Source organism: Phocoena sinus, chromosome 13 (assembly GCF_008692025.1).
Source record: "Phocoena sinus isolate mPhoSin1 chromosome 13, mPhoSin1.pri, whole genome shotgun sequence".
Taxonomy (NCBI): domain Eukaryota; kingdom Metazoa; phylum Chordata; class Mammalia; order Artiodactyla; family Phocoenidae; genus Phocoena; species Phocoena sinus.
The window spans coordinates 60,967,629-61,255,986 of record NC_045775.1 but is presented as its reverse complement, the minus strand read 5'-3'; the positions used below and the strand labels follow the sequence as shown (position 1 = coordinate 61,255,986).

Below are 288,358 nucleotides of genomic sequence, written 5' to 3'. Positions count from 1 at the left end.
AATGAAAGTCTGCTGCTAGCATCACTTTCCATGAGCCCCGACACTTGCCCTCCGACGATGACCCTTGAAGCCTCCTCAGTATCCAGATGTCTGATGTCCTGCAGCCTGGTTGGTATCCAGCCACACCACAGTGGCATTAATGGACCATGTAGGCATGGAGACTTCTGCTGGGCAAGATGGATGTCAGTTTACTTAACTCGGTTATGAACAAAAGCAATAATTAGCCTGGGTGAGGGAGGAAAGGAAAAAGGAATAAATCAAGCCCAGGCTGAAGAAACACCTGTGGAAAGAACTCCTCAGCCCAGGGCAACAGCAGCTGCAGTAAACAAACCACGAGCGATCTTGGCTCACAGACTATTAATTTGCTGATTGTTGATGGGTTTACACAGCCTAAAATGGGAAGAAACCATAGTCAGGCAGCAGCCCAATCACCCTGTATGGGAGCATTTAGTCACTGAATTAGCAAAGGTGGACCAGTCCTGGTCTAGGGCTGTAGGCATGGGTGGGGGCTTTGCCATCATGGGGGCACCCAGTGGGGGCTGTACCCTCTACAGACTGGGAGACAGATGTGGAGGGGTCAGATTTGCACTCAGAGAGCTCCAGTAGTAAGCAGAACCAGACAGGGAGATGTATGGGTCAGAATTTTTGGTTGCAGTTTGAAACAATTTAGGAAAAAAAAAGATGAATATTTCCTCAGAGAATTCAGCCAAGTCATGACAAGAGCAAGGATGTAACTGGGCTTCAGGAAACCTTCAGGCACCCCCAGGTTTCTCCTTCTCTCTCTGTCTATCTGCCTACATCTCCCATCTCTATCTCCATCTCCATCTCCATCTCTCATCCCCATCTCCATCTCTCATTTCCCATCTCCATCTCCATCTCCATCTCTCATTTCCCATCTCCATCTCCATCTCTCATTTCCCATCTCCATCTCCATCTCCCATCTCCATCTCCATCTCCCATCTCCATCTCCATCTCTCATCTCCATTTCCGTCTCTCATCTCCATCTCCATCTCCCATCTCCATCTCTCATTTCCCATCTCCATCTCCATCTCTCATTTCCCATCTCCATCTCCATCTCCCATCTCCATCTCCATCTCCATCTCCATCTCCATCTCCCATTCCCATCTCCATCTCCATCTCCCATCTCCATCTCCATCTCCCATCTCCATCTCCATCTCTCATCTCCATCTCTGTCTCTCATCTCCATATCCATATCCATCTCCCATCTCCATCTCCATCTCCCATCTCCATCTCCATCTCTCATCTCCATCTCCATCTCTCATCTCCCTCTCCATCTTCATCTCTCATCTCCCATCTCCATCTCTCATTTCCATATCCATATCCATCTCCCATCTCCATCTCCATCTCCCATCTCCATCTCCACTCATTCTCCCATCTCCATCTCTCAGCTCCCTCTCCATGTCCATCTCTCATCTCCATCTCCATGTCCATTTCTGTCTCCATCTCTCATCCACAGCTGTCTGGGTGTTAGTTTCCTTCTATTACTGCACAATGGCTTCCTTCACACAAAGAAAAATGGTGTCTAACATCTTCCAAGTTTTCCATCATACCACTTCTACCTCATTCTCCTCAGTTTCTGTTTAAAAAAAAATATATCAGTGATATGAAATTGAGTGAGGTGGTTGGTCCTGAACCAATGAACCAGAACCAGAAGTGTAAGGAGCTATGTTTGACCCAGCTTGGGAAAGCCCCAACGATGACCATAAGGGCAGGGTTGCCAAAGACCAGGCCAGTCCCCTCTCTTCAGCCTTGTGGGTGGTAGGGACAGCAGGGAAGGGAGAGAACTCCAGGTGGAATGAGGGGGCTGGATATTAAGACCACAGCTAGACACTGCAGTCTGTTGACAGTCACAATAAAGAACCATAATAGCAGCATGGGCAGCAGGAGTGCAAAGCAAATAATATGTGACTGAGCTGGGTAGATCGAAGAAGGTGAGTGAAGAAGAGGGGAAGGTCACTCCAAGCTGAGAGGAGCAAATGGCAAAAGCTACAGGGCCCTGAGAGGATGAGGATATGACAAGAGATGGCATGTCTGGGTGATGGGGTAGGGGTTGAGCCTGAAAAACCTGAAGGTGCTTTGACTTTATTATATAGTCATTGAAGAGCCACTGATGTTTTTTTAGCCAGGGTGACATGATCATTCATTCACGCAACAAACACTTCCTGGATGCTTGCTATTTTCCAGGCCTCGTGCCGGGTGCTGGGGACAGAGGGAAGGAAAGTGCATGGTCCTGCTCTCGGAGAGCTCCTGGGCAGGTGAGAAAGAGATGCAGAAATGAGTGATTGCAGTGCCGGCCCCGGAACAGACAGAGGCTGTGCCATTGAGGCCAGGGCTGGAGTTATGACCTAGTGCCCCCAAAAGGCATGGAAGGAGATGAGAAAAAGCTTCCCAGAGGGGTCAACACTTGGCCCAAGTCCTGGGGACTGAGCAGGTGTCTGCCACATGGTTGGGGCGATGGAGAGAGTGAGACAGGTGGGAAACCCAGGCTTAGGAACAGGATGTGCAGTGTTCAGAGGTCACAGAGTCATTTGGAATAGCAAAGCAGGAATAAGAATAGGGGCCTGGGCTAGAAGGGGAAGCAGCAGGTAGCTGGGTGTGCACTGTGGTCAGTGGGGAGCCATAGAAGATGTGTAAGCAGGGGATGCACATGTAAGAAAGAGTCTGGCTGTACCATAGACCTGGAGAGACAAGTCCAAATGGGAGGCAAGCTAGCAGGCAGCTGTGAGGCCCCGAGAGAAGTGATGAGACCTGGACTGAGGCAGGGGGATGGAGTGGAAGGGATGGCTCTGAGGGAGCTCAAGGGATGGATTACATGGGGACCGATGGAAAGAGCCTGAGGAGGAGTGGGGGGCCACACAGGGAGCAAGGGTCCTGTGAGGAAAAGAAAGTTTGGGAAGAAAACCATGAGTTAGGTTTGATTTTGAGGTGTTGTGAGGTGTAGAGTCAGGAGGTACTTCTGCATGAAAGACATAAACGTGGGAAATCTTACATCGGGAAGGCAGGGTTTGAATCCATGGGGTGCTTTAGGTCTCTATGGAAAACACATAGAGAGAGAAGAAAGTGGACCTGAAAAGGTAGCACCAACATTTAAAGGGGCAGAGAGAGGAAAACTGCCCATGAAAAATATTAACGAGGACCCATCAGAGACAGTTGTCCCCCAATATCTGTTCTCCCTCCCTCATATGCAAGGGAATTTCTACCTGGCTAGAGATCACAGTCTCCAGCTTGGTATGGCCATGTGCTATGTTGTGGCCAGTGGATTATGAGCTGAAGGGACATTGCACTCCCCACGCATCTGGAGCAGCCATCCAGGACCAAGAAATGGAAGTGGAACATGGAAGATGGCATAACAAACAGGAACTGGGTCCTGAAACCATCACACTGCCACACCCGCCACGCACCCAGCCTTTTCCTTGAGAGAGCAGTAAATTTCCATGTTGCCTAAGCCACTGTATTTGAGGATCCTTTGTCTCAGAGGGTGGTCAAGGAGGAGGGTGGTCAGTGTAATCAGACACCAGCGGAGGTCAAAGGAGAGAGGTCAGAGAAGGACTCGGCCATGAGGCCACTGGTGACCACAGTGAACACAGACACAGTGGGATAGAGGGGCCTGAGTCCAAGTGGATTAGGCTGAGCTGTGAATGTCAAGTTGAATGGAGAAGCAGGTGTAGACAAGCTCAAGAGAGCAGGCTGAGGGTCAGAGCCAAGACTACCAGCAGTGTGGAGACAATGGGAAGAGGTGTGCAGAGCTAGTAGAGGGGTGGGTAGCAAGGGAAGGGGTCCAGGGAAGCCCCTTAGCTGTGGGAATGTTCTTGAGGAAAAGTAAGTCCTGGGCTAGAGCATGGTGGCTGCGTTAGCCAGACCAGGATTGATACATGAGGTGTGGTTGGTGGATACACCCTGTCCACAGGGTCCACAAAACACCCCAAGATCATGAAGGAGACCAGGAGAAAGTAAAGAACTGCCAAGGCGAAGCGAGGTGGGGGAATCATTGGCCCCTTGAAGCTGGACAGCAGGGAGGCCTGCACAAGGGTGGGACTGGAGTGTTTCATGGCAGTTCTGGGAAGAAGAAAGGTAAGCCAAGTTCCCATTGTCAGCACAAAGGGCAGATCCGAGGTCTGCCCACAAGTGCCTATCTCAGGTCACAGATTTCATGGAGCCATCAGTCAGTGTACAGTCTCTGGCCCCATCTGGGCTGATGTCTGCTGGGCAGGCAGGGTCAAGGGCTCAGGGCAGAGCGGGTGCCCGATGGAGGAGGGAGGAAGGCAGAAGAGAAGCTAGGCCAAGGGAAAGAAGAAGGAGAGACCCATCTCTTGGTCCTGGACTTTCCATCCCTGGAACAGGAAGAGTGGGGACTGGAAAGGTCTGGGTCAGGAGGAGGTGACGAGTAGACGGCTGGGGACACGCTGGGCCTGAGGCTCCCCTGGAGAGTAGCTGGGAGACAGAGGGTCTCAGGCTCTGGTTCTCACGTCTCCAGGCCTGAGGAGAGCATGGCTGGAATGCACCACAAGCCAGCGTCCATCCCCCCGGGGCAGCCAGTGGGGAATCTCCAGCCCTGAAGTCATCACCACCCAAGGAGCCTGGACCCCGCCATGGAAAAAGGGTCCCGCAGGGGCACCCGGCGCCGACCGGCAAGGATGAGCTCATTGCTGCTTGTGCCTCTTCCCCTCTTTTCCAGGCATATCAGATTTCTGGATGTCAGGCGCATCTGACAGACAGGAGGAGAGGACGAGAAGACGACTGGGATATAGCCCCGAGGTGGGATGTAGGGCCCGGCGGTGTTCCCCTCCCCTCCAGTGCTGCTCTTGCTTGCTGGCTCTGTCCTAGACCAGATCAAAAGGGGCCACCTTCCCTCCTCACTTCCCAGGAAGGCACCAAAGGAGCCCTAATGACCAGTCCCCTAAGAAAACACACCTGTGTTACCTGGAGGAGCGACAGCACCTCTGTCTTCTCCCATCAGCCCAGACTACTTACCACATATCTGCTTTGGAAACAAGGGTCCTGGACCCAAAAGGAATAGGAAACATAGCAGAAGAGGTAGCCAGGGGGGCAGGAGCCTGGTGGGGCCGGGAGCATCATGGGAGGAGGCAAGGAGCCGCCACAAGAGGCTGCAGACAGAGCACCGTGCCAAGAGTCAGAGCATATGGCCCCAGCTCCCACTCCACCACATCACAGCCCTTTGACCCTGGCGAAGTCGGTTTCTGTCTCAGGGCCTCGGTTTCCCCCCTGACCTTAGAGTGTTCTGAGGCTCATCTGAAAGCACAGAGTGGGCTCTGAAACCCCACAGCTCTTTGCACTCAAGGGGAGCACATTACTGATGCAGGTAAAGTGTACTTTTCTTATGGCTACCACACTGCCCAAACCCCCGGGCACCATTCACCCTGAAGCCTGTAAGCCTGTGAATGGTGCTCTTGGGAGTGGTGCAGACCCGCAGACCCGAACTGATGGCTGGGAAAATGGCTGTCCAGAAGGTTCCCTGCTTGGGGAATGGGGCCACCCTGGTCACCTGACCACTGGGTGTCTGGGAGCCAGGTCTCTGTAGGAGAACAGTCCTGCTTAGGACATTCTAGTCTAAACAAGGTCATGCTTTCCAGGAGGAGGCTACAGAAGGAACCCGGCCCATTGCATCTCACAAAATTAGGACAAGATCAGACAGACTGCAGTTAGTGAGACAGTCAATGAGACTACAGAAGAGACAGGGACAGGTCTGGCACCTGGGAGACTAAATCAGACCTCCCTAGAGAACTACCCAGAACCCCTGATAGACTATCAACAGTGAAGCCCAGATTTCCTGTCTGTATAGGGAACATCAGACTGTCAGGGTCACTGCCATTGTCAATCACAGATGTAATAAGCCAGAGTGGCCCTGGAGGTTGAACACTCAAGCCTGACCCCTCTCCAGGTCATTGTCTCTACTGTGGGAGCCTGAGGGACAAGAGGCTCTGCGTTCAGGGGCAGCCAATCCCACAGACGGACAGCTCTCCCTGGCATCCAGAATTGGAGGTCTTGTGGTGAGAAGTGTCGTTTCACCTGCAGGGAGAATTTTCCAAGGGAAGAAAGGAAATGAGCTGCCAGTTATTGAGTCCTTGATCTGTGCTAGAACTTTACCTGCCATGTGTTGGACATATAGTAGGTACTCAATGAATAAGGTACTGAATGATTGAATGAACGGATGAACAGCAAGGGGAAAAAACCCTAAATCATATGACACCCTGACTAACTGCAGTGATTTTGCCTCCTAAGGGAGTGATATAGTGATATAATATCTGCCTCTTCTAAGCAGATGCTTCAGGGTAAAGCAACGTCCCTTGAAGAACCATGTGGTTTGTGAAGCTGGCCTCAGGGGAGAGAGATTGGGAGGCAAAGGGAAGTCGTTTGCTCAGCATAGGTAAACAAAAACTTGACAGCTCTGGAGAGAACCCAAGGGTGCAGGAAAGGGTACCTGGGAATTGGGAAAGTGCTGGAGCTGGGCAACATGGTGGCCAATGGGAATGAGCAGTAGAGGTGACAGATGGACTTTTCAGAAGAGTTAAGGGCTAGAGATCACTCTTTAAGCTATCACCTGGGCTGTGCTTGCAGGGATCCAACCTCTAAAACATGACCCCCACAGTATAAGTAAAAGCTGTCACGTGTATGGCCCTGGTGGGGAGGGGTATCCATTAAATAAACTAAAGACCAACAAGCTGTTGAAGAAATGTGTGGAGGTAGGGACTGACATAGGGTAAAAATACTTACCTTTGCTCATTTGCTCCTGTTCACAAGTCTGTGTGAGCTCAGTAGTCAATACTTCTAGCCGTCAGAACTCTGGAAATGGAACATACTGCCTCACACATGGAAAGTGCTCCATCATTAGAGGTTTCCAAACAGTTCTCCCAATCTTCCCAACCCTGACAGTCCACATTTATGTGAAAATGGTCAAGAAAGTCCTTCCATTCATGGAGCCAACATCTTCCCACCTATCTCTTCCTCCCTTCTCAAGCGATACTGAGAAAAATGTTTGACCTTTATTCACACTCAAGTCCTTTAAAGACTTAAGGAGAGCAGTCATGAAGAGAACATTAGCTCTCTTCCCTACCAAAACTTTTTCTCTCCTGATTTAGGCAAACATCAGGACTACACGTCCCAGCCTCCCTCGCAGTTAGGTGCGATCACATGACTAAGTGATGTCCAATGATACCTGAGCAGAAGTGATGTGCAACACTTCCTGGCCTGGTCCATTAAAACGTTCTTTGTTCTTTCCTGTCCTGCTGACCAAAAGTTTGATACCCAGGGCAATCAGAAGCCACGTATTAAGGATGGCAGTGGGTTTCCCGGTGTGAAGAGAGTCGATATACAAGAGGAGGATAGAGCGTGCAGCATCCCAGTAAGCATCCAGGCTTATTTGGCTGTGGTTTAGGTTGCAAAATACCTCAGCAAGGCATTCAAAGTCCTCCCTGCTCTGGCTCCAGCCAACCTTTCCGTCCTTATATTCTGCTGCTTCTCTCTATGAATCTTGTGCTCCAAACAACTTTCCCAGATTCTGCTGAATTTCTGGGAAGCCAGAAATACCATGGGAACCGAGGAGCAATGGCAGGCAGGTTTGAGGACTTTGCCATGCTGTGTCCTGCCTCTAGCTCCTGGCGTTTCCTCCCTTTAAATTGCTTTCCCCTCATCCCGGAGCCCCTCCACATTGACCAAGTTCTTCCTCCATGACCATACCAGCCTCCCGTGATGCCTCCATTGCCCTTACTACCTTCTGCATTCTGAGCAAACAGCAGCTATCAGTCATTAAATAATTCACCAGTATTCCAACTCTTCTCTTTCCAGTCCCCTCAGAAGATTGCACTTCCCTGCCGCTTTGGAAATTAGTCTTCCTTTGGCCAATAAAATGTAGGCAGACATGACAGGTGTCACGTCTGAGCAGAAGCTTGAAAACTCCAAACGCGCTTCACCATATTCTCTTTTCCCTCTGCCACAAGACTGGCAAAGTTACAGATGCTTGCCGAAAGCTGTAGAAATTTTGGAGTCTTTCATTACCACCCCCTAACCTAGCTCAAGCTGACCAATATAGAAATAATGTATGATTCACCACATTTTCTTCTTACTGCCACGGTGATCCTAAAAGCACACAGAATTGGATCCTTCATCAGCATAGTCCATGGGTGACTATGAGAGCAGAGCCACCTTCACAGTGTTAGAATTAAACTCCTGTTGTGTGAACTCCCTAAGGTATGGAGGCTATTCTAACCTAGCCTATCCAGACTATTGCCTTTAGATGCCATACATACGTGGCTGTCTTATGATCTTGAGTAATATTCCCATACTGATCATATTGCGTCTGTCATTGCTACGTCCAGCATCACTGCCTCCGTTACCAATACCATCATCCTCACTGTTATGAAATCCGACATCTTGACATCTCGCCATTGTCACTATCACTTCCACCTTCATGGTCATAATTGTCAATGTCAGCCACATTACTACCACCTCCCTTCGTATCACTGCCATGAACCCCACTATTACCATCTCTCTCACCTCCATCACTATCACCTCCATATCACTTCCACCATCACTTCTAATATCCCCTCGTCTCACATCTCCATCTTATCACCTCTGTCATCACTAATGCAATAACTTTCATCATTCCACCGTAATAATTTTCACCATTACTTGCAAGATCATCACTTGCACTTCACTGGCCTCAACACTTCCTCTATCACTTCTCCTGTCACTTCCTCTATTATGCTCATTACAAAATTCCCACTGTCACTGTCAATTTCTCTACCTCTAACGGCTCCATCATCACACTATTACCACCAGCTTCACTGCCATCCTCACTGGTAGATTCTAGGGGTCATTCACAGCTCTCCCCTTCCTGTTAGCTCTACCCTCAAGAAGGAGGGCCACAGTGTTACTCAGGTCTAAGAATATCTTATGATGCGCTGTGCTAGTTTAGGCGGTAGTAGGCCTGACTGAATGTCTAGCCCACATGGGTGCAGTATGAGGGCTACAGCCTGTTCCCCCCAGGGAGAAAGCCCAATCATCTCTCCTTTTTGGCTTGAACCTTTTCTTCCCACTCCTCTCTTTCTCTCCCATGTGGCAGCCACATGGTCCTGGAAAGGCCTGAGCAATGGAGCAAATGCAAGTTGTTTCTATGTTTCTTGAGCTCCCTTTTGTGGGTTTCTGGTGAGTGTGGACACATCCAAGACTTGGGTTTGGACCTAGAGGCAGTAGATGGAGCAGGTCTTTCAGCTGATTTTGGTTCCAAGCCATTTGGACTGACTTAGCTGGTCAAGAAGTTCTCCACATAATCTAGCATGGCTCACTAGAGTTTTCATTTTTATATTCTATTTAAATCTTTATTTTTTTATCAAAGTCATACATGCACATATTTTTGAAAGTAAAATGTTCTACAAGGTTTATAATGAAAACCATAAGACTTCTGCTCCAATCCTGCTCACTTCTGAGTCCTCCTTTCCTGAGGCAAGCATTTAAATTGTTTTAACTCTTTCTTCTAGTGTTTATTTCCGTGTTTATAAATGACATGGTAATACTGATATTTCTTGCATTTTTCTGCTTTATGTTTTATCTACTGATCTTCTACAATGGAAAATGAGGAATCAACTCTCTTACAACACCACACACACACACACACACACAAACACACACATACACACACATATTTGCACGGCAATGTTGTTATTGATCACAAAAATATCCAGGATTTGCATTACTATTACTAAATTACTATCATTCACAGTTGAGCCACTTCTCCTTGTACAACTTTTTGGTTCTCTCGAAATTAATAATTACCTTTTTTGCTATTTGCTTAATTTTCTACATGTCATTTACTAATTCATCCCTGAATTTTCCGGTGGAATTGAAAATTTCCTTTGAATGTACATAACTGTGAGTTTTACTTTCTTCTTGGAGATCTCTCACCTGGAGTCCTCCATCCTCATGGCCAGTATGGACTGACTGTCTTCTGCATGTTTTGTATGACTGTCATCCTGACTCTACTTCACCATCATTCTCAGACTTCTCTTTGTCTCTATCCTGATTGCTATATCCTTTGTCTCCTTCCCCTTCCTTGGTTTACTTCTTAATTAAGGTGGATGACATTCCTCAATATCCTCCTGGAAAGTAGTGCTTGAGAGGTAATTTTTAAAGATCATTCATGCCCCAAAATATCTCTATTTTTATTGTCATACTCAATTGCTAGTTGGGCTGGGTATAGTAATCTAGTGTGGAAATGATTTCCCTCAGAATTTGGAAGCATTGTTAATTTCCTTCTACTTTGTATAGCAGTTGTTGAGATCTTCAATACAATACTGATTCCCAATAATTTGTAAATAATCTTTTTTCCTCATCTAGAAACTTTTACAGTTTTTATTTTCAGTGTTTTGCAATTTCACTGCAATGTGTTTTGGGTTGAGTTGTTTTTGCTTTTAAATTCAGTTTGCTATATACTCATAGAAAATTTTCAATCCATAAACTCATGTTCTCCAGTTCTAGGAAGTTTTCTTATATTGCTTCTTTAGTAATTTTTACCTCTTTCCTTTATTTTATTCATTTATTCTCTAGAACTTATATTTTTAGATGATGTTCCTAGACTGATCCTCATTTCTGTCAATTTCCATCTCTTTGGTATTTTTGTTCTCCTTTTTTGGGAATTCGTCCTGACTTTATCTTCTAACCCTTATTTTAAGTTTTAATAAAATATGGATGTTTTATTTATATTCCCAAGAACTTTCTTTTTTTGCTCCTTTTTTAAAAATTACCTCCAGTACTCACTTAAAGTAAGCATCACCTTTTTACTGTTATTCTTAAAATGTTAATCATAATTTCCGTGCTTTCTTCTTCATTGTTTCCTGTATGTTCCTTTTTTCTCTTAGTTTGTTTTGATCTCTGCCTTTTGTGTTGAAGGCCTTCCTGAAATATCAAGTAATTCTTAGCTGTCCATTCATATTGAAGTATGAGGCACTAAAATTCTGATAAAAAATGTTGGAAGAAGAGAGAAAGTTGTTGACATGTGGGTTTCACCGAAAGGTAATTGAGTGGGACTTGCTGTTTCAGTGGAAGACCAAATATCAAAAACTATAGGCCTTTTTTTCTTCATAAAAACAGTTTTCCCTGGAAAGTATACTCCAATAGCTTCCCTGTGTGATATTAACCTGGCTTCCAGTGTCCTGGGGATTGATGAGGAAGAGAACAGAGAGCTTCACCGTTCAGGAAGCAGGCTTCTTTTCAGATTGGCTCCTCACCTCTCCCCCTGCTCTGCCTGATGCCTCAACATTCAGAACATTTCAGGTTCAACATCTCAGAACATAAACCTTCTGTATTCTGCCAGCATGGGAGGGAATGATTATCTGGTTACATAGGGTAGGGAATAAGTCTGAGGTGGGGAGGTTCTTACTGCTTGTTTGTTTGTTTTAACTTGTAACAAATACTCCCATTTTTTTCACCCTCATTCTGAATTCCTGCCTTCAGAAGTAACTGGTACTTCCAGTTCCCAGGCTTTTCTGGGATTCTGTGGCTAGAAATGGTTTGCTACCTATTTGCTCCCGCCATTTACCCCCACAACCTTGCAGGCCTGGGTTTCAGTTTCCTGTGATCTGCTAAGTCAGGTACCACTCACCCATCCACTTTCTAATTTCCAAATTCTTGATGTCTCTTGTCTGCCACTGTTTCTTCTCCCGTTCTCTTTTTCCTTGTGGGTTTATTAATTTTTAAAAATTCTACTGATGACATTTTAGTGAGGCTTCTGGAAGTAGCCAAGATAAACATGTGTGTTCAATCAGCAATGATTAAGAAGCCTAATGTTCTCTATTAGAGTTTAGGGTGAAAGTAACAGTTAGTCATAAAACATTCTTTCACCTTGCTCTGCCTGCATCCTCTGGGCATTTATCTCCTGGAGTGGATAACTGGTTGAAAGTAGTCCTGATCACAAATCACCATATCTCACCATGACCCCAAATCAAGTGGAACACAATTATCCTAAACAATACAAACATCGTCACCTCTATCATGGCCTTTATTACCACTATCACCATCACCACCACTGTTATCCTTACCTTGACTGCATCATAGCCTCCATTACCATCTCCACTACTGCCCCCACCTTCACCATAACCACCATCTCCATCTATACTCTTTGGTGTGCCCATCACCACCATCACTTCTGACAACACCACCACACCTTCCACCATCATTATCTCATCATCATGAGTACCATCAACTCCACTGTTACCACTTCCATGATTTTCACCAAGATTTTCATCATCTCCTCAAGTATTATCACCTCTGGAAAGTATTTTTAAACTATACATTGAATATATTCTCCCTTTTGGGTTGCAATGGTGATTTTCTGTACATGAATAAGGAGTAATTTCTACCTTTGAACACACAGCATTCTTATTTTGAAAAGGGGGGGGTGGGAAAGAGCCTACTGGTTTCTCCAGCTCAAGCTGCATACGTGGGAATGGATGAGGTCGAAAGGAAACATTCATTGAGCCCTTTCTAGGTAATAGACATCATACTAGGCACACGAGTTAAAGTATTTTCTCTGGTAAGAATCATTGCCCCAGTTTTACAAGGAGGAAACTGAGATTCCCAGATGCTAAATAACATACTCAAGGCCACACAGTTAATAAGTGTTGGAGCCAAGATTCCAACCCTGTGTGACTTCAAAGTCCATATTCTTTCCATTACACTATGCTGGCAAGAAATCTCAGGAGCTTGGTTTAAGCACAATGGGTTATGACTCTGAGCAAATAGAGCCATTGTCATGGTCCCTGATCTCAGGGAGATCTGATCTGATGAGGCAGGAAGAAGCCTCTCTCTCAAAAAGACTGTTATCTGATGAAGAAGATTCAATCCCAGCCTCACAGAGCCTATGCTTTGCCTGCAGGCCTCACTCAAACAATTCTTCACAGTGCCCAAGCCCTGCCACCTCTCCCTGACCTTGGGTTCCCAGAGGGAGAGGGAGGGAGTGTGGACATCCAGTCCTGGGAATGCCTGGGGTTGGGAGAGCTGAGCTATTTTGGGATTGTTTACATTTGGAATCTTCCTGATCTTTGGTCCCAGAAAAACACCCACATGTTGGAAACTCTTCTGAGTTATTCACTATTGGGGTTTTTCTTCATCTCCTTCAGCTTTTTCTTCTTCTTGGATGGAAAAAAAATCTGCTAGTGATTAGTCACAACCTGTGAGGCTCAGCTTTTGACAGCCCCACTGAGAAGAGAGAGACAAAGAGGCTCAGAGAGGGGCCCATGGGCAGATGTTGCTTGGAAGGAAATGTGGTTCACAGCATTGACCTCCCGGGGTGAGGGATGGTCAGTTCACCTCTAACTGCCAAGGGACAATTGCTCCCTGGACCATGGCTGTTTCATTCCAACCCTTCATCCCGACTTAACTGGGGAGCACAAGCCAGAGCATGCATTAGAAGGAGGCCTGGGGGTCAGGATGTGGGGAAGCAGGCTAAAAAGAGAGGAGAGGGGAGCAGGTACCAAGCACAAAGGATGTCTGCCCAATGGGGTCCTTTGGACCATGGTCTCCACTGACAACCAAGAGTGTCAGTTTCAGGGTGGAAGTATAAGCTGTGACAATCCCATACAGCCTTGGACATCCATATGATCCTTGGCAGGTCTTATTACATGTTTGGGCTCCTGGAAATCCCAGGGTGTGAGCAGGCCTCCTGCTTTTTTGTGAGAAGGCTAAGGGTCAGTTGAGGCTGAGCACTGTCCACAGAGACAAGGACAAAGGGAGATTGTTTGAGCTGAAGAACTAGGGCCTGGAAGTCAGATCTGGATCCAATTTTAAGATCTAAGGATTGTGAAACGTGGTGGGGAGGGCGTAATAAAGGGAATCTGGGAAATAACCCTTGGTGTGGGTCTTTTTAAAGAGGTTTCAAAGCAACAAAGGGAAAATCAATTAATAGAATAAGTAACAATACAGCAGGCTAGCTTAATGTCAGTGGAATGGCAGGGCTGTCCCTAGGTTGTATGGGACCCCAGGAAAATATATTTTTGTCAGGCTCCTATCTATGTAAACAATTTGAGTCATTCAAAATCAGCGTGTCAGCACCCTTCTGAAAGCCCAGTCTCGTGTGATCCCACATAAAAAATAATTCATCAGCCAGGGGAGCAATCCACTTGCCAGACTGCCTGCCTGGAACTAAGTGTGACCGAGGCTCCAGGATGACTGCATAGGCAGGAGTCGCATTGTTTTTTGGGACATCTGGTCGACCCCACACATGGGGTAGAGGTTTGGAGGGCACTTGAAGGAAGAGAAAGAGGGACTGGAGCCCACACCGGTCCCAGTTAAAGTTCAGGGTGCCCCACTCAGATGGCACTGCCAGCCCTTGTCAGTCCTAACCACAGAAGGGACCTAAAACTTTTAAGGAAAGCACTCCAAGGCACAGGGGCTATCTTTCCCAGGTCTAAGGATGGTACTGAGACTAGAGGCAGTGACATCTCAGCAGGGCACCTTGTACCTCTGTGATGGGGGAAGAATTATGGGGGGCAGGCTGTGTCTTTAGTAGCTGTGTGACCTCAGGCGACCCTCTGCTCCTCTCTGGCCTCAAGTTCCGCATCCATAAACCAGTAACCGTAATGCCTATGCTACAGAGCTGTTGTGAAGTGTAATAGCCCAGTGCCCCGGTCCTGCCTCTGCCTTCAAAGGGTGGAGTTGCCCATGGGCAGCGTGGTCCAGGTCTAGAATCTTGACCCTGCCTTTCAGCATCTCCAAGGTGGGGCTGTGCTGGCCGACATCACTTCTCCTTGCCCCAGGTACTAGCTCTGAGGAGGAGCTCATCTCTTGAGAAGAGGAGTCTCAAGGCCAGGCCCCTGGTGCGGGAGGGCAGAAGGCCGAGGTACAAGCGTGTTATCCAAAACAAGTGGTTGAGGCCAGCAGGGTTCAAGCTGTGGGAGGAAGGCCCAGGCTGGGTCACCCAAGAGAGGGTCTTGAGGATGTTATGCCAGCAGAGACACTGCCAGCTTGGACTGAAGGGGACAGAGAGGATGAAATAAGAGAAGGCAGAATGACAATGAAAGCAAAGACTGGAATGCCACAGCCATGGCCAAGGAATGTGGACAATCATCCATCCTGGGAAAGGTGAGGGGATGGACTCTCCCTCTGGGGGCTTTGCGTCCAGGAGCTCAGGAAGTGTTTGGGCTGAGAGTCATTCTGGTCTTGTCTTAGGAAAAGAATGTAGCAGCTGAGCCCTCAGAGAAAAATATTTAAGTCTCCCTTTTGATTCAGTCCTGTGTGTGACTGAATCCTAGTGGCTGCCTAGTACAAGTCTACATTCCCATCCCCAAAGTGCCCCCCGAGCCAGCTGAGGATCACCCATGGTCTGGGGTCAGGTGAAGGGTGAGGATCAGGGCTTGAATAAGCTAAGCAGGCCCTCTCTGACTCCCTCTTTATCTCCCTACTGACCTCTCTCCTCTCGACACTACACTAAGTGGCCTCCTGGAAAACCCCCTCTGGTGTCACGTGTTGTTACCTGTGGAGCCAGACTGACAGCCCCTAGGACCCTCAGGACAGTCAAAACAAGCTAGAACAGCCCCCAGAGATGAAGGCAAGGGAATCCTTGGCAATGACCCAGCAAAGGCTCCACAAGAGCCTGTCATGAAGGCGCTCCATGTGCTTGCCATCCCCAGAACACTATCCTGCCAGGTGGCTGGCCTGGCCATTTGCCCACTCTCCTCACTGCAGAGCCCTCTGAATCCTCAGGCTGGGAGGCAGCCCCTGCTCAATCCCCACCTCCATTTGGGAGTGCCTCACTCCTTCATCTACGGCTACTATTTTTTAAAGCAAACTGTAGTCTGTCAGAGGATTTTGTTTTCTTACTTGCAAATTTGAATGAAAAGTCTTACTAAGATATAAAAATCAATTCCATTTAATTACAGTACTCATGTAATGCACCAACATTCAAAGAAAGAAGAGACTCCCCTGTACTTTGATGGAATAAGAGCTGAAGCCTCGGGTGCAATGCCACGCCTGGCAATACAGTCCCATCCCGGTGACAGAATGTGGGACAGGTTCTGGCCCCACCTGAAGAGGAGAAAGATCTAGGTGCCTGTTGGGTCCAGAGATCTGGAATGAGGGGAGAAGGGATCTCCATAATCGTGCCCCAGATGTCGTTTAAGCCTGAGATTTGCCAAAGTGGGGGAAGTATGGGAAAGACCACTAAGAAATCAGGACAGATGAAAGATACATGTGAAGGAAAGACTGAGGCCCTACGTATGAGGAGTGCGTCCACAGCACCGGTGGGCCTTGGCCTAGTTTGGTGACATCAGGATGCTGGCACCACTCGGGTCAACCAGTGCCCCTCTGCTCAGAATATCATTGCCATTTATTACCAACCTCCTTTTAGATCACTCTCCTAACTAACAACTCCAGGGAGGGAGGCTGTGCATTATTTCTGCCATTCTACAGCTAGAATAGCTAGGGTGAAGAGATGACATTTTGTCCTTCCTTGCTGACCCACTTCTTCCCGGAGCTCTCAGGGGCTGGTCCCAGCCTCATATTTTGGTGGAGCCCCATCTTTGCCCCTCACCCGCACTGGCTGGGGTGAAGGGGAGTCAGAGCTGCCAGAGCCAGGTCAAAGAGGGTGGCTCTCAATGGGACAAGAGGGGCCACTGGTCACCAGGAAGTAGCCCAGCCCTCTTGGCCAGGTGCCTTCCCCCACCTTCACCAGCTAAACTTCTTAGGCCAGGGCCTCTAGCCTGGACCTGTTGTCCGGGAGCATTGGCACCTTGGGAACCAGCCCTCGCTCCGTCAGAGAAAGATCAGCCTCATCTCGAGTACCTGTGCCCCCATGTGCCCACTTCATTCTGTTTAGGCCACTTTATGCTAGAATCATGCCTGCCCAGCCTCCACTCTTAGAGAGTTTCCTAAAGGCAAATTCTGGGTCTCTCTCCCCTCTACTTCTATATATTTACTCCCAAGACTGCTTCTTGCTTATTCTTTGCTTTTTAGTACCCTGCTATCTCCCCCACAAAAACTTGTTGATACTTTTTCCTCCCAGACACCCATCTGTCTAACTTGGATTTTCCTCCATAGACTGATAGAGATTCACCACGTGTTTGCCATTCAATGAATGGGTCTGAGTCTCCCTGTTTGCCGGATGGAGAAAGCAAGTCTCAGAGAGGTTGGGTAACTTGCCTGTCAGGAAATAGTCCTGGACCTCTGGCCTCCCAGTCTGGGGTCCTTTCCCCTAGACAACCTCGCCATGGCCTCCTGGCGTTCACACCAGAAAAATCCAGGAGCCGGGACAAGAACTGGGACAAAGAGGAGGACACTGGGGCCCAGGCCTTGACCCCAAGTTCCTATTTATAATCCTTGTTCCGGAGACAGCCACTTAAACACACATTCCTGATAACTGAATAATCTTTGGCACCAAGCAAAAAATAGCCTGTGGCCCAGACCACAATTGCACAGCAGAAGAAGTGTGAGCAGGGGCGACGTGGGGCTGGACGGCGCAGGACAGGCTACCGAGGGGGGAGAGGGGCAGCAGGCGGGGCCCGGCTTGGGACAAGTGAGTGGGACTGCAAATATAGCCAGTTAAATATAGCCTTGCCGACCTGGACATGGGGCCAGCCTCCTCTGCAGGGAGTGTTTCCCAAATCAGCTTGGATCTCCTTTTCCCAAAGGAAGTGAGAGCCAGAGGCCTGGAGGGGAGGAGCTGGAGGGACCTTGATGGCAGTAGGGCTCAAGGCACTGCAGAAATCTGCAAACAACTGGGGACCAAAAGCAGTAGCCCTGCTGACATCTTCAGGAAGTGCCAGTCTGATGGGGAGGAGGGGCCATGCCCTGAGCCAGATAACAGAGGGTTTCTCATTCCCCAAACCAGCTGGTTAAGACCCCGTGCACCTTCCAACTCCAGAAGGACTGATGCTGAGGCCTCTTTTTCCAGAGGGCTCAGGCCAGGGCAGAAATGAAAGTGAGAGACATGGAAAGTTCTGGAGTCCAGAGCCCTGAGGGAGCTCGGAAGCAAGCAGGAGGCCTGACTCAGGTGGAGGCCTCAGAAAAGCAACCATGGCTCCTCCTTCCCTCAGGGTCTCCCTAGAGCAGGATCTTGGACCAGTAGGCCCCAGGTTGATGCCAAGGTGCTGCTATAGGGGTGACATTCTTGGCAAACGTTTCTCTGCTCCTAACAGTTCCGGCCCACCACCCTTCAGTTGCTCCGCTGAAGCAGGAACTTGGTTCTGAGCTCTAAATTTGAGGGAGTCAGCGTGCCCACCTTTCAAGGGTTCACAGACGATTGTAAATAGGGCAACAACGCCAGATCTGAGGCCCTCCTACCTGCATGGAGGCATCACTGGCATTCTGGGAGGTTCAGGCAGCGTCTCACTCAAGGTTGGGGATAAGCCTCCTCACCGGTCCATTACTGTAAGACACCTGAAGAAGTCTTGCCTTAGTCCCTGCTGCCGCTGTCCCCTGAAAACCCCCTCCACGCCCAGATGTCCCCAAGCCCCGAAGGTCGCCAAGCCTGCAGAAGGCCAAACTGTACTGCTTTCCTTCCTTTTTTTTTTTTTTTGCGGTACACGGGCCTCTCACTGTTGCGGCCTCTCCCGTTGCGGAGCACAGGCTCCGGACGCGCAGGCTCAGCGGCCATGGCTCACGGGCCCAGCCGCTCCGCGGCATGTGGGATCTTCCCGGACAGGGGCACGAACCCGTGTCCCCTGCATCGGCAGGCGGACTCTCAACCACTGCGCCACCAGGGAAGCCCCTGTACTGCTTTCCTTCTGATCCTCCTTGGCCCTGAGGCATCAGGGCCCCACAAAGAAACAAAAAGAACATCCCTGTCCCTGTTACTGTGCTGTGGATCCCCACGTATCACTGCTTGTGCTCCAAATCCCACAAAGTTCAGCACTTCCCTCTCTGCCAGGGGTGTGGTCTACACTTAGCACACTTTGCTTGCCCTTCCAATTTGGGGGAATCCTCCTAGAGTGTGGTCTTGTGGGAAGAAATGCCACATCCATCACTTCAGAAGATGAGGGTGCCAGGGCCAAGTATTCTGTGAAGCTCAACAGGGAGAATGCCAAGAGGAACCCCTCAGCCTCCCCCGGTTGTAGCCATCAAGGGTGCTACAAGAGTGTGGGGAAGGGGCTGGCCATGCAGGCCCGGGGCAACCCACTCTGGGGTCCCAGTGTGGGGCACTGACCCTTCATTTCACAAAGATGCCCAAGAGCCCCGCACCAACTAGCCAGGTGGTTTGCTAATTACCGTGGCTATGAGTAAATGAGGCCCAGGAGCTACTCCGGAAACCACTCACAGTCAGGTGTGCTGGGAGTGATGGCGGAGGCCAGCCGAGACAGTGGGGACAGGGGTCAGGAAGGCCTCTGGAGGCCAGGGAGGCAGAGGGTGCAAGGGATTCCAGACAGGGATCCTGTGCATAAAAGGCCCAGAGTGAGAGAAGGATGTGGAAGAGGGGCAGTGTGCCTGGTGCTGAGAATGAGAGGGGAGAGAGACAGGAGAGGCAGGATGCTGGAGGAGGGAGAGGGGGCCAGATCATGCCTTGGACTCCATGTTAATGGGAATCTTCCTGAGGGCAATAGGGAGCCATTGAAGGGTTTTAATGGGGGCGGGGGCAGGTAACCTGATCTATTTCTAGGTCAGAAGTGTCCTTTGGCCACAGTACGGAGAGTGGATGGGGTGGGGGTCGGGGGGTAGATGGGATGAGGGCAGACCAGTTAGGAGGCACTAGCAGATGCCCAGGGGAGCAATGGTGTTAGCCTGAAGATGGGAGGACGGGGTGGAGAGAGCTGGGCAGTCCTGAGATGTATTTAGGAAATAGAAATCATAAGATATGGTGAATACTTGGATGTGGGAAGGAGAGACAGAGAGAAGTAAACCATTTACTCCTTCATTCATTTATACATTCACTTATCAGCTATACAATGGACACCTAACACATGAAGTTCTTTGCTAAGCCCTGGGGATACAGTAGCGAGCAGACAACAGGTCTCTGCTCTCGGGGTTTATATTCTACATGCATAGGGGCAATGCAAAATAAACACATAAACAAATTCAAAATCATTTTAGGTAGTGGCAAATGCTGTGAAGGTAATAAAACAGGATAAATAATACAGAGCGGTTTGGGGAAAGGTCCTGCTTTAGACAGGATGTTCACTGAAGCCATTTCCAGAGAAGAGAATCAAAGTGAAAAGGCTCAGAGTGGGGAAGGATGTGCACTTTTTGAGGAACAGAAGAAAGACCAGTATAACTGGGGTGTAGTAAGTGAGGAGAAACTTGGAGAAAGTGAGTTCATTGGGTTAGGGCCCACCCCAGTGACCTCATCTTAGCCTAATTAATTATATCTGCAAAGACCCCACTTCCAAATAAGGTCACATGCTGAGGTACTGGGGTTAGGAGTTCAACATATGAATTTGGAGGTGGACACAATTCAACCCATGACATTGGCGTTCAGTCCTATGCTCGGTAAGTATAATTTGATACTAGGGATCTTAGGTAGTTACACGGTTGAGTATCCAGTGAAGAACTAGTGGGTGGTGATGCTCTTTCTTGAGGTGGTAATACTGAGGGGCCAGCGTGGGAGAAAATGACAAGTTCAGCTTTGAACACGATGATTTTTGAGGTGTCTGCAAAAGATTCAAGAGGAATATCCAGTAGGCAACTGCACATATGTTGTGGAGCACAGGAGAGGAGCTGGGGCTAGAGGTGTTGATTTGGGGGCCATGAGAATCTCAGGCAGTAAAGTCAAGGAGATACATGAGGTCATTGGGAGACATGATGTAGAGGGAAAATAAAACCAACATGTAGGGGCTCTTTGCTAAGGAACACTGATAGTTTAGGCCTGGGCTAAGGTGACTCCAAAGTAGACTGAAAAGGGGCAGCAGAGACAGGTGGAATATTGGGAAAGAGCAATACCATGTGAACCAGAGGAAGGCAGAGTTTCAAAAAGGAACAAATTGACTTCTACTTCTGGTACTGATGGGCTAAGTTATTTGGACCAGTCCTCCTACTGAGGACAACTGAAAGTGATAGGGGATTACTTTTAAAAACATAATCTTAAGAGCACAGAAAAGCTCACAAGGAAATGGAAATTACCAGACTGAATCTAGAAGGAGGAGACTGCCCAGAAAGTTAAGGGAACCCCCCAACCCTGAAGGCACTTGCCAATCTGTAAGACAAAGCTTCAAAGCCAGGCTGTGATTTTTCACACCTCTCATGAAGAGGAGGAGAGCATAGAAAGCCCAGGGTTTTCCCAAGTTCTGACAGCCCACTCCCACATTAAGCTGGAATTATGAAGAACTGAACCCTCAAGGGTGAATCGAAAGTAAAATGGCCACTCACTTTCTCTTCCCCCAGCACCCATGCACACGTGTGGGACACACACACACACACACACACACACACACACACATAACCAGGCTACCTGGGTTCAAGTCCTAGCCCTTCATTTTAACTTAAGCTCTCTGAGTTTCGGTATCCTCATTAACAAATTTGTGATAACAACAGACCATGGTGAAGATGGTGAGTTAATACACGTAAAGAACTTCGAACAGTGCCTGGAATATACTAAGTACCCCATAAATGTTAATAATTCTACTACCTGAGATGACAAATTCTTACTCAGATGACTGCTTTGTGAATGTGGAACTAGAAAAGGGGTGTGGAATGGTTTGGAGGGAAATTTTACTGTGCTCAGGGGAAGCCTAGGAAAATATCTCAACTCCACAAGAGAGAGCCCTCCCCCATTTCCTGAGCCTCTCTTCCCTGAACGTGGCTGGAAAGCAACAAACAGCTCTTATTCCTCTGATCTTTTTCATTCTAATCTCACCATTCCAACCCACCCACCCTCTCGTAAATGAGCTAAGTAAGCACCAATGTGCTAAGTACAGTGACTGTAGCTGTGAACTCAAAGGAGTTTCTTAGTGCCCGTGCCTCGATTTCACATCAATTTCACTAAACCATCTACAGGGCTGGGTTGCTGTTCCAGTTACCTATTGCTGCATAACAGACCACATCAATCCTAACGGCTTAAAACAGGGGTCAGCAAACTATGGTCCACTTTGTGTTTTTGTACAGTCTAAAGGCTGAGAATGGTTTCTTATATTTTTAGAGAGTTGGGAAAATATCCAAAAAATAATAAAGTTTTATTAAACACAACCACATCCATTCATTTATGTATTGCCTGTGGCTGATTTTGCAGGACAAGAGAGTAGAATCGTTGCAATAGCGACCTAATGACCCACAGAGCCTAAAATATTTACTATCTTGTCCTTTACAGAAGAACTTTGCCAACCCCTGGCTTAAACTCTTAAGCTCTCAGTGGGGACAAGTTATCTCTGCTCCTTCCAGGATCACGTGGGGTGGCTTGAGGCGCGGAGTGACTCACTGTTGGCGTAAGAGCGCCTGACGTCCTGCTCACTCACCTGTCTGGCGGCTGGTGGGGGCTGTCAGTTGGGACCTCAGCTGGAACCGTTGGTCAGATCCCCAACGTGTGACCTCCCCATGTGGCTGTTTGCCTTCCTCACAGCATGGTGGCTGGGTTCCAAAAGTAAATGTCCCAAAAGACAGGAAGTGGAAGCTGCCAGTTTCTTAAGACCTGGTCCCAGAAACTGGTACAGCATCATTTCCACCATATTCTTTTGGCCAGGCTGCCACAGAGCCCAGACTCAAGGGCAGCGGACATAGACCCCCACCTATTATTGGAAACAGTGTCAGAGAATTTGGCGGCCATGTTTTTAATCCACCACAGTTGTTGTGAGGATTTGGGGGCACATGGCAGGGGCTCAATAAAGAGTAGCTCTTATTATTACTGTTAACCAGCATCAGCGTCACCATCATTTCTGATTATGCTTTAAGGAAGTCTTTGCTCCCTAAGTGTTTACTGACATAGATTCGGATTGCAACTGGTCTAGAGTGGAGTGTGGACATCCCTATTTTTCGGAAGTTCCTCAGGTAATTCTAATGTGCAGATTGAGTTGAAGACCACTGGGTATGAGAGCAATTCTAGCCTTTGCTGTCAGCCCACATACAGTAAATCCATTTCTCTAGCCCTCTGTGTGAAGACTTGAGGGTGAGAATCTGGTTCAACCCTGAATTTCCTGCAGAGCCGAGGCAAGACAGGGTCCTCAGGTGATGACAGTAGGGTCATATGCACCTGAGGGTCTCAGGATTCCAGCCCTCCAGTTGGGTCACCCTATTTCCTGCAAGCTTGTTTTGACACGGGGCTGACACAGAGCAGAGGAGCCTGGCCTTTTCTTAGCTTTCGCAGCCCCTTCATGTCCTCGCTTCTCCTTCTGGAATGGACAGCTTCCAAGACAAAACATTGAAAGAGGCATAAGGTCAGGGCAAAGAATCTGTTTGGTTGCCCCTTTCCCTGGGCAAAGGAGCAGCATTGAGTGGGTTCGCTGGTTGTACTAAGGGATGAGGAATGGGTCTGAATGAGATGAAGACTCAGACTTGCTGGAGGCCCCAAAAGCCCACGACCAGCTGGGTCACATCTGAAGAGCTCTTGCCGTGGGCCACATTCCACGTCAAAGCCTGGCCTCCAGATGCCAAGCTCCAAAGTCAGGGCCACCATCTGCCATGGCCCCCATAAGACCTCCCAGACTGCAGCCATGTGCAGGAGTCCTGTCAGCGGGGAGCTGGGACCTTCCAGTTGCAGAGCACTTGGACTGACAGATCTGCTGCTCCCACCCCAGGCCTCACCACGGACTTTGGAACTCGGAGCTACTAATGCTGAGATATCATAATGTCTCCACTGGAGGAGGCGCCAGGCAACCTTTCAACAGCTGGGGCTTTGGGAGGTCACAGGACTCACTGCAAGTCTCATCCACATCAATTACATTGAGGAGAAACTGCTTCCCAGTCACACTCAGCCCTAATTCTGGTCACATCAGTGTAACCTCAGACTGACCGCAGACTGACCCTGACACTGACTCAGACTGATTCCAGCCCTGGCCATGACCAACCTCTGGCACTGGCCACAAAACTGATCATGTCCTAAGACTAACCCTGACCCCAGCCACAAAACCAATGCTGACCATGTCCACAGACTGACTTCTGACCTATGAATAGGGCTAGTGGAATACACCAAACCAAAGCACAGCCTCACAGGTGTAGAAGTCTGATTATACTTGAATGACAGCCATGTGGGCCAGGAGGAGGAGGGTCTGTCCTGTGTAAACTCAAAGCCCCCTGCAGCAAACAGGTCCTGAGTGACTGCTCCTAGGCAAGACAACTCAGAAGCACCTTCTGGAATACCAGAAAAGACCAAGCAATTGCCAAGTACACCAGCCTGCTTGGCCTCTGGACCTTGTCCTGTAGTTCCCCACCAGGCAGGCTTTCTTCCCCTTTCTGCTTACTCTATTCCTACCACATCCAGTCCACCTGCCCCAGAAGGCCAGTCTGACTGTTCCGCGTAGGTTTTCAAACAGCTTTGACCGATATGATCCTCACGTGAAGCGTCCTCTAAAAGGGTCATGGGGGAGTGTCTCTTCCCAACCTTCCAATCCAAAAGTAGACACAGAGCTGTCCCTTGTTTCCCCCAACAAAATTCAGTGGAAACCAGTCTGGAATTGTTTAAATAAGAGTTCACCATCTTCTTGCATACATCGTTGCTGGGGAGAAGTCTGCTGTCAATTTGATTTGGTTGGATCCCTTTTTGTAGGTACTCTGTTCATTCTCCACCTGAGTCAGGAGGAGAGGGGGTATGGGACAGAATGGGCAAGGAGAAGTTCATCCCTTGGGACACTGCGTGTACAATGGAGTGGGAGCCTGGTTGAGGGTGCCTTGGTCATGCCATCCCCCCACCCCATCTGCTGTGCCTATGCTCCAAGCCCCACTCACTCTTCCTTCCCCAGTATTCCTGAGCCTCAGGTCCCTGAGAAACAGGGTGTTCTCCATACACACAGCCCCTATTCTGAGAGCTCTGGACCTCCCCTCTCTCATAGCAGGGAGCCATCTGCCATCCCCACATGGCTGACCAGGGGACATTGCACATGTGAGTAGCTGCTATGCGGGGTGTGTGCATACTTGTATGCACACATGTGGCTGTACCTACGTGTGTGTATGAATGTGCGTGTGATTGTGCACGTTTGTACACATGTACGTATACGTGGTTATGGATGAGCATGTGAAAGTTGTCTAGAAGTGAGTGTGTGTATGTTTGGTATGCAAGTGGGTATGCATGGATTATATGGGTATTGCAAATGTGTTACATATGAGGTGTGTCTACATGTACGCTTTTGTATATGTGTATGTTTTTGAGAATATGGTGCTCTTCCACCCCCGACCAGCAATGTGCTCCTTGGAGAGGTACCCCGCTCCCCTGTGTTTCCTGCACAATCCTTGGACTAGATGTGGCAGATTCCCAGCAAAGCTCCAGGGCTTGGGTTCAGTGGGACAAGATCCCAGGCCTTCTGAGTCTGTGGCCAGCAGCCTCGACAAAGCCAGGAACCTGTCAATAGTTCAGTGGCCATGGGTAGCTTGGAGGAACAAGGATACCAGGAGCCTCTGGGGTGGACTTGTGCCTCAAAGTTGTTCCCCCAACACCAAGACTAAGCTCATGTGCTGTTACTGCCAGTACATACCACCTGCAGCTAATGCTGTCCTTCTATCCCCAAATCCTGCTCCCAGGCCCCAGGCCCCTCAGCATGCAAAGCTCTAGCCCCTGCTTCCTACCTGAGCACTGATTCCCAGCTCCACCTGCCCCACTCCACCCTCCACACACACCCTCGCAGAGAACAGGAAGAGAGAACACCTTCAGGAAGTTCACATTTCCACAGCTGGGATCCTGAGCAAGCCTGAAAGGAAAAACCAAAGTGCCATCTCAGCCCCGTCCATCCATGAAGAGGAATTTGAGGCTTCAGGAACTTTTCTTGGTTCTACTATACCCTGCATCTAGGAAAGATTGTTAGAGGGTGAACTGAGGTCTCTCTGACTGGCTCTCAAGGCCTGTAAGCAGTCTAGGACCCCAGCACACAGGTTCACACATCAATCCACACTACCCTTCCCACCAGGTGGAGGGAGAAGCAGGAATTGAGGCATCCTAGGAAGGGCATGAGGCATCCTGGGAAGGGCATGAGACATCCTGGGAAGGGCATGAGGCATCTTGGGAGGAGCATATAATTTGCATCAAGTCCCAGCTGAACTGCTTATCAGCTTTATGACCTTGGGTGAATTTTTCTTTCGTTTTCTTATATAAACAAGAATAACTGACAAGATAATTTAAAATCCAAACTGGAATACTCTTAACAGTGAAAAAAGGTCCTGTTAATAATTATACCCAGACAACAGGTGTGAACCCCAAAATTCCATGCAAATGGAGATATGAGATCACCCTATGTCATCTACAAAAGTGATGATGATGATGATGAAGGACTTCAAAGGGAAGAGCCCTGGTAGATTTTCAGACACTCCATTTTTGCCATGGGCCAGGATCTGAGGGAAAAAGGGCTGCAGGCAGTCCCTCTGCCTCCCAGCCTCTCTGCCCTGGGGCCTCCTGCCCTCTCCCCGCCCTCTCCCCGCCCTGCTCACCTTCAAATGCCCCCACTCTCTGACTCTGCAGCAGTGCTGATGTCTTTAGCAGTCACCCAGGTTGATCTCCAGGGGAGTGCTAAGTTCAAAGATCAGATAAATTTTCTGGCGGAGGTTGGGCTGGTGGCCGACTGCCAGAGGTGGGAATGGCCCTGCAGGCGCAGGGTCAGCAGGGTGATTTTGACTCCTCGGCATGGGGTGAGGGGCCTTGGGAAGGAGAAATGTACAGTGTGGCAGGAGGAGATTCTCTGATGAGCTGGATTTGGCTTCGCCTTCCGGCTCAGAACAGGAAAGGAAGATGGAGGACGGGGCAAGGAGCTAGAAAAGGAACGGGGAGAAGGAGCCAGGGGAAAATAAATCTGGAGGAGAACCTATTTTAAAAGTCACTCTTTTGGGTTCCAGCTTTCCCCTACCACACCCCAAAACCCAGGCAGTAGGCCACAGGGTGTGGTGACAGGGTGTGGTGACAAGGTGTGTGTGGTCGGTGACAGGAAACCCTTAGGCATCCAGGGCAGCTGGGGAAAAGCAAGGTGGGGAGGGGTGGGCGGGGCCAGGCAGAGGTCACCACAGCCAGTCCCCTGTCTCACTACCATGATTGCCTCTAGACTGGTGTCTTCAAACTTTTTTGATAGTGACACACAATTTATGCCACAACCCAGGACACACAAGTTTTCCCCCCAAAAAATACTTCTTTAGGGCATCCTACATTTTCAATTCTACTCTAATTTTTTTTAATGGTGATTGCAAATCATGGCATCATTTTCGCAAACCACTATAGTCATCACCTATGGTGCTGAAAATCACTGCTGCAGACTAGCACTTCTCAAACCTTAATGGGTCTGCCTACAAATCACTTGGGAGCTTGCTAAATGCAGATTCTGGTTCAATAGGTCGCCAATGGGACCTGAGATCCTGCATTTCTAACAAGCTCCCAGCGTGATGCCGTGCTGCTGATTGTCAGATCTGGGAGTAAAAGGCTCCAGACTATAACTTCCTAGACAGCACCCATTTCAGCTAAGGGGCTGGGGGATCATGCATGCAAGGTGAAAGGGGAAGGTGAAGGTTACCCCACTGAGGGTTATCCATCACTCAGCCTCCAGGCCAGGCTACAGCTGAAATGTTGCAAAGGCCTGATGGCATATGATGGCAAAGAGCTGCCCTCCAGGGACCCAGGCTGAACTGCTATGATCTGGGAGCCACGTGCGTGTTCAGCTGCCAGTGTGAGATCTGGGAGGCCAGCGGCAGAGTAATTCTGCAGAGGTGGAACATAGAAGGAGTAACTTCATCATTCTTCCCCCATGCCTGTCCCCATGACCTTGCCAATGGGCTGGGGATGTAGGGTTCCAGGGGGTTGGCGGGATTTTCCAGGTCTTGACGTTTAGAGCTGGTCCTGGCAGCCAGCCCCTCCCAAACTCCTGCCGAGAAAACTGACAATGAGGGGTGGAAGGTGGATGGAAAAACTAGTTAAGGTACTAAATACAAACACACACACACACACACACACACACACACACACACGCACACACACGCACTCGGCCAGGATGGCTGCTGGGTAGGCAGGTTCTCTCTCTGCTTCCCTTCTTCTCTCCCCACGTGTAAGTGAAGCCCGGCTCAATGCTCTCATTTCCACGCATCCTCCCAGACCAGCTTATTCAGCCCAGAATTGTCATCACATGAGGGGAGGGAGAGAGCCCTAAGGCAAGCTCCAGAGGGACTGGCTGGGCCATCAAACAGGGTACGAGCTGGCCCTCCAAAAGATGGTCAGGTGGCCCCTTTAGGACACTTCTTCCAAGGTCTGGGGAGTCCTAAGGCTCTTCAGAGTGTCTTGGGGGACAGAGGAGTGCTGGGGACCGGGAAGCCCAGCATCTGCCCCCTCGTCATCACTGCCATCCAAACCCAACTTTAACCAGCTCTGCTCTGCTTTAATAAATTGGGGTCCTCATACATTCACTTAGTGAAAGGGATCTACATCTTAGAAAACCATCATCCTAGGGGTTGGGTTGGGGGTTTGGGAGCAGAAGTGCTGAGGAGCAGCTGATACTTTCATCCCCCAAAGGCAGGATCAGAATTATGACACGGCAGGGCAGGGAGGGAGGGGGGTGACTTCTACCACTCTCTGTTTAATGCTACGCGTTAAGGATGGTTTTTCCATTTCACAGGACGCAGACTGAGTCAGGAAGACGTGAACTGACTTGCCTGCTCCCTGGCCACACAACCAGAATCTTCCATCTCCCCTGGGGTGGCAGCAATTCCGGCACCTGCCGGTTACTGGAGGGCAGCCTTAAGTAGGCCACCCCTGTCCTCCAGGAAACACCACTCACAGTTTATTCTAGAGAGGCAGCAGAGCCTGAGGACTGAGAACATAAGGTCACAGGGATTAGAATCCTGTTCCCATCGGAACCAGGGTGAACTTGAACAAGTTGTTCAACTGCTCTGTTAAACGGGGATAAAAAATAGTCCCTATCTTACGGGGTTATTGTGAGATTAAATGAGTTAAGATTTGCAAACTTATTAACAGCAGTACCCCCCTGGAGCTGTTGCAAATCAAATCAGCAGAACGGAAAGGGGGCTTTCTGCTAGGGGCAAATCTGAGTTCAAACCTGGGCCATTTTCCACGACCTTGGATAGGACCCTCTTTCTGCCACTCGTTGAATGACGATCTGGGCTGGCAAATCCTGTAAGAAAGCCTGCTGAAATCAAAGTCCAGCTTCCCAAAGGCCCCTTTCTGAGCTATCTGTCTCCCTCACATACCCTTCTTGGCCACGACACTCATATAGATGGCAGCACCCTGGGCACTGATCAGCCCTCTCCAGGGGGCCCAGTGGGGGAGGGCCTCGGCACAGTTAGGCCACAGAGGACCAGAGACCAGGCTTCCCTGGCCACGGCAGACGGGGCCATCCTACCCCTTGTCTCCTGCGCTGTGGCCATGGATCACCTCCCAGGCTTCCCCACAGGGGCCCCTCCTATGGCCTCTTGTCCTCCCTCAGCTGAAGGGTCCTCTCCTCCTCTCCTGGTCCCAGCTGTTCGAGGCCACAGGGAGGGACTGGAGTTCAGGGCCCTGGCTGGAGGCCCCTATGTCTTCCAGGTGTGTGGGAGACCCAGCTGGATGGGCAGGTGTGGGGCGGGCCGGAGCAGCTGCAGCGTGTCTGGAAGGCATTTGGGCAGCTAATGAGCATGGGATCTAATTAAAACACTGGAGGAGGAATCTGGACCCAAGCCACGTGAAGCAGGAAGTGCAGACCGCGGGCCGCCTGGGCCCGGGCTAAGAGCGCCTGAGGAGCAGGGGCCGAGGGGCTCCACAACTGGAGCCCTGACTCTACCATTCCCAGCCCCACCTCTTCCTCCGGGGCCTGAATCACTCGGATTCTAAAAGGGATGGGGATGCCGACACTACCGTCCCACTCCTCTCCACAGAGGATCAGCTCTGGGCCGAGGGCTGGGGACTGCGGAGCGGGTTAGGGGTGAAGACCAGGACGCAGCTCAGCTAAGTCCAAGGTGTTTCCGAGGACTGGAGATGGGAGTGCAGGGTCCCGCCAAACAGAGAGTCAGGGAAGTTTCACCAACCATGAAAGCGGGCATCTGAGTGGAGCCACGCTGTGGGCATCAGCCTCCGCCATCATTACGCCATCACCACCATCACATTGTCACTGCAGCACTGCAGCCAGCACCACAATCACCAACACCCCTGTTCCCATCACTGTCAACCCTCTGGACGCCGGGCATTGGCCCGCAAGGCCCTTGAGAACTCCCCCCTGCACCGAATCAACGTTATTACTCCCCCTGGGCCCTGGACACGTGCCCAGCCTCCTGCTCCTGGTCTAGCAGCCCCCAGCTTCCTTAGGCACAGTCCAGCCTTAACACATGCTCCCATCCCTCACCCCGCCCCTGCTGGTGCCCTGGCCCTGGATCCTCGGACCCCAGAGGGCTTCAGGAGAGGGTCAGGTGACGTGGACCCCCAGTGTCCATACACTGGGGCTTCTGCTGGGACACACACCCAGACAGACCTGGCTCTTGGCATTGCCCTTCCTGAAGGCCCCTGTGTACCTCAAATCTGGATTTCCCTGTAGTCTGGACCAAAGAAGTTCCCGTGGAGGAGATGTTTGCAGATGATTGGCTCAGGACCCCAGCGGTCCGGGTGAGGGTCTGTCTGGTTTCCTCCCACCCCCGCCCCACCCCGAGGCTGACCTCCTCCCTCCCCCACGTCCCTGCCCCGCTATACCATCCTTTCCCATCTGCTCCCAATAACTCCAGCTCCCATCTCCCAGCATGCCTTTCACCTCCCGGCCCTGCGGGAGGCTGCGTGTCGACACGACACCTCCGTTCTGGTCCCTGACTCAGGGTGTTAACGAGGAACAGGTTTTCACCCCAGCCGTGGGCCGGGCCCTGAGACGGCAGTTTCCTCCCTCCTGCCTCCTCCTTTATTCTTCAAATGGCCCAATTTCCCCCACAGATGCTGGGGGTTGAGAGGGGAGAGGCAGGTGGAGAAAGTGAAGCCTTCTTTCTGGAGTGGAGGTGACAGGAGGAGAAGGTGGGAGTCTGGAGAGGAGTGGGGGGACACTTCCTCGGGAAGCGTGAGGAGCAGCGAAGGAGGTGGCTGACGAGGCTGCGGTCCAGAGGTGAGAGGTCAGGTCAAGCAGAGGACAGGGTCACGGTCATGGTCAGGGGCAGACCTAGAGGAGAGTTGAATGCCGGGTCCCCCGCAACCCAAGACGTCCTGGCCCTCCATCTCAGCTCCTGCCTCACCCCATCCTCCGCCTCCCACAAGCCCCGGGCCAGGAGTGTCTCCGCCTGAAGCCTCCGAGGGAGCCCCGCCTCCAGGAGGACCGATGCCCCCTCCCCAGTGCCGAAGCCGCCCTTCAGGGCACAGGGACTCTTGCTCTCCCAGAGCCATGCGTCCGCTTCACCGAAGGCAGCATCAGTCTCATTTGTCTGCCCTCCTTGCACAGGCTCCTGTGTCCAGCACACACACTCAATAAATTCCCATTGACTGAGTGAATAAATGATTGACGGGACGGCACTCAGACAAAGTGGCAGCCTGGGAGACGGAGCAAGGAGCCCGGTGTTCTGCTCTCCCCTACTTGGCTGTGCAGGCTTGGGCAGCTTCCTTGCTGTCTCTGGCTTCATGGAGTTGGACTAGATGAGCTGGGAGTGGGGGTGATGCTGTCTCCCCTACATGGTAGGATCTGAGGGGCTGGGGCTGAAAGGCGCACAGGAACTGCTTGGTGAGGACAGAGAAGGCGAACACAGCTGTTGGGGCGCTTCTGGGAGGGGTTTAAGCCGAGCTCTGCAGGTGGCGAGCTGGGGGTGGGAAAAAGAAGAGCTACTCCTGCCCCCAAACAGGCTGCTGCTTGATCCACCCAGCTTCAGGTGTGGACTGAGGCTGGGTCCTCAACCTTGATTCCCAGGAAAGAGAAACTCCCCAAGTGCCCGGCTCATTGGTGCAGGTTGTATCAATGCCTGGTGCCATCGGAAGTTCTCCTTGGTGTCTGACTGCATTTCCTCCTGCCGCCTGACCGGCCAGCTGTGCAAATTCAAAGGGTCAGACAAGGACAGAGGATATAGGAAGGCTGCCCTGCTGCTCTTCTCTGTTCCCCAGCCCCTGAAACAAACAGCCCCTACACATATCCCACCACTCGGCCACTATGGGCACATGAAGACTCCTGAGAACTAGGCATCTTGGTGCTCACTCTCTGTGAGATAATAGAAAATATATATTGGTTTCTGCCCCCAGTTCCTGGCACAGAGCTCCTGAAATCCTTATAAATTCTTAAGTGGTAAGAGCACTAGGACCATCTTTTGTTCTAATGAGGAAACTCTGAGTGAGCTGCTGGAAGACTCCTGAACCGGGCTGGTCAACAGAAAGACCAAATCACGAGCAGAGGCTTGGAATCTTCAGCCCCATTTCTCCTCTTCTAGAGAGGGAGGAGGGACTGGCAATGGAGTTAATAATTGATCGTGCCTACACGAGGAAGCAGCCATAGAATCCCAATAGTACGGGGTTTGGAGAGCTTCCAGGTTGACTGACACATCCACGGACAGGGAGAATGACACACCCCAACTCCACGGGGAGAGAAGCTCCTGTGCTTGGGACCCTCCCAGACCTCACCCTGAGTATCGCTTCATCTGGCCGTTCATCTGTATCCTTTATCATATCCTTTAATAAACTAGTCAGTGTAAGAAAATATTTCCCTGAGTTCTGTGAGCTGCCCTAGCAAATTAACCTGATCTGAGGAGGGGGTCATGGGAACCTCCAATTTGTAGCCAAACTGGACAGAAGTTGTGGCTAACCTGGTGACCTACTACTGGCAATTGGCATCAGAAGTGGGATGGGAACAGTTTTGAGGGACTGAGCCCTTAACCTGTGGGATCTGACGCTGTCTCCAGGTAGATAGTATCAGAATGGAGTTAAATTATAGGACACCCAGCTGGGGTCGCAGAGAATTGCTTGCTGTGGGGGAAACCTCCACACATTTGGTGAACTAGAAGTGTCAGAAGTGAAGTGTTCTGTGTGAACGGTGAAGGAGATTCACAGGAGAGACACTGGGTTTTTCCCTACCCCAGAGGTAGACTGAACTGAGTTCTTCCAACACCCTCTCCAATGTTCGCTGCACGTCACACCCAGCAGAGCCAGGTCTTGAGCGTGGCAGGGGCCGTGCCCACGGTGCTTGGTTAAGGGGCACTGTCTGCTGAGAAGGCAGGCCTAGGTGGACACCACAGCTGAGGCCCCTACCAGCTCACCTGGCTGGACACAGTCATTTTGCAAAGGGAAAAACACCCGTGCCCAGACCTTGCCCTGGTCCCCCAAGGCCCTCTCCCCACCATCTCTCCGTCCTCCCTTCTCTCCTCCTCAAGAGCTCACTCCCTCCTACATTCCTGATGGAAGGACTCCACTTGTCACCCCACTGGGAGGGTCCTCCTCGATCCCAGGGCTCACACTGCATAATCTGAGCTTCATACCCTGGGGCAAACAACTTCCATGGCCCCCAGAGGGCCACGCAGAGGCCGCCCAGGATTCTGTGTGCTGAGAACACCGTGAGAAGCTTCCCAAGGCCCGGCTGCCTCTGGCCCAGGGTGCCCTTGCCAAGCCAAAGTAGGAGGCAAGAGGTAAGTCAGCATCCCACAGCCAGGCTCTCCGTGCAGGGAGGGTGTCTCCAGGGCAGAGCACCGACTCCACGTGGGGGGACAGATTCCAGGGATCACCTTCTGTGCCATGTGTCTTGGCCCAGGGAGCATGCTAGCTCCTCGGAGGGTGAGGGGAGCCCAACACTGTTCAGGAAGGCCTCTCCTCTGGGCGACTCCTGGGGGTCGATTTAAACCAGGGGCCTTGAGAGGGCACATGTACCCCCGCAAAGGAGTGGTGCTGTGGTGGGCGAAAGGGTGCTTTCTCGGAACTGCTGTAAGCCCAACCCCTCCGGTGGGTCACCTCCTCCAGGAAGCCTCCCTTCATGGGGAAGGAACTCCCTTCTGTGTTATGTGGTCCCTTGACCCTGAAGGGCAAGGGCAGATAGTGCCTCCCACTTACTTTCACTGCGGGCAGGAGGCAGGTAACCCCACACCCAGTCACTGGTGTTCCTCTCCCCATAAGGCCCCAGTGAGCATCCCTCACCCCTACCCACCCCCAGGAAATTCCGTGGGTCCCAGGGCCTCGAGCAGGGGTTCTGGCCCTTTGGGGCTTGCCATGCTCCCAGCTTCCTCTGCGCTCTGCCATCAGCCCCCGGCACACGGACCCTGGCCCACGGGCCGCTCTGTAGCAGAAACACCAGTGTTCATGATATTCTGGGGCTGCCACCCTCCACTGTGCTCCCTGGGGTCCTCAGAAGAGTTCTCCCAAGCCCCCCACAAGCCAGCCCACACTCCCGCAGGACCAGCACAACTGCCTTCCTCTCCATCTCCCGTCCTCTCCTGCCAGGACCCAGCCAGGCCCAAGCTCTTCTCCCTCGACAGCTCCCATGGGAATCAGGGCCCACCCAGGGGCCCCACGCCCTGCTCTTGGTCAGACTCTCCCACGCCCACCTGAACGCCCTTGAGTCTCAGCTGGGACCAACCCTGCCACCCACGTGTCTCTCTGGTCTTTGCCATTGGTTCTAAGGGTCTCCAAGGACAGGGTCTATGTCTCTACCATTTGACTGGGCACTTACTAAAGGACTCGGCCTCCCCCATCAGAATACATGCTCTCTAAGGGTGGTGGCTGTGTCTTCTCCATTAATCTCAGAGCTTTGCCTGCTCAGGGGTTGGCGACCTGAGGCTCCCTGAAAGCAAGGATTGTGAGTCCCATATCGGCCTGGGGGCTCACAAGGGGCAAAGACCGTGTCTGTCCCTGGATGGTTTGTGTCCTGGAGCTGTCATGCTTCTTTCTCCAATCTATGGGCTCCCTAAAGGAGAGGATGTGCGTCTCCCATCAGATCTATGGCTCCTAATGGAACAGGCCTGGCCACATAATTCACGGGGCCCCGTACAAAATGAAGATGTAGCGCCCCTTTTTAAAAAATTATTAAGAATTTCAAGGCAGTGAGAGCAGAGCACTAAACCAAGCTTGGGGGCCTTCTCAGCAGGCGGTCCCAGGCACAGGTCACCTGCCCATGGAGCTGGCCCTGCAAGGGAGGGACTATGCCTCTCATCCATCAAGGTGAAGGGCAAGCAGCTGAGAGGCCAGACAGGCACAAAGCCAAAGACAAGAGGAAGAGGCCTGGAGGTGAGCAGGGCAGGCCCCAGGCCCAGAGGAGGGACACACAGGGTCTCCTCTGGGAACAATGGGGCGTTCACCAGTAGCCAGGCTCCTCCGTGGGGCCCGCGGCCAGGCTCAGCTCTGCGATTCGTGCTCCACTGAACGAGCGCTGGCAGGAGCTCAAGTGGGAGAAAGTTGAGGCTGCAGAGGTGGCCGTGGTGGAAACATCTATTTTTACCCTGGCGGGTGGGGAGGCAGGTCAGCGGTGGCTTTGAGTGTGTCCCGAAGCCACCACCAGGGCCAGTGAGGGCCTGGGCTGGGTCAGCCGTGAGGGAGTAGGGAGGGGGTGGGCAGCCCAGGGCAGCTGAGAACCATGCAGGGAGCCCACCAAGCAGCACCGGTCAAGCCTGCCTTGGGCCCAGCAACAGGAGAACCTGTGTGGAAGTGGCCCTCCTATCTCGGCTCTAGCCTCCCTGCCATGTGACAGGGCCTGGTCCCACCCCCATGCCCATTCCTACTTAAGGACCACCACCTGCCTCCCCGCAGGTCCCTGAGGATGCTCTGGGCCATCATAGCTGGGAGGGTAGAAGGAGAAGACAAGGGTTTCAGCTAACTTACCCTGACGGGGCAGACCAGTTCAGGCATCCTCGGTTGGGAGTGGAAAGTGGGCTGTTCTTTAAATAAGGAGTCGGGCAAAGCCAGTGAGTAAAGCACCGACAGGGGAGTTTGGGACTCTGTGCCAGCCTGGCACACTGCCTCGGTGGCCCCCACCCAGCTCCTGGGTGAGGCTGGCTAGTCCCCACTGGTGCCCCCAGCAGCCCACCCTGCAAGGTGGATGCTGTGTGCTGAGGTGTTTATGTTACATAAACCCAACCACGCTCATCAAGACAATTTGCGGCTCCCCCGAGCAAGGAAAATTCAAGCACCTTTTTATGCCGGGCCAGGCTGGGCTCCCAGCCACAAACCCTGGATCCACTTCTGACTCCTGGGCTCCCCAGGGCCACTGCCAGCATGGGGGTGGAGGAGGGACACCCCCGCTTGGCTCGCCTCTGCCCGCCCTGCTGGGCTATCCTGAGGGAGGCAGGTGATGCCCGAGACTGAGCCAGAGAAGGATGTGGTCCCCTCCAGGGGTAGGGGTACCACAACAAGGCCTAGAGATGCCACTCACAGCCCCCAGGAGCTGTACTCACCCACTCTGGGCCGGTTCCCTCTCCATTTACAGACTCTCCCCTAACCTCAGCACCTTCAGTGCCGCCACCCAAAGGCCACAGGCCCTATTCCTCAAATACCTCCTTGGTACCACAGCAAACACCTCTGTAGGGTTCCAACCACTTGACATTTGTTATCTGGTTTAATCCCAGGGCCATCTTCCCTTCCTTCTTCCCTGTCACTCCTTCCAGGTGTGAAGGCTAGGGGCAGAGGTCCTTGGGGCAGGAGCTGCCTTGGAGACTGGGGTAAGGATGGAGAGGAGAGCTGAAGAGGGTGTCCATCACGCGTGTCCTACCCAGCCCTGGGGAGGAGGAGTGCCGTCTACGTCACTGTCCTGAAGGCCGGGGTCTTTAGCAGCGTGAAGTGCACAGCCTGTGCAGCCTTCTGAGGAGTGAGGGGCAGATCTGGGCTCCCCCAGAGGCATCGTCCATTCTTTGTAGGTCTTCTGAGCCGCCCTGAGGCCGTCCCCTAATGAGTCCTGCCTGTTCTCTGGGGCCTAGCAGATTCGGATCTAAGTCATAAAACCACGGCAGCCTGGGCTCAGACAGTCATGGGAGGAAAGAAGGGCCTGACTCCAGGCCCCAGCGTGGGGAGGAGGGGAGAAAGGGGGTTGCAGACAAATGGTTTTTACACTTTGAGTTAATGAGGGTCAGGCAGGGGGACCCCCTGGTAGGAGGGGATAAAATGAGAGGAAAAGTGATGGGGGTGCAAGAGGAGGAGGGGAAAGTGCTCTGGGTGAGGGAGGGAACAGAACACTTATACAGCCATAAAATCCTCCTACAGACACGCACACAGAGCACGGGGCAGCCCCACACAAGCTTCCTGAGCCCCGCTGTGTGCCAGGCCTGGTGCTGGAGGCTGGGGGGCAGGGCTCCCCAAACCCTTTGATATCACTAAAAACTCTGAACGTGCATTCTCAATGTATGGCTATTTATCTCTCCATAAATTACATCCATGTACAGCTGCTATGAGTCGACGTCTCAAGGCTCACTCTATGTTTAGGACAAGGTTCACGGGTACAGTCCTAATTTCAACTAGTCCTCTCAATCTCTCAGTTTGTGTCACTGACTTCTTGTCAGATCTGATTAAGTCCTTGTTGGTTTGGGGTTGTGTTTGTTTCTTTCTTTGTTTTGCTTCCTAATGAACTTGTCAGGTGAGCCCTTGCTGGGCTGGGAGATGTGTGTATCAGCTCTGTCCGGCATTTCTGCTTTGCATTGCCAGCTTCTCTTCAATCTGCTATTCTTTTCTGTCTACTTTGTTAGCTTATCTTTAGTCAGAGTGTTTACATGGCAAGAATCTTTCTAAGCCCACTGTCCTTTGTGTGAGGGTTACTTTAGTTAAATCCAGATAATGTAATCTGTCAATTCTCTTAACCAGGCTTGCACCAAAAACTAATATACCAAAAACTGATAAACAAGGGTGATGCTACTAATACCCCATGACATAAAACCCATGCCCGACTGCCATATGGCATAAGTGGAGTTCAGCATCACTATGAACGTTACATATTAGGCAAGGGTGACAGCTATGATTCTGTAAATATTTTCTTCCCACACCCCAGTGAAGTACTGCGTACATCCTGAAGTGTATGGAAACCCACTGGGAGTGGGGGAAGGCACAGAGATGGCGAAGACATTTTATATCCCCTCAAAGACTTGGCCTAAGGAGAGAGAAGAAAATGTAAAAGAAATATTTAAAAAGTGAGCCTCCATCATGTACCACACTCTGTATTCCTGGCCTCTGGACCTCACAGGAACTCTCTAAAGGGGGTATGATGACTCCACATTTGGTGGGGGGAACAAGCCTGCCCCAGGCCTCACAGATGGTGGTGGGTGGATCCTGAGAGCTGGGAGTCAAGCTCAGGCTGACCCCAGTAACTGCTGTGATGGTGAGCAGGGGGTGTGAAGGCTCCAAGGGAGACACAAACCATGACGGCAAAGGCTCTGAGCCTGGCCTGGTGGAGAAACCAGAGGCAGCTTCGTGGAGGAGGCGAGAGGGGTTTTCCCCATCAGTGGTATTCAGACAGCCTCACTTACCCATACCACCTCTTTCCTCCCCGGGGGTCCTCAGCTTTCCCACCACCACTACCCCGCAGCTTTCCCGCAATGCTCCAGAGCACTAGCAGCCCGCAGACTCTCAGGACCTTCACCTCGGGGCGGGAGATCCTGAGCTCCCATCCCCCTCCCTGCTCTAGGATTCAGTTCCCCTACACCCCTCCCGCCACTCCCCGCCCCAGGCCTATTGCTGGCAGGCTAGAGGGCCAGAGTTTCCTTCCTGCAGAAGCAGCGCTGTTTGTGGACAACGGTAGGGAAAACAGTTTCTTTAGTTAAATCCTATCTCCTCAGTCTTCTCAGTGATTCAGCCTTAGCTTGGGGATGGCTGAGAGACCTAAGGGGTCCCTAACCTCAAGAAGGAAGCAGGGACCCACCTGTACTGCCCAGACCCCTGTCCTGACCTCTGGCATCCAGAGGCATCTTACCCTGCCTCATATCTCAAGAACTTTCTAGACACTTCAAAGAGCCTCCTAGAATGGCTGGGGAAAAGGCCTGTGGACAAGATGCTCAAACAAAAGCGTGGCAGGGGTGGGGCGTGCAGGGGGGAACTACCTAAAAGTCCATCAGCAGAGGCCTCGTTAAATAAACCGTGGCTTATCCAGATGATAGACAATTATGGAGCCATAAAACCATGTGGTAGAGGTGCACTCAGCGATGCGGATGTATATTCACAGTATAGTGGTTGCAAACCACTATAAACAGTGAGGTCATATTTTTTAAAAATACATATATTTTATACTCACATGGAAAATTCTAGAGATACCCAAGTGCCAACAGTGGTTCTTTCTGGGTAATGGGATTAGTTAGTGGCTCTTTTATACTCTTCCTTTTGCTAGCTGTTTTCTCAGATTTCTATAATGAACGTATATCACTTCTGTAATAAGACAAAAACCAATAAAAACTATTTTTAAAAATAAAATAGTCACCCTTGCCCATCTGGAAATAGCGTGTTGCCTGAATCGGCAGCGGGGCTTAGAGTGGGCAGTGAAGAGTGTGGATGCTAGGAAGCATTTCCCCGAGCTGCCAACCATGGGAAAGAAGACAGCTGGGGGTCTGTGTCACAGCCAGCCTAGTGGCTGAGGTGCCCCATCAGTCCCGGCAACGGCAGCACACGGAGCGACAGGGATGAACTGCGATGACATTGCTGAGAACAGAAGGAGTTCCAGATGAGCCATATGGGGGATGGTGGCCAACTCCCAAGCAGTGGCCAGTGTGAGCAGGGCAGCAAGCCAAGCTCGGTCGTACCTCAGAGCCTTTGCACTTGCTCTGCCCTCTGTCCGGAACGCTCTCACCCAGGCTTTGCCTGCTTGCTCTCTCACATCTGCCGGTGTCACATTTTCAGAGGGCTTCGCCTCAACCTTTTGGAGAAAGGTCACTCCCCACCCACTGTCCTTTCTATCTCATCCCCTTGCTTTATTTTTCCTCCTGGCATTCACTTATTACTACCTGAAACACTTCCTTGTCTGGCTCCCCGACTGAAAGCTTTCACAAGGGCAAGAATTCTGTGCTTAGAACAGAGCCTGGGCATGACAGGCGCTCAAAAAATACTTGCTGAGTGAATGGAAAACTTTGCAGTGTCAGGGCTACACCTCCACACACAATCGCCCTCACCTCATCCTGCCTTCCATGCCCCCAACACCAGGCAGGGGCTCTGGGTCTGGTCAGGACATCACCAGCTGTGAGACGGGGGTTGGCTGGGTCTGGAGAGGGGAACAGACAGCAAGGACTCTGGAGTCACCATGGCTGGCTTTACCTTCCCTTAACAGCTGTGTGGCCTCCCTGAGTCTCCGTTTCCTTGTCTCTAAAATGAAGCTCCAAATAGCTACCTTCCACAGGGGAGGATGAAAGGTGACAACGCGCCTAGCACAGCGCCTGACACGCGGTGGGCACTCAGTAGCCAAGGGTTCCTCTCTGACCAGCCTCCAACTTCATCCTCAGCCCTGGACCGAGCAACTCGGAGGCCGGGAAGACCTGGATCTGCCTAGGAGGCCCCTGCTCCCCCGCCTTGATGGGAACAGGAAAGCAGAGCAGCAGGTGCCTCTGGAGACCCTGAACTGGCGAGACGTGAGTCTCAGGCATCCGAGGCAGCCTGACTGGGTACCAGCGGGAGCCCCCCTGCTCTAAAGCCCTGGGGGAAGGCAGGCACTGGGGGCTCTTCCAGGGCTGGCCAGGAGCTCACAGAGCCAGCGCTCGCTTGTGCTCTCTCTCTCTCCCTCTCTCTCTCTCTCTCTCTCTCTCTCTCTCTCTCTCTCTCTCTCTGTCTCTGTTCCTGTCGTGCCACGCGCACACACACACACACACACACACACACACACACACACACACGCCCTGTCCTATTCTCTGTGGTGGAGGTGTTCCCTCAGGCCCATTTTTCTCATTCTTCTGGCAGCCTGAGCCTAACTGTGAAAATCCAGCTCTCCTTGGCCAGGCCTAGGTTATGTAAAAGGCCCCAGAGGCCCGGGGAAAAGGCAGGCAGAGCCCCCACCTCCAGCCAGAGGCCTGCCCCTCCAGGCCTCTTCCTGCAGGCCCCCTTGGCTCCCCTTCAGGTCTCTCTGTTCAGGGTCACCAGGACCGTTCCTACTTCCCCCACCTCCCTCCCAGCCTCAGAATCCCCAAGTGCCCACTCACAGCACCCCCTTTCAAACTCGAATCTCTGCCAGCTCATCCACCCTCTTCAAACTAGCCTCACCTGACCTTTTTTGGGAATTCTTGTGGGACCCAAAGCGCCCAGTTTCCCCAATCCCAGTAGTCCCCTTTAAGTAACTCAATTCCCCTCCCTGCCTCTGAAAGAATGAGAAGGCAGCTGACACAGAGGACCAAGCCTCAATCAGAGAGGGGATGCACTTCGCTCTCAGCCTGGAGCAGACAGGAATGCTCAAACCTTCCGCAGCCCAAGTGAAGGGTATGGCCAGGGAGAGGATGCCACATTTTCCCCGAGTAGTCTTCTCAAGGGGCACTCAGATGAGACGCTCTCAGGCTGAGATCCCTGAACCCTGATTGTATGTGTCTGAGGGAGGTGGGTCCAGCTCCAAGGGGAGACCCTCATTAGCAGAGCTCAGAGAGGGCTGTACAAGCATTAAAGCCAGTAGGCAAGTGTTCAGGGAGCCTGCATCCGCCCACAAGCAGACCTGTGCCGGAAGCCAAATCACCATGAGAAGTTTGCCTGAGAGGGGGAGGGGTGAGGGAAAAGTCAGGGTTCATGGCCGCAGGCCCCAATAGCCGTGGGAGATAGAAATCCTGCCAAGGGGTCCCCCAGCCAAGTCTCTGTCCCCAGGACACAATCAAGGTGTCTCACCTTTCTCTCCCAGGGTGGGTGGACACATGCGCCACCACGGTTTGCCAGGCCCTGGGACCAGTCGCCTCATTAGGGAGCGTTTGCCAGCCTGTGCTCTGATCCCACATGCGGTCATTTCCTCACTCAGGTCTCAGAGGGCAGCTCTGCTTCTGCCAGGTCCACATTCTTGGATGGCACCTCACTGCTGCCCCAAAGCTCTGTCGGTGTGTGGTATCCAGGAACGGCTGTAACTCTTTCCTGGATCCCGGACAGCAAGGAAGGGGGATGAGGGTTCGGATCAAGAGGGTCCCCTGCCCTGCCCCATTTTCCAGGCCCAGCCACGTCCGCACTTGTCCCCTCATTTCAGTAGCTGGCAGAGAGTTATAACTGAATTTGCAGTCAGGCTGAGAATGAAAAGAAAACCCTTACATGTCTGGATTAATTTATCCCTGACGATGGCCACATTCACACGCTCTTTTCTGCTTAGGTTTTCCAGAGTGTATTCCGGCCAAAAATGTGAAACACACACGCACAGACGCACGCACACACACAGCAACACGTTGTGCCCTGAGCGCACACGCGTGCGCCTGTGACTATGCCTGCATTTGTGACTGCGTCCCAGAGAGCGTGGTGCTTCCTTGCGTGGGTCTGAGCGTAACTGGCCTTGACCATCTGCATGAGGGGGTCTGTATGGGGCAGGGGCATTCTCCAGTGTGCACCTCTGTAGGGATCCCCATTCTGGTCATTGGTGGGCGACTGTCACCCAGCCCACCCCAAGGTGGCACGCAGAATAGCTGCTCTCCAGGAAAGGAAAGCCCAGACGTGGTGGCCGAGACAGTCATGTGGTGGGTGCTGCCTGTGTGGCAGGACAGCTGCATGGTTTCTCTCCTTCCTTTCCCACATCCAGAGAGCAGCAAGCCCCATCCTTCCCGGGCAAAGAAATGGGGCCACTGTCCCCCTTACACTGGAGGAGTCCCCCAGAGAGGGGAGACCCCCCCCCACACCTGCCTTGTCTTCTTCTTTAGCACTCTCCCTCGTCCCAACACCCCGGCAGCTCAGAGCTCCTTTTCAAAGGAAATCGAGTATTCACTATATGTCAGCCACTGTGTATCATCTCAGGAAAGGCTCCTGGGGGCCCCAGGGGTCTCCTGAGCCTGCAGGGGGAAGAGGCAACCAGGCTCCGGCCCCAGGCTCGTGATGGAAACAGGTAGAGCCAGCCAGGGAGCTGAACCAACCACAGCGCCCCACTCCACCCCACCCCAAACACACCCCGGCCAGCCCTGCAGAGTGAAGCGGAATGGAGCCCAGGGTAACCGATGGAGCTTACAGGGAACTAATGGGTTACCAGGAAAATATGATGTGAGGCTTCCCCAACTGGATTTGGAGCGGCCAACCCAGGGGCGTAGCCTCTCTCTTCCTCCTGTATTCTGTGTCTAACCGAATAAGCTTGGGAGCCAGTGGGGAGGGCAGAAGGGAGCCGGCTCTGGAGGAATGAGAGGAGCTGAGGCCATGCTCCACCCAGTACTTGCATGAAAGGTTCTGGTCCCTTTCTTGTCCCTGCTGCACATTCTTCCTGTGTGTCTGTCTCCGTCTCTGTCCCTCACCATGAATCTATCTCTCTCGTCATCTGTCTCATCCACTGTCTCTCTTTTACACATGCGTGTGCACTCACACACACACAGAGACGGACACACACACACACACCATGAAAAACCGAGACCAAAATAAAGGCAGAGAAACAGCATGAAATCCACACTGGGCCAAGCCACAGGGCACAGAAGCTGCAGCTAGTTGTCTCCAGAGAACGGGATGGAACAGCAGCAGCAAAGGGGGAAGGAGGGAGAGGGAGGTTCCCACTCCACTTGTGGGAATCTCAGCCACCATTTAAGGGCCAGCCTGGCGGGCGAACCCTGGCCCTTACCCTGTTCTCATCCGCAATAAAAAAATGTTTCCTGGGCTGTCCCCACATCCCAGGCAGGGGATGCCCACCTGGCTCCCCTGGAAACGCCCTAGTCTTGCATTTATGAAACACGTGGAGAGAGGATTGAGACAAGTTTGCGTTGCCTGGGGGCGGAGGCAACGGGGAGCTGAGTATTCTGCGTATGAAAGGCTTTCATGAAATTTTACTGAACCATTTTTTTAACGGATGGGAATGATTCTCCACCTTGCAAAAGAATAGGTCTCAAATGTTGAACACTGACTGAATTTCAGAACACGAAAATCCAATTTGCGATGGCTCGGAGGGCCTGCCTATTTAAAGAGGGGATGCAATGAAACACTTAGTGAAGTCCCTTTAGTGAAGGAAGCAGACATGTCATTAAGGACTGAGATGTGATTTCCGCCTTGGAGGCACAGAGTAGGGGTCAGGGGAGGCGGGGACAGTCAAGCGTGCCGGGTTTCAGTGGTGGACGGGCATCAGGACAGGTCAGAGGAAACCTCCCAGAGGAAGGGGCCACGCTGAGGCCTGAGCCACGGGCCAAGGCCAGGCTTGCTCAGCATTCCACTCGGTAGAGCAGAGGGAAAAGCGACAGGTGAGGCAAGAAAGATGGCAGAATTGGCCTCTGAGGACCCAGGGCCAGCATGGCTGACCTCCCTTGTGAGGATGGGATCTGGGACGAGGGGACCACAGCTGGGTCCAGGGCTGACTGCCTGCGGACAGTGAACTGAGGTGTGGCGAAGGGGAAGGCTGACGGAGTGTTACCTGCGTTCCGATGACTGGCCTGCTTGGGGGCCTGATCGTAACTGGAAGGGATGGCGTTGGGAAGAAAAGTAGCTCAATCCAGAGAGATTCAAGAGGCAGAATTTGTGGGATCTGCCGATGTCTTGGATACAGGCTAAGGAGGAGGTAAGACTCAAGGATGCCTCCCACACATTCAGCTCCAGCGACTGGGTCGATGGAGGGAACAACAGGGCAGGAGCTGTTCTCATGGGGTGGAGGATAGAGATGTTGAGTGGGGATGGGAGGCGGGAGTTGCGTTTGGAGAGCTGGTAAGTCACCCTGGGGGGAGATGCCCACTGGGTAAGCAGTTGGATAGCATGGCTGCAGCACAGGGGAAAAAATGGGGCTAGAGGTAGGGATTCCAGGGTCAGTAGCCTCTAGAGAACAACCAAAGCCACAGGAGTGGGTGAGGCTGCTGAGGAGATGCAGAGTAAGAAGAGAGGGCCAGGCCAAGGGCCCTGGGGAACACTATAGACCAATCAGAGAAGGCAGGGCCAGACAGAAAAGAGGAATATTGGGCAACTGTGGTGCCATGGAAGCCAAAAACCGAAAGTGTATTAAGGAGCAGAGAACGTTCAGTGCTGCCAGCTGCTGCAGAGTCGGGAGGATCGGCGTCCACAGATTTAGCAACCAGGGTAGGTGGGGTCCTGGTGTGAATTAGAGAAAGGTGCCCCTTCCTCAAGGTAGTTTACTTCTTTCAGAAAACTGTAACACACTGATTTTATTAGAACAAAACCCTTTACTGCCATCTGCGGGAAAACTGTTATAATAAAGAATAAACCCATGATGTCTTAGATGTGGTGCCTGTACACAGCGCCCTGGTTATTGGCGACTGCAGTGAAAACAGTAGAATGAAATCTACCAACAAGGATGCTTTGAGCTATGGGTAGCACACTACCCAACCGAAGATGGCTTAAACCATAAGGAATTTATGATTCCACATAACAAGACCTCTGGAAGTAGGGAAGTTCCAGAGTTGGTTCTTTCTCAATAGCTTCCTGGAGAATCAGGTTCTTGCCATCCTCTGATCGACTCTCTTCCTCAGGCTTGTCCCCTCATGATCACAAGATGGCAGCCATGGCTCCAGACATTACGTTTTTTCCACAGGAAGAAAAGGCAAAAGATGAAGATGTGTCTCCTTGTGTGTCCTTTGTTATTGGGGATAAAACCTTCCTAGAAACTTTTCAAGCACCCTCCTCACCCGTAACCATCACCACCCTCCCCTCACATCTCATTGGCCATAAATGAGTCACATGCCTCTTCCTAAACCAATCACCGTCAAGGGTAATGGCTTTACTATGGTTGGCTTGATCTCATAAGACACCTTCCCCGAGGGCTGGGGCAGGGCTCTTTTCTCGGCACAGTGCCACAGGGAAAGAGAGAGGAGATGGCTGTTGGAGAAGACAACCCACTGAGTCAGCCACAGGGGTGAAGTCAGACCACAGTGGGTTGAGGAGTGAGTGCAAGGTAAGGGCATGGAGACGGCAAGTGTAAATGATGCTTTCTAGAACTTTGTGAAGAGAGGAGAGACCATATTAGTAGGGAGACATGGAGGACAGGAAGGGTATTTTGATGGTGCCCTAAAGATGTCTGAACTTTCTCGTCCAAAACGGACTTCATGAATGGTCCCACCACTCATAAAGCCAGGCAAGTGGGAGTCATTTGGAATTCATCTCCCATCCCACCACCCCACCGCCCCACCCCAGCCCTAACCAGTCAATCCCCCAGGCCTCTTAGTTCTATCTGCTCAGGTCTCTGCCGTCCACGATCTCTATGCCAGAGTTTCCAAGAGCAGCACTACCAGATCTTCGGACTGGATAATTTGGGGTGGGAGGGTGTGTCCTGTGCACTGAGGGATGTTTAGTAGCTCCTGGATGCCAGTAGCACCCACCCTCAGCCCCTCCACCCCAAGCCAGGACCATAAAAACTGGCTCCAGACATTGCCAAATGTGACCTGGGGGGCAAAAATCGGCCCTGGTTGAGAACCACGGCTCTGTGCCCTGTGGAGATTCTTACAGATCTTTGAACCATTTCTGGTCAGTCTTTGCTCTCTCTACTGTCTTTTCCATCCCCTGCCCTTAACCCTGTAACCCTTGCCCATCAGTGTCTATCTACTTGTCTCCCTCTGCTACTCAGTTGTGAGCTCTGGGAGAACAGGAACCATGTTTATCCTTTTCAGCATTGTATCTCTAGAGCCTAGCACCTTGTCTGGTACACAGATGTCTCTCCGTGTGTGTGTGTGTATGTATTTCTTAAATGAATGAATGAGTGAATGAATGAATGAATGACTCCTGCCCTGCTTTTCAGAGTTGGCTCCTGGACTAATGGACCAGCCTTCTAGAATGGCCCTCTGCAACTGGCCAACTGTTCTTCACCACTTGTGATCATAGACCCTATTGCAGAATTGGGTGAGATCACTGGACCCTCACCCTCTCGAAATCCATGAGGCGTATACAACCTGAAGCCCCACCATGTGCTCCCAGAAGACTCCTGTCTCCCAAGATAAGAACTAAGAAACCACACCTCTGATCAAGGCCAGTCCAGCTTTAAGTCTTTCCTCTTCTTCTTCCTTACCTCCAGAATGAAGTTCAAACTCTTCAGCCGCAGATACAGGCCGTTCAACACCCAGCCTTGCCCTGAAGAAGCCAGGCTCTCTGACAGCCGGAGATTGGTCTCTATCCCAGCTGCTCAGCACAGCTTTCCCTTCTTAGCCACCGGGCCAGTCCGATGCTCCACTCAGATGACATCCCTTCCCTGCCCCAGGGTGTCCCTTCTCTGATACTCTCACAAGCGTTCAAATAAGCATGGTTTCCTGATCCACCTTTCCCCCCATGCTGGGAGCTATGGAAGGCCAGGAGTCACATGTAACTCACTGCTGTATCCTCTAGGGCTGCCATGTGGAGTCTCTCAATAAACATGTGCTGGACAGGGTATCTCCTCACCATCCATTCCTCATTCTCCCTGAGTTTTGCTTGGTGGCCTACATGGTTCCAGGGAGCAGTTTTAACCCCAACCCTAGCCTGACAAGGGTGGAGCAGAGAGAGAACGCAAAGTCTTGGTGACCTAACTGAGGAGGTGAATCAGCCCTCACCTGAAGCCAATCCCTCTGAAAATTTCATTTCTGTAAAGCCATTATATTCCCTTTACTAGTTTAAATAACGTTTCCTATGATCTGCAACTCAAAGCAGCAAGATTAAAGGAAAAAATTAATAAGTGGGCACAATGTACCCCCAAACTCATTTAACCCAGCTGATACTTGCACAGTATGTATTTATTTCCTCCAGTGTTCTTGTACCTGTAAGAAAAAGAGAACTCTCTTTCCAAAGCTTACGCCCTCCCCTGCTTCTCCAGAAGCTGGTTCCATTAATTATCCCATTTTCTCTCTCGTGTCTTCGATCTATCTTTCCCTCCTCAGTGGCTTCCTCCTCCCTACCTTCAAATATTCTCAGGTCTCCCGAGCCTCTAAAGCTCTCTCAGCACCTCCCAAAGCTGCAGCCCCGGCTCTTCCATCCTTTCACCTCCAGTCCTCTCCGTGGAATCGCCTGCTCATGGCCTCCAAGCAGGCGGGCACGGTGGGTATTCAGGGAAGGCTCACGACCCAGAAGAGTTGGGTAACCCCGGCCCTTGCTGCCTGTTCTGTGCGAGGTGTGGCCACCCGGCTCCAGGTGTCAGGCGTCAGTCTCAGGACTGGCCACCCAGGTTCTCAGGGCCCACACGGAGTTGGACGCTGAGGGTGTCCTCCAGCCAGAACCTCTCCTGAAGAGAGAACCACTCTATGTTCAAGATGTAGCTCCCTCACCCAGGAGGGTTCAGGTCATCAGCCCTGTGCCAATCACCCCCCAGTCCTGCCAATCAGGTGGGGACGAGGCAGGGCCTCAGTCTGGGTCCCAGCATGCAGTGAAGAGACAAGGGGGCTGGAAGGCTCACTCTGGGGCCTCGGGGCCTGGGCCGCGGGAACAGGCTCACAGCAGGAAATGGGAGAAGCCCTCCCGCCAGGCTGTGCTCCAGAGTTCCGGCCCACCAGCCAACATAGGCAGAGGCCTCTATTTCGGAAACACGATGTTTTCGTGCTCTTTGGTTTTTCTCTAAGTATGTCCTTGCTGCTCTTGTAGATGAAGCCTGATTCCTGCAAGAGATGTCAGCCCGACAGCTAATGCGATGCTCGGACCACAAGAAAAGCGTGTGTTTATCCAGTCCAGATCATTAAAGCAGGGTGAGGAAACAGAGGGAGGGAACCCTAAGAAATTCCAAGAGCATGGGAGACAAGGTCACAGCCAGGGGTCCAGCAGCCCTCCCAGCCTTTAGAGTTTTTCCGAGGGGCTCCACGTGCATAAGTGGAACCTCTTCCCGGGCATGGTGCAGGTAACTGCCCACCCAAGCAAAGATCACCGTGGGTGAGGAGATGCCTGAGGAAGGAGGGCACAGGGTGGAGGGACGTCCTGGAAGCAGAACAGGCTGGGTCTCCAGGCAGGCCAGACATCAAGCCTCAAAGCCCCCGCCACCCCTACCAGACTTGCCGAAAGATACACAGTCCCGCTGGGAACGTTGCACAGATGGCACACATCCCACCCACGCGCCCACCCAGACATCCCCTGCACAGTCACCCTATTCAGGTACCCCAGAGATACACACACCAACGCCGCTTTGCGGTTCAAACTGTTTTATACTGAAATACACAGGGCTGATCCCCAAAAGGGTTGGGTTGGGGGAGAGAGAAATGATGAAAGCGGGGTGACCGCAGGGCTCGATGTCGCCAACACTTGGAGCGCGTGCCAGTCCCTCTCTCTGTCTGCCCACCCTGGCAGGACGGTGAGGTCTGGACATCTGGAGACACTCAGCAGAGCAGAGCAGAGCAGGCAGCCAGTCCTGGGCCCGAGAGTCCTCAGCTGAATGGCTTCACCAGCTTCATGGCAGTATAGTTCTGGAGGGAGGGCGGAGAAGCAGGGACAGGTGACGACAGCTGCCAGGGAAACGGAGCTGGGAAAGGTGGCTGATCCACTCAACCACCTGCCTGCACCTCTCCCTCATCATCCCCCAGGCCACACTCAGCTCGGCACTCCACCCTGACAGCGCTCTGGCTGTCACACAAGCCCACACGCTTGCCTGGGGGCCACAGCGCCTGAATTGCTCTGGCTTCTCCCCCGTCACTCCAGGGCCCACCCCGAGGTTCTGCCCAGCTACCGAGAGGACTCTGCCCCTGGCCAGGCCAGGCCCGGCCTTTGCCATCAGACAGGTGGCCTGAAGGCACGGCTGCGCTTCTCCCCACCCTCCTCCCACACTGCCCAGCGCGGGAACCTGGGGCTCGCTGGCCACCACGCTCCCGTCCAAAACGCAGAGAGCGAGCTGGGGTGGGGGGTATAGAGGGATGACCCGCAGTGCGGGCCAGCCCTAGAGATGGGTCACCCCTGATTAAGCCCTGGCTGCTGCAGGACTGGCAGGAATCTCCCCTCCCCACTCCTCCCCCCAAAACCATGAAAACACATACAACACAACACAGGGCTCCTAATTGGGACAGTATGTTCCCCAGCGCCGCCCAGGAAAGCCAACTCTGGAAACAAAGCCGCCGCTCCTTCCCTGCCAGATCGCCTCCTGCCTCCCCACACTGGCCCTGCTCCCGGCTGCCTCTAGGGCAGAGCTGGGAGGAATCAGACGGGCTGCCCTCCCTGTCCCCCTCCCAGGGGAATTTCCAAGAGGGTGGGAGATGAGGCCAACTGGGGGGGAGCCCCTCTGCACCCAGGCCTCTGCCCCCCAAGGCCTGAAAGCCAGGTGATGGACGGTCACAGGTCTGGCATCCACCAGGTGACTGGGTGACTTGGCTGGAGGGAAGGAGGATATGCCCAGCTTGTAGCAAAGGCCTGCAAGCAAAAGCAGTCTGCAGTCTCAGACCCAGGCTGCCCTACAGCCCTCGCCTAGGATCTAACCCCACAGGCCAGCTCTGGAGAGAGAAGGCAGGGCTGGCATTGGAAAAAGGTCAAACCCCGAAGATAAAGGAGACTGCTGCTGCTGGGGACTCAGGACACAGGGAAGAGGCTCTGACCAGGGCCTGCCCGCAGGGCTTTGGGATAAGGCTGCCCCAGGGACGAGAAAGGACCACAGCCTGGAAGTGGTTGGAAATCTTCTGTCCATCTCCCAGCCAAGCAGCAGGGCCTCCTTCCCCAGGTCCCTGAGGCCTAGTCCGCAGCCCTAGTGCCTTGCAGGGGCGGGGCCCTCCCCTCAGCTCTTCAGCAGAAGGCTGGCTTGACATGCAGCCCCCCTGGGGAAGGAAAAATCGCTCCCCTATCCACAGTGCTAGTCACAGCAGGTCAGCACTGACCTATCCCAGCCCCTTCCTCATGCGACGGGAGGGCCTGGCCACGGTCACTGGGGAGCCACCGACAGAGCCAGAACCCAGCCAACAGCTCCCGACTCCACATGGAGCTGTGTTCCGCACAGCAGCGATGCTCAGACCTTGATGTTCCCGAGGCAGATTCTCCTCAGCAGGCCTGGGGCTGGCCCAGGACTCTGCATTTCTTACCAGCTCCCTGGTGCTGCCGCTGCTTGCTCCTCAGACCACCTCCTCAAGGAGCGAGGGTCCACACCAGCTCCCCTTTGCCCACACTCCCTGGCCTGGCCTCTCGGTGAGGCGTTAGGCTGTACCCCGTGCTCCCCCTCATCCCTGGCTTCACTGTATCTCCTTGTGGACCGACAGCTCCCAGGGGCACGGGCCCCACCAGCCTTCCCCTCACCCACACAACACGCCCTCACCTCCCGGACACACTTCGCACGCTAATAATGTCTTCACCTGAACCGAGTGGCGGCTGGGTGCACTCAACATGAGAGGAGGTAAGCCTGAGGACAGGCCAGGTGAGGGCCACTGCGCCTCCCCAACTTGGCCACAGGGCTGTGTCCCAGGGGAGGAGACACAGGGGACCACAAGGGGAGTCCTGGGCCCAACCCCTGAGCCCAGGTCACTGCCAGGGCAGCGACACTCCAGGCACCACACTTGCTCGTGTCCTTCCAGGGCCCAGCAGCTAACCTTGTACTTGTAATCTGTCTTCCTTTGCTTCAGGAGGGCCCCCCAAACCGAAGGAGCTTCAGGGTCCCCCAGCCTGGACCCGCCCCTGGGCCTCAGGCACGTTTGGCCAACGGGCCGTGAGTCGTCTCACTGAGCCTCAGAACGGTCTCAGCCTGGCGCTCCAGGCGACACAGTCAGCTGAGACGAGGGCCCGGCTCGCGGCCCAGCTCACGGTCATCCCAGCTCTGGACCCTCCTTTGTCACTTAGGGTCCAAGGGGTAGCCGGGGCCTGGACATCCAAACCAGAGCATCCTCTCTGCTGCTCCCACAGTTCATGATCTTAGGGCCTGCAGGGGATTGTTCCGTGGTTTTAACCGTCCTCCTCGTAGGAGGCGTGCTCTGCTGGTACAATGCCTTGCCAGCTACGGCGGGAGAGCGCTCTCGGGCGCCTCCTCCTCCCGGAGGATTCACGAAGCAAAGAGCTCACAGGTGAGTGATTCCCAGAGCGCACTACCCACTGTGGGGACAGCGTGCTTGACCGGCGGCCTGGTGCTGACCAGGGCTGTGGCCGGAACCCCAGACCGGGAGCTGTACACAGGGCTGCCGTGCAGCCCTGAGCTGGTCCCTCTCCTCTCTGGATGTGTGTTTCTTTCCATTCAAATAAGGGTGACATGGTGTCGATCACACCATTCCTCTACTTACATACGATTTTGAATTTTTTGTATTAAAAAGTTTCAAAAATTTCAAGAATATTAAAAATCAGGTGTCAGCCTGGGGACACTGTGATCGCTTCTGAGGTTCTAGAGACACTGGGGGTGCTGCTGTGAGGTCAGGGAAGCACAGGCAGGGAAGAGAGCTCCAGAACCTCCTCCCTTGGGAGGGGCCCCTGGAGCTGGGCACAGCAGTCCCCACGCGGGTGGCCCTGGCCACTCTTCGTCAGGCATCAGCTGGCTTCTTAGCAGGGGAAAGGGGCCCCAGTGTTTACTGCGCCCAGTGAGAGGCTCCTTGCCAGCCCCCTCCTCGCCCACACCTTGCCCCACGCCCAGCCCACTGCAGCAGGCAGGACACACTTTATCAGGTTCCCAGGTGACACCCTCTCCAGCCCCAGGTCCTCAGCAGGTGCCATCCTCACAAGCAGAGGACCTTCCCCTCTGCTCTGCCATCTACACCTTCCCTGCCCCTCCTGACCCACTCCACACCCTCCTTCAAGAAGGTTCCCCTGCCCACGCCTGCCCAAGGGGCCTCGCCTTCTGCCAACCCCTTAATTACATAGCCCCTCAGGGGCTTGCTGAGGGTGCGGTGTCTCCCCATCAAGGGCAAGAACTCAGATTCCCTCACTGGACTAAGAGCTCCCCAAGGGTCTCCTACCAGACTGGGGACTCCCCAGAGCAGGGCCTATGTCTCCCTCATCAGACCATGGACTCCCCAAAGACAGAAGCTACTTCTCTCCATCAGACACGGGGTGCACTTTGAGGACAATGACAGACTCCCCTGAGAACCAGAAGCTGCTGGAGGCCAAGGGCTGTACCTCCCACATCAGACCAGGAGCTCCTCCAAGACAAGGGTCTGTGCCTCCCCACTCAGGCCAGCTTACCGGGAAGGAGTAGACGAAGATGCCCAAGAACAGCAGGAGAATGAAGAGAAGGACGAAGAGGATGATGGCGCACCGGAACCGTCGCCAGAGGATGAACTTCATAGTCTTGTACGGGGAGGTGAACCAGAGGAAGGAGGTGTCAGGGCGCCTGCGAGTGAGAGCCCAGAGGTCAGCAGGGTACCTCCCACCAGGGCTGCTCCCTCCGGGTCCTGCTCACAAATTGCCCTGGCCCACCCGAGTCAGCCCCCCAGACCTGCCCAGCCTCCAAGCCCCCAGCCCCTGTCCGCACCTGCATCGCCCTCTCCTCCCAGCCTTCGCTACAGTGTGAGCCCCGCCCATGTTGCCCTCCTCTTCTTGGTGCTGTCAAGCCCTGCACACCCTCAGGGACCCCGTTCTCAGCCACCCTGTCCAGGTCACCTTCCCTGCCACTCTCTCCTTCCTGACCCAGGACTTAATCACAGACTAGAGATTTGGGGACTGGGCAGAGTTTCAAGGGGCTCCACGTTAGGTGAGCTATGGTCCATGAGCCTCAGATAAGCTAAGCCACTGGCCTAGATGCACGTGGCTCGTTCACTGGCAGGGAGTGAACCCAGAAAGCTGATTGTGTCTCATAACCAAGAACGTCAAATCCTTCCCCTAGGTCAGCCTCACAATTCAAGAGCGGGCAGGATTTTGTGTCTCAGTAACGGCCGTTTTAACATCTGCTTGCGTGCCGCTGGCTCTCCTGGGTCTCTCTGTCTTTCCACCCAGATCCCAGCATCCTTGGGCAGGGATGCCTCTCACTCCTCTGCCAGCCAGTGGCACTCAGGATAGCGCTATAACAAAGTGGGCTGTCCGTGCTAAGTGTGACTTGAGCTGAGCAGGCAGTGGAAAAGGACCCAGCAAATGCAGCCCTGCCCCGCATCTGAACAGCCATCTTTCAGGCTCCGGTAACTGCCTTCAAGGCTTCTGCATCCACTGGTTTGGGATGTAGGCCCCTCCCTTAGAGGCCTGTGAGGTAGGGGAGGCAGGGACTAGGCCCCCGTTTCACAGATGGGAAAATTAAAGCTGAAAGGCCTTTTGAAAGCCACATTGACACCACAGGAGAGCCATGGAAGGCAGCTTGGTCAGGGAAAGACCTTGGTCAGGCTCCGGGGCCAATCAGACCAGGTGTGAGAATTTCACCTTCGCCACTTTCCTTGGAATGACCTTATTTAACTTTGCTGTGATTGTTTCCTCATCTGTAAAGCGGGGATACTAATAACGGCTCAGCAGGGAAGGTTCCATGACACAACATATACATGCCATATGACAGCACGCCTGGCCTACAACCAACAGCTACCCAACAGCGCCTGCTTCTGGAACTAGCTGATGAGCCCAGCGTGTCCTGGAATGATGTCTGTCACCTGCCCCCTAACAATGTGTACCCTTGGATGAGTCACACCCCTCTCTGGGCCCTGGGACCTCTGTGCGGCTATACAGTGAGTGCCTCCTGTGCTGTGGATACTCCTCCCCATCCCCTTGGGCATCAGGGGTCAGGGGCTGAGCACCAACCTTGGGTCCTCGAGCTTGGGGTTCATGTTGGGCTCATCTCGGCCCTGGCCGGCCGGCCGCTCCTCATGTTCGCTCTCGGCCACAATCTCCAAAGTCATCTCCAACTTGCCCTGAGGGGACAAGGGGGACCTGATCAGAGACATAAAGGCTTGGCCTCATGGCTTGGAGAGGAGCCAGGCCAGGACAGATGTAAAGGTCACTTTATGATTTGTTTGAAAAAAAGATACAGGGTGATCTGATCATAAAAGTACCTGCTCCTTGCAGAACACATAGCAACTACAGAAATGTATAAAAAAAGGAGACTGTCACCCATACTTCCACTATGTAGAGACAAGCACTCTTAATACTTTATTCCTCAGAGCTATTTTTCTTTGCAAGTATACGCAATATCACGCTGTGTATATATGGTTCTATAGCTTGTTTCTCTCATTTAGGAATATATTTTATTATATAATTATATACTCTTTAAAGTTTGCTTTTAATGCTGTATCTATGTAATGGTTGACCATAATTTATTTAGTAAACCAGTTATTTTGGTTCGTTTAGGTTGTTTCCAACTCTTTGTTGTTACAAATAAACCCTAAATTTTTAATTTTATGGGGTTATTTCTTTAGGAGAGATTTTAGGAGTGGGATGAAAAATTTCAAGGGCATAACTATTGTTAAGTCTCTGGCTATATATTACTACATTGTTTCCCCAAATGGTAAAAATCATTAGCCTGCCCAACAGAGGTAAATGAGAAGGCTGTCTCTCTGCATCCTCCCTGGCAATAAGTGTTTCTATTTTTTAAAAAATTCTAATATAATACATAAAAAATGTTTTCACATTTGAAAGCATTCCTTTATGTAATTACTAGGGGAAATGAAACTTCTTAAATATGTAATGGCCACTGTACTGCTTTATGTATTATCTATGTATGCCCTTTGCTCATTTTTCTTTTGAGATGTTAGTATTTCTTATTAATTGTTATAATTTGTTATACAACATGGATATTTTATTTCAAGGGCCACTTTAGGGATTGGCTGTCTGTCTGCCGTTTCTAAGTACAGTTGACCCTTGAACGACACAGGTTTTAACGGCACAGGTCCACTTACACACAAATTTTTTTCAATAAATACACAGTTGGCCCTCATTTGCAGGTTTCAGATCTGTAGATTAAACCAAACACAGAAGGTGGACTATGAGACTTGAGCATCCATGGATTTGGTGTCCACGCGGGCTCCTGGAACCAACCCTCTGCTGATACCAAGGAAGGACAGTAAACTCATTTACTTCCTCTGCAGAGGAAGGATGATTCTCCATGGTCCCCAGTCACACCCCTGGGCAGACCTCTGGGCAGGGAGAAGACAAGGACAAGGAACAAGGTCAGTCCCTTATAGGGTCCTGCTCAAATGGGAGTGGCATGACCCCTGTCCTCCACAGGAAGCCCAGCCAGAGGGGAACCCAGGATACAGATCACTGTGAAGGCCAAGGAGCAGAGTACAAATTAAACAGGGTCCACGGGAGATTAGGGCATCTTTAGGTTTAGATAGGCTTTCCTGGGATACGAGCCTCGAGGAGACGAAGGCTGGGAACTGGCAGGGAAGAGGGACAGTGTCTTGGGAAACAGACAGGGAGGGCAGGATAGAGGGAGAGGAACACGTCTGTGCTCAGCGATTTCTATGGACGAGTCACTCCGGCATCTCCACCGACCAGAGGGAACAGACTTACCGCCAGTATCTTCTTCTCACCCTGGTCCGCCACACAGGGCCACCAGCCCTTCACTGTTTTCTGTTCAAAAAGGGACACAAACCACTCCGGGTGGAAAGTGTCATCCAGCTGGTCCAGGGAACACTTCTCAGCTGTCTTGGCAGGCTTAGGCATGCGGTTGAGGTCCAGCTGCAGAGAGCCTGTAGCAGAGAAGGGTGCTTTGGCCCACGCTTTCTCAGTCACTGTCAGCCTAGGGCCACCCTGGGGCTGGGCAAGTTCAGCCTCCTCAGCTTCAATCCATGGTCTTAGCCCCATGGCTCAAACTCCACTCCCCACCCACTGCCTCTCACTCCATCTGTACAGCTTCCCATCCATCTATTCATGCATGCATATGCCTGCTACTGTGCCCTGATTGATTCACCCTTAACAGAACTTCCCACCTGCTCAACTATTCATCTTACTATGCACAGATTCACTCATTCACCCATCGTCTACATCCACCGACCATCAACTTTTTAAACCGTTTTTAGTGCAATAAAATATCTATAGATAAAATTTGTTATTTTAACCATGTTCAGATGAATACTTCAGTGGCATTAATTACATTCACAACATTTAGCAACCATCAGCACTACCTATTTCCATAACTTTTTCATTCCCCCCAAACAGCAACTCTGTACCCATTAAGTAATAACTCCCCATTCCCCTCTCCTCTCAGCCCTGCTAACCTCTAAATCTACTTTCTTTCTCTATGAAAAAGCCTATTCTAGACACCTCATATAAGTGGGATCATAAAAATGTATCCTTTTGTATCTGGCTTATTTCACTTGGCATAATTAGTTTTCCAGATTCATCCACGTTGTAGCATGTATCAGTACTTCATACATTTTTATGGCTGAATAATATTCCATGGTACGTATATACCACATTTTGTTTATCCATTCATCTGTTGATGGACACTTGGATTGTTTCCCCCTTTTGACTCTTGTGAAGGATGCTGCTCTGAACACTGGTGTGCAGATGTCTTAGTCCCAGTTTTTAATTCTTTTGGGTACATAACTAGAAGCGAAATTGCTAGGTCATGTGTTTAGCTTTCTGAGGAACTGCCAAACTTTTTCCCAAGCAGCTGCACCAATTTACATGCATACCACCAATGTACAAGTGTTCCAATTTCTCCACATCCTCTCCAACACTTGTTATTTTCCATTTTTTGTTTTTGCTTTTGCTTTTTTATAGGTATAAGTGTTATCTCATTGTGGTTCATCCACCAATTTTTTTATCTGCCCACCTAGTTATCCAAGCAGCTATCTTTCTATACTGCTTCATCTACTCATCTATTTTATCCATCTTCTCCAAGAATAGCCCCATCTACTGGGTTGAGCCATATGAAAATTCTGGTATTCAACTATATTTGACGTATAAAAACAGCAATTTCATGAGGTTTCACCTAATCCAATTCCAACAACACGAAGTCAATGGGATTGGAGCATAGGTTACTAAAGGGATTAAGTGAGAGAGGTAAATCTAAAAAATATTTTCCAAGGCCAAATTGAAGAAATTCTGTAACAGGGAAGAGCCAAATCTGACCACATGTTGGATCTGTTTCTCTTACTTTAACCTTTTCTTTCCACTGCTTTTGTTCACTAAAAGGATACTGTCTATACATAATGGCCTGCCTTGGGGAACCCTGCCCCTCTGCCTGAACGTTGAACCAAGGCGCCTTTTTCAGGGAAACATCCAGAACCTGTCCATCTGTGGATGGCTATAAGAAAGAAGAAATTAACACATCCCGTCCCCGAGGCTGGCTATTCCAGGTGATGTTTGCAAACCTTATGGCCTTTTTACTTTACTTCCTCATCTCCTCCCCGCTTTGTGCTATAAAAGAAACTGGCATCCAAACCCCAATAAGATGGTTATTTTGAGACATTAGTCTGCAATTTTCTCAGTCTGCCAGCTTTCCGAATAAAGTCGTATTCCTTGCCTCAACACCTCATCTCTGATTCATTGGCCTGTCATGTGGCAAGCAGAGTGAGCTTGGACTCGGTAACAAATTTGGCAAGCCAGCCAGGAGGCTTGCAGTTTTTGGCTAGCCAGCCCCGGTCAGGGAACATTGTGGCAAGGCCTAGCAGATGCCAGGACCATTTGTCCTGAGGATCTTCCCTTCAAACTTCCCTCAAGCGGTGCCAGCTACTGCAGCGCTTGGCAGCTGCAGCAAGGAAAAGACCAACTTCTACGAGTCCACAGACTCAATTTTGTATGGTTAGTCTACCCAATTCAGTAACCAGTTCATTTGCTTTGGTCTTGGTCTTGTTTTGCTTTTGTGTATCCTTTTGTGTTGCGAGTCGATGAACTCGACTTTGTATGGTAAGTTGCTCCAGCATGCACACTGGGAACATATTTCCCTCTCAATTTGGGCTTTTCCTTTACAGGATAAGCCAATTTGTTTGATTGGGGTACCCTACTGGAGGGGGAAATTGTTGTTGGGCTCTACCTGATTTGGAGCCAGTTCGTTGGTTTTGTAGGGTAAGTCTACCCGATTTGGGAACTAGTTTGTTGGTTTTGCAGGTTAAGTCTACCTGATTTAGGAACTGGTTCATTGGTTTTGGTCTTGGTTTTGTGTGCACCGATGGCAGAATTTGTTTGGGCCTTTTGTGTTGGAATTTGTTTGTGTCTTTTGTGTTTTGGTGTTATCAAACTTATAAAAAATGGAAATACTCCATCTATCCTGAAGGAGAGCCCTTTGGGGTGTATATTAGATAAATGGGCAAAACATAGCCATGAGCCTATGACTAAGAAAGACATGATATACTATTGTAATAGGGTGTGGACCCAATAAATGTTAGGATCAGAAGAATGATGGTCCCTGAATGGTTCACTCAATTATTATATGATCTCGCAGTTAGAAGTGTTTTGTAAAAGAGCAGGCTGCACCAGCAGTTTCTCCAACTGCTCCCCCCCTGCCATATGCCGCCAACATATTCACCGCCTCCTGTTTCCCCTACCCATGGGGATCAAATAGAAGCTTCTATGATAACCCCCAAGGCATAGGGACCTGGTTTAGTATCACCATCTAAGACCCAACAGACCCACCATCTAAGACCCACCATCTAAGACCCAATTTGGACCAGGGGCCACTTCTACAGCAGGGCAATTTCCCTTGTGCTGACATCCTGTAAGAGGCCAGGGGACTCCCCTGGACTTGAGGCATCCGATTCTAATTTCCGCACAGGAGCCCCAGATAACTTTGACAGTGGAGAACAAGTTGATTGACTACCTTCCCTATTTTTATCTTAAGAGGCTTGTAAATATTAAACAAAGGGGAAACAAAGGCATCCTAGGAAAAACTTGACTGTATCTTTGAGATGTAAGTGTCCTATCTGGTCTTCTCAGGAACGCTCATCTCTGCCATCTTTTTAAAATGCAAACTTTGAAAAAAGGGCAAAGTAATTTAGAAATTGACTTGTCAAGGATAAATTAAAAAACTAAGTGTTTTTTCCGTAAAAATTCAGCCATCTAGACAAGTGAACTTGATTTGTTCCATCTGCCAGAAACCTAATTTTAATCCAACCTCTTTTTGTAAACTGATGGGTTTTATGTTGCTGTACATGACTCAGGGCTGAAATTTTGAAATGAGAACTATGATGTCTCTGTTTGTTTGTGTCCTCGTATGTGTCTTTGTCTTTGGATAACATTGCTGGGGTTGATTTGCGGATAAGCTCTATTTAATTGGCTTAAAGAAGAGTAAGTTCTTACAAACCAAACAATTCTAAATACAAGAAAAATTAAGCTAAATGAATTTCGGGTTCATGTGCACTGAGAAATATTCAGTATTAATGTTTGTTTGTTGATCTAATTAATATAGACATGTCATTAGAGTCATCAGCATTAAGTATAATACTTTCATTATGCCTAGGTTTAATATAAGCTAAATAAAATCTTGTTATATCTGTTGCAAATTTATCAGCAAGGAAAGTAACTTGATGTAAAGAAACTTTTAAGGAAAGAAAATGTAAATGAGATAAGAGCTTTAGGTGCACTTTTTAAAATAATTATCTTTATCTAAAATTAATCTCTCCAGAGCTTCCCTGGTGGTGCAGTGGTTAAGAATCCGCCTGCCAATGAAGGGGACACAGGTTCGATCCCTGGCCTGGGAAGATCCCACATGCCATGGAGCAACTAAGCCCATGCACCACAACTACTGAGCCTCTGCTCTAGAGTCCACATGCCACAACTACTGAGGCCTGTGCTCCCCAACAAGAGAAGCCACAATAATGTAAAGCCCATGCACCGCAATGAAGAGTAGCCCCTGCTCACCGCAACTAGAGAAAGGCCACGCACAGCAATGAAGACCTAACATAGCCAAAAATAAACACAAATAAATAAATTAAAAAAAAATAAAATTATTAATCTCTGCAGATATTCCACAACTTGAAAGTTAGAATTGTGCTAAAATAAGTTAAGTCATGGAAGGTTTATTGAAAGTGGACCCCAAGAAAAGAGTTTTGTAGACGGTCAGAATTGACTAAGTTTAAAATAAGTTTAACTGAGTAAATGAATTTTAAAAGTAAGCTGGTCAAAAATTTGAATTTTGCTTTTCTCTCTGTTAAGAAGACAAGGTTTCTTAAGATTCTGAACTGCCTCTGATAACAGATTTTAAGTTTTTCTACATTTTAAGTGATCTGTTCTGTATTTGCCTTTGAAATCTTTTACTGTTACTTCCGCTAAGTGAAAAACTATTGTTTCACAGTGACCTGAGGTCCTATCTGACTGTTTAAACCCTTTTGATATCTTTTTGACAAAACTTCACAAATCAAATTATAATGAAGGGGCTTCCCTGGTGGCACAGTGGTTGAGAGTCTGCCTGCCGATGCAGGGGACACAGGTTCGTGCCCTGGTCTGGGAAGATCCCACATGCCGCAGAGTGGCTGGGCCCGTGAGCCATGGCCGCTGAGCCTGCGCATCCGGAGCCTGTACTCCACAACGGGAGAGGCCACAACAGTGAGAGGCCCGCGTACCGCAAAAAAAAAAAAAAAAAAAAAAAATTATAATGAAGTTCCTTTGAACTCTAGCTAACTTTGGGATGCTTCAAAGGGCCCCTGAAACACCCCAAAGAGAGATATTAACTAATTAGGTTCACTTGGTAGGTTGAATTACATGGGAAGTGTCAAATAAGTAATAAATCTTCTTAGGTTATACTGTATGGCAAATGATACAGGTATTCTAGAGATTATATGGAGTTCCTAAAATTTGATGTGTGCTGGTAAAATGTTATCTGTCATAATTCTAGTTACTATCTAAATGTGTTGCATGTCACAGCACTAACCAAGTTACTTTGTCAATTGCATTGTAATCAGATTTAAACGTGCCTTCTTAAGTCTTTCGTCATTATAGACAGTTATGGTTTCACTCTGACGATGCCTTTGTAAAAATGCTTCCTCTTCAAGAAGATTTATAGGAAGGACTTTGGATAAATACAAGTTTCTGGCTTTCAGGCCATAATGCTGGACTGGCTAAGAAATTGAAGAATTCTAATGGGAAACCTGATGGCTTATAAAGCTGTTAACAAGAAGGATTCGTTACATAGAACTCAGTAAAGTGGTGAATATGGTTATAATTTTTATGGTTTCTATCTGAAAAATGACTGGTTTAAATCTGTGTTTTCCAGGTGTAAGGAAAACCTTCCCCTTAAGCTAATTATGACTCACAGTAATTTGGTAAATTACACCTTTGTAAGCCAAATGGTTTGTACTTTGTGTCTCCCTGCTGTACTATGTCTTTGTCAATGTTACTAGCTGCATTACTTATATCCTGTCTATTTTATAAGACCGTTGTCTCTTCCAGTACCCAGTGTGTAACCAGGCTTCCAACAAAACTTCTATGGCTAAAAATCTTGAGGAAATAGATCACATTTATAATGTAAAATAATTGTAATAGTGTGATTCTAGGTATGGGAAGAAGCAACAAGGGAAAATGTCTCCTGGATCATAGTTAGATAGGGGATCCAGAGAATCTTTAATTATCAATAGGGCCTAATCCCAAAACTAGCACTTGGAGTGGCATACCAAGAATTTTTGCCTGATCTGGGATGAGCCTCCCAGCGCCGTGGGACAAAAGTTGATCATGAAATGTCTCCCAAATATTGGTCAAAATCCTGACCAAGAGGAGAGGATCTGAGAAATTGAATAATTCCTGCCACATCAGTCATTAGCGATTGCAGCCCTCCAACGTGAGCCGGTGAACCCTGAGGAAACTCAGGATATGAGAATACAGGATACAGGCCCCAGATAGCTAAGGTGCATATCAAGGGAGTGATTTCAGTGAGCCCAGACTCTTGCATTTTCCCATACATAGAAAAGCGCTAAATTCCTTAACTTGAAGTGCTCCCTCCCAAACTTGAAGCCCTCAAAATTCCCACTGAATACATCATAACTCTCAACTTTTAAGCTGTGAATATTTTTTAAGGCTACAGGTGTAAAGGAGATGCTTTCCAGAGAGGAACAAAAGAAACAATGTTTGGAACAGTGACACCGATGGACACTCCCAGAAAGATCCATCTGATGAAGCAATTAGAACGGTCATCACCCCTTCTTCCACAAGATTGTGGAATGGATATTGACAGTGGGGAATTGTAACAGGGAAGAGCCAAATCGGACTATATGTTGGATCTGTTTCTTTTACTTTAACCTTTGCTTTCCACTGCTTTTGTTCACTAAAAGGATACTGTCTATACATAATGGCATAATGTCTATACATAGGGAACCCTGCCCCTCTGCCTGAATGTTAAAACCAAAGTGCCTTTGTTCAGGGAAATATCCGGAACCTGTCCACCTGTGGATGGCTACAAGAAAGAAGAAATTAACACATCCTCTCCCAGAGGCTGGCCATTCCAGGTGATATTTGCAAAACTTATAGCCTTTTTACTTTACTTCCTCATCTCCTCCCCTTCTCTGTGCTATAAAAGAAACTGGCATCCAAACCCTAATAAGATGGTTATTTTGAGACTTTAGTCTGTCATCTTCTTGGTCTGCCGGCTTTCCAAATAAAGTCGTATTCCTTGTCTCAACACCTCGTCTTCAATTCTTTAGCCTGTCGTGCAGTGAGCAGAGCAAGCCTGGACTCGGTAACAATTCTTGAATACCATACAAAGGAGATTAGGTTTTTTTCAGTGTGGAATGCTCAGTTACTGCAGGTATTCATTGACTTGATCAATTTTTCTAGCTTTCTTTCTTTCCATTCATCCATTTATCCTTCCATACATCTATCTGCTTTGACTTAACTGTCTACATCCCTCTAGAGCTACCATTTGCTGAGCACTGTATCTATCCATTAATCAGGTCATTATTCTATCTAGCATTTGTTCAACTCTATCAGCCTTCATCTATCCATCCATCCGTCTACACATCTCTCCATCCCTCAACTACAGATGAATGTTTATTTCCCATTTTAAACATGATCCCAAGATAATATTAAGTAAAAATCAGGATATTAAACTATATATACTATATCTACATAAAGACTGTAAGGAAACATAGGATTATTTCCTGATGGCAAAATTACAGATCTTAACTATCATTTTTAAAATAAAAGTAATAAGTACTCAAAAGAAGTAAAATATGTAATTAGAAAATACATTATGAAGGGGGAAAAAGAAATCTCTGAATAATACTGTAAGTTGCTAAAAGAGTAGGTCTTAAAATTTCTCTTCACAAGAAAAAAACATTGTTAACTACATAACTTATTTTGGCTATCACTTCACAATATAACAAACATCCAATTAAAAAAAAAGAAATCTATGGAGTTAAAAAGTAGTAGTTTTATTTTTAAAAACAAAAGATGATCCTGTTTAATTTTATTTTGGACACTGTTTTCTCATTCAATAAAATGCAATTTTTTGTTTGTCTTTTTAAAATTGATTTTAAAATTATGAGCCTCACCTCATAAAGGCAAGATTGATAGACTGATGCTAAAAAAATTATTTAGTCTGTAAGCAAAAAAAAATTCCATACAAATGTGAAAAGCAATTGAAAAATGGAGAAATTATTTGTAATGTGTCCTTACTATATAAAAAGCTCTGAAAATCAACAATAAAAGAGGACCATCCCAAAACCATGAAAAAGAAAATCCCATCAACAATATGGATAGCAAACATATTTTTAAAGTTGTACCTTACAAGTAATGAAGAAATACAAAGAAAGATAAAAATGAGGTACCACATTGGCAATTTTTTTAAAAAAAAGATAACACTGGCAGCAAAAGTTTAGGAAAAATGGTGCCCTTAAGGCAAACAGGGCACAGGTGAGAATATAAAAATGTAAAATCTTTCTAGAGGGCTACTGAACAAAATGTTTCAAAAACCACTAAAATGTACAAAGACTCTAAAAATCTGCTTCTTAGAGTTCAGGAAAGATATGCACAAAGGGTCCAAAAATGTAAGCCTAGGCTGTCACTCATGCAGGAAATCCTAGAGATGAGCCGAGTACGCACCTAGGGGGGACTAATGAGGGTCCGATGGGACATCAGGCAGGACATTAAGCACCATGATGCAGATACAATGCAGATGGATAACTCCTGACAGAAAGAATGTTTTTAATACATTGTTTTCCCCAAAATCAAGATCTAAGACAGTATGTGTAACATAAACCAATTTTGCTATCTATATGCCATATACGCATGTGTATATACATGTATAAAATACATATAACACATATGTGTTTGCTTGTATAAGATACATGCCAAAATAATAATACATGCCAAAGTGAAGGTTATCTTAGTTATATTAGTGAAGGTTATCTCTGGGTAGTGAGATTATCATAAAATAGGAAGGGGAGGCATTGCTTATCTCCGGTTTCTAATTTTGCCACAGGAATGATGTATTCCAGAATAATAAGTAAGAGAACAGAAGTCCAACTTAGTGCTATGATTTTGACACCCTGAACCTTTTACAGTGAAGTTGTGGAGCAGCTGCCAGTCCTCCAAGTTCAGGGGACCAGGCTCGGGGTCGGGGGGAAGAGCAGCCGGACGGGCAGGCAGCCCTCGTCCCCATTCCTGCTGGGGCTGCTCCTCAGAGCATCCTCTGCAGGGGCCCAAGAGCTCGGTGACTTCTGCAATCACGGGCCACACAGGGAGGGCTCCAGTGATTCGTCCAAGCCCGCCCTGCCCCCAGGTGGCAGAGCAGAACTGCAACATAGGACTCGTGACTTCCTGGACCGCCTTCCTCACAGGTCCACTATTTCTTTACTGAGGTGAAATTCACATAACAAAATGCACCATTTTAACCATTGTAAAGTGTACAACTCAGTGGCTTTTAGTATATTCACAGCGTTGTGAGACCACCAGCACTATCTAATTCCAGAATATTTTCATCACCCCTAAAAAAACACCAGACCCACGAGCAGTCGGTCCCCAACCTCCTCTCCTTCCAATCCCCGGCAACCACTTTCTGCCTCTGTGAATTACGTATTGCGGACATTTCATGTCAAGGAATCATACGATATTTGTACTTTTGCGTCTGGCTTCTTTCACTTGGTGTGTTTTCAAGGTGCACCCATGGTGTAGCATGATCTCATTTCTTCTTGTGGCTGAATAACATCCTATCGTAGGGATAGGCCACATTTTCCCAGTGAACTTTTATAGCTGTGATGGGGCGGCTCCTTACAGTCCAGCCAGCAGGCCCCACACTTCACCCTGTGAAGGCACCATCTCCACCTCGTCCTCCAAGCCAGCGCTCCCTGTTCCAACACGGCCCAGCGTTCAATGCCACCTCGGCTGGCAGGCCACCCTGCTGGCCACCCTGCTCACCCTGGCACTACTCTGTGTCACCGACCTCACTCAGCACCAGGGCCCAGTGACCCTCAGCTTCCTGATCCTCCTGCCAGCCTTCCCACAAGGCCTGAGAGAGGCGCACAAACATACAGCAGGGGTTCTGGGGCAGCCCCGACAGGCAAGATGGTGCTGACCGGAAATGGTGCTCACCCAGAAAGTCATCAAAGGAGAACTTGTCGTTGTCCCAGATCTGGAATACCGCTCGGGCGGGGATCTTGCTCTCTGTCTTGTCCAGCCTCCAGAAAGCATCCTGGCCCAGAGGAGAAGCAGAGGAGGAAGCAGGAGAGCAGGATTAGAGAGGAGCAGTGGTCCCTTCTAGCCTGGAAGGCTGCCTGGAGGAGGCAGTGGAGGGGGACGTCCCTTAGGGACTTGCCAGAGTCAGGTCCTGGCAGGAAGACTGCTGAGACCCCAGAGGGCAGTGTTCAAGGGCCCAGGAGGGGACCACGCAGGCTCACTTGACATAAGGTAGCTCCTTTAATCCTGGCAATTCCATGAGTCAAGGTTCTCATTGCCGTTTTATAGATGATGTAACAAAGGCTTTGAGAAGTTAAGAATTTGCCCAAGGTCTGACAGCTAATAAAAACAACATTAATATGCACTTCTTAGGCATCAGCCTTTTCCCACTATGAAATCATTTATGCTTCCAACGACCTATGAGGAGATACTATCTTGAGCAAACCAGAGCGAGTAATTTATCCAAGTCACCCAGCTGGGAAGAGGCAAGCTGGATTCCAACCCAGTCAGTCAGGTTCAAGAGTCTCTTAATCCTGCCCCTGTGATCTTGGGGACAAGGTGGGCTGGCTGGGAACCTGGGTGTCAGGGTGGACCCCCCGACACACCACTGTAAGGATCTGGCACTCGGGGCAGTGTCCCCAGCCCACCCCACCTTCACCTCCAAGAGCTTGCCCTGGGGCACACCGAAAGCTCCCGGTGCTGGGAAGTTCACCAGCCCACTGCTGTCCCCTCCCCACTTCCTCAGACCAGTCAGCCTGGAACAGCACTGTCTTGGGCTTCTCTCCACCAAGGCCTCGTGGAGCAGCTGAGGGCTGGGGACTGGCGCGCTGAGGCCTGGATCTGCCCCTGGGTCCGGTCACACTCAACCCAAAGGACCGTCCCTGGGGCTTTCCCACTCACACCTATTCTCTGTCCTCTCACTGTAACTTTACCTGAGTGGGCGGCAAGGACCCACTGACCATCCCGCAGATGGTGGGTGCCAGGTCACAGCAGGGACCTGGACCCAGTCTCAGGGGGACAGACTCCACGGGAGTCAGGGAGTACTGCTGACCACACAGGGTTTGTCTGGGCCCAGGTGCCCTGTGTACACAGCCTTGGTGGCCCCTCCAGATCACACAAACCCCACAGAGGTCCCGTGACCAAAGACCGTGGCCAGTGCCCCCTGAGGAATCATCACCTTGCAGAGCAGTTGGCTGTAGCCTGGACTGCTTGCTGCCTGGGATGGTGAAGGGGCTCAGGTCCCTACCTGGCCCCTCGCTCCCAACCCCCATCTGGTGCCTCCCTCTTTTCCGGGCCCCGGCCCTCCTGCAGGTGCCTCCCTCCTCCGGCGGGGCTTTTATGGCCAGCTCTGCAGGCCTGCCTGTACAGGACGCCAGCATCCTCCATGCTTCTGGCCAGCCCGGTTTATGGGCTCAGTAATGAGCCAGAGGTTCAAACAGCCCCTGGTGGGAGCAGCTGGGCTGGGGCTCCAGCCTGGGGATGGCCCCCCAGGTCCCAGGCACTCATTACGTTCCCAGTCTGGGCCCTTTTACTAGCTGTTTATTTGCAGGGTGGGTGCCTGACGCACAGGCCGGCTCCAGTGGGTGTGCTGGGCTCCAGGTGGGGAGCCGGCCAGGGCAACCAGCAGTGGTTCAAAGCCGCCGGATGAAAGGAGACCTTGTACTTTACAACAGTCTCGTCTGGTTAATGGGGTCCCTGGAGGGCCTGCCTGCCAGAGGCGCTGAGCCCCTCGGCAGAGGGCTGGCTCTGCAGCAGGACCAAGGAGCCCAGAGGCTGTGCAGTGCCCCTGCACTAACCGCCCCCAGGCTTAGTCCCCTAGCCCAGACCAGCTAATCGGTGCCCCACTGTGGGCACGGCTCCCCCTGCCTCCCAGCGTCCTTTCTCCCAGAGGGACCCGATGGCCCTGTCTCGGGTCAAGCCAGTTCCTCCCTCATGTTCCTGGATGACTTCAGAACCCCTTGACTGTTCTCAGCCTCCTCTTCTGACCTCTGCCACACACCCCCCTCCAGCCACCCTCTCCGGAGCCTGGCACCAAGCGGGGGGGAAGTCCCGTTCCCTCAGCCCTCACCACCCCGGGCCACTCCCAGCCTCCTTGACTCCTCCTGGCTCAGCATCCCCCATAGCCTTCTCTTTCTCCCAAGGCCAGCCCAGTCCTGCGGGCCATGGGGCCAATGGGTCGGTTCCCTCAGCCCCTCTCTTTCTCTGGAACTCCACTGTGGGTCAGTTCAACTCTCTGCTTCCTTGCTGGTGTCTAAAGGGCAGAGATGAAACCCCACTGTTGCCAAAATAGAGCCCCCTCAAATTCTTTATCAGCAATCCCATTGGGCCCTCAGAACTGCCGGGTACCACCAGTTAGCTCCCTCTCCCTCTGCCTTTCTCTCCCGCTTTCTCTCCTTCACTCAATAATAGCTGCTTCCCGCCTTTGTCGTTTGTCTCAAATCACCTGCCATAGTGCCAGGAGATTCTCTCTCTTCCTACTTTGTAGCAAGAACAGAAGACTCTGCTCCCTGAGACTCCTTGCACCCATCTCCACCTGTCACAACAGAGAGGTGGTCCCGCCTCCCGTGTTGGGCCGATCGGCATCTCTCAGCCTCGGTTCCCCAGCCACGCCTCACCCGGTGTAGGGCTTGATGAGCACGGGAGGTGGCCTGAAGGAGGGCCTGGCCGCCCTTCCCCATTCCCTCCGTCCACAGCAAGGACAGGCACTGTTTGTTTGACTTGGAGCTCTCCCCAGCAAATGCAGCATTTGGTTTGTTATGGAAACATCTTCTGATAGACAAACACGCTGAACAAAGGCAAACAAGATTAAACCTACAAATAGGCTAGGCTTTCCTTGACTGCACAGCATCCAGGGCTGTTGCTAAACTCTGCTTTCTGGTAGGCATCCCTGGGTGAAAGAATTCATTTAACCTTATCTAACCCATATTTTCTTTTGTTTGACGTTTTCGGAATGTTCGGCGGAACATTCTGGTCTCTCTGAAGCGCAGATGATTCTGTCTGTTGGCTTAGGAAGGGGTCATGGGGGAAGGCTGCAATGAAGAGAAAGAAGAGGACCTAGGCAGCCGAGGTCCATTACACATTTCCCTTCTTTAAGCCACACAACCGTTCAGGACAGAAAGAGGAGTCACAGAAGGCTTTGCCTTGGAGCCCTGCGCCACCTCTGGAAGGAAACAGGACAAGCAGGACCCAGACTCCAGAGAGGTATTCACCCTGTGGAACAGGAGAGCATGTGCAGGCGGAACTGATTCTAGGAGGGACGCAGTAGTTAGAAGCTCCAACAGAGGGGCCCTCCGCCTCCAGAAGCTGCCTGCCCACGGCACCCTCCTCACCGTGTTTGGGGGCTGCTCCCTAAGGGCAGGCTCGGGGCCGCCACCCGCCTTGGGACCCGCCTATTTCAGGAGGAGAGAGTTCACGGCCCAGATGAGGCCTCAACTAGAAGATGCTAACCCACAAAGAGCTGAGGTCTCTGGAGCTGCCCCTTCCCCCGGCTGAGGCACCGGGCCTCCCCAGGTCTGAGAGGTACTAGCCTGGACAGTGGCCACAGGCCGCAGGCACAGAAATGGGAGAAAGGGGGAAGCAGCAGGGACTTGGCTAAGCAACACCCGATCCTAGCGGGTGGCCAGACAACCCAAACCGAAGGCCAGACAGCCCTCTGGGGCCGCTCTCCCTAGGGGTTCTGCCTCACCGCTCTCCGATGACCGTGCTGGGTTTCCCTACCAATGTTCTCCCCACTCCGAGCCCATGGCCCTCCCTGCGGCTTGGTTTATTAGGATTTGGACTTAGCCACATACAGTGGTTGTAGCGCTGGCGTGGGGGAGATTGTGGGATGGCAGCAATGCTAACGATGGCAATGGTGGCAGAAGTAGGAGGAGTGGTGGTGGTGGTGACGCTGGCAGTGACAGGACAATGGTGGTGGCTGTCACGCAGCGATAGCCGAGGTGGTTCCAGCAATGGCGGGGCAGCGGTAGGAGTATGACAGTGACATGGCGGACAGTGATCAGGCTGCTCTTCGACAGCCCTGGGACGAGCACCCCGGGGGACAGGAATGACACCCACCTTCTTGGAGACAGTGCAGACTTGCTCAGCTGGCAGGTAGTCAAAAGGGAAAATGAACCTCCAGTTAAAGTTGCCTTCACCTCCCAGGGACCGGTAATGCACATCTGTCTTCTGCTTGTGCTCTTCAAAGCCAACCATCCAACTAGACATACACATTTTAGAGAACATGGCTAATTAAGGTCTCCACCACAATACACAGCCTCGACGTAAGCAAACAAGGAATTAAGAAGGTCACTGAACTTGGTACACGATAAAGGAAAAATAATCTGATGTACCAAATGTGCCATCAATTTCAAAATGTTCTCACTTCTCTCTTGAGGGATATCCTCCAGCCTTGTAAGTTCAACGCAAAGATTAATGTGGAAGGAGAAATCTGGTGGGGGTTGACTCCCCAGAGGCAGAGACCACTCCCATAAGGCCATCCTTCCTTTCTTGTTCTCCGCATCCCCTACCCCAGAGTTCCCCCTTTCCCAACCAACCACCAACCCCGAAGGAGCAGGGGCGACACCGCGGAGTCGGGACGGGTGGGAAGCAGGGTGACTTCCTACCCTTTCACGTAAATGTCGCTCATCTTCTCCCCGGTGATGCTGAGGTCGTCCAGGATCACATCCTTGGTGTTCCAAATAATACAACGCAGGAAAAACCTGCAGAGGAGGATGACTCAAATCCACGTGGGTTTCCCACCAAAGGGTGGGCAGTCCTTGTCCGAGAAGCCAAGAAGTCAGCCCACCCAAGACTCTGCTGCTTGCCTGGCTGGACATTTGGCCAGGCCCGCACAAGAGTGAGGCCTGAGTGGCCCAAAGCCTGGCCCGAAAGCCACCTCCTGCTCCCACCCGCAGCAACCAGTCCACCACCCTGCTCAGCTCTGAGCCTGGGCTGGGGTAAGTCACCTTCTGGCTCTCCGTGGGGTGATGTTGAAAGGAGGTCCCGGCCGCCCCAGGGCCTTTGGAAACAGGTCGATCCACATCTGCAGCTTCCCCTGGGGAAAGAGACATGACCCTGCTCTCTCGCCACCCTCTTCATTCAACCAACATCTCCTGACCACCTGCTCTGCACTGGATACTTGGAGCACAGGACAGGGAAACCCCAGGCCCTGCATGGAGAGGCTCAGCACCCTGTAGGAGAGGTGCCCCCAGGGGGACCATAGGGCCAACCACAGGGGTGAGCCCACTGCCCCACAGGCCGAGGACTGGGGTAGCACCTGGGGATCAGGGGTCAGGGCAGCTCTCTGGAGACAGCGATGTTTGCTGAGTCTCACTGTGCCAGGCGGAAGAGGGCAGGGGGCAGTCGGCCTTGGGGATGGTGTACACAGTTGTGGAGGCTCAGAGAGCCTGGTTTAGTGATGGGGGCTCAGAGGGTTTCCACGACAGGAAACCACTCTACCTGCCACCACTTAGCTCCCTCTTCCTCTGCGAGCCGGCTGTTATCTCTGTCCCCATCTTACAGAAGAAGGAGCAGGGATTGACCTAACTTCTTCTGGTTCACATGAGCGCGAAAGAGCTGACATTTCAACACCTGCAGTGCCACTCTGGGGAGCTGGTGGCCACGCCACCAAGGGGAGGAGAGGTCTCAGCTCCAAAGAGCAGAGAGGATGTTCTCTGCATGTCCACAAAGTCACCTTAGCGCCACAAAGGCTGCCTCAGCCCATCTCTGCCTGGAACATTTTCTCTCCTCCCCCTCCTCCAAACCCCTCCAGGAAGCCTCCCCATGTCACCCCTGGGCCTGCTGTCCCTCTGCCCTCCCTCCCTCTGCCTGGGAGGATTCCCCTGGCCCTCCTGATGGCTACTCTGCCTCTCTGTCATAGGCTCGCCCTGTCTGAACTCCCCACTGCCCAGCACAGGGTTGGCCATCTGCAATGTCACTGATTGATGGCAGGGGAGGACTCCCTGTGGCCAGGCTGAAACAGCGAGGCTTCAGAATGACCTGTGGGCAGCCAGAGGTCCAGCCTACACGGGGATGGAGGAGAAGCCTCATTCCCCAGGCCCTGAGGCCTGCAGGCAGCCGGGGGAGGCCAGGCTCAAGAGGTCCCCTTGTAGGCCAACAATGGTAACCATTCAGGCTGTGGAGAAACTCCACAACGAGGGATTAGCCAAATCCTGAGGTCTCCACTGGTGCTTCTGGGATATCCAAGCTGTCCTTGGGGAGGGGTAGCTGAGGGTCAGGGGCTCTGGGGCCCGAGGGTGGAGGTCCTACCTGCTCGATGTCCGGCTGCAGGGGACTATAGAGGGGCCGGGACTCCACGTGCTCAGGGACCAGGCCCTGCTGCCGGAGGACATGCAAGGCCAGACGCTCCTCCACTGGGCCCAGGTGTGGGTTCGGAACCCTGCCAGCCTCTGCCCCAGAGAGAAGACAAAAAAATTGCCAGGACAGAGTGAGCAGGAGGTGGTAGGGGGGCCTGAGGGCCTCGGGAAGCTGTTAACCCTGCAGCCTCACCCCTGGCCCAGACACAGTTCTTCTGGTCCTCACGTCTCGTTCTCTGTAAGGGAAACCTCATTGTCCACAGGCTCTGGGCTTAAAATCCAGATTCCCCACTGCCACCAACTCTACCAAGCCTCTTCTGTAAGCTCTCCTTCCTTTTTCCCACCCAATACAAATTCTCCCCACCCTCCAAAGCCCACTCCTTCCAGGAAGCCGTTCCAGATTGCTCTCAACTCTGAGGCTCCACAAGCTCTTCTCCCAGATTGGGCATCTAAGTGCTCTCAGTAGTATTCTCTGTTTCATGCAATCTCTTTGATTAGTAGCAGTAGCTAAAATAATAGCAGTAACAGAGAACACTTATAAAGCAGGAGCCAGACACTGCTTTTCATAAATATTGACAGGGCTTGATCCTCAAAGTAACCCTAAAAGGTAAGTGCTATTATTAGCCCCATTTCACAGATGACAGACATGAAGCACCGTGCAGTCACACAGCTGGGTAGCAGGGCAGCTGAGATCACACACTCATTAGGAAAGGCGCATGACTGGATGTGAATACCCCTCCCCTCCCCTGCGTGCTTCCCAGGTACAGCTCTACCCGCCAGGGGTTGGGTCAGGGACTGGTACTGTAGATGGGGTGAGGACACGGCGGTGGTTCTGACCCTGACAAGCCTGGCCAACCAGCCAGCAACATGAACTTGGAGCCCCCTTGACAGAGACCTTGACTGGTAGTAGGAGGGTCCACATGTGTCTATACACACGTACACACACAGGTCTGTGCACTCAGGTGTGCCCATGTTCACCAGCACAGATTCTAACGTACACACACACACACACACACACACACACACGTTCATCCATCAAACCTGCCCTGTCCACTTTAATAGGTGCCGCTAAGGAAGCAGCGCGGCATTGCAGAAGGACCACCGGGCCAGGAACCTGACTCTGCCTCTAACCAGCTGCGTGACTTTGGGCGGGTTGTTAACCACTCGTGGTCTGAATGGCCTCATCTGCAAAAACAGGGAGATGTCAGGCCTCACCAACTCTAGCTTTCTGGCTTTCTTTTCCTATGAATTTATGACCATGAGCCCTGGTTCCTGTGCTTAAGCGGCTCACAGACTAGCAGAAAGAAATGAGACCACCCCTAAAACAGATGCACGTTCTACAGGAAAAGAGACTGGGGGAGGGGTTAGGGCCTAATGGAAAGGAGCCTGGCTCAGCCACGACCTCGGAGAATCAGAGAAACGAAGAAGGAGGAGGGGGATTTCAGGTGAGGGAGCCAAAGCCTTCCTCCCCTTTTACAACCTCAGCACCAGCTCTGACATCAAACATCTCCGAAACCAGCAGGAGGCGAGCGGCCAGCTGGGTCTGTAAATACCTCTGGGGAGTCTGAGCTGCTCTGGGTGGGCCATGCAGGCCTATGAGCATCTCAGACACGCGGGGAGCACATGGCAGGACCCTCGGCATGAGCGTGAGGCAGACCCAGAGCATTAGGCAAGACGGGGGCTACAGGGCTTCCTGCCACCCTTTGGATGTATCAGGTGAAGGAGTTGTGACTGGGGGCTCAGAAGGTACCGTCAAGGTGAAGCTGGCAGACTAGTATGACTAAGTAGAAAACTTTCTCAGCCGTGGGCTCTACCCAAACTCTGACCAGTCTGCCCACACAAAGCCAGAAGCAGACGGATCCTAACCATGACCCTGACCCTGGCTTCAGACTCACCCCTCATCTTCAGATTCACCCCTCATCTTCAGATTCACCCCTCATCACCCCTCATCTCATCAGACAGGCCCCAACCTGGTTTTAGACTGAGCTCTGACCCCGACCCGCCCTGACCCTGGCCCCACCTTGACCTCGAATTTTCACAATGGTGTCCCAGGTAAGTACTGGTCCCAAGAATACCAAGTGCAAGTTTAGTCCATCTGTGCTGCCCTGGAGAGACTCAAGACCACACCGTGCTGGTGTGGGTTGTGCCCAGTGGTTACATCCAGCAGGAGAGGACCCACAAGAGAGAGGGCAGGAGAGGGAGAACTCACCTATTTCTTCGATGGTGTATTCTGTATCCTGAAACACTACACGGTCTGTCCGGTACACGGGGGCCTTGACTCTGCGCTGCTGGCAGAACAGGTGGAGGAGCTGAGAGGGATGGAGCTGATCCCGCCACTGGTTGGGTCCAGAGCTGAGGCCCAAACACAAGACAAAGATGAGACGCTCCAGGACACTAATGGGGGCAGAGGTGTGTGCAGTGACCTATGTACCCACACGCACGGCATCACCCACCCTTCACTTTGACCGTGGGCACCCTGTGTGATTGTTCATCATGACCGGGGAGCCCATTTCACACACAGAGAAACTGAGGCCCAGAGACAAAAGGACTTCTTTACATACACATGGAATTGGAACTGAAATGTTTCCAATGTCCAGCTTTAAAGAATCAGACCCAGACAAGACCCAAGTTGGCAGGAAGTGGGTGGGGCTGGCCACACGTGAGTTCACCTTGGGGCCCAGCGGGGCTGTGTGTCCCATTGTCTGTCTCCCTTCTCCTTCCCCTCTCCAGGCCCTCTACGGTGCCTTAAGGAGAACTTGATTATAGACGTGAGGAAGAGCTGGGTTCTTAGCTTCAGATAAGCACGTTCAAATGCTAATCCCACCACTTACAAGTCCAGGTCTCAGTTTCCATATCTATGGAGTGGGGATAAGACCTGGGCTGACTGAGAGACAGTGTCTATGCTGTGCTAGGCCCAGGCTGGCACACAGTCAGGGCTCGGCCCACCATCAGGGAAGCAGCCAGTGACGTGCACCTACATGCAGTAGGTCTGGGGGAGTCCGCAGCGAGCCCCAAACTTGGACAGCAGCCTGTTCTCCAGGTCGATAACCGTCTCCCCGATCTTTTCGTCCTTGGAGAGGAGGTCGTAGTCATAGAGGGTAACCTTCAGGTCCTTCTCCAGAGGCAGAGTGCAGGTCAGCTCGAACATCCTATTGTGGGGGGGTAGGCAGTTATCATGATGACGCCAGCTCCCAGAGGTCACCAGACACAGCGCAAACTCAAGTGGGTGGCAAGGCTGGAGCAAGAGCTAGAAAGCCACCCCTGGTCTCCTCCTCCTCTCCCAGGACTGGCCTGCAGTCCACCCTCCTCAAGCCTCCTATAGCTCTTACAGCACACCACCCACAGCACTCCCGGTGCTGGGCTTGTCTGAGTGTGTGTGTGTGTGTGTGTGTGTGTGTGTGTGTGTGTGTGTGTGCGGTATTCCCAAATAATCTGAGCTGGGCATATAGCAGATGCCTGCCTGATGGACCACAGAATGGACGAATGAAATGGAGCACAAGGTTAAAAATGAAGTTTCAACCGGGACACATGGAGACAAGAGATGTGAAACTCCAGAGCCAGGTGCCGGAGCTCCAGAAATTTACCAAGGGCATGGCCTGGGATCCACTTTCCGGACTCCTGGGGCTCCACCACTCCTTCTGGAGTGGGATTAAGAGAGGATTTGTGTGGAGGTTTCTTTGAAGAGAGCTCCTACTGTGCTCTGAGACCCCCCGTCACCTCCCACGGAGGTCAAGTGTAGAAGTGCTGTCCCTTCTCCCCTGAAATGAGTTCCCTGCAGGAGGGACACACAAGCCTGGCACCCGAGCTGTGGTGGAGGAAGCACAAGCGGCTTGTAGCAGAGAGGAGGTGGGGGTACGTTTGGGAGGAGCTGAGCTCCCGTCCTGGCTGGGCACGGAACTGCAGCGCTGCCTGCGGAGGAGGGGGCTGCTGCGATGAAGCCTGTCCCACGGGACCTGGGGCTCCAACAGCGAGAGACTGTGGGGCGGCCCATCTGAGAACGGGTTGGGGGGTATGGGAGGGGGACACCCGCTACAGGGACACAGCACCTGCCACATCCCAGGAGCTATGTTAGGAGGGCTCAGGGGGTATCTGAAAAGCCCCCAGGAAAGCAAACATCTGCCGCCCAAAGGGTGCCGGATGGGGCGAAGTCAGCACTTGAGATGGGCCCCTCTTCTCACACAGGCTCCCCAGTCCTGGCCCTGCAAGTATGGCGAAGGACGGCAGGAAGGGGCGGGGGGGGACACTGGGCAAAGACCCTCCTCCCCTCCGCACACACGCCCAAGGTACACACGCTGTGCCCAAGGTGGACGCAGCTGCGAGAGGGAGCGACTGCCCTCCAGCCGTCCGGTGCGCTCCTGATGACACATGAATGCGCGTTCTGGTTACCAACTTGAGACGGTGGGCTGACGGCAAAGTGGACTGTCTAAACCTGAGCGGAAAGTGGCCTGCCTGCCACAGTTTCCACTCAGGGAGTGAGGAAGGTCACCCGCACAGAATAAATGTTTACAGGAAACTGGCAGACAAAATCAAAGTTGTGTCTGATTATGTCCCATGAATTCTGCTGGTCAACACGTGGGTGATAGAAACAAAGAGCTTCTGCTGTGGACTCACAGAGGCTTGATACCCCAAGCAGAGCAGGTGGCCATGATCCGAGGGAGATGGTAAAACAGAGAGGGAGAGGCGTGTTTCTACACTAGCTCCCCTACCCTGCCCTGGGCCCTCAGTGGTCCCATCAGCCTGGGGCCCCATGCTGGCCACTGGGGTTCACCAAACAGGGTTCTTCTCTTCCACCCACCATCCTCCCCACAGCCCTTCCCTCCAGTTCCAGCTTGGCAGTGGCTCATCATTGGCCAGGACTGTTTCCCCTTCAAAAATGGCATTTCCCCTGGTTGATTGGGTCTCTCTGCAGGGCCAGATGACTACAACTAACTCAAGAGACACCGGTTCATGAATCCAGTGTGTCACTTGACAATATCGGTACATGCCTTCTCCTACAGGTGCTAGAGAAATAGCTGGAACCTCCCTCAAGATTCTCCTTTCTCTGCCCTAAATACGCTCGCATCCAGACAGCAAGCAAGTCAGGAAGCCTGGGAACTACTCCCGTGTAATGGGCACTGCTTCTTCCTTCCCTCGTTCTTAGATTTTAGGAAGCATTTTACCCTCTTGAGTCCACATCCTTCCGCTATCTGCCACAGATGAACGTGCAACAGTAAAAGAGAATAACTACTAAATGTAATAGGAATCCTGGATTAGATCCTGAAACAGTAAAGGGGCATTAATGGAAAAATCGGCAAAATCCTAAAAGGGTCTAGAGTTTAGTTAATAGTAATGCGCCCATATCAATTTCTTAATTTTGATACATGTACCATGGTTAGGTAGGAATGTTAATGGCGGAGGAAATTGAGTGATGGATATACGAAAACTGTAGTATCTTTGTAACTTTTCTGTAAATCTAAAATTATTCCAAAGTAAAAGTTGATCTAAAAAAAAAGAAGAATTAGCAAATGCATGTTCTGGGTTTCCATTTAGATTTCTGATCTTCAAAGTAATTGTTTAACTAGGAGCTTCTGCAAGGACTCAAGCCTTTAGCACTTAAGGAAGTGTTAGCTGAGGTTACACCCTTACAGACATGCAAGATTTAGGGAACACAGCTTTGCTCCAGGAGATGGGGACTTCCCAGTGGCTGCCACATCTCTCCCGCTGGGCTGTGGGTTATCCAGACTGGCACCTCCACCCCAAGACCCAAGCCACCCGAACTTACTTTCCAAACACAGGCTCCAGAGTACAGGGGATGTAGCTGTCCTGGTCACTCACCGACTTCTTCCCTATGGAGATCCTGATGTAAGGATCACACTGGAGGGGGAGAAGGAAACACTTCAGCGACATAACCTTCCCAACACGCTTCTGAGGCTCCTTCATTGCTCTGCCCCTCAAAGGGGCAAGGGGGCCTACCATCAAGAAGCTGCCTCCTGCCAGGCCAGCAGCCCCATCCTGCACACCACCCCCGATGTGAGCTTCTAGCCTCGGCTCTGGCAGTGGAAACTGGGCACCTAAATCCCCCATACTCCCAATCCACTGCCCCACTGGGAGAGGGCAGGTGGGGGCCAGGCCCATATCCTCAGAAACATGCCAGCTTGTGTGACATATGTGACTGGGCCAAGCTGGGGTCCTGTCTGTGACCTCTGCTTCAGCAGGTAGAGAGGGAGAGAGACGGCCAGACTTTCAGCCCAATGCAGCCTCCCACAAGCAGCAGCATTCCCTCAACTAGCCTCTGGAGCAGCCAGGGCCAAAGAATGTTTACGGTCAGTCTCGGCACCAGGAAGGCTTGAAGTATATAAACTTGACCACAGCCACGTCTTGGAGGCCATCGGTGGTGCCTGGGCGGGGACTGTTCCATCTCTCCCTGTGATCTCCCAGCAGGGCATGGGCAGCTTTTCTCACCTTGAAAAGCAGGGCAACCAGGGATGGGGACACCTGGCCCCTACCCACTACCTAGGACACAGGCTAGGCCTGCACCTGTCTAAGGAGACAAGAGAAGACCCTAGCCTCGTACCTCTGAACCCCACTGTCCCCCACTCCTGCCTCGCCTCTTCCTCTTACTCTCTCTTCCCAACTTTACTCTGTTCCTCCCCCCCCATCTCCAGGTAGCTCCAGACTCTTGCCCTCCCTCAAGCTCCCCTCCTTCACTCAGGGTCAGGACTAGAGTAGGTCAGTGAGGTACTCGCCTCAGGCACAAAATTTAAGGGAAAGACAAAAAAGCTTAGTAATCAAAATAAACGACATTTTAATGTGATATTTTAAAAATTAAAACCAGCACCAACAGTCCATGATGAAGAAAATATCAAAGTTTTAAACAAAGACAGGATCAGGACTGCTGATTTTTCCTTTTGCCTCAGGCTCCGCCATGGCCAGGCCAGCACAGTTACCCATCATGCTCTACCCCTCCTTCTTCCCTCCCACCTCACCCTTGAAAGTCCCACAAAGTCCTGCCCCAGCCTACACCATCAATGTCCCTTGTCCTTATGCCTTATCCTTGTGCTAAACCTACACTGAGTCTGCTCTCAAACCTTTGCCAAGGTTTCTGACTCCTCCTAAAATATGGTTTTCTTCTCCCTCCCAGCCTATCAAAACTCCATCAATGCTTAAGAATCCTATTCCTTCCAGGAAGTCTTCCCCATTATTCCAAAGTCTTGTATTGACTTTGGCCTTTTCTGACCTGGAACACTTGGCCTCGATAGAACTCCAATGCAGTCCCACCTCAGGTTTGTACATCTTTGTCTGGTGTCCCCACTTACTGTGAACTACCTGGGGCAAAGAGTGTATCCAAATTCTGCAGCCTCTTTGTACCCCAGCCTACCATTTATTCCAGGGGAGGTGAGAGCTCTAGGAATGTTACCTTCCCATTGGGGTCCTTGGGCTGCAGGCCAAACGCTCGGATAATGTAGATGCGGACCAGGCATTCCTGGGGCCCCTGGGAAGCCAGCTGGTGGAACTGTCTTGGGGGAATGGGGATGGCCGGGTCTTCTGGGAGGGGATAAATTTTGAAGAGGCCCTGAACAGAAGGAGGGGTCAACTTTAATTTTCATCCTCAGTGTCACCAATACAATCACCACTATGTCCCTTACTCTCATGTCTGCCAGAGTCATCACCACTGCGATCACTAAGCCCAATGCCATCCCATCACCCCCACCACATTCTGCATCAGCAGCATCACCGTCACCACCATCATCTCCATCACCCACATGGTCACCAACTGCAGCACTGGGGTCATTACTGATGTTACTACAGTACTTCTGCCCCCACCTCCTTCACTCATTGCTACCACTCCAGTCTTGGGCCTCCCTGGGTTAGAGATGTGTCCTCAAGGACTTACCTTAAACTCCCCAATGACAGACGGGTCTTCCATCTCCTCCTGAGTCTTGCCCCGGTAGAGCTTGAAGGTGTTACAAAAGTCAGACAGGCCCTCAAAGTCCTTCACATTCTCCAGTGGTGTGTCATAGACCTGCCACATGGGGCGACAAAAGAGGGGGACAAAGGAAAGACGGAAAGAAGAGGGACAGCAAGGAAAGAGGAAACATGACAGTGTTCAAGTAAAGGAAAGGAGAGAAAGGACAGAGAAGAAAATGAGGGGGAAAAGCCATAAGCAAATTAGAGAACAAAGGTCAAGAAGAAGGCAGGTGGGAGAGGTGGAGGTAAGAGAGGGGGCCGAGAAGGAAGAGAGGCAGAGAAGAAGAGAACAAAGGCAGAGATAAAAAGGATGCAAATCATGGAGATGAGAGAGAGAAACGGGGTGTGGGGGAGAACCAGAGAAGGGAGTAAGAGGGGAAGACATTTGTTCAGCAACGTTGGAAAACAGGGTTTTCTGATTAATCCAATATTCTAAATACCCGAGAGTCATCAGATACACGGGTGGTGCATTTTTTGAGAATAAGATCACAGTCAAACAAATAAATGAAAAGTTAACTGACTTTTTATTTGAAGATCAAGACAGAACTCTAGAAGATTCACAAGTCAGCAAAATACTTACTGTCCAGGATGTCCAAATGGCAGTGGATCAAAATACTGGGCTGAGGATGTCTTTTGAGCACCACTTTAAATTTGTCAACTCAATTTATTTGTCTCTCCTCTCAAACAATGACTTTTACTTGTTAGAGCATTGTTTAGATTTAAATGAAGCAGTAGTCTTCCATTATAGATGATAAAATGTACTTAATTAATAGTGATATTAACCCACTTAATATACATTGCTAAAATTGGTTATAATCTGAAACTGACCGGCAAGACTGTCGGCCCTCCATATCTGCGGATTCCATGTGTTGAATCTGCAAATATGCAACCCGCGGGCACAGAGGGCCTACTGTACTTCAGGTAAGTCCCTTTCTCATTTCGCTAAACATTTTTTCTCATTAGGCCGAGCTCTAGTTCTATCTCTTCCATGAAGCCCAAGTTCTATCTCTTCTAAGAAATAATTAATTACGTGAGTGATATAGGTTCATTATTAAAAACTAGAAAATGTAAGTAGATATAAAGAAAATATTATTATTGCTTTAAATTCTGATTCCAAAAATGACAACTAATTATTTGGTTAACATTTGGTAGTATCATTTTGAATATTTCTTGCCATATTTCTATAGTTGCGTCATTTCAATCAAAAGACCAATTCTTCGAGGTGTCTATACTACTGTTTTCACTTTCTTATTCCTGCTTCTATTTCTATTATTTTCTTCTACTATTTTAAGGATTTTTTTTCTTCTAATTTCTTCAGCTGAAATTTTAATTACTTTGTTCCCTCTTTTCTGATAAGGAAAACACTTATTGCTATGAAATTGCCTCTGCTTACTACTGCCTTAGTATTGCCCCATTTGCTTTCATGTATAATGTGTTCATTTTTCTTTTCTTGGCATTCCATAATTATAGTTTTATTTTTACTTTTTGATCTAAAAGCTATATGTGTAATTAGTTTTCTTTCTTTTTTTTAAACGTAAGTTTTTAAGGCTATAAACTTCCTCTGAATACTGCTTTAACTGTAACCAGTAAGTTCTAAAAGGTAGGGTTTTATCCTTGCTTCCCAGATATTCTGCAATTTCTCTTATATTTTCTCTTTCACCAAGAATTGTTAAAAGAGAGTTGATTTTTTAAAAATTTTCCAGATAGAAGTTTTCTTGTGCTTTTGAGCTTGTTATTAATTTCTAATTTTATGGCATTATATTCAGAAAACATTGTCAGTGTTTCATCACTTTTTGAATGTTATTAAGATTTTCTTTATGCTCTATCACATGGTCGATTTTTGTTTTGGGGGTTTTTTTTTTTTTTTTTTTTTTTTATTTTTTTTAATTTTTTTATTTATTTATTTTTTTAATTTATTTTATTTATTTATTTTTGGCTGCACTGGGTCTTCTATGCTGCGCACGGGCTTTCTCTAGTTGCAGTGAGCGGGGGGGGGCTACTCTTCGTTGAGGTGCGCGGGCTTCTCATTGCTGTGGCTTCTCTCGTTCCCGAGCACAGGCTCTAGGCGCACGGGCTTCAGTAATTGTGGCACGCGGGCTCTAGGCGCGCAGGCTCAGTAGTCGTGGCACACGGGCTTAGTTGCTCCGCGGCATGTGGGATCCTCCCGGACCGGGGCACGAACCCGCGTCCCCTGCATCGGCAGGCGGACTCTCAACCACTGCGCCACCAGGGAAGCCCTGTTTTGGGGTTTTTTAAATTAATTTTTATTGGGGTATAGTTGCTTTACAATGTTGTGTTAGTTTCTGCTGTGCAGCAAAGTGAATCAGTTATACGTATACATATATCCACTCTTTTTTAGTTTTCCTTCCCACTTAGGTCATCACAGAGCACTAAGTAGAGTTCCCTGTGCTATACAGTAGGTTCTCATTAGTTACCTATTTTATACATAGTAGTGTATATATGTCAATTTTGTAAATGTGCCATAGGGGTGTCTCTATTTTCAAGCTACCAGGTTCAATCAGGTTAGTAATTACTTTAGTCTTCTATATCCTCTCATGCTTTTGTCCCCTTGATCTGACATGAACTGAGAAAAGTGAATTAAAATCTCCCCCACAAACCAGTATATTTCTATTTCTTCTTCTATCTCTTGTAATTTCTGTTTTGTAAATATTGAGGTATTATTTGGCACATAGATATTCTCATGACCGTCATAACTAGGAATTGCAGCATTTAGCATTCTAAAGTGCCATTCTTTGTCTCATCTAATTTGGGGGATCTGTGTATGCTCTCATCTAATATTAAGATTGTGACTTCTGTTTTCTTTTCATCTGCATTTGCCTGGCACACATTTTCCCAATCTTTTATATTCAACCTTTATGAAGCGTTTTATTTTAGAGTTAGATTTTGCTTTGAGATCTGATTTAAATTTTGTAATTAATAAATGATTGATATGACATGTATTGATATGACAGATATGTTTGGTCTGGTTTTACATTTGTATTATATTTACATAGTCATGTAATATGTTTATATTATATTTCCTAGTTTCATAGGGTTTTTCTAAAAATCTTTGCATGGTCTGTTTTCTGTATGTGTGTGTGTGTTTTAGTTTTTCTGAGCGCTAAAATGATCTGAGTTTATGCTCTAATATTATTATGTCTTTAGGGGCAGTATTCATGGGTTCCCCACTATAGCAATGATAAAATAATCAAATTTATCTTCCTCCCTCTCCCTCTCCATCACCTAGTTTTAGACAATATTATCTATCTTAATGTTTATGTTTGTGCTGTTGGCTTATAATTTGCTTATATGCCTATTATTTGATTTGCCAATTTTATTATTTATATATTACATATATTAATAGCATAAACATACCTTTTTAACCACTTTAACCACATTTTTAACCACTTTACAGTTCAATGACATTAAGTACAGTCACACTTTTATGCTCCCATCAACACCATTTATCTCCAGAATTTTTTTCATCCTCCCCAGTTGAAACCCCAAACTCACTAAACAATAACTCCCTTTCTCCCGCTGCCCCCAGTGCCTGGCAACCATCATTCCACTTTCTGTCTCTATGAATTTATTACTCTATGTACTGCACATGAGTGGAATCATACAGTATTTGCCCTTTTGCAACTAGCTTATTTCACTTAACATATGTCTTAAAGATTCACCCATGTTGTAGCATGGGTCAGAATTTCCTTCCCTTTTAAGGCTGAATAATATTTCATTGTATGTAATTACCATATTTTGTTTATTCATTCATCAGTCAATGGACATTTAGGTTGTTTCCACATTTCGTGATTTGCCAATTTTAAATAATATCTGTCAATTCTATTTATTCTGTAATATGACTATCAGTGTCCTTACTCTGTATTCCATCCTCTTTCCTCCTTTCCCTAACTTTTGTCAGTTTTATCATTTCTACATTTTCAGTATATATGGTATTTACATTCTGTCCAGTTACCCTAACCCTCCCATTTGTTTCCACCTTAGGCCTAAGGTAAAATATGCTCACAACCAGTCCTTTTGTTATGGTTTTCCCAGTTACATCCAAGTTGAGATGGCTCCTAGATGAGCTCCAATTCATCCCGTAGGAGTCCCTCAAGACAGGCTCCTGGGAGCCATACTACCTGTCTCCTGAATGTGAATACCTGTGTGTCTGTAGCCTTTATGCTTGAAGGGCAGCTTGGCCGAACGTCAAATCCTTGGGTCACCCTTTCTTTCCCTGATGATCTTACACATGGTGCTTTATCATCTTTGGGCGTTAAATGTTGTAGAGAAAGTGAAGTCACTTTGATTTCTTTCCTTTTTTAAATTATTTAAATTTTTGTGGGGGGAGAATGTATGACTACTCAGAGAATTTTTTCTTTATCTCTAATGTCCAATAACTACACTAGAATATGTCCCTGGGTTGACCAATCTGGGTCAATTTTTCCTGACACACAGCAGACCTTCTAATATGCATACTCAAGTATTCTTTCATTTCAGTGAAGTTTTATTAAACTATCAGCTGTTTGTTTTAGTTCCTTGTTTTGGTTGTCCTCCTTGCGGACTCCAATTATGCAAATGTTGGATCTCCTTTCCCTGACTACTATGTTTGTCACTTTCTCTTTATTCTTTTATAACTCTTTCTTTATTTCCATTTCATTCTGTCCTCTATGCCCCTTTCTGTGTTTTCCAATGTGGCCATTCTGTCCTGTGCTCCTTCCAATTTCATGTTTTCTTCTCCTTCTTTCCTGAAGCTTACTAGCTCATATTTCACATCTTCTCATCTCACCAGCCCTTCGTTCTTTTATTTCTGCTTGCATTCTGACCACCCTATTTCTAAAAAGTTAACAGCAAAATCTTTCATCTCATCTGTTCCTTGGAGAAATTTTTCTGGTGGGTATATATCCTCTTCCTTTGGTTAAGTTTTGTTATATATTTTCTCTTCTTTTTTTCATAGTATTTTAAAATTAATACTGTGCTAATTATTTTTGTTATTACTTGTCACTAAATGTGTTAGATTTTCCTAGACCAGTTATTTCCTTTGTTCCCATAACAGAGGCAGGCTGTTCCCTACAAATATGGTTCATCTGTGTGATTCTTGTGTAGCTCCACCTTCTCTGTTTTCTCTGAACCAAATCAGGTCTAAGAAGCTGTTGTCACCAGACTGAACCTGTCTCCAAAGTTCCCATGTCCATTGTTGTGAACAAAGGATATATTTTTATATTTTACAGTGAAACTTCAATTTTGGGAATTATATTTTTAACTATCTGTTATGAAAATTTTCAAGCACACACAAAAGTAAAGAGAATAGATAATAACTCCCCATGAATCCATAGCCTGTCTTAAATAATTATCAACATTCTTTTATTAGGAAGTATGGGGTTTTCTGAGATCAGCTACCACTATGACCTTTCATCATTTTCATGCATCTTCTCTTCATTTACTGCCAAGTGGCTTCTACCCAATCTCAGTTGCCTTTGGACAGCCTTTACATGTATTTTGGAGTCTGCGGGTTTTATTTGTTTCCAACTTTTACTGAAAATGAAGTTTGTGGGTTTGAATGATTTCCAAAGAGAAAAAGTGAAAAATGCTGACTTATGCAGCCATGTTCATACTGGAAGTCCCAATAAAATACTTTTTAAATTTCCAAGTGGTTGGTCTTTTTGTTTAAACTTTTGTTATTAATTTCTCATTTAATTGCATTTAAATCTGTCTTGTATGATTTCTGCTTTTGGTAACCTATTACTAACCTAATATGTGATCAAATTTTGTAAGTGTTCTCTGAGCATTAGGAAAAATGCATTTTCCATTTTTAAATTATTTTTATTCTCTATTTTAAAGCTACTCTTGATGTAGCTTAGAAAATATTTACCTTGTTATTCAGATCTTTCATTTCCTTATTTATTGGTTGCCTGTTTCATCTGTCTAGGAAGGAGGTACATTAAAATCACCACTGCAATTTTAATTTCTGTAATTTCATGCCTTTATTTGTGTGAGGTAGTACTTTATATATTCTTATCCATTTTTGCTTTAAGGATTTCTAAGCTTTATTGTTCCAAACATTAATGTTTGAGAGTTTTTGCACTGAGATGCATATCTTTTATTTATACAAAACACTCCATTTTGTTTCCTTTGCTTTTTACTTTAGTTTCTATCTGTTTCTCTTTTGTTCGCACTTACTTTATTTTGTTTGCCAAAATATTTACTATTTTAGCCATTCTAAGTTGTATTGTCTTAGATGTGTCCTTTAAAGACATTATAATGAATTTTGACTTTTGATGAAGTCTGAGTCCTTATCACTTAGTAAAAGACTGTAACCCAGTTTTATTTATTAGGAAAATTAATATTCTTTTTCTATTGTGTTTTTCTATGATTTCTGCTTTTCTATGCTTTCTTGCTGTATCTTTGTTTTCTATCTTTCACTATTGTGACTATGAGTTGTCTTTTTTTCCCTATGATAGCAATTTCCAAAATATGGGTTTTTTCCCCCCACCCGTTGTGTACTCCATTCTCTCCATAATACTACAAGCTATTTTTCAAAGACCCATGTTGGTGGTGGTGGTTACTGATCCCTAAAGAACCAGCATTTCTTCCAGATCTGTTTTTCCCCCCAGAAACAGGTTGAATGCGTTTTGTTTTTAGACAGCCCATTTTCACTTGGAAACTGTCACAGATCTCAGAGAGGTCAAGCCGGTGGGCTGGGTGCCAGTTCAGCATCCGGCATCTGAGGGAGTGGCAAGGGTGCCAGGGCCATGGGCCACCCTGGCAGGAGTCCTCATTCTTACTTGGCTTTTCTCATTTTTTGGCAAGGCCACAGTACCACATGCCAGACTTAATGTGTCGGACCTTCTTCCTGGTACGCAAATAGTTCTGTCTCTTTGCCCAGCCTCACACACCCACCTACCAAGTCAACAAAGAACTTGCTGCCTGGGGAGGCCTAAGCCTTCTGACTGCTGCTGCCTGAGGCCTCATCTCTGCCCCTCCAGGTCTCCAGGTACAATGACATGGGGGCGTCCAACGCACCAGAGGCAGCTCTGGCCACCTTGTGAGATCACTTTCCATACTGGTCACACACCACTCCAAAAAGCCTCAAGCCCCCTTCATCTAGTCTCTGTCAGGGAGCTCCTTGGGCTTTTCTTGCGTGTCTGACAGCCTTGGCCCCCTCTTGCTCTCTAGGTAGGGCTGCCAGGTTTAGCAAGTGAAAATACAGGACACCCAGTTAAATTTGAATTTTGGATAAACAACAAATGGTTGTTAGATAAGTACGTTCTGTGCAATATTTTAAGCAAATTTATACTAAAGTATTATTCATTATATATCTGAAGTCCAGTGTAACTGAGCACCCTGAATTCTACCTGGTAACCCTCTCCATGACACTATGTAACTCCTTCAGGGAGTAATTTTGAGTCACCTCTGGTTATCTTTTTTAAAAGTAGTCTGCTTTTAAAAAGTATAACTGTATTTGTGGAATTTCCTCAAAATACCAGAATTTGGCTGACTCATCCCTGGTTTTGTGTTGTTTTTCGGGCTCTCGGGTTTTTTTCCACAGAAACAGAGTTTACCATATTTTTATATGTGCTAGGTAATTTCTATCCCAGTTGCAGAGGTGGGGGAATCAGAGGTACATTCTCACATAGACTTTCCTTTTTATTTTAATGGAAAATTTTTATAATAGAAAAGTTCAAATAACTTTAAGAGAGACAGAATAGTATAACAAATCCCTAAGTACCCATCTCCAAGCTTTAACAATTTTCAATATTTTGCAATTTCAATCAACTTTAATATTATGAACACCTATCAGAGGGTGACCCACATCATCTAAATAATTCATCCTTACTTTTCTTGAGCATTTTAAAACAGATCCCAGGTATCATTTCACCCATAAATATATATGCATATACATATAGGTATACATATATTCGCTTTCAGTTGCATCTCCCGCTGCCCAGTGCACGTGCCCAGGGACTGCTAGACTGAAGAGGACATTGTGAGGAAGGCTCACCTTTAGAGTGTCGAAGTCCTTCTCCAGGTAGGACCCGCACTTTTCCCTCTCCCCTATCGAGGCAAAGAATTTGCTCCACCAATCAATGAACTCCTCCTCCTGAGTGGGTAGAAAAAAAGAGACTGTTTCAGAAACAGAATTTGCCAAGCAAGTTTCTTCTGGACCAACACCAAGCAAGGCTGATGGGCTGGCCTGGACTGCAAATCTCTCCTGCTGGTGTGAGTTCGGGGGAGCAGACAGCTGGAACTCTCTGCCTCTCCAGGGGTCAACTGTGCAGTCAGGAGAAAGGTGTTCACACTTGCTTGGCGTTGAGAGGCAGAGGCTCTCGCCCTGGCCCTGCCTACCTGCACTGTGTGATTCTGTTAAGCTCTTGGGGCTTCCCTTTTCCTTTCTGTGAAATGGGCATAATCATCACAGTCCCCCTGCATTCCAGGGGCATACTGAAGCTAAAATCAGAGGACACATAGGATAACTCTTTGGGGGGAAATGTCAATAAAGTGTTATTTATTAATAAAATACAGTAGACCCAGGAAAACTCAGACCCCAAAGGGCTATCCTGAACCCCGCCAGACCACAGCCAAAGAAAATCTTCCAAAATCAGAACTTAGTCTCCTGCAAGGTCAAATCAAGGCAGAGTCCCTGAAATTCAACGAATACTAAGTGCCCATTATTCAAAAGACACTATGCTCAATGGGGGAAATTAGGTGAGGAGAAAGGAAGTTTGTGACAACACACTCTCTGCCCCTTCCTTCCTTCGCTTATTCATATCTGTGGGCAAAGGTGGATGGGCCTGTTGGGGTACACACTGGTCTCCCCGCCGTTTAACTCTTCCTGGACAAGGCCCTCTTGGCTCTTGTGTCTAGAATCCTCCTTCAGCTGTGTCCTGTGCAGGTGTCTGGTCACTCAGGGAGTCAGCAAGCTCTCTGAAGGTGGGATTATCACTCTCCCTGGTCTCCCCCAAAACCCACGCAGGCCCAGGCACTTGGTCTGTCCTGCCGGTAAAGCTCACCCGGTTCCACGGGAAGGGCCCAGGACAAGGTGTAGGGAGAGCCCATTCTGGGGTCCGCTTTCCTCCTCTGTCTGAGGCGGTCAACTAGGGGATCTTCCAGGAGCTTGCTCTGATTCCATAAAATGAACTGAACCCCATCATGAGTTTCTGGAAATGCTGGTGCTCCCTTTAGACCAATGCCCAGTCCGTCAAGCTCCACTTTATCAAGGGTTAGGACATGCTGCTCTACCTTATTAAGGGTTAGCACATGCTGCAGGCAGACCAAGGGAACTTGAACAGGTACAATGGGGAGAGCGTGGACTGAGGTTCTCAGAGTCTCTACCCATCCTGGAAGTACGGCCCTAACACCATGTGTGTGGCCAGAATATGGTGCCTAGACAGAGCACCAAGTGGGTGCCAGAGTAAGGCTGAATCTACAGAGTCTCTGTCTGACCAACTTACCAGGAGGATCTTCTGCAGCCAAAAAGGGGAAAAGAGGTTCAGATGGGTTAAGATACAGGGTAGCAGAGCTTTCTGAGTTGTAATGACTCTTCAAACAGCCAGCAAGGCAGACACCGCCCATGATGTTTTAAGTTCAGTTTGAAGAAAAAAATGCCACGGATGAAGAAACATACACAGACACACATAAACTCACCCAATCACGGACACACAAAAGAACACATTTACACAATCATGCCCAAGGAGATGTATATGCTGAAACACACATATATATCCCCCCAAAGTACACACGCTAACACACAGGCAAATATGTACACAGAAGTAGGAATGGTTAGAATGGAATTCAAGTTAGCTGTTTGATTCCTCTTAAGTCTTTCTTTTCTTCCCCAGCTCAGATACTTAAAGATCTGAGTTTATGACTCAGGCTCAGAGTCAGGCATAAAAAGGCAACAATCAGTGTGTTTTGTACGAGGAAATGACAGGAACACGATAGCTGTGGGAAAGTCATTACATTTCCCTCGGTCTTGAAAAACCAAGTAAATTTCTTTTAAAAAAGAATATGGAGACAGAGACTCTGAGTAATGTGATTAAAGTGTCATTTAAATACACAAACATCATGTAATCTAAAAACAGAACTTACACCTTCTTTTCCAGCACCATTGGAGCACTTAGAAAAAATTAAAAGCCACGTAGCCAATGTCAATAAAGTCCAAGGAATAAACCCATTACCAGTCACACTCTCTGACCTCAATAATAAAACTAGAAACTAATGAGAAACTCAAAAATCAAAAATTCCAACCTTTTAGAAATTTAAAGATGTACTCTTAAAACCCTTCTGAGTCAAAGGAAAAACCAAAACTAAAATCACAGATCCTTAGAAAATACCAAGAGTAAGAGGGCTACGCCTTAAAACTTGGTAGCTAAGTCTGTACTCAAAAGAAAATTTAGTCTTGAATATTCTTGCTTTTATACAAAAAGAATGAAAATAAATAACCTGATAACTCAAGAAATTAGAGAAAAGTAGGAAGATAATTTGAAAATGATGAGTAGAATTATGGAGAATATTACAACCGATAATTCAATTCCAGAGCAAACTTTCAAAAGACCAGAAAAATAAACATTAGATTATTTACCAAATCTAATGTTAAAAAGTAGGTACACCATTAGGAATAAGAAAGATCAAATAAAAAGATATTATGGGGCTTCCCTGGTGGTGCAGTGGTTGAGAGTCCTCCTGCCGATGCAGGGGACATGGGTTTGTGCCCCGGTCCGGGAAGATCCCACATGCCGCGGAGCGGCTGGGCCCGTGAGCCATGGCCACTGAGCCTGCGTGTCCGGAGCCTGTGCTCCTCAACGGGAGAGGCCACAACAGTGAGAGGCCCGCGTACCGCCAAAAACAAAAAAAAACGATATCATGGAGAGAATAAAAATATTAAGAGATTTGCTACACCCAAATCAATGGAAAAACCCTGGAAAATCTAGATGAAGTAGGTAACTTTCTAAAAATGTATATAAATTGCCAAAATTAATTCAAAAGTAATAGAAAACATGAAGAGATCACTTCCTGAAAGTGGAAGAGATCTCAAAGAACTACCTCCAAAAATGACATCAGGCCAAGATGGTTTCTTTGGAGGCAGGTTCTCTCAGTCTCTCAAAGAATAGATCATTCTTTGCTCCACAGCATAGAAAAAAAATGAAGTTTCTCCCTTTTATTTTGTGAAGCCTGACCAAGGGACACACACACACACACACACACACACACACACACACACACACACATCAATCCTATTCCTGAACAGAGATATAAAGGTCCTAAATAAAATACTAGCAAATAGATTGTAGCAGTAGATTTTGCATGGTCAGACTGGATTATTCCAGAATGCAGGAGTGGCTCAGTATCAATAAGCAAGGAGAGAAAACCCAAATAATCATCTATAACAGAAATTTGCAAACTATGGCTCGGTAGCCAGCCACCTGGTTTTATAATTTACCTATTGTCTGTGGCTGCCTCTTAACTACAACAGCAGAGCTGAGTAGTTGTGACAGAGACCTTATGTACCCCAAACCTAAAGTATTTACTATCTGACCATTTAAGAAGAAGCTTATCAACCCTTGAACTATATAGGCAAAAAAAAAGGGAGTGTGAGGGGTTATAAAATTGTTATAAAATTTTTAGTTATTTCTAAATGAAGCTCTCATGAGTTAAGAATAAAAGGAAACTTTCTTAGCATTGTAAAGACTATCTTCAAGCAATAGCCAGCATTGTACTTAACAGTACCAGGCTTTCTCCCAGAAGGGAGTCTGCCTCAGGGTTCAAATCCTGCCACTCCTAACTGTGTGACCTTGGGCAAAACTTAACTTCTCTGTGCCTCAATTATCTTGTCTGTAAAATGGAAAAACACTAGTACCAATTTGACAGAGTGATCGTGAGGAATAAATGAGTCGTATGTATAAAGCGCTTAGAACAGTGCCCAGCACGGTGCTACTGACAATAGTATTGCTTTTTTGTGTGGACCAGGTTAGCTTCTGGCCAAGGGCTGGCTCTCTCACAGACTGCCAGCAGGAGCATAGCTGGCCACAATCTTTCCAGAAGGAAATCTGGCTGCATGTTTCTACAGTCCCAAAAATGTGCCTACATTTTGACCCATCGCTCCCATTCTAGAAATCTATTCAAAGAAAGTATTTATAGATATGCATAGAGATTTAACTACATTTATAACAGGGAAAAACAACTTAAGCATCTGACAATAAGGAACTTTTGGGGCAAACTGTACATCCACGTGATTAAATGTTGTACAACATAAAAAAAAATGATGTTGTAGAAATGTTTATTGACATGGAAAGTTATTCACAATGGATGAGACTTACAACACGTTAAAAACTGAATAATGAGAATTCTTTTTAATTAAAGGATCAAACCCCAAATGTTCACAGCAATTATCTGTGAATGATAAGATTACAGATGTTTTGTTTATTCCTTTTATTCTTGTGTATCACTCAAAGTTTTCTTATTTTTCATTGTATGCATGTATTCCTTACATAATTTTAAAAATGAAAGATTTTAAAACTAAAGAACAATAGGATACTTCAAAACACACCACCAAGAAAATGAAAAGGTAATTCACTGAACAGGAGAAAATATTTGCCCATGTGTATCTGATAAGGGATTTGTAACCAGCATATATAGAGAACTCACAGAATTCAATAATAAAAAGATGAATAACGCAATAAAAATGAGCCATGGATTAAAACAGACATTCCTTGAAAGAAGATACACAAATGGCCAATAAGCACATGAAAAGATGCTTAACCTCATTAGCCATCAAGGAAATGCAAATCAAAACCACAATGAGAGAACATCTCACACCACTAGGATGGCTATAAACAAAAAGTCAGATAATAACAAATGTTGGTAAAGATGTGGAGAAACTGAGACCCTCATCTACTTCTGGTGGAAATGTAACATGTTGCGGTCACTTTGGAGAATAGCCTGGCAGTTCCTCAAAAGATTAAACAGAGAGTAACCATATGACCCAGGAATTCTACACCTCATTATATATCCAAGAGAAATGAAAACTTAGGTCCTCACAAAAACTTGTACATGAATGTTCATAGCAGCATTATTCATGATAGCCCCAAAGTAGAAACAATCCAAATGTCCATCAATGGATAAAGAAAATGTGACGTACCCATATAATGGCACATTATTTGATAATAAAAAGCAGTGAAGAACTGATACATGTTACAACGTGGATGAGCCTTGGAAACGTTATGCTAAATGAAAGAAGTTCATATGTGGTCACAAAAGACCACATTGCATGATTTCATTTATATGAAATGTCCAGAATAAGCAAACCCATAGAGACAAAAAATAGATTAGTGGTTGGGAGGAAATGGGGGACAACTGCTGTTGGGGTACAGGATTTCTTTTTGGAATGATGAATATAAAAAGTTGATGATGGATGATGTTTGCACAAGTCTGTTGATAAACTAAATGCCACTGAATTGTATACTTTAAATTGGGACTTGTATTTTTGTGGATTATCGCAAACAAAAGGTGTTAAAATAAAAAAGAACAGATGATAAAATACAAGCATATAACCTCTAACAGAAGAACAAAAGCAGAAATCTCAAGTATTTATTTTAAGGAAATTAGAGTTAAGATTTTTTTGTTTTTTTTTTTTTTTAAGAACTAGCAATTGACCACCAAACAGGACTTAAGTCTTACCACACTCAACTCTGCCCGAGAACTCTCAGCTGTAATTTCCTCCTCCCTCCAAGTTCCAGGTGATTTCTATGGCTGGTTCTCCTTAAGCAGACACACTGGTGAGAAGCAGGGCTGGTGACTTTCCTAACCCCTGGTAACCCCAGCTAGCCGGCTGCTCAGTGATTTCAGTCCCTCTTTTCTCCCTGCATCTTGCAGGTAAGTCCTCTTCTAATCGTCCTCATTCTTGACAGAAATGATACATGCAGCAGAATCACAATTTACATCCTAGCTAGTTTATACTTGGCCTCTTGGCCGTTCCCCACTTCTAAATTCCCTTGGCCCTCTCTTGCTCCATTGTATTTCTGGCCAACCAAACCTAGGTTTAAACCCAGCTCTTCCCCATCACATCCAATGTGGCTGAATAATAGCAAACCAGAGGCTGGTCTCACTCCAAGTTCATGTCACAGCCTCAAGTGGGTCCATTGCTGTCAACCACTCCATCTCAACTCCCTGGTCCTCTGCTCTCCCCACGCCGGACACGAGCATTCCACACCTTCTCCTTTCCTCTCAGCCCTCTAACACCTCCTCCCTGTCGTCACTCTGGGCCAGTGACCCTGCTTCCTCTTTCTCTTAGAACAGAAGCAATCAGAAGAGACCCCACCCCCTGCAAGCCCACCAGCACCGGCACCACACCCGCCCGCCCTCCTGTTACAAAGGTGCTCTGCTTGCACCCCGACCCAAGGCCACCCCTGCACTCATGCCCTCTGACCCATTCAAGGACGTGATCCTCTTCCCCCTCTCCTGTGTCATCACACTTCCCTCTCTACTGGATCATTCCCATCGGCGTTCAAACATGTGACACTAGTCCCCCATCATTTAAAAAGAAAACCCTCAAACCGCACTTTTGGCTCCCACCTACTTTCTTTCTTCCTTTTGCAGAAAAACGTCTAGAGTTGTCTACACTTGCCTCTAATTCTTGTCTTTCCATTCTCTCTGCTCCACCGAAACTTGCCTGTCAAGGTCACCGAGGACTCAGGCCTCAAAAATCAACCAAGAGCAGTATTTGATAGAGGCAGTCACTTCCTGTCTTTGAAACATCCCCCTTGCCTTACAGAGCATCACGGTTGTGGTCCTCCCACCCTACTGGTCACACGTTCCCAGTCTCTGCTGATTCCTCCTTGTCACCTGTGCTTTGATCATCTGAGTAGCCTGGGGCTCCAGGCTCAGACCCCTTCTCCTCCCCATCCACTCTTACTCCCTTGGGGTTCCCCTCGAGTCTGATGTCTTTAAATAACATATACACTGAGGAACCCCACGTGGAGCTCTCTCCAACCTGCATGATTCCTCTGAACTCCAGCTGCCTGTTTAACATCTCCGACTAGACATCTAACAAGCTTCTCGAATGTGCCATCTCCAGAATCCAATTCCTAATCACACCTCCCACCCACCCACCTGCTCCTTCCACAGTCTTCCTCTTATAAGCAAGTGCAACTCCTTCCTTCCAGATGCTCACGTCAAAACCCCTGCAGTCACTTTGGACTCTTTCTCATGCCCCACATTCCATCCATCGGCGAATCCTGTTGGCGCCACCTTCAGTACATACTCAGAATCAGACCGATTCTCCCCTATCACCATGGGCCTGGTCCCCATCATCTGGATTGTTTTGGGGGTTTTGTTTTTTTTTTAAACATCTTTATTGGAGTATAATTGCTCTACAATGGTGTGTTAGTTTCTGCTTTATAATAAAGTGAATCAGCCATACATATACACATATCCCCATATCTCCTCCCTCTTGCATCTCCCTCCCACCCACCCTCCCTATCCCATCCCTTTAGGTGGTCACAAAGCACCGAGCTGATCTCCCTGTGCTATGCGGCTGCTTCCCACTAGCTATCTATTTTACGTTTGGTAGTGTATATATGTCCATGCCACTCTCACTTTGTCCCAGCTTATCCTTCCTCCTCCCCATGTCCTCAAGTCCATTCTCTACATCTGTGTCTTTATTCCTGTCCAGCCCCTAGGTTCTTCAGAACTTTTTTTGTTTTGTTTTGTTTTGTTTAGATTCCATATATATGTGTTAGCATACGGCATTTGTTTTTCTCTTTCTGACTTACTTCACTCTGTATGACAGACTCTAGGTCCATCCACCTCACTACAAATGACTCAATTTCGTTTCTTTTTATGGCTGAGTAATATTCCATTGTATATATGTGCCACATCTTCTTTAACCATTCATCTGTCAGTGGACACCTAGGTTGCCTCCATGTCCTGGCTGTTGTAAATAGAGCTGCAGTGAACATTGTGGTACATGACTCTTTTTGAATTATGGTTTTCTCAGGGTATATGCCCAGTAGTGGGATTGCTGGATCATAGGGTAGTTCTATTTTTAGTTTTTTAAGGAACCTCCATGCTGTTCTCCATAGTGGCTGTATCAATTTACATTCCCACCAACAGTGCAAGAAGGTTCCCTTTTCTCCACACTCTCTCCAGCATTTATAGTTTGTAGATTTTTTGATGATGGCCATTCTGACCGGTGTGAGATGATACCTCATTGTAGTTTTGATGTGCATTTCTCTAATGATTAGTGATGTTGAGCATCCTTTCATGTGTTTGTTGGCAATCTGTATGTCTTCTTTGGAGAAATGGCTATTTAGGTCTTCTGCCCATTTTTGGATTGGGTTGTTTGTTTTTTTAATATTGAGCTGCATGAGCTGCTTGTAAATTTTGGAGATTAATCCTTTGTCAGTTGCTTTGTTTGCAAATATTTTCTCTCATTCTGAATGGCACCAGTCTTCTAACTGGCCTCCCTGCCTTCACCCTTGCCCCCAAATCTATTCTCAATACGACAGCCACACACATCGGAACACATCGCCTCTCTGTGCAAATCCAGTGATTTGCTAACTCGCTTGGAATAAGGCCAAAGCCCTTACAACAACAGCAAGCTAAAGTCTCTCATGATCAGGCCCTCACACCTCCCCCACCTCACGGCCTTCCACTGCTTCCTCACTCACGCCGCTCCCACCCCGGTGGCCTTCCCAGTCTGCGAACATCTCCAGAGCCTTCATGCTCCTCCCACGGCAGGAACTCTAGTCCTCCCCTGAGTCACTTCATCACCTCCTTCAAGTCTTGACTAACTACGATCTGTTTTCCCCTCCTTATTCACCATATTTTAAATCACTATCCCCCTCCCAGCAATTCTCATTCCCCCTTCCTTGCTTTTTCTCCCTAGCAGTTATCACCATCAGACACTCCATATATTTTATTTAGGTACTTGTTTATTATGTCCCATGATGGCACAGATGTTTATCTTTTTTAACGCAATACCTCCAACCAATCCTTAGAACATTTCCTGGCGCATTTTTGGAGGCCAGTCAATATCTAACGGATATATGAATGCCTAGACAGCAGGGGGGTGGGGAGGCAGGATCCCTGGCTTTTAAATTTCCTAACGCAGATAATATGCCATTAAAAAAAGAGGTTTAAGAGGATGTTCTTTCCAGCCCTTCTCCCGCTATTTACAGAGGAGATGAAAGAGTAGAGTGGGAGAGGAAGCAAGAACCAGAGTCTGTGAGGGTTTCTGGTAAGGCAGCCCCACACCCTCCGCCACAGGTTAGCCCCGAAGTGTACATGGCATAGACCCCTCTGTAACCTTGGAGATCCAGTAAGCAGCAGCCATCCAGAAATTGCCAGACAGTTTGGGGCGTATGGCACTTGACAGAAGACGGCTGCATGGGTGTCATGGGACAGAGAGCCTGAGGGAGTCCTCGTCATTTCCTGTAGACCCCGGAGTGTCACAAAGGAGCTGCCAAATTGTACCGTGCTCCCCAGAAAGGCTTGAAAGGTAGTCGAGAGAGAGAGCCGGGACACCTGAAAGGGCCTTCTGGTCGAGATAATGAGATATAGTCTGTTTGGTCTGCGTGCCCAATAGATCCGGGATGCGCACACACTAGTGACCAGGGGTCCCTTCCTGTGGAGGTCATGACCTTATGGAAGCCCAACCCAGAATTCAGCTGCCTCCCAGGCGTGAGGACAAGAAAGAAAAATCCAAAACTAACTAAAGCTTAAACCTAAATGGTTGAAGTTACCAGGACTTTTCTGCCAGGAAAAATGTGAGCTCAAAAGAGAGATTAAGTTGAATTACAGAAAAATAAAGTTATATTTTCAACACGCTCACAGATGTGACTTGAAAATATCATTCCTGCTATTTCACTAACCTGGCTTCTGATGGAGTTACTTCAGGCCCACTTCTTCCTTCCCTTCCTCAAGAAGCCCAAGAATAAGTTAGCCCCCCCATGAGAATGAGCCCCACAGAAACAGGACGGTCCTCCCATGCCTTATCCCAGATGTGCCAAAGCCAAGCCACCCTCTGGTGTTAGTGGAATCCGATAATCCAAAGCTCCAAAAGGGAAATGGTCGTACACACTCTCTAATTCGAAGTGTGCTCTTGACCTCATTGTGTAATAGCTAAGCATCTAGTCTTGGAACACGACAAAGAGGAGAAACAAATGCAAATGTCTTGATTGTTGAAGTGTCACCTCAGGCTTTAGCAAGAAGTCTGGCCATTAAAGCTTTATTTCCCTGTGCCCAAGGTTCAAGGTCCCTCACCATTCAGCCAGCCAAGCAAGTAAGTCTGATCAAGGCACGGACTGGCGGCCTCTCCAATTTCAGCTAATAGCCAACATTCAGTTCCTGAGCAACCAGAGCCATGTAACAAAGACATGCTTCTCCAGGCTTGATCCAGTCTAATGGGCACCCTAATCCCTCCGAAGACCCAAATCAGCACGGCACATTCAGACCATTTAATCTCCCATTTTCATTCAGTAAGCCTGACGCATTTCATGAATATGGATGGCAAAATTGACAACAATCATTCCAAGCCTGACTTTCTGTGAAGTTAGGCAAGTTGGGGAAGGCAGGGAGTATCGCTTGTGTTCTCTCCCCAGGATGAACTCTTGAATCAAAGAGAAAAGTTCATGGTCAAATTCCTTTATCACCAAGGTTACAATGTTAAACCTTGGAGTCACTATAGGGAACTATACACCCACCTCCATTTATTAAAACTAATTTTAAGCAGGCCTTCATTGCCTACGTCAACCAGAAGGTAGCCATCCTAGACTGTGTTGAAAGTAACTTCTGTCTTAGCACAAACCAGCATCATCGAGATCGTAATATTAGAACCCAACACTGGGATTAGTATAGGCTTCGAGTTGGTGTCTGTGAAGATATTTTGTGACCTATAAAGTTTACCATGATAAACGCTCTTCTTGATGTTGTCAACATCACCAGTTTGACCCCCAATGCTGCTGCCCCATAGCTCAACATCTGCAGAACTGGAATAATGACGTGATGATTCTCTAGTTCTTTAATTAACGTCTTGAGATTTAAAAACTGAGTCTGTTTGCTCACACACACATCAATACAAACACAGACATAACATGCAAGTACTCACACCTCCATGTAAACCAGACAAACCCCTAGACGTGCAACGCCCCGACTCTGAACCTATCCCACCCCATGCATACTAAAAGTTTCATGCGCCCCCAAACCACACAGACTTACACCCACAGTCAGCTACCATGTTGATTCAGCAGAACTCTACATACTAATGACAAAAAAACCCACTTAATTATTCCCACGAGTGGAAGACTGGGCTTTCAGTCTCGTGTGGACACTCCCTGCAGTTCTGCCTCCACGTCTGTGGAAGGGATCACTACTCTGTTTACTCTGACTTCCAGCTGGACCAGCAGAGGTGGGAGGAAAAGGAAGACCTTTAACCAAAATGCTGAATTGCTTCCAAAAGGCCCCGTGAATCAGTGTGCCTGAAATCTGGCAAAGTCAAGCAGATGATGAGCAGAGAAGGGTCAGGACCTGACAATTTGACTACTGGCCTGATCCAGATGGAGGGCGCAAGTGAGGTGGGGGACCTGTGGAAAATCTCTTCCAAACTCAGAAGCCTAAGGTATGTATGGGGGCCCCATGACTTGGTCCTCTGAGGACAGCATGACCCCATAACCTATGCAGAAAGTCCACACGAATGGAATCTATCCAGCAGGGTGAATGGAAGAAGAGTGTTCAAACCTACGAAGAAAGCAATGAGACATTGCTACTCAAAATCTGTGATGATTCCGGTAGGGCCTGGGCAAAAACTTGCCTTACCTTCGTTCTGCTTATGTAGACAGTTTTGTTTGACAGGAGTTCCAGCCATCTACTTAAGAGAAAAACTATTTTTGAAGGCCTTCCCAAGGCTGCAGAAGCATTCATCAAACTACAGACACTAATCTTAGCTATCTTAAATTCAATTTTAGAAGTATTTTGGGGGAGCCTACTATGTGCCAAAGTCAACCTACTTTCTAGTTACTGTGTGAGTTTTCATACACAAAGTCATATTACTTTTCAAATATTCTATATTTTGAACTCGCTGCTAATTCAGGCTGGTTTCCCATGCCTCCGTGAACGTAAGAGAGGTAGGTGCTCACGTCACTGGGCAGGTTGATAAGCTCCACTGAGCATCCTCAGGGGGAACCTGTACTCAGCAGTGAGCGCTGAACCAAGTTCCAAGCACTGTTTTGACCCAGGCTGGGGAACGGGAGGGGACAGGGATGATGACAGGACCATCAGGGGCAGGAAGGCATTAAATTAGACCTCAGAGAGAACTTCCTGTCCTGTAGATTTTCAAGGAAAGCCGAGAATTTCCCTCTGGGAAGAGATGAAGCTTCTTCCTTGTGGACCAGGGGAAAGACCTCTCGGGAAGAGGGGAGTACGGGGCAGAGGCAGGGAGGGCTGCTAGGTGGGGGCTGGGGCCTCTTCCTCCCTGATGAGGCCCTGGAGTTCGCCAGACAAGTCTCACCCTGGGCTGTCCCCCCTGCAGTGCGCATCGAGGGAGGAGGGGTGCACCCCCGAGGAGACCACAGGAATGCCAAGCAGGGGAAAGGCGCCCGGAGCCAAGGGCTCCGGCAACGAGGATCCAATATCGGCGGGTGACTCCAGCCCCCGTAACAGGAGAGACCGTAAAGTATGTGCTCTGCTTCCCAACCAGCAAACACAGCAAATAACCAATTACTCCAAATAGCTAACAGATTTCGGCTCTGATTTCCCTCCCCTTGCCTCCCCTGTGCCTTCCCTTGTCATTGGATGGGCGATTTGTATTTGCTCTGAGAAAATGAGAGAAGGAATGACTCACAAAGGAAGGTCCAGATTACACACAGTGACAGGCATCAAACCTCCCTAATCAGAACTAATGGGAGTGGGGGGAGGCCAGGCTGCACTGGCAACACATCTGAACCAGAGATATTTTTAAAGAAGTACAGTTTTGTTACTTTCAAGCGCATACAATAATTCTTGCTAAACCAATAGTGCCAAATACATGTCCTTAGGAAACCTGCTTTAAGGAGAAGATAAGTACCTGCCTCGTTAGCACATCTGATATGTACAAAAGTACAGGTAAAAAACATTCATGTCATTAAGGTGAAAACACTGCCCCTGAAACTCTCAAGGCCAGAGGTGCAAGCACGGTGCACTGAGACAAATTGCCTTGGGCACCTTCTGGAAATACTTCCTCACTTGGGAGACACACCCTGTCATTGATTCCTTTGCTCAGAAAACCTTTGCTTCCAAGTCTTTTGATAAATTGTTGTCGGTACCCATAAGCTGCAGTGAAGCATTCCCCCCAAAACTTGGAATTAAGAGAACTAGGGCTGCCCTCGGAGAATCAGACCATGAAATCAATGCGGAGGGGTTCAGAGCAAGGAGAGGCAAAATCATCTCAAAGGGAAGGGCAGCTTCTACACTGAGCCTTAACCGTAAGTGGGTAAATTGTACTAATACATCTAGAGAAAGGCTATGTCAGGAAACAAAGGAACTGATCAGTCCTGGAAATGTAAGAGAAGAGGAGTTAGAGTTGACTGTTCACACCAGCATCATCAGAGGCAGGATCCCAGGGTTAGGGACTAAAGCTGTCCCTTTCTTTGGAGATGGAGGTATCAGTCCGTTTTGGACAGCTGATACTCAATTTCAAATCCCAGAACTCCTCTCTCCTCATTCTGATTCTTCACTCATCTCCAGTCACAATTTGGCTTCCCAACTGCTGAGCCTATAGAGAGACCACAGGCTGGACCACTATCCAAGATCACATCCCCCAGGCAGAAGTATTTCTCACTGTAAACTCATACATTGGTAACCTTGGTCTAGAAACTTGAAAAATATGCATCTAGCCCTAAGAAAGTTGACCCATCAGGTGTCTGAGCTCACAAGGTTGAGGGTCCACACAGCCAAGACTGTAGAAACTTCCCTAGACTAACACCCCTGCCTGCTCTCCTTTATTTAAGAAACTCCTATATAGGGTTCCATAGGCAAGAACTGTGGCTCGGACCTAGCCAGCCAGCATCTGACTGCCCCAACAAACATAGAAAACAAACTCTTCAGCCCAGTAGAAAAGCCTCTGATCCTGTTTTCCTTCTTAATTCTCCCACCCTGCTGGATTCCTAACTGGCAAGGTAAATTTACAACAACCTTAGACTGTTTCCTTCTTCCTTTTACCTGAGTTTGAGATTAGAAGGGGGCCTATGCACTAATGCAAGAGCCATTGGAGCTCCTGGTTCTTGACAAGCAAGGACTTCCCTCTGTGAGGACAGAAAGAAAAGATTAAGGTTCAAAAGAAGGGGGACAATATCCTCATATTGAACACATACTAAGGACACATACTAAGATAAGTGTTCTGTTAAAGGGTTGAGTAAAAACGAAAGAAAACAAGTGACCAATTTATGGTCACAGGAAGCCTCAAGAGGATCCCATAAACGAGAAGTTAGTGCATGTGGTCCTGAAGGAACTAGAATCTTCATGAAGACATCATGACTGTCAAACTGAAAACTATAACAAAGACACTGATTTCCAGCAAAATGGCGAACTAGAGGACCAGAGAAACCCTCCAAGTAAGAACACCTAAATTAATTAATAAGATATCTTTAAAATTCTTTTTAAATGCATGACTGAGCTGATAGGAATGTAAAGAAGATCCTTGGAGGCAAATGAAAAATCAAAAATCCAGAGAAATAAGGAGCCAAAATGCAAACTAACGGTGGGGCCCAAAAAGCCCAAGCCAAACATTTAGTTTTAAGTGAATCTGAGTTTGTAGTGTTTCCAGGCATCTGGTAAAAGTGAACTTGTGTCCTCTCTGAAAGAATGTGACTTTCATCCAGGCCTCAAAGCACTCTCAGATAAAGTTCCAAGGAACATGAGTTCACAATTGAAAATAGTGAAACACATAAGAAACAAGGCACCATGAGTGAGAGTCAGCTAGAAACACCAACTGCAGATCAGACCTGTCAGGACAACAGAAAGCAGAATTAACAGAAATGGGACTTTTAAGAAAAAAACTGTTTAAAAAATAAAGGCATTAACAATATGGCAAAAGAACAAGACACTTTCAAAAATAAACAAGAAGATTTGGAAAAAAAGAGAACTTTTAGAGATAAAAATATTAATACTTAGGACTAGAAACTCAATAGACAGGGTTACATAACCTTTAGAAACGAGACTTAGTGAACTAGAAGACATATCTTCAGAAATTAGCCAGTGTGTAACACAAAGAAACACGAAATATGAAAGAAAGTTGAACCGACATGGAGAATAGAGCAGGTCCATTGAAGATCTAATCAGGATTTTAGAAGGAAATGAGAGAATGGGGAATATGTAATATTTGAAGAGATAATGGTTGACCATCCAGAACTAATTAAAAGTAAAAAGGCAAAAAAACAGTCCTCAGATTTAGGAAGACAACAGCACAACGGAAGCCAGAAGGTAGTGAGATTAGTGAGATAGTATCTTCAAAGTGATGACTGGAAATAAGTGTCAGTGAAACTAGTATTTCTAAAATAAGAGTGAAATAAAAATATTTTCAAACAATAATTAAAAAGTGAGACACACCTGCTGCCAAACACCTGGAAAGCCACACACACACACACACACACACACACACACACGCACTGGGGCTGACCCTCACGCACCTGCCGGGCAATAGGAATGGCCATCATCAAAAAATCTACAAACAATAAATGCTGGAAAGGGTGTGGAGAAAAGGGAACCCTCCTACACTATTGGTGGGAATGTAAATTGATACAGCCACTATGGAGAACAGTATAGAGGCACTCAAAAAACTAAAAATAGAACCACCATATGACCCAGTAATCCCACTCCTGGGCATATACCTGGAGAAAACCATAATTCAAAAAGATACATGCATGCCAATGTTCATTGCAGCACTATTTACAACAGCCAGGACATGGAAGCAAAATGTCCATCAACAGAGGAATGGATAAAGAAGATGTGGGAAAAAATTGGAAAAAAATTAAACAAAGTGACGGCATTGCCAACTGTTACACGATCTAAGAATGTCCAAACAATGGCAGCAAATGAGTAGCTGGAGAATAAGGGAATTGTGGAGTGAAGAGTCTTGGACTAGGATTCGGGAGACTTGGGATTAAATATTACTTTATTTATTATCATTATGCCAATTTTAAATGAAGGAATAGAAGCTCAGAAAGTTAACTAAGTCAACCAAAGATATCTAGCTTCTGAGTGGCAGGAATGAGATTGAAATGTAAAGCACTGAACAACTCAACTGACATTTCTCACTGCAGATATCCAACTGCCTTCTTGATATATCTTTTTGAAGTCTAACAGGCATCTTAAACTGGACTGGACAAAATAGAGCTTTGAATTTCTCTGCCTGCCCTCCTAATTCACTTCCCCACAGATTTTCCCAATCTCAGTTATGGTATCATCCTATCCATCCAGTTGCTCAGGCTTCAAACTTAAAGAACCATCCTTGATTTCTTCTAATTCATCTAATTCATCGGTAGGATCTACAAGTTCTATCTCTAAAACATATCCTGCCACTAATACTGTTCAACTATCATTTTTTACCCCAACTATGGCAACAGCCTCTAAATTGGTCTTCTAGAAGAACATATCTTTAAGTAGGGACGTCAGGTGCTCCTGAGAACTCTTGCATCCTTTATAGTCCATCCTGCATACAGAAGCCAAAGTGGACTTTGTAAAGCGTGATTCAGAACCGGACATACCTCAGTTTAAAGTCACCCAAGGCCTTCTCTTTATAACCAGATAAAAAATCCACTGTCCTTGAAGTGCCCATGCACTCATTCCCCTGCTCCTCACTCTCCCCTTTGTTCCCTACTCCGAGCCATGTTGGCTTTTCTGCCTCTTAGACAGTCAGCTCCTTTCCATCTCAGGATTTTGACATCAGCTTTTCCTTATCCACATATCTGCCTCCTACTCATCATTCAAGTAACAATCAAAATGTAACGGCAAAGTGACTACCTTAGTTAAAGCAACCCCCTCACTCACTCTGAATGGCATTTCCACATTTTATCTTCTTCTTAGTGCTATCACTTCTTGAAATTCCAAGAGATTAAAGCCTCATTGAAGACATAGATGCTGTTTTACACACTTTAGTATTTCATGCCCAGAATGGTACCTGTGTATATTTGGTGTTTAATAAATATTGTTTGATTGACTGAATTAATGGGTTATTTGCATCCTAAGGTAACCTTTCAGAAATGATGAACAAACTAGTGAAACAATAGAACATTCTCTTTCTAAATCCAGGCATATGAACATATTGAGAGTTTGGTTCCAGACCATCTCTATAAACCAAATATCGTAATAGAGTCACATGAATTTTTTTGGTCTCCAAATGCATATAAAAGTTATGTTTACACTATGTTGTAGTATATTAAGTGTGAAATAACATTATGTCTAAATAAACAATGTACATACTTAAAAAAAACGATGTGGTACATTTATACAATGGAATATTATTCAGCCATAAAAGGAATGAAATAGTGTCATTTGCAGAGATGTGGATAGACTTAGAGATTTTCATACAGAGTGAAGTAAGTCAGAAAGAGAAAAACAAGTATCATATAATACTGCTAGAAAAATGGTACATATGAACTTATTTGCAAAGCAGAAATAGAGACACAGATGTAGAGAACAAATTTATGGATATCAAAGGGGGAAGGGGGGGTGGGATGAATTGGGAGATTGGGATTGACATATACACACTTCTATCTATAAAACAGACAACTAATGAGAACCTACTATATAGCACAGGGAACTCTACTCAAAGCTCTATGGTGACCTAAATGGGAAGGAAATCTAAAAAAGAGGGGACACATGTATATATATAACTGATTCACTTTGCTGTACAGCAGAAACTAACACAACGTCGTAAAGCAACTATACTGCAATAAAAAAAAATTTAATAGAAAAAATAAGTGAGAATGTTTATAATGAATTGATCCCAATTACAGGAATTTCTATAGGCTCTACTTCAGGAATAAAGATGATCTCAGGAGAAGGAAGACTGGTCTACAAAACAAAACAGTCAATGTGGGCATAGCTAAAAGAAAAATCAATTACTTAAAAAATAATATTGCTTTAAAAGTGTCATTTATAGAGGTAGAGCTAAAATATTGAACAAAAGTTTGTAAATTGGTAAGTGACTGGAATTAAAGCATCCAAAGTTCCTTGTAATATTTTGGAGGAGGCTATAAATACCCATTAAATTTAGACTTTGCTAAATTGAATATACATGTTAAAGTTTCTATACTAATCCCTGAAGGAACAGAAACAATGTATAGCTTTGAAACTGAAAAGGGAAAAACGAATGAAAAGACGGGGGCGGGGGGTGGGGGCAGGTGAATCTTTCAATCCAAAAATATTTTAAAAAGAGGAAAAAAAGAAAAGGGCTGGACAGTAGAATAAAATGGCAGAAATAAATCCAAATATATCAGTAAGACACAATTAATATATTAGACTGTCCAACTCTCTAATTAAGAGCTTATGTCAGAATGTATTTAAAAAAACCAGACTCCATCTATTTCCTTTTCATCAGAGAGACACCTAAAACATAAAATCACAGAAGAGTTGAAAGTAAAAAGAAAAAGATATACTAGGAAAACACCAAGCAAGAGAATATGGTATAGCTATGTTAACATGAGACAAAACAGACTTTAAGGCAAAACTCATTAGTAGAGATTTTAAAAGGCAAGGAGTGGGGGTTTACTATATATCATTAAAAGATTCAATTCTCTAGGAAGATATAAGAAATCTACAGTTGTTTGTGCCTAATAACACAGCCTCAAATATATAAAGGAAAAGTAGGCAGAAATAACAAGGAAGAACAAACATCACATCAAAGCAGGATGTTTTAATATCTCAAAAATTGATAAACCACACAAAATAAAATCACAAGAAAATAGATTTGAATAACACAATTAACAAGTCTGATCTAAATGGACATGCTATATGTAAAACACATTGGGAGAATACACATTCTTTTCAAGCACACACAAGATCATTACAAAAATTGACCCTGTACTAGGCCATAAAGCAAGTGTCAAGAAATACTGCACACAGACCACATTCTCTGAACCATAGTACTGTTAAGCTAGAAACCGATAAAAAGATAACTTAAAACACAAGTTAGGAATTTCTAAAACATACTTTTAAACAATTCAGGTGTCAAAAAGAAATATGACAGAAATCAGAAAATACTCAGGACTAAAAAACAACAAAAATACCACTTACCAAAACCTGTGGGATGCAAAAAGCAGTACTTCGAGGGAATGCTATAGCCTTAAATGCTTACATTTGAAAAGAGGAAAGTTTGAAAATTGATGAACTAGGCATAGCTCTTAAGAGGTTAAAAATATAACAAGCTCTCTAAAACTCAAAGGAAGAAGATAATAAAGAAAAGAACTAGAAACTAGAAAACACGGAAACAATAGAGCTAAATCAACAGACATAAAAATTGGTTCTCTGAAAAGACTTTTACAGATCTGACAAATTTTGGCAAGAATAATAAAATATAACCTTAGGAATGAAAGGGAACATAAATAGAAGAAGAAAATTTTTCAAAACAGTAAGAGGTTATTATGAAAAACACTATGTCAATAATTTTTAGCAAGAAATGGATAAATTCCTATAAAATATAAATCACCAAAAACGACTCACGTAGAAACAGAAAATCTCAAAGGTCCTATAAACATTTTTAAAATTTTTATCAGCAGTTTAAAATATCCCCAAGAAGAATGCTAAGTCTAGACAGTTTTACAAATGAATCTACCAAACCTTCAGGCAACAGATAATGTCAAGCTTTTATCATTTATTCAGAGACTAGAAAAAGAGAAAATATGCCCCAAGTCATTTTATAAGATTAATTTTACCTAGATACCAAAACCTGAAAAGAACAGTATCAGAAAAAGAAACTCCAGGCCATTATCACTCATAAAGATTGATGTAAAAAAATTCCTAAAGTAAACATTTGCAAACTGAACCCAACAATGCAGAAAAAAGACAATGTAACATGACCAGGATAGATAGTTTCAGAACTGCAAAGTTGTTTCAGCATTTAAAAAAATCTATTAATGGGGGCTTCCCTGGTTGCGCAGTGGTTGAGAATCTGCCGCTAATGTGGGGGACACAGGTTCGAGCCCTGGTCTGGGAGGATCCCACATGCCGCGGAGCGACTAGGCCCGTGAGCCACAACTACTGAGCCTGCGCGTCTGGAGCCTGTGCTCCACAACAAAAGAGGCCGCAATAGTGAGAGACCCGCGCACCGCGATGAAGAGTGGCCCCCGCTTGCCACAACTAGAGAAAGCCCTCACACAGAAACGAAGACCCAATACAGCAAAAATAAATTAATTAATTAATAACCTCCTACCCCCAACATCTAAAAAAAAAAAATCTATTAATGTAATTCACCACATTAACAGATTAAAGGAGAAAAATCATATGATCACCTCAACAGATCCATAAAGAACACTGAATAAAATTTAACATCATTCATGATAAAAACTCCTAGCTAGCTAGTAATCACTCACCTGATAAATTTCATACTCAGTGGTGGAACATAAAAATATTCTATTTTATGGATAAAGAAGATGTGGTACATATATACAATGGAACATTACTCAGCCATAAAAAGGAATGAAATTGGGTCATTTGTAGAGATGTGGATGGACCTAGAGACTGTCATACAGAGTGAACTAAGTCAGAAAGAGAAAAACAAATATTGTATATTAATGCATACATGTGGAATCCAGAAAAATGGTACAGATGAACCGGTTTGCAGGGCAGAAATAGAGACACAGATGTAGAGAACAAACATGGACACCAAGGGAGGAAAGTGCGGGGGGAGGAGGGAGGTGGTGGTGGTGGGATGAATTGGGAGATTAGGACTGAAATATATACACTAATATATATAAAATAGATAACTAATAAGAACCTGCTGTATAAAATAAATAAATAAAATAAAATTCAAAAAAATATATTCCATTTTAAATTAGAGCAGATAAGAATACTATTATCAGTTACATGGAATATTAAACTTGTGGTCCCAGTCAGTGCAATCAGACAAGAAAAGGAAATAATAAAAAAGAAAAAGAAACTAAAAGTACACAGAAGGGCTTCCCTGGTGGCGGCGCAGTGGTTGGGAGTCTGCCTGCCGGTGTGGAGGACGCAGATTCGTGTCCTGATCCAGGAGGATCCCGCATGCTGCAGAGTGGCTGCACCCGTGAGCCATGGCCACTGGGCCTGCGTGTCCGGAGTCTGTGCTCCGCGGCGGGTGAGGCCACAGTGGTGAGAGGCCCACGTACCGCCAAAAAAAAAAAAAAAACACGGAAAAAAAGTACACAGAAGAATCAAAAAAATTTAAAGAGCTGGTTCTTTGGATGAAAAACAACCATAAAATTTATGAAATGCTATTAAGCCTAATGAAGTTAAAAAACAAACAAACAATAAACATAAATTACAAAATTAGAAACGAGGATAAAAAACAGAACAGATACAGAAGGATTTTCTTTTATTATAGTAATATGTATAAATCTATACTAATGTAATAGGCAATATCTGAAGACATCTAAGGCACTAAATTGACTGAAGAAGTAGAAAATGATCAAAGAATCCCCTCCCAAAGATGGTGCTAGGCCCAGTCTTACAAATGGGTACAGAGCAGATGCATCTTATTCAATTGTATAAGGTATGCATTCCTGAAGATCTTCTAAAATTCAAAGCTCACATCATATAACACCATTTTCAAAAAAAGATGATGGGTATCCTGTTTACCAGCTAAATCATAAATACAATTCATTTGGCCACCACCTTTTAAATTTCATGACTGTTAATCATTTTTTAAATGTAGATTGATTCACGGTATTACACATTTTATACATAAAGCAAGACTATTAAAATGTTTATATCATGTAATTTTCAACTTGCATAATTCATATGCATAAAGAATGGCTCTCATGTATTTTCAAACCTTTAAACAATCATTCTCCTGCCACAGAGACTGTTCAAGAGCACAGGAAATGAGAGTACACTTCAAAAAATATTTTATAAAACTATTATAACCTTGATATCAAAACCTAACAAAGACAACCTAAAAGTAATACTTATTAGTAAAGATGCAAAAATCCCATATAAATAATAACAAATCTAACTCAGTAATATATACTAGAAGTTATCCTTACAAACTTCCCCTTAACCAGGATTAACAAATGCTACCCATTCTCTCTGCTAACGATCTAAGGTCCAGAGCAGGTGCAAGCCTGCAGCTAATCTAATTTATCCACTGCAGCTCCCAGCAGATGAGCTGTATGTTTACCAAGAGTTCATTGTTTGTTCCCAAATCTGTTTATGCCAGTTGTACTAATACAGTAATTAGATCAATAAGTAAATATTATAAAAATATATAAAATTTGAATTTAAAAAGAAAGGGCATTTTATCTATGAAAATGAACTTAATGTTGATTTTTTTTAATTATGAAAATGAAGTATGAGTGAGGTGGACAAAAAGGTGAGGGGGATCTGAAATGTTAAAAAAACTCCATGTTCAGATTCTTTTGCAGCTATCATTAAGAGCTCATCAAACATTAATAAACCTAAAGGAAAAATCATAGCTAATGCATTATGAATGTGGTTATTATGGAAAGACAACATGACATTTGAATAGCAGATCCAAATTCAAAGAGGTCTTGGCACATGTCAAATGATTGTCAAATGAAGATACATGGATATGATCAAAAAGAAATGTTCGTGGTACTTATATTTGACTTTTAATGAGTCCCTATTTAACCGACTTTAATTAGCCAACCAACTACCTATCTTGATGGACTGCATAAGAGGACTTCAATTGTAGTCAACTATAATACCATGACCAATTGACTCATTTGGGTTTACCCCAGGAATGCAGGACAATTATACATACATATATATGAGTGTGTGTGTGTATGTGTATATATATATATATATATAAACATAAAATATATATATATAAAACAGACAATGGAAAACAAAATGATCATCTTGATAAATGCCAAATGCCATTGGATAATATCGGTTGGCCATAAGATGTTATGGGAAAACCCGAACGAACTTTCTGGCCAGCCCAATATTAAACTTCCATATCTAATTTTAAGTTATTAATAAACTAATAATACAGGACACAACCTGACAAAATCAAGAATATCTATCCGAAACTACCAATCATTATCATAATGGAAAAATGACAGAGACCTTCTCATTAGAATCAGTAACTAAATAAGTTTGCTCACTAGCAACTCCATTATCAAACGTCATTCTGGAAAAAGGAATAAGGTATAACTATTAGAAAATGACATGTTTATTATTGTTTGAAGAAGACAATCTTATCTACCTGAAAAACTCAACCGAATCAATTAACCACTGTCAGAAGTAATAAAGGTACTTAACAAAGAGTCTGCTTCAAAGTAAATATACAAAAATATTGTTTTTCTATATTCTAGCAATAGCTAGTTATACAAAGTCATAAGAAAAAAAAAGATATTCCATTCAGACAGCAACAAACACTATAAAATGCCTAGGAATAAACTTAACAAGAAATGGACTAGACCTATTTAAAGTAAACTAAAAATAACTCCTCTAAGGGACAAAAAATAAGACAATAGTGGAAATTAAGAAATGAAATGTCCAATGATAGGGGAATAGTTTATGGATGTCCATACAACAGGATGTCCAAGCAACAGTTTATGGATGTCCATACAAATTAAGAAATGAAATGTCCAATGACAGGGGAATAGTTTATGGATGTCCATACAACAGCATGACATGCAACCATTTTTTAAAGAATATAAAGACATGGAAAAACATTTATAATACATTTTAAGTACAAGAAAATGCAGATTTTTTTAAAAGTACAATATGATCTTGATTTTGTAAAAAATAAAAGTATGCACATGTGCATAAGAGATATCTAAAAATGTAGGCACATCAAAGTCTTAACAGTGCTTATCTCCAACTGGTAGGAACACAGGTGGTTTTAACTTTCTGCCTTACACTTTTTTGTGTTTTCTATATTTTCTACAATAGATAAATCAGAAAACATTTAAAATGTAGAGTGCCTCTGCCTAGAAGCCATAAAACACCCAACACAGCAATGCCTCCTCTTGGCACCATGAATGGAGTTTAACTTTCAGCAAGTCCTATCTCTTATGACCCCCCTACAAGTCTGGGGCTCCCCTTGACTTCATGAGTGCATGTTGAAGGACCCTCGACCCATAAAGATAATACCTAAGGAATCAGCCCAGGAGGACAGAAGTATTCCTCCTGGCAAATGAAGGAGTGAACTGTGGGCCCCAGCAGAGCTCTCAGAATCTGCTGGGGACAGCCAGGTTTCTGCAGTCACACACGTTTCATGCCTCTGGGAGGAGTAGAGAAAATCAATCTGCCTTTGCCCATAGAGGCCGCTTGTGTCCCACGTCCCAGCGGTCAGGGTCTAGAGACTTCCCTGTTTCCACTGGCCCATGCTACCCCATGCAGGGAAATAGGATTAAGGTAAATCCCAGGATGCACCGAGAGATAATTCAGGGATGTCTGTTTCTGCAAATCTTCCCTCAGTTTTCTCCCTACCCCTCCATCACTGCACAGGACAGGTAACTGTTTTCTGCCAGGGCTCAGAAAACTCCTTTCTTCCCCTCCCATCCCCACCTCCTCTGTTCCCTTCCTAACTCCTTACCCCCACTCAGCCCCCCCCGGGAAATTCAAGGTGCCCACAAGTAGGTAAACAATACATACATGACGACTGGATGGAGAAGACGCCATGTTAGTGGGGGCGAAGCCCGACAGACCATCTGCAAGCTACAAATTAAACACGCTGGTTAGCAACAGGATTAGAGAAACCAGGGAAAACTGCATGATCCTGAGGAAGTAGAGCTCTCCAACCAGGCACCCTGTGCTCTCTCTCCAGGGAGGCTGCAAAAGTTGTGGGAGAAACGTGTGCTTTGGAGTTGGACAAGTGTGGCTTCAAATCCTGGCCTCATTGCTTTACCAGCTATGTGACCTTGGACGAGCCCCCTGACCTCTCTGAGTCAGCATCTCCATCTGGAGAATGGGAACAAAGCCGTGTGTTGTCACAGAGCAGCAGCGAGTATGGATGACGTGAAGGCCATGCGCACCTAGGACAAGGTGAGGCACGTGGGAGGGGCTCAGCCAATACCTGTCTCATGCCTGCTTTCTCACCGCCCTTGGCACCACTGACTCCATGCCACTCTCACATGCCCTCCCTGCCTTTCAAACTTCCTGACCTCAGACATACTCCAAGCTCCCCATCATCCCTGGTGGTTTCTTCTAACAACTGAGTCACACCAACCCCTGCTTGGGCACTATTCCTAAACCAATGCAGGTTTCTGAGTCTTCTGTCCTCAAGGACAAAAACCAGGGCAACGTGTGGCTTCCCCAAAACCAGGGGAGCTTTAAGAGTCTCATAAACACACCACCCCTATACTACAGAAACCTTGCTGCATTCTTTTCTGGCATCAGATCCTTGCCTGCAATCTCCTAGTACCATGAATCCATAATTTATAGGGTGCAGGGTCCAGGAGGGCCTTGTTGGGGTCAGGACTGAAGGTAGGGTGACTTTTTCAGGGGCCGCTACAATAGTGCCAGAGGAGGTGATGGAGCTGTGGGTGGACGAGTACCAGTCTAGGTGGATGAGGCCAGGAGATGCCTTCTAGGCAGAGGAGACAGCAAGTGTGAAGGGTAGAGGAATAAAGCAGCACTGCCAGTTTAAGAGAGAGCAAACGGTCCAGGAAGGCAGGCTTGGGGGATATGGTGGAGGGATGAGCAGACCAGCGGGACCCTCTCTTCCTTTGAGTCTGGGGCAGGGGGCTCTGGGAGACTCCCCAGGAGGCCAAGCCCTTGGAATCGACCAGATGAACTCCACGTGAAGCCCCCAGCTGCCCAGAGACTGGCCCAGCCAGGCAGTAGCTCTGCCCCTCTTGTTCTCATCCTGAACCTCACAGAAGCCTTATTGTTATTTTTAATATAGTTCGTTTTTAGAAAGGTGAGAGGGAAACCGGCAGTTCACCAGTGCAAGAGGGAGAAAAAATAAAGCTAAACATAGTGCTCCAAAGGTCTGGGCCAGCTTCCGAAATTACATGTTCCCCTTTGGGATTTGGACATAATTTGCCGCTCCAGTTCTGGGAGCACGTTCCCACCTTCACGGCGTCCCAGAGACTAAAACCGGAGCAGGTGGCTCAAAATTAGCCCGAGCTGGGAGCCGGGGAGCAGCTGGCCCCAGCACCCCACCCCACCCCACCCCACGGGTGTGGGGAGCAGGCCTCCTGATGCTTCCTGCACACTAGCCTGAGTTTCCCCTACAGCCTCCCGGGCCCATCAGACACACACACACACACACACACACACACACACACACTCGGTGCACCATCAAACACATGCGATCAACACACATGCTGTCAACACACACACACAGAGTAAACCACCAAACACATGCGATCAACACACACACACAGTACACCATCAAACACATGCGATCAACACGCATGCTGTCAACACACACACACAGAGTAAACCACCAAACACATGCGATCAACACGCATGCTGTCAACACACACACACAGTACACCATCAAACACATGCGATCAACACACATGCTGTCAACACACACACAGTACACCATCAAACACATGCGATCAACACACATGCTGTCAACACACACACACAGTACACCATCAAACACATGCGATCAACACACATGCTGTCAACACACACACACAGTACACCATCAAACACATGCGATCAACACACATGCTGTCAACACACACACAGTACACCATCAAACACATGCGATCAACACGCATGCTGTCAACACACACACACAGTACACCATCAAACACATGCGATCAACACACATGCTGTCAACACACACACACGTACACCATCAAACACATGTGATCAACACACATGCTGTCAACACACACACACAGTACACCATCAAACACATGCGATCAACACGCATGCTGTCAACACACACACACAGTACACCATCAAACACATGCAATCAACACACATGCTGTCAACACACACAGTACACCATCAAACACATGCGATCAACCACGCATGCTGTCAACACACACACAATACACCATCAAACACATGCGATCAACACGCATGCTGTCAACACACACACACAGTACACCATCAAACACATGCGATCAACACACATGCTGTCAACACACACACACAGTACACCATCAAACACATGCGATCAACACGCATGCTGTCAACACACACACACGTACACCATCAAACACATGCGATCAACACACATGCTGTCAACACACACACAGTATACCATCAAACACATGCGATCAACACGCATGCTGTCAACACACACACAGTACACCATCAAACACATGCAGTCAACACACATGCTGTCAACACACACACACACACACACACACACACACACCTCCCACCACCAAGCCTTTGCCCCAGCTCCTCTGCCCACCAGGAAAGGCCTCCTCTCCCCTCTGCTGTTCTAACCCCTCTCGCCAGCCGCCTGGGAGAAGCTTTCCTGATGACTTAGCCCACGCTGACCTTGTAGGGCCCAGAGTCCAAGATCTTGGTGTCCTTGCTAATCAAGCATTCATTGCTTTGCTATCACTCTGTTCATCTCATTTGGATCTGCAACATAGCCCTCCTCTGTCAGCCAGAGGGAAGACTTCCCGAGAGCGCTCTTCCTCTTTCTCCCTCCTCAACACACACATGTTCTCCACCCCACGGCCTGACTTCAAGAGGAGACCCCTACCCAGGGTGATCTCTCAGAATGATAGGCAAGCGTCACCCTTGACCTGAAGGTAGGTGATGCGTGGGATGGGCAGGGGGTGCCACCTCTACATGAGCCTCAAGACCCCCTAGGAAATGATGGGAAGCCCACTCTGGGTGTGTTCCTGCACTGCTTCTCTTCCCATTTCCATCATGAGAACGCCAAGAACCAGCAGACTAGTCGACAAAGGCCCCAAGTTTGTTTGAAACGTAAAAGTAGAGCCTGATTCATACTCAGAGGCAGAATCAGAGACAGAGAGAGCAGCCTGGGGGGAAGGGAAGGACAGAGGAGGCCACGTTGGGAGCAGTTCATTCACAGCGTGCTCCTGCCTGGAGGCAACACCTATCTGTTCATTATTTTTCTATATTTTCCAAACTTTATATAATGGACAATTTATAATCAGAGAAAAATGAATATATCCTTTATCTCAAGCAGAGCACTAGACAGAAGGAAACACCTCTGTGCCCCTCTCGGAGGAAACCCCCAGCCTGCCCTCAGCAAGTTAGGTGTCAAGGCCACGATGCTTGCAGCACCACCACTACGCTTGCGCACATATCTGCTCCCAGCCCCCCACCCCACTTCTCATGCACACCCATGTGCACACACACCGCACACACCCACCCTACCACCATCCCCAGACTACGGCTCTAAAATCTACGCGAAGACAGCCACACAGACCAAGAATACACTGTGGGGTTGCTATGCGAGAGTTGATCTCATCCCAGCCCCCCGCCACAGAGAAGAGTCCAGGAGGCCAGGCATCTCCCTACTCCCAGAGACAGGTGCCCACCTACAAGCCCTAGAAGGCCAAGTGGACAGTTCTGCCTCATACATCCATTTCAGATCATCTCTAGAACTGGCCACTCTTGACAGACACTGAAACATTTCTAGAAACCTGAGAAATGCTTGGCCGTGGTTGTCAGCCAATGGCACAGGCATCAGGAAAGTCTGGGGTATCTTTTTCTAGTGTGTGGCAGCTCATCCCAGAAACTGGCGGACGATGGTGAGAAGGTTCTTCAGCAGAGAAGAGGCAACTGAGCAAGGAGACGGGAGGGACTTAAACAGAAGCCGAATGTGGCAAGAGAGCATTTGGAGCCGGGGAGGAGCCTTCTGCTGGGTCCACAGCCAGAGCTGGTGAGCACAGCGATAGGGGCCGCATGATGGGGGGGAACAATACAGGTGGCCTAGAGACACGGGCGGCAGAAACAGGAGCCAGCAAAATCCAAGTTCTGCCAGACTTATCATCCCTCCTTCTCATCCCTATCCTATCTGCACTGGGGAAGGGGCGAGGGGACAAGAGCCCAGCCAGAACTATCTGGAAAACCACTGGATCTGGAACCCACAGCCTCCTGGATCAGCCCCAAGATGCCCGGTCCTCCCAAGTCCTGCACAGGAGATGTGCAAGACAGAGTGAGGGAAGGATCTCCTGAGCCAGCCAGATCGGATCAACGATCTCAGAGAAAAGCACGATACAAAATTGCTTTTTCCCCAAGCCCCCAGCAGACCCCATCAGGACAGGGCTTCCCGAAGACTGGGACTGATCTCCCTGCAGGCCTCGGGGCTCCTTGAGAATAGGGTTATGTCTCCTCCATCAGACGGGGAGCTCGATGAGGGCAGGGTCCAAACCTCCCCCACCAGAGCAGGCGGATCTCACTTCCTCCTCTCCCTACCGACCTCCGAGGTCCTGTGAGCCCAGGCCCTCCCCGCGCGGGCATGCCTCCACCAGCCCGAACCTCAGCTCCCCGCCTTCTGCCCGGCCAGCAGCTCTAGCTGCATGCTCCCACCAAGAGTGCAGCCCCTGCTCTGGCTCAGACCCCGGGCCCCGGTTCACTCATGTCAACGCTGTAAGGACGTCCAGCCTGGGCCTCCGCACCGTCTGCCTCTGGTTGTGCTTGTAGCCAGCAGGACCCAAGAGAGTCCCTCCCCATCTGAGTCTGTAGACATTTTGAGGGCAGCACACACAGAACGGAAATCCTGCTGGGCAAGCTCTACGCTTCCCTGCACAGACTCAGACGGCCCGCTGACGGGGGTGGGGGAAGCGGGAGCCAGCACTGGGCGCCCGGAGCTTGGGGCTAAGTAGCTGCCTCATTCAGCTACGAACACCCACCCAGGCCAGAAGGTACTAGCCTTGAGTGTAGCTGAATTCTGTGTATTTGCAATTTCCATTTGGGTTTCCCCAGTCAAGAGAAGCTCCTCCTTAGACCCCTACAGAGAGTAGGCAGGTAATCGACCCAGCCACCCCTCTACTTATGCATCCATCCACTCATCCATCCATCCATCCATCCATCCATCCATCTACCCATCCACCCAGGCAGACTTTCTTCGAACGCCTCCTCTAAGTCAGGCCCTGTGCTGGTCACTGGGGACACAAAGAGTAATGAGCCCTCGTCACTTCCCTGAGCCTAGTCTAGGAAAGATGCTGCTGACTTAAGGCAAGCGCAGTGACCAAGATAGAGACAGGACTTGCAGAAGAAGTGGAGGAGCCAGGCAGAATCCTGGAAGGAGGTGACCACACCTGGGCTGAGTCTTAAAGAATGACTGGGAGCTGGCCAGAAGGTGCTCCCAGCAGAAAGCGTGCTGGGGTGGGGCCCTGGAGAGCCATAGAGGCGGGAGAAACGGAGAGCTGGGGGCTTCTGAGGACGCTTAGCACCAGAGAACTATAAAGCAGCTATGAAGCTCTTGTCTCAGCAGCAGCGAGGCCCAGGACTGAACACCAGAAATGTCCCCATGGAAGTGGCAGAAAGGTGAAAGAGATGAGCGCGTGAGAAAGAAGCAGAAATCAGCCCTAAATGTCAGAGGGAAGCCCCTGTAAGCACATCTCGGGGAGGGTCTCGAGGATCCCGAGCCCAACCCAACACCCAAGTTTGTTCTCTTGCTCTCAAGGCTAATATTTGACTGATGGTTCAGAAAAAAGTAAAACCCTCCCAAAACGCCACCCCCTCCCCAGTGAACGAACAGGTTGTGGGCCTGAGCACAAGTACCGTCTACACAGGCTGGGAGGCTCTGCCTCCGGGCAGCCCAGAAGCTCTGGGAGCCCCAAGTGCCAGGGGTGCGGCCAGAATCAAGAGAAGCTGAGAGGAGGGTGACAACCTGCAACAGACGGTGACAACTTGGAACAGAGCTATTCAAGGCTGGTGCCCACAGTGAGGTCTTTTTCCGTCTCCACTGCAGGAAGGACTGGGTGGTCTCAGCCGTACAGGACCCTGAGCCACCTCAGGGCCCAAGGTGAAGAGAGCGCTTCCCCCCTCAATAAGAGATGCCACAGACCTCTTGCCATGCTGTTTGGCACTGGTATCTGGGTCACCAGCTCGCCCTGTTGTGGAGCACATAGCCAGGGGCTGCCTCTTACCTGCCGACAGGGTTGGACACCCTTGCAGTAAGGCCCCTCTCCTGGCCCCCTTCCTCTCCTGCAGGTGGAGGGAATGGGGTGAGAGGGACCACTGGCTTGGACACACACCCATCCTTCAAGCTGCCTGCCAGGTGCCACAGAGCACAAGCCCATAGATGAATCTCCCCCCAAGGAGGGCACTAGCTGGGTAAGGCGATGGGGCTGGGGCACCCCAGAGGCTACCGGTCGCTCCCCACCCTGTCCTCCTTCTCTCTCGTTCGCTCCTTCCACCCTGATTTCCTGGGTGATTTCCAGGAGAGAGCCCTCTAGGTAGTGGGGCCATTTTTCTCATATGCTTTGGGGGAAATGATTGGGTCTTGACCAGAAGACCACACACAGTCTCCCCTGCAACCCCCAACCTGCTCCCAACCAGACTGAAAGCTCCTAACTGGGGCCGTCCATCTGTAAGGTGTCCAGCCACCAGGCTGCAGAGAGAGTGTCCTATGGAGGCCGTGTGATAAGGAAGGGAGGGCAAGGGGCAGGGAGAGGGCAAGCAAGCCAGCTCTTGGAAGGAGCCAGTGTCTGTCCCCGGGGACCCATCGTACCTGGATGGGGATGAGGGGCTCCTTGTCGTCGATGTCAATCAGCACATCTTCCCCAGGACTGAGTAAGCTCACGTCATCTGTAGGGGGAGCAGTGTCCAGGCCTGAGAGGGGGCTCCCTCAGGGGCTCACCCCTCCTGAGACACAAGACTCGGCCCTCTGTCTTGCCACACTTTTCACTCCGTGTCTCCCTCTTCCTCCCAGCCATCCTTCCCTCTCCCGGATCCTGTCACGCTCCCCGTCTCCCCAGTTCTCCCTCTAGCTCCCTCTTCATCCCACTGATGCCTGAATCTCCCTCTCCCTCGGCCTTTTCCGCACCACACGCCACCCCAGCATCCACCCCCGCAACCTCTCCTGGTGGGCCCAGCCCAGGGCCAGACGGTGCCCTGAGGGAGACGAGATTCCCACCCGTCCTTCCGGTCATCTCATTCAGGGCCCGGTAAGCTGGGAAGTCCACCTGTCCCAGCCCCCTCTGCCTCCCCGCCCCCATCAACAGCCCCGCCCCTACCTGGGCCGCCCTGTGGGGATGGACTCTCCTCTGAGTAAGGGTCGCACAGGAAGCTCTCCAGGGAGCGGATGGTACACTGGCCCACCACAGGCCGGCGGCCAAACTGGCGATTATCAATTACCTTGATCACGACGGGGGGACAGTAGAGCTCCTCCCTGGGCAGCATCTGGGTGGAGGGGGAGGGAAGCTCTGGGCAGCAGCCTGACCCCATCTCTGGGAGGTCTCAGAGGAAGGCGAGCCCTTCTTCCCAGGGCAAGTCCAAGGTGCAGAAAATGCTCTCAACCCACACATAACCCCCAAGAGCCAGCGATCCAAACGGGTGGTTTGCCGAGCCCAGGAGCTGGCCAGTGGAGCAGAAGCCACACGCCCCTTCTGTCCGCCTCCTGAACACTGTATGCAGAGGCCGACTTTTCCCTCACAGTTTTACCTTCCAAACACATCCAGCTCAGCCTAAAGTTAAAACAAGTCTACTTTCCCTGAACCCTCACTGGCCGGGGAAGGGAAGAAGGGAGAAGTTGGCCCGGGACTCAACGTTTCTCGCAGACAGACCCCCCCCAAGTGGATACTCAAGAGTTGGCTTCCAGACCCAGATTCTTCTCCCCCCAACCCTAAAAGCACTTTGAACACAACTTGAAATAATTTATATGCTCTCCTTCGGTGGCGGCTTTGGCTCAGCCAAGAGGAGGCTCCTGTTGACAGCCACTGGGCCTGGAATTTCCATAGTACTTTCATCTTGCAAACCATTTTCCTTTCCTCAGACTTGCCTTACTCTGGTCACTAGGCCCAGGCAACCCAGGTTGCTGGGAGAGCTGAGGCCTGAGGGCCGCGGGGGTGAGCCCCTCTGCGGGGGCCCAGGCTGGGGGAGGACCAGGTCCTGGAAGGTTTGGAGGAATCCTGGAAGCTCAGAGCCCTGGCAGGGAGCACCGTGGGGCTGAGGCCGGCCCTGAGAGGGGAAACAGCCACGGATGGGTCCTTGGGAGTTCCGTGGACTCAGGATCTGAGGAGGAGGGGCCGAGCTGGCCCCCTCTGCACTGCTCGCAGGCTTCAACTCCTCCAGGGAGGAGAGAGCATTTCCTCCCATTCTCCAGTGAGGTGGGAGCGATGCCGTGACCCACTCAGAATCCCGCAGGGAGCCAGACCCCAGGCCGCCTGGGGCCGCGAGGAAATTCTAACCGCCAGGACTCCGGAAGGGGACGGCGGGGAGGTCGGGCTCACCACTTCCATGAAGAGGGTGCAGATGTCAAAGTTGGGGTTCTTCCGGAGGTTCTTGATGACACAGGACTGCACGGTCTGGCCCCCGCACTCCACCACCAGGCTCGGGGAGGACACGCTGGCCAGCTGGTAGCTCTTCATGTTCCGAAGGCCCCACGCCAGGATCTGGGGGCACGGAGTGAGGACAGCAGCTGGGAAGGCCCCAGGCCCCAGAAAGGCTGGGCCAGGAAGAGGAAGGGCCCGGCTGCCCACAGTCCCCACCCCACCACGGGGGTGGGCTCACCTCGATGGCGGTTCGCTGGAGAACAGGCTTGATGTTCTGGGGGACCATGTAGATGTTGGCCTCCCTCTGGGGTGGCGGATAGGGTAGGTCCGTGTCCTCCGACTGCAGGGCAGCAGGTAGAATGCAGGCAAAGGCAGGAGGGAGACCAAGGCGGAAAGACAAGAAAGGAGGACAGACGGGATGGAAAGAAGGACATGTGGAGAGACACAGAAACAGAGCAGCGAGGACACAAAAGTGGGCAACCGGGCAGACAGAAATGAGAGAGCAAAGTCAGTTTCTCAGGCACCATCTTCTCCAGGATCACAATTCTAGCACCTTGGCCCAGGGTTCAGGTGATCCTGTTTCAAATGAGCCCCGGGGCACCCCTCCTCCCACCAACGAGCTACTCAGGGTGACCCCGTCCCTGTCACACATACACTTGTGCACACACGTGCACACACACGCACTGCCCCGTCCAACCTGACACGTCCACTTCAGCCCCTCTCAGTCCCGAGAGGACCACGTGCCCTCCTGCTAGCCTGGTTCTCCTGCCTCCTGGCTCAGACCCTCCCAACTTACCACCGCCCTGGTGTTCCATCTCCAGCCCCAAACTCACACCTGTCCTGAGGTGTGACACATCTGAACAGAATGCTTGCACTGTGGGCCAGAAGGGGTATTTACAAATAGGAGAAGGGGACAGCAAGGCCCACCAACCACGGGCACCAAAGGGCCTACGGGGGAGGCTCCTTCACACCACGGACCAGAGATGAGCGTGGCCTGTGTCAACCCTACCTGCTATGGGTTTGCCAAAAAGACTTGGGCAAGAGTCCTGAAGAGATACGTAGGGAAGCAGGCGGGGCAATGGAGGCAGGTATTACTGTGGATTAGGCAACTACCAAGTCTGACAGTGGTCAGAAACACGGGCTCTGGGTATGGATCCTGACTCCACTACTTACTGAGTAAAATAAGTTATTTCATTTCTCTGTGGCTCAATTTTCTTCATCTATAAAGTAATTATCAAAACTATCAACCTCTAAAGGTTAGTGTGAGGCTTGGAGAAGTTAATACAACATTTAGAAGAGTGCCTGGTTCATGTAAACTCTCAATAGGAGCCCACATGGCACCTTTGTGACAACTAGAGAAGGATGACCCTTTCTTAAAACTCTTAACTTCCACGTCAGAAAATCATCATAGTTTACTAGTTTATTAGAACAAGACACTTTACTGCCACCTACTGGAAATTGTTATAATAAATTAAAATACATGATGTCTGCACTGGAAATCGCACCCCCTTAGACCCAGTGCTCTTCCGCAGTGCACAACCTGCACATCCATACATGGAGGCCCTGACACTCAGGAAATGTCAACTATAAATAGAAGGGCTGTGCTGTGTGCTTTACAGAGCTTGCCTCAGGTAATTGCATTAATAAACAATGGAATCATTGGATTCATTCTCCAAGTGACTTGCTCTGGGTTCCTTCTCAAAGGATGGTGCATCCATCTACAGACGCTCTGACGCAGATGGTGGGAGCAGCTGGAGGACTGAAACACACCAGCTTCCTCCCGCCTCACCACTTCACAGCCAATCCCAGCTGTCACTCCTGCCAACGACACACTGATGATGCTACGCTTCGTGACCTGTGGTGGTACGAAGCTCATTTCTAGAATCAAACCAGACCCTGGTCCTAGTCTTAACCCTGCAGCTCCTGAGCTATTTGACCTCGGGCAAATTATTCAACCTCTGTGACTCAGTACCCTCACATGAAAATCCGGGATAACGAAACTCTTACACAATTGGTCTGAGAATTTAACAAGAGAACAAATGTAGGGTTTCTGGCACATAGAAGGTGCTTAATAAACAGCAGTGACTAAAATGGTCACTGTATTGTTGGTGGTGCCGCTGTTTCCATCACTCATGTTGTCGGTGATCCCCCAGGGACTTGAGCAGAGCTGAGCCATCAGAGGCACCTCTCAAAACAACGCTGGCTTCAGAACTATCCCTACGTCCCCAGAGCACAGAGTGAAGGAATTCATCATCTTCCTCCAGACCCACAATGCAGGTGACATGATATTTTTAGACTGGCTGAGCAGCGGACGCCATCAGGAGAAAGAGTGATGAGCAGGGCTGCCACGGGCACAACTCCAGGGGGTGCTGTGCACGTCACAATCCACATGAATGGTGCCCCTGGAGGCTGGAGGCAGAGCCCGCGGTGGCCTGGCTGCTCTGGGGACGCCTGGCTTGGCGTCCAACCTTGGCACTCCAAGGCCACCTTACTGCAACAGCTGTGCAGCAGGGGTCGCCTCTTTTTGAAAAAGGTTATGCCTGAAGGCCTGCTGGTGGCCTGCTCAAGGCTGATGCCCAACCCACAGTGGACCCAGGGCCAAAAGCCCATGACGAAAGGGACAAATAGAAGAGGTCAGGGAGGGAACGGCCCCGGGCTCCTGGGTGGGGAGGCAGAAAGACCAAGCCTTTCTCATAGGGCTGCAATGTTGTCCTGAAATCACCCAGGAAAACTCATGAATATACTTCCCCCAGAACATCCCTCTCCAGGTCCCCAGACACTGGGCAGTGTCCCTTTGGTTCCTTTTTGTCCCTCACTTCCACGTCCCGCTTTCCCTCTGGGCTCCTCCAGGTCCCCTGTGAGGATATTCCTCTCTCTGTGCAGACGCGCAGGCTCCCCACCACAGGAACCTGCTTACAGAGGAAGACAGGGACCAAGAACCTGGAGAAGACTGGGCTCCAGTACCGTTTGCAGGAGGCCCTGGAGGAAGACGGCGGGTGCACACAGCTGTGGAGCGCCAGGCCCGGCCGGCAGGAGGGAGAGACAAGCAGAGACAGCGGTTAGAGGCGCATCCGCAGGGCAGCTTATAAGGCACAAGGCCCCCAGTCTCATCCCAAGGCCACCTCCATCCACCATGCCGTCCTCAGGGGTCCCAGGACATCCTTGCTCCCTGCACCTTGTTGCCATTCCCCAGAATCCCTGCCTCTGCAGGGGCTCCCCTACACCTGCCAGCTGCTACCAAGTCCTCTGCCCCCTCCCCACTGTGCGCCCCGCCCCGCCTGGAGGCACCTCTCATTATCACTGCGCATCTACGTTGCCATGTGCTCTGGCTCCCTAACCCGGTCTCATCCAGTGCGCAATTTTCGACACTATCTGCTGGATTCTTTCCTTGCATTTAAAGACAGTCTCGAGACGGTATCTCATCCACACCTTCTCTCTGTGTCCTCTCCTGCAGCCTGCCACCCTCTCCTCTCTCTCTTCCTGAAAAAGGCTGCCTCCATCCCCTGCCTCTCCCCCGCTTCCACACAGCCCTCTGCCCAGTGCACTCGCTCCGCCCCTTGCACCCCCTCCCTGGAAACCTCTCTCTCCAAAATTAACAACAACCTGCTTGTAGGCCAACCCAGAGGAAACTCACAGGTGCCTATCTCTCTCCCTACCTCAGCAGCATCTGGCCAGCTGACCTCGTCCTCCTTCCTAAAGCCGTCTGTCTAGCTCCTTACCGCTGGCCCCTCCACCCTCTCTACCCTCCGCTGGCTGTGTCTCCCTGGCAGCCTCCCCGCTGCTCCTCTGCCCAGCCCTCCCCTAGGCTTTCCGCTCCCAAACATCTCTCCTAAGCCCCACACTCACATTCCAACCTTACCGCTACTTCATCCATGTGTCCTCCTGGCCTCTCACACCGAGCTTGTCCCAAACTGGATTCTCTAAGATCCCAACTCCCCGCCAAAAACCTGCTCTCTTCAAATGTCATCTCAGAATCCAGCCCCACCGTCCACCCAGATCTCCAAGCCAAAAACGCCACACCACCCTCGACTCTCCTTCCCCTGGATTGATCCCCAAGCCTTAGGGCTCTGTCTCCTAAATCTCTCCCAGGCCCACCCACACATCTTCTTTCCTGGGTCTGGGTCACCACCATCTCTTGCCTGGATTCACCAGCTTCATCCTAAGTGATCTCTTGCATCTGGTTTTGCACATCCCCTTCCAATGAATGTATGCTGTACCCTGCAGCCAGGGAAGACTTTCTAAGAATGCCACTCTGTTTAAAACCCACCCACTCAGGATGAAGTCCAAACTCCGTGACGCAGCCTCCAAGGCCCCTCATCTTCTAGCTCCTGTTGACCTCTCTGGTCTCGCCTCGCACCACCAACTTTCCCCTCCGGGACCCCAGGCAGTGATGGGCCACCTCCCCAGCCATGCTCAACAGCACCCCCACTTCTGAACGCCAGCAGGTTGCAGGAGGCACCACACTCTCTTTACCTGTGAGGTTGGAGCTCACTGGTCCCTCTGTCTGAAAGGCTCTTCTGCCCACTTCATCTGGCTACCTCCTACGTGGACTTCATGTCCACTTAAGTGTTCCTTGGAGCCCCAGGTTTAAGTTAAGCACCCCACGGTTCCCAGAGCAACTTGTCCCATTGAAAGACACATCACGCTGGGTCATTCATTCCTGTGTGTTCATTTGTCTGTGTCCCTTGTGAAAGCAGCAATTCTGCACACGGGGACAAGAGCTATATCCCCTGTCCAATAAATAAAGGCTTACGAACAGATTATTGAAGGCAGGGAGGGAGGGATGGCAGAGGGCGAATGGACAGGGGGATGGGGGACAAAGAACCGACGCCAACACTCTCCCAACCTTCCCAACGCTCTTGCCTGTGTCAGTCTTGCATCCTCACCAGCCCCTCCTTTCCCCGTGCCCGCTCATTCCTCCCTCTGTTTGAATGGGCTTCCTTTGCCATCTTCCAGAATCTACCACATCTTTCAGGGCCTAGGTCAAACTCTACATCCTCCAGAAAATCTCCCCAACCACTCCAGAAACTCTTGACAACCCTACTCTCTGACTTCTTTTACCTCTAATTAAGCAACCCTGGGCTCTGGTTGCCCAAGGTCCTGACTGGTATCCCACATATCACGCTTGGGAGTCCTGCGACACCAGCCCGATGGCCACCCCTGTGCCCAAGTTTCTCAATTTTTTCTGGTCCAGCCCATCTGAGAGGCATGATATCTCCTTCCAGGACAGTGACCCTCAGTGGGGTGGGCTGCAGCGACCCCTATCAGCACTGCCAGGCTGGGAGGGGGTGGGTGTAGACTGAAAGCACCGCCAGGACATCCTGATTCACTGTCCCGTGTGTGCCGGGGGACTCCGAGGATCACAGACCTCAGGGGCAGCCACACAATAGAAGGCTAATAAGATGACCCCTTCCATGATGGGGTCCGTGCCTTCCATGTTCCTCCCCACCCACCCTGAATGCAGGGCAGACGTGGGGCTGCTACACTGACGGGGTTCTACAGGTGTGTAGGGTGCTTACCGAGACAGCTCAGACCAAGAGGACAAGGACACAAGGACAGATGAGGCTCTCTCCCCACTTTAGGCAGAATCCACCTCCTGCCTCCTTTCATCTATCCGTCCTGCTGGCCAGTTCAGCACAGGGAACTGAGGCCCCTGAGCCATGAGAGGGGGGCTTCCTCTCCCAGTCCCAGGGGCCACCACACTAGACAGACGTGCATTCCCAGGGCTGGGGCAAGTGTGGGCAGGCCCCTCCGGCCACCTAGGTCAGTGTTGCCACCAGTAGCCCACAGACCCCCTCCCCACACAGCAGGGCACGGTCAGGTGACCCTCTGGACACTCAGATCCCAGATCCGCGGGGAGCTCCATGTGGGCGCAGCCGGGCGGGCTGGGAGGGCTCCACTGTCTGCCTGCCCCACCCAGCTCGTTAGGAACGCATACTGCTCTAATTACACTTCCCAGGAAAAACAGTGTTTTAAATTAAAGCCTTGGGGGAGGGATAGGGGGATGGGGACCACTGGGCTTATTCTCCTGATTGCAAAACACCAAATTTTTCCTTCTGGAGGATTTGGGGGTGCAGGAGAGTACCTCATGTACATCTCAGACTAAAAGCCATAGCCTGTTGCCTGGATTAGGAAGGGGACGGAGGGACATCTGGTTGGCCCCCAACTCACAGCAAAAAAGCCACGGAGGACGCTCTCCCTTCAACCAGGGCATGCCTCCACGGAGCATGACAGGAGCATCAGAACCAAGGGTGATACTCCGAACCACGCCCCCTTAGGTGCTCAGGACCATAAGCCCCTGCTCCCACCTAAAGGGTTCCCAGATGGGGTCTTCCTCTACACAGGCTCCACATCCTAGGAGCCCTCAATTATTAAGGAATCTGCCATCATCTCTTCTGCCGTTTGTGTGTGTGTGTGTGTGTGTGTGTGTGTGTGTGTGCATGTTCTCGTGAGTGTACATATTTGCACACACTCACACATGCCTGTGCACTCTCCATTTCTCAGGAAATCTAAAATTGCAGTTTCTTTGAACTCATTCCCCTTGGCAGCGCAGACCGCCTTTGTTCTCCAGACAAAAAGGAAAAGAAACGAGACAGAGGGCTCAGAAGAGGCGGGGAGAAGGAGGGAGAGAGGGAGCCTGGGCCAAGGAGCAAACAGAGGAAAAGGGAAATGCGAAGGGAGAGCTGGACAAGGGGAAGAGAAAGGCTCAGGAAGAGGGGAAACAGCAAGTGACAGACAGAAAGACAGGCTGGGAGCTGGAAAGAAACCCTCCCCTCCACCCGTTTAGGACCCAGGTCTCCCAGACACCAAAGCCTCAAAGACACAATGCAACAGTCCCCCTTCCCAACCAAGAGCCCCTGGAGAGGGATGCTCCAGGTGGGCAAACAGCCTGGGGGAGGGGAAATCTTGTTGCCCACCAAACTGGCCCCACGCGGTGACACGCACCCCCCAGCCCGAGGCACTGCCACCTGGACCCCCACAGAGAGCTCAGAGTCACCTCTTCCAGGAAGCCATCCCTACTGTCCTCCATCTGCTCTAGGAGAGCTCAGCCCGGGTAGGTGCCTTTCACCTCATTCATGACACTGTCTCCCACACAGGCGTGGGCCGTGTGCTGGCCGGAAGGCAGTCCCCACCAAAGAGGCCGTCCTTACACCATGCTTCAGAGTCACTCGCCCCTCTCCATTCCCTCTCTAGCCTAGGCCCCCATCAGCACATCTGTCTCAAAAGCCTCCTAGCTGGTCTCTCCTGCCCCACACTCCCCACTCCACACCTCTCTGCAGCCAGACGGCTTCCTAACACACCCATCTGTCCTCTCTGCTCCCAGACTTTTGAGGGCCCCCGTGGCCAGTGGCCCACGGCATGGCCTTTCAAAGCCCTCCAGGATGGCTGGAGCGCCCTTCACAGGGATCAGGCCGGGAGTCTGGAGGGGGCTGAACGAGGGATACCAGGCAGGAGCTCGGCCGCAGCAAAGAAGACAGAAAATTCTTGCTAAGGCGTCAGGCTTCCAGCAGGACCAGCGGCAGCAGCAGCAAGAGTAACGTGCCTCCACCCTGCCCCTGGGGATTCTTAAAACCAAATAGGACGCAGGACCTCGGCATGAGTCTTAGCCTTCAAGTGCAGGGGAAGAAAGAGGCTGAGCTATGGGCCCCAGGGCCTGGGCGGGAGCCCTCTGGGGATGAAGGGGTCACCGGGTCACCTTCTGGGGCGGTTCCCTGGACCAGCTGATCCTCCATCCATCCTACTGGGCCTGGGACCCTTTGAATGTGCTGGCCCAGCCCTGCGCCCAGCAGACCCCCAGGACTTGCTCTCCTCTGGCCCTGCTGACCCACACCCGCCTCAGCCTGTGGCCGGCTGGCCCTGCGGCAGGGCACTTGGCCCTCGTCAGGCTCTGGCCCCAAAGCTGCAGATTTTGATTTGCTTCCTGACAACAAGACCACAGCCAGATCCCTGCTCTTGGAATCTGAGCCTTCACTGTTATATATTACAAATCCAGTTATTAAGGATTTTAACTTTTTTTAATAACTTGTCCCTGGGCTGGGTCTTCTTCAGAGCAGGCTGTGGGTTTTGGCCGCAGAATGCTCTCAATCAAGAGAGAGGGCTCCGTGCTGCTTCCCTGGACAGGACTCTGGTCCCCTTTCCAAATCGGCAGTCTTTCGCAACTGCAGCCAGAAGCAGGAGGCTGCCTGTCAGGCACAATTGCGGCCAGCTCACTTGGCGGACCCCACCTCGGTCTGGGAGCTGAAGGAAGTGAGGTAAGGGGCGCGGGGCCGGCGGATCCCACATCCTGACCCTGCACTTCAAGTCCAAATTGCACCGAAAATGTCAAATGGCGTTCGCTCGCAGCCTGGGGATTCCCTGACGGCAGGAAGTGGCTGCCCTTTTCCCACCCCCATCTGACCAGGGCTCTCCTTCCTGTCTCTCTGCCCAGGCCTTTGCCTCTGCTCACTCTTGAGGACCTGCTCACAGATGTGCAGGAGGCCATAAGGAAATGGGCTTCTCATCCCGCAGAGCAGAGGGCACAGCCTTGCTCCATTTGGATGCAAACCCCAAACTTCTCCCAGAAGCTAGGAATCCCCAGCCTGCCCCGTTCCCTAAAGCAGCCGGGCCCCAACCTGGTGCTTGGCCCCTTGGGCCAGAGGCACGTTCCCCACCTTCTTCCTAAGCGCTACGACAATGTTCGGCTAACGCCACCTCCACCAGCAAGGCTTCCTTGACTACTCTGGCCCCTTATGAATATTTTATTCTTGAAAACATGCCACTTGGTACTCAGCTAGTTGAGACACCTGCTGTCCCAGGGGTCTGGGCAAGTGTGGCTTCCAACATAGCAGCAATCCACCTAAGAGCCAGATTCACACCAGGACACACCCCAGGCAGCCCTGGGTCCACGCAGAGTGTGGGAAATTAAATCCAGACAGGGGTCCACGTGACAGAGGCACACTGGAGTACCAGGAACCAGGAAGACTCCAGGGCATGGCCTTCATCTTCCCTCTGCCTCTGCCCACCTATCCCCAGCCACAGGCCACAGCTATGAGGGGCCAGCTCACCTCTTCCAGGATCCCTGATGTATCCTGCACCTGGACCACACCATGGGACAGTCCACATCCAGGAGACGGTGGAGGGAGGAGAGGAAGGAGGGTAAAAGTTTACCGTTAGTGACAAGGACAACTAGGCTGGGGCAGAGATCAACATGCCAGATGTCTCCCTACAAGGAGCAAACAGAAACCACTTCCCATCTAGGGTGAGGGTGATGTGCTTCCCAGACGCGCCCTCTACGTGGTCCCTGAGAAAGAAGGTACAACAAACGTTGATGCAGAGGGAGTGGTGGGAGAGGCCAAAGCATAAACCTGGAGCCCAGGCATCTCTAGAAGTGACAGGAGAGAGGAGAATGACTAACAGACAGGTGCTGGGAAGGTCCCAGACCCTGTGTAACAGCCCCAGGAGGCAGTCAGGCCTGAATCCCTGGAGCCACTGCTGGAGATGTAGACTTGGAGAACCAAGGAGAAGCAACCTACATGCCCAGGGCTGGCAGAGCTGAGAGCAGAAGCTTGGAGCACACAGGGAGAAGGAAAGGGAGAGGGAGAGAGACTAGAAGGGGTGGGAGGAGAGGCAGAGGGTGGAGTGGGGGCAGGGGGCAAGGAGGGCTTATACGGTAGGGACTGTCTGCAGGTTGCCTGAGCTCCCTGTCTCGTAAGGGGAGAAGAGCCCAAACGACCACTTCTCAAAGCTGCAGCTGAGCCTGGCCGGGCTGAGGATTCCTGAATCAAATTAGCCTGGGTACCAGTAAAAGGTTTATATTTTTCATGACCCCCAGGAGAAGGAAGGGGAGCAGGGCAAAGGGAATGAAGTCTCCATAACTAGTAGAGGAAATAAAACCGGATCTTAGTGGGAACACTGAGTTGGGAACTACGGTCTAAATCAGAGCTTCTGAAAAGTGAGCGCGCGTCCGAATCCCCCGCAGGGCTCGACGATGCCCAGGTTTCTGTGCTGCCCTCAGAGTTGGCTTCATAGGTTGAAGTGGGACCCAAGTTTGGCATTTCTAACAATACCTCGGGTGATGCCACACTGAGAACCACTAGCCGAAGTCGATGGTTCTCAGCCCAGGCTGCACATTCAAACCTCCTGGGCAGCTTTGAAAGATACGAAGGCTTGAGCCACACCCTGAAAGATGTGGGATTTCACTTGGTCTAGGGTGGAGCCTGAGCACTGCTGATTTTTAAAGCTGCCCAAGGGATTCCAACATGCAGCCCAGCTGAGAGCCACTGGGCTGGATGACCATGAGGTCCCTTCCATCTGAGTCTGTGATTCTTGGACTTCTCAGGGGAGAAGGGCAGGGAAGCCAGAGCTGGGCAGGGACCCCAGCCCCTACCCACCCTGCCCCTGTGGCCCCAACCGAGCCTTGCTTGGCTTGAAGGCAGGATGGTGGTGGTGTACGCCTGCTCCCCTTCCTAGCCTGGGAGGGGGCTGCAAACACCGGGAGGGGGCAAGTTTGAAGAAGCAAAGGTGAGAGCGAGGCTTACCTCAAAACCAGGGATATGGTGGATGGCCGGCTGGGTGAAGAAAAAGAGCTTTGGTTAGGTGCCCGTCACCCAAGGCCCCACCACCTTTCTGCCCTGGCCAGGTAAACACATCTCCAACCACAAAATGACACTCATGGAATATGTCTGTGATCAGACAGTCCAGGGATTTGCAGACTCTTCCTTGGCGGACTAGGGACTCCTGGGAGGTGCCTGGTAAGCGAGTGCAGGGGAAGCCAGGTTGGCAGTATGCCGTGTCCCCTCCAGACACTTCGGCCAGAGTAGCCTCACTTCTAGCCGGCTTCCATATTAGGGTTCACATCACACTAAGAGCAAGTTTGAAGATGGGGCTCTAATCCAAACCCCTTATTTTACGGCAGGGAATTGGTTGGCTGAGGCTATGGCAGAGCCAGCACTGCAACAGGGGTCCTGCCCTCACCTGTCCCTGGAGTCCCCTGCCCCGGACAATCAAGCACCCTAGCCAGATCACAGAGGTCCCCCTTCCAGAAACCACGTCAGGATATAACCCAGAGAAAAATACGTCCAATGGCCAGAGGACTCAGACATAGTAACACAGTTCAGATTTCTGCCCCAGAAAATTTCGATTGTGTCCTGATTTGGGGCTCAGAAAAGATGGGCAAGACCGGTCCCAGCAGGAGGCCCCACATGCAGAGGTGGCCCTTCAGTGCTCTCCACTAAGTGCAGGCCCTTGGTGGGGGAAGAAGAATGTATCTAGGCCCCCTCCCCTCTATCAGACCATCCCCTACCTGGGCCCTCACCCTCCACCACCAGGAGCTCCCTGCCGGGCCTCCTGGATCTGGACGTGGACCAGCCTCACCTTCTCTCTCTGGATGAGCTCAAAAGAGGCCAGCAGCTCACCCGCCGGCTGGTTGCCCCTGGTCAGCGGGAACCAGGCCAGCCGGGGCATCCGTTCCAGACTCGGCTGACAGATGCAGCGTCCCATAAACTCATCTGCACCCTAGACCGAGCATAGAGAAAGAAAAGTCAGCGTCCCCCAGCCCAGGGTTCTGGCAGCCTCAGAGCAGTCACCAGACCTACATCTGGCCTCCCAAACTCGGAAGGGCCTCAGAAGTCAGGGCAGTCCCTGGTGCAGACGGTGAGCTCTCCTTCCCTTAGGGGGATGCGAGGGCAGCACGAGAGTGGCCTCCTGCCACTGTTGTTAATGCTGAATTCCCATCATGCTCCACAAGTCCCTTTGTATGTCCAACTAGCGTTCACCTTGCCTTAATGTAATCAAGCTCTACGCCCATTGGACACGAGAATGACAGCCTCCTAGCATTTCTTTAATGCCCTCAGCAGGAGAGGTGTTTGACATTTCCCAGGAATTTGTATCTCCTGTTCATTTCACCTTCAAATCCCCCCAGTTTCCACACGGGGAGACGGCGACCATGCTCATCAAATTAAATGAGTCTTGTTAAAACGATGTTTTCATCTTATCATTCCCTTTACTCACGAGCCTTCCATGGCTCCCCACTGACTAGAGGATAGAGTGAGCTTGCAGACCGGTGAACTCCGACCTTGTGGCTAGCTCTCCCAAGGGCAGGGGCCGCAGACAGAACCTGGGTCTCAGCCAGCTGATGCCACAGCTGTTGTAAGCCTTGTTGGCTCGCCCAAGGCACTCATCTGGAGAAACCCAGGCCAGGACTGGGAGGCATCCCTACCTGCAGTCACATCACTGCTGGGGACATTGCCAAGAGCCATTCTGGAGTGGCCACCAGCTTCTGCATAAATGCCCACACCAGCGGGTGACAGTCCAGCATAGACCACTCAGAGCGGTCACCAGCCACAGCACTGGGAGGGGTCCTGGAGGCTTCTCTGGGCCCATTGTTGCCCTCTAGTCGCTGGGTCATGGAGAGGCTCGGGGAGGGGAGTCCTCACAGAGCCCAGGCCGACAGGACGACAGGAGCTCAGGGCAATGGATATTTGCCAACAGGTACAGCCCCGTTTGACTATATTATCAATGAGCACAGCTCTGCTCTCCCCCAGGACCCTGGGGCCCACCCACCCAGAAGAGGCCATGGCTTTCTCCCCCAGGATCCCTCCCGGGCACTGGCCCAAAGAGGATAGAGTACCATTTGTGAACGAGGAGGTGAGGTGCCATTGGGAGAGAGAGGCTGTGTCCTGCCGGCCTCCCGCCCGCCCTGCACCAGCAGTCACACCTGCTTCTGCAAAGTCCCCTGGCCCTGGCCCCCCTCCAGGTCCTGCCACCTCCCACCTCTTCCTGCCCCAAAAGCTCCAGGTCCTGAGCTCTTCCCCCGCAAATCCCCAAAAGACCCTTCCTCCAGCTGCTCGGCCCCCACGGAGCCAGCTCTTCCTTCTAAGGGCAGAGCTTACAGGTCAGCCTCCCCAGCCCAGGCCCGCATTGCCCACCGCCAGCCAGTGGGGCACCCTAATCAGCCTCACCTTCCCCCAACCCCTGGTCACCACACTCTCCCTTCCAGTCATGGCAACTCTTTCTGGAAGCATCTGTGAAGCCCTATCCCCCCCCCCTTTCATCCACTGCCACCCCCAACCCAGGTAGGGCCTCTTGGCCACACACCCCTCGGCCGACACAGTCTCTCTTCCAACAGCATCCCACCCCTCCTTTGTAACATGTCGCCCTGACCCCGCCACTCTCTCCACTCCCCTGGCCTCGTACTCCTTTCTCCTCCTTCCCTGCCTGCCTTCCCCGTCCTTCCATCTCCCACTGGCCCCCCGTGCTGTGCTAACACCCCTGCCTCATCCCAACACCCCAATCTCCCATTTCCACCAGGACCTGGGTCTTCCCACAGCCCCTCACATTCCAGCCCACAGCCCTCTCCCTCCCGGGAACCTTTCAGAGCTGTGCTGTCCAATACTGGAGCCACCGGCCGCCTGTGGCTACTTAAAGTTTAACGGATTAAAACTAAAACACAATGAAAATTCGGTTTCTCAGCACACACGGCAAGTGGCCCTCGTTTGGGGGGCACGACCACAGAGCCTTCCCGCCAGCACAAGCGGTTCTGTGCTGTGCGACAGCCCTGCAGAGAGGGCCCCGCCTGCGCCTCACACTGGCTCCCTGGAGGAGTCCCTGCCTGGTGGTTCCTGAGCCCCGGCTCCCACCTGGCCGGGGAACCCCACGTGAGGGTCCACCCAGCCCAGCACAAGTGCTTGATAACCGTGTGTGGAGCCAAAGCTGCCCTCGGATGGGGAGAAGGGACCGACCTGGGGTCTTATAAGCAAGTTAGAGACAGAGAAAACCCAGGCTCCTGACCCACAGCCAAGCACCCTTGCCAGATCTGTACCCTCTCTCTGCCGTGGGCACAGCACACACGGTGGCAATTCATTTTTAATTACTCTAAAACAGTTTTCACCACTGCCTGTCGGGTTGGGGGAGAGGCCATCAGCCCCAGCCTTGGGGAGCTCCCATCTCGTTGGGGACCCATCCCTCACAGCAGCATCTTCCCTGGGCCCTGGAGAGGGTGGGCAGTGAGGGCTCGGGGGAGGAAGGTGGGCACACTCACATAGGTGTCGTGGTCATACAGCTCCACCACAATGCTGGCCGGCTGCTCGGCGATGCTGGCCAGCTCACCGAAGATCTCAATCTCGTAGAAGATGAGTGTCTGGTCCCAGGTGGGGTTCAGGGTGTTCTTCACCACCACCGTCTTCTGGCTCTGGTGCATGAAGGAGACTATCGCATAGGGATCTGTGTGGGCCAGGCATAGAGAAGGGAGACGGGACACAACAGAGACCGTGAGAGTCGCCCGTTCAGGAGTCATGCAGCCACAAAGCTGGAGCAGAGCTGTGGCTGCCACTCAGGAGCACCGACGTCCAGGCTGGAGCCCTATCCTGGGGGTACCCCCCCACCTCCATCTTCCGTGAGGCCAGCCGGTGGCCACCATGGAGAGATGGGACCGAGGTCCCGGAGAGTGGGCGCAAAGATCCAGAGAGCTTCCCTTCTGGGCTCTTTCCTGGGCTGGTTGCTGGAGGCAAAATGAATAGATCGTCATTCATTCATTCAACCGACAAGCACTTACTGACTGAGTGCCTTCTGCATGACAGGCCGGGGGCTAGGTGCTAGGGGCTGAGGATACATTTGGAGCAAAACGGTAATCTATACAAACAAACACAAAATTACAATTTCGATCATGCTTTGAAGAACACATATGAGGTGCAGTGGCGTGTGAGAGAGGGATCTGGCATGGCTGAGTCTGCATTTCGGCAAGCTAACTCTGGCCACCACCTGGAGAAGAGACTGGAGGGGGCAGAATTGGGTGCAGGGAGACCAGTTATGAAACTACTGCAGGGGTTCAGGCAGGGAGGGTGGTGGCTTAGATGGGTGGGGGCACTAGAGAGAAACAAAGGGATTCAAGGGCTATTGAGCGGTGGGGGTGTGTGAGGGGAACCCTAAGATCCCTGCAGCTCCCTGATGCCCCCAGACTACTTTCCAGCCTATCGGCCCCAGCCATGCTAGCCTGGGACCCACCCAGGAGGCATTCCCTCTGCCTGGTCCCAAAGCATCACTAGAGAAGATTCTAGGGCAGTGGTTCTCAAATGTGAGCATGCAGGAGACTCGTCTGGAAGGCTGGCAGAGACTGCTGGGTCCCACCCTCAGAGACTCCTTCATCGGGTCTGGGGTGAGGCCTGAGAACTGACATTTCTAACGAGTTCCCAGGTGTTGCTAATGCTGCCTTTCAGGACTACACTTGGAAACCAATGCCAGAGAAGGTCCCATGGGACTGAGTGCATGTAATTTGGGACAAGAGCAAAGGGCTTGGAGGAGGGGGCTCCTCCAACTTCTCTCATTAGGGGGCAGGGTCCAGTTTGCTGCCGTTTTGTAAGACTCGACGTGCCAGATGCTGCGGGCATGTGGACAGGGAAGTCTGGGGATGCAGGAGGCTGGCAGCTGGATGCTAGATGTCTGGCAGGGCTGAGCCCAAATGCTCTATCACGTGCCCTATACCCTTGGCAGCTTCTCCATCCTGTAGCACCTTGCATCCTCTGCACCCTCCAGGGCAGCCCCCACGTGACTCAAGAGGGCCTCAGCGCCAGACATCTAGAGCCGGGGTGTCCAACTGCAGTCCTGGGGCTGAGATGGGGAGATAGCTCTTCCCCACAGAGGGGAGGGGAGCAGGCCAGTCTCTCCCTGGCCATCAAGAGTCCAAGTGGCATGCCACAGCCACTGCACAGGAGGTGGCAGAGTGGCTATTGAAGAGGTGGGAAAGTTGGAGTGGGCAACAGGAGGACTTCCATCAAGAGATGGAGTGGGGGACAGGGTCCAGGATTCTGGCTATTGCCCAAAGGGCTTGTTTTAAGGGCGGGGGGGCGGGGGGCGGGATTCATGTTAGGAAACAGAAGCTACGGGCACTCACTGGCCGAACAATGCTGGGTTTGCCTAACAGGAGGCCGCCACCAGGCTAGGACCAGCTTGCCAGCCTTCAGGCACAAAAACAAACTGGGGTCAATCTGGGAGGGCTTCCTGTAGGAAACTGGTTTTGAACCTGATTCTGGAGGTAGAAGAGGGCAATGGGAGGCCCTTGGCAGAAGAAGGGGCAGGGGAGACATGCCCACCACATCTTGCCACGCCCACCAGGTGGGAGCCTCCCTGGCATGGGGCTCTCCTTTCCCATGCACCAGCCTGGCAGGGCTGGCCCAGGCCGTTCCCTTCCTGGCCCTGGCAGGGCCCAGCGGCGTCTGTGCATTTAATGAAACCGTCTGGCTGTGATACCATCAGCTCCAAGCTCGGCAGAGAACCTCTCCCCGGTTCCAGTAAGAAAAAGAGGGCGCGTTCCGATAAATAAAACCATATTCGAGAGCCAGCGAAAAAGCCCCTTTTGTTCCCGCCCCCTGTGCATCCCAAGGCTTTATTTTTATAAGCGCGCGGGCCCCAGACCGACCGCGTTTACACAAAGATCACAATTGCACATTGTGGCGGCCATGCACGCTGTATTGGTGTTGGCAGCGCCCCCCACGCTGGCCCCGGAGCAGGCGACTCCTTCCAGCAGCCCCATCAGCGCAGGCAATGAGCTCAGCACTGGGGGAAAGGGAGGGGGTTGGCTTTCAAACAAAAATCGCCCAGACCTACACGCTCGCCCCGCCCGCCGGGGGCGGGCGGGAAAACACACAACAAAGGCATTGTAAGGAGCAGGCCTGGAGGCCTGGGGCCTCAGACACTGGGCTACTGTGTGCTGGGGCCTGGCCTCTCCCCGCACAAGGCCCAGCCCCTCAAAAAAAGAGAAACAAGGGGGGTGGGGTATTGCTGAAGCAAGGTGGTCAGATGAAGGGAAGCCAGACGGACCCACAGACACAAGCCTCTTCCAGGAAAGCCAGGAGGACGGAGAGGCAGATCCCAAGGAGAGGTGGAGGGGAAGGGAGAGGCCAGCTCTTCCCAGAGCCACTCCAGTAGGGGAGGGCCAGCTTCAGCCCTCCGGCCTCACCTGCCAAGCCACACGGAGCGCCCCCGGCACTGAAGCTGGATCGGAGCTCTGTGAGGACCACAGGCTGCCCTGGGAGCTCCAGCCAAGAACACACAAGGGTTCTACTGGACTCCATCACCACAGGAGGCCCCAGGCAGGTGACTGCTGGACCGGCAGCCCTGTGCCTGATCTCTGCTGGTCAGGCCTTCCCGGAGCTCCAAGGAGGACCCTTCTGCAGTCATAATACGCTAAGCTTCCCTCATGGGCCCTCCCTCCAACTGCTCAGACCACAGGGCAGGTGTCATCATACCCCTCGTCAGAAGAGGGAGCTTTGCCCCAGAAAGACCACTAGCCCCTACTCACAGGTGCCTGGGGCCAGACTCCCTGACTCCTAGTCAGTGCTCTTTCTACCTGCCACGAACATGGGAAAAGGGCCCTTAAGACAGGGTGGAGTAGACTGCCGGTAATCAAGGCATTGCAAACAAAAACTGCAATACAGCAGTATTTTTTCCTATAAAATTAAGAAAAATTGTTTAGATTTATAAAACCCGGTGTTGGCAAATATTTGACGAAATAGGTACTCTCCTTTATTGCTGGAAGCAATTCAGCAACCCTTTAGAAAAGCAATCAGGCAGTATGACCTGAAAAACATAAAACTGTTTACACCCTGTTTCCCATATTTCTGGGAATCATCCAAATGAACCATAAAGCTATATGAACAAAGATGCTCGCTCCAGCATTACCTGCAATCCGTCGTTCGTCCACCATAGTTATTGACTGACCCGCATATGGTAGGTAGGCACAGTGCTCTGAATATGAAGGTGTACGAGACACGGTCCGGGCTCTGAAGATCATGACTGCTGCTTGGAAGTGTTAACTATACATCAGTTACAATACAAAGCGATGTGCAGCTTCATAGCGGAGCGTTCAAGGCGCTAGGGGTGGGGGTACGCCCTGGAGTCTGGTGGCGTCAAGTCAGTACCCCCAAAGGCGGTCTCCAACCCCGAGTCTCAAGAATAAGGAGGTAACCGAGGTGGACCAAAGAGAAGAGGGTGGCCAGGCACGCAGCACAGCACTGGCAAAAGCACTAAAGAGCACTCAGGGAACAGCAAGTCTGTCTGAGGGGAGGAAGGTAGCGTCCCGGGGCCCCAGGGAGGAGGACGCAGGCGGGCAGATCACAAACGGTCCTGGACTCGTGCTCAGCGAGTTGGGCTGAATTCTGTCCATCAGAGTTCCCCAAAATGTGTTCTTCGCAAGGCGAGTTCTCGGGGAATGAAGGAACGCTAAACACGTCCAACAGACTCCTTTCCTGCAGCCACCCCAGCCTTCAACGCCACCGTGATTCGTAAATCGCTAAGCGTGCAGTGTTTCCCAGTCTCTCTCGCTCAGGAACCCTTTTTAAGTGGAGCATTTCACAAGCCTCCAGCACACCTTGGAAAACAGCTTCTTAAGCTCATTGGGAGAATTCCCCCAGCCAAAGCCAAACTTAACAGAAAGCTGTGCTTCAGAAGAGGGGGTGGGCTCGGACTGGAGTCCAGACAGAGGAAGCCCACAAGCAAGGGCTCCCCAGCCCCACCCAAGCCAGAGTCTGGATCTGGGGGAGACGAAAGCACTGGTCCCCACGGAGGTGACTTCAGCTGTGGGCCAACTATGGTTCACCAGACCTCACTGTGGCCTGGCCTGGCAGCAACGCCCCTCAGGACCACCCAACTAGCACACAGCTTTGACCTCCCTGGAACCATGAGGCCGGCAAAGAGGGCACAGGACCTTCTGCTTTCTTGGCAGACACTCTACCCCCATAAATGAATAACTTGGCATCTGACCTACTAGCCTTCTCTCATCTCCTTCGTTAACCAAGTGGGGCCCCTGAGCCCACTGACCCATGAGACTCTCAAGGAGGAGTTTCTGGGTGCCTCAAGCTAAGGGCCATGCCCTGGAACGTGAGCTGCCCAAGGGTCCTCCCTCCCGGCGGCAGCTCCGTAAGCAGAGCTTATGGCTCCCTCAAACCACACCGGTGGTCGCCGGCTGGGGGTCGAGGCAAAGCAGAATTCCCTGGAGTATAACAGGGCAAAGGAGACAGCGCACTCCCCGATCCCCTTTGAGAAATATCCGTCTACAGGGAAGAGCAACTCAGCTCTGACCGCTGTTCACAGCCACAATGCTGCCCAGTAGGTACGGCACTGAGGACAAGTGATTTCTAAGTCCTCTGGAGTCCTGTCTTTTCTGTTCAAAGTAGATCCAGTTTGTATTCCAGATGCTCACCCAGCAGTGGCAACCCTATCCCAATGTAAGAGAAGCCATTTGAATTAAGCATCATTTCACATTTTTTATACCTAATCACTATGCTGGCCACACACACTCATAAGCACACAAGCACAGGCCACACTCGCCCTTCCAGTGGTCCAGAGAATTGATGCCGGGCCTCCACTCAAACCCCACCCAAGGCAAAATCCTCAGGCAGCCTGGATGGCAGCGTCTCCACAAGCCTCCCTCCCCGACCGAGTTCAGTGTTATTCAGCAAGTGTTTCCTGGACAATTCCTGTGTCCCCCACACCTTCAGCCAAGGAGAAGAAATAGAGAGAGCACTGGCCTTGTGGCAGCCCCAAAGCCCACCACACAAGGGACTAGCAGAGGGCACAGCACAGGGTCATGGGGGCCCCACTGGGGAAGAGCCCAGGGCAGCAAGGTCAGAGCGCTTCCCAAGGAGAGCCCTCTGGGCTGCAGACGCCAGCAAGCAGGCTGGAAGACGACACCAGCGACAGACTCTGTGCCGGACCCTCCCCAGACCCCAGACATTCCTGATTCACACAGGAGTTTCCTCTGAGAAATGCCAGCCAGTGGCCACGCACAGCCTCCAGCCACCTCAGGGTCAGTTCCAGGGGAGAAACTGCTTTGGTTTAGGGTTTGGGAGTGAAAATAAACACTCTGGGTTTTATAGGTTCACCCGTGTTGGCTGCTGTTTTCCTTTCCAGCAGTCGCTCCATCAGGCCTTTCATTCAGAAGCCAGCGGCCTCTGAGGAAGCCCTGGGCAGTGCCCTCAAAGCTCAAGGGATGTTTATTTGGGGGAGGGGGTGGAGCTAGGATGGAAAGTGTGACGTCTCCTTCGGCCCCCGGTACCAGGCTGACCCTGCCTGCAGTCCCCAGAGGTGCGGGTCCCCGGGAGGAGCACCCTCCCTGCAGGGTCCACCCCCAGCCCGGCCAGTGGAGGACAAGGGGCCCTCGACCTGCACCCCACTTACCCACCCCACACACACAAACCTGCCGCCTGCACCCCGACCTCTCACACCCTCCCCCGAAGGAAGAGGAAGCAAGATTGTGAATCAGGTCACTTCTCTTCTCCTTGGGGTAGGTGCTGATTGTCAGAAAGCATCCTGGCCAAGGTTCCCAGGAAGTTGCAGCTGCAGAGATCTCCCCCGCACTCCCACAACCCCCCACACCCCGCCACCTGCCAATCCCCATGTGCTTGTTGCTCCATCCACCCTGAGCCTGGCTGCGTGGGGCTAGAGAAACGGTCACTGAGAGGAGAGGAACACGAGGAAGCACAGCTGGCCCCAGGTCGGGGAGGAGCAGGGTCCAGAAAGGAGGACAGGCGCCTGGCCGTGAGCTGAGTGCCGTCCTGCGAACAGGAGGTCACTCCCATAGAAGAACTCAGATCTACTCAAGTAAGTAGCAAGCACCTGGAGTGGGGTACATCACTTGTCAGCTATTTTAACTCAAGCAGTTTAGTTTCTTCATCTGTAAAATGGGGATGTTCAATGCCTGCTTCACAGGACAGTTGTAAGGGGTACATGAAAAAACGTCAGCAAAGCGTCTAGGCTCACAGTGAGCACTTGGTAAGTGCTAGTTCTTTAGAACCTGCTGCAGGCTCAGGGGTAAGTCAAGGTCCCTTCCTGGAGGAGCTCAGAGTCATGGCTGGAAGAATATGACAGAGGTAGAGGGCAAGTGATCTATGCAGTGGGTAAGGACTCTGAGAGAGGTGCTGGTGAGGTCCTGGCCAGGTGCTGAGGAAGCAACAACCAGCTCAGCCTGGGGAAGAGTCAGAGAGCATCTGGGCTGGGTCTTGAAGGATGAGTAGGAGTTCACTGGATTAAAAATAGGGAGGGAAGGCATTCTAGGCACTGAACACAAAGGCCAGAAATGTGGAAGAACTAGACAAACGTTGACGAAAGTTGGTGCAGCCAGAGCTAGCAGGTAGAGGGGAGTTAGGGAAAGATGAAACTGGTGAGATCCGAAGGGGTTGTCTACCAGGCTAAAGAGTTGGGGATTTACCTGTTAGTGTCTATGTCTGAAATCAGGGGAGTGACATGAGCAGCTGTGTCTGGGGTTGTGTGGAAGGTCACAGGGAGGCCAGGAGATGACTGGAGCATTCAGATAAAAGGGGCAAGGCCAGTGTGAGACGGCAGCCACGACGCAGAATAGGAGGGAACAATCTCCGAGACAGATTCAGGAGCCAGAATCAACAGAACTGGGCACCTGACTGTTAACCAACCTGATGGGTAGTAGAAGCGCATTGACGTGATACTAAGACTAAGGTGGGATGTAAAGGGGGGCCTGGATCTGGGGGAGGGGTCCCAAGGAGTTCAGCTTGGACAAGATGAACTGAGGTGCCTCTGAGGCTTCTAGGGGAGACATCGAAAATGTGGCTGGACATAAAGGAACTAAAGACCTGGAAGCTTCCCCAACAGGAGTGGCTACTGGGCTGCCTGGGGGACCCCAGTGCCCAGAGAAGAGAACACACACAGAACTCTCGGAAGCATCAGGCTTAGAGGGCAGTAGCTCAGTAGGAGCAGGTAGGGCAGCAGGAAGCTGCCGGAGACCAGGAGAGAGGGGTGTCCCAGGGGCCAAGGCCAGAGGGGCTTTCAGGAGGAGGGGATGGTCAGTAAAACCAAAACCTGCAGAGGGGTCAAGCAGGCCACCTGACAACCAGGAGGACACGGTGACCTGACTGCAGCCCTCACCTCCACAAACCCAACAAACACAGCGCCCCCCCGATCCACCATAGGAGAAGCCTGGGCCACGTTCCCTGGGGTCTGAAGGCCCGATGACTCCGTTCCCAGCCCTCAGTCCCTGGCCCCTGGCTCTCCCCCCTCCCCTCCCCCCACCTACCAGAAAAGGGTCTGAAGGCCCGATGACTCCGTTCCCAGCCCTCAGTCCCTGGCCCCTGGCTCTCCCCCCTCCCCTCCCCCCACCTACCAGAAAAGGGTCTGAAGGCCCGATGACTCCGTTCCCAGCCCTCAGTCCCTGGCCCCTGGCTCTCCTCCCTCCCCTCCCCCCACCTACCAGAAAAGGAGTCCTTGTCCATCGCAGGCAGATCCCGGGCCTGGTACAGGTAGCAGCGCAGATGGTAGCGGTTCCCGTCTGCACCGAGGAAGAAGCAGATGCCAGCTGAGGGGCTGGGGGTGACCAAGATCTGGGGCTACAGGGGAGGACAGAGGGTGTCCCTAGAGGGGGCAGCGCACAGAGGGGCTGGATGGTAGAAACGACACGTGTACACCATGCTGGAGTCAGCTGCTCTCAAGATCAGGAGAGCAGACCACAGCCCAAAGGTGGACTCCCAAGTGATGTGTCCTTGGGCCTGGTGACAGCTGGGGAGGTGGCAGAGGAGGGGGAAGGAGTGGAGGGGTCACAGATGATGGGGGCAGTGAGAACGCACAGCGCCTTGAATGCTGGATTTCAGGCTTAGAGTTCACACACACACGCAAACCAAGAGACGCTGACCCACTAACAAAACACCCAGACTCAGTCCTCCTCAGCCCCCACGTATACACCTGACCGTGTGACCCACACAAACAGGAACGTCAGGCTACACACTCAACCGTGTCACCCCGGGAGACACCTCCAAACGTCACTTACAGTCAAAGATGCAGGAAATCGTGGGTCTGTTCACGCCAAAGCTCAAGGTGGAGACAGACTTGGAATCTTCACTCCTGTCGTCCACCACGCCGCCCTGGAGATGGAGAGCTGGTCACCGCAGACTCTGACCCCAGAGCCTGGGGGTGGCAGGGAGACTGGTTCGGAGAGTCAGGTCCCCAGAGTCCTTTAGACAAGGCCCCTCACCTGCCCAAAGCTCTGATTTCACTCCAGGGCAGCGCCTCCCCAGACCCCAGAGTTAAGTCCACAGGGAAATTCTCCCTCTCTAGTGGAGACCAGACAAGCCAGAATGGGATTTTGAGCTGTTCCAGCCTAAGAGGTTAGAGTTTGCTAGAAGGAAGGACTTGAAGGGGCTCTCTGAGAGGGAATCCAGTGGGGATCTGCCCGGGCTGATGAGTTTAGGGGAGCCCGAGTCTGGAGGGCCCTGTCTAGCATCTCTGTCCCACCCAAGACATGTCTGGACACGGTGCTGGTGCCAGGGACACACAGGCACTTAGCTGGGCCCCCCGCTCTGGGGAGAAGCTGCACATCCTCCACTGTCTCTCATCAGCTCCCACTGCGCTGACGGTCAGAGGAGGTCTCAGCCTGAGGACAGGGGACAGGAGTCGAGACAGGGTGGGTCTACACTCAGCCTCAGAAGCTGTGTGTAAACCTTGTCCTTGTTAGCGCTGGGCTCTAACCACTGGGCCATAAACAGCCTCCTTGGACCAGATGCCCACCTCCTTGGTGCACTGCTTCCCTCCACCACCACCTCTGCCACACCGCAGCCCCTCATCAGGGATGAGCCCCAACGGGGATCTCAAGGCCCCCACAAAAATTGAAAATGTGCCAGTCACATGGCAGCCCGTCCTTCCAGACCTGGTTTTCTGTGATAGCAGCTCCACCAGCCTCCCACGGCAGAAGCCCAACAGAGAGACTGCCCGCTTCCTCTGCAAGCCCTCCCCCCTCCCCACACTGTCACCTGCCCCAGTCCCTCGCCAGTCCCTCTTCCCAACACACAAACACGCACCCCTTGAAAGAAAACCCCGGCCTCCCCTCCCGTGGCATTTTCACCCCGCCCAGGCCCACCCAGAGCAGCCACTTCCCTAGGCCACCATGCCCGCCACCTGGCGGCAGCCATTTCCCAGGAGCCTCGACCTCTCCCCAGGCCCTGCAGCTACATCGTGGCCCCACCCCCCTAGATGTACGGCCACCTAGGTGCTCCTCCTCTCCAAACCATGCCCACCCTCAGGGCCTAGCCCCAGACCTCCAGTCCAAGAAGCTTCCCTGGGTGCCCGCCCGCTGGCTTCCGATCCGCCCGAACCCAGGACCAGAACCAGCTGCATTACCCACACTCAGCACCCGGCTCCCGGCCTGAAGCCCTCCATGGCTCTCGCCACCTGAAGGGTCCTGGTCAGACCCCCAGTGACCTGCTCCACCTTCCCCCTCCAACACCAGGGCTTACTTCCCCCAACTCCAATCGGGCAGGCCACGCTCCCCAAAGCTGGCCCAGACATGCACCTGCTCCCAATGCAAGCTCCTACCGTTCCCTGCCAAGAATGCTGGTCCTCCCCCAAATCAGCTCATCTTAGGACACCCAGGGAAGGCCTGCCCTGGTCACTCTGGGTCAACAAGGAAATGCAACCTAAAGGTAGGCAGTCATCCTCTGCTCCATCCCACACCTCTGGTCGGGGGGAGGGCAGGCTCTATAGCCCCTCCACCTCACCCTGGCCACATATATGCCCCACGCCAGCAAGTAGGGCACTGAGGTGAGTGCGGGGAGGGAAGCCGCCTCCAGCTCCCATGGGTCCCGTGATTTCTCTCTCCCACCAGGTGCCTGCAGGGACCTCCACGCTTGCGGGCTGCCTCCAGGGCACATCCCCACTCAGCGCGCACCTGCTCCAGCCGCGTCCCGTCAGCAGCTGTCCCACCCAATGGCCTCTGCCCGGGGCTTTGGCGGCACTTTCTGGGTCTCTGTCCAAAGGCAGGGCCGCCTGCCTGTGATAAAAAAAGGTGTCCCCCTCCCTGGGATTTCCACAAGGCCGGGGCCAGGTACCTCAGGCCCGGCTCAGTCCTGGCCCACAGCAGGCCCTGGCACCGAGAATGACACCCTTCAGAGGCAGAACCAGCGCTCCCTTGGAATGGCCCTAAGGGGCTGCCAAGGCTCTTCCACCTGCCCTGTCTCCAGAGGAGGGGCCCACAGCCGCTCCCCCTGGTCCACAGGGCCTCTGTCCGCCCCCACTCCCATCTGCCACCCTTGCGTGGCCTTGTCTCCGCCAAGGAGACAGACAGGGGTTGCTGGGAAGAAGCTAGGAGAACCAGGACGACACACGCACCTAGAGTCCCCAGTAAGTTCAGTCCCGCCAGAGGAGCCTCAGCCCTGCAGTCAGCCAGGTTCCCAGGCTGGGCAGAATTCCACCCACACAGCAGGCCAGTGCCTTTACATCCTCTGGCCCACTGACCTTCCCAGGGGGGACCTGGGCTCTCCACGAATCCCCTTCAGACCTTAGGAGCAGAGCGGAGGCCGGCCCCTCTCCCAGCCCGGTGGCAGCCCCTGCGTTGAGTCTCCAGCAGTCAGGACGCTCACCCCCAAACACCACCGCCTGCTGCTTCCACACTCAAACCAGCTGAACCCCCAGGGTCCCCTTTCTCGCCCTCAGGCCTCCTGCACGTAGTTCTCTCTGCCCTGCTCTTTCCCTGGCTTTTTCCTCAGACATCCAGTCTCACCTTCAGGGTCACCCTGCGAGGATGAGTTAGGTACGCCTCCCGTGTGCTCCCACAGAGCCCCAGATTTCCCCCCTTACTGCACATATCACCCTCCATTGTAAATACCTGTTCACTGTCTGCCCCTCCCACAGAGAGCTTTGTGAGGTTCCCCCCATGCACCCAGCATCCAGCAGAACCCCTCACACACAGCGGGTGCCCCATTAATAATTAGAGAATGAGTGAATGAATGAACGAGCACACACCTTTCTGGGGAGAGCTGCTGATGACAAAGACCAGCTCATCGCCAGGTCAGGGGATCAGCCTGTGCGTTAACACAGATAATCCAATGTCACGCTTTTTCCACTCTGAAGCATATTTTTGGCTTTCACACGTGGACATACATGGCTCACGTTTGGGAATTTCTCTCAAAGCAAACAATGAAGTCTCATGAAAAGATGATTTGGGAGCTTCCGGGAAGCATCTCCCTCCCGTCAGCCCGTCCCTCTGACATGCCACTTGTGTTTATTGAACACCTACCTTGTGCCAGGCCTTTCCCATATTCGAGTTGGAAAATAGGTATTGCTGCTTGTGGAGACATAAAATGTCACCTCCCCAGAGAGGCCTTCCCTGACCAAAGGTCAAAAATCATGTTCACATCCACACCGTCACATATCCCACCCCACACACCCCAACCCCACATAATAGCCCTGTCTACTCTCTTATTCAGCTTTACTGTTCCTCATAGCACGTATTACCCCACACATTTGCTATATTAACGTTTTTGCTCATTGCCTCTCTGGCTCCATAAGGGCACTGCTGTGTCCCCAGAACCTGCTACGATGCCTGGCACACAGAAGCCCTTGGCAAATATTTACTGATCAAGGAAAAAAATCCAAGTTGAGCCCCAGTCTCTGTAGGTGCCTCTCCTGTCACATAATCACCCATTTTCTGGAGGGAACTGTCTGGGGCTAAAGGAACTTTCTGGGCCGAGCCTGACTTGAGGGAAGCACCCCCTGAGAAAGCGATGATGTTGGCAGAGGGCAGAAGAGGGGGTCAGTGGAGACGCAGCAGAGATGCTGCCCTTAGCATCTATCCTCACAGCAGAATCCTGCCGACAACTTACCACCTTACTACAGGGACTGTTACTGCCTTTGTTCTCCAGACGGGCAAACCATGGCACACAAAGGCCAAGCCACTTAACGATTGCACGGAAGAAGAGCGGCCTGCAACTCCCTGACATTGCACAGCATGTGCATAGAGTAGACCATCAGAGCGACTCATTCATTTTACAGACCCTGAAGCTCCGACATAGAGAACATCAGGCTGCCAGTCCCCGGGGAATCGGGCTCCATGTCAGGCACCAGGAAGGGCGGTAGGGGGCAGGTGCCTGGAGCTCACAGTGTGGGTCGGAGGAGGGTAGCTGGGGGTGCCTCAGGGAAGCCTGAAACTCAGATTCCTCACTGTAAAGTGGCCATCGTGGTAACACTCACCCCGATGGGCTACTGAGGAAAATGCAGGGGGTTTCAGCCTTGGCACTATTGACATTTGGGGCTACATAACTCTGCTGTGGGAGCTGCCCTGTGCATTGCTGGATGTTTAGCAGTATCCCTGGCCTCTACCCATTAGATGTCCATAGCTGCCCCCCTCCCTCTGCTGTGACCACCAAAAATATCTCCGGACATTGTCAAATGTCCCTTGGGGGGTGGGGTGGGGGATAGAAATTGTCCCCAGCTGAGAACCACAGGTGGAAATTAAATGAAACGTACCCACAGCCCTTGACAGGTCCCTGCACATAATCAGCATTCAGTGGCGCCAGTTTCACTCTTTCATCTCACCAGTTTCATGCTGAACAATACCTTCCCCCGCCTTAATCCCTGCCCTCTGGCTTTAAGTTTGGAATTCATCACCATCCCTCTGCCACAGGACCTTTGCACTGGCTGTCCTCACCACCTGGAATGCCCTCCAGACAAGCTAACTTGAGCTCTTCCCTCAACTCAGTCATCACTGAGGCTTGGACACTTCCTTGACTGCCCTGCCTTTATCAGCAGCCCCTACCCAGCCTCTCCTAGCATCTCTCCTGCATCCATCTTTCCATGTGTATAGGTAAGGCATGCACGTTCCTTTATCCCCTGCACCTGACCCCAGTGTCTGGCACTTAGTAGGCATTCAGTGAAGATTTATCGCATGGAACGAATCACCAGCATCCCCGCCCTAAGGCATGTGCACAGCACTCAGGCCTAAGGTCCCAGGGAAAGGGACAGGAAAGTGTGCATCAGACAGCATCTGACCCTGGGGCTCAGGGTCAGATGCCACCAGAGAAAGAGAGAGTGATGTGGGCTCACTTACACCCCAGGATGGGGCCATTTGCGGGGTGGAATGGAACATGGTGGGCCCTTGGAAGGTCCCATTCAGGAAGGTTTCCCGGAGGAGGGGAAATAAGAGGGGTGCTGGAACAGGGGCAGCAGCGACACGCTGGAGGCCTGCCCCCCCACCCCCAGAGCTTAGGGAAGGCTTGGCTAGAGGGGCAAGGCTGGCGCAGGGCGAGGCCGGGAGCAGCGGGGCTGGCTTCCTTCTGCTCTCACTTGGAGCCCTGAGCAGAACCAGACTGCAGGGGTAGCTAACGGTCTGGTTTCCACCCACGCACCCTTCACCCCCACTCCGCACTCACACTCTTCCCCAGCCCCAGGCCAGGCTCGGGGCATTGAGTTTCCCACAGTCACATTCCTACCTCCATAGCTCATGCCGATGTGACTCCCGGGCTGGGGCTGGCAGCCACGCAGTCTGTGGCCACGCACTTGGTCTTGTGGCTAGCTGTGGGAGGGACCCCGCTGCTCGCCCAAGGGGACTAGGGGGCCTCCAACCCGCTGTTGCCCCGCTGGCAGCCATGGCTCCCTGGAGATGCCCGAGCTCAGGAGGGTGAGGAAATCTCCTTCCCAGATGCCAGGGCTCCCCAGGGGTCCCCTGAGCCAGTGACCAAGCCCACCTTTTCTGCTGAGGGCTGACATCCCGGGACCCTGGCCGCCACACAGGGAGGAGGTGGGCAGGTTCTGGGAAAACAAGGAGTCTGTGAAGGGGACTCCTCGACCCACCTAAAGTGGATCCAAGACCGAGCAGCAGACCTCTGGCATTTCTGAGATTCTTTCTGCACACAGGCTGTCACACACATGCCTCCTCCCTCTGGCACTCCCACACGGGGCCCAGAGGTCTGGTTCAGGATCTATAAAGCAGAGGCACGGAGGAGACAGAAGGGGCCAGAGCAGAGGAGGACGCAGCAAAAAGACACAGGCTGAGCAGCAGGGCTGAGTAAGAGGGGGACAGAAACACAGAAGCCACACTCACGGCGGTCAGGAAAAAATGGAGCCTCGGAGGTAGCTCCAGGGGCCACCAGGGCACACCCTGCCCCAGCGGAGTCAAGCATATGGGTTTCAGGGGCCAGCAACCCTCCTCACCTTACAGGAAGGACTCAATTCCTATGTCTGATGGATCCAAAGAGCACAGGTGACAGAGCTGACAGGAAAGGCGCCACTATGGGGAGCCCCAATCTCTTTCTTTATGTAAACAAGATCAGAGGACCCCTGAGAGCAGCAGGTGCTGGAGCTGGCTCTCAGGGCTCATGAGAGGTCATTAAATTTCCAGCCATTTGCAAGCCATTTGTTAAACAGTCACTTGTAAAAATTAAATCAGATAAATTTGTAACTTCAGAAATTATTTCTAAAACAAAGGTGATAAATATTCAAACGCATCACTTCCAAATTCTTCCACTACCTTTGACTGTTATCTTGCTCCCAAGGTGATTTACATCTAGAGTATCTGTGAGGTGGAAGTACTATATAAACACTATATAATGATGTATTACTGCCCATCTCCTCCTATCCCCACGTTCTGTGATCTCACATTGAGACCTTGCAATTGGCCACGGCAGGGCTATCTATACCATATGAGCAAATGCTACAAGAAGAGCTGGATTTGTCCTCTGGATTTTTTTCCGGAGAGCCAGTTGTTAAACGTCGACCTGCACAGGCAGGCCTCGGGTGACCTGCCAGGATCTCTTCTTCACCATCAGCTCTGCTGGGACACCCAAATAGCAAATGACAATGTAGAGAAGAGTGCTATGAACCTGTGCAGCCCAGCCATTATCCGTAAGGTTTTTCACAATATTCAACCAAGGAAACACCACTAAAATCATTATTACTTGTTTTCTCTGTGCCTCACTTTGTTTCTCTGTAAAATGGGAGCACTAGTAAAATCTACCTCGGGATTATTGGGAGGCCTAAATGAGATAATACATGAACAGGGCAGAGGGCACTGCCTGACACACAGCACGTGCTCTAGAACAGCTGACAAACTTTCTCCATAAAGGGCCTGAGAGTAAATACTTTCACCTTTGCCAGCCATATAGGCTCCGTTGCAACAACTCAGCTGCCGTAGCAGCAGACAGCAGCCATAGACAATGTGCACATGGATGAGCGTGGCTGTGCTGATACAGCCCTGTTTACACAAAGGCAGACGGCCAGACTTGGCCAGTGGGCCGTTGTTTGCCACCCCCTGCTTTGTAAGGGGAGGGGGTTATTTTTGCTGTGTTGTTATCACCTCCATCTGATAAGTGAGAAAACTGGGACCCAGAGATTCATGTTTTCCTTCAGGGTGCATGGGAAATTCGCTGGTAGAGCCCGGGATCTCCCAGGACCCCCGCAGGGCTCTTCCCAGCTCCTGCTTCCCCATCAGAACTCAGCACCTGAGCAGGGATCTGAGGCAGGACAGGACTAAGTGCCAAGTCAGGGCCCTGGGGAGCCCACACCCATGTCACTGCCATGACTGCTCTGGCCTCCGCTTCCAGGGAAACCCCACACAGGCCCACAGGCCAGGCCAGAGGAGAACCCTGTAAAAGAGAAAACTTGGGAACACACAGCCCTCCCTTCCTAATCAGGGCTGATTGCAACCTTAAGTGAAATAGCAGGAGAGTGTGCAACCCCATTTAACTTACAGCTGGAGCCAGGGCTTGAGAGCAGCTGCGAAACTCCTTGCAAAGCTACCGGCCAGCCCCTGGGGAGCCTGGGAGTGGAATTAGGAAACCTGGAGAATCCACAATGCCACGTGTGGGCTGGCACGAGTGTCTGTGTTTGCATGTGCCTGTGTGTCCCTCTAGGCTTTCCAGGTCTCTGAAGTCTGCAGAGGATGCTCAGGCAGGTTTTAGGCCATGCCAGAGTGCCTCCGTCATCAGGACGACTGTATGTCCTCGTTTGCCTAGCTTATGCCTATTTTCCAACATGATTTTTAATAGTGTCCAGACCAGACAATAAATTATAAGGTCACCCTAAGCCACTGTGGACACACCCTCATGCACGTATAATGACACACAGGGGGTGCAGCCGTCACATCCACCCAGCAGTAACACACAGTCCATGCTTACCTGTGCGCTGGCATTGTGTCTCAGGTACACAGACACACAAGTTTCAGTGGACGCACGCAGGCTTCAGCGTCCAAATCTTGAGTGAGATAGAGCCAGAGTCCACATAGTTAGAGGATTGACTCTGTGTAATCCTCCGGTGGCCCTCAACCTGCCCCGTAGCACAATGCCAGGTGTGGAACAGGTGCTTGATTAGGACATTCAAGAGACACAGAGCCGCCTTCCAATGGCCCACAGACCCAGCCAGGGGTCTTGATTACTTAATAAGGCAAAGCCCTTTCACCGCCCAGGTGCTACCCTTGCTCAAAGCAGCCACTCTAGGAAGCATGCCTAGGTGCCCCCACACACAGCAGGATTTCATCCAGGTCCAGAGATGGCCCCTCCCCTCCCCATCCACATCTGACCTCCTTTTCAGCCAGTTCAAATTCCCAAATTCCTCCTCTCTGGCACCGGCTTCTCCCTGACCCCCTTCCCAGCACTTCCGACTCCCAGCTGCCCTTCCCTGCCCCCTGACTGGGGCTGGGGATGCCTGTCTCTGTGGGTCCTTGGCACTTCAGGTCAGGACTCAGGCCCCTGCCAACCAATTGGAGGCTTCCTGGCTGGGGGCAGTGGTGCCAACTCCTCTCTAGCTGCCCAACTGCTCCAGGGAGGCCAAGCTGCCTGGCTACAAGACGAGGAGGGGGATGCACCCAGCTGAGGGCTCCAGCCAGCGCCCATGGTGCTCCCTGGGACCCCACTCAAGGGCCCTCTATGCGGGAAGGACTTTATGCCCTCATAGCAAGTAGGGAGATGAATCTGGGGAGAGAGAGCAGAAGAGCCCGCTCTTCCGGCCTTGATTCTAGAACTGACTCATGCCGTGCCGCTGGGCAAACTCCTTCTCAGGCCTCAGTTTCTTCTGGGGCTACATTAGAGGCTCAGAGTTGTTCTAGAGCAGCACTGTCCAAGAGAACTTTCTGTAGTGATGGAACTATTCTGCACTGTCCAATATGGTAGCCACTAGCCAGGCGTGGCTGTCGAGCTCTTCGAATGTGGCCGGTGTGACTGGGGAACGGAATTTTCTTATTTTAATCACTTTAAATGTAAATTTAAATAGCCACACCTGGCTAGCGGCTTTCATGTTAGACAGTGCAGTTCTGGAACCTCAGTCTCCCCAACTGTAAAATGGGTATAATCATAGAATCCAGCCTTCTGGGGTCCCTGTGAGGATGAAATGAGACAACGCACGTATAGCTCTCAGCCTGGTCTTCGGCACAAGGTAAAACAGATTTTTGTAATTCTTACCCTCTTTGGATCCTAGATTTTCTTGAGAATTGGAGAAAACCATGGACTTTACATCAGAATTTACCCACCACAGATACACGCATGCACACACACGCATATCACACATGTGCACACGTCATATACATCCATACACACATCACACACATGCTTACACGTCAGACACACGTGCACACACAGATCACACATGCACACCCACAACTCTGCATCCAATTTCAAGTAGCACCAAAGCCAGGTGGAGAGTGCTTTCGAACATGAAAGTTCCTTCCAGCTCTAAAAATCTCCAAGACTAGGAGCACATGCGGCCGAGTCTCCATCTCCTCTTCTCCCTGCCCGGGCTCAGGCATCTCAGAAAACCCTTCCAGACACTCCGGGCCAAGCGCAAAGACAGGGCTCTGGAAAAATCCTCGCGCGTGGAGGGCAGGCCCAGGGCAAGGGCCACAGGATGGATTCCGTGAGCTCATCCCCGGCAGCCGTCACCAGCGTTCTCAGAGAGTCTGGTGGCGTCAGGAGGGGGTGACTGGGTGGACGCCGGCGGTGGCGGTGGCGGCGGCAGCGAGGGGTGTGGGGCAGAGAGGGAGGCTGGATGGAACACGCTATAATAGCAGCTTTGTGCTCCACTTCCCAGCTCCCTGGGAACGCCAGGAAGATTATGAAACCCGGTGTCTTTGGGAATGCCAGGATATTAGCTGGAAAAAGAATAATACGAAAATAAAATAATGCTCGGGATGGAGACAGCAGACGATTAGCAGACAGAGCCAGGGCCTCCCGCTCCGCAGAGAGAGCCAGGCTTGGCCCCGGCAGAAGGTTTCAGGGAAAGGCTGCCCGTGCTAATGAGCAGACTGGGCCTGCCTTGCAGTGAGACGTCTTCAGGAGGGGAGCTGGCAAGTGAGGCCCAGCTTGCTGGTGGACGCGTGGGCCAGGGGACGGGCAGTAGGAGGCAAGGGGGCGCCACGGGCCTGGCCCTTGCACCCAGACATCCAGAACTGTCAGATTACCAGAAAGCCCACCTGGCCACCACCCACAGTCCTGGACTCCTCCAAGCTCTGCCTCCCCAGGTCCTCCTCCGAGAAGCCACCCTCGTTAGGCACTGTCACTCTGGAATGACCCTTAGTCTGCCCTTCGGCACTTCGGAGATGCAGCTTCTGTTGGGTTTATTTGCATTCACACGTGAATATCCCTCTTCCTAATCAGACAGGGGGTTCCCATGAGCCAGGCCTCCACTATCAGGTGGAAGATCATTGGAAGAAAAGATCACTTTCTCCCCACAAGGAGCAGGGAGAACACGTCACCTGCCCCTGCCTCGCTCTCTAGGGTCCTGGTGACACACCTCCAGTCAGGAATAGACACCCTGCCTCCCTCAGAGAGGCACCCGGTAGTGGCCGATGTGACTGCCTCCCTCATCTTCGGGATGCACTGTGCACCCGACATCCTTGTTACTCAAAGATGGTCCTTGGACCAGCAGCGCGGGCTGTTAGAAATGGAGACTCTCGGGCCACGCCCAGACGGCAGATCAAGAGCATACGTTTTAACAAGATCCTCAGATGGGTCTCATGTTCATTAAAACTGAGAAGCACCTCTGTACTTGGGTTATGTCCTTAATCCTTACGAGGACCCATACATGTAGTGACATTCATAAGTAACAGAGTCACGAAAGGGACAAGTGACCTATCCACAGCTGAAGCAGAGGAAGCAGAATTCAAACCAAACCAGTGCCATTCAGAAGCCTCACCCACCCCACCACACTCCCGCCAAGTGAATCGGCAGGCATCAGTGACCAGTGGGCAAAGGCCAGTACCCAGAACAATAGATTGGTCCTGGCACCCAGAAAACCCAACCATCTGCCCCAATGATGCAGGGTGGACTCTAGCCCCAGTGCCTTGCTGGAGCATCAGTACATCCCTGGATGAAGGACAGCAGACTTAGGGATGGGAACCCAGGCCATCCTCGGTCCCGGCAGGAAGCATGTAAAGGTGACCATGGAAGGGGAGAGTGTGTGTGTGTGTGTGTGTGTGAGCACACGTGCTGATGGGGGCTCATCTGCTCAAGTAGGGTGGTCCAGACAGTTTCTGTCCAATGGGCCTGTGGTCCTGTCCAAGTGCTGGTCACACCTAAAGACTGTCCAACTCCAGGTTTGTGGATCCAGCCGTTCTAACCACTGTCTTCCTCTGGCTCCCTATGTCAGCAAAGTTCCCTCAGGACTCTGGGCTTCACTACTTCGGTTTCTTCCACATTTCACAGGCGAGTCCCAACTGCGTCACAATCGTTCACTTTCCCACTTGACGTTTGATTTCAATGCTCCCTCATGACATTTTTCTCCCACGTAAAGAATAAACGGCCTGGTTTCTGTGTTCTGGGAAACGGCCCTCTTCATTCTCCCGGTCACTGAGCCGTGAAAGCTTGGCAGCGGGTCCACCAGCCTTGCTCGTCTTCTTCCCCTAGATCCTCACCAGCCCCAGAGCCATCCACACTTCCATCCACGGGTTTCTGGGCACCTCCGGCCTTGTGCCCTCTCTCCTCTCAGCCCCCTCGCCTCACAGCTGATGCTCAGCTCCCACGCCCCCAGTCTCCCTGCCCTGGGCCACCTGGCAGGCAGCCTCCAGGTCCATCTTCCTCATACAGCACTTCACCATGTGTGTCACCCTTGCCAGTGCCAACCGTGAACTCATCGCAGCCCCAGGCCCACCCCGCCCCGTGGCCTGGCGATGGCAGCAGCCCTACCGTCCACCCAGCAGAGCGTCTGATGCCCACTGGACCCTTCCCTCCCCAAGCCCTGCTACTCCACCTCCCTCCACTTCGGTCCCTTGGCCCCCACCCCAGATGGTCACATCTTCCCAGATCTCTAACCAAGTCTCCTGATGGTCTCCTGATGGGAGGCTCTCCGGCCCCAGCCATCCTCCACGGCTACTTGATTAATGGCCCTAAAACCCAGCTCTGACCAGAACACCCCTCCTCCACTCAACAACCCACACTTGCTCCTACTGCTCATTCAAGAGAAGAGTCCTGGGCTTCCCTGGTGGCGCAGTGGTAGAGAGTCCGCCTGCCGATGCAGGGGACGCGGGTTCGTGCCCCGGTCCGGGAAGATCCCACATGCCGCGGAGCGGCTGGGCCCGTGAGCCATGGCCGCTGAGCCTGCGCGTCCGGAGCCTGTGCTCCGCAGCGGGAGAGGCCGTGGCAGTGAGAGGCCCGCGTACCGCAAAAAAAAAAAAAAAAAAGAGAAGAGTCCTGTGGTCGTCATCTATAGCTCTGAGTCCACCACCATTTGGGGTTTTTTCCTTTTCAGATGCTCTTCTCCCCAGCCTGTGGGGCTGTCAACCACAGAAAAGGGGCGTGACCCAGGACGGTCATTCAGAACATTCCGTTCCTCGCCCTCAGGCTCAGGGGCTGGTGTGGGCCCAGGGCCAAGCAGAGCCAGTCAATCGCACAGGAGGCAGTACTGGCACTACTGAGAAAGTGCACTCTCCACTCCGGGGTCTCCAGCTGTGAGGAAACAGGATGCCCGCCGGGCTGTGCTAGCTGTAAAGGTGGCGTCAGCCTCTGTCACAGGCACCATCTTTGCCAACGACATGGGAAGAGCCAGTGTGAGAACGGGGCCAAGACAGAGGAGCGAGTCGGGGACACTGTGTGAGCCCCTGGTTCCTGCCAGGCCTAATGCCTGATTCACCTCGGTGAATCAGATTCCCAGCAATCTGAGCTCTTAAGCTCTTTTTCTCTCTTCAGCCCACTTTGGTTGTGTTTCCGTCGGATGAAAACGAGTCCTGGCTCCTTAGAGGGCAAGCACCCTCAGACCTGGCCCTGCCTCTGAGGCCTGCTGAGGTCTTTATTCCCCACTCCTCAGCTGGAACCACACAACCTCCCCCAGGCACTGCCCTGTGCCCAAGCTAGGCCCCTTCTGACAGGACAAGGAGACTCCCGGCTGCAGCTGCTCCAGGCTGGGTGGCAGTTGCAACTCCCACCTGAGCACCAGCTCAGGGCCCCAGAGAGCCCAGAGCTCTGCCGTCTCCTTCCAGCCTCCTGACCGCTTGGCCCCCAAGACCCAGGAGGGGCTCCCTCCAGAGCCTGTGCCATCATCTGGGCCCCGGAGGGTTTCCTCTCCCACACTGGCACCCTGGGAGTGATGGAACCTCCAGGCTCTGCCCACTACCCCTCGGAGCCACTGCCAGCGTCAACTCCCTTCTCTGTAGCCATCCCATCGGGTCAGGGGCCTGGCCCACTGTACTCCCTGGCTGAGGGCTAGGACACACTGCTCCACACCCAGACGAAATGCTCACATGGACGCACGCGCGCGCACGCACGCACGCGCACGGCTGACTCACATGGACACACTCAGATTCCATCAGCCAGTGAAGCTGGTGGGACCTGCTCCCCTGTGTCACAGCCCAAAGCGCCCTCAGGGGACAGGCAGTCAGTCCTACCTGGATTTCAGAGAAGGTGTCTTCTCCTAGGCATCTCACTCCCAATGCTTGGACAGAGTCTCCAAACCAACAGAGTGGGGGACAGGCTGTCTCCTGGCCCTGAATGTCCCCACTCAGACTGTCCAGGAAGGGTCTGCTCATCTCTTTTGCGGAACACATCATCCTGACCCTGGATAACCTTGACCTGACACCCATTCCACTGGCTCTGGGAAGTACCCTCTGAGGCAGCACAGCCAGCCTGGGGTTTGGTCTCTGAGGCACATCTCTCCCCAAAATTCCCGAGGATGTGCACAAGATAGCCTCCTCTCAGGAGGACTCATGTCCAACCAAGGACATTCAGGGTCACTAGACCTCTCAGGCTACTCCCTTGGACCAGGCCAAAGCCTCCCAGACCCAACCCCAGGCCAGCCAGCCTCTTCAAGAAGAGCCAGGTCCCTTGGCCCCCGTCACAGGTCAGACCATCAAAAGGCTGGGGCCCTCTCCCCTGGTCCCTTCTCAATTACCAAAAAAGCAGTGGGTCTTCTGGTGCCAAGAAATGAGCTATTTTATTTTAGGAGGACACCCAGACTGGTGTCCACCTTCCCCACACGCAACCTCAGAGGACTGAATCCAAAGTCCTGTCCCGGGGTCCTCTGCACCTCTCCTGCGTCAGCCCTGAACAGCCCTGGGAGACCACGCTGCACCCCACCAACCCAAGATGACCACTGTCACGTACCAGGGCCCCCTCGAGGGCAAACACAGCTGCAGGCCCCGTCTTCTCCAGTGGCTCCATGCGGCGGCGCCAGCGGCGGCGGCGAAAGGCATCTGTCTTGCGGTACTCCAGGCGGAACTTCCAGCCAAAGAGCGAGGCGTACTCCCAGCCCTCACCCTCCGCCTCTGTCTGCCTGTGCTGCATGGGAGAACAGGGCAGACTCAGAGGCCACTTGGCAGGTTGGCGGGGAGTCCTGGGTTGGGCTCCAGCTGTGCCCTCCCTGCCCTCCACGATTCCCCCACACACACCCCACACCATCACCCTCCAGGTGGGAAAACCTGGGAGGGCCGCCCGGAGGAGGGGGCTCTGAGCAGCTTCTGCGGTGACAAGAGCCCCGGGTCAGGAAATCAGGGGGAGAAGAGGCTCCCTAGGCTGTGGGGAGGTCCAAGGAGCCAAGAAACGAAGGTAGGCTGAGCAGTGATGAAAACACTGGGCTTTCGGCTTGTTTGCTTATTTGGATTCTGGGTGGATTTCACGAATCCAAGGTTTTCTTGTCATTTCCTTTTTCTTCTTCATATCCCGACTTATAAAAGTGGAAATGGGTCTGCAATTCAGAGGCAAAATGAAGAGCCCATTTCCCAGCCCCAGGCTGCTTCTCCATGAGGCTAGGCCTACGTCAGTGTGGAGAGACCCCCGCACTTCTTCTCAAGGGGTCCTTTCCCAGCCTGGGGGAGCCCCAGAAGCCCCTTCCCATCCACCTCGTGACCTGAGATGATCCTCAGGTCAGGCCCAGGCCATGAGCTCGGTGACAGTCCCAGTCCCGGAGGCCAGCTGCGTCCCTCTCCAGGAACGATGCTGGTGGTGAGGGAGCAGGCAAGGCACACCGCCTGGCAAGCCTTTGCCTCTGTCCCCTGGGTGCCCTCACAGGGAGAGTGGAGTCTGGTTCATGCCACCAGGAACGGCCTGCTGCCCAAAAGCCTTGCCTCTCCTGGGACCCAGTGACCTTCCTCTCTAGATTCACTGTGACCAGAGAGAGGGGAAGGGACTCGGGTCATGCCAAAGGCTATTCCCGGACTGGGGGAAGCCTAGTTCTCGAGCCAAAATTCCAACGTGCGCTTGGGAAGGAAGGACGCAGGCCAAGAGGGTTCCAGGGAGGCAGGCCCTGAGGCTGTGCACGACACGGGCGTCTGTGTGACCCCAGGAGCAGGTACAGGCACTCGTGTGCCCACACAAGCTCACTCTGCATCTGTCTGTGTCCCAAGAGTATCTGGGCACGGCCGTGGGCATGTGTGCTCACACTGTGTGCATGCCCTCTGGTAAATGCCGACCAAGCCCACCCAAGCCCCTTGACCAGCATCGCCCTTCTCCAGGGAACTGGCTCCCTCCAGCACGCCCCCAGCAACCCCCAGCCAATGACTGATGGCTAAGACCGTGCTAAGCCCACCCCCTTGCCTGGTGAGCAGGATTCTGTGGCGCTCCAGGCTGAGCCCCTTCCCGAACCACAGCTCAAGCCAAAGCTGCCTTTGCCGGAGGCCACATCCTTGCTCCTGGCACTTCTGAGAGCCCTGCCTCAATAAACTGCATGCAGCCGAGTCCCTGTCTCAGACTCTGCCCCTCGGACACCTAGCCATAGACACACTCTAGATATGCCTTTGCACCTTCCAGGTCTGTGCGTGAATTCCAAGCGCATCCCCTTGCTTGGTCATGGGCACTTGGGTGTTTTCTGTCCGTGTGCATCTGTGTGAGTGCTGGGTGCGATCTGCGAGCGTCTCGAGTGAGCCCGTGTGTCTTGTACATGTCCCCTGCACAGAGGTGTGCACCTGTGCCCAGCTGGCCTCCCCTCCCCAGGGCCTCACCCCTACCCATGCCCCACCCTCCCCCCACCGCCTGGGCTCACCCTCTTCAGCGCCTCCATCTGGCTGAGGTCCCTCCTGCGCAGGCGGACCCAGCGCCGCCGACGGTGTGTGTAGTACATCTTCTCAGCAGGGACCCAGTGCCTCGGCTTCCGGTCCGGGGGGATGGTGATGCTGTACTCCCAGCCTGGGGGAGAGGTGCCCATCACTCACTGCCTGGCCATTCCCCATCTCTCCATTTGGGGTACGTTCACAGACTTTCAAGTGGCCACTGACTCCCAATTTGTAGTTTATAGTGAGGACTCACCCGGGAAGTCCCCCAGATGAAGTAGCCCAGTGAAGGCCAGAACCCCAGGCCCAAGGGGCCTGCACTCAACCGTGCCCCCTTCCGGCATGCCTCGCGAGTCTGCCGGGTGCTCACTGGGCTCCACGTGCTGCCCACCTTGTTCGTCAACGGCCCGATTGAGGTCCGTGGACCACTCTTCATCTTCCCACTTCCAGCCCAGCGGGCACTCGATGTCATCCTTGGGAAGCACCTTCTCCCCATTCTGGGGTAACACAGGCCAGGCAAGCATGAGAAGAGACAGACGTGATCAGGGAAGATGAGAAGATGCAACCTGACAACATATATTCTAAAGCCCCAGGTGTGACTCGGGCTCAGTGTCCTACCCTTGCCAGATCTCACACACTGTCCCCCTGGAAACCAGGGCATGGACGCTGGGGACGTGGGAGCAGGGGAGAACATTCCTCTTCTTTCAGTCACAGGCCCCTCTTGGGCCCAAATGTCCAGGCCTCCAGGAAAGCAGAGCCCACCTGCCCCGAGAGCACCCCCTTACCACGTCCGTGTAGTTGTCGCTCATGTAGATCCACTGGCCTCCGGGGAGCCGGGTCTGGTTCTCAAACACTTCCTCCACGAAGCTCAGGTGGCCCGCGTCGGTGTCGTGAAGCAGGCTGTGGGCGTGGGCGGGTCAGAGCTTCCGCCGAAGAGACCCCCGGGCCGTCCACAACCCCCAGCAGAGCACCCCAGAGCCTGGGCCAACCTTCCAGTGTCAGCCTCACCCCAACCAACAACAAGAGAGATGAGGGGAGAGAGAGGAAGGGCAGCGAGTCAAGGGGAGACCCAGGGAGACACTTGCAGACTGAAGAGAAAGTCACCACCAAGATAAAGAAAGAGAAAAGGAAGCCAACTGAAGACGTCGAAAACCCGGTGGGTAGTTGAAGCTCAATAGATAGTTGTAGAAATGTAAAATGTTATCGAGCTATATACTTAAGATTTGAGTACATGACTACAATATATGTTACTCTTCAATTTTTAAAAACTAAAAAGAGAAACCAAACAAACAGTTGTTGAATATCAACCGAACTGGAAAAGAGAGAGAGGAGAAGGAGGTGGAGATGGCGATGCAGATGGAGAAGGACGAATAAGGCTGTTCTGAGGGGCACTAAAGGAGGGATTAACATGCAGAGAAGGGAGCGGGCTTTCTGTGGTATCTTGGAGGAAAAGGCCATAACCAGTGGACGCAAAGCCCACCGGAGGCCAGCTTCGGTTCAATCATAAAGGACTTTCCAATCATTAGAGCCCTTGCAGAAAAGAATGCTGCCTCGTGATCCCCCAGTGCCGGGAGAGTTCAAATGGAAGTCGCTATGACCAGCGTAGGGGCAGCGGCCGTAGACAGAGGGATGAATAGAGCCGAGGCCCTTTCAGAAAAATGGCTGGGGCAGACGGGGTCCCCAAGCCCTCCCTGTCCACAACTCACGTCTTCTCTGGACACACGAACCAGTCTCCAGCCCAGGCCCAGCCAGCTGAGGGGCGGAAGCTCTCCTTCGGTAGCTTGATCTTGCCCGTGACGTCAGAAAATTTGGGGTAGGTGAGGCCCGTTGTGCCCCAGTTGCCGACCAGAGCCAGCTTGGTCTGGTTCTCATACTGGAGAGTGAGCAACAGAGAAGTGAGTGGGGCTGCGGTAGCTTTGGGGCCGGGGGTAGGGTGGGCAGGCGGTCAGGCACTCACGGTTTCAGCAAAGACGGAGAGCTTGCCCTCAGCAAACTGGTTGAACTCCTTTTCATCCACAGAGAGCCCGAACCAGAGCCTGACCCGAATCTGAACTGGCATCCGGGCTCCGGGCACCCCCTCCATTGGATACTGGGTAGCAGAGAAGGAGAGAAACCCACAGTCCCCTTCAGGGTGAGTATGTCTCGACTTGGGGGAGCCTCCAGGCCTGAGCATACCAGCCTGACACCCCATCAGGTATGTGCTCTGTTGGAGGACTTATCAGAATTTCATGGAAGAGGGGTGTATGACTAAGAAACGCCCCCACCGGCCAAGATTCCTTCCCATCAAAGGAGAAGACTGCATCCTCCCCATCTAGATGCTCTCTGCAGAGACGAGCCATGTCTAGACCGGGAGCCCCCATTCTCCCCTCTCCCACCACATCCTCATTTCTGTTCTCTTCTAGAATAGCACTGTCCAATGGAACTTTCTGCTACAGTGGAAATGGTTTATATCTGCACAGTCCAATGCACTAACCCCATGTGGCAGTTGAGCCCTTAAAATGTAGCTGGTGTGACTGAGAAACTAAATTTTTAGTTTCATTTAATTAATTTAAATTTAAATAACCATATACGGCTACCATATTCGATGGTGCAGTTCTAGAACATGTCTTTACAAGAGATAGAAAGGTCTGGGCTTCCCCGGTGGCACAATGGTTAAGAATCCACCTGCCAACGCAGGGGACACGGGTTCGAGCCCTGGTCCGGGAAGATCCCACATGCCACGGAGCAACTAAGCCCATGTGCCAGAACTACTGAGCCTGCGCTCTAGAGTCCACGAGCCACAATTACTGAAGCCTGTGCGCCTAGAGCCTGTGCTCCGCAACAAGAGAAGCCACCGCAATGAGAAGCCCACGTGCTGCAATGAAGAGGAGCCCCCGCTCACAGCAACTAAAGAAAGCCTGCGTGCAGCAACGAAGACCCAAGGCAGCCAAACATAAATTAATTAGTTAATTTTTTTAAAAAAAGAGAGATAGAAAGGTCTGAAAGGGGAGGAGGTTAAAGCCTCTCCCTTCGTTTTCAGTTTGTTTTCTTTTTTTTGTGGGGTTGGCTGGATGTTAGTGTATCATCTGATATCCCTACCCTTTTAAGTACTTATCAGCCCGTTAACCACTATTCACTGGTCTTCAACTGCTTTTTATCCTGAAACTTTCAGAAGCTCTGCCAAAATGGAATAACCACAACAACCCAACATAAAAAATGTATTCTCCACAACTGCTTCACCATTTGACTGAAATCAAGGGTCAGATATGGGCCTGAAGAGCAGAAATGCCTCACTTTTAGAATAACACACAGTTCCTTAGAGGAAGTAATACATTAACTACCCAGGCTTCATGTGTGTGAGCTTAGAGGAGTATCTCCTCTGGGACGTGGAGCTGAATGAGACGAGAGAGTCTTGGTGGGTTCAGAGGAGGAAAGGGAGGCTGAGGTAAGGGCTCTCTAACTGGTAGAGGAGGCCTGGATCCCCGGAGGGAGTGCCCAGGCCGGGTAAGAGGGTCAGGAAGGGGTGTCATGGCAAGGCATTAACAGTCTCACCCTTCATCCAGCCTCTCTGCCTTTGGTTCATCCTCGGTGAAGCCTGGAGGAGCCCCTGACCCCAAGTGTCACCCCCCAGAAACCTCCCCATGGCTGCTCGCTTCAGTGTCCTCTCCCTTGGGGTGGTTAGCAGCCTTTTCCCCTCCAAACCACCAGCCCCAGGGAGATGGCAGGAATGCCTGACCCCCCCTTCTCCCTCCGCCCCCAGTCTCTCCCCTGCCCTCCCCCAGACAGGGCCAGCCTGCTGGACCCAAAATAGCAACAGCAAATAAAGAAATGTCTAGTTTGGGGCTCCTCTCCCTCTCTGCTGGTGCTCATTTTTTCCAACTTTGGTTTAAGTTAAGAAACACCAATGTTTTCTTGGTCTCTGCTTGCTGCCAACATTTTTGTAGAGCTTGCTCAGGAGCTACTGGCGGGGCTCATAAACTCAGTGGGGAAGACTTCGAGAAACAATCCTATATCTTTTTTTTTTTTTCCTTGCTTGGGATCAGGGAAATTTTTCAGTTTGCATTTCCCCGAGGCTGCAGGGCCAAGAGGTCAGAGACCGATCCCGTTCACCGGCATCCACCAGGCCCACTCCTGCAGCCCCACCTCCACTGTAGCCTGACAGCCCTCCCTAGTTAACCCCATTCAGATGTGGCCGCTCCTTGACTTCCTTTCCCATCTGCCCTACCAGGCAAGGAGCTGGCTTGGGAGGGAGGAAAGCAGGATGCTAGGAGGTTAGGATCTCACGAGGAACATGCCCCGAGGTGGGAGGGGCAGCCCGCTGCCTGACACCCCCGCCCTCTTTCTAGGCAAATTCGGCTCTCCTCTGAAGTACCAATGACCCAAACGCAGATATCTGATCGTCCCTGGCCCTGCGCTGGCCTCCAGTCATGGTGCTGGTAGAGCCTCCTCGCCCCAGAAGGAAAAAGGGAGAAGAGGAGAAAAAAACTGATATTCATTGATCACCTAGTTCCAGTCAGACCCTTGACCTGTGTGCTAATTCCATCCTCAAAATTGTGATCGGGGCAGCCTGATCTTTGTTTTACAGGTGGGAAAAAAGCATTCAGAGAGGTTAGACAATCTGCCCAAGACCACACAGGATTCCAGCCAGCCCTGCAACCTGTCCACACGCTCCGGGCCTTTGAAACCTGTCTCCTCTGCCCACCTCAGGGGGCAGCAAGAATGACTGATCAGTGTACGAATGGGTCGACCAATAGCCACTCAGAGGTTCGAGGCTAAGGTTAGTCCACAGCGACTTCGTGGAAGAGGTGAGATGGAAGGAGGTCCTGGTGTGGATGGGAAGAGACACGTGGGGAGAGAGGGTTGAAGGCCAGGCGGTTTACGATGCCGGCGGAGCCATCTGGAGTCAGCCATGCATGGTGAGGGATGGCCCTCCCCACGGGACGCTCCCCTGGGCCGCGACAGCCACAGCTCAGATTTCCCCGAATTCTGTCCCGACCAAGCAGCCTGGGCTCTGTGTCCCCACATGAACCCAGAGAGGAGGACGGGGACCTCCAGGCACCGGCTCACTTCCCTGTTACCCACCCCCCAAGGCTGAGAGAAGATGGCAGGAGGACAAAGGGCAGGAGACGTGGAGTGGGGTGACTGGAGGGACAGGATTACCTGCTCCCAGATCTCTGATGGAGCAGAGCCATAGGCACAGCCGGTGCCCAGACACCAGCCTTCCCCCAGGGAGGAACCTGAACCCACGTGTGACTGCACCTGAAGCCAAACCCTCGGGAGGTGGGAGGGGGGAGGCAAGTCTGTGCCTGGGCTCCCAAAGGCTGGCGGTGGGAGCTGAGGGCTGAGGCCCCCCACCAGGGAGCTGGCTGGAGGGGAGCACAGCCTCGGGAGTCAGCCCCTCCTTCGTTCCCAGCACCCCGGGTTCCAATTCTCACCTGCTCCCTTTCCAGACCAGGTGCATGGGGTCTAGGGACTTTGTGGGGAGAGGGGAGAAGGGAAGTCTTTTTATGCAAGCCCTCGGTCCCTTCCAAGAGCAGAGTCTAAAAACTCGGAGTCTGACAGAGAACAGGAGGGGAAACAGAAGGGGTGCGGACCACCCTGGGGGTGACAAAGTATGACCATGACTTAAGGAGAAATAACCCACTTTCAGAAACATCGTCTGCAGCTTTCCACAATTCTTGCCACAGTAGCTGGTGCCCCGTCGGGAGAAGAGGACCTCGTGGGTGGGCACCCGCTGGTATGCCACCCGCTTGTCACCCTGCAGCATCCAGATGACGATGTCAGGCAGGCTGTTCTGGGGCTGGAGAGAGGGTGGCAGTCAGGGTGGAGATGGTACCGCCCAGCCCACACCCTCAGCCCCCTCTCCCCAGGCCTCTCCTCCCAGCTCCCACCCCCAGCCACCCCCTTGACCGCCTTCCCAGAGGACACACGATCCCTCCTCCCTCTAACAGCGGGGACCCTGGGGGTCTGGCCCTTTTCTGGGCCTGCTGACACTGGGCTCTGAAAATGGGGACTAGCCCAGACTGCAGGGCCCTTGAGCCCCTCTGAGCCTCTAGGCGTGAGAACTGCTCCCAGCTGCCACACTCAGGAGAGGCGGCCAGTTGGCTAAGTCCATCTTCTCCCAAGGCTGCTGAGCGGTGTGGTCAGCGGGGCAGGGCTGGGTCTCGAAGCCAGGCTCCTGCTGAGAGCTGATGGCTGGCACACTCCCTCAACACCTCCTAGGCTGTGTCCCTTCATCCCTACAGCAAGCCCAGAGGCAGGCACAGGTGAGGAAATTCAGGCTCAAAGAAGTTAGGAACTAGGGTTTTCTGATTCCAAATGTGTGTTTCGAACCACGATCCCAAGGGTTCTCAAAGTGTGGTCCCCAGAGCAGCCGCAGCACCACCTGGAAACGCACTGGAAATGCAGATTCTCAGGCCCCGTCCCAGACATGCGGGATCAGGTGGGGTTTGTACCCAGTTTTAACAAGGCCTTCGGGGGATTCTGATGCACACTCAAATTTGAGAAAGGCTCTCTCCCGTCTCCCTCACAGTCCATAGCACCCGTTTCACCTTAACCACTCCCAGCCATAACACAATCTGCGTGAGAGTTCCGGGGTCTGGGCCAAGACATGGAAGGCAGCCTGTGACCCTCCCAAAGGGATGGTCCACAGCCACTGCCAGGGGTCGTCCTGGGGCTGAGCAACACAGTGGCCCCCAGGTAACCGGCCACACGTCCAAGGTCCCACTTGGGGACGAGCCAAAGCTGACTCTCAGGGACCAACATTTCAGGCTGCCTCCCCTCCTGAGCACCCCTTCCACCTCCTGGACTCCCTTCTCCCCTTCAGCAAGTCACTCCTCCAGAAGCCACTCGCAGGCCCTGCCTTTCTCTGCACACTCCTTCTGGGGAGATCGTTCCTCACCATCCCTCTCCCCGGGGGTCCCAGGTGGCTCTGGCCAGGGTGGGTGGCAGCTGTGTCCACCTGTGACATATGAGCAGACCTTCCTCCTCATTCTGGACAAGTCTGTGGCCTGCCTGCTTCCCTGCAGAGCTGGATAGGGGCAGAGAGGCAAGGGTATAGATGCAGAGTTACTGCAGGTGCAGCCTCCTCAGGCCTGGGGCTCAAGGATATCCAGGAGGGCAGGAAATGCAGGGTCCCATGAGAGGCAGGTTTGGGGCCAGGGGTAGACAGGTTGGTGGGCAGAAGGAGTTGGGCCCCTGGGGGAGCAGCCCCTGGCACTGAACCTAGAGCCGGGAGCCCCGGTTCTGGTCCCAGCTCTGTCTCTGACGTACTTTGGCAGCATTTATTAAGCACATTTATCGAACACATTTGGGGGCATTTATCGAGCACCTACTAAACGCCAGGCTCTGCTGGGCCCTACAACACCCAGTATCCCATTGCATCCTCTGTCCTCCTTCTGTGAATGGGGACACGGAGGCTCAGAGAGGTTAAGTCACCTGCCCAATGTTACCCAGCAATGGAGCCAGTGTGGATCATGGTCCAGACATTCCCCACATCCCTCCCAGTTCTGACACTCCAGGCAGGAAGGAAGGCACCTCTCAGGGGCAGCTACCTCATCTGCCAGGGCACGGAGACGCAGGAGCCAGTCCTCGGCCTGCTCCAGGGCGGTGGGGAGTTCACTGTGGCCGAGCTTCAGGGCCTGGGCCGCCTCAGTGATCTGGCTCAGGTGACGGGTGCGCAGGCGGTACAGGTAGTGGTCCAGGTGGGTGGCGGAGGGCGTCTCTTGAACATTACCCAGGGGTTGGCTGTGACGGACAGACAGACGGGATGTCCCCGACAAGCAGGAGCCCGGCGCTCGCCCAGGCCCAGGTGCAGGCAAGCACGTACACACGTGTGCACAGGCCCCCCACAACGGGTCTCACACCCTCAGCCTGCCTGCTGGCTGCGGCGTGTGCCCTGGGTGCCTCCTCCAGCCATCTCTTCCAGGAAGCCTGCTGCAGCCACACTGGCCAGCGTGCCCCCCACTCTGAAGCGCCCCAGCCCTTTATTCTGGGGCTGCCTGTCTGGAACCTATCCTCAAGCCTCCAGTCGTGAGTCCCCTCTGCCCACCTGAGTGCACGTCCCCAGAGGCCCAGTGGGTCCCTCCCTCCCCCCGGCGCCCTCCTAGAGCAGAGGCACAAGCACTAAGTTGCCTTTGGCTGAAGCGAATCCATTCTGTTGTACGCACACGTTCTTCAAGAAGGAAATTTATTGAGCCCTGACAAGCCACTGCAGACGCTGTGGGGAGGCCGGCAGCCAGCAGTACAGATGTGTCGACCCAGGGCGGCCGTACAACACCCCTCCCAGAACCCTCTGCTTTGGGAAGCCTCTGGAGAGGAGCTGGGGGTACACGCAGTCCCAGAAACACAGCCTTAAGCCTCCAGTCAGGGGGTTGGGTTTAAACTCAACCCGCTTTAGAGGCGAAGAGCTCTGACCACCCCCATCCAAAGGATGGGCTCCCTCTCCGGGCTCCCTAAAAGCCCTTTATGTGGCTGGCCCTGGCCATACGAAGCCCCAGGGTCAGTGAGTGCACACGCAAGGGTCACACAGGATGGAGTGGGGTGGGAGGGGGCGTCTGTGCTCTTCCTCGCCAGGCAAGACCCTCTAGATCATCCCTGCTGGAGGGTAGGGGGGCTGCCCCACCCCCACCCCCCCGCTAAGCCCCTGACTCCCAAACAGGACATCAGTCAGGCCCGCTCGCTCGCCACATCTGCTGCCCCACCTCACGCTCCCCGCCCCACAGTGTCTCGGCTCCCGGCTCCCGGCTGATTTATTTTTCTGCCAATTTCCCCGAGCTATGCAGAACCAATTACCGCCGAGTGCAGCGGCACCGCCGCCGCCAGATACACCACTCTGGCAGGCCCTCGGCGCTCTACATTTTTCCTGTTATTTTTTTTAATTGAATTTTTAGGGTGGGGGGGAGCAGTACGCAAACTCCATCTCGGGAAACTTAAGCCCCGAGGCCTGTCTCAGGTCACGTACTGCACACCCCGTAGTAATATAATATTTACTGCCCCGAGGGTGCCTCGGATGGGGCTGCCCCAGGCCAGGAGAGGGGCGGCCTCCATCCCCAGCCCACTCGAACGCGGCGGAGGGGCATGTTCAGTGGGTGAAGGGGGGGCCTGGGCCAGAGTCCTGGGCTGGGCCTGCAGGGAAGGAGGCGTGAGTGGGCCTGAGGGTGGGGGCAGGCGGGTCTGGAGTGGGATATGGGGAGGCAAGCCAACCAGGGTGATTTATGCTCCCGGCCTGGGTCGGGAGCTGAGAGGGACTGCCGGGCAGACCACCAGAGGGAGATGTTCATGGAGGCTACCAGCCCAGCCAAGACTCCCCAAGAAACAGCCGGGACCTGTAACTGCCACAAACAAGATGTCTCAGCCCTTTCTCACCCCCAAAAAGCCCAAAACAGGGTACAGAAAGAAAGGGAGACCTGGAAGAGGAGGCTGGATGACACTGCCCCAACCCCAAGCAGAGGCAGTCGCCCTGCCAACCCTGGCTGACTCGGAAATGGCTGCCGGGCCCAAGGCAGGGCTCAGCATAGGCTGGGAGCAGAGCTGGGCTGCTCACAAGGTTGCTGCCTGCCCCTGAGGTGAGTGGGTGCCTTTAACAGGGACAGCCGCCTGGGAGCGGACAGTGTCCTGCCTGAAAGATAAACTGGCCACTGGCTCATTCATTTCACTCCCCACGAGCAACAGCTCTGCTGGTCCTGGCTGGAGGCTGGGTCCAGGGATGAGACCCAGGCCTGCCCTCAGGGAGCCCCTGGAACAGACAAGCAAGCCAGCTAGATCCCCCTGAGCAGCCTCAGGGTCTGGAGCCCTTCTTGGAGGAAGTGGCCTCAAGCTGCACTGGCAGGGCCAGCGGAAGCTAGTGAGGCCAAAAAGAGCAGGAAGGGCGTTCTGGCCAGAGGAGGGGTATGTGTACAAGACAAAGGCTCAGAGGCAGGTGGGCGTTGGTTGGAGGGAGGTGGGGTTGGGGGGTGAGCCAGCACAGAGGCTCCGAAGGGCTAGAGGGTAAGACTACTGAGGTCCAAAAGGCAGGCAGTGGGGACAGAGAGGCCCATCCATCAGAGGAGAGCTGCAGCTTTTCCTAAAGGCAACAGGAGCCGCCGCAGGGCTGAAGTGGAAGTGGCACCGCCCCGTTTTAGGAAGATCACAGAGAATGAATTGGATGTGCTGGTGGACACCCAGGTGGAGGTGTGCAGCTGGTAGTTGGGTCCATGGGTTGAGAGATGAGAGGAGAAGGCTGATCCGGAAGAAAAGAGTGGGCGCCACTGGCCGGGGGGAGAGGGGCTCCCAGGGAGATGAGGCAGGGAGGGGTCTGACCAAATGAAGGACACTGATGTTGGATGTTGGGCAGGGGCTGGCTGGAGGAATGGGTGAGCAGCCAGGTCATCTGTGGCAAGCTGGCTCACGTCCCCCATGCCCAGCTGCCCTGCTATCAGCTGTGACGGACGCTCAGCACAGAGCCGGCCAGGGGCGGGGGTGGAAGCTCTCTTGCTGCGGCCCCAGGGCCATTAGTGGCCTCAGGTGGTGCCAAAGGAACCGGTCCTGAGGCCCAGCGTTCTCCCCAGAGAGCCATGCGTGCACTCCTGAGGGGATGGGACCCTCCTCACAAGCCCTTTACCTGGGACCCGGGCTCCCCAGGAGGGCCCTGGCCACCGTCTACCCCCCCAGGAGAATGATTCAAGGGGACCAGGCTTTGGCATAAGCATTTTTAGCCAAGTCCGCCAAGAACAGAGCCCTGAGAGAGCGGAGTGACAGCCCAGGACCTGGGACCCACCCATCTCAGATGTTTCAGGCACCTCAGACCCACCAAGGCCCACACCACGCATGAGTCACAAGGAGAGCGCAGTGAACCGAGAGCCGGGGCCCACCCTCTGCACCCGAGGCTGTCAGGCCGGGCAGTGGGGCACGGCCAGTCATTTGGCGGCCCCCTCTGCTGACCACACCCCCGTGTGCCCCTCTAGCCTTGCTCTGACCTCTGACCTCCAGACCACAGATGCCCACAGGCACCTGCCACTCAACACGGCCAGCCCTGAATTCCTCATCCTCCCCCAAACCTGCTTTTCTCCTGCTGACTCCCTCCAGAAGTGGCTCTGCTCTCCACCCACCTGCTCTGGCCAGAGCCAGGGAATCATTCTGGACCTTCCTTGGGCCCTCACACTCAATCCACCATCAAAGCCTGTCTAGTACAGAGCAGCACAGCGAGGGGGCTCAGCCCCTTACTAGAGGCATGAATCTGGGCAATTCACCTCTCCATGCCTCAGTTTCCTCATCTGTAAAATGTGGATCATTCTACTTCCTACCTCATGAGATTTTTATGATTAGCTAATACATGTGAAATTCTCAGAACAGCACTTGGCACAGCGAGTGTTCCTTATGAGGCTGTTACCACCATGATGCCTCCTGAAGAGTCCACGCTGCCCTCTGCTTCTCTCACCCCATGTCCCCATGTCGCTGACCCCTGCTTCTCTCACCGCACGTCCCCACGTCCCTGACTTGGGTGAAGGCTTCCTCCAGTTGCCCCTCATCACCACCCCCAGCCCACCTCTTATGCTGCGGCAAGAGTGAGTGTCTGAATCCCGGGGATCCCTGTGCCCCAACAGCCCCCAGGGCTGAGCTTGCCTTAGCAAACCCTGGAGGTCTGTCGCCTCTGGACTGCAGTTTCCCTTGCAGCCCCAGGAGGCAGCAGGCATTTTGGGCTCCTGAGTCTGTGCCCGGCAGTCCGCTCTCCAAAGGCTGACTCCTTCCCCTCCGGAGTTCACGTAGGGCATCCCCTCCTCCAGGAAGCCTCTCCGATTTTGATTTGCGTAAGATGCACCTGCTCTGAGCTACTAGGGCACACGCCTCAAGCCCCCGACACACTTTCTTTCATTTGCTCATTTCTGCCTCCTCACCCCCAGGAGGGCTTGAGGCAGGGTCATTTCTGATAAAGGTGCACTTCCCAACCGGGGTACAAAGGACCAGAGTGGCACTGTGGCAGGCAGCCAGGGTCACGGATTCCTGATTTGCAGCATGAAGGCATTTCTCATGCATTCCCGACAGCGGCTGAGATGATAAGATTTAGAGGGGGCATAGAATACATTTGCATATATTTACGCTTAATCCCATAGAAAGTAGAAAGAGGGCTGTTTATTATTAAGTCCATTTAATAGCTGGGAAAACTGAGGTCCAGAGAAGTGAAGTTGCCCAAAGCCACAAAGGTGGTTAATGGGATGAGAATCTAAATCTCCTCACGTTTCTTCTTCTCAATAATAATTACAGCTACCATTTATTAAATACTTCCTAAGGACCAGGCATTTTGCTTGTGTGATATCATAAGGCAGTTATTCTTAATGTCAGGTTGAAGATGAGGAAAGCAAGGTTCAGAGCAGGTGAGTGGTGAGCTCCAAATCACCCAGCTGTGGAGGAGACGCTCCCCCTTCTGCCTGGGCCCCGGCACCCGGAGCCCCCCCATTCTCCTTCACCCCCCAGCGCCCCCTTTTCCTGAAGGTGACAATCAGCCGTGTTAATACAAGGCTAAACAGAAACTGTGGTCCCCAACATGGCCTTGGGGGAAGGAGGGGTGCCGTCACTCCCACCAGCCAGCTCCTCCTGGAGATTCCATCAGAGAAATAAGAGGTTGGGGATCAGAGACACAATGCTCCCCATTCAGGTGAGCCTGGCCTCCCCGGCGGGCCCACAGCTGCCGCCGCTGCAGGGAGATTTATGACCTGCTCTAAATGTCACCTTTTCAACTCCCCGCGCTGGCTCCACCACCTTTGGACTCAGCATGGGCCGGACTGCTGGCCAAGCATGGCTGGGGAGATGTGCAGTCGCTCACCACCACACACGAACACTCCCGGGGAAAGGGCCCGGCCGAGCCAGGAAGGGAGGGCGCGTGGGTGCCAGGCACCCCGTACCTGCAGCCTGCGATGAGCTCATCCGTCAGCTGAGCCACCAGGGAGTCCACGTCCTCGGCGGAGTGCTGAGCCTTCAGGGCCAAGTGGACCTGCTCCAGGCCGGCTTCCTGTGGAACGGGCGGGCAGGGGTTGGGAGGGTCACCGTGGGACAGACCCTTAACCCCAGGCAATGTCACCACAGCCCGGTCCCACCAAAAAGAGAGAACGGTTAGAGCCGAGAAGGCAGAGCCCAGACCCCACAAACCAGCATCTGTCTTGGCTCAAGAAGCTTCCCGGATTCCCCACACCAAACAGATCCAAATTCCCAAGCCTGGGACGCCACCCCACGGGCTCTCCACGGGTCCCCGTCAAGCCAGGTCTAAGGTCTCATAGGTAAGTGACCTTGGAGCCGGCTCCCCTTCCCCCCCCGCCCCGGCACCCTCTCTCCTTTGCAAGTCCTGCTACCCAAGCAGGCTTGGGTCCCTCCTCCTTCCTTCAGGAGTGCTCAGACAACCTGCAGTAATGGGGCTGCCCTCTCCAAACTCCTGTGGCCAGGTTGTACCCCAGTGGCACCTGGTCTCCTCCATGGAGCTCTCCTCCCTGGGCCTCAGGCCTGAGCTGGGAGGCAGAGATCTCTCATGGGACACCCCTCAGGCCAAGGACTTGCCCCTCAGTCCCCCACCCCCTTCCCCACCTCAACCTTCCTGAGCGTGTGCCGTGTACTCCACCCTGGGACTGCCATGCTGGGCACAGACAGGCCCTGGAAGGATCAGCGAACCCCTGCCCGCAGGGAACGGCTTGGAGAGAACAGCTGGCCCAGAAGATGCTGGACTTGCACAGCATCGACTCCGAGTTCTCCCAAACCAGGTATGGGCTGGTCCCCTCCCTGCCACAGAGCTCTGGGTCTCAGGGAAAGTGTGGTTCACCACGGCCCCTGACTGGGGCCTGCATCCCCTCCCAGCCACTCTAAAATCCCCACCCCCGCTTCCCTTTCCCTCCTCCACCTGCCCAAGCCTCTCCAACCCCCTTCCCCCCACGCTGCTGCCCCTCACAGGCCCCAGCAGCATGGCCACGCCTGCCTCCCCATGTCCCCACAGGCCACACACCTCGCGGGTGAGCCTCCACCCCAGGCACACACAGAGGGGGCTGGGAACCACCACCAGGATCGTCTCACCCTGGCCTCTACACCTCTGCCCACTCTGATTCTCCTCCGCTCCCTGGCCAAGCACCAGGCCTGCAACTCCCAGCCTCCACCATTAACCCCCGGCCACATCCAAGACAGGACTCATCACCTGACCTCGTAAACCCTGTTCTTCTCCCCAGCTTCCCAATTCCCCAGTCACCGGAGTCCCTCCTCACAGCCCCCAATTCAACAGACCACCAAGTCCTGGCAGCTCAAGTCCTTCAGTTTTTTCCCTGAGGTCAGCTCCTTCCCAGAGCCCAGTCATCCTCCCCTGGACCCCTGCAAGGACATCCTAAGGAGCTCCCAACTCCCCTCACTGGACGCGGCCCCTCTGCTGCCACGCGATGCCTTCCTGATGCTCCTTGGTCCCTCTCCCCTCCGAGCCGCCCTCCCTAGGGACTCCTGGAGCAGGATGTGAGTTTGAGTCTCTGCAGGAGAGGGCTGGGTGAGCCTACACTCTGCTTTACTAAGCTGACTCTAGGCTGACTCGTGAAGACAGGGGCAGCAGCCTGTTCATGTCTACCCTCCGGCTAGAAGTTCCCAGCACAATTCTTGTTGTGGCAAGAGTCAAAGGCACTTGATGAACGAATGAATGAAGGAATGAATGGGTGGTGGCTCTGTCCTCTGCTCCCAGCTCAGTTCCTCCCAGCTTTTTCTCTGTGCTATCTCCTACATCAGACTGGGGGCACCCCCAGGGCTGCGCTCCCTCCCTCTCCTCTATTCCCAGTAGGCAGGACAGGATGACAAGCCCGGCCTGGTCAGGTTTCAGGGGACCCCAGTCATCATGAGGTCTGCAGGCTTAGCACCCACGGAAGCAGGTCTGAAGACACCCACCAGGGGTGCGTGCACAGGTTACCGTGGGTGGGGCCGGCTTCCACTCACCAGCTGGTCAGCGATCCAAAGCAGCTGGTTCTGGGCCTCGACTCTGTGGCTGACGTCCTCCCAGTAGGATGACAGCACCACCACGGGCTTCACGTTGCCCCAGGGTAAGTAGTAGTAGTGGCATCCTGGAAGGACCCAAGGGCCTGGTGCTGAGCCGGGAGCGGAGTGGTGCGGGGACCGAGGGGAGGATGGAGGCGAGCACCTGCTCCCCCACTGAGAACTCCCGTGGACAGCCGTGGCTCGGCCAGTATCCCCCAGTGCCCAGACGAGGTGCCAGAGTTCCCTTCCCACGTGGGACAGGCAGCCGCCACCCTCATGAGGGCTCCTTAACACATCAAAACCGAGGGGCTGTTAGAAGGGCCCTGGGAATCCCACACTCTCCGAAATCTCTATGCCAAGCCCGCAGCCACCATGCGATAACCGATCGCCACAAGTCAGGATCAATGCTGAGCACTGCTGGTTTCGAGAACCCAATCTATGGGTCCCAGTAGGGATGCACCTGGAGATAAGCAGGGGAAGGCGGCACGGGGGTGGGGTGGGGGGGGGGAAGCAAACCAGGGGGTCCCCCAAACAGGTGTGCCCAGGGCCAGAGCCTTTGGGCGAGCCTCCAGCAGCTTTCCCCAGGGGGCAGGATTTAGGGCTCAGTGGTCTGGGTCCCAGCCAGGCGCGTGGTCTCTGGCCTTACCATCAAAGACCGCCCGGCTGTACTGGGTGGTGGAGGCCAGTGGCAGGCAGGTCGTGTCGAACTTGTTCCCGTAGTTCCCGATGCTGACCTCAAACTGGACTGCGTCGTCAACGTCCTGCAGCATGGTGGCCGAGTAGAAGGTGGCAAAGAGCGAGTATTTGCGCCTCCGGAGGTATTTCTGGGGGCAGAGAGGGCAGCAGCGGGGTCAGGGGGAGGAGGGAGGAAGACACCAGCATGGGGAGGGGTCACGTGTCTCGCAGGCCCTGGCCATGCCTGGCACCCAATAAATCCTGGCTGGACGGATGGGTGGCAAGTGGTCCAGCTCTGCCACACAGCCCAGATTTGGTTAGTAACTGAGCAAACACATTCCAGGCCTGTGTGTTTGGCCACGTTCCTCTAATAAGGTCCATGCCTCCAAGGTCATGCTGCTCCTTAATCCAAACAAACAGCGATGGCACCGCCACCCCGGGGAGCCTGCTCCCGCATCTGCTGTCCAGAAGGGGCCGAAGGCTCTAAGCCACCATGCCCCCACCCAGAGCCCCCACCCTGCACCACTGAGGCTCTCCACCATGCCAGCCAGCTCTGCAGCAGCGCACGCTGCCACGTGCGTGGGATGAATGAATACCATTGTCCCCTCTGGGCATCGGGCACAGGGCTGAGGACATGGCAGGCACTCAGCCACACACCCCAGCCTGAACCAAGATGACTTTACGATCCCCTTTGTGGAAGGCAGAGAGTAGAGGGATTATACGGCTGGGTTTTTAGATAATGTTCACAGTGCTAACAGCTAACACTTACTGAGTGCTTCCTGCATGCAGGTATGAATTACTTTAATTCTCACAACCATCTCATGAGGCGAGTATAATTATTACCCCCACTTTACACGTAGGGAAACTGATACAACAGATAGGCGGTCGAGTCAGAACTCAAACCAGCACTGACTACAGAGTCTGAAAGTGTACACCACCGTGAGGACTCCATACAGCTGTCTCCTGGACACAAGGCCCAGCTTTACCACTTGCTGCCCTGCCACATTTGAGCCTCAGTCTCCTCATCTGTAAAATGGAGATACTCATAGCAGCCACCTAGAGGGGCTGGGAGGACTCAATGACATCAAGAATGTCACCAGCTAGGGAGGGTGGGAGGGAGAGAGACGCAAGAGGGAAGAGATATGGGAACATATGTATATGTATAACGGATTCACTTTGTTATAAAGCAGAAACTAACACACCATTGTAAAGCAATTATACTCCAATAAAGATGTAAAAAAAAAAAAAAAGACTGTCACCAGCATAGAGTGTGACACAGTCAGTGATTAAAGGGTTAGCTATTCTTACATTATTATTATTAACAAAATAGCCTCTCATTGTGCATTGAGCTCTAGACTTTAAAAACCTTCATTTATATTTCTTTGAGCCTCTGAACATTCCTTAGGGAGGCAGGGTAGGTGTTGGGTTACTCTGAGGCCCAGAGGTGTGAAGGCACATGAGTGAGCGTGGAACTGAGCCCTCCTCCGCCAGCCCCACTTGGCCAACGCCCCCTTGGCCCCTCCCAGGGCCACGCCCCTTACCTCCACCCGAAGGATGTCATCGGCAGGGAGATCTTCCACCTTCTGTTCGCTGTGCTCCACCAGCTTGGTCTCCAGGGAGAGCAGAAGCCGGCCTCGGTAGGCCACACCTTCCCCCTGAGAGGTGAGGCTGGGTCACCAGGAGCAGGGTCGATGGAGGGGAGGAGGGGAAGGAAAGGAGCCTGGTCTGGCCCTGGGGTCAGTCACCTCCCCGGCAACCAGAAGGGCCCTGAGTCACACCCCATCACTCTGCAGGTGAGGAAACGGTGGCCCAGAGAGTTCATGGGACATGCCACCCTGATGGTCAGCACCAGAGTCCAACCTAGCCAGGGAGAATGAAACCTGAGACAGATGGAGGCTGGGCCCCCAGAGGCCAGGAAAATTAGTGGGGCGAGGGGAGGGGGTGGGTCAGGCTGGCCCTGAAGGAGAGGCAAAGGGAAGGGAGCGGGAGGGAAGGAGGGGCCAGGAGGGGGTCAGGTGGAAGAAGGGTTCTCTGAGGGGGTGGCTGCCAGACCCTGGGCCCACTCAAGTCCCGTCAGGCCCTTGGAGTCCAGGCCAACTGCAGATACTGCCCAGGCCAGGGGGGAAGACCCTGTATGCAGGCCTGGGGATCTGGGGGCTGTGGGTTCCTGTCTGACTCACCTTGCCCGTGTTGAGCTCTGCATAGGGGTCCGGGAAGCCAGTGAACTCCCTGGGGCTGCCGTAGAGGTTGACATAGCAGGGCCCGAAGGTGGGGAGGAAGCCCAGATGGTCATCCACTGGGAGACACAGGTGAGGATCAGAGGGGCCGCCCAGCCGAGATTTCTAGCACTCCACCCAGCCACCTTCGGGCCGGAGACCATCCCCAGCCCTCAGTTCCCCGCACATGCATGGGATGCAGCCCCCATAAATGTATAAAGGATAGTGACACCCATGAGAGCTGTCTCCCGTACGTCCCTTTAATCCTCACCACCATGCTGTGATGTGGAGATGTGCATGGATTTTGTTAGTCTCATTTTACAGACGAGGAAACTGACGCCAAGAGGTGCGCAGGAATACGCGACTACAAAGAGGCACGGCCCAACATGGTCTAACCTCAAAGCGCGTGCACTCAGCCAGCGTGCAAAGCTGGGGCTCAGGGGCCTCCCCTGCCCTGCCCCTCTCAGGCCATACCCTGTCCTGCATGCCCTCCTCATCCTGCAGTTCCATCTGTGTCTCAGGCCATCTGGCCTGCGGGGAGGCACAAAGGAGGCCCAGGAGCCTGGTGACCAGAGACTCCACCTCTCAGGTGCCAGGGAGGGGGCCCAGCTTGATGCCACCTCACACACAGGGCAGCCCCCAGGCACGTGTCTCCTCCACCCTTGTGTCCTTATGAAGTTGAGACAGACCATCTAACAGCCTTGACTCATCCTGGCATCCCTCCCCTTCCCTACATTGTGCAAAGAACGATATTTCAGTGGAGCAAGTTGGAGGAGAGTTCGAGAACGACACTAGGGATGAGGGAAGATCTTTTCTCCACATCACTTCCATCCTTTTTTGGAGGCTCTCTTTTGTTAATGTCATGACTTTCCAACTGACAGCCAAGTTTCCCAGGACGGGACTTCACTGGCCAGATTCTGAGAATCTTGAAAAGCCAGGGTGCCCCTTCCAGAGGAAGGAAGAGGTCATTTCCAGAATGGCAAAGGTGGGAGGTGGGCCCAGGAGCAGGTACCATCTGGGATGCTCCAATCCATAAGATCATGGGTGGGGCAAGGTAGGCACAAAATAAATGGCCTCAGCAAGGAAGTACTTGAGCCAGACCCAAGGACTGACTGCAAACTCTGAGCGCTCAGACCCTGGGCGTGAGCTCCGGGGCTTGAGCCCAACCCTGAGGAGTAAGATATTACCAACTAGAAGACAGGAGCATGCCTCCCCCAGAGCCCTGCACCCAGCATCACTCCTCCTCCAGTCCCCAGCACATGCTGGGCTCTGGCATTTGGGACAGGGGTGGGAGGCCTGATGGAACTGTTGTGAGCATTACTAATTATCTGTACTGATCACCTCGATTATAATTTACCTTGTAAATTTCAACTTCAGGAGTTTTCAACTCACCCTGGCCTCCTCCTCCTGGGCTCCAAGAGGACTTACACTGCCCCTGCCTCATCATGTACTCCCCTGCCTGCTCTACCCCTTCCCTGCTGAAGAACTAAACTCTTTTGAGCTCCAGGGCCCAGCAGATTCTGGAAGGGGTTTAGAGAGTGGGAGGGAATTGCCTTTAAAGCAGTCCAAGCGATTTACATACTCAACCACGTTTGAGAGGTAACAGCCGAAGGTAAACTGGGATTGTGGTGGGGAATCTCAATCCCACCTCAGGCAAATCAAAAAATTCCCCGGCAACCAGCGCCCTTGCCCCTCCAGCAAAAACCTCAAGGCCCACACCCTTGACATCCTGGAGGTGAAAGCACATACGGTCTGTGGCTGGAGGAGGCGTGACCACACCTGCAGACTCCTCTGAAGTGTAAAGAAATGGAAAAGGGGTTAGGATGGGCATGGCTGGGTGGAGGACCGATTAGGTGAATGGGGCATGTGGATGGACAGCTGGCAGACAGACAGATGGAAACGCAGCTCCTGGACGGGGAGACAGATGTGGCCCGAGGCCCCAACCCCAGCCCCGCTGCGAATTTATCACACACTAAGTCAACAGCGCACCCCCTCAGCCAGACATAGCCCCAGTGCCCTCGTGAGCGCTCGGGTCTCTCCCCACCGGTGTCTGCCTACATGGCTGTGAGTTCTGTTTGCCAATTGGAAATTGGACCAGAAACTTGACTCAATACATTCCAGAAATAACACACGGACTTCCCTGGTGGTGCAGTGGTTAAGAATCAGCCCGCCAATGCAGGGGACACGGGTTCGATCCCTGCTCCGGGAAGATCCCACGTGCTGCGGAGAAACTAGGCCCGTGCGCCACAACTGCTGAGCCTGCGCTCTAGAGCCCACGAGCCACAGCTACTGAGCCCACGTGCCACAACTGCTGAAGCCCACGTGACTAGAGCCTGTGCTTCCTCACAAGAGGAGCCACCGCAATGAAGCCCGCGCACTGCAACGAAGACCCAACACAGCCGAAAATAAATAAATTAATTAATTAATGTTAAAAAAAGAAATAACACAATAAAGAAAATGTGCTTTTCCATATTATACCCAGATAAGTGAGGAAAACAAAGTACAGATGCAAAGAAAGGGTGGGGGAAACGTGAAAGGGCCAGAGCTAGGCAATGAGGCACACCCAGCGGTCCCTGCCACAGGCAGGTTGACTGCCCTGAGTGGAAGCATTTCAAGGCACAAGATCTCCACCTAGTGGTTATTTCCAGTATCACCACTGAGGGCACCGTGTTGCATTTTCACAACAGCAGGCACTGGGATCTGGCTTTTGACACCTGCCGTTTCAAATGAATCACAGTGCCAGGCGCCCTCCATTAGCTAAAGGTTCTACTCTTGGCTATACTCTAAATGCTGGTGAGGAGTGTCTAGAAATAAGAGAAGCAAGAAAGGATATGCTCTGGCATACTTTCGGCCTCTTGGAATCCATCCCTCGCTTATAGGCAGGTACAAGATGCCCCCAAAAGAGTAGGCAGCCCTCGGTCTCCTTCCACGGTCCTCTCCGATTCTGCCTCTTCCCACACTCTGACCTTCCCTGTCTCCTCCTCCAACCATCTAAGTGTAGCCAAGTCTGGGGTCCTGATTGACCTGGGGTTGTGTTTGGTGAAACCCTAAATTATTTTCATTCATTGATCACATTTACCTATTGGTCTCCTTCAAAAAACAATACCTATTGCTATTTTCCTATAGCTCCATGATCAGAGTTAAGGGCCAAGAGCTGAGTAAAACATTGTGACGGAAGAATGAGGAGAGACACAGAAAGAAAGAGTGTGGGGAAGAGAAGAGGGAACGTGGAGCCTAGATTCGAGGACAGGGCTGACCAAGTGAGCCCAGAGGGCAGCACGGAGGGCAGTGAGGTGAGGCTCTGGGGGACCTGAGGCCCTGGGACCCACCCACTCAGCTCTCCACAGCAGGCCTCAGCTAGGAATGCCAGCTGGCAGAAGTCAGAGCTGCAGAAACCATAATTCATGGCCATTTTCATATCCACAGGAATAGGTTTTCATCAGTGGGGGAGCGAGGCCTCTGGTCGCAGGGGAGTTTCAGCAACCACAGAGGACCGCCACGGGCACAGCTGCAGCCCCAGGAGAGCACGGCCAGGGCCCGCCGGAAGGAAACAGATTCCACTTTAAGCTCCTTCCAAATGATTACAAACAGGCCCGGTCAGTTATCTAGGGCTAATGAGGCCGAGGTCATAGTTCCGACCCCCACGTGCTTCTTGCAGAAGCAGACATGGCTTTCCACCCACAGACCAACTCTGAATCCTGGCTGCAAACTAGTGCCCAGCCCAGACACAGATGGCCCCTGTCCTACCAGCCATCTGAACAACACGTGCCTCTGGTGGCTGGGAGGACCGAGTTAGGGGGCTGCAGAATAGCCTTGCTCCCAACCACGCCTTTTCACTAATTCCCTCACTCATTCATTCGTTTGTTCAGCAAACCTAACAGGCACAGTGTAAGGCATGCTGAGACACGGCCCTGCTGACAACTGAGGCCAATGGCTCCTAATCTGGGGGCAGGGTCCCAGGTCTCCGGGTGCTGAGGATCATCCTGGGTCCTTCCCCTGTGTCTGCAGACAGCTCATAAAGTCAAGGGCAGCGTCACCAGTGAAGCCAACCAAGACAAAGCCTCTATTTAATCCTCATCACTCTTCTGCCAAAACACAAGTGTTCTGGTGTGTTTTCCCTAAGCCCAAGGAATAGGGGCTGGGGAAGCCTCAAAACACAGATGAATGCTCCCAGTTCTGTAGCCTGAGCAGCCCAGCCCAGCTCCCTCACCTGGGGAAGCCAGAGGGCAGGCCCTCCCAGCCCGGGACCCCGCGTCTCCTGGAGAAGCTGAGGCCACTACCTGCGGCCAGCCCTGCCGCTGCCTCTGCCTCTCAGCCCATCTCCCACGCCCACGGCTTGGCTGCCTGACACCAGCCCGCGCCAGGCAGGAGGAGAAACCAAGAACTGCTGGGAAATCCTCATCATCTACGTTCCAAAGACAAAAAGAAACGAACTTTGGATTTCGTAGCTGTGGAAAAAACTGCCTGAGTGCTATTTATGTAGCACGATTTTCGTACGTACAAAGTTATAAAAGAATCTGTGTAGGTTTCATGGGTCTCATGTTCCTGTTACCTTTCGAAAGTACTGCAGCTTCTAAGAAAAGCACTCCTTATTAAAAAACCAGTTTTTTACTAAATGTTTTGGAGCACAGGGTCCAAGGAATACTTAAGTGTGCCCAGGCAAACTTGTGGGCAGAGGTGCTTAAGAGGCTAGTGTTAGGTCCTGTCCTAGCTGGAAATAAAAACAAAACACGAAAACAAAAACTCCTGGTTGGATCAAATAAGCTGGTGAACTGTGAGGCCAGGGAATATAGAGAAAGAACCCATTTTTACAGTTTGCTTTAGTCTGGGTTTTGAGAGCAGTGGGGAAATCAAGGGCCATGCATCACCCAGATGTTCTAGAACACCCCAGTGTGGAGAAAAACACAAAGATCTGAAAGTTGGGGTGACATTCTGAGGTGGCCTCAGGACAAGTGGGAAAAGCTTGGCAGGGAGAGAGGCAAGGGCTAACCTTCCAGGCCTAGAGAGAGCTTGGGAAGAACAGCTCCAGTTTGAGCAGTTAAGTCTAACTCTTTTATCGCTACATAGATCAAGCTATTTAACTGCACAGCTAAAACCGGTTAGCTGGTGGCAAGAAGATTCTCATTTAAGCCCAAAACAATCTGTGGGAGCCAGTGGTCCCTGAACCACGCGGGGCTGCCCATGGCCTGAGCGCCATCTAGTGGCCAAATAAACATCTTTCTCACGTTCCCATTCAAATATTCATGATGACCCGGAAAAAGATCAAGGTCAACATCACCACCAGACGTGAAGACTGATGGGGGCACAGGGATCTAAACTCTCCCTCAGGTGGCTGACGGCTGGCGCAGCTATAGCCTCATGAAACGGCAGCTGTTGAAAAAGTCAGAAGGTCACTTTGTGCTGTACCAGCGTCTGTCCTTGGACTCAGAGACAGGGATGGCACCAGCCAGGAAACTGGAGAAGAGGTTCCTTCCATGCCGGGAGTTCTGATCCACGAGGAGCCTAGAATACTCTCTCTCCCACCCACTCCCATGATACACTGCCCCCACCTCCAATCCTTCTACCTCTACATCCAACTCTCGGAACAGCAATCACAGAAGAAGCACCGCATCCTGGGACCAGCAGTTCTCACAGTTGGGAGGGGGAGGGGCTGGGGCAGGAGGAGCCCACATAGCAATGACTTCTGGAAGGGAGTTTTTGTGTATTCCACCAATTACAAGTATCAACGATGAAATCAGAATGACAGAATGCAGCTAGATGTTAAAGCTGAGTGAGGGCACCTGGGAGTTCATTGTAGAATTCTTTACTTTTATGTATGTTTGAATTTTCTATAATTCAAAGGTGTTTTTTTTTTTTTTAATGTTTCAGAGAATCTAGAAGGGATTGGTCAACTTCAAGAGTGCTAGGTGGAATCTTCCAGAAACTGGGCATGCTAACCTGTCCTCCAGATAAAGATCTGAGAAGATGGGTGGACAGAGACCTACACATCCTGTCTGTGGAAAGACACCAACACTGACCAGATCTTGTGAGAGTAAATAAAGGGGGAGGGGGGAAACAGGGGGCCAACCAGTATAGGGAAACAGGGAGGAAATAGCATCTGTAAGATTCAAGAGAGTGTTCACCTGAAATTCTCAGAACACGATGTGGAATCCTTGGTAGAGTGCAGGAAGACATAGTTTTTGTGGAACAAAACAAAACTTGAGGGAGAGAACAAAGAGGAAAAGGAAAAGAAAGACAGAGGGAAAGGAGGGCATGACAAGAAACTAAAAATGCAATAGTCAATTTTAAACCACATGGGAAGCAGTAAAAAGCAGAATTGGTACAGTGGGAAGAAAAATCAGATTAGGGATGCAGAAAGCCAGTCGTAGCAACACTAAACAACAGACATTACTTTGGGGTTTATTATGTACCAGAATGTAACATTTATAATCTCACTGGATCCTTACAAGAACCTTACAAGGCTGGGACTGGTGGGAGGAGACTGGAGCAACTCTCTCAAGCTGCCTGCTTCCAGAGCTCCCCTCTTACCCCTCCCGCACCCTGCCTTCAGCTGCTCAGGTAAACAATGTAAGAGTAAATGAAATCATCCCTCAACTCAGATTTAAGGATTCTCTATGTCTCAGACAAAATTCAAGGAAAAGAGTCCTGCACCTAGACAGATCAAAGGTATTTTTTAAACTGCAAGGAAAAAGAGACATTCCTACAAACAGCATCTAGTCAGAAAAAAAAGAAAAGATTACCTACAAAGGAATCAAATCAGTCTCAGAAAACACACCAAAATAAATTCAAAATAGATTAAACATTTAAATGTAAAAAACAGAGATAAATATAACCTTGGGGTTTGCTGAAGGCCAAAAGCATGACATATGGAGCAGAAACCATACTTCCATTATTTAAATTAGAAATATTGGAAATAAACACAAGAAGTTAACTAGAAAGTTAAAAAGGAAACAACAAAATACGTCTAAAGAGTTAAAGAGTAGAAAGATGAGAGAATAAAAAATGAGAAAATATTAGAATTAATATCTAAATCCAAAAGCAGATTCTTTGAAAAGTCCAATAAAGTAGGGAGAAAAAAAAAACTTCTAACTAGCCTAGTCAAGAAAAAGGAAAATTCAAACATATTTCATTAGAAGTAAGAAAGTAGAGAGAATTGTTTAAATTATAAAAGATTACTCCACACAACACTATAAGTAAAAACATTAGAAGACTTCAGCGTAATGAATGTTTTTCTAGGAAAATGTAGATTATCAAAATTAACTATGGTAAAAGTAACAAACTAAAAATACCAATGATCACAGGAGAAACTGAAAAGGTTTTAAAGAGCGAGTGCAACACCCACTCAAAAAGGGCACCCAGCCCATATGGTTTTATGGGTGAATTCTTTCAAACCCTCAAAAGACTATATTCTTATGATATATAAACTGTTCCAGATGTTAGAAAAGACTTTAAATCTTTCCAATTAATTTTACAGAGCCAGCATAGCCCAGATACCAAAACCTAAGAAGTAATAAGCAGACATACCAATTAAAGATAATAGAAAATCAAGAAATAGGCCCAAGAACACATTTAGGAATTTAGTATGGGATAAAAGTGGCAATTCAAAACGCAGGGAAAAGATTATTCAATATATAGCATTGGTATCACCACAGAACAATTTTGAAAAAAGTAATGTTAAACCCTTTCCTAATTCACTAAGGAAAAGATTAATATATTTAGCTGTGTAAAATTTTTTAATTTCCATATGTTAAAAACTACTAAATGATAAAATAAGACTGACAAAAATTATTTACAACATATATGATGGGAGAAAATTAACCTCCACATACATATACAACTCTTAAAAACACAATGAGAAAAAGACAAGCATACCATCAGAAATACAGACAAAAGCATGAATAGGCAATTTACAACGGAATAAATTTAAAAGTATATAATTTAAATTTAAAAGTATATAATTTAAAAGTATATAAATTTAAAAGTATATAAATATATATTTAAAAGTATATAAATTTAAAAGTATTTAAAATTTAAAAGTATATTTAAAAGGAAGGCATGACAAGAAAAAGCAGTAAATTTAATTAATTTAATTTAATTTAAAAGTATATAAATATATATAATTTGTAAATGTAAGATAATTATTAAAATATTTTAAAATTTACAACGGTCAACTTTACCAGACATCAATGAAATAAAATTAAGGCAACAATGAAATTCACCCAACAAATTGACAAAATTCTTTTTAAATACCATTATTTTGCATTTTGTTGATGAGGGTGCAGTAAAATAAGCTCGAGTGATTAGAGTATAAATTAGTCCAGTCTTTTTGTAGGGCACTTTTGATATATACCAAAAGATTCAAAATGTTCAAATCTTTTAAAAATATTTATTTTTTTAATTTATTTGGCTGGGCCAGGGCTTAGTTGTGGCATGTGGGATCTAGTTCCCTGACAAGGGATTGAACCTTGGGCCCCCTGCATTGGGAGCGTGGAGTCTTAGCCACTGGACCACCAGGGAAGTCCCTAAAATGTTCGAATCTTTCAACACAGCAATTCCACTTCTAGGTATTTATGCAAAAGAAAAATCATGAATTACATAAAGATTCAGCTACAAAAATATTCAATATCAAGTTTGCTGTTTATAACATGGAAAAATTAGAAAACACTTAACTATTCCACATTTAGTTAATGTGGACTATGGTGTATTCACACAATGGAATGTGTGTATTCATTTAAAATTATATTGTAGAAGAATACTTAATAACATGAGTAAACATCTATGTTGTATTGCCAAGTGACAAAAAGCAATTTTCAAAACAATGGAAAATTGTTTCAAAGCAATGTTTTTCATGTACATACATACAGACAAACAGGTCCCAGAATGTTAATCTTTACCTCTTGTCTGGGAGGGTAGGCTTATGGATAATTTTGTGACAATTTTATACTGTTCTTTCAGACTATCTCTTTTAAATTGTACAAAATGATCATGAACTACTTGTTCACAGGCCAATGAAAGCTTTTTCAAAACAGAAGCGCTAGAACACAGTCAGCCAGCCTAGAACCCAGTGGATGGTGTGGCCACAGCCACCCATATCATCTGCAGGAATGAATCCTCTCTATGCCATTCGGTGGCGTATCCCACCATCCGAAGTGGGCCAGTCCTAAATGCAAACCCATCTCTCTCACTGGCCAGAGCCCTTCTCCCTTGGAAATGGGCAGGAAAGACCTTATAATCTTCCCTTTTCTACAAACTCTCAAGACAGTAGGGGTGGAACAGGGGAGAGCACAGGGGGCCAGAGGGCAGCACAAAGGTGGAACGTACCTTCTATTTCTCCTCCAGAGGCAGAGATTTTCGACATACTCAGGTAGGTGGTGGCCACAATGTCGTTGTGCGTAAGGCGGTCCCTAGAGCAAAGGGGCAGAAAGGGCGTGAACAGGGGAGGGGGATCACAGGCCACAGCCCACCCAGGAAGGAAACGACCTCGGTTATACATCATTAGGGGTCCCAGTCTTCACACGGGGTATGTTATGGAGGCCTAGTAATCCTAGGCAAGAAAGTGTCACTCAAGACTCCTCTAGGAGGGACCCAGTCCATCCCCCCAACCATCAGCATCCCATCGGCCATGCTGGAGGTCTGCGGGCACAGCTGTAGGCTGAAAGGGAGGAGACCTGAGGCAGGAGGCAGGGCGGGGGAGCAGGAGGCCACTCAGGGAGCCAGATCCCCAGGCCCAGGGAGAGCAAGGCTCTAGGAGCCAAGACATACCCGGACCAAGGAGAAAACCAGATGACCAGGAAGAAACTACCTCCAAGGCCACAGTCTTAATTAGCTTATGGTAGCTAATGCGTAGCTCTTTTCTGTATCTGATTCTGTATGTGACAAAGCACTTTTAAACCCCCTTATCTCCAAGGATTCTCACAGCAGCCTTAAGGAACAGGTACTCTTACTAACATCTCTTTTGCATGGATGAAGAAACTGAGGCTCAGAGCCAGAAGGTCCTTGTCCAAGGTCAGCCTGGGAGGGAGGGGCAGAGCCAGAACTGAAACCCTGGTGTCCAGACTCCAGGTCCAGTGCTCGCACCGTGGCCCACGCGGCTTCTGTCTACAATACGGAGCCTGTCCTGCCTCCCAGAAGGAGGCCTCTCCCCTCCCCAGCCAGCATAAGGGACCATGGGGAGCAGCTTGAGGACTGACTGTCTTGTGCAGACTCTTCCTCTGTGCCCCACACCTGCCCCCCTAACAACCACATACAGTAATAGTCAGCATTTATTGGACTCCTCCTGAGAGCCAAGCAGTGTGCTAACACCGTCACGTGACTTGGCTCATTTAATCCTCACGTTGGCCCTGAGGCAGGTTCTGCAATTAGCCCCAGTTTCAGATGAAGAAGCTGAGGTAGGCAGGTTGGCAAAGCTGGGATTTGAGCAGAAGATGCCTGACATGGAAACCAGACCTATGCCTGCAGCGACCTGCTTCTTCCTTGCCAAGCTAGACCTAGAGTTCTCAATCCAGTGATTTTGACCCCAGGACATTTGGCAACGTCTGGAAACATTTTTGATATGGAGGGGAGTGGTAGAGAGAGGCCACGGCTGCAGCCAAACATCCTACAATGCACAGGCCAGTCACCCACTGCAAAGACTTTTCCGGTCCAAAATGTCATAGTGCTGAGACTGAGGAACGCTGGATGGGGCAGGATCTATCTCCTTCCGGAAGGTTCCCCATGTGCATCTTCCCTCCTCTCGGGGCCCAGTAGGCCCTCTCTCCCTGCTGTGCATCCTTTGGCCAGAGGAGGCTTCAGGAGATGACACCCACGCGCCCCATTGTGAAAGACCCGCCTGGGCATGGCAATTTCATTTTTCTTTTAAATCTTAAAGCCATGAGATACCAGATCTCTGCTGCTCCCTTCCTTTCTCTCTGTATTTCCCAGGGAGGTGATTAAGCTTTAAAGTTTTCTCTCAGGGCGGGGGCTACATTAGGAAGAGTGAATTGTCAGCACAGATCTGTATCCCTTTTCCTGGTGAATAACGTTAAGATGAACTGGAAAGTAAAAATTCCCTTAAACATTTTACAGTAAGGTTATCAATACCAGATAATTGACAGTTGATGACACTTCTAAACTGCCTTCATGACCAACCCCTAGAAAAGACCAGCCCTTGGAGAGGAATAGGATTTCTCACCTCTGGTCTTACTTGAATCTGGTGAGAAGGGAAAGAGAATGGGAGGAGAGAGATTTTGTGTCAGGTTTTTTTTGCGGGGTAGGGGGTAGTTTGGGGGATTTTGTCTTTTAATGAAAGAAATTCTTTGAGAACTGAATGGAAGATTAAGTTACAGAGAAAAGGCCATATGGACCATATCGTATTTCTAGGATTCAGGTAATAACACAAGTTTATCTGAGTTTTCTGGGAAGAAAGCACTTTTCTGGATAGGAACTTGCAGCAACTGAATGCTTTCTGGCCAAGAGTTGGGTTTTGGGGCTTGGGGTTGCTTTTGGAAAATACAGCAAGTCTGAAAATAGACTCACAATAAAAATGCCACTTCAGCCTAAACCAGAGAGGCAGCCACCAGATTCGGTAATGTGTTTGGATTGTACAGTATGCCGATGCCTCACACGGCTCACACGGACTCGGGCGAGGCCGTCCACAACACAGGGGACACGGCGCCCTTGCGCTCGCACGCCCGCGTGCATCCACTCACACTGCCACGCACAGGCACGCACCCAGTGCACGCACGCGCGCGCACACAGCGAGGGGAAGGATGGCTCTGTGGGTGTAGAGCACATTGCCCCCAAAGCACCTCCCACAGAGCATACGGGCGGGCAGGGCCCCAGAGGCCTCTCCCTCCTCGCCCCCCTCGCACTCCCTTCCTCTCCTCTAATTCTCCCAAGCTGTCTTCTCTCGGGCTGGGGACCTGGCGCACACTTTAATGGCTCTGTGGCCTGGGGGTTTTCCCTAGTCTCTCATTATCCTCCTGGCTGGGGGTGCCATGGGCCTGAGACCAAAGGACAACACGCCGGGAACCGCACAGCCAAGACTTTTTGGGGGCAGAGAAAGGACAACTCTCTCTTTTGGGAAAGGCTGATGTAGGGAAGGTCCTGGAGATCGCGCGTGGGGACTCCTAACAGCCCTCGGGCGTGAGAGAAGGCTCAACGCAGAGGGGTCAGCACGGCCCGGTGGTTAAGCGCACGGGCGGAGGGAGCACAGGCTTGTTCGAGCCTGGCCTCGGCTGCTTCCCAACTTCGTACAGGGTACTCAGTCTATTCAAACTTACTCCCTCATCTGCAAGGTCGGGCGGTGCCTGGAGTCGAGGTGAGCGTCAGGTGAGACACGCATGTAAAGCGCTCACTGGGAGGAGGACCTGGAGCACATAGACGCTCAGCAAGGGTTAGATACTCATTTTCTAAGATGACCGTGTGACTCTTGCCCACCCCTGCTGCAAGCCGGCAGTGGCATCCCCAGCTTGGGTAACCGGACCCACTTCCCCAGCCTGGAGACCCGTTTTATCCTACCAACACTTGGAGCATCACAGCCCACCCTCCTGGAAGCTTTGCTCTTTCCAGCTTCCATGCCTCTGCTTATGACCCTCTCTTCATTAGAATGCCTTCATCCTGAACTTCCCAAAACCTCACCTCCTCCAGGAAGCCTTCCTGGCCCCTCCTGGCCTCAGGGATCTCTGGTTCCTGGAGCTGTTCCAGCCCCCCGCCGGCTGCCCTCGAGCAGGGCTGTAAGCTTCCCAACAGCCCACACCCTCTCCTTCTCTGGCCTCCCCCAGAGGAAACTACCTCACCTGAAACAGACTCTCCCACTTCTTTCAGAATGAACAAAAGGAAACCGAAGGACCAAGTGACCCCTGACAACAGCCACCTCTAAAGATCCCGGGACGCAGAGCTCACCAGTCTATGACACGAATCCTCATTTTCTCACACATGGAGGGAAACTAAGGAGGGAAGAGAGACGGGTTGGGTGGGGTCCTTCTGAAGAAGCAGAAGTCTGGGATGCGGGCGGGAACTGGGTAGGCTGGGAGCCCAGGCCTCCTGGGGTGGGCTCATGGGGGTGAGGCTCACCATGGCAGGCACCGTGATGCTCTGGTTCCACTGAGGGTTGGCCGTCTTCTCCAGGATCTTGCTGCAGAGCTAGAAGACACAGAGCACAGGTGGATGGAGCTTTGAGGGGACTCCGGGCTCCCTCGGAGACCACCACACCAGCCAGCAGCCATTCTCTGCCATGCTGGCCACGTTTTGGGCTGGGCAGAAGGCCCTGGGGGCCATGGAGCCTGGTGCAGTGGGCTCAGACACAGGGAATCTTTCTAGAGACAAAGCTCAATGGTAGATCAGACCCAATGGGGCATGCGGTGGAGGGAGTTAAGAGGAATAGATTGTTTGAATGTCACAACCCTTCTTCCTTATCTCATACCTCTGGCTGGAAATTCTCCTCCCTCACCTCCCATTATGGCCATGACCCTAAATATGGGGCCCTGCGTCCCGACCAGCTTTCCCAGGAGTCCTAGAGTCTGAGGCAATCCCCTTTGCCCATCAGCCCAGATCACCTGCCCTTTTGGAAGACTGTGAACCCAGGAGATTAGAGATGGAGGGAGGAGGAGAGGAAAGGGGAGCTGGAGGGCCAGGGCAGGGGGCCATGCACCTGCATCTGAGAGAGGAAAATGCAGGGAAGACACAAACCTCATAAGCCACAGTCTGCCTCCAATCAGCCCTGCTCATAAGACTGGGCTTTCCACAAACAAGAAACCTAGCAGAGGTGGAAACCAGATCCAAACCAGCGGCTTGTGTGTTCTGCTCTGCCCTGGGCGTCCCCAGGGAGACACCAGGTCCCTTAGCCAGCCCAGGGCATCCTGTACCCACACAGGGCAGCAGGTGAAGACTCTGCTTCAGATCCTGGAAGGTGTGTGTGTCCTACACACGGAAACAGTGAGCAGCCTTCCTCAGAGCATTTACTGTGGGCCCTGATTGTGTGAAGAATTTACATGCATTTTCTCTTCTAATGAGCACCTGACCAGACTGGGGGCTTTGGGCCCTCCATCAAATGAGGGTGTGGCCTCCCTAGGGGCCAGGACTTTGTCTCCTTCCCTGATCCACCCAGTACCAGCCCCTGTGCCCACCATCCCCTCCTCCCTGTGAGAAGAGCCCAGGCAAAGTCTGGGGGCAGGGATGGGTGCCGGGATTTGGCCCTTGTGTGAGCAAAGAGAGGAGTAAGGAAAGAAGAGCTCCGACAATCAGATGGAACAAAAGGCAAAGTGGGACACACAGTTCTCAGGAATGGATACACAAAGGGCTGTAAAGCACACAGAAAGATGCTTAATCTCCCTCATAATAAAAGAAACAAAATGAATGAGATACGATGTCTCATCTATCAGATTCACAAAAATCTCTAAAGCCTGACAGCCCTCTCTTGGCAAGGCGATGGGAAAACTGCACGCTAGGATTTTGCTGGTGGGAAAAGAGAACAGCTCAACCCCTCCAAAGGGCGATTGGCCACTATCGTTCAAAATTACAAATGCAAATGCCCTCTGACCTACCAGTTCTACCTCTAGAAAGTATCCTACAGAAAGACTTGCACGTGTGCAGAATAACACGTGTACGAGGTGATTCACTGCAGCATGGCTCCAACTAGGGAGGACGCGGAACAACCCATGTGTCCACCAACAGAGGACAGATTAGATGAAGTGTGATCCATCCACAGAATGGAGCACTGTGTAGCCCTAGAAGAATGAAAGAGCTCTGTGATATGAAACAACTTCCAAGTTATATTATTAAGTGAAAAAAGCAAGGTGCAGAACAGTGAGTGTCATGTGCAACCATTTGTGTTACAAGGGTAAAAGGTAAGAATTTATGGTCAGATGTGTGTAGCATATGCATACTTAAGCCAGAATGATGCAAAATGATGGATGCATAAATGTATATGGTGGGCATAATAAATGTATTACCTAATTCAAAACTTAGATGAACAAAAGTTTAAAATAGGAAGGAAAGAAGGAAGGGAGGGAGGGAGGGACGGAGGGAGGGAGGGAGGAAGGAAGGAAGGAAGGCGGGAAGGGAGGGAAGACTCGTTAATCAGACACAGCTGAGAGACCCTGGCAGCATCACTCAGCTCCCTGGACAAGAAGGCACAGGTTGTCCCCACCCTCCCCCAGCCCTGCCACAGGCAGTCCAAGGCCTCCCCAGCAATCACTTCCTCCGGGCTGCCCTTGGAGGCTCCCCGTGAGAGAGCCACCGAGATGTGGGTTTGGGAGCCTGAACACAGCAGGTTCCCCCCACCCAGCCAGCACTGCCTCTGGCCCTAGAAATCCCCAGCTGCCTTCCCACACCCTGCTTCACTCCCCACACTCAGCCAAGGCAGCACCAAGCTTCCTCTCCCCGTCCGCCTCCTCCTCTCTGAGACTTTTTATTTTTTACCCTCTTTCCCTTCCTGATGGAGTGTATTTATTACACCCTTTCTGGAGGGCTCTTTAGCCACCTGTATCAAATACTTAAAAATAAGCATGCCCTCTGACCCAGTTCTAGAAACTTTCCTATGGAAAACCAATCAGAGTGTAGACAAGTCCTGTACACGGATGTCTGTCACAGAGTTGTTCATAAAAGAGGAAAATTGCAAAAAAAAAAATCCAAATATCGATTAAAATTTATGTTATATCATCTCATGGAATATTATGCAGCCATCAAAAAATTGATTTCAAAGACTATTTAATAACGTAAGGAAATGTTAGGTGATAAAAGCACTTTACCAACCACACAGATATAGTGGATTCTCATTACTGGCGGTAGTTACACATTCTAACTACACATTGTAAGTCACCAAGAACATGAGCTGATGAACACTGAAGCATTGCTCCTAAGAGAAATACAGGGTTAGGTTCCTGCAAGCCTCTGTCACAGCAGTTTTTTGTCAACTCACCAATAACCTTGTTTTATGTGTGTTTCTGTTTCAAAACACCGTTTTTTTATTATATATTGTGGATTCATTAACATTGAACTCACAGCCAACAGCACTCTCACTCGTGCCTGAATGAAGCTTACCTAATATATAGTTTCTCCATAAGGCACGTCACAGCCTTCTCACACAGGGAAACTGTGAATAATGAAGATCAACCGTATTTTGAATCCAATTTTTTTTTTCCAGTGGGGCAGGGCCGGGGGGGATGTGCAACAGAGAGAAGGAGTGAGAGCTGCAGGGAGGAAAACATACTAGCAGGAGACATAAACAAATGTTAATGGTGGGCTCTCCAAGGTGGTGTGCAGAAATGTGCTTAATTTTTTTCATTTTCCTTGCTTTTCTCTGATTTTTTCATCTTTTTATGATTAATAGGTTTTATTCTTGGAAAATAAAAAAGTTGCTTTAGTCTCCCACTCTGCCCTCCAAGCACCTCCCCTGTCCTTGCCCCATAGCATGAAGAAGTGTGATATGTGTGTGTGAGTGCACACACACACACAACCTTCTATCTCAGTAGCTTGGCCAAATCAGGTATGGTTCACATCTTAGATAACAGTGCCACCAAGTGTCCATTAGAGGAAATGCAAAGAGGGCCAGGCTTGGGTGAGTAGGCACACAGAGGACAAATCCCCAGGGCTTTTCATTTCAGAAAAGGATGAATGAGAAAAAGTGACACACCAGAGACAGAGAGAGGACAGGCAGGATGACACAGGTGATAAAGGTAGCAGAGAGAGTTGGGGGAAGCCATGACGAGGTGGCTGGGGCAGAGAGCAGGGGACACAGAGACCCGGGGACCACCAGAAGACGGAGGGTCTCAACTGCCTCTTTCATAAGCCCCTTCCTTCTAGAGGGAAAATGGAGGGTGCAGCTTCATTCAGGAGCCCAGCCACCAGTCAGCTTTATATATTCCCTTGCCTGGCCAGGTCCCCTACCTCTATCACCTTCCCCAGACATCTGCACCTCCCTAGAAAAATCCCCAGGGCCAGCCAAGGGCATCTCAGAACAGGAGAAGACCTAGAGAGATCAAGGTGCTGGCAGGGACCCAGTAGCAGCTAGGAGCCCCAGAGCTCTGAGACTCAGCTCCAAGGAAAGCCACTGAATTGGAAGGCAGGTCGGTCTTGGTTCTAGCCATCATCACAGCACCCTACCATGTTGGGAATGTGGAATAAAAACAATCTTGAGACATGACTTTCCCATCTGTCAAGCTGGGAAAACTGATCCCGGTCCTTGGAGTAAGTGTCCAGCAGGACTGTCCAGCCAACCTTCCTGCTTCCTTCCTGCCTTCATTCATCCCATCACGGTCCCTGCTAAGGGCATCAGACTCTGAGCCCAAGCCCAAACAAAAACTGCACTTCGGTGAGACCCACAGTGAGCATTTACACCCCAGTGTGGATGAGTTTAAAACTCGTGTTACCTCTCCCACAGACATTTCCCCTGAGACCCTGTCTTAGCCCGGATGGAGGAACAGCTCAAAGGTGCTCCCACTGGCCAACAGCAGGACGGTTCCCACAACCAGCACCGTAACTGATCTTAACACACTGAATTAATAAAAAGTATTAGGGGCATATTAACACTCAAAAGGGAAGAGGGGAGGGGAAGCTCTTTTTTACAAAAAACACCAGCTGATAAAGAGAGAAGGAATGATAATGAGGGAATCGCCGCTTTGCACCCCAGGTGAATGACTTGTTCAGGCAAGGAGGTCAATGGCTACGTGGACCATTAGGTAAGAGGTTGCTGGGAAACAGGACATCAGCACACATCAAGATATCGCCCACAGATAACCTGCAAAGTACAAAGGCGAGCGTGTGCTTTGACAAGGGAGAGATCTGGAGACACCACCTAAACCAAGTAATCAATCATTACCAATGGTGGGACAAGGTGACATTTTGCTTCCTGTTGTGATGCAATACGACGTACGAAACATCAGCCACGATGCATTCTTGCCTAAACAGTTCATTTGAATGCAATCTGGTCTTGAGACCTAACTTCCAGTTTATAGGAAATACAGGGGCCAGAAGAATAAGTTAAACAACAACAGAAGGAAACAACGGGACAAATCCAGGACATGGACAAATGGCTTGGGCTTTTCAAAAATGCAATGTTGTGGGGTGAGAAAAATGGGAATGATGGAGGTGGGTAAAAGACTGTTACAGGAGAGACTAACGCAGAGCATAAATTCCAGGTGGACCTTAGATCAAAACAAAATTAAACAGCTCTAAAAGACATTTGGGGGATAATCAGAGAATATTTATATGAGCCAGCATCTGACAAGAGTAGGAGATAATTGTTAATTTCCTAGGTGTGATAATGTTATTGTGGTTACAAAGAATTTTCTTTTTCTCAGGAGGTACATGCTGAAGCCTTTAAGGGCAAAGTGTGCAACTAGGTTTCAAATGATTGGGGGTGGGGGGAGTATCCATAGAGAGAGAGAGAAAGTAAATGCAGCAAAATGTTCATAATTGTTTCATCTAAGTGGAGGCCATACCAGGGGGTAAGTGTTCACTGAACTATTCTTTCAACTTTTATATTTTTAAATATTAAAAAAATAAAGTGTTTCAACAGTGTCTAATATTGATTCACAGTAAAAAATAAAAATTTTAGGGCTTCCCTGGTGGCGCAGTGGTTGAGAGTCCGCCTGCCGATGCAGGAGACACGGGTTCGTGCCCCGGTCCAGGGAGATCCCACATGCCGCGGAACGGCTGGGCCCGTGAGCCATGACCGCTGAGCCTGCGCGTCTGGAGCAAAAAAAAATTTTAAAAACTAGAAAGATAGGCCCCAAACATAAACTTTGTATGATGCCTTATGGATAATGTTACTTTTTTCTGCACTTTTCAAAATTCCTTAATAAATATGTGCATCGATAATAAAAGAAGAAAGAAAAGAAAGATAAAACGGTGGCGGGCGGCGGGGGGGGGGAAGAGTGTGGACTTCAGGTAGCAGGCAGAGGAAACAAGCTATCCAAGGCTTTCCTCCCGTTTGTGAAATCACACCTGGGCCTCAGCAATCCGGCCCCTGACCTCAGGGGTCCTCTTTGTTGGTGGGATGGGCAGGCAGACCCTACATCTTTCCAAAATGAATATAAGAAGAGATTAAGTGAAAAAGAACACTGCAAAATGCTGTGTAAATGGGAGCCCACACCACCTCCATCATCACCCTAGGCTTTTAGCGTTTGTTGTTAAGCTTGTAAACGCCTCCCCAGTTGTCCTATAACACCTGCGTGTCTCCCCCTTCCGGCCTCTGCCTCGGGAGCAAAGCAGAGCCGGCTGCACCAGCCCTCCGCTCGGCTCTGTTCAAAGCCCTTCTCCTCCAGTTCAAAGCCCTTCTCCTCCGCCCGTTTCCAATTTTCCTGTTAACACCCAAGTCATCCAACTCAACTCGCCGGAGCCTGGCGCTGCGGCCGGCCGGTGGACCTCTGGGCCAGGCCGGCGGGGCCCCGGAGGGCGCTACCCCACCCTGCCAGCTCCCTGAGGTTGGCACGAAGCTCAGAGGCGCCTCGTTAGGGTTCCGGGAGCCGAGGTGGAGGCTGCGCCTTCCAGATACATCATTCTCCCTTATTTCCAGTATTTCTACCAGTCTCTGCTCTGAGGTTACAGAGTAAAAGAAATCGGGCTGTTTCCCCAAAAGTCAGAGGAACATATGCTAACAAACACCGGAATGCAGCGGAAAACGGGCTAAAAAAGGGCCGTGCAATCGGCCGCGCGGAGCCCCGAAGGCCGAACTAGCACATCAGGCCTGTGTGGGTGACGGAAGCTAAACCTTGAACGATGCAAGAGACTTGCCGGGGGGAAAGGGCCGGGAAGGACCCCGAAGTGCACAGGCCCGGGCAAAAGCTAGAGGTGTGACCGCAGGGCAGACGAGAGGTCACACGGGCGACGTGCTGGCTGTGCGGTTTGCACCCGCACGCCCCCCTCCGCACCCCGCCGCCCCCCGCCCCCCCCAGCGAGACAGTGGGGCTGAAACCCGCTCAGTTCGGCGCTGCTCCAAGCGGCCTGCAGAGCTGCGTCCGCCCAGGTGGGGGCGAGATGTTCCACATTCTCGCAAAGACTGTACAAGCTAATATTGGTCATGGAGATGAGGCGAGAAAGTTCGGCTGGGTGAGACCTGGTCAACCAGGTTATGCGGTTTGAACTTCCTTTTACAGACAGGACTGTGTTTTACACTAAATACTCTGGTGGATTTCTATGGGGAGAACCCGGACAAGAGAACGGACCCAAGGCTGTTGTGTTGCCCTGGGGAGAGATGACAGTGACCAGGGGCATAGAGACAGGAAAGGACCTCGGGATTTTTGAAGGCAAGAGCTAGGGGTGGCATGTTTGATGTAGGGAGGTCAAAAAAAAAAGGGCCGAATCAAGGCAGGCCCACATTTTCTGCCTTTGATGGTGGTACCTGATTAGGATGGCGGCTTCTGGAAGTGGGGCGGTTTGGGGCAGCAGATGACTCCTTTAAAGGGCTGGAGGGGCAGAATATAGAGACTTGAAGAGGCATGGGGACGTCTGTGTCTGAAGAGAGGGGTCAGAGTTAAATACAGCTGTGGATTCCTCTGTGGAGAGGTGATGGCTGAACCCTGGGAGTAGCTGAGGCTTCGAAGGAGAGCCTGGAAAGGGGGCAAAGCCATCCCTAAGGTGGGATAGAGGGAGGGGCCCAGGCAGAAATCAAGAGGGACTGGAGCAACAGCCCGGCCTCTAGGCAGGAAGGAAGAGAGGTACATGATCCCTAGGGCCCCCACCAGTGTGGCCGAAAGGAGTCTGCCCAACTCCTGCCACAACTTTTTAAAAATAATCATTATGTTTTCACTGCATTGTTCTTAAGTTTCCCTATCATTGTGCCTTCACATCTGGTTTCCTGACTATTACTTAATTTTCCCCCAAATATTCCTCTATCTATCCACTGTCCATGTGTACTCTCCGTGTCCATCCACACCTATGTGTCTGTCTCAAACACCTGAGCAGACCTGTCCTCGTGCGTGTGCATGGCAGCCCCAGAGAGCTGGGCCTGCGTGTCTCACCCCATGTCCCGCAATCAGCCCCCCATCCCCGGTGTGCACATGCCTCTGATGGGGGGCACTGTGTGTGCCTCACTCTGTCCTGCACATCCAGTGCCCATCCACAGGGACACCCAGTCGTCACCCTCCCACAAATCCTCTTGTTTACTTGCCCCTTACCATTTTCCCCGCAAAGCTGACTTCCACGAAGGGATCCACCAAGTTCTTCTTGTTACTCTCAAAGCCAAAGATCTGCTTCACATTGTCCATTACGGCATCATCCACTGGGGAGAAAGACATGCTGATCACTGCCCACCTGCTCTCCCATCTTCAAAACCCCCACTTCCCACCTGTCTCCCCACAGTCCTGGGAGTCCCTGAGAGAGACGCCATGGACCCCTCAGCCCAGGACTCCTGGGAGAAAGGGCCATCTCAGAATAGCAGCTCCTGAGGGCACTGCGCTGCTTCCTTGCCCAGCTCCAAAGAGCTGGTTCACTGTCCCCCGCCCCGTTCTCAAAGGCTTTCAGAACAGGTCCGATTGATTGACTGATTAGAAATCTACATCGCTAAGAGCAGTAAATAATCCAGAAAAAGACTGGAAGTTGGGGACTTCCCTGGTGGCACAGTGGTTAAGAATTCACCTGCCAATGCAGGGGACACGGGTTCGATCCCTGGTCCAGGAAGATCACACATGCCACGGAGCAGCTAAGCCCATGCACCACAGCTACTGAGCCTGTGCTCTAGAGCCCATGAGCCACAACTACTGAGCCTGTGTGCCACAGCTACTGAAGCCCGTGCACCCAGAGCCCATGCTCCACAACAAGAGAAGCCACAGCAATAAGCCCACACACCACAACGAGGAGTAGCCCCCACTCGCCGCAACTAGAGAAAAGCCCACGTGGAGCAACGGAGACCCAATGCAGCCATAAATAAATAAAATAAATAAATAAACTTTTTTTAAAAACTAAAATGAGGTATCACCTCACACCAGTCAGAATGGCCATCATCAAAAAAATCTACAAACAATAAACGCTGGAGAAGGTGTGGAGAAAATGGAACCCTCTTGCACTGTTGGTGGGAATGTAAATTGATACAGCCACTATGGAAAACAGTATGGAGGTTCCTTAAAAAACTAAAAATAGAACTACCACGCTATAGTGGGAATAGCAATCCCACTACTGGGCATATACCCTGAGAAAACCATAATTCAAAAAGAGTCATGTACCACAATGTTCATTGAAGCTCTACTTACAATAGCCAGGACATGGAAGCAATGTTAAGTGTCGTCCATCAACAGATGAATGGATAAAGAAGATGTGGCACATATATACAATGGAATATTACCCAGCCATAGAAAGAAACGAAATTGAGTTATTTTTAGTGAGGTGAATGGACCTAGAGACTTTCATACAGAGTGAAGTCAGAAAGAGAAACAAATGCTGTATGCTAATACATATATATGGAATCTAAAAAAAAAAAACATGGTTCTGACGAACCTAGGGGCAGGACAGGACTGAAGACACAGAGAATGGACTTGAGGACACAGGGAGGGGGAAGGGTAGGCTGGGATGAAGTGAGAGAGTAGCATGGACATATATACACTACCAAATGTAAAATAGATAGCTAGTGGGAAGCAGCCGCATAGCACAGGGAGATCAGCTTGGTGCTTTGTGTCCACCTAGAGGGGTGGGATAGGGAGGGTGGGAGGGAGACGCAAGGGGAAGGAGATATGGGGACATATGTATATGTATAACTGATTCACTTTGTTATACAGCAGAAACTAACACGCCATTGTAAAGCAATTATACTCCAATAAAGATGTTAAAAAAAAAGAAAAAGAGTAGCCCCCGCTCATCACAACTAGAGAAAGCCTGCTCGCAGCAACGAAGACCCAATGCAGCCAAAAATAAATTAATTAAAAAAAAAAAAGACTGGAAGTTGTTATAATAATATCCCATTACTGGTGCCTGTTTGACATTTTCCTTTATATACATTAGCACAGTGATTTTCCTGAGGGTAACCAATAAGTCAATTCTGTTTAAAAATATATATATATATATATTTAATCTATGCTGCTTCAAACCAATATTTTACTGAATTAGCCATATTTTTTACATATGTATTTACAGATGATAGATGTGTGTGTGTATGTATGTATATATATGTTATGTATAAATGTACATATGTATATAAATGAGAAACTGAGAGGAGGGGACAGTTAACAATTGTATACTAGCCAATGTCTACATGAATACAACAGATAACAATTAGCAAATACTTATGCTCTATTTACCCATCTATTTTCCTTTTATTTATATTCAAACAACATTTCAGAGAATTCAATATAATCCCCTTTACCCTGAGCAAAGCTAACATTTCTATTTCCCCAGCCCCCTTTGGAAGCTCACCAGCCTCACTTCTGCATAGTTTCAACCAACAGACGCAGAATGTTCTAAGCCTGTATTTTAATGCCCATTACTTATTTAAAGGCTTTCCCCATGATTTTGGTTCAATTAAGCTTGTGCAGAAGGAACCCATTTATTGGTGTCATTAGTCAAAGCAGAAAGCCTCAAGCAATTAGCTTCATGGAAAACTCGTAAACAGGGACCCAAGTAGTCCCGTACTACTTGTCCTTGTGAACTCTGCTATGGACAGTGCCTGGCTTAATTCTGCTAATGCATGCTCCAAAATAGTGGCTTATAGCCCGCAGCAAGAGAACTACCAGGGAGCATTTTTAAACTACCAGTGTGTAAGCCCCACCCCAAACCAAGTCAATCTGAAACACTGGAGGAAGGGCCCAGGCATCTGCAGTTCCTTAAAGCTTCCAGGATGATTTAACTGCAGCCTGGGTTGACACCCACAGCTTTAGAATATTCAGCATAATTCCCCCACATTTATTGAGCACACAGGGTAGGGCTAGTACAGGGTTAGTCACTGTGAGAAATCAGGCAGTGGCCACAATGGCCTTCTTGGGATGATGAGGACATAGCCACAGCTAGGGTGACCCACTGTCCCAGTTTACCAGGGAATGAGGACTTTCTGGGATGTGGGACTTTTGGTGCTAAAACCAGGACAGTCCCAGGCAAACTAGACTGAGCCCTTCTAACATTTCAGCAACTGCTTCCCCAGCCCAGGGTCTGCCAATTTTCAGGCTGGGGCTTCCTAGAGGAGAGAAAGAAAATCAGTGGGATGCAGCCGTGAGCACAGAACAGAGAGTTGAAATGGTGCTGACTCCCCAGTGAGAGCCAAGAAAATGGGTGCATGGAGTGGCCAAAGAGCCAGGCCAGGCCTAGCGGATGCTGAAACGGAGCCCAGGGTCAGCTAGTACTCTCAAGATTTCTTGCATCTCTGTGACTCCACCAGCATCAGTATTACTTCTCATTAATTCTGACTGTTTTTCTGTTAAGAACAGTAAAAAGCCTTGGGAAACCTAGAGAGGGTGTGAGGCTTCGCCAGACGGCAGAGCAGAGGGAGAACTGGGCTGACACGGATCTAGTAGACCCTCGGGGTGAGGAAGCCAGGCCAAGGGGAGGCAGAGAGGGAGCAGGGCACCAGCCCCTCCATCTCCTTCCCCCAGGGAGCTGAGGCAGCCCAGCCCAGCGTCCCCCCTCACAGTCACCCAACGAGGGCACCAGACTCACTCTGCGGTAAATCCTCGGCCCTGAAGACCTTCAGGCAGAAGTGCGCTCCGCGGAGGGCCACTCCGGTCGGCCTGAGCAGGTTGCCTTCAATGTCCTCCTTGTCTTCAGAGGGGTCTTTTCTCTCCAGCTACAACACAACCAAATATGATTCCTTAATGTGCCTTCGAGCACAGTGTTTTCCCTTCCTCTTCTGAGAGCTCAACCAACACACTTAAATGGTGCATCTCGGGACTTCCCTGGTGGCGCAGCGGATAAGACCCTGCTGCGCTCCCAATGCAGGGGGCCTGGGTTCGATCCCTGGTCAGAGAACTAGATCCCACATGCATGCTGCAACTAAGAGTTCACATGCCGCAACTAAGGAGCTGGCGAGCCACAACTAAGGAGACCAACTGTCGCAACTAGGGAGCCCACGTGCCGCAACTAAGGAGCCCGCCGGCCGCAACTAAGGCCTGGTTGCAACTACATAAATAAATTTTTTTTTAGAAAAAAGCATTCCTCAATCCAAAATTGCACCATTCAGGTCATGTTTATAAATAAATAAATGGTGCGTCTTGAAGAAAGGCAGATCTCGCCCTGCCACTTCCTAGCCTGTGATCTCTGACAGGTTCCTTACCCCGAGACTCTGCTTCCTCATGTGGACAGTGGAGACAATGACACTGACCTCCCGGGCTGTGGGAGGATCAACTTCAATAACGTGTAAATGCACGTGGCACACCGGCAAGGCACTCAAGAACTGCAGTCTCCTTCCCATTCCACCCAACAAAAAAAATAGCACAGAGGTGACAGAGGTCTAGGCCAGCCGCTGTCTTCAATAACGTCTGTTCATTCACCCAACAAGTATCCATTGAGGGACTACTGAGTGTCAGCCTCACGCTGAGGGGCGAGGGCTGCCGCAGTGAACAAGGTGGACAGAGGTCCTGCCCCCGTGGTGCTCACCTTTCACAGGGAAAGCAGACCTTTAAGCAAATGAATGTAATACCACGTGCTGAGCATTATGAGTAGAGCAGTAATAATAAAAATAATATTTACTGACTGTATACACTCTCTCGTTTAATCCTGAGCGCAACCCCCATGAGCAGTGGGTCTCAAATGTGGCTATACGTTAGAAACTGGAGAATCAGTGACTTCTAGACCACTGCTATACCTTCCAACTAAAATCCAGATTCTGGTTCAACAGGTCTGGGGTGGAGCCCACAAATGCCCAGACGACGCCAATGCTGTGGGGTGCAAGGCCCCGGGATACCCCACTTTACAGATAAGCTAGATGAGGGTTAACGTAGGCTGGATGCAGAACCAGTGGGTTTAGAAAGAACGGAGCAAGGGGGCTTGTAAGTATATTGAGGGGAGGGCGGGAATAGTGTTGGTGATGTGCCAGCTTGGAGACCTGGATGATGGGATCCAGGCAGGGGCAGAAACTCATGCAGAGCGAGGGCTAACTTGGCAGTGTGAGGAACAAAAGATCCACGTGCTGCACTTGGGCAAGGGGGTGGCAGAAGGATAGGAGAGAGGTGGCATCAGGCCATGGCCAGCAGCTCACTCCTTGGAAAGCTGCCTGGACCATCCTCACTCAGTCCCCAGGCAGAAACCTGTTTCAGAATCTTTGCAGCAAAATTCTCCATCCCAGAATGCCTCATGTCACACAAGTGCTTGTGAAGGAATTAGTTCTGCACTGCTTTTCCTCAGCTCACATCTGAAGAAAATGCTCACCTCCTCTGCTTTCAGTCATCATCCTTAACACTGCTCACTCCCTTAGACAACAAGCACTGATTGAGCACCTGCTGTGCACAAGACCTGTACTAGGCAAGAGGGGAGATAAAACAGTTCATATCTATTATACTGTCGCTGACCTCAAGAAACTGAGCCTCGGTGACAGAGATGGACACGTTAACTGAACTAACAAAACATGGGGCGGTGACTGAAAGGAAAGACCAATCAGTTTCCCTGGAAGACAAGGCAGGCTTCATGGAGGAAGTAGCATCTGAATTGGGTCTTGAAGAACAAAGTGGTTTTTGGTAGGCAGAGAAGGCATCCCATCAGGTGAAACGGCAGGGAGAAGGATGGAAGTACATTCTGCAAAGGGTCACATTGTCTGGTGTGGCCACAGTACGGAGTCCATGGAAGTACGTCCCGGCAAGTGGCACTGCAAAATCAGCCTGAGGCCAAATGTTCATGGCCTTGTATGTCATGCTAAGGATCCTGGACATCATCCTGAAAGTAACTGGGAGAGAGTGGGTCTCCGGCAGTTTTTTAAGAGGAGATTCACATGATTGTATCTGAGTTTAAAGAAGATGGTTTTGGTGGTAATGTGGGGTTAACTGGAGTTACAGCAGATGAACCTACATCTTCATTCCCATAGAGGCCCAGGTAAGATATGACGGGAGCCTGACCTTGAACTCTGGTCTTGGGATAAGAGAGAGGAGAGGCATGCACTGAGGTTGTCATGCCAACAAGACTGGCCAACTGTGTGCGTGTGGACTGACAGACGTGGGACTGAAGGATGAGGAAAGACGCTCTGGCCTGGGGAACTAAGTGGATGATGAGTGCCATTTCCCAAGATGTCACCTAACACAGGATGGGAATCAGGTATGAGGAGTGGGCAGCGAATGATACTGGGTTTCTATATGTGAAGTTAAAGGGGCCTAAGGGACATGTTCATGTGCTTTGGTACAGGCAACTGAAACTGAGCTTCTGGAGCTCTGAAGATGCAGGCTGGAGATGAGCGATTTAGGAGCCTCAGGTAGACGGAGACAGGCTCCTCCACAGACAGATAGACGCACTGCAAAATCAGACTGAGGCCAGATGTTCATGGGCCTTGAATGTCACGTCAAAGGCACAGCAAAGATGCAGGCAGCAGAATTTTATCAAGCCACTGAATTTGAAGGATCCATTCCAAAAAAAAAAAAAAAAAAAGGAAAAGAATGAGGGGAGTCATGGATGCCGAGGGAGAAGAGAGTTTCAAATAAGACGTGGGCTCCAGAACCAAATGCTGTGGAGCAACAGAGCGGATTAATGAGAGAAGAGCTCCTGGGACTTTGCGATGGATGACCCTTAGGCCAGTGGTTCAGGGAAGGAGGCAGTGGGAAGCACGCTGAAGGGGTGAAGGAGTGAGCAGCTGGCAAAGGACTGGAGAAGAGGGACACAGGGTACTCTCAAGAACTTGGTGACCTTGGTGATGGCTGAAAGGAAGATGAAAGCAGCTTGGAGGGGAGGGGTGGGGAGAAATGGTGAAGGCAAGGGTGTTTTGAGATTGGGAAATCTGGAGTCTGGCACAGACCAGAGTGCAGGAGCCAGAGGAGAGACAGGAAGAACAAGATGGGGGTGGTATGGAGGACATGAGCACATGCAAAGGAGACGGGGAGTGGGGAAGGGAGGGAAGATGAAGGAAGATGGGGGGTGCGCTGATGACCCGGGGAGTTTCAAGCACTCACATCACTCCCACTGTGCAGCTCTGTCTCTCTAAGCGGGACCGAGGCTGGGGCTTAAGACCAGGAGGTTGTTTTTTTTTTTTTTTTTTTTTAAGTTTTTTTGGCTGTGCCACGTGGCTTGGAGGATCTTAAGTTTCCCTGACCAGGGATCGAACCCATGCCCTTGGCAGTGAAAGCGCAGAGTCCCAACCACTGGACCGCCAGGGAATTCCTGACCAGAAATTTTGGAAACAGCCACTGTGGAGGATGGGATAAGGAGTAAACCTCACCCAAGTAAAGGAAGACATTGACAGCAACTCCAGGTGACTTTTGCCCCCAAAGCTGACCAAGGAGTGGTGCGGACAGCATGTCGTGGGGAGGGTGGGGGACACGAGGTGTGGCAGCAGAGCCCAGAAGCTAGTGAGCACAGAGTGAGAGTGAGGATCGGGGATGGGGGCCAGGCTTCAGGAGGGAGTTGATGGGCCGGGAAACTCAGAGGGGTCAGGGCTGTAACCTCAGTGAGGAAGAACTGCCAGTCACTGAGGGTGAGGGAGGGAAAGAGGCAGGAAGAAACTGGTGGGGAGAGCGATTTCCAAGCTCAGGGTCTGAAAGGAAGTAAGATCAGACGTTGGTGGCTCATCAGCAAGGACACGTCAGACCTCAGAACGATGGCAAAGACGGGAGTCTGCCAGCAAGGACCCTCCTGCACCAGCTCTGCCTGTGCCAGGGGTAGGTAACGGCCCAGAAGACCAGGGGAAATAACCAGTGAGGCAGGCTTCAGAGAAGAAGGCAATCTACAAGCGATAAATGCCAGAGAGGGTGTGGAGAAAAGGGAAGCCTCCTATACTGCTGGTGGGAATGTACATTGGTGCAGCCACTATGGAGAACAGTATGGAGGTTTCTTAAAAAACTACAAATAGAGCTACCATATGATCCAGCAGTCCCACTCCTGGGCATATATCCAGAGAAATCCATAATTCGAAAGGATACATGCACCCCAATGTCCATGGCAGCACTATTTACAATAGCCAGGACGTGGAAGCAACCTAAATGTCCATCAACAGAGGAATGGATAAAGAAGATGCGGTACATATATACAATGGAATATTACTCAGCCATAAAAAAGAACGAAATAATGCCATCTGCAGCAACATGGATGGACTTAGAGATTGTTATACTGAGTGAAGTAAGTCAGACAGAGAAGGACAAATATATGATATCGCTTATATGTGAAATCTTAAAAAATGGTACAAATGAACTTATTTACGAAACAGAAATAGAGTCACAGTTGTAGAAAACAAATTTAGGTTACCAAGGGGGGGGTGTATAAATTGGGAGATTGGGTTTGACATATACACACTGCTATATATAACATAGATAACTAATAAGAACCCACTGTATAGCACAGGGAACTCTACTCAATACTCTGTAATGACCTATGTGGGAACAGAATCTCAAAAAGAGTAGATATATGTATATTTATAAGTGATTCACTTTGCTGTACAGCAGGAACTAACACAACATTGTAAATCAACTATACTCCAATAAAATTAATTTTAAAAAAAAGAAGAAGGCAATGCTGAAGTTGAGAAGCTACTGCGGGAAACCAAAAGATGGCCGCTCCTCCCATCCTGAAAGCCACAAAGAGCTGAAGCAGAGAACAGGGGCTTCCCTCTGAGTTGGTCTCAAGAAAAGTGGTTCCATCTGGGAAAAACAAGGGTCTGATCAATGGGAAGAAGAGGAAAGAGTGTCTTAGGAAAGGGTAATAGATTCAGAGAGTCCACGTAGAAGGAAAAGGAGCAGGAAAGCACAATGTCTGCCTGGGCTACAGAGGGACACAGGATGAGAGATCAGGGGAGGTGCCCTTGGGTGGGGCTGGTCCACCCGAGCTCCACTGGCCTCTGCACAGCACCCGGGGTTCTCCTTCCCCTAACCCTTTGCACAGCGGCTTCTTGAGCTCTCGTCAGCAGCCAGAGCTCTCGTCCTTAAGAGCCTCGTGGAACTTGCCCTCCGCCTCCATGATCACACGCGGCTTTCCCTGGGGATCCCACCTCCCCAGCCCTCCTGGAGACTCGCCTTCCCCACTCCTGCCTCTCCCACTCCTCCTGGCTCACCGTGCCTTGATGATCTCAGTATCTCACTCAACATTTGCGTGTTTGATTTCCGATTCTCCCATGAGATAATCAATATCCACGTGGACAAGTCATTCACCAACACAGTCCCTTGTCCTCCACCAGCAGCATCTTTTTTTTTTTTTTTTTTTTTTTTTGCGGTACACGGGCCTCTCACTGTTGTGGTCTCTCCCGTTGCGGAGCACAGGCTCCGGATGCGCAGGCTCAGCAGCCGTGGCTCACGGGCCCAGCCGCTCCGTGGCATGTGGGATCTTCCCGGACCGGGGCTCGAACCCGTGTCCCCTGCATCGGCAGGCGGACCCTCAACCACTGCGCCACCAGGGAAGCCCCAACCAGCAGCATCTTAATCCCCCTCCCCTGCAGCTGCTAGAGGGATGGCCATATCTCAAACCTCCAGCCACTGAGAACCAATCCTCTAGGAAGACCTTGACCTTGAGACCCTTCTCTAAAGACAGACTTCAACCTATCCACCTTCTCCAACCCCCCTCACACCAAGTGAGGCACCCAACACAGAGCTTGGCACACAGCAGGCACTCAATAAATGTGCGTTCCCTAACCCTTCCCTCTTCTTTTTCCTCCTCATCAGCTCTATCCCCAGTCCTCTTGCAACCGCCCTGCCAGGCTCATCAGCTACCTCAGTCCTGTGCCTCCACCACACCTGCCTTGTCCACACCTGATAGCACCTCCATCTTACCCCTCTCCTGCTTCCAGGCCAGAGTATTATGAGGTCACTCTCCCATAAAGCCTCCAGCCCAGAGTGTCTGCCCTTGTGTCTGCTCAGAAATCCTTCTGTCTTGTTGTGTGTGTGCATACACACACACACACACACACACACACACACACACACACACACACAATGGAATATTACTCAACCATCAAAAAAGAATGAAATAATGCCATTTGCAGCAACATGGATGGACCCAGAGATTATCACACTAAGTGAAGTAAGTCAGACCAAAGAAGATGAATGTCATATGATACTGCTTATATGTGGAATATAAAAGAAAATGATACAAATGAACTCATTTACAAAACAGAAATAGACTCACAGACACAGAAAACAAACTTACAGTTACAAATATAAATGAATAAATAAATAAACAAATTTTTAAAAAATTTTTTAAATAAAAAAAGAAATCCTTCTGTCTGTATCTAATTAACCCCTTGTTCCTCAACAACTGTTCCAAACCTTCTCTCCTCTCCCCAGACATACAGAGATGCTGATACTTCCCCAACTCTGAAAGCCTTTCTCATTCTTACCACCTCCAACTTATAACTTTACTTACTGACCATAAAGATAACAATGATATATTCTTAGGTGATAAAATTCAGACTACAATACATTACAGAGTGAGTGATCTCACTTTTGCACCAAAAAAAGAGAGAAAAATATACATGTATACCCTTCTGGGAGAATAGGCAAGAAGGTATTAATGACGGTTCTCTCTGATGGGTAGAATTATGAGTGATTCAATTTTTATTTATGCTTTTCCACATGTTCTACATTTCTCATAATTGCCATGTATTCTTTTAAATCAGAAAAACTAAAGTTGTTTTTTTGTTTCTTCATTTGGTGCCTCCAAGGCCAGGCGGAGGTGCTGTGAGGGGGACGAGGAAATGTACTCACCGGGGCTTCGTCTCCAGGCCCCAGCACACAAAGGCTCACTTTCAGGTAGCCTCTGGCTCCAGCAGAGAAATCATCCAGGTCCGAAAGCAGCAGCCATTTCCTGAGATAAGCATGTCCTAAGAGAGACAACACCCTTGGTGATCCCAGAATTGGAAAGACACAAGTCTGCAACCACCTCTGGGAGCCCCGGGTGGACTCCGTTGGATGAGATGAAGGACTCATCTACCCAGACATGGGGGAAGGACTCAAATTCTAGAATAAAATGTACCTTGAGTGTTCATTTGGGTCCAAGTCAGAAATGTTAACAGAAACCCCTATCAGAGGCTGCCAAAGCCAGACCCCCAGCCATTTTCCTCCCCTTCAGGAAGTGACCAGGGTGTAGAGAAATCCTAGACTTGGCATCCAAATGACCCGTCCTGTCTGGAGGCACCCCAGTCCCCAGCAACCCTTGCTTGGGCCTTCCAGATTTAGCCCTCCAGCTGGGCCAGCTGAGACCCACGTGAGGGTTCAATCTTCCTGGGGGCCTGTTTTACCCAGAAGATGAAAGCCTGTCGTCTCTTCATTCCTGCAGCCTCACCTCCAAGATCAAACCCCACCCCTAAATTCTAAAATCTCCTAGAAGGAAAGATGAGTATCCCAAATGGATGCCCCCATGCAGCCTCCAGAACCCAAATGCAAGGACCTGCCCAAGGGGAGGAGAGGGTGACTCACGGGGCTCTCGGTAGATGCTGCCCACGTCCATCTGAAATCAAACAGAAGGAGGCACACGTCACACTCTTGTCCCCAGAGTGTTAAATAAAGTATGATGCATGATACCAACCCATTAAAAATCATGTTCTGAAGAACATTTGGAGACATGGGGAAATGTTCATCTTCTGATATCACATGGAAAGAAAGTGGAATACATTTTGATCGAAGTTTGGTAAAGTATATCTACGCATAGAAAAGACAGAGCAAAGGAAACACACCGAACGGCAACTGTACTACCTCTGGGTGGTAGATTTGGGTGATTTTTATTTTATTTTTATTCTTTCCTATATCTTATAATTTTCCATTTAAAAAATCACAGATTAGTCAGATGTTGATGGTAGGAGAGGTTATGCATGTGTTAGGGGAGGGGGTATGTGGGAACTGTACTTTCCACTCAGTCTTGCTACGAACCTAAAATTGCTCTCAAAAACTACAAAGTTTATGGGCTTCCCTGGTGGCGCAGTGGTTGAGAGTCCGCCTGCCAATGCAGAGGACACGGGTTCGTGCCCCAGTCTGGGAAGATCCCACTTGCCGCGGAGCGGCTGGGCCCGTGAGCCATGGCCGCTGAGCCTGCGCGTCCGGAGCCTGTGCTCCGCAACGGGAGAGGCCACAACAGTGAGAGACCCGCGCACCGCAAAAAAAAAAAAAAAAAAAAAAAAAAAACCTACAAAGTTTTTTTAAATCATGGATTACTTTTATAATTAGAAAAAAGAATACTTTTTTAACCTAACCCTTGGGTTCTTATAACAAGATTAGAGACTCAAAACATAAGATCCTGTAACGTAAGTGTTACGGAATGACTCCAGCACAAGCCCATTCTTTTAAAGAAACTGCTTCTCCAGAAAAAGACTCCGTTTTCTACCTTGTGACTACTTCTTGGAGAAGGGGCCGCATTTTATTTGGATAGCAAGAGGAGGGTCAAATAAATCTATGCCTTTTCTTTCCATTTGATAAATGCTTATGGGTTCAAAATGAGAAAATCAATAAAATGACATTAAAACAGCATGCGTGAAGGCCTCCATTACTAGTTGCCTTTACACTATGTAATCTGTTAAAACCGTCCTATGCTGTTGGTTCAAGGTCCTCTGCAGTGGACTGTTCACTTCTGCACGTCTGGGACAAATGAGGGGGCAGGCTCCCCCGCTCCCTCCACTGCGCCCCACCCCACTCCACCCCATCCCCATGGACTCCACATCTGGACCCCACTCCCAACCCAGGTGAGCCCAGGGCACAGAGCGCTGGCGTCACGCTGGCCCGAGATTGTCAGAATTAGGAGGAGGGCTGCCTAAACTCAGGTCCCACGCTGCCTTTCCAAGATGTACGGACAAATGCGAATTTAAAAAAGAAGCTGAATCCTCCCTCTTGGAAACAAGGGGAGAGATTTCCCTCTCCTCTCTTTTTGTCAGAACATTTTCATTAGAAAACTTAATGTAAGTACTTTCTCTAACTCTTTGAAATGTTACCTTTTTAGAAACCAAATAAGCCTTTCGTCAGCTTTATGATCCAGGAGTGCCTTTCTCCAGGCTCTCCCATCTCTGGGAAAGGGAAGGGCCTACCTTAACCAAATTGTAAATCTACCCCCCCCCCATCATAAAAATGTGAGCTTGCTTTCTGTCTTTTCTTGTGGATAAAGTCAATTAGCAAACACAGATGGTCACCCCAATAACTAGGTAAATTTAGGATGAACTATGTGTGACTGAGGGTACTATCCAGGCCACTAACTCGAGCACTAGTTATTGTTTAGTTATTGTTTATCTTGAGAACATATATGGAAAGGGTTGTGTCTGCTTGGCTCTATACAAGATTACTTTCTGCGGCTTCCCTGGTGGCGCAGTGGTTAAGAGTCCACCTGCCGATGCAGGGGACACGGGTTCGTGCCCCGGTCTGGGAAGATCCTACATGCCGCGGAGCGGCCGGGCCCATGAGCCATGGCCGCTGAGCCTGGGCGTCCGGAGCCTGTGCTCCGCAACGGGAGAGGCCACAACAGTGAGAGGCCCGCATACCGCAAAAAAAAAAAAGATTACTTTCTGTCTTTGCAGTCTCTTAGCGGATGGCCCGTGATAGCATCATATTCTGGTTTAATGCTTATTCAATAACAAAAGTGCTTTCTTTCTCTACTACCTTTATGGAGAGGATTTCTGGGTTAGGAGAAGATCTTGTTTTGTTTTTTTCATTACATTTTCCCCAACACAGACCAAGACAGACAGGATCTCTGGAGCACCAACCCTGCCCATCATCCACAGAGCTTCCATTAACATGGATAAACAAGAACTGATTGCTTTCAAAGAAAATAAACCATTACCCGGAACTCCCCAATGAGAGCATCTGTCCGGAGGGAACAGGAGTCCACCACCTGGAAGGAAAGACAAATTCAAACTCTCATTCACTAGCAAAGGTTGACCCAGACAGGAACCAACCGAACGGCTCTTCCCTCCCAAAAAATAACAGCCCACACTCCAATAGCACTTGCTCTATCCCAGAGATTGTTCCAAGCAATGTTTAACCCTCACAGAAACCCCATGAGTAGGTACTATTATTATCCCCATTCTACAGATGAAGAAATAGAGGCACGGAGAGATCATCTGTACAGAATCACACAACCCTTACACGGTATAGGCAGGACCAGAATCCAGACACTTCGGCTTCAGAGCCCACACTTTTAACTGCTAAACTATACTGCCTTTCAGAGGAAAGGGGGAAAAAAAGAGCTGAGGTCCAGAGAAAGAAAATCTTGTCAGAAGCAGGCATATAGACAAACAAAACAAGATGAAAATCGAGGATCCACTGCAAGAATTAGTTCAGGACACTGGCCTAAGGCACCTGACCCTGAACAGCGGGGACTCCGCACTCGGCTGCCGCTTGCATCCAAGCTCAGAAGGCAACCCTGTGAGCACGGGGGCGAGGCTGTGAGCTGCTCCCCGTCATCCAGGCTCGGGTGGGGGGTGGGTGCCTCACCCACACACACTCACACTCACACATACTCACACATGCACGCTGAGCCCACAGAGGGCCTTCGGGGGCTGCCACGTACCGTGATAAAGATGGGTTCGTCGAACAGCTCCGCGGGAGAGTCAAACACATTGAAGAAAAGAGTCTGTTGATTCAGGGTGAAAGGGGGACAGATGAAGGCCCGCCGAGCCCAGGCAGGAGGGGACAGCCACCGCCCAGCCTCCAGGTCTGGTCCACACAACAAGTGGGCAGTGGGCTCAGCCCAGCACCGAGCTCTGGGGATTTGACCTCACGGAGGTTGTCACCTCAGGGACAGGGTGGGTGGCCGGCCCCACGGGATGATGGGGATGTGAAGCAGGGGGAACCCAAGGCAGGAGTAAGAGCAGGAACCCTCTCTCCAGTTCCTCAGATAACCTACTCAGGAACTGACACAGCTCTCCACCCAACGCTAGCACCGTATGCAAACACTGAATGAACTGCCAGGCATCTGCCGTGTGCTCCCACCAAGGTCCTAGCTCTGACCCAGGGTCTCCCACCTCGTTGAAGAGGGGGCTATTTCCCTTGTGGATCCGCGTCCGCTTGGTCTGCCCAGCTGCGGTGACCTTGACCACAGGCTTGATGTTCACTCCCGGCAGCTGGCGTCCCTCGATCACCTGGACCCTGATCTGAAAGCCAGGAGGGGGCGTGAACAAGAAAAGGGAGAAGTCATCAGGCACCCACCCCCTGCCCGAGAGAGTCAGGAATCTCAGGGACCACCCTCACAGCTGGCCTCTTGGGACGGGTATTAGAAAGGCATTAGGAAGAACACTGTAAGAACAATATCTTCCCACCAAGGTCCCTTGCATCTATAAAATCCCATGGTTCCACATAAGAGCTGCCAGGCTCCCCCAAGTAAGCTGCCAACGGTAAATCCCAGGGCTGGGCTGAGGATCCCACCCCCGTTCATGTCACGCGCGGCCCCACCTCAGACCCCTTGAAGCCGATGTTTCTGTGTGGCTTGAATATTCCTCACTGACAATCCCCTCAGAGGTCAAAGTTACATAGTGATGTAACCCCACTTTATTCTTATGTAGTATAAGGTGCAAGACAGAATGTCTGACATTCTGAGAAATAAGAGCTTTCTTGATTGAACTTTCAGTAAATGAAGGTTTCCAGAACATCTGTGCTTCCAAATTTAAGCAAAATATTAAAAAATAATACATTTTAAAGTATTAAAACTTTCATGAAAAAATACGATGTTTACTGGTTCTAATTTCTAATCAGCAGTTATTTCTTTATTAATCGACTCTTTTTTAAAAATAAGATACTACAGAATATACTATCAATGGCAATGGGAAGGGGGTGAGTGATTTTTATTCTCTTCACTGTACAGTATTTTCCAAATTTTCTACCCCAAAAAATGTATTAATTTTCTAAGGAGAAAAACAATAACATGTCTTGTGAATAATAATAAAAATAAGTTAGAATTTTGTCTCCCAGGCAAACCTAGTGGTTATAACTAGAACTTGTGCTGAAATTACCACAATTTAGAACTGAAGCATATTTTTACAATTTGTTTCATTTACTAGATAAATATTTAAGTTTCCTGTTTTTAACTTTAATAGTAGTCCTGAATAGTTAAATATCACTAAATGCAATTACATCAAAATGGAAAATTCTGTAGAAAAGAGAAAGAACAAGCAAAGGACCCAAATTAAAAGGCAAATTAGGGACTTCCCTGGGGGTCCAGTGGTTAAGACTCTGCACTTCCACTGCAAGGAACATGGGTTCGACCCCTGGTCGGGGAACTAAGATCCCACATGCCACATGGTGCAGTCAAAAAATAAATAAATAAACATAAAAATTTTAAAAGAAAAAAGGCAAATTAAATGGGATAGATTTTTGGATAAAAAAATGTCAAAGGGTTAATATTCATAGTTCTATTCTGTGGAAAAACTTGAACAAACTCAAATTGCACATGACCTTCAGAAAAATCATGGCTATAAATAGGGGAAATGGATAGAGGGAGAAAAAAAGATAGGCAGAGCTTCTCAGACTTGGGGATCTTGTTCAAGTGCAAATTCTGATTCAGTGGGTCTGGGATAGGCCCAAGATCCCGCCTTTCTAACATGCTTCCAGGTGACACCCATGCTGCTCGTCCACGGACCACACTTTGAACAGCACAGTACCGGCTGGCTAGGGCAACTCTGGTTGGGGAAACAGATAACACTGTAGTGATGCTGTCTCTGCAGTGACCCTTTTTCTTCTTCTTTTTTTTTTTTTTTTAAAGAGCAAAACCATGGGCTGGGCAGAGGCTTTTCCTAGAGGTCCCAAGCCATGGCCTCCCTATCTAGCATTTGCCCAGGACCCAGGGGAACCAGACTCCCACCTAGGAGAGCCCTTAGGACCTTCCCCATGGCTGGACAGACAAGTTTTGCGCTGGCCTCAGCGGCTGCTGCGGGCTGAAAGAGGAGACTGCAGTCACCTGGAAGTCCTGCGATTTGTCCGACAGCGGCTTTCTGGGTGCGGGCGTGCTTCTCTTCCTTCTTGCCCCGGGGTGGTAGGGGGGAGGATGGGAAGGTGGCTTCTTTGGGGTGATGGGGGCCCCCGGGCCCGGAGCCCCGCTCTGGTCCAGGAATGGCTCGGCCTCGTCTCCCGTGAGCCCCTGGTCCTCAGTATCCTCCTCTCCTCCTGTGTCTGGAGGAGAGGGTCCTGATGAGGCTGGGTTCCTCCGGCCCCTGGGAGGATCCTCCATCATCAGGGACCCCGATGAAGGACCCAACAGCTCAGCACCCAAATCCCCTTCCCCTCTCTTTCCCCACCACTCAGCCAGGATGGATGAGGGAGAAGAAGAGGAGCTTCCAACAGCTGACACTTGAGGGTGGTCAGTCCAGTGAGTCGACAGGAGGAGACAGAATGGCCCCAGCCCTCCCCACCTCGTCCTGCGGGATGAGCCCTTCTGGCCACCTTGTCCCACTCTGGGGAGCTGACGATGGCAGCAAGCGAGCCGGTTACAGGTGGTAGGATTGGGACGGCCCGGCCCGCGTCTCACCCGTGGGGGCCAGCCACTTCTTTCCAGAGTATCTTGTGTCCACGGTGCTGTCACTGAGCAGGGACCAAGTCTCAGCCCGGCTCTGTCCCCCACCTGGCACACGGGCAGGGCACAGCCCCAGAAGGGGAGGAGGGAGCTGGTGAGGGAAGCCAAGCTAGCCCCCCCGCCCCAACCCTGCTCTCCCCGCCTGCCCTGACCTGGCAAAAGCTCCGAAACAGGCGCCATATCTGTCCAACTGTCCCTCTCACCACCTTCCGGGAAGGACTGGGAACTGGCCACCGCTAGGAGCCTTCCCCGAGTGGCTGGAGCCCAACTCTGTCAGATTCACCTCAAAAGTGGCCCCAGAACGTTCAGGGCCCTCAGCCTCCCCACCCTCGGTCACCAGGAGCACCCCCTGCTTCCCCCCTCAACCCCAGTCCAGAAGGATCTCCCCACCTCCAAGCTCAGACAGTGCCCAGTCCAACAAGAGGGGCCCTGCCCTGCCTGCCTCACCAGGAGCCCTACACAGGCCGCAGGACAGGCTCGGGGCACACCTGGGACGGGCTGCCGGGTGTCATGCTGGGTTTGCTTCTAGCTCCCTTCACCATGAGAGAATCTTTCCCACGGGCAAGACCCCACCTGGCCCACCTATGTGGCTTCCTATTCACCCCAGCAGGCTGGACTGTCACGCCCAGGCCCAGCACTGGGCAAGCCAGCCACCCTGGGCTGGGTCCTCACTTCACAAGGCCAGGAGAGGTAAATAAAGAGAACTGAGGCAACCTTGAGACTTAGACAATTCAGTCTCCTCACTTCACAAATAATAAACTGTAGGACCAGAGAGGGAGTGACTGGCCCAAAGTCACACAGCTACTTGGTGTCAAAGGCAAGACTGGAACTCAGGTCCCCTGACTTCAGCCCAGGGCTCTTTCAGGGAAAATCCAGCTCTTTGGTCACGTGTCATTGCTAAAGGCCTACGGAGTGCCAGGGCAGGGAGGCATCCAGCTCTGGGGAGTGGGTGGGGCCTCAGGCATCACCTAGGATGGACCCCATCTCAGCACAGGCCTACCTCTAAAACTCCCACCCCTCTGGAGCTGCAGAGGGCAGTGTGCCCAGCCCTGGCACAGTCCCCTTCCTGAACAGTTGGTGCTGGGAAGGGATCCTCACACTAATCCTAGCGGCACCTAGGGGAGCCCTCCTCCTGCCCCTTGGTTTTGCAAGACAGAAGTCAGCTCTCAAGACTCCCCACCCACCCATGGCCTCCCTTCTCCAGGCCTGGGCAGCCCCCAATATAAGGAAGGCACCCCCTTCTCAGACTCGGGTGCCACTGCTAGGGTTCTCCCCCCGGGGCCCTGCCAGGGTGAGGGTGGGTTTCTCACCAGCCACCATATCCATGTCAGGCAGAGTCGGGGAGGGTTCCAGAGGCGTCGAAGGTGGGAATGTGGGCATGGTTCCAGGGAGAGGCGTGTAGGACACCTGCAGGACCAGCGAGGCCTGGAAGAGATGGGGGAGAGAGGGCAGCAGGTTAGTGTGTTGGCCTCTGACCACCGCCCTCCAGCATCCTTCCTGTTCCTTTCGTCCCTCTACCAAAAATGGAGTCTGTGGCCCCATCAGCATAGTCAGGTGGTTAAGAGCATTGAATCTGGAGTCAATTCCACCACTCAGAAGCTGTGTGACTTTGGCAAGATCTGTAAACTCTCTGTGCCTCTGTTTCCTTGTCTGTAAAATGGGGTAGTGATAGCAAGAGCACTTTCTGCATAGGGTCAAATGAGGATTAAATTAGTTAATAGAATGCCTAGTAAGCTTCTATAAATGAATCAGCGATCGAACCTCACCTGCAGGATTTTTCAACTCTCAGCATAGGCCCATCTTCCGGAAAAAGCCCCCTTGGCCACTCGCTCAGCCAAGGGTCCTCCCTTGTCTCTCTACCGACAGCTCGGCCTTGCTCTGCTCAGGCCCCAGCTAGCACTGAGAGGGTCTCAGGGTGCTGCTCAACTTTCTGAGCCCTCTTCCCTCCCAGAAGCACCCCTGTCCCCCATCTCACCCCCAGATGCTCCAGCTTTGACCAGTGAGAGGAGAGTGACCCATCACGCCACTCACATGGACAGGGGAAGGCTGCCTTGTGCTCCCACCCCACCCGAGCCTACCAGGAGACCGGCACCCTTCAAAGGACCTGAAGAAAAGGTACAGCCATGGCGCTCTCTACTCTTACTGCTCCCAGGCCATGGAGGCCTGGCCGAGCCTTCCCTGATACAACAGGTCCAGCAGATGTCCTGGGGCAGCCTTTTAATCGATCAAAGTAATAAAAACTCCGAAGTAAGAAAGTTTGGAAATTACAAAAGCCTTAAAGAAAAATGTAAAAAAAAAAGAAATTGCCATAATTCCACCACTATTCACACTTTGATATAATTCTCTCCAGTCTTCTTAAATGAATAATGTACAGCTCTGCTGCACAGCAAATGCTTGTCTTTTACTTAATATTAGATAGTAAGCATTTCCCCAAATTTTGATAAACGCTTTATAAACATAACTGTTAATGACGCAGCGACTCATGACTTCTGAGCGACTTCTGAGCGATTCAGCATAATTCACTAGACATCTATCTCTGCTGAGTAATATTAGGGATGTCCGGAAACTCCTGGAGCGAGTCCTGGTCCTGAGATGGAAGGAGCTCAAGGTCCTGAATGTACCCAGCTCTGCAGCTTGAACCCTTCAGGTTGGAGCCTGGGCGTGGGCAGCCGGGCTAAGGGAGGGCAGGGTCGGGGCAGGTATATATATATATGTGTGTGTGTGTGTGTGTGTGCGTGTGTGTGTGTGTGTGTGTGTGTGTGTAATGGGCGGGTGTTCAGAACACCGAGGAAGGAGGCTGGAGCCAGCTCCCCATCCCAGGAGACCTAGGAGGAGGCCCGGGAAGTCGATGAGACCCTTTAAGTCCCAGATCCAAGGCATTGTCCTAACAGCAATGCAGGTTCCTGAACCACCGCCAGGTGTCGCCACTTGAGCAGCCAGCGCGCCCCGCACCTTAAGCTCTAGTAACACGGGCAACAGCCTCTCGAGAAGGCGGCCCCAGATACCCAGACCCGTTCACAACCACGCCCATCTCCCTGAGACTCCAGGTCGGAGGTGGGCCTGGGAAGCTGTATTTTCCTTCACTTCATCAAAAGGCAATTTGGGCTCTTCCGAGCAGTAACTAATTCCAGGGTTAGGCCAGGGAAGGTAGAAGATGACCCTGGAACACATTTTTGTGCCAGAAAACAAGGAAGTACTCAGAAAATCATAAAAAAAAAAAAAATGTCAAAAGGACAAAGAAGCCTGCTTTCAAGGGTTCCCACAGGCCAAATCTGGTACAACTTGAACATGACAATAAATAATGACGGGAACAGACTAAACCATTGAATAAAATAGGAATACGTGAATCCATATAGAAATAAATGAATGAATACAACAGGAGGACACTTTTCCTTACAGTGGAATGCCAGATGATTAATGCAAAAAAAATTAATAATTGATTTAAGATATCACCATTTAGCAACCATCAAAACGATATCCAACCAAGAAATAACAATGGGTGTCAAATCTGCTGGGTAAAAATTGGATATGGAGCAAAGTATCTACAGAGTCACAAAATACCTCTCCCCCCGCCCATTCTTACTCATTAGAAAAGGGAATGGATTCGTGATTGGTGGAGAAACCTAGCAACCACAGGAATCTCACCCAGCAGAGACAAATAAAGCCCCGTAACACTTGGTGGCTGAGGTCCTCTGACCCTGGGACCAGATTCCTTTGAAGAACACCACTTCCTGTTTCTTGGTGCTCACCTTGTCCAGCCCCCGTCCCTCACCACCTGGGGCTTCCAGTACATCATCTCTGTGCTCTGTGCAGAAGTGGAGCCCTGGGAGTGTAACTGCTCCATGCCGTGGCTTGGGTGCCATTAGCGTGGAGGCTCAGGAAGAAACAGCATCCCCTGAATCCCAAGACCACCCAGGTAACCCCTGCCCCCACCCCACCCCACCCCACCCCCGGAGTTTCCTGAGCATCAGGTCCCTCCACACTGAGAGCCCCCTACCACCAACCTCCTGAAGGCTTGGCAACATGCCAGTGGCTCCAGGCCTGTGAATAGACCTCCAAGACAGAGCCAGCTCCACCTTTTACATGGCCATCAAGAAACAACAGGAACATCCCTGGCAGCTTCTGAGGATCTGAAACCCAGGATCTAGAATAGATTTCACCAGCAGGGGGCAGGCTCCAGGGTCCACTGCTTCAGGACCAGAGCTGGTTAATACTGGAGGCCTCTAGCTCTACTGAGATCTAAAGGAAAGCGGGCATGTCTGTGGGCCCCACTCAGGGTCAGGACCACTCCCATCCTTACTGGGACATCATATCTCATAGCGTGTCCCTTTCTCCAGACATAACCAGAGCTGAGATTTTCTTTCCGTGGGATGTATGTGAACTCCATGTGGTCCTAGACCATGACTTTGGCCCACAGCCCTCAGTAGGACCCTCTTTAAGGCCCTCCACATCAAGGTGCTCCATCCGACAGCCCTGTCCCTCAGGTCCTCAGCCCCAGCACCACCACGCATACATCCTATCACAAGGCCACTGCCAGTCAGTCATGTGTCCATCAAAGCACGCTGCCCTAGAGCAGATAACCTCAGTCACCCATGTTGCCGTTCTGTCAACAGTATCACAGAATTCTGCAAGGTCCTGTGTGGCCCCCAGGCTAAGAGGGCCCAGGAAACCAGGACACCGGAACAGGCAGAGACAGAGGACAACCCCATCAGATCCTCCTACAGGTTATAGGGCCAAGCTCCCAGGTCCTTCGCCCACCCTGCCATGCTCAGCCCCGTTGCTTGCTACCTCCTTCCTGGGCCACCGCGCTCCAACACTGAGCTTAGCAGGACCAAACCCTGGACCAGCCCACCCACATTGCCCCCAACGCACTTCACGTGCCTGGGTCTTATTTATCTTGCCCTCAGGTGACACCCAGCAGCTGGCAGAGGGTAAGATGTGGCCCTGAGCTGAGACAGGGGTTGTCGGCAGCATCTTCAGACCACCTGAAGGAAACTCAGGGATTCACCGGAGCACTGTGTCTGCTCACCTTGGTGCCTGCTCCCAATACACAGGACCCTCCTGCCTCCCCGACCCACCCCGCCAGTGGGTTTCACGTGTTTTGTCACCCAGCGGGTTTCCCTTCCTGACCCAACTCTGGCATTTAAGGCTGAGGAGATTCCGACGTGGTTTTCGTGGTGTATCAGCCACACCCTCATTAGCAAGCTGCTCTCAAACTACATTTGTGAGTATGTTGCCTCTTTCCTCCATGTGTCCAGCACCCTCGAGGGCCTGGAGACTCCCCCAGGACGGGGGTAGTGTTTTCCCCTTCAGGCTAGAGGCACCTAGATAATTTTGGCATCTTCTCATGGCACACAGCCCAGCACGCCACATCTGAAGGGACTTGGGTGAGAATACCGAGGGACAGGCAGGTGGAGCCCACGGGCCAGCGTGCAGCAGGCCCCCCCTCTCCTCTCAGTCCCTCTGGGGTTTTCTAAGGATCCCACAAGCCCTGACTTCACTCCCCTCACACCATCAGCAGGTTCCTTTGGCCCTCTGAGGTCATCCGAGCTACAACCAACAGGGGATGCCTGGCAAGCTCTGTCCATCGGACTCAGCCCAGAAATAGGCCTCAGTAAATGGCCAGTGAGAATCCACAGCCGCTGACAGGGCTCTCTGTCCCTTCTGAGCAAATCCCCAGCTCTCTATGCTCCCAACTGCCGTGCAACCAGCCCCAGGCCCCGGGTGGGGAGCCCCAGTTCAGAGGGCCTTGGGACCTGCCTGGGGCTGCACTATCACAGGGGCTAGAAGACGGTCCTGGACCCTCTCCACAGGCCAGAGCTACCTCCTGGGCTGCGGGGAAGGAGGTCCCATGCTATATTGTGATTTGTAAGACATATATATTTGGTCACTGAGATGAGCAAAATATATTTTTCATAGATATTTCGTCTCTGTCCACATTTCCTGGCTCATGGCTTCCAAAACTCTTGGAATTTCTTAAGTGCCAAGAGTGACAAAGGTGGTCTCTTGTTATGTTAATGGAGTGACCTTTGGACCCCACCTAAGGATGGGGCTGGCTGCCAGGAGGACCAACTGTGTGAACAGAGGGCTGTAACTTCGGTCCCACCCCCAGCCTCCAGGGATGGAAGAGGGGCTGGAGGTTGAATCAGTCACTGATGGTCAACGATTTAATCAATCAGGCTTAAGTCACGAAGCCTCCATAAAAGCCCAAAAGGCTGTGTTTCAGAGAGCTTCTGTTCTGAAGAACATGTGGAAGCTGGAGACAGCTGTGCTCCCGGAGAGGGCATGGAAGCTCTGTGCCTCTTCCCCATACCTTGCCTGTGTGTCTCTTCTGTCTGGCTATTCCTGAGTTACACCCTTTTGTAATAAACTGGTACAGTGGCACAGTGCTTAAGAATCCGCCTGCCAATGCAGGGGACACGGGTTCGAGCCCTGGTCCGGGAGGATCCCACATGCCGCAGAGCAGCTAAGCCCATGCGCCACAACTACTGAGCCCGCGCTCTACAGCCCGTGAACCACAACTACTGAAGCCTGCGTGCCTAGAGCCTGTGCTCTGCAACAGGAGAGGCCACCGCAATGAGAAGCCCGCACACTGCAACCAAGAGTAGCCCCCGCTCGCCGCAACTAGAGAAAGCCCACGTGCAGCAACGAAGACCCAACGCAGCCAAAAATAATAAAATAAATACATTTTTTAAAATAAACTGGTAATCTAGTAAGTAAAATGTTTCTCTGAGTTCTGTGAGCCACTCTAGCAAATTCATTGAAACTGTGGAGGAGGTTCTGGGAACCTCTGGTTTATAGCCAGTTGGTCAGAAGCACAGGTAACAGCCTGGGCTTGCGACTGGTATCTGAAGGGGGGTGGGGGGCAGGACTGAGCGTTTAACCTGTAGGATCTGATGCTATGGCCAGGTAGATAGTGTCAGGATTGAGTTGAATCGCAGCCACCCAGCTGGTGTCTGGAGTATTGCTGGTTGGTGTGGAGAAGCCTCCACACACACCTTGGAGGTGGGTCCAGGAACCTAATTTACCCCAGCTCCCGGAGCCTGTGCTCAGCTGCCACCCATCACCTTGTGGCTCTTACAGCCCCTTCCTGGAGACATGGTGTGTGACAGAGTGGCAAGCTCTGCAGACAGCCAGGGGTCCCAGCCCAGGGAGGAGAAGGCAGCCAGCTCCCAGCGGGTGCACGGGAAGTGCAGACAGAGCGTGGGAACACAGAGCGAGAGAGGAGAGGTGCGGCATCCAGGGAGTCACAGCCAGGCTCGGCCCCATGGTCACGTGTCTCAGGGGCTGGGTGGGCCTTTGAGCTTGGAGGGGAGTAGGTGCAGGAGGCCTGGCAGGAAACACCAGCGTCGCAGATGCAGAGAGGGTGAGAGCGAGGAGATGACTGAGTGGCCCAGCCAGGAAGCGAGAAACCCCGGTTGGAGGCACTGGGGGCCCGACCCTCAGCAAAGTAGGCAGCGCTGTCCCTGAGACGCCGTGGAGAAGCACCAAGCAGATCCCCTGACTCAAAATACCTCTTTCCCCAGCTGCCTCGATGCCTGCCACTCCTGCATTCGTGCTCTCCGTCTCAGAGGAGCCAGCTCTGGCCCACTTCAGGATCCCTAGAAGGGTAGCTCAGCAGTCCCGGAGCCCTTCCTGACTACAGGAAGTATTAGCAGACTGAAGGGCTCCAAGGGAGGACAAAAGCAACTCAAGAGGTGATGGAGACAGGCTCAGCGAACCCTGCACTGAACCAGAATGTTCTACCAGTGAGCACTGTCTGAGAAAGGGATGAATTCTCTGGGAAGTGGCATTTCCCCACCAAGGAAGCATCCCAGCCATCACTGGCCTAAGGCACCTTAGGAGAAAATTCCAGCATCAGAAGGGCAGTGAACCAGGGGTCCATTCAAGTCCCTTCCACAACTGAGAGCTTAGGAGATGTGCCCCCTGATTCATGTCCCAGGCTGGATGCCAATTCACTGTGTGACTTCAGTCATTCACTCTCTTTCTCCAGCTCCCAGTTCCCGGCAGTGGTTCCATTCAGAGCTCTGCCCAGACTGGCCACTTCCTGACTCACCAAGCCAGCCAAGAGCCCCCAACCTCACACACACACACATGCACACACTCCACCGGGCAAGGTAGCCACACTCTGTCTGACAGACTCCCCAGGGCCCCGCTGGGAGGAAGTACTTACAGACTGTTAGTCCCCGCAGTGCATCCTGGGAGGTGGGGCTGACCCAGAGGGAAGGTCAGGAATTCTACTGACCATGAAGAAAGAACCCCGCAGGGTATATTTAGCTCACTAAAAATAACGGGAGGCCAGAGATGAGGGCTGGGAATTGTCTGGGAGGACTGGGAGAGCACTGGGAAGGCTGGCAGAGGAGCAGGAAGGACTATGGAGGAAGGGAAGGGGGTCTGACAGGTCCTGGTGGGCAGGGGAGGGGGGTGTCTGTTCCCCTTCCCTTGTGATCTGTGACCCAGATGACTCAGATATTCCGGATCTGGAGAAGGGGCTTGGATGGTGAGGAAGGACTACAAGGCAGATGGAGGCGCCATAACCAAGGCTGCCGAGAAGCTTGGGAAGACATCGGGTTTCCAGTGAAAACCAAGCCCGGGAGGTGACCCAGGGGCAGGCTGCTGTGAGGCAAGGCTGACTGGAGCCCTGCAGATGGGGCCAGGTCCCTCCTCTTCCCCTCCCATCCCTTCCACCCCTGAGCCCCTCCCGGGCACACCGAGCTCCAGCCAGGGCGGGCCGGGCCTGGTTGCTGGGGGCTGGACTCTGACACCCCACTGGGGTCAGGAGGGCAAAGCCTCAGACAGAAACCGGCCAGATGCAGAGGCCGGTGGACACTTACCCCTGTGGGCTGCTTCTTGGTGTCCAGCAGCGGGGCATTGAAGCTGGCAGACAGACTGGGGGTGGCAAGGACCTCCCGGAGTGGGACATTGGCCTCCCCCAGGAACCTGAGAGGAGAGAAAAGTAGACTGTAGAAAAGCAGCCTAATGCGCCCAGTTCTTCCCCAGCATGGCCTTCACCACCGCCACCTCACGGATGCCCCACAGACCAACTGATCTGCCTAGAATGCCTAGGACCCCTCAAGGCTCCCCCAGCAGCCCTGCCCCCAGCTACCCCGTCACCATCCCTGGAAGACCAGGCCCCTCTCCCTGCACGAGAAGGACAAGAGACGCTTTCCTCCAAGGTCAACTTTGACCCCTTCTGCCCCGCCCCCACCCAGAGGCCCAGCCCTGCCACCCCATCTGCCTGGGTTGTTTTGCCCATCAGACCTGAACAGTGCACCAGAGCAGCATCTCCTGAAAGCAGGGGCAGTTTCGCCGCCACTGCCTCTGCATTCTCCTCTGCCTCAGGAGCTCTCCTGACCCACAGCTACACAGACCATCTGCACTGGTTTCCCAGAGCTCAGCCAGCAAGGATGATAAATGAAAAACACACAGACCTTCCTATCTTCAGGGACAGGGAGAAAGGAAAAGTGGGGCAGGGGAGGCATGCCCCACTCCCAAGAGACTATCACCCCACACACACCTGAGGCCGCATCTCTGACTGAGGGGAAGAGGCCCATAGATGGATGAGCTCTTAGGAAAGAGAAGGTCACCACCCGATGTTCAGTGAAGGTACCCTTCAAAGAGTGCCAAGGAAAAAGGTTGTGTCCCTAAGCTAAAAAGTGAGCAAACTGCATCCTGCAGCAGCGGCAGGAAACCAGGGCAGCGAGTGGCCTGTGTCAACCAGAACTGTTACCCAGTGCCTACATCGGACTTGGGTGTGCTTCCTGCACGTTACTGTCAGGACACAAACAATGACCAGCCACAGGTGTCCTGTCATCATTTGCTTGTTAATTTTTTGTCTTTCCGATGGATAAATAGCACACCTATTATCCGGGACCTTCCTTTTTCTGGTCTCTATAACAACTGATTTGAATATGAGTTTTTATTACTGATGAAATAAAACTTCCATCTTGACCTAATGGGCTGACTATTAAAACTGGCTGCTTACAATGAGGTACCACTTCACATCCATTACTACTATCAGAAAACAGAAAACAACAAATGCTCACGAGGATGTTGAGAAATTGAAACCCTTGCACACCATTGGTTGGAATGGAAAACAGCACGGCGGTTCCTCAAAAAAATTAAATATAATTACCAGGACTTCTCTGGTGGTACAGTGGTTAAGAATCTGCCTGCCAATGCAGGGGACATGGGTTCGATCCCTGGTCCGGGAAGATCCCACATGCTGCGGTGCAACTAAGCCCACGAGCCACAGCTACTGAGCCTACACGCCGCAACTTCTGAGCCCACGTGCTGCAACTACTGAAGCCCGCGCCTAGAGCCTGTGCACCGCAACGAAGAGTAGCCCCCACTCACCACAACTAGAGAAAGCCCACGTGCAGCAACAAAGACCCAACACGGCCAAAAATAAATAAAATTAAAAAGAAAAACACTACAAAGCTTTTAATAAATAAATATAGAATTATCATATGATTTGGCAATTCCACTTCTGAGTAAATATCCAAAAGAATTGAAATCAGGGACTCAAGGAGAATTTTTTTTTTTTTTTTTTTTTTTTTGCGATACGCGGGCCTCTCACTGCTGTGGCCTCTCGTGTTGCGGAGCACAGACTCCGGACGCGCAGGCCCAGTGGCCATGGCTCACGGGCCCAGCTGCTCCACAGCATGTGGGATCTTCTCGGACTGGGGCACGAACCCGTGTCCCCTGCATCGGCAGGCGGACTCTCAACCACTGCGCTACCAGGGAAGCCCCTCAAGGAAATATTTGTACACCCAAGTTCATAACAGCATTATTCACAATTGCTAAAAGGTGTGAGGCAGGAGATAGATGGGCTCCAGGTTAGACATTTTCAGCCAACCTCCTGTTTACACATCCAGATAGAAACAACAACAGGAACAGGGTAAATAGCTGGACTTTGCCTCCGGTGGACACTTTAAGATAACAGTAATCGCAGGGGCAGAAAGGAGCTGAATCCTGCCCAGATAAGAGAAATAGAGACCACATTTTTCTCATTCTCTAGGTCAAGGAGGCCTTCCCAACTACACGTGTGCAGAAAGGCTCCTCAGGGGTCAAAAAGGGAGGGGCACCACCCCATAGTAGGTGATGTCAACCTATGTATAGGCCTCTTCACTAGAATCCAACTTGGCTAAGAGATGCGCACACACACAGAGGAGGACCCTGAGTTAAACCAAATACGGACACAGAGCCGGGCAAAGCAAGATGATTGGCCAGAGGAAACCTGGACGAAATGCCCCATAAAAGTGATTCAAACTACCACGAGGGTGCGACTCTGTCTCTGAGCCTGCCCCTGTGAGTCTATTCACATGTACTCTTTTTCCTCCTAATAAACACTTTGCTTATTTCAGTACTGTCTGCCTCTTTGTGGAAATTCATTTCTACAAAGCCAACGGGCCAGGGCCTTGTCACTGGCCACTGTCCCTGGTGGTCTAGTGGCTAGGATTCAGCGCTCTCACTGCCGCGGCCTGACTTCAATCTCTGGCTGGGGAACCAAAATCTTGCTTCAAGCCGCTGCAGGCCGAGGTCAATACCAAACCTAGATTTAATACCGGGTCTAGTCGCAGTTTCAACCTTTCCCAGAAATGTAATCTTAATAGGCCAGTCTAGAATGTTCTGGTCAAGCACAAGAAAGGTAATCTGTCTTGTGGGCCATCTCTACCCCACTCCCACCCCACCCAAAAGAGGATGAGGCAATCTGCATGATAAACCCTTGCCTGTCTGTTCCCCACCCAAAAAAGTTGATGTCCTGACTTTAAAATAACCCTTCATATTCTTTTGTTAATACCTTCTTGCCCCACCCTCCTTCTGCCTATAAAATCTTCCATTTTGCACAACCCCTTGGAGTGCCTTTCTAGTTGCTAGATGGGATGCTGCCAGATTCATAACTGAATGAATAAAAAACCAATTAGATCTTCAAGTTTACTTAGTTGAATTTTGTTTTTTAATAGGGCTAAAGGGAGAGATGTTTGCTAATATTCATTCCAGGGCTCTAACACCCCTCATGATGCTAGGAATCGAATTTTCTAGAATTTGGACTGGTTTGCGTTATAGTCCTTTGCAGAACAGAGCAGGCTTGTACCATAGCTCACTAAACTGGGCCTCCTGGAGAGTCTCCATCCCAGAGCCAGCGAGGGGAAGGCCCCTGTCACCAGTGTGTTAACTGAAGTGGGCAATGTCAAAAAAACCAGACAGTAGGTGCAGAGAACCCCTAAATCCATGCTGTAAGCAGATGGGGTAGGGGGTCCCCAGAGAAAGAGAACCAGGCATGGCCTCCTTGACAAAAGTTTGGCCTAAACCATTTTGTGATCTAATCCTGGCCACAGTGCTTGTCCTTGAATAGATCTCAGTAATAATGATCTTAAGAGAACACAAAGGACAAACTTATCAAGGCAAAAGTAACAATAGCAAAGATAACAAACCAGCTGCCAAGACTCCCAGTTCTATTTAAATTGCAAAGACTAGCCTAAAGCACTTTCTTGAGCTGTTCAGAATTTAAATCCCCCCTCAGGCACTCAACCACCAGATCAGCTGGAATCTAAGAGATGGTGATGTTGACCTTTTCTGACCTTCATGCCTTCAGTCAATTAAAGCTTGGACTCTGTCTACTGCCCAAGCCCCTTCTCGAATATGCATATACCCATAGCTTAAAACTTCCCCAATTTTGCTGTTCCGGGGAGACACTGCTTTGGGAAGGGTCCCCAAATTTCACTTTACTTGCTGCAAGTAATAAATCCTTCCTTCTCCTGGTCTTTGACTTGGTTGTGTCTTTTGGCTCGACACCCACCAAGAGGCAAACCCAGTTTCTGGGTAACAATGCGACACTGTGAAACTGGGGCAGCAGAATGGAGGGACTTGCTTGAGCAGGTTGATGGCGGATCCTGCTCTAGAACTTGCGAAAGGAAAATCAAAATAGAGTCGGGATTGGTAAGAGAGCTCTATAAAATGGAGCTGGGAGGCCATTAATGAAGTGTGACTTATATGTCTCAGCCTGGATGGAATCTGACCTTTTGACCTGATGAAGTCATCCATCAGTATCTGCCCGAAACTCCAGATATTTATCGGAAAGTACCCTTTCCCTAAAATAACTACCTACCCTAAAACAACCTGTGCTTTTTTTTTGTCTGCGTTGGGTCTTCGTTGCTACACGTGGGCTTTCTCTAGTTAACGGTGAGCGGGGGCTACTCTTCTTTGCGTTGCGCGGGCTTCTCATTGTGGTGGCTTCTCTTGTTGCGGAGCACGGGCTCTAGGTGCATGGACTTCAGTAGTTGTGCCACACGCGCTTCCGTAGTTGTGATGCGCAGGCTCTAGAGCGCAGGCTCAGTAGTTGGGCGCACAGGCTTAATTGCTCCGCGGCATGTGGGATCTTCTCGGACCAGGGCTCGAACCCGTGTCCCCTGCATTGGCAGGCTTTTTTTTTTTTTTTTTTTAATGCGGTACGCGGGCCTCTCACTGTTGTGGCCTCTCCCGTTGCGGTGCACAGGCTCCGGACGCGCAGGCTCAGCCGCCATGGCTCACGGGCCCAGACGCTCCGCGGCATCTTCCCGGAGCGGGGCACGAACCCGTGTCCCCTGCATCGGCAGGCGGACTCTCAACCACTGCGCCACCAGGGAAGTACCCAACCTGTGCTTCTTTAAGCACAAATACTTTCAGATCCTATCACAATTCTCGCCAGGCAACTTTTAACGACCTCCTGGCTTTTTGTCTTTATAAGCCCCTCTTTCTCCCAATACTTTCACAGGTACCCGAATTTGCGTCTCCCGAATTGCAATTCTTAAAATCCCAAATAAACTATTTTCTTATTTGCAGCCTCCTGCGTTATTTGTCGGTTGACAGACTTGGGCCCCCAGATTCCCAGCGGCAACTCCTGGCAATTCTGAGGCTTCAGTCTGGGGCGGCGGGAGGCAGGGCCGGCAGGGGAGCGGAGGGATGGCAGACCTGGAAGTGCAGGCAGCTAGTTGGCCGGCGGGCCCCCGGTTCCGGACCCTGGAGGCTGCGGCCAGAGCGCGGCGGATCAGGGCGCAGAGTGCAGCCGGCTCTCCTACCTCGCCGGCATCCCGCCCGCCCAGGCCCCCGTCAGGGAGAATTCCCGGAAGCGGGGCGGGAACAATGGGAGGAAATGCAAGAGGAAGCGCCGGCTCCGCGCCGGCTCCACCCCTGCCAGCCCAGGCACCTCCGGGCGGGAGGCACCGCGGCCAGCAGGATTGCCTGTTATTTCCTCCCTTAGACGTCTTTCTGGGCCATGAAATACCCCCACTTGCCAGCCCTGCATAGGCCCTGAGGTCAGTCCTTCCGAGGGCCTAAGCGGCTTCACAGGCCTCCACTCCGCTGGGAGGTAAGGCTGGAAGCAGGCTGCCTATCCCTAAGCCTAAGGAGCAGGTTGTGGGAGGACGCTCCCGAGTCCGAGAGAGGCAGGGGCCTGCCCTGTGTGGGCAGCCCCGCCGAACTGCGGGGAGGAGGAGGGAGGGAGGGAAGGGGGACGGATCTGAGGCTGGACGGCGATCGGAAACCCTGACTGCCCCTTTTCATTCATTCATTTCACGGAGGACGGAGAAGATGTGTTATTCATGGGGCTCGGACCTGGGAGGGTCCAGACCCTTGAGGAGACCCATCCCATCCCGAGACCAAGGCTAAGACACAGACCCTAGGGCGCCCCGGCCTTCTGCACATCAGGGATGCTGCACACTCGGTGGGTACCAACCAGTGGCCCAGTGTGGCAGGCAGGATTCAGTAGCAGTCAAATGAGGCAAGGACGGGCCTGAGGGGGTCCTGCACGGGCTGCCTGGGAGCGGGCTCTGAGTGTGTGTGGAGACTGGTGGGCTGGAAGGAAACCCTGTGGGCCTTGGCAGCCTACTGATAGAAAAATGCGCTGCCCAGTCTCCCCAGACCTGGTCGTCCCTCTTGGCTGTGCTGTGTTCCCAAGCCACTGGAATGTGAGGGCAAGAGAAGTGTGGGGTCTGAAAGAGCTGCTGCCATCCCAAAGACAGAAAGCCAGGTCAGGAATAAGCATGGAAGAGGGAGTGCAAGGTCAAAGCTGCTTCCATGTTGACAGGGCATACGTCCTTCCTCATGGAAAAAGAGTTGGTTCCCAAATTCATCATCCAGTAGGTTGCTGTCCTATCAGAAATGCGAGGTGGTGACCTCCAAGTCTAAGCCTTAAGTGGGAGGGTACGAATTAAGGTGGCCAAGTAAGTTGATTTTAACAAAGCACAGAGAAATCTAAACAATTTTATTTTAAAACATCGGGCCATACATGGGAAAAGAATCTAAAAAAAGAGTGGATATGTGCATATGTATAACTGATTCGCTTTGCTGTACACCTGAAACTAACACAACATTGTAAATTAACTATACTCCAATAAAAATTTTAATAATTAATTAAAAAAGGAAACATCTGGACATTTTACATCACTGTAAGATCAAAACACAAGAGGCAACCCAAATGTCCATCATAAAAAATGGGTAAGTTAAGTATAGACATACAACAGAATAGTATACAACTATAAAAATAATGGAAATGTTACACTGTAGATTTATAATGTATGGAAAATCTTCAACATACATTGTTAGGCATATGGATCAATGGAAAAGAATAGTGAGCCCGGAAGTAAACCCACATACCTATGGTCAATTAATCTTTGACAAAGTAGGCGAGACTATACAATGAGAAAAAGACAGTCTCTTCAGCAAGTGGTACAGGGAAAGTTGGACAGCCACATGTAAATCAATGAAGTTAGAACACACCCTCTCACCTTACACAAAAATAAACTCAAAGTGGCTTAAAGACTTAAACATAAGACATGACACCATAAAACTACTACAAGAGATCATACAAAATTTTCTCTGACATAAACCGTACCAATGTTTTCTTAGGTCAGTCTCCCAAGGCAACAGAAATTAAAATAAATAAATAAATGGACCTAATCAAACTCACAAGCTTTTCCCCAGCAAAGGAAACCACAAACAAAATGAAAAGACAACCTACAGAATAGGAGAAAATATTTGCAAATGATGTGACCGAAAAGGTCATTTCCAAAATGTACAAACATCTCAACAACAAAAAAACTAATTGAAAAATGGGCAGAAGACCTAAATAGACATTTCTCCAAAGAAGACACCCAAATGGCCAATGGGCACATGAAAAGCTGCTCAACATTGCTAATTATTAGAGAAATGCAAATCAAAACTACAATGAGGCACCACCTCACACTGGTCAGAATGGCCATCATTAAAAAGTCTACAAGTAACAAATTCGGAGAGGGTATGCAGAAAAGGGACCCCTCCTCTACTGTTGGTAGGAATGTAATTTGGTGGATTACAGAATGTAATTTGTGGAAAACAGTATGGAGGTTCCTCAGAAAACTAAAAATAGAATTGCCATATGATCCAGCAATCCCACTCCTGGGCATATATCCAGACAAAACTATATTTCAAAAAGATACATGCATTCCTATGTTCATAGCAGCACTATTCACAATAACCAAGACATGGAAACAACCTAAATGTCCATCAACAGATGAATGGATAAAGAAGATTTGGTACATGTATACAATGGAATACTACTCAGTCATAAAAAAGAACGACATAATGCCATCTGCAGCCACATGGATGAAACTAGAGATTATCATACTAAGTGAAGTAAGTCAGAAAGAGAAAGACAAATACCATATGATATCACTTACTGCGGAATCTAAACTGTGATACAAATGAATCTATCTATGAAACAGAAACAGAATCAGGAACATAGAGAATAGACTGGTGGTTGCCAAGGCAGAGGGGGTTGGGGGATGGGTAGAGTGGGAGGTTGGGGTTAGCAGATGTAAGCTTTTATATATAGAATGGATAAACAAGGTCCTACTGTATAGCACAGAGAACTATATTCAATATCCTGTGATAAACCATAATGGAAAAGAATATTGAAAAAAAGAGAATGTATATATGTATAACTGAATCGCTTTGCTGTACAGCAGAAATTAACACAACATTGTAAATCAACTATACTTCAATTTTTAAAATATTGATTGATTTTTTTTAAAGATGCATTGTTAAGTAAAAAAACAATGTTCAAAGAAGTGTGTATAATATGCTACCTATTACTTACAGTGGTCAGATAGATAGAAAGTGTAATGGTGTTTGCCAGAGGCTGGAGGGAGGGGACAATGGGGAGTTATTGTTTAATAGGTATAGAGCTTCAGTTTTACAGATGAAAAGAGTTACAGGGATGAATGGTAGTGATGGTTATAAAACAATGCAAATGTATTTAATGCCACTAAACTATATACACTTAAAAATGGTTAAGATAGTAATTGTTATGTGTATTTTACCACAATACAAAAAAATCTATTTTAATAAATAAATATACTACCTATTATGTAAAAAAGAGGAAAGTCAGAATTTATACTGGTGATTAATCAATAATATGAGTGATACAGAAGAAACAAAGAACAATGGTTACCTATGGGAGAAAGATGAGAATTGCACAGATGGGGAAACAAAGGGAGAACTTTTGCTGCATTTTTTAAAATAGAGTCTGCTTTTATAACTCCTTAAATTTTTTTACTAACTCAAAAATTAAATTTGAAAACAAAGCACAAAAACTCTTTTTAAATTTTATAATTTATTAATTCAACAAATACTTATTTTGCCTATCAGACAAAACACTGAGCCTGCCCTCATGGAACTTACATTCTACTAAGAGCTACCTGCCTCCTGACTGAGTGTATATTAGACACTCTACATGTATAGAGTGTCTAATATACACTCAGTGGTTAAACTGCCACAGCGGTTAAACTGACACTAGCCCTGCGGGGTAGGTACTGGTATTAGTTCAATCCACCTTACAGATGAGGAGATTGGGACTCGGAAAGGCATTTGACTTGTCTGATTTCACACAAATAACAGACAGAGCCAGACTCCAAGAGCCTTGCCTTAGACCCCATCCTGGACCAGTGGCACACCTCAGAGCCCCATGAGCACATCATGAAAGACACAAAAAGACCCTTTGCTTCATCCATGGAAAAGAGAGCCCAGGCTATAAATCTGATCTGGTTTTTTTAAAAAAAATCTATTTCCAAGCTGTATTAATCATGCCTTTTTATTTTCGATATTTTGATGTTTTGATATCTGGGGCTTTGCTCACTTTGGAGGGGCTGCCCCTCCCAGGACTAGTCAATTCCTAGAGATAGAAAGGACTCACCTGCAACTGCACCTTTCATATGCACACCAACCAATCCAGAGCCCACACCCCCACCCCCTTCTCTATCGAGCACTCACACTCAGCCAACATTCCCCTGCACTGAAACCCCAGGGCCAGGTACCACATAACTTCACATAGCCCCTGCCCTCCAGAGCCTGCTGAAATTATTCAAACTAGCCAATCCTAAACCCGCCTACCCTGCCTTGCCTGTTCTTTTATGAGGAAACCACAGTAAAGGCTCTTGCCCATGCTTTCCCATCCCTCCCCCTGCCTCCTGACTGACCCTGGTGCTTCCCCATGTAGCCCCCATGGTGCAGCATGCCCCCTCCTCTGAGGAGCTGTAACAAACTATCCCTTCAATAGTAATCATCTCCTGATTTGTTGGCTTACCATACCTGAATAATAACAAAACCTACATTTTAAAACACAAGCCTGCTAGTTCTTTGTTGGGGAGATCAGGGGTGAATGGTCATTTTAAAGAGCTCAGTAATTGCACCCTGTAGATGGGCTACACTCTTCTATGAAGAGGAGGTCGAGAGGTCTAGTAGTCTACACTATGCATTTGGAGCTTTCAGAGGGTGGCCTTGAAGTCTGGGCCCTGAGGAGAAGAAGGAAGGGAAGGGCCGAGTGTGCGGAACAGGTCTGGCAACAGGGCAGCTGGCTGAGACCCCAGGAGAAGCCAGCTAGTCAGGGAGAGGCAGCCATGCCCGTGGCAGGGATAGCTGAAGGACCTAAGAGAGATGCTCTTCCACTGCAAGTGGCCTCCACACCTGCAGGGGGTGGCAGACCCTCCATCCATTACCCCAGGCCTTCCCATATGCCATGGTGCCATGAGCTGAAGAATGAACAGGTGAGGCAGCCGAGGTGCAGCAGACCAGAGAAGACAACATCCCCAGGTGCTAGGAGCTGTGTTAGGGAGAAGTTAGATGGGAGGAGTGGGTGCAGCTCACACTGACACTGACCAATAAGTGAATGTAAGACAAGCCCTCTCCCCAGACACCCGGAAGGAAGGTGGCCCAGGAAGGCTGGCAGGACACAGTTCTTGCCCTGCTTGGTTCATGGGACACCCCAGGTGGCAGACCCTGGGTGTCACACACGCCAACCATGGTCTTCACATGTTGAGTCAGTGCCAACATTTTTAAACTATACCTTTCAACCTCTAGCAACACTTTGAAAACATTCTTCCTCTCAACTATCTTCCAAAAATAAATTTTATCATAGAATGATGAAGAAAAAGAGCTCTCGAGTCATCCTACCTGGGCTGGAACCTCAGCTCTGCCATGCGACAGCTCTGTGGCTGAGCACAAGTTACATAACCTTTCTGAGGCCTGTTTTCTCATCTGTAAAGGTCATTTATTCATTTGACAAATATGTAGTGAGCACCTAATTATTGTAGGTATTGGGGATACTGGTTACACAAAATGGACAACCACCCCTGCACTGTTGGAGCTTCACAGGAATAGTGCACACTTCAGAGGGTTCTTGTAAAATCCAAGTTCACATACCTAACACCCCCAACTGTGTCTGGGACACAGACAGTGCTTGGTAAATGTCACCCCACTCACCACCTTCCTGTCCTCTGCACATACTACCCCACCAGATTGAAGTGAGGGACACGTTAGATCATGACTGTCATAATATATGTAAGAGGTAAGATTTATTTTTGGTCACTCCTGATGGTAGAATAGAAATGAGACCCTCAAAATCTCAGGGAGAGAGACTGTGGCTCAACAGAAGGAAGGACTTTCTAACATTATAATCCAGGCCCTGAATAGGCTTCTTCCTGACTCTAGCTCTGTCCTTGAAGGATGGAGGAGACTCTCACAGGTCTTTCAACTCTGGATGACATACCTGCCAAGGGGGGAGGCTCCAGTGAGAGTGTGGGTGGCCGATGATCAGTGCAGGCACAGGGTAGGGTCCAGGCATGACAGCAGTGGGGTTAGACAAGCACCATCACTAGGGCCTCCGGCAGGAAAGGCTTACACAGCCCAGACTGGTAAATGTGAAGGGAGTGCTGGCAATGGAAAACCAGTTCCCAACCTTCATGGTAAAGACTGAATCAGTCAAGCAAGAGTCACCTGTGATGCTAAATCTAGGGGGACATTTTGATGAGCAGGATATTGGCAGGGCCTTAAAGTGTCTCTTAACACACGTCAAGGAGGAAAAAAAGAACAGTAAAGACACAATGGAAAAATCAGACAACACCTTGACAGGTGATTGAAGTGAACGTCACCAACGAGGGACACCATGCACCTCCAGATCCTGAGATAAACACAACACACCTATGATGGATTCCAGCTAGGAGTCAGTAACCGAATCTGATCATGAATATAACCATGATAGAAAGACACCAGACAAACCCAAAATGAGGAATATTCTATTGTTTTAATTGGGGTATTGTATTATTCAAAAATGTAAATTGTCATAACTGTGGAAATGTCCCAAAGTAAAGGAGGCTATGGAAATATGATGATGAAATTCACTATGGGTATCTATACTGGGGATCCTGTACTGGGGGAAAGGGAGGGGGAAATGCTATAAAAGACATAACTTGGTCAATTGATAGGATCAAAATACAAACAGTAGATTAAAGTAGGCAACCATGTGAAATTGACTGAAGTTGGTAACTTACTGTGATTATGTAAAAAAAATCCCTGCTCTTTGGAAATATACACAGAAGTATCTAAGGATAAAGGGCCATGATGAGTATAACTTACCCTCAAATGGGAGAGAGAGAAAAAGGGAGGGCGGAGGGAGAGGAGAGAGTGAGAGAGAGAGAGAGAATATTATAAACCAAATGGAATAGAACATTACCAATAAATGAGTCTAAGTAAAGTGTGTGGATGTTCTTCTGAAACTTTCCTATGAGTTTGAAATTATTTCCCAAAAAAGGCTCTAGAAAGGTCTCCATGTGTCCGTTTCTCATTCTTTATCTTTTAAACTAAGAAAAAGACATGTCAACTAAAAATATACGTATTACAACTCAAACCCATTCATCACTGACTCAGCCGCACCTTCCTCGTTAGATTCAGTGAGTCAGCACAACAGGAAAATCAGATAGCCCCTGACCTGGCAGGACACACACACACACACACACACACACACACACACACAGGCACACAACCCCAGCCCGCCTGGCCTCTGGCAGACTTCCTGCCAGTATCTGATCCTCCAGGGGCTGCCCAAGGGTAACTCTAAATAGTTTTCCACTTCAATCCAGAGAAAGACAAAAGAAAAACTATTCCGAAACACAGGGATGTCCTGGATAGGATCCAGGACAAAATATAGTTATAAAAATCCTTGGAAAATAAGGATATGGTCAATGCTTCCGAGGATGCTGAGAACAATGGGATGGTGGACTGTAAGTATTCCTGCCTCAAAACTGCCCCCCAAGGATTCCGGAGGCTTGCCAACTGGCTTGCTGAAACCTGGAGGCTGAACATAGGCCTACTTTCCCCAACTTCTAACAACAGCAAACTGCCTCTCTGCCTTTTTAAACGTCTACGTGCACAGGCATATTTGGGTGAACATCCATTCCTGTGTAAGAATGACACCAGGACAAAGCAACCAATAGACGACAAGCAGAGAGAAAATACCATCCATACTTAAAACAGACCGAGGGTCAATATTCCTAACAAGATCCCAAACGTACAAACTACCATGAATTAGTTAGAATAAAACAAGCACCTCAAAGGATTAAGATAGGCAACTGACAGAAGAAGAAATACAAATGGGCAATAAACACGTGGAAGGATGCTCAACTTTACAAGCAATTAAGGAAACACAAATTATAAGATACCTTTTTTCCCCCATGGCACTAGCAAAAATAAAACATCGACGGGCACTTTTTTTACACTGTCGGTAGACGTAACTCAGGACACCTTTTCTGAAAAGCAATTTGGCAGAATTGATGAAAATGTTATCCCATTTCTAAGGACCTATCCTAAAGGAAAAATAGTATAAGAACATAAAAACGTTTGGATAAAGATGTTCAGTGGAAGGCCAGGAAAGAAACTAGAAAGTAACTAAATACCAGTCAATAAGGTTACAGTGGGATAAATTATGGTGCACTCACACCGTGGAATACAACACAACTACTGAAAATGGGGTTGACCGATATCCACTGACTTGGGAAAACGGTTCGTGATAAAATGACAAAAAGCCACATGGGGACCAATATACATGGCGTGACTCATTTTTGTGTAAGTAAATGAATACACTCGTATATAAACAGATGCTTGCAGACACTTAGGGAAAGTTGAGGAAGCTATATACGGTCAACAGTGGACACCACTGGAGGGAAGGGAAGGAGCGGATTGGAGAACATGCATTTTTTCCTTTATAAACTTTTAAAAATGGAGCTTACTTACTTACGCTTATTATTTTACTTTATTTTTTTTGGCTGTGCCATGTGGCATGCGGGATCTTAGTTCCCCAACCAGGGATCGAACCCATGGCCCCTGCAGTGGAAGCACAGAGTCTTAACCAATGGACCACCAGGGAAATCCTGGAGCTTACTTCTGCTTATAAAAACATTGATAATTTTTATACTCTTGTGGGGTGTTTTTTCAAATAAAAAAGAATGTATTCATATTCAGGTACAGCACGTGTCCAGACGGGGCATGCACTTGCTGCAATGTTCACATACTGGTGTGGTTTCTGTATGTGCATCTGTATAGATCCTGCTACAACCAACAGTCCCCATGTACTGGACACCTTCAATGTGCCAAGCACAGGGTAGGCGTTTGACACGTACGCATTATACAACAACTCTGCACTGTAGGTACTGTGATTGCCTTTCAGAAAGGTCCAGGTCAAGGCAGTGCCAGGATGAGACCCACTGCTGAAAGTGGGGCTCCCGAGAGTAGCCTTTGACCTTCACTCTCATGCCAGCCACCACCACTGCCCTGCTCAGCTATGTAGACAACCTGGGGGACCAAGACCACCTGCCCCTGCCAGGATGGAACCCCTTGGCCACATCAACTCATTCCAGGTGTGAGTAAAAGGCACCCACTGGCCGGATCTGCGCCCCGACCTTCCTTACATTCTTGCACGTGACAGACTCATGTTCAGCTCCTTCCTAGCAACCCCTGCTTTCCCTCAATAGATTAAGCCCGTTGTCCCCGGAGACACCAGGACAAGCCCTACCTCCACCCTGGGGGCACCAAGACCTACTCCAGGGTCAGCAACAGCCCTACAGGAGACGGTCACCTACGTCAGGAAGACCCACCGTTCCCAAAACATCTCCTCACAGCCTATCGCGGTGCCGAAAGGCTCACCGTTAGCGCTTTCATTTTTGGTCTAAGCGGAGTCTGGGAAATAAAGCACCATCGCCTACATTCCTAAGAGAAGGAGCAAAACGTTAAGCCACAGGCTGCCACCAACACTTCAGTATGAATGAGTGAGTCCGTTTTCAAACCACATCTGGCTGAGAGCATCCTTTGATGGGATAGGGCTGGGGTCAGTGGGACTCAAGCAACTGGGGCAGTTGGAGGGCAGCACAGGGAAGCTACGGAAAAGGGGATGTGCCGAAGGGAACTGCCATTTAGGGAGCAGCCCTCTGTGGCAGGTCCCTGAGATGTGCTTTTGCACTTGATTTAATACTCCCTAAGGAGGAGGAAACAGGCTCCGGAAGCTGAGCTGAGGACCTGCCCAAGGCCACAGGGCTGTTGAGTCTGGACCCTAGCTCTTCCCAAAGTCCATATTCATTCCAGCTCATTCCGTGACCAGCTCACGGGGCTGACGTCGGGGTGAGAGGAGGAGCAGCTGAGGAGGAAGGACAGGGAGCAACGGTGCCCGGGAAGGTACCCGAGCTGCCTCCGGGGCCCCCGTCAGTGGCAGACACCATACTGACAACCCAGATCGCAGGGCAGGTGAAGGCAGGCCAGGCTCTGTGTGCGGCTGAGAGAGCCCTCAAGGCCCCACTTTATAGAGTCACCAGATCGCTGAAAGGTTGGGAGTGAATCACACTCTTCTAAAGAAAATGCTATTGTGAGAGCCTAAGGGAACGCTTCTTTAAAGGCAGTAGCGTGCCTTCTAGCCGATTCTTGGTGTAAATCTGGGTCTCCTTCTGTACTTCTTGATTGAAGGGGGGGCGGGGGGACAGCCACCCTGGAATAGAGTTGCCAGATCAAGTACAGGATTCCCTGTTAAGTTTACCTTTCAGATAAACAATGGGTAATCTCTTAATATAAATATGTCTCATGCAACATTTGGGACATTCAAACTTAACTGAGTGTCCTATATGTTTCTCTATTGAATCTGGCCACCCTACCCTGGGCCTGGCTAGGGCTGGGGCCAGTGAATTATGGTGGTCAAGGTGAGTATCATTTTAACCCTGGTGGTTTTTTTGCTTCGTTTTTTGGGGGTTTTTCTGGCTGGGCCGTTAGGCTTGTAGGATCTTAGTTCCCCGACCTGGGATCAAACCGCACCCTCTGCAGTGAAAGCGCAGAGTCCTAACCACTGGATGGCCAGGGAATTCCGTAACCCTGGTGTTTTGACAGATGGACATTTTGACCCCATGGAGACTTTTGCTCCCATATTTACATCTACCAAACATTTAAATTAAAAAAAAATACACCTACATTAATTAATTTCTACTGGAAAGGCATTTTTCAGAACAAATTAAATTAAGCCCATTTAATTTGTTGAGGTATTTTCTATACAGTGTAATTAAACTCCTTTCTTTTTTTAATCTTCATTTTTATTTTACCAAAATTATTGTCATTAGTAACAATTATTTTCTGTTTAAATTTCCCAACACAGGTTTGGTGCAAAGTTTTCTTGTGGGGGGGTTTTGTTTGTTTGTTTTTTCATTTTTCGATTCATATCAAGCTTTATCCAATATAGCTCTCTTCCATTCTTGAGTTTTCTTTTGTGGAATTAGTTCTGTTAAGTCTGATTCTCTCAGGTCAGTGTTTACAGTTACCAACAGGATTCTTCAGTCAGTTTTTCATTTCCTTAACAATTTTACCATGTGCCGTTTTGCCCATAATTATTGCATGGTAATCATTTCTACCAATAACCACATCCAGAAACTATGGCAAGAATTATATTTATTTCTTAGTTAATCCATGAAATAATTGAGAGCCATTCCTTGCAGAAGTGCCAGCATTGCTCTCATGCCCTGGTGCACACTGGTCTCCCCTGGGCAGTTTCAGGAAGTGCTGCCGCCTGCACCCGACTCCAGCTTCTCCTTTAATCAGTTTGTGCCTAGACACTGATCTATTGTAAAGCTCCCAGGCCATTCTAAGATGCACCCAGGGCTGGAGCACCGTTCTAAAAATCTAGAGCTGCGCTGTCCAACACAGTAAGCCGCCACTATGCACGCCCATGAGCTATTCAAATTTAAATTAATTAAAATTAAATAAAACTTAAGATACAGTTCCTCAATTACACTAGCCAACACGGAATGGTTCCATCATCTCAGAAAGTTCTACCAGGCAGCACTGGTCTGGAGTGCAGACGACTGGTTCTCACTCCCTAACGCCTGGGAGTTCGTAATGATGCATAGGCCCCGCTCCCAATCAATTAAGTGAGAACTTGCAGGCGGGGCCAGGCACTGGCATGTTATGTCAAAGCTGCCGATGATGCGCTTGCGTCTCATAGCCTGGATTGGGAATTTCTCAGCTGAACATCCCAGGGGTCAAACTTAGCTGGTCAGGGATCAGGGTCATCTTCCCCTCCAGCATCCTTCTGAGAAGCCCAGAGTAAGCAGGAAGTTGTTGAGTGAAGCCTAGGACACTCAACTGAGTCCAGGACCCAGCCTAGCTGGGTTTGCACGAGTGTCTCCCATCCAGAGGAGTGAAGTTTCCTCTTATGTGCATTTGAAACCTGATTTTATCGGCATGGAGTTGATCCACCCCTGCAGTTGCTTCAGGATGGGTGGGGTGCAGAATGGCCCAGAGACAGTATCCAGCCTGAGTTTCCCCTCCTGAGAGATTCCGAGACCCCACTCCAGGCCAACAGACCAGGCTGGCATAATAAGGTCACCCAAAACTGCCAACGGTCGTCGGGGAAACACAGAAACATCAAAAATCCCAGAAGCCCTGGGGAAAGAGAAGAGAGTGGAAGTGGGGGAGAGTCAGAGGACAGAAGGAATAAACGGAGAGGGACCAGGAAGGAAAAGGAGCAAAACCACAGACATGTGGAGACAGAGGTGTGAGTGAGGGGCGGTAAAGAATGAGTGAGGCATTGAGGGGACTCTAGAAACAGGTGGAGGCAGAGGATGGAGGTTCAGAAGACGGAGAGGAGGAGACAGAGGGAGACTGTGGAGGGCTGTGCTGCACCTCGCTCGGAAGAAGACCCAGGAGGACCCTAGGTGGGCTCACAGCCCACCCAGGACTGCCAGGAAGGAAGGAACTGCTGCATGACGACCCTGTGGATCTCACTGAAACTGAGGGCAGTCAGATGGCAGCGGCCACCGTCACACCTGTTATGTCCCTATTTGCTTCCTGACCAGACACTGCCAACTTGAGGGTAGTGAGTAGGTGTTCTATGTAAAGCGTTCATTGAATTGAATTCACTGACTTTTTTTCCCTTTTCTCTTTTAGAACGTAAAATATCACATCGTTGCTCTTTCCACTTCCTGGAAATGCTTCTTACTTTTACAGTGTTAGACTTTTTAATACTTTTAATTAACTGGTTTGTTTTTGTTTGTTTGTTTGTTTGTTTTGTGGTATGCAGGTCTCTCACTGTTGTGGCCTCTCCCGTTGTGGAGCACAGGCTCTGGACGCGCAGGCTCAGCGGCCATGGCTCACGGGCCCAGCCGCTCCGCGGCATGTGGGATCTTCCCGGACCGGGGCACGAACCCGTGTCCCCTGCATCGGCAGGCGGACTCTCAACCACTGCGCCACCAGGGAAGCCCTTAACTGGGATTCTTTTCTCACATTTCATGAGCAGCATGAACGTACTGTGCACTCTAACCATGAGGGCCTTACAGAAGCACCCTGTGGGTACCTGCCTCCCTCCCGCTACTCCAGTGGGTTTCCCCTCATGCATCTTCCATCCAAGCAAACTGCTCTCCAGCCTGCATACCCCACTGGCTCCGAGGCTCCGATAGCAAAGCTAAAATTCTATTATTTCTGAAATTCTTCAGATGTTTGTGAATATAAGTTCAAAGTTAGTTGAATTAAAATTTAATTTCTAATCGCTAGAAATGCAAAATTGAGATAAATGTTTGAAAAACTCAAAAATTACATTCAAGTAGTTATCAGAAAGAAGTTTCTGGTGAATCGGGAAGCTTTGTGAATTAGTTCTTCTGCAAATTGCTGTGTGAGGAACTGATTTCCAGCACACTGCCCTCTCAAGTGACCTACCTGGTCATGTGGGAAACTGGTGTTCAGGGAGCTGACTTGCCCCCAGGAGCCAGAGGACATCCACAGGGGCCAACGAGAGGGCTCCAATGTGTGAGACAGCCTGCCCCTGCTGTGATCTCCAACCCACGGAGCCAGGCCGGCCCATGTGTGGCACTGGCCTGCTATCACCCCGAGGTCTAGCCTGGCCCTTGAGTTGATCAAAAATATGTTCTCATCCCCTGCTGCCTTCATGGTCTTAGAAATCTCCCCACAGGGCCTGAAAAGTACTGAATGTGATCATGAACGTGAAACATGTGTTCCCTCTGCATGCCTTTGCCTTGCTATGCTCTCTCCAGAAGGGCCCAGCACCTGCCTGGCGCTTCCGGGAGCCTCTGAGAGGTGCAGGGGCTCCGTGATTCTGACCATGTTGCAGACCTGCCCTTCAATCACAGCTCTGCCATCAGTAGCCTTCGAGGAAATTAATCTCCTGGAGCCTCAGTTTCCCTCCGTAATAATGACAAGTCTAATAGTAACAACTAACGATTAAAAAAGATCTTTTATATAAAGACTCAGCACAGGGCCAGACACTTGGCTAAGCTCTTGGTAAACATCAGCTGTTGTGGGTTTGCTATTATTATCCTCAGCCTGGTGTCAGAGGCCCCCTCCCAACCTGGCCCCATTGCTCCCTTCTCACTGGGCTGCACAAGTCACGTGACTGAATCCCACATGTAAGGCCTTAGCCTGCTGCCCTCCATGCCCAAACAGTGGAAGGCCCTCCCTTCCTCTCCTCTCTAAAGCCAACCCTGGCCTCCGAGTCAGTCTGTGTGGCCCTCCTCCAGGAAGCCTTCCAGGACCACCCAGAGTCCAGCATTGCTCCTCCCTCACCTGTAGGTCAACCGTTCATGCTTGTCAGAAGCTGCCTTTTTTCCATGAAACACCTGTGCTGGGGTAACAGTGTGAATGAGTTCCTGCCCCTGCAGGAACCTGCACCCTGTGCAGGTGGGGGCTGCTGAGGTCCAGGCTGGACAAGATGGACCCAAGACGCCCTGGACCCACACCTTTTAGCCCTACCTTGGGAGGGCCCAGTGGAAGTGCCTCCATCCTCCGCACACGTATCACGCGCTGCACCCACAGCCAGCAGAGACACAGAGAGACCGTGGTGGCTGCGTTTTTCTTCCAAGCTTTTTAAGATTTCAAACTTTCCAGATGTCTGGGAGGCTGAGACCCCTGTCGGCCTTCCCCAGGTCTCTGAATCCTCCCTCCTTCCCTCTCCCACTCTCGCCCTGCCAGGGAAACACAGCCGGGCCCCAGACACCAGCTGACCCAGTTCCCAAACAAAGGCTCTACTGTCAGCAGGTCACAAAACAGCAAGCCCATGCCCGATCCTCAGGTCCAGACCTCAGCGAATGGCACCAAGAGCATGAACCCACCCCTGCCGGCCCCTCACACAGCTGCACCCCCGTCAGGCCTAGCAGGGACCGGCTGAAGCCCCGCCCTGACATTCAAGGTTCCGGCACTGAGCGCTCTCAGGCTGTGTCTCCCAGGTCACCCTACCCACAGTCAACAGGGCCATCAGTCTGCAAGCTGGCTGGCCCTGCCCACCCCGCCACCAGCACACACAAGGCCCAGGAGCTCCATACACGAGGAAGGACCCCTCGCCTGCCTCGAGAGCCTACTTTTGCCACCACAAAACTCTGAACTCTGCTCCTACTATTGCCCCTGCCTGGAAACCATCCCTACTACGTACATGAAATATCACCAGAAGGCACTGCCACAGGACGGTGGGCAGTCAGTGTGGGCCATCATTACTGTTCCGACTTCTAAACCACAACTCTCACCTCGAGTCCCACCTCTTTCACGAAGCCATCGCTCGGCCTGCCTCGCGCCATGTGCCACTGCCCTCCCTAGCCTGTGCTGGGCAGGGAGAGAGGGCCGTGCCAGGCACCTCAGGGCTGCAGCAGGACCCAGAGAGCCTTTTTCTTCCCTGCTCCCTGGGGCACAGGCTGTCTGGGGAAACACATGCACATCTGATCCTAGCCCATCTTCCTTCCCTGTCACTTGGGAAGCTCTCAGATTTACCCATGGCTGAGTTCCTAAGACTGCAGCCAGCCCTCTCCCCCAGATCTACCACCGGGCCAGGCCCACTAGTGGCAGGTCTTCACTAAACACCAGCTCTCCAGAGTCCACATTCTGTAGTCTACATCCGCCACGACCCTACCCATACACACCCACGGGCCAGAGTCCCCCTCACCGCCTCACCTGTTCCTCCCCATCGTCTCATGGTCTTTGACCACCACGTGAAGCTCGGAGCCTTGGTCCAGGGGGACACCCTTGAGGTCCCACTCAAAGCCCTGGAAGAAAAAGAGAAAAGATGTCTTAACCTATGGACCCCTAGAAGAGACTGTGTCTGGTCCCCACAGGTCCCCCTGGGGCACTGAGCAGGCATCTGTGACCACTACTGGTGAAGGGAAGGATGCATGAGAGAAGGAATGAATACATGAGTAGCAGGGTCTCAGAGCTTCAGAAGGGACAGCGAGAGCTGAAGGCAGCGGAAGAGGGTAGGAGACCAGACCCCCATGACCCCCTCCCCAACTCAATTCCACCAGTCTCCAGCTGGGAAAACTTCCAGGCGACCCTCAGGGCCCAAGATCAGTGTGCTCATGGGGCAGCCCGGCGCCTGGTGACAGCATGCATTAGTGCCACCTTGGTCTCCAGAGACCCCAGGACCCTCCTCAGAGCAAAGGCACCCCATGCATCCCAACCCCATCCACACAAGGATGGGGCTTCCAAAGACCACCAGGGCGCCATATAAAGAAAGCTGGTTGACTAAGTCTCGAACAAGAGCAAGTTATGTAGCAGACGGGAGCCAATTCTTTTGCAATTAGAGAGTGACAAATCTCTGCACAGATAATACCCTGACCAGCAAGAGCTTGAGTTGGTGAGCAAATAAATGAGCATCTGCCAACATAGATTTACTGATTAAAATTGTTAAAGGCTATTGCAACGTGCCTTAAGTAAATCATTTGCACAGATGATTTACTGCAAATAGGCAATTATCTCCTATAGTTTAAATTACCTAAACATTGTCAGTTTTTTTCTGAAACAGTGTATTAAATTTAACCCAAAGGGAAAAAAAAAAAAAAAAAGAAAGAAAGAAAGCTGGTTGAGAGGGCAGGAACCAGAGGAGGACCTGATGAATCAGGGAGGGCTGTGGGGAGGAGGTAGTTCTGGGCAAGGACAACGGCCCTGTGTAAGGGAGAAAAAGCAGGTAAGAGAGCCCTAGACACCCTCCTCCTGGCTGGCCAGAGCTGAAAGAAGCAGAGACAAGGGACCCCTCACTCCTCTCCACACCGTAACCACAGCACGGGGGAGACCGCAGGCCAGGCCACCACCCCTCCTCCCAGGTGCCGGGAGGATTTCGTTTTGCACACCGGACCAGAGCCCCTCCTCTCCATGACAACACCTCTGAGAAAGCTGCCTCTGCCTGAGCCCCCTGACTCGTCCCTGCAGAGACAGTGGCAGCAGAGGGAGGAAAGGAAGGAAGGTGGGAAGCTCGCATACCTCATTCCACACGGGGTTCACGCTGTTCTTGATGACTTTGGTTCTCTTCTTCACCCCTACGAGAGACACAGAGGGGGAGTGAAGAGACGTACTCCAACCTGCGCCTTCCCCAAGTGAGGGCCAGTTCCAAGACCTGCACTGCACCTCACCCGCCAAAGGAAACCTTACAAAACCCACGAGTCCCTGAGAATCCCACCAGTCTGCAATGAAAGCCCAATGCCAATCACACACATCTCTGAGCTCTGGGACGGACAAACAGCAGCCCCATCGGAAGGACTGTTTAAAGGAAAATACCCAGCCTGACTCTTCTTAATGAGTTTGTTATTGTTACTCCTGACTTTCTAAGTAAAGTTTTTAAATTGTAAAGTTTCTGATTCTCAGAATGAATGATCTTCATAGAAAATATTCCATGTTTCTTTAAAACAATCTATCTCCACATATTGTATGATTCCATTTATATGAAATGTCCAGAACAGGCAAATTCACAGAGACAGAAAATAGATTAGTAGTTTCCAGGGCCCTAGAGGGAGATGGGAATGGCAAGTGAATGCTTAATGGAGATTTCTTTTTGGGGTGATGAACTGTTATGGAATTAGATAGTGATGATGGTTGTACAACATTGTGAGTATACTAAAAACCATTTATACTGTACACTTTTAAATGGTTAAAATGGTGACTTTTAGGGTCTGTGAATTTTACCTCAATTTTAAAAAGATCCACCTCACTCTCACCTTGAAGGTATCTATCTGAAGCAGGCTGTCCTACCTGCTCCTGAGGGCTGGGCCGAGGGAATGCAGAAGGGCTTTGAGATAGACAACAAGAAGAACTAATGCTGTGATAGCTGGGAAGAGCCACAGCACCCCAGGCGGCAGACTGCTGAGTGCTCCCTCTGGAGTTTGGGCCTAAGGGGTGAATGAGGGGCACAGAAAGGGCTAAACACGTCTGGCTCTTCCATTAAGCATCAGAACAGACATGATTCTGTGTTCAATGGACGATTAAAAGTGTTCAGCCAGGGCTTCCCTGGCGGCACAGCCGTTAAGAATCCGCCTGCCAATGCAGGGGACACGGGTTCAAGCCCTGGTCCGGAAAGATCCCACATGCTGGAGCAACTAAGCCTGTGCGCCACAGCTACTGAGCCTGCGCTCTAGAGCCTGCGAGCCACAACTACTGAAGCCCGTGCACCTAGAGCCCGTGCTCCGCAACAAGAGAAGCCACTGCGATAAGAAGCCTGCGCACTGCAATGAAGAGTAGCCCCCGCTCGCCGCAACTAGAGAAAGCCCGCGCGCAGCAACGAAGACCCAACGCAGCCAAAAATAAATAAATAAAAATAAATAAATTTTAAAAATAATTTTTTAAAAAAAGTGTTCCGCCAGACACAAAACTTATATTTGGGTTGGATCTGAAAGATCACCGGTTCAACCCTGCCTGTGCAAGACCCGGCAGTAAGAAGCCTTTGGTCTCACCTGGACTGCTCAGTGTTTACAGAGTCCTGTCTGGACCATGAAAGCCCCTCAAGCCTCTGGAAACATCTCCCAGGACGCCCGAGTCTTCCTCTGAAACTGAGCATTGTCCGTTTCCCTTCTGTAGGGTCAGCCCCCGTGGCCCGGTTCAGAGCATGGAGAGAAGCGGGGAGCAGAGGTGGGTCAAGGACGCAAGCCGGGTAGGGGGAAGGATTTGGAGGAAGGAAACAACAGAGTAAGGAGCAAAGGAAAACCCAGGAGAAAGAAACATCTGAGGGAGAATCGGTAGACTTAAGGCAAAGATTCAGCCCCACGAGCCCCCTCAGAGATCCTGAGAAACCTCCACCAGTGGTAGAGGGTGAGCCCCCAACCCCTCTCACCGCCTGCTGCAAATCACTGTTGTGGGAAAAGCACGTGGACTTTGGAATGACACAGACCACCATAGAATACTTATTTTCTGGGAGACCCTAGGGGCAGCAGTTCTCAAATTTTTGGTCACAGGATGTCATTCTTAAAAATTATTGAGGCGGGACTTCCCTGGTGGTGCAGTGGTTAAGAATCTGCCTGCCAGTGCAGGCGACACTGGTTACAGCCCTGGTCCGGGAAGATCCCACATGCCGTGGAGCAACTAAGCCCATGCGCCGCAACTACTGAAGCCCGTGCGCCTAGAGTCCGTGCTCCACAACAAGAGAAGCCACTGCAATGAGAAGCCCTTGCACCACAACAAAGAGTAGCCCCCGCTCGCCACAAAGACCCAACACAGCCATAAATAAATAAATAAACAAATTTTTTTATTTATTTAAAAAAAAGAAAAACTTCCATAGGAAAAAATTTATTGAGGGCCCTAAGGAGCTTTTACTAAGGTAACTTGTATCTATCAACTTTTACTGTATTCAAGGTTAAAACTGAGGCATTTAAAAATATTTATTTAGTAATTAATATTACATTAACAATAATAAGCCCAGTACATGTTAACATAAGTGACATATTTTTACGAAAAATAACTAACTTCCAAAACAAAGGAAACAGAAAAGTGACACTGTTTACATTTTGCAAATCTCTTTAATGCCTCACTGGATTCTCATTATCCTGTCTACATTCAGTCCATTGAGATGTCTTGTTTTAGTTGACATCTGTGAAAAAAACCCAACCAGACATATAGTTGGAGATGCATTTTAATAAATTTTCAGATAATTGTGGATCTCCTTCTCTGATACTGCACCAAAACTCAGTAAGTATTATTTCTTTTTCTTTTTTTTAAATTTTTCGCTGCATTGGGTCTTCGTAGCTGCGTGCGGGCTTTCTCAAGTTGCGGCAAGCTGGGGCTACTCTTCGTTGCGGTGCGTGGTCTTCTCATTGCCGGGGCTTCTCTTGTTGTGGAGCACAGGCTCTAGGCGCATGGGCTTCAGTAGCTGTAGCACGTAGGCTCAGTAGTTGTGGCTCGCGGACTCTAGAGCAACGGCTCAGTAGTTGGGACGCAGGGGGCTTAGTTGCTCCGTGGCATGTGGGAGCTTCCTGAACCAGGGCTTGAACCCGTGTCCCCTGCATTGGCAGGCAGATTCTTAACCACTGTGCCACTAGGGAAACCCTCAATAAGTAGTATTTCTTAAACCTAAAGGTGAGCTGCAGTGTGAAATCTGAAAGCAGAGTGATGAACATTTTGTACTCTGTTACATTAAAATCTGTTGTCCTATCTTGCATTTTGAATAAATCTTTTATCCACACATGATTCTGTAACATCTTGCATTGCTCATTTGGGAAGTTTTTGCTCACTGAGTTATGCAGACCTTCCAAATGTTGACACGTTTCACTATATAATACTGAAAAATCACATTCATTAATATCACCATCAGTCTCATCAGAAAAGACATTAAATACTGGGAAACTGGAAGACAGAAGCTTTCTAAAATTCCAATTTTTGTTTGAAAGCTCAAATTTTATGATGGGCAACAAATGATAAACGTCAGCTTTTAAAGTGGCGGGCGCACTCACTCATTTTCAAGAAAATGTCTATCAGATGCCCAAGTCTGAACGATCATAGTTTGTCAGTCATTCTTTCAAGTGAAAACAGTATTCCATTAAAAAAAAAAAAAAAAAGCCTAGTTCAGCATGCCACTCAAGTGGTCACACAGGGCTTTTTCTTGCAACAACCTTCATTTTCCAGGGTGCAACAGAATGCTCTGTGCGTACTTCCCATCTCAACACAGAAAATATTACAAACGTGTAACTCCAGATCAAGATTGATAAAATTAATATTTGTACTGCTTTATCAAGGTCATTCTTCAGTAAAACTGGCTTTTTTTCCCCCCAACCTGTGAGTACTGGCTTTTTTTTTTCAAATTACACGAGGGTGAAAAATACAACAACTAGTACAATTTGGTGCCAAAGCCCTCATTAGTCTTAAGGCACCAACAGTTTCACCTTCCAGTGCTATTGTACCAGTCGTACAAATATGGACTCAGCGAAAATGGCAAATAGCATCTTAGTGTTATTGTGGAAATAGCTTTAACCTTGCTGACCTGCTCAAAGGCCTGGGGAGTCCCCCAGAGGTCCTCGTACCACACTTGAAGAACCTCTTAGGAAATTCATTGAACATCTCAGTTTCCTCATCTGTAAGGTCATAATAATACCTCCCTAAGGGACTGTAGGGAAAATTAAACGAGATAAGATGACTGAGCTGCCTGGCACACAGCACGCTCATTTAATGTGAGTTCACTTCCCCTCCCCTCCCCTCTGTGCCCCACTCTGATGCATCTAGTGAATTCCTACTGATCCTTCAATGGGCAGCTCAGTTGTCTCTGCTCAGATAAGCCTGCCCCGACTCTCCCACACAGAGATGGTTGCAAGCTGTGACCACATGTATCGAACAGCAGGACAGCTGTGTGCTTCTACGTCTGTCTCCCCTACTAGAGTGTGAGCTTCAGAGAGCAGACACCATGCCTTCCTCATGTTAGGAACCCTAGAATATAGCAAGGTGCCCAGTAATCGGGTGCCAAAGGAATGGGTCCTTTTCTTTCCCAAGTTGACTGCAAGTTCACTTCCTCACTAGAGGACAGAACAGCTCTTCTCAGAGAACGCCAGAGACTGCATTCGCAGAATGGCTACATGTCAACAGAAAGAGGGGATGAAAGAAAGTACAATGGCGGGCAGGTGTCCTCGGGGGGCCCTGTTATCTTCTTAAAGGTTGCGCCCTGGCTCAATCATTCTGAATCCCCTTGGGGGCCGTGTTGGTGTGGCTCCAGCAGAGGTTAAACACATGGCTTTGGAGTCATTCAAACAGCAGGCGCTACTAAGTGAACTTGTCATCTCTCTAAGGCCTTGTCTCCCTTGGCAGTAAAATGACAATAATAAAGAGTGTCTACTGTATCAGTTTTGAGGGGCTATGAGATGCTATCTAAGTGTTCACTTCCCCTCCCCTATCAACTTTCCATGACCTACAGGAGTAACATGGAAAATTCCATCTGCAGCCTCTCTTGAATTGTCCACTTGGAAACATATCCAGGTGCTCCTGACTAGCAGCAACTAAGCAGTGTCTGTGTGCCAAGCCCTGTGCAAAGTGTCTTTTAAACATTTTCTACTTCCTGCCTTCCCTGAAGATGAGGAGAACAAACTCCCTCTAAGGGATTTCACTAAGTCCCGGTTAGAAGGGCCAACTCTGGGACCCTCTGGATGACATGAAGCGAGTGGTCACTGATAGGCTCTACATCCCCAAAGAAGAGCCAGAAAGAAATGAAACGTTAACCCGGCACGATCACATGACTTACAGACGCCAAGGAAGAGGACGTCAGGCTGCTAATTAGGAAACAGTTCCTTCCTCATCATGGATTTAGACCTGTCCTGTCCTTGATCATCAATTCTGGCCTTGAGAGATGTGGCGTTATGTCTGTAAATAAACAGACTCAATAGTTAAAGATACAGGAGAGCTCACAGCTCATGCTGGGGTTGGGGGAGGGGATTACATCCTCTCCCCAGATTACTCTGCAGAACTGGAGGCCAGCAGGCACCCGTGAGAATCATGCTGGAGCCCTAGGGTGTGCCTCCAGACTGAATGACTCAGTGAAGGGGAGTGAACCCGCCATGGGAGGGCTCTTCTGGGCCCCATGCAAATTCTTCACTTGTTTCCCCAGCCCACCCACCCCAACTCAACCCACACTCCGAGACCACAGTCACCCATGGCTGTAGGGTAGTGTTTTTCTTTTTCTTTCTCTTTTTTGTTTTTTGACCACACTGCACAGCATGCAGGATCTTAGTTCCCTGACCAGGGATCGAACCCGTGCCCCCTGCAGTGGAAGCGCAGAGTCCTAACCACTGGACCGTCAGGGAAGTCCCTAGGGTGGTGTTTTTCAAACTGCAAATTGGGACCCATTAGCAGGCCATGACATCAATTGAGTGAGTTGACCAATATGTCTTTTTTTTTTTTTTTTTTTGCGGTACGCAAGCCTCTCACTGTTGTGGCCTCTCCCATTGCGGAGCACAGGCTCCGGACGCGCAGGCTCAGCGGCCATGGCTCACGGGCCCAGCCGCTCCGCGGCATGTGGGATCTTCCCGGACCGGGGCACGAACCCATGTCCCCTGCATCGGCAGGCGGACTCTCAACAACTGCGCCACCAGGGAAGCCCTATATTATGTGTATTTTAACACAATTTTTTTTTAAGTCCAGGTGGAAGATGGTGAGGACACAGGTAGCAGGCCTGGGGTCTACTGACAGGCATCTGGGTGGGGAAGGCAGAAGTGGTGGTGGGAGCAGAACACATCTCAGACTCTGACAGGGATGCATGAGTGCTGGCGGGGCCGTTCACCTAGAGAGGGAGCAGAGAGAAGAGAAGATGGGGCATCTGGGACTCCCAAAGAGAGAGAGACGGGTTGTTTCTGCCCACCAGTCAGGTAACAGGACCCGCTGTCAGAGAGGCAGGACACCTTCAGATCGTGCAGGCAACCTCAATGCAGTCTCTCATTTAGTCCACAAATATTTATTGAGGACTTGCTCTGTGCTGGGCACTCTCTTGACACCTCATTAGAATACCCATCAGAGGGACTTCCCTGGTGGTGCAGCAGTTAAGAATCCGCCTGCCAGTGCAAGGGACACGGGTTCGAGCCCTGATCCAGGAAGATCCCACATGCAGCAGAGCAACTAAGTCCATGCGCCACAGCAACTGAGCCCGCGCTCTAGAGCCCGAGACCCACAACTACTGAGCCTGCGTGCCATAACTACAAAAGCCCGTGCGCCTAGAGCCCGTGCTCTGCAACAAGAGAAACCACAGCAATGAGAAGCCCGCTCACCGCAACTAGAGAAGGCCCACACGCAGCAATGAAGACCCAATGCAGCCAAGAATAAATAAATTAATTAATTTTAAAAAAGAAAGAATACCCATCAGATAAACAAAGCGATAGAAATTCAAAGTTACCAGCAGAAAACCAAAAACTGGTGGACAAGAGAAATGGTGGTAAACGGAGAAAAGGTAGCCCTGGCTTCTGCTGAAGGAAGGCCTGCTTTACTTCTTGGCACAGATACCCCCTAACAAAAAGGGTAGGCACACTCTGATAACTCTGATACTTGCCCCACCATCTGTGCCCTGACTTAAGCCTGCACACCCCAAGACTGGGCAGCAGTCACTCCCTGCTTCCCTAGCAGAGCCCTACTCTTCTCACCTCAAGAACTCCCATCTCCATCTCAATCTTTCTAAATCTTAACTGAAAGCATACTTTCCAGAAAATGAGTAGTCAGGAAGGGGTGGTGGCAGGTGGATATACTGGCTGTGATGGAATGCTCTCTAGGAGGGGTAGTCTTTAAACTCAAAAGGCCAGTTAGAACTGGGGAAGATATTTTAAACATCTATGACAACATCTTAATGTCCTTAATATGTAAAGAGGACTCACAACTAATGAAGAAAAAGACAAACATCTCTTCCCTCCCAAACTGGGCAAATTAAAAAGCAATTCAGTAAGAAATAAATGTAAATAGGCAATAACATCGAAAGGTCACAAATACTATTTGAACCTAAGAAATTGTTAAAAATTTGCATGATAATGCTTTGTGTTAGCAGAATTATAAGAAAATAAGCCCTCAAGCTCAGCAATGGGAAGATAAAGTTGGTACAGACTGTCAGGATAGCAATTTGGGAAATGTGGCAAAGCCTTAAGTATGTCTATAACCTCTGACACAGCAACGCCACTTCCAGTATTTACCAAAAGGAAATAGTTAAATAAGTGGGCAAAGATTTGGTCACCAGGATATTTCTCATAGTGACAGTATAATTTAAGCTTTGGATATAAATATTAAAAAATTGATACAACCTAAATATTCCTTAATAGGGGGTTGATTAACTGAATTATGGTGCATCCATGTAATAAAATAAAACTTAGAAGGTGTGCAGAAGAATATTTACTGATACAAAAATGCCCCTGGCTTCTTACTGAGTGAAAATGTAAATATGCAAACATCTGGAAAAAAGATATCTGGATGGGATTATCTCTAGGGAGGAAGGCAAGGGGTCTAGGGACTTCTGGTGGAGGGGTAGGACCGGTAAGGTTCAATTCCTTGACCTGAGTGACAGACATGGGTGTTCCCTTCATAATTTATCCATTAAAGCAGGGTTCCTCAACCTTGGCCGTATTAGCTTCTGGGGATGGATAAGTCATTGTTGCGGGTGTCATGGAGCTGTCTTGTGCACTGTAGGATGTTTAGCAGCATCCCTGGCCTCTACCCACAGTAGATGCCAATAGTACCTCATCCTCCCACCCAGTGGTGACAACCCAAAAGGTCTCCAGACATTGCCAAATGTCCCCTGAGGAACAAAATTGCCAACTGAGAACAACTGCATTAAAGCGTACATTTATATATTATGTACTTACTTAGGTGTTAAATTTCACACTAAAATTGCTTTAAAAAAAAAAAGAGAAAAAAGAATCTTGGAGGAAATACGTCAAATTGTTGACAAGTTAATTTGAAGTATAAGGATAGGGGGCTACTTTTTACTTTTGTCTCATCCTTTTTTACATTGAGTACATGTTACGTTCACCTAAAGAAAACAGGCTATTTTCCATGCTTTAAAGTAATTTTTTTTTTTTTTTTTTTTTTTTGCGGTTCGCGGGCCGGCCTCTCCCGTTGCGGAGCACAGACTCCGGACACGCAGGCTCAGCGGCCATGGCTCACGGGCCCAGCCGCTCCGCCGCGGCACGTGGGATCCTCCCGGACCGGGGCACGAACCTGCGTCCCCTGCACCGGCAGGCGGACTCTCAACCACTGCGCCACCAGGGAAGCCCTAAAGTAACTTTTAATATTCAAAAAGCTAGATTCAGAGAGTCCGGTGTCCTTGCAGCTCACCTTCCCTATACAGGTAAGTCACGTGGGCCCACCTACAGATGGTTCTATAAGATTCCCCAGGAGATAGATGAGAGGGGAGGGGGGAAGGGAGAGAGAGCGACTGGAGAGACACGGGGAGGAAGAGAGGACTGATGGGAGGAGGGAAAGGGAAGGGGCAGTAATGACTCGGGTTCTGACTGGTGAGCCTGGAGGAAGCAGGGTAGAAAGTCACTAAGTGGGGGCACAGGAGAGCCAAACTTCAAGGAAATAAGATGTTTGCGCTCCAAGGGAACAGGGATCTGGTTTTGTTCTTGGATGCATCCCCAGCCCCTCGAACAGCATCCAGCATGTAGTAGGTGCTCAATAAATATTTGTTCAATGAACTAAATGCATGAATGAAGGGATGTAAATCATGACATTAGAGGGTGGGAAATGGGCAGGGCAGAAAAGTACAGCTCATTAAATGCTATAGGAAATGAAGCTGCTCATTCACGCAGATGGTCAGTCAAAAATCTCCACCATGGCCCAGGTACACATGGTAGGTAGTCATGCTAACTAATTAATTAATACAAGAACAAAGGGATGATAAGTATTCATTAAAAGCCTCTATCCTAAAGCCCTGAGAGAGGGAACACATAAAAGGGCCGTCAGAGTCCAGCCTCCCAGAGCTCATAGTCTATTTTGGGAGGCAGGTCCTGAAATTACATCTGAGCCTGGAATGCCCGGAACAACTGTGAGACAAGTGGGCCTGGCCAGGCCCAAGCTCCTCGGGCTCCGCTCCGAGTGGGAGCCCAGCACACAGTGCGGAGACTTCTCTGCAAGCAGTCCAGTCCCCTCTGTGCCATGATGTGTTCCAACAAGGCTTCTCACCCCTGACTGCGCTTCCTGTACATTTGGAGATTTTTTTAGAAACACCTATATCTGGGCCCCTCCCCCCAGAAGTTTCGCTTCAAGAGAGGAGGGACAGGGAGTTTGGCAGTGTTTTTTCTGAAAGCTCCCCACGCAATTCTGATGTGCAGCCGGGGTTGAGTACCCCAAGCTAGATGATCTGTAAATTCTGGGTCTGATTCTAACAGCCCCTTTCCCTAAGCATCAACTCGGCCCCAAAGTCCAGCATGAATACCCCTGTGGGGTGGGGGAGGTCACATTAATTTCACCTTCCACCACATCTCACATCAATTTCTCTCAAGATGTGGTTCCAAAATGGCCTGCATCAGGTATGGAAATGCCAATTCTTAGGTCACTTAAACCTGCTGCATCAGAGCCCCTATGGATAGGACCCAGGAATCTTTCAAGCACAATCCCCAGAAGATTCTCAGCCACAGTAAAACATGAAAACCATTGCCCCAGACTGTTGAGACTCCCAGGCACATCTGGAAGATGGTGAGTAACTGGGCCAGAAAGGGCACACGCTAGAGAGTACCACCTGTTTGCTCTCAGCACCAGGCATCCTGATGAATAGGACAAGATGCTGCCCTCAAGGAGTCCTGCGATCCTAATTATGGAGCAAAGTACTGAGCACAGCCCGGCTGGGGCGAGTGCACTAGCAGACCTAACAAGGTGCTGTGCATCCAGAGAGGAGAGACTAATGATAGCCAGGGGAATCCTGGGTGCCTTCCTGGAGAAGGTGGCATTGTAGCTGGGCTTTGAAAGATAAATAGACTTTGAACAGCTGGAGATGGTACATTCCATTATATTTCAGTTTTGCTAGGCGCTTGTCAGTGCAAATAAATAGTAAGGCATTATAAAGGGAGGGGAATGCAGAGATGGGGAGAGGACAGCAGGTGCATGTGCTTGGGGTACCTGGGCTGGGGCAACAGCCAAGAGGGACCTCAATTGATTTGGACTCAAGGGCACTGCCCACTCCAAGCACTCCCTGCCATGACCAGGACACTTCCCCAGGTTTCCATTTCCTTGTCTGCAGAATGGGGAGATTAGTAGCTACCACAAAACCGTCAGAGAACCAGGGAAAGAGAGTGGTGAACAGATGAAAAAGAAGTCCAAAGCATCTAAGAGACCTAGGCTGATGAAGGGCCCTGGGCTCAGGGTCCTTGGGGAGCTTCTTTCCCAGCCAGTGTTGGCCCCATAATTTCCACACAAGAATGGCTTAAGCAGAATCTGAACCTAAGGGAGAACTAGGGACCTTGTCTGGATGCTGCATGTCATAGTAGGCACCCAGGAATATCACCAATTAATGAAAACAGAAGAGTTTTCTAAACTGTTTCGACTCACACTTTTCAAAAGAGGAATAAAATGTAAATGGTCACACATCAAAGAATAAAAGCTACAGTTAGTTCTCACTTTGCCAAACTGTGTCTTTCATCTACGGTTATCATCATTTTGGGATGCTTGGGGAGAAGATGGCGATCGTGGGTCAGAGCTAAAGAGCCCCCTTGGTGTTCCCACCTTTTTCTAACCTCCTGAAAACACCAGCCACTTGTCCCTCTCCGTTTGACCACCTTTTGCGCCGCACACGTTTTTTAATTCCACAAAACCACAGGATACACCTCGTGGTAAGAGGAAAACCCTCTCCCTTTCCTTAATTATCTTTCTTTGCAGAACCGGGGTCCTGACTCACTGCCATTGTTCCTTCTCTTAATTTTGACAGATCCTTCCTCTTCCCTTTCCCCTCCTGAGATACCTCCTCCCGTGGGAATGTCTGCCTTGAGGCGGGAGTTAAGGGTGCCTGGTGAGAAGGGGGCGGGGTTTGAGTCCTTTGGGGTGTTTGCCCCAAACTGAGAGACCCTCTCTGGTCTAAGTACCACAGGCAGGTGTTTAGGCTCTTTGCATTTAAAAAACTTCCTTGAACTCTCAAAATTTTTTGTATCAAGGCTACATCCGCTCTATTCTATCCCTTTTCCTCCCAACTGAGACACGGCCTATTCAATATGGCCAGTGCTGAAGAAAGACGGACGAATGAATGAATGAAATCAAGACACAACTTTCACGGTCTCCACACCCAGTTTTTAAGCGATCCTATTCCTCTCTCTTCCGCACCCATCCTCCAACCCCGCCCTCACCACTGCCCGCTAAGGGCTCGCACGTTATTCCCTCTGGGCCTCGGTCTTAGAAAAGTGTTAACTGTCGACCTGTTACGGCACTTCCGGTTTTCCAAAATTTCTGAACACTGTGGCATTTATCGTGCTCGGTTGCATCCTCCTCGTCCCCTCGGCAGAAGATAGGACCGAAATTTCTCTGAGATTTCTGTCCTTGCTGACGGGGAAGAAACTATGGCTTGGACTACAGTTAGCGCCGGACCCGGGGCGGCAGACCCGGCGGTGCGCGCGCAGAGTCGGTGGCGCGGGCGCACGGGCGCCACGGCCACGGGGCTCTCACCTCGGAAAGTCAGGCTGGCGACCGGGTCGCTGCGCCGGTCCTTCTTCACACTGGGGAGGTTGCTGGCCCTCACCAGCTGGCAGCTCAGCATGGTTCGGCCGGCCCCCACAGAGCAAGCGCTCGGCTCCGAGGCAGCCGCACCAGAGGGGAGCGAGCTGTCGCCTCCGCGGGAGAAGTCCCGGCGCCTGCGAGAGGCCGCGGCGAGGACACCGGACACCCACTGGGTGGACCCTCCCCTCCGGCCAGGGTCCGGATCCGCCCTGCCCGCGGAGGGCGGGGCGGGCCAGGGGTCAGCCTGGCGCCGGCGGGGGGCGCTGGTCCCCTCCGCGGGTCCCCGCCCCCGCCAGGAATGGAAGCGCAGCTGACGCGGGGCGCACGGCTCGGCTACGCAGCTGGGAAGCGTCGCCCGCCCGCCTGCTAGCGGGAGCCCGCACCGTCCCGGTTACCCGCCCGGCCAGCGCGCCCGGGCCCCGAGCGCACCAAGGCCGACCTCGTTTCCACTGCTCTCCTGCCCGAAGCGCCCAGGGGAAACTGGGTGCGAAGGCGGGAGGTGGGGGAAACCCGGCTTCAGAGACCAGAGTGTGCCCGCGGGAAACTGCAAGCGCTGCGAGCGCTAGAGGAGGAGAGGGCCGAGCGGCCAAACGCACCCTGCGCCCTGAGCCCCTGGCGCCCACGCCGCTCGCCTCGGCCCACCTTCCCCCTCGACCGCCCTCGGTGCCCCGGAGGTCCGAGAGACTCCGACGCTCGAACTCTCGCGAAGGGCCTCTGAGCCTTCTCCAGAGCAGTCTGGGGTCACCCGCCTCCGGAGGCGAAGGTCTGCATCCTGCCCACTCGGTACCCTGCCACATCCCCAGCAGCAATCTCTAGGTCCCCTCGCCCTCACCATGAGGGGAATTGCCTAGAGCGTGAGCCTCGAGTGGTGACAGCCTTTGGCGTGCGTTCCTGTGTTACGTCTGGTTCCTTTCCAGCTGATGAACTTCTTGGCCACAGGTGGCTTCTCACCTCCATACCCCTACATTGCAGCACCGAGCACCCGACAGGCACTGTCCCTCCTCCCACCTCCCAGGTCCTCACTAGCTTCCTCACTCAGCCTCAATTCAGTGACTAGTTACCGTCATTCTGCTGCACAAGATCACAGCTCTCTTTCTCTCCGCTTGTTTTGAAGATCCAGCATTTTCAGGTGGCTAAACAGCAACGTGGTGAAATCCAGCCCTGCCTACTCCACCCCAGCCCGCTAAGCACTAAAGGTGTTGGAGAATAACACAGCTAGCCTGCTGGTCTCACCTGTTATTTCCCACCCCTGACTCTGGTGGATCCTGAGTGCTGATAGGGAACTACTACATCTCCACAGCCTCTTCAATCTCCCTCTCTCCTAGACAACTATTTCATACTTTTCTCTCCCCAAACCTACAACACCCCATCACCATCCTCGCTCTCAGTTTGCTTTTTATATGCAAAGTAGAGAACTTCCTCAGGCTCCCCGCCTCCTAACTCCCGTCAGCTTCTGCGCCCAAATCTTTTGCTCTTTCTCCTGCTGTTATAAACGAATCATTCGTACTCCTAAGCCCCGCTGGGCACTTGGGCACTAGATCCTACCTCCCTCACCCACTCCATGACAAGTCTGAAGCTATCCTCTCCCCAACCTTTAGAGGCTGCACCTTCTCTAGCTGGCTTGCGCCCTCTTCCTCCTGACTCTACCATTCTCCCTGGGTGACCCCACTAACCCTCATGATGAGCTGGACATTTACTTCCTCTCCAACATCCAAACTTCCTCTCTCTCAGCAGGACCCGACTATTCGGGTACTACCCCCAGCCCTAGCTCCAGATCCTGACCTATCTGAGACCATCTCCTGGCAATAGCTATTGGTCCAGCGATGGCATATGTCCCGAGTTGTTCTCCTGGAGGGATAACTTATCCTCCGTGAATGGACAAGCCCAACTACCTCTCCTGCTTCGTGAGAATAAGGAAGCATGTAGATCAAATTGCCGGCCAGCTCTAAGATGTAGCAGACACCAAGGACGGCAGACCAGAGAGAAAAATGGAGTCAGCCTGGGTCCAGGGTGACTGTGGAGCTGTCCACTGTATATGCCCAGAGTCCACCAGGTCTCTGGATCATACTGTGGCGTGGTACTAACAGGGCTTCCTCCCAAGAGGACTTGTATCGGGAATAAAAACCACTTTAAGGGCTTCCCCGGCGGCGCAGTGGTTGAGAGTCCACCTGCTGATGCAGGGGACACGGGTTTGTGCCCCGGTCCGGGAAGATCCCACATGCCGCGGAGCGGCTGGGCCTGTGAGCCATGGCCTCTGAGCCTGCGCATCTGGAGCCTGTGCTCTGCAACGGGAGAGGCCACAACAGTGAGAGGCCCGCGTACCTCAAAAAAAAAAAAAATCACTTTAAGACTGTTTATTATTAGTCTTTTTGAGGTAGGATTTCACTTACTTGCAGCCTAAGTCATCCTTACTGACTTTGGTACCATCTATGTGCCCACAGCATCCAAATACCTCCACCAAGGCATTTCCACCACCACCCTCTCCTGCCTGGGCTGCCTCTTAGCTGGTCACCTCTGGTCCATTATCCACACAGGAGCCAAGTGATCTTAAATATAATCATGTCTTTCCCCTCGTAAAATCCCTCCAAGGCCTGCCATGCTCTTGGAATAAAGCCCGGCTCCCTTTCCTCTGCATACAAGGTAAGACCCCTCAGCCCCTCACTCTTCAGCTCCAGGTCCAGTGGCTTCTCGGTTTCTGGAACATGCTGAGCTCCCTGCAAACTCCCTCCAAGCATTGCTGTCACCTCCACCTGCACCTGCCTTCCCCCCTCTCTTAAAGGGCCACCCCCACTCACTCTTCAGGCCTCATCACTTCCGTGGGAAGCCTCTGACCTCCTGGTCTAGGCTGGGTCCTCTGGCAAACAACTGCACAGCAGCTCTTTTCCTTCTTAGCGCTTGTCCCAACTGGAAGCAGTAACTATTTGTTTAAGTGCTGGTTTGATGTCTAGCTAGATGGTGGAGTTGGTCGATGAGGGGAGAGCCCCAGTCTGTCTCAGGCAGCCAGGTGTTCCCGGTGGATAGGAAGGGCTGGCCTGGGGTTTGTGTGATGGACATTGTACTTGGCTCCCCAGTGTCCCTTCCACCCCGTGATGTGAAGTGTGCTGTTCTCAAAGAGGGTAGTACTGCCCCCTAGGGGGAATTTTGGATCTGATGATCGAGGATAGTTTTTACCAACACAATAATTCCTGACTTTGCTGCCTTCCCCAGCACACCACACCCTGCCCCCTAGCCCTGCTCTAATCGGTCAGAGGTGGCACAGGAAATCTGTAGGGGCACATCTAATATTTCCAGAGGAATATTCCAAGGGACTTTTGCAAACACTTGGCTTATGTCCAAGGAACAGGGTCTCCACACACCTGCTCAGTACACTAGAAAAGCAGCAGCTGGTGGCCTGAGCCCTGGACACTTCCTGAGGCCTCTTTTCCCAGCCCAACTTCCAACTTCCCAGCCTGGCTGCCCTTCACTTCTCCCTGATAGGATGGCTGACTCTTCCCTTGGAGATGTCATCCTGGGGCCTGGTGCTCAAGGGGGCTTCCTCCCAAGGGGACTTGCAACAGGAATGCAGCTCTTGCGGACAGTGTGCTGAGACCTCAATTTGTCCGCCTCAAAGATGTTCTTCCGGGGCTTCCCAGGTGGGACAGTGGTTGCGAGTCCGCCTGCCGATGTAGGGGACACGGGTTCGTGCCCCAGTCCAGGAAGATCTCACATGCCGCGGAGCGGCTAGGCCCATGAGCCATGGCCGCTGAGCCTGCGTGTCCGGAGCCTGTGCTCCGCAACGGGAGAGGCCGCAACAGTGAGAGGCCCACGTACCGCAAAAAAAAAAAAAAAAAAAAAAAAAGATGTTCTCCCCTCCTGCCATAGAAATGTTCCAAGGAGATTGACCTGGAAGCATGGTCACCCACATAAATAGACTACATTTCCCAGAACTCCCTCAGAGCTAGATGTGGCCAGGAAACCAGGTGATGACCGATGCGATATGAGCAGAAGGGCTATGTGTGTCCTGCCCAGGCTGCAGTGAAAACATTTCCCAAATCATCATATCCAAAATTCCCCCAAGGGGACAGTGCTATCCTCTTTGAGAACCACTGGCTTAGTCTTATCATGGTGTGGAAGGGACACTGGAGAGCCAAGTACGATATCCAGCACACCAACCATGTTGTCAAAGGGACCACGGGGGGTAGCAGAGAAACAAGACAGAAAGGATCCGGGGCCTGGACAGCCCTGTGGGTCAGAACTTTACCAGCCTGGGCTGCCTACACATCAACCATTATGTGAGTGAGAGAGACCATCGTGCCCCCCACCATCAGTTAGGGCTCGCTAACCAACAGCCAGGTCTGCATCCTACCTAAGGCCCCAGGTAAGGGCAGCTCCTCGGCATCCCGGAAAACTCCAGCCCCACTGCAAAGGTGACAAGGCCAGCTTAGGAGCCACTGTTGGGTAGCAAGTGGGTAAGGGCGGTCTCGGGTGTCCTCGGCCTGCAGAGGCTTGAAGCAGGATTTCTCCCGGCCAGAGATCGAAGTCAGGCCGCGGCAGCGAGAGCGCCGAATCCTGGCCACTAGACCAGTGGCCAGTGACAAGAAAATGAATTTCCACGAAGAAACAGAAAGTAGTGAAACAAGAAAAGTGTTTATTAGGAGGAAAAAGAGTACGTGTGGGTAGACACACGGGCGGGCTCAGAGAGAGAGTCGCGCCGTTGTGGTAGTTTGAATGACTTTTATGGGGCATTTCTTCTGGGTTTCCTTTGGCCAGTCATCTTGCTTTGCTGGTTCTGAGTCCATATTTGGTATATCTCAGCGTCCTCCTCTCTGTGTGCGCGCCTCTCTTAGCCAAGATGGATTCTAGAGAATAGGCCTATGTTGACATCACTTACTATGGGCTGGCGCCCCCTCCCTTTTTGACCTCCAAGGAGCTTTTCTGTGTTTGTGTGGTTGGGAAGGTCTCCTTGACTTCTGAGAATGAGGAATATGTGGTCTTTTATCCCTTATCTGGGCAGGGCTTAGCTTCTCCTCCCTCCTGCAGTTTTGGAGTATCTGTCCACAGGGGACAAACTCCAGCTGCTTAGCCTGGGGCTCATCTATCTCCTGCCTCAAGGGGACCTGCTTTGAAGCTGAATTTGCATAGCAAGCCCAGTTTTTACTTACAATTTCATGTTAAGCGCAACAGACATTTCAGAGCTAAAAGAGGTAAGGGGGGGAGGGGACTAAAGCTCTCCCCTGTTACCCCATCGGTGTAGTCATGGATAGGTGCTGACTGATTATCTCAAGTGAGAGGAGACTGGCTGCCCGTTCCCTGGAGAGTCCAAGAACCAAGGTCTCCCAGATTAAACAAAACACCATGAGATGCTGCCACTGGTGTCCCCTGGGACACATCCAGCACATAGACCTGCTGTCTTTGATCAACACAATGTTTTATAACAAAATTGTACTTTAAACATAAGGAGATCTGGATTTATAGCATCCCTTGAAAAATCAGAGAAGCTGGCACACGATCCCTACTTTTCTGCCTAACACTGACTCTCTGGCACCTGCAGCCGGGAGCATGCATCTCGGCTGGCCCTACTCGTTACCACTCACCCAATATGCCCGCGCTTCTCCCTCTGGCCTTAGTTACGCCACCTGCCATGCTCCCATGGGCATGTGGGTCTGTGATCCTCTTCTGTCACCTAGATGCGGTCCTTCCTCCCTGCCAGTCAAGGAGGAGATACTTCAAGGAGAGCTCCTTCTTGCTCTTGGAGTTGGCCTCCTCTGGCTCAGTTCTCCTAATGTCTGGGGCCTTGTTTTTTCCCCAAGGCCTGACATGGGGTTTCCAGGAAGCAAATAAACCTTGCCCTCTGCTTCCAATAACACCAACCTGGAGATGAACACACTGCATGTGAGCTTACAGGATTCCTCAGGGCACATTTGCCAAAGTCCAAAACCTTACAGGAGTAAGGATGGTCCAATGCCTCCTTCTGCCCTCCCCGCTCACATTCATTGAAGAATTCGTGTCCCAAGGAAATCCCAATCCGACCAGCTGGGATTAGAGAGGCAGTCACATGTCTGCCTGGGGTGTCGGGGTGTAGACTGCACATACAGCAGTGATTCTGGTTATGGCCATGGTCATGTGACCGACTGCCTGGGAAGAACTCTCCCATAGCAGGAACAATCAGATGGCCCTGCGTCCATCCCAGTGCACCCTTTTCTAGCCATGTGTCCCAGGACGTGAGATTTGACCTTTCAGAGTCTGTTTCCACTTCTGTGAAATGGAGAGAATGCTACTTCACAGAGCTGTTAGGAGGATTACCGCAAGCACTAAAGTTTCCAGGCCAGTGCCTACCTGGTACACAGTAGGTGCACAATAGACGTTAGTGCTCTTCTTGCTAACATTTCAGCCTAATGAACCAATCTGGAAAGAGACCAGCATGCAGGAAGTAAAGAAAGAAATAGGGGTGGGATAGGGAGGGTGGGAGGGAGGGAGACGCAAGAGGGAAGAGATATGGGAACCTATGTATATGTATAACTGATTCACTTTGTTATAAAGCAGAAACTAACACACCATTGTAAAGCAATTATACTCCAATAAAGATGTAAAAAAAAAGAAAAGAAAAGAAAGAAACAGATTTTGGCCTGGGGAGAGGGACTGAGAAGGTCTGTGGGCTCAGGGAGTCACTTTTCCAAGAAAGATCTAGCCCGATGGTGAGGGTCACAGCCAGCCGGCAGGCAAGTGGACATATGTCTTGGCCTCAGAAGGGACTGCTCCGGGGGGTGCGGGGGGAGCAGCCAGAGGAGACAGGACCAGGGTCCCTTGGGGCCGAGGGGATGGCCACTCACTTCTCAGCACATTGTGCCCAGTCTGGTAGGACAGTAGATGAACCAACAGAGCTGGTGATAGGCCGGACCAGGCCAAAAGGATAGTGAAAGGCCTTTTGGATGTGTGCAGTGATTTCTCAGTACATGTACAATACATGTTAACCATAATAATAGTTATAATAAATATATATATAAACATATATAATAATAGTAAAATAGTTAACATGTATTTAAGTGCCAGGCACTATTCAAAGTGTATTATGTGGATTAACACATAAACTCTTCAGAATCATCCCTCCAGAGCAGGTACTATTATTATCAACACTTTATAGATGAGGAAACTGAGACACAGAGAGGTTAAGTAACTTGTCCAAAGACACACAGCTGGAAAATGACAGTGCTGGGATTCCAAATCCAAGGTCCCAGGCAGTCTGGGTCCACAGCCAACACTCTCAGCTACCGTCCTTTCATTCTTGTTCCGTGCTCTCATCCCACTGGAATGTGACCAAGGCTGCCAGCTATCTGCACCCCTGAGCCCCTCCACCCCACTGGATTGGCTAAGCTTGGGGCCTATGCTTACAGTACCCCTTTTCCAGAGGCCCCCAAGTGCCTGCCACACCCACTGCAGGCTGCCCACCTCAGTGCTACATGATGCATGCCCCTAGCCATAGCTTATCAGTCCCTGAACAGCCATCACAGGCCTAGCAGAGGCCTTGAGATGGCCTAGCACAAGAGTACTGCCCAGAGGGCCAACAGGTGACTGGTCCTATGAGATGCAGAGAGGGTGATGCAGAGGGGCAGAGACCCCTCTGAAATGAGAAAGCATCCTCCAGACCAGAGAGTGAGAGTGGGGATGTCAGGGCCCGAGGGCGAACGAGAGCGGGTGGCAGCAGGGACAATGTGTGAGATAAGGCAGGGTGTGAGGGGGCCACAGTGCAGACTGAGACTGGTCTCTGGGGTGTGAGCCAGACCTGGGTCCTGCCCCTCCACCTTTTACTGCTTGTCTCTTATAAATCAGAGCTAAGACCAGAGGGAAATGGTAGAGCAGTTAAAGACGGGTTCTGGAGCCAGAGTGTGTGGGCCTGAATCCTGATTCCACTAATTACTAGTGTATGACTTAACCTCTTCTTGGTGTAGAATGGGGGTGATCATGGTCGCCACCCTATGTGGTTGATAGGAGGAGTAAGCGTCTATATATAAGGGCCTGGTACAAATTACAACTTGAACACGATAGAACTCATAGTAAGTGAGCTCTATTTAGAACAGCGCTTACACCTAGTAAGCACAGTATCAGTTAAATATATCTCACGGGACCGTTGTGGGGTTTTGAAGACACGGCACCGGAGAATGGTACATTGTGCTTAATGAATGACCATCCTCTCTGCGTGCGATGAATATACTTTTCAAAATTGGAATCCTGCATCTCCGGGTCATTCGTCATACGCTGCCCTCCCTGCAGCCTTGCACTCCCCCCGACTCTGACTCAGCCCATGCTGGGTACCCCACGCACAGCCCTCCCCTGTTCTGGCTCAGGCCCAGGGCGCCTCATGTGTGGGCAGTGCGCGGTATGCTTTCCAAAGCACTTTCTTATTCATGAGCATGGACGCTGAGAACAACAGAGGGCGTGATGATGGGGGTGGGAGGGGTGCTTTGGCCACTGTGTGACCTCGGCCGGGCCCCTGCGCTTCTCTGGGCCTATCTGCTCATCTGTAAAAGGGGATGATATCCCTGCCCGCTGGCCTTACAAAGCTACCGTGAGCAGGAAATGAATTTATGCGTGCGCGGAGGCACCTGTGAAATTATGAGATATTACAAATAGGTAACCAAAGGAGGAGGTCTATGGGCCCTAAAACCAGAAGGTCTGGGAAAGCCAGGTCCAGGCCAGCTGGTGCGGGAAGCCTTCCCAGAAGGGTGTTCTGCTCTGAGGAGTGTGTCCCTGAGACACAGCCTTCTGCATAATCATTCACCAACCTGGCCCTGGTCGGGATAAGGAGGGTGAGCAGGCCTGAATGCCGCAGGGAGGCCAAATTTGGACATGAGTGAAGAGCTTGGCCAACACGCAGGAGGTGGACTGTGGCCAGGGGTGGGGGAGGGAGGGCCTGCGCTCCGCATGACTGCTTGGCAGTGACTGTGATGGCTGGGAACGGGGGCGATCCAGAAGGCCCCCTGCGAAGGCTGGGGACCCTCCCAGTCAGCACAGTGTACCTCATTCATCGCCAGGGAAGGGGGAGCCCACCCAGAGGAGCCAGGCTGCAGGCAAAGGGGAGGACTGCAGACTGACAGCAAGCAGACAGACAAATGGGGGGAAGGGCTCAGTCAGGGCGAGGATGCAGGATGGGGCAATTGCTCCATGACGACAGGAGAGGAGCCGCACCAATAGGATATCCTCTAGGTAAAGCACTTCTGGGGTGAGAAAGTGCTTCCCCTTTCATTATTCATTCTTTCCTTTCTCTTACTAGGGTTCTGAGCTTGGTCTGGGAAGGGGCGCCATGAAAGCTGAGTCAAGTGTGTTGTCCTGCCGGGAGGTGTTGGGAGCTGGGGGTGTGGTCAGAGAAGGTGGGGGAAAATCTGGTTCAGGCTGAGTGGACGCCAGAGGAGACAAGACCCCTGAGAATAGAGGCAGGGGCTCCAAGGTGACCCTTCTTGCATTTCATGTGTGCACTGGACAGCTCCAGAGGGTGCTCAGCCCTCAGGGGGCCCTGTGCCAGGCGAGGGGTGCTGGGGCGGGAGTGGCTGCTTAAAGCACAGGGTGCCTGTTTTCCCTCTGGCAGCAATGTATCCTTCCTCCCCTCAGCCAGGGGGCTATTTACAGAGTGAATGGTGCTCCCTGGAGGTCTGCAGCTCTGCAGCTCTCAGCCCAGGGCCCTCAGCCAGGCTGCTAGTCCAGGCCATGCAGATGAACCACTGGCCTGGCCTGCCCAGAGCCAAGGTTTCAGAGGAAGCGTGGAGGCCCCCGATTGGTGCCCTCGTTCTCCTCCTGGAAACACCTTGATAAAGCTCATTTCTGAAGGCAACTGTGGGAAACTGGTCAGAACAGGTCAAAGCAACGCGTTAGGAAAAGAGCACAGCTGGAGTGTCACCTCCCACTCCTTCTACCCCCTTTGGGGCACACTTCTTTCCAGGCCAAGGGCCCATTCAGCGACTCCTCCTCGAGAAACCCAAAATCTAACACCCAGGAATGTGTGTGTGTGTGTGTGTGTGTGTGTGTGTGTGTGTGTGTGTGTGTGTACACGTTGCTATGGACACATGCCTGCGTTCTGTGAGTTTCTACTCCTTGGAACTTGCAGGTGTCACATGCACTTCAGGTGTGCGTGTGTCCGGGAACACATGGGCACAGGGGCGTCTGGGAACAGGTAGATCCAGGAGCTTGTGAAACTGAAAGGGAATGTCTGCTGGATGGCCAGGGACCAGCGATGCTATGATTGCCAGAGGCCTGGGATGTAGCCAGATCTCCGGGGTAGAAAGGGAATGACAGGTAACTAACAGAGGCTGAGCGTGAACCCACAGGGTGGGTGGGGAGGTGGGCTCCCACACTCCTGCCCTCTGGTCCTTCTCCCTCAGTATGGCTCCAAACCCACAGGCCCAGCTGTGTAGACCCCAGCTCTGGCTCCACCCAGAGGGGCTCCGCAGAGAAGCAGACAGGGCCCTGCCGTCACCTCCTGGAGTAGTCCGTTCATCACCATGAAAAGACCTTCCTGTGGGAGGTCTCAATCTGATAGGGGAGCAGGCTCCCCTGCTCAAGGTAGCTTCAATCTGATGATGGAGCTACCACCCCCAACATGCTAAATTTCCCGCATCCTGTACCCAAAGCAAGGGTAGGATCCCTGGACCGATGGGCGATGCCTCTGCCGCCAGTGGCCGCCTGCCTGCCGGCCCAGCCTGTAATAGAGAGCGAAGGCCGAGGAGAGCCGCCAGGCCCGGGCCGGGGCGCGGGGAGGGGGTGGGGGGCGGGGGGCGGGAAGAGGTGGATTACAAATAGTCCGGGCACCAGTCTTCCGGGGAGAGGCGGGGAGCCCTGCAGTAAAACGCTTTGCAGCACACAACCTGGAAAGGCCTCTTTTAAGAGATCCTGAGAGTGCGAGGAAAGATGCTGGCCCCGTCTTCCAGGCCCCTCTTAGCCCCAACCTGGGCTCAGCTTCCAGGCCGCTCAGCCACCTCTCCCTCTTGCCTCAATTTCCCTCTGAGTCGCCTCTCTCCGAGGGTGTGTGTTTTTGCAACACTCAAAGTCAATCTGGTCTGGGCGAGGAGTCTGGCCTCTCACGTCCCAGTGCTCTCCGGGATGGAGAGCCGCGGCGTCTCCTCTCCGACCCCATCCTCCCCTCCCGGGAGGGATCGCGGGCCCCTCCTACCTGCAAACACCGCAGAGCAGTAGGCATCGCTGATGTCGGAGTCCGGGGTGTGGACGTTCTCGGCGTAGAGGATGAAGACCCTCAGCATGACTGGCGGGGAGTCAGGGCCCAGTGCGCCCAGGGCGCGGAGAGGGCTGGGGAAGGTCGGGGACGGTCGAGGCGCAGCTCGTGGGTTCCCTCACTGGAGAGAGCTGGCGGAGGGAGAACGGCTTGGATCACTGGCTCCCGGCTCAGAGCAGCGGCTCTTAAAGAGGAACAGGCCAGTCCCGGGCTGCTTCAGTGGGCTCCACTCGGTCCGCGCCCCGGCTGCGCTCAGCACGCTTGTCAGCGGGTGCTCCGAGGAGAACAGGGGCTTCTGCTCACCTTCCACCCCCGCCGCCCTACCCGGGTTCGGCTAAGCTGTAATTCAATGCTCCGGCCGCAGACTCTCCCAATGACACGGCATTTTGCACCTGGCGGTGGAACAGCGGACTGGGCGGCGGCCGCAAGGGCTGAGGGCTGGACCAGGGGTCCGGGCGCCCAGCGCAGTTCAGATCTCGCTCCTGCACGGGAGAAGGGCTTTGTCCCTCCCCTGACCTTCCACCTCCGGCAGTGTGCGCAACGCCAAGCCCGTCGCCTCCTCCGGCCGCGGGGATTCCAGCACTCCCCCTCGGAGCCAGCCGGCCGGGCCGCCCCGGGGACGCGCTGGGGAGCAGGCGCGGGGCCGGCGCTTTCGCGAGAGAAGACCAGAGCTGAGGAATTTCATTGACGGGCAGCGCCGGCTGCCTTAAAAACTTTGTACCGCTCTTCTCTGGTTATAAAAACAACACATGCCACTTTTAACACAAAATCATAAAAGAAAGAAATCACTGAGTCTGAAAAATACAGTATTAAAGTTTGTTTATTTACCAGCCCAGATTTTTTTCCTGTGAATTGCATGCATGTATGTACGTAAATTAGTCTTTATTGTACACCTGAGATCAGAGTGTCTGTGCAGTTCTGTGTCCTGCTTTTTCATGTACCATTTTCTTGCATCATTAAAAGTTCTTTATAAACAATTTTTTTCAACAGCTACCTAAATTTCTATCATATGAATGTCTTAAATTCTCAAAGCTTTCTCCCATTGCTGCACATTTAGGCTCTTCCCAGTTTCTTATCATCAGAGTAGTGAGAAATCATTTTTTATATAAAAACTGGGATATAAACCCATCTTGAGCCCCCCTCTGCTTGTTTCTCAGATGGGATTCCTAGCTTTGGAATTATAAGGGCACAGGACATGCCTTTTTTTTAGGGCCTAGTACCTGTTGCTAAACTGCTTTCCGGGAGCTGTGTGGACCCACTCCCAGCAGATGGGTGACTCACCTTCTAAAGTGGGCCACTTGGATGGGTGTGGGTGTGCTGTCAGCAAAACTTGTCAGCTGTCAGCAAAACTTCTCCCCCAGCAGCCCATGGGGGTAGCACACACTCCCAGCGCAGGAAGGGTCAGCTGCTGACAGGGGGCTCGCTTTGCCTTATATGAAGGTACCAGGAGGTAGCAACACTCCCCCAAAGGTCTGTGATTTTAAGATCAGAATAGCAGACACTGTGGTCACTTATAGTTCTCCGGCTGCAATCACGTGCCTCTTCTTTGCCTCTAGCACTATACGTGGTTGGGGGAAAAGTAAAATGAGGGGGCTTAAATTTAATCATTCATTTAACAGGTATGTATGGAGCCCTACAACATGCCAAGCACTGTCCTGGGTGACAGGGACACAACGGTGAACATAAGTGACATGGTCCCCGTTATGGGCTGAATTGTGTTCTCCCAAAATCTGTACATTGAAGCACTAACCCCAGTTAAGAAGGTCACTAAGTTAAAATGAGACTGTCAGAGTAGGCTCTAATCTAATACAACCTGACAGGTTCTTGTAAGAAGAGGAAATTTGGATACATGAAGAGACACTGGGGAAGCATGCACTCAGAGGAAAGACCACGCACGGACACCACAAGGAGGGGGCCGTCGGCAAGCCCAGGAGAGAGGTCTCAACAGAGACAAGACCTGCTGACTGACAGGTTGATCTTGGACTTCTAGCCTCCAGAACTGTGAGAAAACCAATTTCTGTCGTTTAAGTCACCCAGTTTGTGGTATTTTGTTACGGCAGCCTGAGAAAATTAATATAGTCCTTGACCTCACGGAGTTTCCACTTCAGTGGGGGAAACTGACGCTTATCGAGTAATCAAGCTAATCTTACACCATTACAATAAGTACAATAAAGGATAGAAAATGGTGGTGTGTGAGAGCAGATAGTAGGGAGCCCTCATCTCATCCCCGGACAGTGAGAGGTAATTTGAGATGAGATCTGAAGGCCAGTTAGGAGTTTACTGGGCAAGACTGAGGTTGGGGCAGAGGACAAGAGGCTTCTCAAGAGAAGGAAGGAAATGCTCTGGGTCACGGTCCTGGGAAGAGTCCAGGAAGAAAGAACATCCTGACTGGAGTGCAGATTAGGGGGAGGGAGTGTTGGAGGAGATGAAGCTGAAGAGAACCACACAGGGCCTGTGGGAAGCTGCCTAGGGCCCGCCAGGTCCAGAGGGATGACAGGATCTGGTTTACTTTTCAGCATCTCTGGCTGCTTTGGGGGGAATGGGGTGCAAGGGGCCAGAGTGGAGGTGAAGAGGCCAGTTAGAAGCTATAGCAGAGGGTCAAAGTGAGACATGGTGGTGACTTGGCCCAAGGTGATGAAAGTGGAGATGGAATGAAGGAAAGCTGGGAGGAACTGGGAGGGATGTTCTGTAAGCAGGTGGAGTAGATCAAGCTTCTTGCTGCTGAACTTGGCCTTTATGTGTTGCTGGAGAAAAAACCTTTGGATGGAGTAATTGGCTGATTCATTCATTCATTCATTCAACCAAGGTTTATAGGGTGCCTCGTATGTGGCAGGAGTTTGCCAGATTCCAGTTTTAGAGAAGGGTACCAAATAGGGAGTAAAACTTGATCTCATTGAGAAGGGCAAGAGGCCCTGTTGATCTAGGGAAAGTCCAAATTATGTTCTATTTTTAAAGAAGTACAGTTTGGCTCTATTCAAATGCATAAAGTAACATGAACCTGCTGTAAGGCCGAGCTAAAACTGGATCCAAGAAACACTTAGCTGCTTGCAAATACAATGTGACTAAAGTGATTTGACAAGAATCAGTTTTCTTTATAGGTTAAACATCCCCTTTGCAACTTCTCTACACTGTTTATTCATGTAGCAAGTCCTCTTCAAACTTTTTATGCATAGCCACATCTATACAGATATGAACCCCTAGTGGGAATGCCCCCCAACTTTATTCCTCAATATATAGAACATGTTTGGGGTGTCTTCTCTATTTAAAAGAATGATGTTCTCTGAGACCAACCCCCTGGAGACAGGGAAAGACACCAGATTCAAGCTGAAGCAATTCGATGATCTTTCCCAAGAATTTGGAACTGGAACTGAGATGCTAGCTCCTGTGTGTGGCTGGAGCTCAGATGAATAAAATGGAGCCTCAGAAAGAGCTCCATGCAGGGAGAAGTGGAGAAAGTTCTGCAGTCAGAGAAAAAGAGATGATGGGGGAGAGGGGAGGGAACAGAGAGAAAGAGACCCTTCTAGTTGTTTCTGGATCCCATCCCTCATGATTCTTTCTGCCCATGAATTCTGAGATGGCCTTGGAGGTGAATATTCGTCGTTTTAGGCTCCCAGCTTTCAACCTCTCCTTCCTAAAACACCCTCTCACCACTCCTCGTAAGTGTTCGCAGGGAGCAGAAGTGCTTTCCTCTCTAGAAACTTCAGAGCCAGGGCCTCTCGCTCCCTGTCACTGTGCAGTGTGGCCCAGGCTCAGCCAGATGGACACTCTCTCCCAGGACTGGAAGTAAGTCCTTGGGAGCTTCAGGAAGTCAGACATGGCAGCTGCAGTGACAGCAAATGACCAGCCTTCTCCTGCTGTAGGACAAAGGATCACAGCCGTGACTCCTGCTGCCCTGAGTTCTATTTCTTTCCCAAGCCAAGACTGCCAACTTCCCTCCATTTTGTGAGCCCCGAAAGCTCCCCTGTAACTCTCTTGATTCAGATGCCCAGGTTTGGTTGCTATTGCTAGTAGCCAAGAATCCAACTGTATCTAGTATCTTTATAATGAATCCCTCCACATCTTGATTAGGGTAATTTGAAGCATACTTCTTTTTTTTTTTCTTTTTTTAAGATTTAATTTTTATTTATTTTTGGCTGTGTTGGGTCTTCGTTGCTGCACGCCAGCTTTCTCTAGTTGTGGCGAGCGGGGGCTACTCTTCGTTGTGGTGCACAGGCTTCTCATTGCGGTGGCTTCTCTTATTGCGGAGCACGGGCTCTAGGCGCACGGGCTCAGTACTTGTGGCTCGCGGGCTCCAGAGCGCAGGCTCAGTAGTTGTGGCGCACGGGCTTAGTTGCTCCGCGGCATGTGGGATTGTCCTGGACCAGTGATCGAACCCATGTCCCCCATGTTTGCAGGAGGACTCCTACCCACTGTGCCACAAGGGAAGTCCCTGAAGCATAATTCTGTTGCTTGCTATAAAAGATCCTTGGCTATGACTTTCAAGGTATATTAAGCACCACTAGTGTCTTATGTTTCTGCCTATCCTCTCTGCTTTGGAACTGTGGTTGGAATCAGACCAGGAAAGAAGCAAAGAAGTGGAGGAGTGGAGAATGTGAGGACTTAGGAGCTTTTTTTTTTTTTTTTGGCCACATGGGGTGGCATGTGGGATCTTAGTTCCCTGACCAGGGATTCAACCCATGCTCTCCTGCAGTGGAAGCACGGAGTCTTAACAGTACTTAGAGCTTTGATGTAACCGGGAAAACGTCCTCAGAGGGTAAAGTAAGGTCTACGGGTGTGTGTTGTTGTCAGGGGGATTTTTGTGGGCTGGGGTCCATCCCTTATTTGGGATGAGAGAATAACCAACTGGGCTGCCACGTACAGTTGCACAGGTAGTGCCCTGAACAATGATACATGATGACCCTCATAGACCATAACCATGTCAAAGTCAGGATCTCTAGCTGAAGGTACTAAATGGGCAGTCAGTCAGCTTCAGCTCAGGAAGTCTCTAAAGATGAATTCTACTCCATAGATAGCCTGGCTGACATGCAGAATTTATACATCTTCTTGTATTGGGTTGGCCAAAAAGTTCGTTTGGGTTTTCCATAAGATGGTACAGTTTGGTTTCTCCTCTGAGAAAGAAAGTAAATGAGTAGAACCCTTCCCAGCTTAGGTAATTTAAGGAAAAATTATTTGAATCTTCAAGGTCAACCTATTTTTGCTTCTATGAGCTCAGGTCTTCTCGGACCACTGGGCAGAGGAAGCCAGTGGGTCAGGTGTACCGGGAACAGAAAGTGGGGATGGTAACAGTGTTAGCTCCCAGTTACCATATGACTATTGACAGAGTTATTATCTCTGAGCCTTAGTTTCCTCATCTGTAAGATGAATACAATCACAGTTTGCAGCGAGGATAAAATGAGAATAAAATGCATGTAGTGTAAAACACTATTTTAAGGTTTTCCAAAATCAAGGGTGCCTCCCTTTTCTGGCCTGGATAGGGATTTTTTTTTTTTTTAATCACAGCAAGTTAAGCAATTACAACATATCAGGATACAGAGGCTGCTCAAAATATTTTATTTATCTTTTATTTCCTATCAAATGCAGAGATGTCCACTCTGTTCCTGCCCTCTGCTGAAGGTGAGATTCGTCAATTGACTGGATTGTCCAGGGCCAAGGGGTGGCCTCACCTTGCTCGATCTTTGAGGGCTAACAACAGAGGGTGCCTACTTTCCACAGCCAAGTCAGAAAAGTGCCTCCACAAAGATATATTCATTTCCTAATCTCCAGGACCTGTGAATATTACTTTACATGGCAAAACATGTGATTAAGTTAAGGATCTTTTTTTTTTTTTTTTTTTTTTTTTTTTTTTTTGCAGTACGCAGGCATCTCACTGTTGTGGCCTCTCCCATTGCGGAGCACAGGCTCCGGACGTGCAGGCTCAGCGGCCATGGCTCACAGGCCCAGCCGCTCCGCGGCATGTGGGATCTTCCCGGACCGGGGCACAAACACCATGTTCCCTGCATCGGCAGGCGGACTCTCAACCACTGCGCCACCAGGGAAGCCCAAGTTAAGGATCTTGAAAGGGGGAGTTCATCCTGGATTATCGCAGTGGGCCCTAAATGCAATCATGTGTATCCTTATAAGAAAGAGGCAGCAGGAGAAGGGCAGGTGCACACAGAGAAGGTGATGTGAAGATGAAGGCAGAGATTGGAGTGATGGGGCCACAAGTCAAGGAATGCCAGGCAGTCACCAGAAGCTACAAGAGATAAGAACAGATTTTCCCCCAAAGGCTCCGGAAGGAGCATGGCCCTGCTGACACCTTGAGCTTGGACTTCCGGCCTCCACAACTGTGAAAGAATACATTTTGTTGTTTTAACCACCACAACTGTAACAATTGGTTAGAGCAGCCATAGGAAACGAATGCACCAAACCTCTGACAACGGCAGCCAGACCATTATTGCAAAGAGCTGGTGTTCAGACCACTTTTACTGCTTGTTGTTTCGGTGTAGAAAAGGAGAGTCAGCTCTCCAGCCTCACTGAGACACCAAGCGACAAGTTTGATACCGTTTTCCAATAGAAAACAGAAAGAAAGAAGAAAAGCAGCAACAGATTTTAACAGAAGAGAGACTCTGTAAACACTGCATGACTTCCACCTTCTCAGCCACACAGATCTCCGCCACGCTTGCTAAGAACCACAGATCCTGTTCATGCTCTGTCATCTCATCTGCTTACGCTGAGGAGAAAAACTTATGGTAATGTCAGAAGGTTTCAATTTTCCATGAAAGGGACCTTCCTGAGAATCTACCATGATAACACTTAGTAAACACCCAATAATTCTGAAGCTTACATACCAAAGGACTCCTGTGGCTATCTGGGGAGACACCACCAGGAAAGGCCTAAAGAAGAGTTCCAGGACTTAAGAGGGCAACAAACTGTGGGCATTTTCAGTGTGTCTTCCTTGCCTGAAGGCTGAGACTTTGGAAAAGAAAGGACACCTAGAGAAGTGAATATTTGACTCATCGGCATTTCTTAACGTGTGCTCGATCTGAGGGTTTCCTGCGTTGGAAGCTTCTTGTAAAAGATGGAGACACCTGGGTTCCTCTGTACTCCTAGGCCTCCTGAATCAAAATCTCTGCAAAAGGCCCAGGAATCTGGCTTTTAAAAACTCCCCAGTTATTCTTATATGGACCAAAGACCAGGAAACACTGATCTAGGTAGTGTCAAAGCACAGGCTTTGGCCCTTTGGATCCTAACCTTAAATGCCAGGTGAATGCACTCTTGAATCCAGAGGGTGTACATTTCACAAGGACTGAGAAGACTATGTTTGTCTGGAGATTGGCTTGAAGTGGCAAAAGAGAGCATTTGGGGGAGGGAGAGAAGGTGAGGGAGATAATATTCAGCTAAAAACTGTAAAACCAGTAGGACAAGAAAAGGACAATGGCACCAGTGTAAAAGGATGTCTCTGGAGTCAGACTACCTGGATTCAAACCTTCACTCTTCACCTTCTAGCTGTATAGCCTTGGGCATGATAGCCTACTTTCCTGACACCTTGGTCTCCTTGTCTGTAAAATGGATACTATAGGAACATCTACCTCATGGGACAAGTGCTTGTGATGATTAACTGTTATGTGTCAACATGACTGGGCTAAGAGATGCCCAGATAGCTGGTAAAACATTATTTCTGGGTGTCTGTGAGGTTGTTTCTGGAAGAGATTAGCATTTGAATCGGTAGGCTAAGTAAAGATCACCCTCACCAATGCAGGTGGGTATCATCCAATCCATTGAGGGACTGAGTAGATCGATTAGAACAGTAAGGCAGAGGAAGGGCAGATATGTTCTCTGCTTGAGCTGGGACATCCATCTTCTCCTGCCCTCAGACACCGGCACTCCTGGTTCTCGGGCCTTCTCAGATCAGGACTTACACCATCAGCAACCCCCACTCCCACCCCGCCCCACTCCTTCCTGGTTCTCGGGCCTTTGGGTTAGGACTGGAACTGCACCACTGGCTTTTCTGGGCCGCCAGCTTGCAGACGGCAGGTCATGGGACTTCTCAGCCTCCGTTAAATGCAAGTGCCAATCGTTCATAATAAATTTCTTTCTATGTATTTGTATTTATATCCTACTGGTTCTGTTTCTCCAGAGAACTCTGACACAGTGCTTTACAAACATTATATCTGCCTGGTGTATAGTGAGCATTCAGTAAATATTAGCTAGTTATTGTTTTATTATCATTACTATTGGAATGTGTAGCTATTATTTAATTTCATAAAATTAAAACTTTAGAAATGAAACCACAAATAATATTTATGGCCTCTAACATCTGTAAAAATGTTATAAGCTGTCTTAGTTCGTTCAGGCTGCTATAACGAAATAACGTAGACTGGGTGGTTCATAATTAGAAAGTTTTACTCGCAGTCTGGAGGCTGGAAGTCTCACATCAGGGCGCCCGCATGGTTGAGTAAGTTCTCTTCTCCGGGTCACAGACTTCTCGTTGTGTCCTCACGTGATAGAAGGAGGCTAGGAATATCTCTGGAGCCTCTTTAAAAAGCACTAATCCTATTCATGAGGGCTCCACTCTCATGATTTAAACACCTCCCAAAGGTCCTACCTACTAATAGCATCACCTTTAGGGGTTAGGATGTCAGCATATGAATTTTGGGGGCCACGAACATTCAGACCATAGCAGAAGCATTTATGGTTCTAACAGTAGAAGTATTTACATAAACCCAACAAAGTGGTGAAAGATAGTCCTTGATCAAAGCAGCATAACTACCAGATGGCAGGAGAGAGAGTCTTGCAGGTCAAGAAGATGTACCCCTGCATGGAAATCCTCACCAAGACTCATGCAAGAGAGGCTCTAGGTGAGGATTAGAGGAGAAGGGGAACTGGAACATATGATTACTGGAGATGGTGATTCTAGTACAAGGGCTAGCCCAGGTGGTGAGGAGAGACTTCCACTCTCTGGACATTTGGGGGAAGTTATAGTAGCTCAGCGATATGCATCTAGTAATATCCCGATTTACCTTAGGGACCATTCCATTGCTTAGAAGATGAGCTGAGAAAGAAGGAACCCACTACGTGGAACATAACCCTGGCCAACGAGAAAGAACTGGTTGGAATAGCAGGCACAGAAGGAAGCCTGGGGAGAATCAGCTTTGGGATGAACGTCATCCAGGGCGATGACTGGTTTTCAAGGCTCATACCCTGTGATTTCGGTAGGACTCTTGTCTTTCCACAACACTCTCTATTAACCAGCCTCCCTCAAACCCAGGGAACCCACTTAACTCCTTGATCCTGGCAAATGCCCACCCTTCCCAAGAGCTTTCTTTTTATAGTCAGCTTAGGAATATGGTTGGCTTGAGAAAAACAGAACTGAGCCAAAGGTCCTACTGAGACAACAGAACCAACCATGCTGCACTACTTCCCATCCAGTCACAGTACTTCACAGTTGCTCTTCTCTCTTGCCCAATCATTGCCCAATATCTAATCCAGAGATCATGTTCTATTAGCACCCCTAACATTTGAGGACACTTTATCCTCCAAGGCGGATAAGCCTAGGCTCTGAGATCAATCTTTACTAATATTCAAGTCCCTTAGTGGTTTTAGAATTGGGTACTTATCAGAGCATCCTTAGTTTGTCACACCCAGCATATAAAATAATAGGAGAAATAGAGATTTTAAAAAAAGAATCACCTGCTATAGTCTCCACCTCTGTATCTGGTAACAAGGCCTATGTTGATAATCAAGTTTAATTTTTCCGTTACTCATTCCATCTTCTGCATAGCCCTCTGCCAGCAGGAATGCTGGGCAGATTTGAGTCCTTGCTGGTCCTGTCTTTATCAGATCGCCACAGTTTTCCATTGACCAGGGCTATTGGGCAAGTGAGTCGTAAGAGGCACACTCCCATGAAACTCAGTTTCCCCCAGTAAACAGGACCAATTATCCCATCAGGTACAATGATCTCTTTCCCTTCCTGTTCGTCCAGTGGCATGAGGAACCCCAAAAGGTGAAAGGGCAGTCTCAGCTTCCAATTCATTCTGGTGTATGCATTCTTCTCTTAGGTACTTCCAAAAAGACTGAGGCCAGGGTCACAAAGATGGGAAATAAAAATCCTTCAAGTGGGTTAGTGGATATGATAGTGAGAGGGAACACCCACACCTCCACTCCTTAGTTCCCAAACCTATGCATTCTGGCCATGGGGGAGATGGTACCACATACTGGTCTCTGTCTAAAGTATATAAAGCGGGCTTCCCTGGTGGCGCAGTGGTTAAGAATCCGCCTGCTAATGCAGGGGACATGGGTTCGAGCCCTGGACCGGGAAGATCCCACATGCTGTGGAGCGACTAAGCCCGTGCACCACAGCTACTGAGCCTGTGCTCTAGAGCCCGTGAGCCACAACTACTGAAGCCCACGCACCTACAGCCCGTGCTCCACAACAAGAGAAGCCACCGCAATGAGAAGCCTGAGCACTGCAATGAAGAGTAGCCCTGCTCACTGCAACTAGAGAAAGCCCGCCTGCAGCAAGAAAGACCCAATGCAGCCAAAAGTCAAAAATAAATAAAAGGCTACAAACTGCAAAAAAAAGAAAAAAAATAAAGTATATAAAGCACCTGCAGTACCACACCCATACTCTCTCCAATTTGTGCCGTAACTACTCTAGCAGATCATTCCACCTATCAGCCACCTGCTTCTGGGTTATGGAGCACACAGTGAAACTTGTGGAGTCTGTGGGCATGAGCCCAAGGCCCACATGTCCATTTACCAAAAAATGTATCTCCTTGTCAACGTGAGGTTGAATGCTATTCCATGGTGATGGATAAATCCATCCATAAGTCCACAAATGTGGTACTATCAGAAGCCCTGAGTTCAGGGAAGACAAATCCAGACCCAAAATGTGTAAATCCCTGGTGAGGACAAAGCATTGTACCCTCCATGATGCGAGGGGCTGAATGTAGTCAACCAGCTACCAAGTGGCTGGTAGGATCTGAGGGGAATGTGTCATATCGAGGTTCCTCACCCTTACCTTCTCTATGACACCAGATGAGGAACAACTTCAAAGCTGCCACAGAGGTCTGGTTCTCCACGGCTGTTGGTTTTTTTTTGTTGTTGCTGTTTGTTTGGTTTTTTTTGGCCATGCCTCATGGCATGTGGGATCTTAGTTCCCTGACCAGGGATCAAACCCGTGCCCCCTGCAGTGAAAGCCCGGAATCTTTACTACTGGACAGCCAGGGAAGTCCCTCCATGCTTGTTTTAATTGTATGCTTATAACTTTTCTCTTTTTCTCTAAATATGCTAACTGGGGCCATAGGAAACCAGGTAAATCTAGAATCTTTATAAGCACTATTGTTGTCACAGTGACTTAAGTGCCACAGATACTTCGTCTTCCAAAGCCTGCCCTTAAACTTCATTCCTTGATACCGCTGGTGATAACTGGAATAATTGTGATGGTACTGCATACCAGATTACCATGTCCTATTCACCCCTGGCAAAGAGGTTACGTATTACTTGAATATATGACCAATGCAACCCCAGAATCCAAGTTTTAAAAATTTTCACTTTGAAATAATTATGGATCCACAGGAAGTTGCAAAGAAATGTACAGGGAAGTTCTGTGCACCCTTCCACCAACTCCCCCAATGTTAATATTCTAAGCGACCATAGAACTATATGAAAATCAACAAGTGGTATCAGTACAACCCATAAAACTTTTTCAATTTCACCAGTTATATATGCACTCACTTGTATGTGCATATAGCACTAAACAATTTTGTTATGTGTAGCCTTGCGTAACCACCACCATGATCAAGATAATCAATTGTACCATCAAAGACTCTTTCATGTTACCCCTTTATAGTTACACCCATCCTCTCTCCCATTCTTAATCCTTGTCAATAACTAATCTGTTCTCCATCTTTATTAACTGCTAGTTATGAATGCTACATAAATGGAACCATGTGGTATGTATCCTTTTGAGACTGGCTTTTCTCACTCAGCATAATTTCCTTGAGGTTCATCCAAGTTGTTCTGAGTATCAATGGCTTGTTTTTAGCTGTTAAAGAGTATTTCATAGTATGGATTGACCACCGTTTGTTTAACTATTCACCCAGCAGCTTCCCTTTTGGGACTATTACAAATAAAGCTACTATGAATATTTGTGTACAAGTTCTTGTGTAAAACTAAATCTTCATTTCTCTGGGATAAATGCCCAAGAGTACACATGCTGGGTCATACGGTAAGTTCATTTTTAGTTTCAAAAGAATCTAACTATTTTCCGGAGTGGTTGTGCTGGTGGGTAATGTATGAACAACGAAGTTTGTCCGATTCCTTGCCAGCATTTGGTATTATCACTGTTTTTCATTTTAACCATTCTGATACTTGTGTAGTGATACCTTGTGATTTTAATTTGCATTTCATTAACAGCTAATGATGTTGAATATCTTTTCATATGTTTATATGTGATCTGTATATCCTCTTTGGTGAAATGTCCTATCTTTTGCTGATTTTTGATTGGACTTTTTAAAATTTTAAGTTTTGAGACTTTTTAATTTTTTTAATTTTTTGGCCACACTGTGCGGCATGTAGGATCTTAGTTCCCTGACCAGGGATCGAACCTGCCCCTGCAGTGGAAGAGCAGAGTCCTAACCTCTGGACAGCCAGGCAAGTCCAAGACTTTATATATTTTAGGTATAAGGCCTTTGTTGGATATGTGATTTGTATATATTTTCTGCTAGTCTATAATTTGTCTTTACCATCCTTTTAGGTCTTTTGCAAAACAAAAGTTTTCACTTTGATGAAATCCAATTTATCCATTTTTCCTCTTTTGGATTTTACTTTTGGTGTCAAGTCTAAGAACTCTGGCCAGATCCTAGATCCTTAAGATTTTCCTTACACTCTTCTCTGAAAGTTTCATAGTTTTGTGTTTTACATTTAAATCCATAATCCTTTTTGAGTTTTTCATATAAGGTGTGAAGTTTAGGTTGAGGTTCAATTTTTTGCTGATGGATGTCCAATCGCTCCAACACCATTTAATGTAAAGTCTACTCTTATTCCATTGAATTGCCTTTGCTTCTTTGTAAATAATTAATTGGGTATATTTGTGTGGATCTATTTCCAGGTTTTCTATTCTGTTCCACTGATGTATGTGTATTTCCTTCTGCTAGTACCACGCTCTCTTGATTACTGCACCTAAATGGTAAGAATTAACATTAGAAAGTGATTTCTTTCCCTTTATTCTTCTTTTTCAAAATGGTTTTGGCTATTCTAGGGCTCCTCCCTTCCCATATAAACTTTATTTATTTATTGAGATATAGTTGATGTACAATATTATATAAGTTTCAGGTACACAATGTAGTGATTCACAATATTTAAAGGTTATATTCCATTTATAGTTATGATAAAAATATTGGCTATATTCCCTGTGATGTACAATACATCGTTGTAGCTTACTTATTTTATACATAGTAGTTTGTACCTCTGAATCCCCTACCCCTACTTTACCCCTCCCCCCTTCCCTCTCCCCACTGGTAACCACTAGTTTGTTTTCTCTGTGAGTCTGTTTCTTTTTTTGTTACATTCACTAGTTTATAGATTCCACATAGAAGTGACATCATACAGTATTTGTTTCTCTGTGTCTGACTTATTTCGCTCAGCATTGTGCCCTCCAGGTCCATCCCTGCTGTGGCAAATGGTAAAATTGCATTCTTTTTTTTTAATGGATGAGTAATATTCCATTCCTCTATATATTACATACATGGCATAATATATATACACCACATCACCTTTATCCATTCATCTGTTGATGGGCATTACGTTGCTTCCATATCTTGGTTATTGTTAATGATTTTACTATGAACATTGGGGTGCATGTATCTTTTTGAATCAGTGTTTTCATTTTTTTCTAATATGTACCCAGGAGTGGAATCGCTGGATCATATGGTAGTTCCAATTTTTAGTTCTTCTGAGAAACCTCCCTACTGTTTTCCACAGTGGCTGCACCAATTTATATTCCCACCAACAGTGTATGAGGGTTCCCTTTTCTCCACATCCTCTCCAACATTTGTTATTTGTAGACTTTTTAATGATAGCTATTCTGACAGATGTGAGGTGCTCTCTCATTGTGGTTTTGATTTGCATTTCTCTAATAAGTAGCGAAGTTGAGCATCTTTTCATATGCCTTTTGGCCATCTGTATGTCTTCTTTGGGAAAATGTCTATTCAGGTCTTCTGCCCATGTTTTAATCAGGTTGTTCGTTTTGGGTTTTTTTTGATATTGAGTTGTATGAGTTGTTATATATATTGGATATTAACCGCTTATTGGTCATATCATTTACAAAAATTTTCTCCTGTTCAGGTTGCCTTTTTATTTGTTGATGGTTTCCTTTGCTATGCAAAAGATTTAAAGTTTAATTAGGTCCCATTTGTTTAATTTACTGTTTTTTCCTTTGCCTTAGGAGACAGATCCAAAAAAATATTTCTATGACTAATGTCAAAGAGTGTTCTGCCTATGTTTTCTTCTAGGAGTTTTATGGTTGCAGTCTTACACTTAGGTCTTTAATCCATTTTGAGTTTTATTTTGTATGTGGTGCTAGAGAATGTTCTGATTTCATTTTTTTACATGTAGGTATCCAGATTTCCCAGTATCAGTTACTGAAGAGACTGTCTTTTCTCCACTGTATATTGTCCCCTCTGTCATAGATTGACCATAATCCAGTGTGTGGGTTTATTTCTGGGCTCTCTATTCTGTTCCATTGATCTATGTGTCTGTTTTATTTTTTCCTCCCAATACCATACTTTTTTTCTTTTTAAGATTTTAAAAAATTTTTATTTATTTATTTATATTTTGGCTGCATTGGGTCTTTGTTGCTGTGCACGGGCTTTCTCTAGTTCTGGCGAGCGGGGGCTATTCTTCATTGTGGTACGTGGGCTTCTCATTGCAGTGGCTTCTCTTGTTGCAGAGCATGGGCTCTAGGCATGCGGGCTTCAGTAGTTGTGGCTTGTGGGCTCAGTAGTTGTAGCTTCTGGGCTTGAGCGTAGGCTTAGTAGTTGTGGCGCATGGGCTTAGTTGCTCCGTGGCATGTGGGATCTTCCCGGACCAGGGCTCAAACCCATGTCCCCTGCATCGGCAGGCAGATTCTTAACCACTGCGCCACCAGGGAAGCCCTAAGATTTTTTTTTTTTTGATGTGGACCATTTTTAAAGTCTTTATTGAATTTGTTACAACATTGCTTCTGTTTTATGTTTTGGTTTTTTGGCCACAAGGCATGTGGGATCTTAACTCCCTGACCAGAGATTGAACCCACACCCCCTGCATTGGAAGGCAAAGTCTTAACCACAGGACCACCAGGGAAGTTCCAATACCATACTGTTTGACTACTGTAGCTTTGTAGTATAGTCTGAAGTCAGCGAGCATGATTCCTCTAGCTCTGTTCTTCTTTTCAAGATTATTTTGGCTATTTAGGGTCTTTTGTGTTTCTATACAAATTTTAAAATTATTTGTTCTATTTCTGTGAAAAATGCCCTTGGTATTTTGATAGGTATTGCATGGAATCTGTAGATTATCCTGGGTAGTATTGCCATTTTAACAATATTAATTCTTCCATTCTATAAACACAGTTTATCTTTCCATCTGTTTGTGTAGTCTTCAATTTCTTTTGTCAGTATCTTACAGTTTTCTGAGTACAGGTCTTTTACCTCCTTAGGTAGGTTTATTCCTAGATATTTTATTCTTTTTGATGATTGTAAATTGAATTTTTCCTTAATTTCTCTTTCATAGTTTATTGTTAGTGTATGGAAATGCAACATATTTCTGTATATTAATTTTGTATCCAGCAACTTTACCAAATTCATTGATGAGCTCTAGTAGTTTTTTGGTGGCGTCTTTAGGATTTTCTATGTATAGTATCATGTCATCTGCAAAAAGTGACAGTTTTACTTCTTCCTTTCCAATCTGGATTTCTTTTATTTCTTCTTCTTGTCTGATTTCTGTGGCTAGGACTTCTAATATTATGCTGAATAAAAGTGGCAAGAGTGGGTCTCCTTGTCTTGTTCCTGATCTTAGAGGAAATGCTTTCAGCTTTTCACTGTTGAGTATGATGTAGCTGTGGGCTTGTCATATATGGCCTTTCCTATGTTGGAGTATATTCCCTCTATGCTCACTTTCTGGAGAGTTTTTATCATAAATGGATGTTGTTTATCAAAAGCTTTTTTCTGCAACTTTTAAGATGATCATATGGTTTTTATTCTTCAATTTGTGAATGTGGTGAATCACACTGATTGACTTGTAGGATATTGAAAAATTCTTCCATCCCTGGAATAAATCCTACTTGATTATGTGTATATGATCCTTTTAATGTATTGTTGGATTTGGTTTGCTAATATTTTGTTGAAGATTTCTGCATCTATGTTCA

General features: G+C 50.3%; 1 protein-coding gene across 26 annotated transcripts; it reads right to left on the bottom strand.

Moving 5' to 3' along the window:
* Positions 1–49,081: 49,081 nt before the first annotated feature.
* Positions 49,082–272,447, bottom strand: DYSF (dysferlin). Of its 26 annotated transcripts, XM_032652822.1 has the most exons (59): positions 260,730–260,785; positions 253,855–253,973; positions 248,631–248,686; positions 247,329–247,420; positions 226,397–226,502; positions 218,873–218,987; positions 217,518–217,610; positions 216,951–217,162; positions 215,023–215,151; positions 214,569–214,631; positions 213,840–213,890; positions 211,499–211,529; positions 210,788–210,903; positions 203,625–203,751; positions 200,165–200,268; positions 192,123–192,191; positions 191,952–191,995; positions 188,391–188,473; positions 180,819–180,860; positions 179,034–179,149; positions 178,395–178,508; positions 176,825–177,002; positions 176,140–176,264; positions 174,096–174,202; positions 168,771–168,963; positions 166,862–167,017; positions 163,196–163,327; positions 162,945–163,111; positions 162,024–162,138; positions 161,630–161,735; positions 161,232–161,374; positions 159,359–159,532; positions 144,841–144,934; positions 144,268–144,345; positions 136,096–136,277; positions 133,431–133,571; positions 132,596–132,625; positions 131,123–131,152; positions 125,043–125,084; positions 122,317–122,418; positions 122,037–122,198; positions 120,822–120,987; positions 120,317–120,393; positions 113,332–113,394; positions 88,544–88,642; positions 80,471–80,599; positions 79,994–80,149; positions 78,359–78,450; positions 75,576–75,746; positions 74,807–74,949; positions 72,551–72,690; positions 71,248–71,336; positions 70,906–71,001; positions 70,358–70,499; positions 66,218–66,317; positions 56,267–56,445; positions 54,557–54,666; positions 53,024–53,171; positions 49,082–49,356 (listed from the first exon to the last, which is right to left on the bottom strand). In XM_032652822.1, the coding sequence occupies exons 4-59, from the start codon at positions 247,340–247,342 to the stop codon at positions 49,318–49,320; spliced, it is 6,225 nt and encodes a 2,074-aa protein (XP_032508713.1). In that variant the 5' UTR covers positions 247,343–247,420; positions 248,631–248,686; positions 253,855–253,973; positions 260,730–260,785; the 3' UTR covers positions 49,082–49,317. The 26 variants fall into 26 exon arrangements, with proteins under 26 accessions (XP_032508713.1, XP_032508692.1, XP_032508691.1 ...); XM_032652801.1 differs by lacking the exons at positions 253,855–253,973; positions 260,730–260,785 and adding an exon at positions 271,918–272,447; XM_032652800.1 differs by lacking the exon at positions 253,855–253,973 and having other exon boundaries at positions 260,730–260,928.
* Positions 272,448–288,358: the final 15,911 nt, after the last annotated feature.

Coding starts and splice junctions, on each gene's coding strand:
- DYSF (XM_032652800.1), bottom strand. CDS start 260,820: ATGCTGAGCTGCCAGCTGGTGAGGGCCAGCAACCTCCCCAGTGTGAAG. Junction 180,861..188,390: donor CTCTGGAGGAGAAATAGAAG/GTACGTTCCACC, acceptor TTTACACTTCAG/AGGAGTCTGCAGGTGTGGTC. Junction 167,018..168,770: donor TCCGTGCCCTGGCAGATGAG/GTAGCTGCCCCT, acceptor CCCTCTCTCCAG/CCCCAGAACAGCCTGCCTGA.